Source organism: Mustela putorius, unplaced genomic scaffold (genome assembly GCF_011764305.1).
Source record: "Mustela putorius furo isolate JIRA1106 unplaced genomic scaffold, ASM1176430v1.1 tig00001012_pilon_pilon_pilon, whole genome shotgun sequence".
Taxonomy (NCBI): Eukaryota; Metazoa; Chordata; class Mammalia; order Carnivora; family Mustelidae; genus Mustela; species Mustela putorius.
Genome location: NW_025421531.1, coordinates 1,474,973 through 1,721,470, shown reverse-complemented (window position 1 = coordinate 1,721,470; position 246,498 = coordinate 1,474,973). Strand labels below are relative to the sequence as shown.

The window sequence follows — 246,498 nt, the reverse complement described above, 5'->3', positions numbered from 1 at the left end:
GTAGAAAAAAGGAGATATGAAAGATTAGAGCAGAAATAAATGAAATGGAGACTTACAACACACACACTCAGACAACTAAGATCAATGGAACTAAGAGCTAGTTCTTTGAAAAGAAAAACAAAATTGAGAAACCTTTAGCAAGACTTATCAAGAAAAAAGGAAAGCACGCCCAAACAAAATTAGAAATGAAAGAAAAGAAGTTACAACAATACCACAGATATACAAAGATATTATAATTATATGTCAACAAATGGAACAGCCTAGAAAAATAGATAATTCCTAGAAACATACAATCTTCCAAATGGAGAAAGAAAAAGAAAATCTGAACAGGGGGGCACTGGGTGGTTCAATCAGTTAACTGGCTGCCTCGGCTCAGGTCATGGTCCCAGGGTCCTGGGATTGGAGCCCCGCATCGGGCTTCCTCCTCAGCTGAGACCCTGCTTGTCCCTCATCCTCTGCCTGATGATGACCCTGCTTGTGTGTGCATGCTCTCCCTCTCTGTGTGTCAACTAAATTAATAAAATCTTTAAAAGAGAGAAAATCTGAACAGACTGATTACTATCAATGAAATTCAACCAAAAATCAAAAAATTACCCACAAACAAAATTTCAGGACCAAATGGCTTCATGGGTGAATTATACTAAATATCTAAATAGGAGTAGTCCTTACACTTCTTAAACTATTACAAAAAAAATGAAGGGGAAGGAATATTTGGGAAAGAAAGATGAAAAGCAACAATGACTAGGAAGAAACAAAGAAAATCTCCAGAAACAATGACAAACAAGTAATAACATGGCACTAAATTCATATTATCAATAATTACTCTGAATACAAATGGACTAAATGCTCCAATAAAAAGACATAGGGCATCAGAATGGATAAAAAAAAAATAAGACCCATCTATATGCTTCCCATAGGAGACTCATTTTAGATCTAAAGACACCTGCAGATTGAAAGTGAGAGAATGGAGAATGATTTGTCATGCAAACAGATGTCAAAAGAAAGCTGGGCCAGCCATACTTATATCAGACACACTGGATTTTAAACCAAAGACTGTAACAAGAGCTGAAGAAGGGCACTATATATAATAAAGGGGTATATCCTGCAAGAAGATCTAACATTTGTAAATATTTCCCCAAGTTGGGAGCACCCAAATATATAAAACAATTAATAACAAACATAAAGGAACTCATTGATAATAGCACAATAATAATAGAGGACTTTAACTCCCTACTCACAGCAATGGTCAGATCATCTAAGTAGAAAATCAGCAAGGAAACAATGGCTTTGAATGACACCCTGAAACAGATGGGACTTAAAAGATCTATTCAGAACATTTCATCCTAAAGCAAAATACACATTCTTTTCGAGTGCTCATTTTCCAGAATAGACCATGTACTGGGTCATAAATCAGGCCCTAACAAATACAAGAAGATTGAGATCACACCATGCATATTTTCCAACCACACACTTTGAAACTTGAAGTCAACCACAAGAAAAAATTTGGACAGACCACAAATAAGTGGCAGTTAAAAACATCCTGCTAAAGAATGAATGAGTTAACCAGGAAATTAAAGAAAGAAGAAAAAAATACACGGAAGCAAATGCAAATGAAAACACGATAGTCTGAAATATTTGGAAAGAAGCAAAAGTCATTATAAGAGGGAAATACAGAGCAATACAGGTCTATCTCAAAAAGCAAGAAAAGTCTCAAATATGCAACCTAACCTTACACCAAAAGGAGCTAGATAAAGAACAAGAAATGACGCCTAAAGCCAGCAGAAGAAGGGAAATAATAAAGAATAGAGCAGAAATGAATGATGTAGAGGCAAACAAACAAAAAAACACTAAAACAGATCGGTGAAACTAGGAGCTGGTTTTTGTGTTTTTTTTAAAGAATTAATAAAATTTGTAAATCCCTAGCCAGACTTATTCAAAAGAAAATAGACCCAAATAAATAAAATCATGAATGAAAGAGTAGAGATTACAACCACCACCAAAGAAGTACAAACAATTAGGATACTGTGAAAAATTGTATGTCAACAAATTAGGCAATCTGGGAGAATGGATAAATTCCTAGGAACATATAAACTAGCAGAACTGAAGAAGGAAGGAAAAAACCCAAAAAACCTTAAGCAAACTGATAACCTAGCAAAGAAACTGAATCAGTAACCAGTCCAGGGCTGGATGGTTTCCCAGGGGAATTCTACCAAACATTTAAAGAAGAGTTAATACCTATTCTTCTATTGTCAGCAATATACTGACAAATATAATCCAACAGTACATTCAGCACAACCAAGTGGGATTTATTCCGGGTTGCAAGGGTTGCAAGGGTGGTTCCATATTAAAAAATTAATCAACATGGTGTACCATATCAATAAAAGAACAGATAAGAACCATATGATCCTCTCAATAGATGCAGAAAAAGCATTTCACAAAGTACAGCATCCATTCTTGGTAAAAACCCTCAACAAAGAAGGTTAGAGAAAACATACCTCAATATCATAAGGGCCATATGTGAAAGAACCACCACTAACCTAATTCTCAATGGGGAAGGACTGAGAGCTTTTACTCTGCAATCAGAAACAAGACAGGGAACTCCACACTCACCATGGTTGTTTAACATAGTCCTGGAGTGCTGTGAATTGTGTAAGACTGATGAATCACAGATCTGTACCCTTGAAACAAATAATATATAATATGTTAATAAAAAAATGATAAAAACACAGTACTGGAAGTCCTAGCCTCAGCAATCAGACAACACAAAGAAATAAAAGGCATCGAAGCTGGCAAAGAAGAAGTCACCTTCAGTCTTCAGAGATGACATGATACTCTATGTAGAAAACCTGAAAGACTCCACTAAAAGCTTTCGAGAACTGATACATAAATTCAGTAAAGTTGCAGGAATCTGTTGCATTTCTATACACCAATAATGAAGCAGCAGAAAGAGAAATCAAGGAATCACTTCCATTTACAATTGTACCCAAACCTATTAAGGTAACTTGAAATAAACTTAACCAAAGAGGTAAAAGATCCATACTTGGAAAAACTATAGAACACTTATGAAAGAAATTGAAGATGACCCAAGGACATGGAAAAACATTCCTTCCTAATAGACTAAAAGAACAAATATTTTAAAAATGTCTATACCACCCAAAGTAATCTACACATTTAATGAAATCCCTATAAAAATAATACCAGTATTTTTCACACAGCTAGAACAAACAATCCTAAAATTGAGGTGGAACCACAAAGACCTGGACTGACCAAAGCAGTCTTGAAGAAGAAAAGCAAAGTAGGAGGCATCACAATTCTGGAATTCAAGCTATATTACAAAGTTGTAGTCAAAGACATTATGGTACTGGCATAAAAACAGACACATAGAACAATGGAACAGAACAGAAGACCCAGAAATGGTCATCCAATCCTTGACAAAGCAGGGAAGAATATCCTGTGGAAAAAAGATAGTCCCTTCAACAAATAACGTTGGGAAAAACTGGACAGCCACATACAGAAGAAGGAAATTGGACCGCTTTCTTACACTATACACAAAATAAATTCAAAATGGATGAAAGACCTAATGTGAGACAGGAACCATCAAAATCCTAGTGGAGAACACAGGCAGCAACCTCTTTAACCTTGGCTGTAGCAACTTCTTACTAGACACATCTCCTGAGACAAGGGAAAGGAAAGCAAAAATGAACAGGTGGGACTTTATCAAGATAAAGAGCTTCTGCACAGTGAAGGAAACAATCAACAAAACTAAAAGGAAACATAAGGAAGGGGAGAAGATATCGGCAAATGGCCTATCTGATAAAGGGTTCATCTCCAAAATTCATTTAGAATTCAACCTAGTGTTTTTAAAATCTGACTCATATTTTAATTTGATGCTGGATCTCAGTGCAGTATTTAATAATTGCCAAATGCTTACCAGGTACCAGATTCTGTGATCACCACTTTAAATGTATCAATTCTTTTGGTCTTCACAAAATCCTATGATGTGGTTAATCCACCATTTACAAGCTGCTTTGTTTCATTTCATTTCTGTACCTCAGTTCCTCATCTGTAGAACAGCGATGGTAGTAACAGGACCTAACGGAACAATGCCTGAGACACTAAGAACAGTGACTGGTGCAAGGTAGATGCTCCATAAACCTGAACCATCATTATCATTACTGTTTTTTATACTCTTGCTACTGTCATGCCTGTTTTACTGCCATTTCACAGATGAAACTAGGAGAAGTTAAGAATGTTCCTCAAAGTCGTGTTGCATGGCTCGGATGTAAAGGAATACAATTTCAAATGAAATCTTCTCACACCACTCTTAACCTCTGCTAAAATATTCAAACACCATCCCTTTGGTTTTAAGATACACACCAAAATTCTGAACAAAATCTGTATAATCCAAACCCCACTTGTGCCTAAATCTCATGCCAGGATTCCCTCTGTCTGTGCTCCAGTCACAAGGGCCTTGGTTGATTCCTTGAAAATCACCTTACATGTTCTTCCTCTCGCTGGGTTTGTGCACTGCTATCCATCTTTGCCACTTGCTGTCTTACAAATATTCACCCTTTCATGAGACCTCAATGCAGCTTTCACTAATTTCTCTGATAGTAACCTAGTGAATATGCTCTCAGAAAACCACACACCCCTCCTTTGTAGCATTTAACAGGGCTACAATTTTAAGCTTACATGTGTGTTTTTGATTCACACATGACCTGAGACCGTCTTCTTTCTTTGTTCTCTACTGTGGGCCTAACCTACTGTCTAACGTGGTGGAGTTGAAAGAGGAAAAAAAAAAAAAGATAAGAAAAGAAAAAGAAAAACATGGATTGGCATGGGTAAAGAAAAGAAAAGAGATAAAAGGAAATAGTAATAGTTTAAAGAATAAAATCAGTATAATAACAGTTTAGGAAGTGGAAGTTCATCTATTTTTAAAACCGATGAACAAAAAGTAAGATCTAAGTATGATAAAGTAGAAATATTTATACTTATGTAAAACAGTGAAGTAAATAAAGGACTTAGAAGAAGCAGAAATAAGATCTGGGACAAGTAACATCAAAACACTGAGTTAGGATAAGGAAGGTGTCCAAGAGGAATGAGAACAAACCTCACCTGACAGGTTAATGTCCAGGCTGCTTCCAAACAGGGGCTTCAAATATAAGACAAGGTCAAAGGAAAAGAAGGAAGAAGGAGAGGGATCAGAATTAGTCCATGGGCTGTAAGAGTTTTAGGCAACAGATTGAAATACTGTGTTTGCTTTCTTTTCAGAGAAAGGTTTAGGTTGACATGTGAAGGACACCAAATGTTTGTTTGGCAGAGTGGTAACACAGAGAGAAAATGTTATTTCCTAGCAGCATTCTCTGCAAGAAAGAGACCTGTAAATCTCTAAAGAGCATGTTGAGGTTAAAAGGTAGCCACAGTTGGATTATCAGGCTTTTGTTTTGCCTGGAGTGTGTAAGGTGTGTAAGATGAAGGTTAGAGAAGAATTAGGGAAAGAGAAGAGATTTTCAGAGGTCATGCTGGAGCAGAGAGAGGAAAGCCAAGGAGGGAGGAAACTTTTTTTTAACACTGAAGTATAGTTGAGACAACAATGCCACATTAGTTTCAGGTGTACACATAGCGATTGGATAAGTTTATAAGTTATGTTAGGCTCACAAGTGTTGCTACTATCTATCACTGTTTGATATTCTTAAAATACCATTGACTATATTCCCTTTTGTCCCTATGACTTAATCATTCCAATGACTGGAAGCCTGGATCCCCCACTCCTCTTCTCTCATTTTGCCCATCACTCCCCCTGTCCCATCCAAGAGGGAAGCGATTTCAGGGAGAGATGACAATTAACAAAAGGACCTCAGTTTTAGGTGATACCTGCAGCTGATTTTGATCATGTGCCCCCAATGCATAAGCAACAGAGGAAGATAGTGTAAGGGATCAATAGCCATAGAACTGACATAGGATATAGTGATATGAGTTTACTTCTGGAGTCAAACTGATCTGGGTTCAAAACATACCTCTTAGTTCCCATTAGTGTCACTTTTTATGCTTCTCAGACTAGAGTGAAAAACAGAGATGAGATCAGTCTTTTGGTCCTTTGTAAAAACTACTAATTTTACTAATAGTAATTTCTATTTTCTACATTGAAAAAATATATATATACACATTTTGAAGTAAGAAACATTTGCCTGATGATATGGTGTATCTGAAATAATTTTGTTTTAAATACATAGTCAAGGATACTCTTCCAGAAAATATTTAATTTAGGGTCCAATCTTATCTTTTACTTTTCTTTTTTTTTTAAATTTTTAAAAAAAGATTCTATTTAATTTGACAGTCAGAGATCACAAGTAGGCAAAAAGGGAAGCAGAGAGAGAGGGGGAAGCAGGCTCCCTGCTGAACAGAGAGCCCAATGCGGGACTCGATCCCAGGACCCTGGGATCATGACCTGAGCTGAAGGCAGAGGCTTTAACCCACTGAGCCATCCAGGCGCCCCCTACTTTTACTTTTCTTTTTAAAATTTTTCTTTTCAAGTTTTTTTGCTTTCCCAACATTTAATGTACTATTTACATAACAGACTCTGAAACTCAGAGCAACTTCCCGGAGACCCAGAGGAAATGATACACATTACTGTAGGTCATAAAACACAACTGCATTAAAAATTTTTAGGTACAAACACATTTGATTAAACAAACCCACAATGCAGAAACACACTAAGTTTTAATGGATAAAGATTTTTTTTCCACTGGAGGGTGCAATTTGTCAGTGTATCAAGATTTCCACAGTTCCTTAAATGAGTGTAATTTATAAATAATATAAGAGAACTGATTATTGCCAAGATGCTAATGTAGAATGGTGAGTAGATTTTGTGAACTTTAAATAAGTGAAATTTCACTAATAGGAATCTGAGCTTTATTCTACAATATACTTATGATATAATGGAATCAAGTGATTTATAAGCTGAGTATATTTTATTCTTTTATTCTCTTTTCTGGATACTATGTATGACTCTTCTTGTTTTGGTTTTTTTTTAAGATTATTTATTTATTTATTTGACAGACAGAGATCACAAGTAGACAGAGAGGCAGGCGGGGGGCGGGGGAACAGGCGCCCCACTGAGCAGAGAACCTGATGCAGGGCTCCTGGGATCATGACCTGAGCCCTTGGGCTTTAACCAGAGGCTTTAACCCACTGAGCCACCCAGACACCCCTCTCTTGTTTATTAATACTGCAAAAGTGTATGTTAATAATTCATAATAAAGAAAAATACAATCTTACCTATATATTATGATGTTTTGCAGTTGTTTTCCCCAGCAGTCTATATATTCATTAAAATTCTTTCTACAAAAATATAAGTCACTTTCCCGTTATTAGATTTCACATGCAGTAATTACATGGAGTCTAACATTAAATGTAAATTTAATAAACATACTACTAATACATGCATTTAATTGAAAATATTTTTGCTTTTATTATATACCTCACATAGTATGAAGGCTATTAGATAATGTGTACTTTAGATATAATACTAATAGAACATGAATTATAGTAACAGCCAATATTTATTCAACACCAGCTTGGTGTCAGGTAGAGTTCTAAATTAATTGACTTTCCATTTTTGACTTACTTAATTCTCACAACATTTTCAACAAATAGGCACTATTTCCCCCACTCCACAGATGAGGAATCTAAGGTCAAGTGACTTGCCCAAGTTGACTCAGGTAGTACCAGAACTCAACATAGGTAGTCTGAATCCATGGCCCAGACTTAATCATTGCTTAATAATTATGTGAAATTCACTGGGACCAATCATGGCTACTTAGATAGTAAGGTCTTGGATTTTTATTTTGGACACTTGCAGATAGGTACTTTCCATGGTGGGGTTAATATCTCAAAAACATCAATCAAATGTGCCTTTTTAACTTGGCCCAAACTGTTAGAACTCCTGTTAATTATGATTTAGATAAATGATTTTGTGGTGCAGATTCTTAATTGCCTACCTTGGCAACTCATCTTTCCTGTCAGTGACAGAAGAGCAGTATTGGGTTGGCACATGTCATTCTGGGTAGGAGACTGCATTGCCCAATCTCATGCACAAGGAAGTGGGTCATAAAGTGTTACGTAAGTGTTGTGTAGGATTTCTGGGGAATCTCCTTGAAAAATAAGGTTGATGCCTTATAATACTTACTCCTTATTCTTTCTACTGCCTGTAGTGCTGGCATGAAGAACAGCTGGAGCTTAAGCAGCCACTTTGAGCCTTGGGACGAGATAAATGACAGAATGACAGAGCAAGAGGGAAGGACTTCTGTCTCCCTTAAGCCTCTATTTTGAATTTTTCTATTATAGGCAACTGTAGTTAATGATATTAACAGTTAACAGATTTTGATAGCATTAGGAGCCCATTTATCTTTTTTTTTTTTTGAGATTTTATTTATTTATTTGACAGAGAGATCACAAGTAGGCAGAGCAGCAGGCAGAGAGAGAGAGAGAGGAGGAAGCAAGGCTCCCCGCTGAGCAGAGAACCAGATGCGGGACTCAATCCCAGGACCCTGAGATCATGACCTGAGCCAAAAGCAGAGGCTTGACCCATTGAGCCACCCAGGAATCCCTAGGAGCCCATTTATCTTTTAATCTTATTAACACCAGACCCCTGACTTACTCAATAGATGTGACTCTACCATGAGGTCATCAATTATTTTTTCAGACTCCATTAATTTTTAATATTTTTAAAGCTAGTAACATTGGTTATTTTTTTACACCATGATTTTCTTAAAGATCATTTCTACCTGTAGTTCAAAATCAATTGTACAAATTGTTCTACTCGGGTTAACAATTTGTGACCCACTTTTCAGTTGTCAATTATTTAAAATATTTTAATTCTTGCCAGGTTATCTTTCCCTTTTTGTAACCAGGAAGAATATTATGGTGTACTTTTCTTGAAGTCAAATAAATTAAAAAGTATTTTTATGAGATTAGTATCATGGCTTTGCAATAAAGAATAAGTATGACACAGTTATTTTCTACAAAGGAACTCATAAACTTTATTTTCTTGCATATCCTCTTTGCTCAAACACAAGCCTAGCTTCTGCTGTCCTCTCTTTAAACTTTCTGCCAGCCTCTTATTTAAGGGAAAAGAATAATGAGGGTTGTCTCAAAGCCCTTTCCTTGTGGTTTAATCGAAGTTTTGGGGGAAAACCCCATAAACTTCATTCTAGATTAGATGACCAAAAGTCTATGGGAATTATGAAGATCACACAGGTTTAAAGATTGCTATATGTAACAATAACAGTAGCAACATAGTATGCTTGTTAATAATACCATCTTACTTATGTTGTACTTATGTATTTGGCACAGTACTAAGTGATTTGTAAGTAATGTCATCTGACCTTCACAATACTCTGAGAGGTAGCCGAGGGAACTGAATCATGATAATACTAAATCTCTTGTTCTAGATCACTCAGCTAAAGTGGAAATAACAGGACTTGAACCCAAGTTTACTGAACTTGCAATATTATTATAAAGTATTAATACATTCCAGGGTGCATGGATGGTTCATTTGGTTAAGCATGTGACTCTTGATTTCAGCTCAGATCATGATCTCGGAGTCACAAGTTATAGCCCAATATCAGGCTCCACACTCAGCATGGTGGAGCCTGCTTTAGATTATTTCTACCCTACCCTCTCCCTTCACCCCTCCCCCAGCTCACATTCTCTCTCTCATAAATAAATAAATAAATAAATAAATAAAATCTTTTTAAAAAAACTTATAATACATTCAGAGAATTGTTATAATTATTGCATTAAAATACAATTGAATACAATTGGAAATCAAAATACAATTGGAAAATCAAAAATACAATTGGAAAATATATACAAAAATACAATTAGAAATATACACAAAATCAAAATACAATCAAAATACAATTGGAAAAACATATAAAACTATTAAAGATAGTTTTTGATCTATGCTTTTCAGATCCTCTTTCTTAGTATTGAAAGGTAAATTTATGCACATTGCCATCTGAATATTTATTGCATTAATGATTTAACATTTTAATTTTTCTTTTTACTAAATTAAGTAACTTCCAAAGGAAACAGTCATAGCATTCATTCAAATTCTTCATATTTTTTTAATTTTTCTATGACTTTACCATATGTAGGTATTAGAATAAATGTGTTGGTTTTTTTTGTTTTTTTTTTTTTTTTGGATAAATGTTTTAACTCAGGTTTAGATTCAGTCTTAGGAAAGAATACCCAGGTATCAAATTATTCAGTTTCATAATGTGCTGATTATGTCTAGTTCTTTTTATTTATAGTTGGCCCAGAAGGTAAATAGAGTTATCCACCTCCATGTCTACCAAGAATATCCAAAAGGAAATCATATGTAGCGCTGGAAAGATACTTTAAAATAAATTAAATATTCCCTGTATTTTGTAGAGGGAAATAGGGTTCAGATTCATCAAAAAACTTAGCCAAGATAATTTACTCATGCAAAAGTTAACTGTAAAATATAAAGAGTATGTACTTCAGTGTCAGGAGATATAGGTCAAATCTTGGTTCTGCAATTCATTAATCAAGAAAACGTGGCTATGTTGCTGAATCTCTGGGAGGGATCAAGTTTTCAACTAGTGGAATTAGCTAATGATAATATCTTCTATAAAATTATCATGAAGACCAAATGATAAGATACAAATGGTAGTGTTTTGCAAACCAAGTGTTATGTAAATGTTGACTATTATTAATTGGGTTTTGCTTTCTATTATAGAGAAGAGATACTATAAAATGTATACATCATCAGCAACTTAGAACTAGTTTCCATAATAAAGCAAATATCCAATAGCTTCTTTTAAAAAATGTTACAGAGTTGTCAACATTAGATTTCTGGGGAAGATGGCAGAGTAGGAATATCCTAAGCTCACAACTAGATAACATAGATAACACCCACATCAGTGTAATAACACAGAAAATGGCTGGAAGACTAGCAGAACAGCTAGTCTGTTCTGTTCTGTCTAGCTGTTCAGAACACAGCTAAATATAGAGAAGAGGCTACATTGAAGAGGGTAGGAAAGGTGGAGATACAATCTGGAACTAAATGGACTCATGGGACTGTCTGAGGGAGGGACACTTCAGAATGCAGAAGGGAAAGGACCATACCCTGCAACAGGCCCTCCAGGCACAGGGGACTCACAAAAAGAAGATGAATCCCCAAAACATTTGACTTTGAGAAAACCAGAAGGGAATCATTTCATGAATTCTTACAATCAGTGGGGGTTAACGTCTGGAACTTTAAAAATCAGTAGGCTCGGCTCTGGGAGTGCTGGAAGAGCAAGATGAAACTGAGATTATGTCCTTAAAGACACAGCACAACAAACAGTCCCATGGAGATACACCATAGAGGCAGTAGTTTGAAAAACACTGGGGTACTCAGGAGATTTGTTTACTAATCCTAGAGCATGTGCTGCAGGGGCAGGTATGATTGGGAGACTTCTTCAGGAACAAAGGAGCTGGTGGGTGCTATTTCCCTTCCTCATCCCCTAGCCTAGACACACAGATACCTGCAGAAACCAGCATGGTGCCAATATTCTCTACCTAGCTTGCTAACAATGTACCCTACTCTTGCCCTATGTTCTCCTGTGTACATGTTCCTCCAGCAAAGCCTTATCAAGTTCTTCTCCAAGAGCATACTCATGCAAACCTTGCTAACACCTCTCCCCCACACTCCTCTGGGCATACCCCTACTCCAATGGCTAGTGTTGGCAGGAGTTTTGGGCAGCTGCATGTCCCTCCTATAGTGGACCTGTGCTGACCTTGCTGGTACTACATGTCCACCATACTCTCCTGCAGACTTGCTTCCTCAAGCCCTGAATATGGAATTTCTAAAGTAGCTACAGGTCCCATCCCACAAAGACCTGCTCAAATCTTGCTAACATCATGCCTCCTTCCCCCTGTTCTCCTGTAGACATGTCCCTTCCACACATCCTTGGACAGAGCCCATTCAAAGAGGTGCCAGAAGCCTGGCAGTGTGCACGCAGCCCCAACAGGGGCCAGTACCACTCCAAAGTGACTCCTGCTCTGGGGACAGGGGAATCGAACAACATACACACTGCCACCCCAGCAATGGGATGGGGGTAAACATCTGGTCTGACTATAGACCCTGCCCACCAACAAAAGGTTTTCAGGGGATAAAATAGAGAAAGTATATTACAGTTCAGTGCTACTACATCTCTGGAAGATGCCTGGTCTGACTCAACTCTAGTCCAATGTGGTCCCAAGCTAGTCCACTAACAACACAGGGACCAAACCCTGCTCACAATAGGCAAAGAGAGTCATTGTAGATGACAGGACTGAAGCCAAAAGTGGTTCAGCTACAACAGTTAGGTGCACACCACACACATGGAGACACCCGTGAAGGGTCAGGTTCTGGTGAACAGGGCACATTGCACTGCAGGGCCCTAGAGGACCTCTTTTTCATAAGACTTCTACTTTCAAGAGCAGGAGATGTAGTTGAATTTTGTAACACACAGAAACAAATACAGAGAATTAGATAAAATGTGGAGACAGAAGAATATGTCCCAGATGAAAGAACAGGACAGAGTCACAGCAAGAGAGATAAACAAACTAAAATAAATAATATGCTTCATAGAGAATTTAAATTAATGGTCATAAATATACCCAGTGGACTTGAGAAAAGAGTGGAAGAATTTGGTGACATTCTTAAAAAGGAGATAGAAAACATAAAAAAGAACCAATCAGAGATGAAGAACTCAATAACTGAAATTCAAAAATGCACTAGATGGAATAAAAAGTAAGCTAGAGGAACCAGAAGAACAAACCAGCAAACTGAAGGGCACAGTAATGGAATGCAATCAAGGTGAATATGAGAGAGAAAAAATAATAAAAAATGAAAATAGACATAGGAAACTTACTGATATTATCAAGTGTAATGTCACTCATATTATAGGGATCCCAGGAGGAGAAGACAGAAAAGGAGGCAGGAAATTTATTAGAAAAAATAATAGCTGAAAACTTCCTAAATCTGGGGAACGAAACAAATCCAGATCCAGGAGGCAGCAAGAACTCTGAACAAAACCAACCCAGGGAGGTCTACACCAAGACAAATAGTAACTAAAATGGCAAAACTTGTGATAAAGCATCAAGAAAAAAGAGAAGAGTTACATACAAGGGGGGAAAAAAAAACATACGATTATCAGCTGATGCTTCAGCAAAAACTTTGCAGGCCAGAAGGGAGTTGCAAAATATATTCAAAGTACTGAAAGAAAAAAATCTGCAGTCAAGAATACTCCATCCAGCAAGGCTATTATTCAGAATAGAAGGAGAGATAAGCAGATTCTCAGGCAAACATAAGTTAAAGGAATTCATGACCACTAAATAAGCCTTATAAGAAATGTTAAAGGGGACCCTTTGAGTCAAAGGAAAGACCACATTTAAGGACTAAAATAGGAAGCACCAAAAAAAAAAAAAGCAGTAAAAATAAGGATATCACAAAATAAAATGATGTAAGGCATGACAACATGTCAAGTATGATACCTAAAGCAGAGGTGAGGGGGTAAGGAGTAAAGAAGGGGTTCAAACTCAAGTGACCATCAACAATATAGACTGTTATATGCATAGCATGTTAAATACAAATCTAATGGTAGCCACAAGTCAAAACCCATTAATAAATGGCAAAAAAATGAACAGCAAGAAATCTGGTATATCACTAAAAAAAAGCCAGAAAACAATGAAAGTAGAGGGCAAAAGAAGAAATGAACAGAAATGAATTAAAAAACAAAAACAGAACAAAAAAAATCCAAAACCATAACACAAGTAACAAAATGGAAATAAGTACATAACTATAAATGAATGTAAATGGACTAAATCTTCCAATCAAGACAACAGGTGATGGAATGGATAAAAAAGCAAGACAACTGACATACTGTCTACAAGAGACTCATTTTAGACCTAAGACAAATGCAAATTAAAAGTGAATAGGGAAAAAAACTAAGGGATTGAAAGTATTTATCATGCAAGTGGAAGCAAAAAGAAAGCAAAGGTAATTTAATACTCATGTTGAACAAAATAGCCTTTAAAACAAAGACTGTAGCAAGAGACAAAAAGGACACTATATAACCATGAAGGGAACAATACAACAAGAAGAAATAACAATTGTAAATATTATGCACCCAAAATGGGAACACCTAAATATATAAAGTAGCTAATACAAACATAAAAGAAGTCATTGATAGTAATACAATAATAAGTGGGGACTTTAACACCCCACTTACATCAATGGAATGATCATTCAAAAAGAAAATTATATGAATGACATATATGAATGAAACACTGAACCAGACGGATCGTATCATATGTGATACACATATCAAGAATGTGTATTCTGCTGTTTTGGGTAAAATGTTCTATAAATGTAACTTAGATAACACCGGTTTATTATGTTTTTGTGTTCTCCTATTTCTTTGCTGACTTTCCATATTTTGCATTAATTTTTAATAAAGGGGTGTTGAAGTATCTAACTATAATTATAGACATGTCTACTTGTCTTTTCAGTTTTATCAGCTTTTGCTTTACTTGTTTTGCAGCTCTGATTTTTGGTATACACACATTTAAGATTGTACTTTTATTTCTGGTATGTATAATTAATATGGCCACTTCTGCTTCAAGTAATATTTGCATTATGTATTCTCTTACATTTTTTGCTTTCAATCTGCCTGTATTGTTATTAAGAGAGAACTTATAATTAGCCCATGACTTTAGACTCACTTTGTGAATCTCAGTCTTTTAATTGGTGAATTTTGTCTATTTACATTTAATACAATTATTGATACATTAGGGTGAAAGTCTGCCATTATAGTTTTTGTTTTCTCTTATTTCTCTACTTCTTTTTCTTTCTTGGTGTGGATTGTAATTCCATTTTGATTTTACCATAGTGCTTTTTGTTTATTTAGGTGATCATATTTTTAGTTCTAAAATTTTCTTTTGGATCTTCTTTATGTTTTCTACTTCTTTACTGAGACCTTTTCTTTCCTGAAGGTTTATGTTCTTTCTTTTGCTTCAAGGATGTTTGCAATTGCTCAATGAAGCATTTTTGTTATGGGTGCTTTAACAATTTGTTGGCATTCAGTGATTAGTATTAGTATTATTATTTTGTTCATTCAATTTGAGATATTTCTGGTTCTTGCTATGAGAGGTTTTTTTTTTTGTTTTGTTTTGTTTTGTTTTTATGGAAACCCAGAAATTTGCATATTATGTTAAGAGATTCTGGATGTTATTTAAACCTTCTGTGTTAGTTGGCTTCCTCCGACATTACTGCATGGGAATAAGACAGGTGTATTATAATTACTGTCAGGTGGGTAGAAATCTAGGTAACTCACTCGGTCTCTGTTGACATCCAAGAGTTGTGTAACTTTTTTGGCTGAGAAAGGAAGAAATGTCTCACTGCTCTGATGGGCCTTCACTAACATGATAGCAGTGGGAGTGATCTCATTAATTCTGGGCAGTGGCAAATGTTCTAATTTTTCTATAAGGCTCCTATGATACCATCCCAGTGAGGAGAGATGCTTCATAACTGAATGTGGTTAGAAATATAGGCTCCCCTCAGAGTCTCCACTAGTAATATGGGGAAGAGCCTGTTACTACTGAGTGGGTATAAATACTAGTCCCCTGCTTAGTCTTCTCCAACAATACCTCAGCAGGAGAGTTGGGGTAACTTGTTTAAGCCTGATGGCATGAAAGTCTGGGCTCCCCACTTGACCTCTGCTGGAATTAGTAGAAGTAGGACCACAGGTTTTTTCTATGTTATTTGGCTAGACTTGAGTGGCTGTTTAAAAGTTTTCTGTCTTGGGGCACTTGGGTGGCTTAGTGGGTTAAAGCCTCTGCCTTCGGCTCAGGTCATGATCCCAGGGTCTTGGGATCGAGCCCCGCATTGGGCTCTCTGCTTAGTGGGAAGCCTGCTTTCTCCTCTCTCTCTGCCTGCTGTTCTGCCTAGTTATGATCTATCTGTCAAATAAATAAATAAAAATTTAAAAAAGAAGTTTTCTATCTTGCTAGGTTGTCTTTTTCCTGGTCTTTTGGCGAAGAGGACAGGTTTTGTTTTTTTTTTTTTTTTGGAGCTCTATTTGTCTGAACCCATTGGCATTTGCTGGTTTTTTGAGTTCCAAGTCTGGGATGTTGATGGCAAACAAAACAATGGAACAACAAAACAAAACAAAACAAAAACCCAAGGAACTAAATTCTTTTCATTTCTTGAGCCCTGAGTACACCAGCCAGTCTGTTTTCTTCTCTCTCTCTCAGAGTCTCTTTATGTTTGCTTTATATGTACTGCCCAGCGTCCTAAGTTGTAATTAGCAGAAGGACTAGAGAAAGTATGTGACTCCATTTTCCCAGAACAGGTCCCAGGAATATTTTTGTATTTTTAAGAGATTTTAAAAAAAACAATATAAAAATAAAATTTCATGATACATGAGAATTATATGAAATTTAAAATTTAGTGTCTATAAATAAAGGTTTTTTTTTTTTTTTTTTTTAAGATTTTATTTATTATTTATTTGACAGAGAGAGATTACAAGTAAGCAGAGAGGCAGGCAGACAGAGAGAGGAGGAAGCAGGCTCCCTGCTGAGCAGAGAGCCCGATGCGGGACTCGATCCCAGGACCCTGAGATCATGACCTGAGCCGAAGGCAGCGGCTTACCCCACTGAGCCACCCAGGCGCCCTATAAATAAAGTTTTAATTATCTCTAGTTGCTTTTGTGGTATACTGACTCAGTCTGAGACCATACAGTTTACAAACCAAAAAATATTTACTATCTGATCCTTTATAGAAATTTTCTTACCCTTGGGTCACCTAATGGAATGAATTACTAGCATTTTATTAACAGAACTGAGTAGAGTACCTCCTCAAACAAAAAGGGATATATAAGTTCAGAGAGACTCTACTCAGTTTTATACTCTGGTGAATACATGTTTAGTTGAAATGCTGGTCAGGAAAGATGATGCTATCATAGAAGTTTCCTCTACTCCTACTACCTAGTATCCATATTTTTTTTAACAACAATCCTTATCTCATCAATTCTAAGAAGTACTTTTTCTCACATTTGAACATCTCTGATGTGACTTACAATCAGTATCTTGTCATAGTTTAATTGGTATTTTTTTTCTTTCTTAATCATGCATAAATTAATGATGTACCTTAGAACTGATGATGTCTTAGAATTATTGAAATATGCAAATGATATGGAGCAATTACAAATAAATTCTTGTGCAGTTAAGAAAACATATCTTTTTGAGTTTAAGCCAAATCTACTCAGGTTACACTGAATTGGTTTTCCTTACACATTGACCTCAAAGTTACTTTTTAAATTCTTCTTGGTGCAAAATATTTTCACCTATAATTTTTTCCAATTAGATTTTTTCTAGCAAAGTCTGGTACAAATATTCTCATATATTTTTTCTACTGTCAAAATATTCTCCAAGAAGTTTGAACATCTCCAAAAAACATTTTTCTGTTACGATTGTACATGTTTTTGTGTATTTGTTATTTTGTGTTCATGTAATTGTATAACCAAGGTGGTCACTGTCATAATGTTGACCAATTCTTATCCTAAGAGTCATAAATAGTCCAAAACTAATTTGGCAAGGCATGATGTAAGGGGGGGAAAAAAACACCCAATGGTATTATTTCCCACTTATCTAACCTTTCAAGGGCACTTAGCAGTTAGAAGAACATTATAAGTACAGACAGATTTCATGATTAGAAGGTTCATTAGTAAGAAGGTACAGAATACTAATCACAAGACTTTCATTTGCACTGACAAGGTCTGACCTAGCTAGCATTCATCAGTGACAGTGGAATTGCTCCCTGGTGGTATCAACCACAGGCAAGGCAGGGAAAACATGGTCTTCATGGAGGAATTCATCAAAAGTAAGCAGAGCTGTATCACACACCATTGCTTTCAGGAACTCCCTAGAGAGTAGCCAGCATCTTATTTGAGTCAGTTTGTTTGGTCTAGAAAATGCAAAGTGCTCAAAGGAAGTTTGCATGTTAAAGAAAAACAGTTTGAACTTTGGAACTCTGGACAAGCAACCATCACATGAATCTGAATCTTAAATAATCTAATCGACCACGAGTAGGTGCTTTAGTTAATATTAAATCCATAAGCATAGAAGTATACTCTGAGTTTAACCCTGTAGTAATTATTATAAATGTTATAAGCTCTTATAAATATTCCCATTTTTAAAGTACTGTGACACAAAAAAGATTACTACATTAATATCAATCAAAATTGCATATTTCAAGCCTGAAAGTATATTTTCATATTTTAATTATAAATGCATATTTAATGGCTCTTTCCCCAAATACCGTGATTTTCAACAAAATATGTCCCTATCATGCAAAAGCATTTTATGAATAATGATTAAGTTCTCACAGCTGTGCTTGGTGCTGTGAAAGACAAAGCTGAGCACTGTTAGTATTTCCATCTACAAAGGGCTTACTCCTAACTTGTTATAAAATTAGCAAATGAAATAATTTGAAAATGATATAAAACAAAATATAGCTGAGTGGGAAGTACCCAGGCTCTGAATCTTTTTAATTACCTAACTCCATTGGGAGTTCCCTCATCTATAAAATAAGACAATATTACCTAACATACAGGGTTAGAGTAAGGGTTAGGTAAATGGTGATTACTGTAAACAACTCCAAATAAAACAGTAAGTATTTCAAAGGTAGGCATACTTCATTTTATTGTACTTTGGTCTGTTGTGCTTTATAGACACTGCATTTTTTTTTTTTTAACAAACTGAAGCTTCATGCCATCCGTATGTTGAACAAGCCTATCAGCATCATTTTTCAGCATCAGCATCATTCATGTTTCTCTATCACATTCTGTTAATTCTTGCAAATATTTCAAACTTTTTCATTATTATTATATGTTATAGTGATCTGTGGTTAGTGATCTTTGATGTTACAATTGTTTTGGGGTGCCACAAATCACGCCCCATATAAAATAATGAACTTAATAAATGTGTGTGTCCTAACTGCTTCACTGGCCATTACCCCATTTCTCTCCCACTCCTCAGGCCTCCCAATTTCCTGAGATGTGACAATACTGAACTTAGGCCAGTTAATAATGCTACAATGGCCTCTAAGTATTCGAGTGAAAAGGAGAGTCACACATCTCTCACTTGAAATAAAAAACTAGGAATAATAAAGCTTAGTAAGGAAGCCATGTCAAAGGCTGAGGTAGGCTGAATGCTAGATCTTTCGCAGAAAACAGTTAACTAAGTTTTAAATGCAAAGGAAAAGTTTTTGAAGGAAATTAAAAGTGCTGCTTCAGCAATGTTCGCAACAGTCAAACTATGGAAAGCACCAAGATGCCCTTCAACAGACAAGTGGATAAAGAAGATATAGTCCATAATGGAATATTACTCAGTCATCAGAAAGGATGAACACCCAACTTTTGCATCAACTTGGATGGGACTACAGGAGATTATGCTGAGTGAAATAAGTCAGGCAGAAGTCAACTATAATATGGTTTCACTTACTTGTGGAACATAAGGAATAACATGGAGGACATTAGGAGAAGGAAAGGTGAAGAGGGGAGGGAATCAGAGGGGCAGATGAGACATGAGAGACTGCGGACTCTGAGAAACAAACTGAGGGTTTTAGAGAGGAAGCAAATGGGGAGGATGGGTGAGCCTGGTGATGGGTATTTAAGGAGGGCACATACTGCATGGAGCACGGGGTATTATACGTACACAATGGATCTTGGAACACTACATCAAAAACAAATGATGTATTGCATGGTGATTAACCTTACACAATAAAAATCAAAATAAATAAATAAATAAATAAAACCAAAAAATTAAGAGAAATAAAAGTGCTGCTTCAGTGAACACACAAGCAACAGAAAGCGAAACAGCCTTAATGTTGATGTCGAGAACGTTTTAGTGGTCTAGGTGGAGCATCATACCAGCTACACATTCTCATCAGCCAAAGCTTCATTCAGAATAAGCCCCTACTTTTACTTCAATTCTGTGATGGCTAAAAGAGGTCAAGAAGCTGCGGAAGAAAAGTTTGAAGCTAGCAGATGTTGGGTCATGAGGTTTAATGAAAGGAGCCATCTCCATAATGTAAAGGTGCCAGGTGAGGCAGCAGGTGCTGATGGAGAAGCTGCAGCGAGTGAGCTAAGAGACTTAATGAAGGTGGCTACCCTAAGCAACAGATTTTTAATGTAGAAGGAACAGTCTTATATTGGAGGAGGACACCATCTAGGACTTTCATGGGTGGAGAGGAGAAATCAATGCCTGGCTTCAAAACTTCAAAGGATAAGCTGACTCTCTAGTTAGGGGTAATGCACCTAATGACTTTCTCTAAAAACCAGTGCTCATTTACCATTCTGAAAATCCTGGGCCCTTAACAAGGATGCCTAATCTACTCTGTGCTCCATAAATGGAGGGGGGAGCCTTAATGATAGGATGTCTGTTTACAACATGGTTTACTGAGTATCTTTTCTTTTTTTTATTATGTTCAGTTAGCCAACATATAAGTTTACTGAGTATTTCAAGCTCACTGTTGAGACTGACTGCTCAAAAAAAAAAAAAAAATCCTTTTTGAAGATTACAGCTCATTGACAATGTACCTGGTCACCGAAATCTGTGCCAGAGATGTATAACGAAATTAATTTTGTTTCTATGCATGCTAACACAAATCCACTCTGCAGCACACAGATTAAGGAGTAATATTGACTTTTATTTCTTCTGTAAGTAAAAGGCCATCAAATAGCATGGCATACTACAGAGAAATCACTCATAATGAGAGATCACATCAACTGATGTGGCAAACTTTATTATTGTCTTATTTTAAGAAATCGCCATATGCACCTACTGCCCTGATCCATCAGCAGCCATCAACATTGAGGGAAGACCCTCCACCAGCAAAAAGATTATGCTCACCGAAAGCTCAGACGATAATTAGCATTTTTTAGCAATAAAGCATTTAAAAATAAAAGTATGTACATTGTTTTTTAAAGACATGTTTCTATTGTGAACTTGATAGGCTATGGCACTGTAAACATAACTTTAATGTACACTAAGAAACCAAGAAACTCTCTTGACTCACTTTATTGTAATATTCATTTTATGGCAATGGTCTGCAATTAAACCCACAATATCCCCAAGGTAGGCCTGTGCAGGAAAACACCAAAAGAGAAAAAAGAGACCAATGAGATGAGTGAAAGATGAGCTTACTGGGGTCAAGACTAGGGCTAGGCCTTAAAAAAATTCTCTATTTCAGGGCACCTGGGTTGCTCAGAGGGTTAAGCCTCTACCTTCAGCTGAGGTCATGATCTCAGGGTCCTGGGATCAAGCCCTGCATCGGGCTCTCTGCTTGGCAGGGAGCCTGCTTCCCCCTGCCTCCCTGCCTGCCTCCCTGCCTATTTGTGATCTCTCTGTCAAATAAATAAATAAAATCTTCAAAAAAAAAGTTCTCTATTTCATATACTAATAAAATTATTTTTTTCTTACATTGGAAGTTTTCTGAAATTCATGTTAAAACAAATGGTGAAAAAACCAGCTAAGGACTAAATTATGATACAGTTAACATTGACTACATGTCTGTCTATTTATGAAATACAGGTAAGTGATTTTTTTACGTTAATTTGTATTTTATTACTGGCTGAAATGCCTTCACAACAATTAAACTCTGGTGCAGGATTAAACAAAATGTTACTTTCTAAACAAAACATAATTAAATGCCAAGATTTCTCAGATTTGTCAGAATAAGTCATGAAACTTCTTAATTTATAAAGAAGTAATATAATTATAAACTCAAAAATAGGAAGTATAAAAAGGTATGTTATGAATAATATACCACTCATTCCTGTCTCTCAGCCATCTAGGTGGGGGTCTTTCCAAAGTGAAAGTTAGTAAAAGCAGTTGGTATATTTTGATCCTAGGCCAACAAGCTATGAGATTCTTTCCCTGGGTATATAGTGTTCTGAATTTGGGTGGCCCTGGGAGTATTTACAGCTAAGATTTCAAGTTGTAATCAATATCTACCAGTACCTTGCATTTCCATCTCTCTAGAGGAACAAGTATCTATCTCTGGTTTCTTTCTCAGCTTGGTACAGTTCTAGTGTGCTGGGTTTCACAGCCTTTGAGGCAAGGGTTTTCAGGCAGTTTCTGTGCTCGTAACCACCACAGAAAAAAAGGAAACCCCAAAAGGAAAATAGAAGAAAATTAGGAATCTGGAAGAGCAGCCAGGAAATTTGACCATAATATTACTAATGTTTTATGATTCCATATTATGTGCCATATTAATATATTAAAGTTCACATAATTAATATTTTTATAATCATAAGTGAGTACTATTATTATCATTTAAACATAAGGATACATAGATTTCGTAACTTACTCTAGGTTATACAAAAAGACAGAGCTAGTGTTAAAAGCAGAGTGGTTTGGCCCCAAGCTCATGCTTTTAAAACTAAGCAAAATTACCACTCGTGCACCAGTATACTGGTGTTTCTAATTGATCTGGGCAAAGTAGTAAAGTGAAAATTTTCTGGATGCTATTAAGAACATCTGTGATTCATGGGAAGGTCAACATTAACAGGAATTTGGGAAAAGTTGATTCTGACCCTCATGGATGACTTTGAGGGGTTCAGGACTTCAGTGGAGTAAGTAACCACAGACGCGGTGGGAGGCTGGAGCTCCACATGTCAGCATCATTGCCTACACCAGAGATTGAATGTAGAGCAGTCAATTAGCTCTGGATCTTACTACATAGTGGGGGTGGGGGCAAAGAGAGCAAGCGAGAGAGAGAGAGAGACACTGAGACTGCACTGAAGGAAGGCTGGAGGAGCCAGGAATAGAACTTTTTCAGGGGAAAAGGAAAAATTGGGGCAAAATGCAAAATGGACTTGCTGGCATTGACTGTTCAGGAGTGCATCTGTCTCATCCCTCATCTGTCTGTCTATCTATCTATCTACCTATGTATCTATCAATCATCTATTTCCCTATTAAAATGCATAGTCAATGAGGGTAAGGACTGTGTCTACCTCTTTGACTACTGTATACTTGATGCCTAATCCAGGACTTTGCACACAGGAACTATTTCTTGACTGAACCAATCAATGTTGTTCCCTTTGTCACTGAAGTAATTTCAACTTTGATTGTGCTTATAGTTTAATGAAGATTGATATTAATAAAACAATAATACAAACAAATGTAAATGTACTTCTATCACTCATAGTACAAAGGGAAAGAATATTTTTCCTGGTACTTAACGAATGAATATAAAAAGGGGGCTTTGATCTATGTCAGTATTATGGGTTGAATTGTGTTTTCCCAAATCTGTATGGTGAAGTCCTAACCTCCAAAACCTCAGAAATTGACCATATTTGGGAATAAGATTATTGCAGATGTAGTTAGTTAAAATGAGGGCATACTGGAATAGCATAGGCCCTTAATCCAATACGGTTACAAAAAGGGGACATTTGGGAAGAGGCACAGATGGAGAAAGCAATGTAAAGATGAAGGTAGACATGGGGGTGATGCTGCAGAAGCCAAAGAACATCAAAACTTACCATCAAACCACTGGAAGTTAGAAGAGAGGTATGGAATAAATTTCTCCCTCGTGACCCTCAGAAGGAACCAACACTGCCAACACGTTGATCCTGCTCTTGTAGCCTCCAGAACAGTGAGACAGCATTACTCTTGTTTAAGTCACTCAGTTATGGTACTTTCTTATGGCAGCGCCCACAAATCAAATATAGCAGGCCATGAAAGCCTTCCTGAGGAAATAACACTTGGTAATGACACTGAGCACTGAAGGATAATATACCAGAGCATTTGCAGGCAGAGAGGACAGCATGTGTAAAGGCCCTGTAGTAGGAAGAAGACTATGTGAATCATCCTTCACCATATATATTACCATTATTTTTCTCACTTATTCATTTGTTTTTCAATTGGTTCAAATAGAAAATGTTTCTTTAAAATGTTTGTTTGGCACTAGTGGTAGAAAGTTTTCCCCATGCTAAAATGATGTAGTTGTACCTATATTCTGTTATGCATTATTTATTGTTTTATCTTGTTCATGTACATCTTTCTCCCATTAGAAATTTCTCTTGATGCATAGTTTTAAGCAGGGAAAAATACTCTGAAAACTATTTTCAGTTCTCCTGTGACATTTGCTTATGCTGTCCCCTTTATTCAGTCAATTTCTCTCGTTGCTTAGTTCTTGTTTAATAAAGTAAATGTCTTCTTTAATTTCAAAGATGGTACAAAGCTCCTTTTCTTCTCTTTATTCATTTTTGAATATGTAGACTAGTATTTTCCAAAAAATTCCACGATTAAATTCTTTTCAGACTCCCTACTATCCACCTACACTCTGTTAATGGCCCCTTTCAGATTTTACTTTGAAGCATCGCTTGATGTAAATTGTACCAGTTCAGCAATGTAATACATATTATATGTAGCACATATAATAATGTAATATATATAATAATATATATAATGTTGATATTAAAATGCTATCCCCCAAATATAATTATAGCCACCATTTACTGAACAACAAAACATAGACTTCATGCTGCTTTGCATATTTTATTTTATTTGAAGCAATAAATAGAGAGCAGTAGTTAAGAGCAAGAATGCATAGAGACTGATATCCAGTCACGGCTCTGCCGTCACAAGCTGTGGACTCTTATGCAATTTATGTAACTTCTCTGAACTTTGATTTCTTCATCTACAAAATGGTGTCATGAGGATTAAAAGGAATGCTTAAAGTAGTCTCCCATAATCCATGGTTCCCCTTTCCCTGGGATCAGCCACAGTCTGGAAGAAAATGACCCTCTTTCTGACAAACCATCATAAGGTCAATAGTAGCCCAACAGGATGATGCTGTGCTTATGTCATTGCCTTCACTTCATCTCACCATGAAGGCGTTTGACCATCTCACATCATCACGTCATTGAGTACAGGACAATAAGATATTTTAAAAGAGAGACAACATTTGCTTAACTTTTATTACAGTGTACTGTTAAAATAATTCTACTTATTATCATTGCTGTTAATCTCTTACTATGCCTTATTTATAAATTAAACTTTAGTACAGGTATGAATGTATAGACAAGAACATAGTATATACAGAGTTAACTACTCTGTGGTTTCAGGCATCCACTACGATGTCTTGGAATGCATCTCCTGCAGATGTGGGGGGACCACTGTGTACAAAGTGCTTAGAGAAATGTTAAGCACATAACAAGCACTGTGAACTGTCTGTTTTTCTTTATGCAGAATGATGGTGGTGGTGATTTCATTTTTACAGGATAAGGTACTGGTTTAAACAGGTTCAGAGATGTTAAGGTCGTAAAATATCATGTAATTGCCTAGTATACGGTTGATACTCATTAAATACACATTTGATGAGTGAAGTTATAGGGACAGAGTTATATTATGAAGATAAAGCTGACATCAAAGCTTGTGCTTTTAATCACTATTTCACGAAATATCTCTTCTACTTACTTACCACCAATTACTATCACTTTGTCCCAAAGCAGTAGCATGGTGACTCTCTCTGGCTTCCTTCGGTCTCATTTTCAAAACATTCTGTCAAAAATGCCTCAAAATTTGTCCCAGAGAGCTGGCATCCTCCCGGAGCTTTCAGTGCAATATGGTATTCTCCAATATTTTAATGTTGTTTTCTACAAATCATTCCAGCTGGTGTTGTGGTATTAGAAAGAAAGAGGAGAATTAAATTATCTGCTTATTGCCAGTCTACTCAATATTCTAATGTACTAATATTTTTTTTTTTATTGAGGAGTTTTATCAGTTACCAGAACCTGAACTGGGTCAATATTTAGAGCAATTAATATTTCTAGGTGATGCTGATACTTTACAAATGGTGGTAGAATCTTTCTGAATGTAACTCATATTGGACCTAGGCATCCAGCTGGTTTATATCCTAGATTGCCAGCTGTTAAACTTTTCAGGTGAAGGGCTAAATAATAAATATTTTAGACCTTGTGGACTACATGGTCTCAGTCACAGATATTTGACTCTTCATTGTAGTGCAAATATGCAGACTATATGAATGCATATCAATACGGCTGTGCTCTGATAAAATTTTAGTTATGGACACAGATATTTGAATTTCATATATATTTGGCATTTTAAACATCATGAAACATTATTCTCTTCAAACTTCTTCAACTATTTAAAAATGTAGAAATCCCTTCTTGGCTTGCAGGTTACAGAAAAATAGGCAGCTGTTAAGAGCTGGTCTGCAAACCATACTTTGTATTCACCCTCCTCCTGCCCTGGATGACCACAATACCTATGATCCAGAAGATCAAATTATCTTTCTTAAGTTTAAACTGCTAATCCAATTTTATCATTTCCTATCTTATGATATTTCATTGATTCTCCAACTACTTGGCATGACCTTCCTGATCACAAAATCTGTGAGTTTACTTCTTTTAGACTATCTTTCAGTATTTTCTCTTAGCATCCCTTGGTCAAGCCCGTCCCAGTTACTTGCCAGTTCCACAAATATGTTAATATATTCTACTCTCTCCTGGAGCTGGAATACCTTTATCTCACTTTGCTACTTGGCATATTTTTACTTATTCTTTAAAAGTCTATTTAAAATAGCACTTCCAAGGGCACCTGGGTGGCTCAGTGGGTTAAAGCCTCTGACTTTGGCTCAGGTCATGATTCCAGTGTCCTGGGATGGAGCCCCGCATCGGGCTCTCTGCTTATTGGGGAGCCTGCTTCTCCCTCTCTCTCTGCATGCTTCTCTGCCTACTTGTGATCTCTCTCTGTCAAATAAATAAATAAAAATCTTAAAAAAAAATAAAATGGCACCTTCAAAAAAAAAATAAATTTAAAAATGTCATCCCTTCCATGAAGTTGTTTCTAAATATTCAGGAAAAATTAATTACTTTTGCATTCATGCTTTCATAGCACTTTGAACATACTTTAAAACATTTATCTCATGATGTTATAATGCATTGTGTCCATGATTATCTACAACAATTTCGGCATGAGCTCTTAAGGTAAGAGACTTTATTCTTACTTTTTCAAAACGTGGTACATATTTGTGATTTGATGAATGACTTCGGATGCTACCACAAAAGAATTAGATTTGAATGTCCACATCTGCCATAGCTCACATAAACCTTGTTTTATAATGAACAAAAAGATACATTGCGCATTTTGGAAGGGAAGCAGTATACGGGTTTGTCATTTTGCAAAACAAAGACTCACTTGGCGAATTAAAAATCACTCTAAAATTTGTTTTGAATTTTTTTCCTAGTGGGTTTGAATTTTTAGGGCTATACTTTCAGTTGCTAAAGCGATCAAGGTTTTAAAGAAATAATGGGCTCTTTGTGCCGATAGGTTCTACTACCACTTATAGGGAGGCCCGGTGAGATCAAAATTCTAAATCTGAGGTTTGGGAGGTTTTTTTTTTTTTCCCCCAGTAATAAGTACTTGGGCACAGAAATATTCTCGGAGCTCATCCCAAATGTCCTAGGGCTGCTAATGATGAAAAAGCTTCAGGCGGCTATTGATCCAAACTCCGAGCCTCCCTTCTCCTCTCTTCAGCTCCCAATTCATACGTTCCCTCTCTTCTCTTCACACAGAAGCTGGATAAATTTATTTATAGATATAAGCATCATTCCAGGGAAGAAAGCCACAACACACGCATTGGATAAAAAGCTTCCTGGAGATTCTACAGGCTCGAACACTTTGTGATTATTCGCCTCAAATGGCAACTCAGGCCCCTCAAAGACCAGAGGCAGCACATGAATCCCTCCGTATCCCTTTGCCCTCCTTCGTGCACACAACACTCAGGGAATCATTATTCATATCAAGATGTAAGAAAAAATTACTATAGGGTGCTGAAGTTTTCAGTCCACTAAGGATTTTAGAAATTAATATTTGTATCATTAATAACCACTCCTCAGAATCATTTTTTTTTAAGATTTTATTTATTTATTTGACAGACAGAGATCACAAGTAGGCAGAGAGGCAGGCAGAGAGAGGGGGAGGAGGAAGCAGGCTCCCCGCTGAGTAGAGAACCCGATGCTGGGCTCAATCCCAGGACCGTGGGATCATGATCCGAGCCGAAGGCAGAGCTTTAACCCACTGAGCCACCCAGGCGCCCCGTGTTCTTTTCTTAGTAATGTCACAGTGATCTATCATGTGAACAGATTTTTTTTTTTTTTTTCATATTGTCTCTCCTACCTGAATCCCAGGCTCTGTTGCTATTTCCACTTCTCTGTAGTGGTGATGACTGAATGAAGGAAAAGAGCAAAAAAAGCCTCCACTGTTTGAATTTCTGAGTAGATTTCTGACATAGATTAACTAGAACCAGCACTGCCACCTGAACTCAGTAAATCAGTTTTTAAAAACGGTGTCTTTGTAGATCTTTAAATGAAATACAATAATTTCTAAAGGCAATTATAGGGTTTGAAAATACTAAGTTCATATATGCCAACAAATTATTCAAATAATTACTTTATCCTATTATGTGACTTTCTAAATTTATAACATTTGTGCTCTCCCTGTAATTCTAAAAAGTATCTCAATGAAACGTTTGCAGAACTCAGTAACACAAATAAGGACATTTAAAAAAATAGCCAGTACATTTGCAGTGAGACTTCTCTTCAATGGGGACTAATTTTTTTTCAATGACTATTCATTGGATTTTATTGTTGTTTAAATTTAAAAGCCTCTTAAGGATACTCAAGCTTGTCATGGATTCTTAATTTTTTTCTCTTTAGGCTCATAATAGGCATTTGTTCCTTTTGGCTGCCTACATCCACTTCCTCTTCCTTTGATAGCAACATTCTCAATTCCTTTGCAGAACTTAATCACTTTGCCGGTTGCTGTAGTTCGGCAGCACTATGTGCAAATCAACATGTGCTGTCCTACCTTAGGGATGCTACTCTTTTCCTATTTCTCTGGCCTTTGACAGATGGGAAAATGAAACTCATTTGAGTGATATTAACCCTGATAAAATTATGTTATTTTTATTGTCTTGATTCTGCATTACCATGATTCCATTCTAGTCACACCTCCTCTCCTGAGTTCATCTCTATTCTATGAGGCATTAAGTACTCTGCCAATAAATTCTTTGTTTCTTAAGGTAATCTGTTACTTATAATCTAAGAACTCTTTCTTAGATATGAATGTAGCCAAGGAAAATATTTACTGAGTCAATACCTTTCAGTGGTTCACATCCTGGCTAACAATGAGCATTAATAATTGCAAGAAGGCGGGGTGCCTGGGTGGTTCAGTGGGTTAAGGCCTCTGCCTTCGGCTCGGGTCGTGATCCCAGGGTCCTGGGATCGAACCCCGCATCGGTCCCTCTGTTTAGTGGGAAGCCTGCTTCCTCCTCTCTTTCTCTCTCTGCCTGCCTCTCTGCCTACTTGTGATCTCTGTCTATCAAGTAAATAAAATCTTTAAAAAAAATTGCAAGGAGCAGCCCACAATTGAACGTATCTTAATTGCTGTCACATATGCCTGTTTTGGAGAAACAGACCCTCTTTCCTCTCTGTCAGTTGTTTTATTCCAGGTTGCTCAGCTATAGTCACAAGAGAACTTCAAACTCTAGACTAAGCCTTACAGAGCTGCAGATATTTTTGTCAAAGTAGTAGACACTGGGAACTGGAATTAGTCTGGTTGTCTTTAAAATATTCTTTCACATGATTACAAAGCTTGTTCTTTCAGATTAATTCCTATTATACTTTTTCAGCACATTTGAATTTCTGCCTGAGCTTGCTGATTTTTTTTTTTTTTTCCCATTCTGGGTGTGAGACCCTGTTTTGAATACAACGCATGAGCCTGGAGTCCTGAGTACCCTAAATAGATTATGTCAGTGTTCTCTCCGCTGTGATGGAGCCCAGGACCTTAGAGCATGACCACTGTTTCTGTTCGAAACAGACCAACTTGAAACCTCCTAACTCTGGGTATGATTCTTTATCTAGTGCTGCTGCTGTACCATGCAATCTACACACCAGCTCGTGGAAACATATGCTTTGCTATGCATTTATTTGCATCCTATCCATTCCCTATAGATGTGCATGTGTGTATGCTTTCTGTAGCAAAATCTATTTTTATATATGACAGTAAATTCTGTATTTTTGTATTCTTTCAATTTTTCACTTTGCCTAGAACTGAGATGCAAAGGAATTCCTACTTCTTTGGCTTTACTGTCTTCATTAAATATCCCTGTTTGCAAGGCCAGAAGGCCTCCTTCTCCTGAGCTCTTACGTTCTACCAATAACTAAGTCCTGCCAGGGCTTCTTGAATTGTGAGAGCGTCCAGTTTAGACCCTTGTATCTCAGCCAAGAAAAATGTGCAGACCTCATACTTTGACTCTCTGCCTTCAATTGTTCCCTTTCAAAGCCATCCTTCTCTAATTTATATACTGTATTACTCCTCACTTAAAAAAAACTCTTAGATTTTGGGAGTCACTGACGTAGATTAGTTGTACCAGAATCACCTAGGAAGTATTTAAAATGCAAATTCCTGGTCCTACCCCAGAGAACCTAATACTGGGTAGCCAGTTGGAGACAGATGCTCTGCGGGATGGTGTCCAGCCTGCTTACCTTCGCTTTTTAAGACTTGACTACAGTATTTCTAGCTCAGCTTCATTCCTTCTCATTCTCCCACATTCATTCTACACTCAAGTGAAGTATACGTCTCCACACTCATTATAATATTTCATAAGTCAATGTCTTACATTCTATCTTCTTGGTCTAGGACACCCCCTCCCCTTCCACTTCCTTATTCAGATCATTCATTCAGATTCATAATTTAAGACTATCTTAGAGGCCACTTTCTTTCCTAAGGAAACTTAGGAGCATTTTCTCTACACCTACTGCTTTCTTGCATAATTCTTTTATTTGGTATGTAACACATTATCCTTGAGGCAGATTTACAATAGCTTAAAGGACCTCCGAAGAACCAGTCCCTTCTTGCCTTTCGGACAACTTCAACCAGTCTTCTCCTTACTCTACACTCCAGGGTCTGCTAAAATGGTTCAAATTAAACCTGCTTACGGTCTCACCTGCTCCTTCTTGCAGAAATCACAATCAAACCTTTGCCCACATTTTTCTCCCAATCCTTCTGTCTCTTGACTGACCGTGGTGCTTCCTTGTCTGTCCCTGCATAGTCTGCCATTTCCTCTGGTCTTGGACACGGTGAATAACAAACTACCTTTTCAGTGGCAATCATGTACTGATCCACTGGCCTTACTCTACGTGAATAACAATAAAGATTACATTTCAAATGAGTGTGTTTTTAACATGCTACATGTTTATGTGTCTTTGTTTGGATTTCCTACAGTGATGCAAGGCTTATGTGCTAATGTTTTATTTTAGGTTTAATCCTAGAGCAGAAGGAGTGAGGAAAGAGGTAAATGAGAAAGAGAAAAGGATGGGAGGAAATATAAAATGGTCCTTTCCTTAATTGTCCCTTGCTTCATCAGTCACACACAAAAAAGCATTATTTTATTCTGTCTCTACTGGGTTCAAACTTGGTAATTAGTACTTTTCTACAAAATTATGCACTGAATCTAGATTTCCATATTTATTTACATAGAATTACAAAAAGCAATCTCTTAAAATTTAACAACATTCCTCTTTAATCATTATATCTCTCTTATCATTTATTATGATATTTTTTATTTGTGCTTTTTGATATTCTCCTTGATTTTTATGTATATTTCATATTTGCAGGACATTAGGCTCTATAAAATCAGAGACTCAGGATCCACCCTCATGATTATTAGATGAAAGCCAACTGATCTGGAGGCACAGAGAGTGGGTAATACAGCTTGACTCTGTAGAAGTCAGTGACAGGAGACAAAAGAGTAAGTTGCGCCCGGTTGAGGGTGGGAGAGGTGGGGGTAGATTAGTAATAGGCGAGTCAGCTTCGGAAGGCTATGGTTAATCACCAAGGAGACATGAACATTGAACCAAAGCCTGAAATTATTCTTCTCCATTCTTGTGAGCATATGTGATTGTTTATGTGACGGAAGTGGCCAGCAGTTCTCCTGGTTATTGTAGTAGACCTTTCTCTGACAACTTCCTATGGGTCTGTCCCATGTATCCGTAACTCCTTGTTGTTAAAAGACCAGGTTCCTTAGAAGGTTTCCCCCAAATAGAGGGCAGAACCCTTGACTCCCTGTGGGGCTATGATATTGTAAAAGAGAAAGCCCTAGCACTGGTACTAGGTATTCTCTGTGCATCTTTAATAGAATGTCTTGTTTCCCTCTATACAGTTTCTCTTATACTTGTAAGGATACATACCTATTCTTACAGACTATAGATAACGTTCATATCAAATTATGCTAATTGTATTTAGCTGAAGAGTAAATTGAACAAGCAATTAAAATCCATTTATGAAACCTAGCTTTCTCTTCTGTTTTTATAGTTTACAATTTTTCCAACTCTAAACGAAGCTCAAAAACAAATGAAAAACTCTTTAAGTCAACAGCACAGGAAAATGACATTATAAACATCGTTAATATATAATCAAAACAATAAGATGAATGGAAAAGAATTAAAGTTAAAAGACTTCTCTGGATTAAAAAGTAGTTCTTCCACTTTGAATACACAGATTTTTAAACTCAATATGAAATTTATTTTTGGATAGTGTTTACAAATAACCTTTACTGAGAAAAATAATTGACATCTGGGAAGAAGATTATGGAGATCTTCAACAACCTAATTATAACAGAAATCAGTTGCATAAACAAGAATGGGTAAAGGAAATGTTAGACTGTGGGAACCCAAAATAGAATCATAACCACACAGTTAAAATGAAGTGCATACCAAAAAAATCTCTTGTAGGTATTTTATCAAACCTCAACTTAAAGATTATCATTAAGCACTATTTATCCTTTTAAAATTTATGACATTAAAATTATTCAGAGAATTAGACATTACACTTAAAACTGTCCTAGGCAATTGGGCGTATTCGACCATCTGGAAGACATATTGACCATTTAAATTTATGTTAGTTGAAATAATATTCAACCTCATTTTGAAATGACATGTTCTTACCAGATCCAGGAAAAGGGAGTTCATATGAAGCAGAAACATATGTGCCAGGAACTATCTACTAATCCCAAAATTTAAGAATTGCTATATTTTGTTAAAGATTTAAAAATAAAATCTAGATGCAAAAGGGCTCCAGTAGTATAAAGCTATCTAAAAAGAGATGCTATGTCTTTTGAGGAAATTTGTAATATATAATTTTTTACATTCTCAAGCAAAAGAAAACTACGTTTCTCAACTTTCCCTATTCTACTTCTTCCTAGGGCACAGAATACAGCATTAAAAAGATCTGGGAGGCACATTAGAAGTATTTGAGGAGAAAGCTCTACTTAGTGCCCAGTGCCCCCCCCAATGGTCGTAAGCTTCTTAAATACTTTCATGTCAAGGTAAACTTTATTAACCCACAGCTTCCATAGGCTAACCCCAAATCTACTTTCTTGTAATTTCCACCAGTTGTTTCTAAGATAACCTAGATCAAGTCTGATAGCAATCTCTTCTGCATTTACACACTTCAATATCTCACTGCCTGAATTCAATCAACCTCAGTCCCATATCATCAGTTCCTCTATCAGATTAAGACCATCTATCCAATAGGACCTTATTCCTTTTCTGTCTGTTAATCACTTTATTCATTACACAGCTCAGTACCCAGTGTCTCTTGCAACCACTTATGAGTCCCTCCATCACTCACTTACCCCCATTCTGAAAACTCCTAACTCTGGAGGAATCCCCTGGTTTCCAGCCATGCTTCCACACCAAACTGCTTCTGCTGTTGCAAGATCATGCCAGTGTGTTTCTTAGCAGGATTACGAAAGAATGAGACTGCAATTCAGTGGGACCCTTCCCTTCCTGCTGTTACTATACCTGGTAGGTGACATGTTCTGTGATTCTTCAATTCTTACTACTGAAGTACTTAATATTTTCTTCTGTTTGAGGCTTACTCTCACTGGAATCCCATTTTCCCCACCTCCTCAGGAACCTTGCTCTAATAAGTGTCCCTTATCTTCTCCACATCTTTGGCTTTACGGTTCCTTTTCTATTTCTCACGTATTTCAGTGTTAAAAAGAAAAACTTCTGCCATACATCTCCTGTTAACATTGCTAGAAATATTGCTGAGTGAGAAATGCAAGCTGCATGATAACACACATAGTATGATATCATTATTTTCAAAACATAAGAAAAGTGATTTCTATCTCTATTAACTATCATCTGGATATCTATCAAACTATGTTCTAAAATGGTATAAAGCAAACTTCACAAACAATAAGGATGGTAGAAAACTATTAGAAAAGACCCAAGAGGGGGATGAATCCAGTCCAGCCTGAAAAAAATCTGCACCAGGTTTGAAAAATCACCCCACCCTCCCATGTAAGATGCTTGGAAGCACAACGGCTTTTTGAGTCTAAGTCCCTGTATTTTCCAGTGAAGTAGATGTAAGAGGGGCAGGGATGGTGTCTGGACACTCTGGGGTACCCGCTCCTTTCTGAGCCAGGCAGGGGTCACGAGCAGACTTGGACCAGAACCACCAGCAACACATCAGAGCATGTCTTCTGAGTAAGACTATGGCGCTTATGAAAATTAACTACTTTCTCATCTTCTACCTCAGTTTCTCCCTGGTCATCTACATAAAAAGTAAGCTTTTTCCATTTATTGAACTTGGGCACCTTTCCTGACTTAAATATTTCTAGCAAATAGTTGATAATGTTGCATGTTCTACAGAATACAACACTTAAAAAAGAAGTACAAAGAATTTGATATAAGCAAGTGTCCTGTGTTAAATAAATCAGTAGTGCCAGTCAGTGTGAATAATATTCTGATTTTATGATTTCCAGTAACTAGACACAGAATATGTTATTTTTTAACCCTTACAGTTGTGGTGAGCAGGGGCTTGATATGGCCACAGAGAAAAGAAGGTATTTTATTGTGTTTACATTTTTACAAAATAGATTTGGCACTTGATAATTGATATCCTTTGAAAGGAAGTTCATCATAAGCTGTATTGCATTTTATCCCCAATACTATGTATTTATCTTCACTTTTAAAGAACTTCATTTTGCCACCTTTGCTCTCATAATCAAGGGGATAGTCTCAATTTTTCCCCAAAGGATAATGGTTCAAAACACCAGAGAGAAATGGGCTTCTTTTCTTTTGTGCTTGCTTCTGTTTTATAAATGAAGATACTGGATTCCACAAACTTCTCCAAACAAAAACAGAAGTAATGTTTCTAGGGTATCTTGTCAGATGTATCACAGTGTGGAAAATCAAAGGAGACTGAATGGCCTCAGCTGTGTGTTTATGAAGGACAGTAGCTACTGAATACATTAAAAATGAAGACAGAGTGTGTGCTTGTCAAAGGGACTGTGTGATTTGTGTCTGTTGAATCTGAGTATCAATAAGGCAAAGCATAGGGCAGCTGCCACTGAACAAGACGACTTGGCATCAATGCACAGGGTTGTATAATCTGGATCACCTTCTGTAGCCTGTGATTGTTACTTGTCCAGTTTACATCTGACAATGTACCAGAGGCTAGGCAGAGATAGGAGTAGACTCTACGGGTAGGTAGTTCAAGGCAATCACAGAAAATCCAGGTCAAACTTTAAATAAATGAACAGTAAAATCTACCTGATTGCAATGAACACACATGGGATTTGGGGGTTTGGTGCTATATTTGTTAAAAAGAATTGTTATTCAGTCATTCATCCTCCTTGAAACTTAAAGTGGGCCCCCTGCAATAGGATGTGAGGAAGGCAAGTGTCAGTGTTGAGATGTACAGGTGGGAGAAGAAAGGGAACAAAAGAAGTAAGACATACAAAAGGAAAGGTGAACGGAGTTTACAATACATTTTATACCAAAGAACTTTGTAATGTCAATGCAGTATGTATTAAAATTCCTAGCACTTGCTGCAGTTAGCTTTTTTTTTTTTTTTTAAGATTTTATTTACTTATAAGAGAGAGAGAGAGAGAGCGCACCATCAGGGGAGTGGCAGGCAGAGGAAGAGGGAGAAGAAGGCTCCCCTCTGAGCAAGGGGTCTGATGCAGAATTTGATTCCAAGACCCTAGGATCATGACCTAAGCTGAAAGTAGACATTTAACACACTGAGCCACCCAGGCATCCCAGCTGCAGTTAACTTTTAAGGAGATAATATGTAACCTCTGAAGTATGCATCTCTTTTTTTTAAGGGCCTTATAATTATGAACATATAATTACATACAAATGAATTCTGAGTGGGTGATTTTACTGCTGTCTCTAAGTACTTTGTAATTATTTGATTTATTCTCTAGCACTCTATTTCTACAGTTTAAAAAACAAATCTGAAGCTGCAATTTGTTTAATTTTTAAGCAGGCCAACTTTTTTGTGTTAATATATTTGCTGGCAGGATATGATGATATTGCCTTCCATGTTAAAATACTTACTTTAGCTTTTTTTTTTTTTTTTTTTTGGTACTTGGCTTTAAAACTTTTACAACCTGGAATTAGCCTTCTTTCCTACCTTATCTCTTAGTACTCTTGCAAATGTTTTAGTCAAACAAAATAATAGCTAACTGTGTAAGTGCTGAATGTGTTAACATTTTACATATGCTATATTCCATTCAATTCTTACAACAAGTCTATGAATAGATACTGTTATAATCATAGGCATTTTATAGAATGAGACCAAGACTCAGATCACTGTTATCTCAGCCTTCGGTGCACATCAGGGAGAGGGAATGGTAATTGGAGATGCGGTTTCTCGAGTACAGCTCCAGATACTTAGTATGTCTCGTAGATCCTAGGAGCCTACCATTGATCCAGCTCTTGATTTCAAAAGCAGGTGATCACAAGTTCTGCAATACCCAATAAATCTTCCTTGAGACCTTTACTGAGAACATGATGATGCCAGGAATCATTAAAACAGTAAAATATAAACATATCTCTCTCTTCAAAGTGATGATTTAGGAGAGAAGCTAGACAATGTAAGTCTTGCAAGCATTATTCCCATTTAATATTCTTTTTTTTTTTAAGATTTTATTTATTTATTTGACAGAGAGAAATCACAAGTAGACGGAAAGGCAGGCAGAGAGAGAGAGGGAAGCAGGCTCCCCGCTGAGCAGAGAACCCGATGCAGGACTCGATCCCAGGACCCTGAGATCATGACCTGAGCCGAAGGCAGCGCTTAACCCACTGAGCCACCCAGGCGCCCACCCATTTAATATTCTTAACCTACTTATCAACTAGAATTTGTTATTAATTCCATTTTGCAGCTGAAGAACCAGTGGCTCATACAAGTTTATTTACTTGGCCAAGGCCATACTGCTAGTGAATGGTGGAACTGGGACTAGAATCCAGTGGTCACCTCGGCATTCTGAGCTCTTAGCTTCCCTGTAGTGATTCCCTGGAAATGATAGAGTGGAAGACCCTCAACACGCGGCTCACAGTAAAATAAACATATGAGTTGAATGAATCAGTAATTCTTGACTTTTGAAATATATACCCTTAAATTTGTGAGAAAAGAATCACTTTGACTACTATATACATATATATATATGTATATATATACATAAATATATATGATAAAAGAGGTACCTTGCTCTCCTATCAGGACTGTGACATTAATACCGTTTGTCCAATGTCCTACACTCTTTATTTCCTTCTGGATGAGCACATGGGACAGGATGAATATGACAGCAGGGTTCATGAAGTGACATTTACTTCAGCTTCCTGAGCTTGTAGATATTCCCCTTTCCATAAAGTTGCAATGAATTTGCTATTAATCTCCCCGTTGTTTTCTTCTACATTCCACAATTTGCAAAATTGGTTCTCATGTACTTTAATAATTCAGGAATTATTTTAATTTGAATTATTTTAATAATTCAGGAAGGTCAATAATTTTTTGCTTTTGATGTATTAAGAAATAATTTTATTGGAGAAAGAGTTTCTTATAGTCCATTACTGGGGACTGCTTAAATAACGAGAACACCCTGTAATAACTCTCTATGCAACCTTGACATATGAATCTGTTGTGAAGGGGTTTAAAAAAACTATCACAATAAAGCAACCATGAATCAGAAAAGTCATTTATGGCTTATTTCACTAGTCTTTCATACATTTTGAGGTAAATTGAATATTTTTCTATGTAAATGCCATATTTAGACTAATTTAAAAGTAATTATTTTAATCCATCTTCAAAGCACACAGTATGTAAATAATACATGGTTTGGTGGAACTATTATTAAAATTATATAAATAACTTCAGTGACTTTGGGGTACTATCCAGTCTTCTAGAACTTTCAGCAATTATTAAGTGACTGAATCTGAATAGAGTTATTTTAAAAATACTTTCTTTTTTAATCTGTCTCAAGTACAAAGAACAAATAGAATCTATGAAGATACACAGTCTGATTTTTCCAGTCTTAATGCCATTATCAAGAAAGATTTGAATTTGCTCAAGGAGTCACAGAAGGTTATGCTACATGTGTGGAGACATTTAAAAGTTTGGTGTTCACTGTGCTAGTTAGTATCATTGCAACAAACAGCATGTTGTAAATTGCCTACATAATTATTAGAGAAAAAGATATATCTGCTTCTTCATAATTATCTCATTGGCTTATAATAAAATAGTTTCTACTTCATGAAGGTCACTCACTATTCCCTAAATACTGTAACAGAATTAAATTTAGCTTCTATTTTTTGATACTTATCTAAAGTAAATCAGATTTTTCTGAAGAATTGCATTTTTTTCTTTTTTCTTTTTCTTTCCTTTTTTTTTTTTTTTTAAGAAAGGAGGGGAGAGGCTGAGGGAGAGGGAGACTCTTAAGCAGGCTCCATGCCCAGGGTGCAGCCCCACGCACAGCTCCATCTCACGACCCTGAGATCATGGTGGCTGAGCCGAAATCAAGAGTCAGATGCTTAACTGACTGAGCTACCCAGGTACTCTGTTCTTTTTTCATTTTTTGGTGATTTTCAAAAATTACCATTAGTGGTATTAAAATACCATATTTTGAAATTCAAGTGGACAAGAAAAATCAGTCTTTAGTTATCTTTTAAATGTACCGCTAATTTCAAATAAATAAATAAAATCTTTTAAAAAAAAGGAAAAAAAGGCGGTGCCTGGGTGGCTCAGTCATTTAAGCGGCTGCCTTTCTCTCAGGTCATGATCCCAGTGTGCTGGGATGGAGCCCCCCATTATGCTCCCTGCTTCGTGGGGAGACTGCTTCTCCCTCTGTCTGCCATTCCCCCTGCTTGTGCTCTCTGCTTTCTCATTCTGTCAAATAAATAAATAAAATCTTTAAAAAAATATTACTGCCTGTTTATCGTGAAATCTGAGATGTCCAATTTTTTTCATTGAGAAAATGAAAATAAACGTGTAACTCTTTCCCATTCACACCATCTCCGTTCATTCCAGGTTCAGCTTTGTGATCTATACTTACATTGAACTTTGTATTTATCTTCTATGGCATCAAAATTTGGAATTATTACTTTTATGTTGATTCATTTTTTTTATTAACTTATAATGTATTATTTGTTTCAAGGGTACAGGTTTGTAAATCACCAGGCTTACACATTTCACAGCACTCACCATAGCACATACTCTCCCCAATGTCCATAACCCAGCCATCCTATCTTTATTTCCCCATCCCCAGGCACACTTTTTCTTCCCCTGCTCCCCACAACCCCCTGCCCTGCCTCTCAAATTGATTCATTTCTTTTTTTTACCTATTATACTATAATCATGTAGATTATACTACATGACTCTATGAACCATGGGTGTTTTGCTAACTTATGTATCCTGAACCAGTGGGAGGGAACCATGTAACAGGGTAGTCATTCAGGAAACAGTTGCTAAATAGATACATTAATGAAGGAATTTTTGTAACATAAAGAATTGAATGTAAGAATTGAACAGCTTCCCTTTTCATGACATTTCTGAATGATTTTTAAAATTCTTACATTGTTTAACTTTTTTATAATAGACTTTATTATTTTAGAATAATTTTAAGTTCACAGAAATATTGAGAGGATGGTACAGAGCAGTCCCTATATCCCACACCCAGTATCCCTTATTCTTAAGGTTTTACATCTGTGTCATTGATTTGTAGCAATTAATGAACCAATACTGATACATCATTAACTAAAGTCCATGGTTTATTCAGATTTCCCCAGATTTTATAGAATATCTTTTTTCTATCCAGTATCCCATTCAGGATACCACATTGCATTTAGTTGTCCTGTATCCTTAGGACAGGACAACTAAATGTTGGCAGTAGCAGTTCCTTAGGCCTTTGTTTTTGATGACCTTGACAATTTTAGGGAGTACTGATTAGGTATTTTACAGGATCTTCCAGTATTCGAATTTATTTGATGTTCTTCTCATGGTAAGACTAGAGATTTCAGTCATTGAAAGGAAGACCACAGAGGTAAGGTATCATTCCCATTACATCATATCAAGGATACGTATGATCAACATGATTTGACTATTGATGTTAACTTCAGTCACCTGGGAGGTGGTATTGTCTGTACTACTTTCTTGGAAAGGAAGTCACTATGCTCAGCCTACTCCTAATGAGTGGGGGAGTTATGTCCCCACTTTTAGAGGGAGGAATATCTACATAAATTGTTTGGGATTCTCCTGCATGAGAGATTTGAGTCTTCTTGTCCATTTATTAATTTATTCAAGTATTTATTGATATCAATATGGATGCATGGTTATTTATTTTATACTCTGCGCTATAATCTAATATTACTCCATTTTGTTACTCAAATTATTCTAGCTTTGGCCACTCAGAGTTCTTTCAGTTGGCTCCTTGTTCTCTTTTAACTTACCCCCCACCATGCCCCGTCAATGTGAGGTGCTTTTTTTTTTTTTTACTTTGAAAACTACCTTACTTTCTGGGTCTACAAGATGTTCTAGACTTATCTTGTGTATTTCTTGCCCCAGCCCTAGCCTAGGCCCTCATTCCAACAGGCTCTGGTTCCCTTGTACTATGTAAGGGCCTATTTAGCCAGAGAGATTCCATCTGGTTAAACAGTGATTTTGTTGTTTATGCAGTGAAACTTAAAATGACCCTGCCTCCCCCCACCCAAGGGACTTACTTAAAAGCAAGTCCGGGAAACCAGTCCCAGGTAACAAAGCCCAAATACAAGGGTGGTTCAGGACAGGTGGAGACATCTAATCAGTGGGGCATGTATACTCTCTCCCTAGCTACCTAGGAGTGTGGGCCCCACCTTTTGGGTGCCAATTCTGACCAAGGTGATAGGCTAGTTCAAATAGCTACTATGGGGTGAATTGTAATTCAATTGGCCATCCATGTGTGACCTAGCATGACTATGCAGCTTTCTCTGTGTGTTGCAATCTCATTGGCCACCTATGTGTGGCCAGGCTCAGCCACATGGCCTTTGCTCTATAAAAGTCTGTAAGGCAGGGAGGGGTCACCCTGTCTGTAAGAGGCAACCCCGACCAGTCGGTTTGATTCTGCATGCTTGGTCAAGCTTGGCTTGACCTTTGCATTTTATCAGTCTTGCTCCTTTGATTACAGACCCAACATACTAGAAAACAGCAAACCAAACCAAGATCTAAATGTAAGGTATGCTTGTTGCCACTGAGGTGTCATTTGTTTTAGGCCACCTCAGTTGACAGAGCATAGGAATAAATGTATGTATGTTAATGTGTGTGTGTGTGTGTGTGTGTGTGTGTGTGTGTACAACATGTTCATTGGCACATATTGAGCTAGATATGCATTAATACTAATACCTCTAACTTTATTATCACATGGATTAGATAGTTCTAGCTTCTTCCCCGTGCTTCTCTGTAAATTCCCACTCCAATAGTGAGAAACTTGGTTCCTACCATCTGTCATCCATTTACTTATTGAAATTCAGTAAATATAGTTTAAAAAGTATATAAAATACACAGCAGCATCAAATTATTTATCCATAATCCTGTAGAAATAACTTTATGTGTTTGAGTAGAGCACTTATGTGCGTTTCCTTTCATCTTTAATCTAAACACTCTGCCTGTTTCTAATGCTACTTAAGCCAGTGCTTTTTCCCTCATTCCCTTCTGTGTGATTGTTACATACATTTATAATACAGTTAGATTGTTGTGTCACAGTCAACATCCCTTCCTGGAATACTCTTTCAAAATGATTTTTGAAATTTGCATGCAGTAAGGTTCTCCCATTGTGCCCTAAAGTTCTGTAGGTTTTGACAACATGATACATTACAATATTATACAGAATAGTTTTACTACATTAAAAGTTCCCTGTGCTTTACTTTTTTTGACCCTCCTTTCCTGCCTCAACCCCCAGGGAACCACTGGTCATTTTATGGCCTGTAGAGTTTTGTCTTTCACAGGATGCCATATAATTGGAATTGTAAAATAAGGCTAGCTTCTTTCAAGTTGCAGTACTTTAAGGTCCTTCATGTCTTTTGTGACTTGACCCATTCACTGAATAATACGCTATAGTATGTACCAGTTTGTTCATTCCTTTACCTATCAAAAGTTATCTTGGTTTCTTCTGGCTTTTGGCTATGGTATCAGTTTCCTTAGGCAGCTATGGCAAAGTATCATAAACTGGGTGGCTTAAACAACAGACCTTTATTCCCTTTATTCTCCCATAGTTCTGGAGTCTAGAAGTCTGAAATCAAGGCTTCAGAAGGGCCATCCTCCCTCTAAGACTCTTGTATAAAATACCTGCCTCTCCTTAGTGTCTGGTGGTGGTCTCCAGTCTGTGGCATTCCTTGGTTTTCGTCTGCATCACTTCAATCTCTAATCGTTTGGTGTTCTCCCATGTCTGTCTATCTTGTCTTCTTATAAAAACATCAGACATTTAAAAAAAAAAAAAAAAGGGACATCAGTCATTGGGTGAGGACCAGTCCTACTAACCTCGCCTTAACTTGATTCCATCTACAAAGACCTTGTTTACAGATCTAGGTACTAGGAGTTAGGATTTCAACTTGTCTTTTTAAAAATTAATTAACTAATTAATTAATTTGACAGAGATCACAAGTAGTTAGAGAGGCAGGCAGAGAGAGAGAGGAGGAAGTAGGCTCCCCACGGAGCAGAGAGCCTGATGTGGGGCTTGATCCCAAGACCCTGGGATCATGACCTGAGCCAAAGGCAGAGGCTTAAACAAATGAGCCACTCAGGCGCCCCTTATCTTCTTGTGAGGGGGGTGCCTGGGAGGCTCAGTGGGTTAAGGATCTGCCTTCAGGGCAAGTCATGATCCCAAAGTTCTGGGACTGAGTCCCACATTGGGCTCTCCGCTCAGCAGTCTCTTCTCCCTCCGCCCCTCCCCCCTGCTCACATGCACGCACACACATGCTTTCTCTCTCAAATGGGTAAATACAATCTTTTTTTAAAAAAATATATCTTCTTGGGGCACCTGAGTGGCTCAGTGTGTGAAAGCCTCTGCCTTCGACTCAGGTCAAGATCCCAGGGTCCTGGAATTGAATCCCGCATTGGGCTCTCTGCTCAGTGAGGAGCCTGCTTCCTCCACTCTCTCTCCCTGCAGCTCTGCCTACTTGTGAAAGCTGTCAAATAAATAAATAAAGATCTTAAAAATATATATATATCTTCTTGGGAGACAATTCAGCCTATAGTATCGACTCCGAATAAAACTCTGATATATGATGAAACTGCTTGATTAATGCTGCTTTTGTTAGTAAGTTAACTTCATGTGGAAACTGAATTATAAAAGGATTTTAAAACATGGTAACTGGCCAATACAGTATGCTCTATTTTGCTCCTATTTTTCATCTTTCTTTACACTGTCCCCACCTTTTACACATTCAACCTTCAGAAATTTTCTCCCTCATAGATTTGCCCTATGAAATTTAGTCAGTGTCTGATTAATATTGAGAGTTGGTACTAGAACTGGCTATAAATGTGTTTCCATATTTACTTGGGACAAATAGCTTAGCTCTTTACCCAAATAAATGTTCATTACTTGAAGCTGCCTTTCTTTCAGAAACTGTATTTGTTACTTGGGGCACCAAACGATTACTAGGTCTTTCATTATCAATTAAAACACTGATTATAAATTACTGTGGTGCATTATTTGTTATATTTATTAATATGCCGTTATCTGTTCACCTCTTATGTTTTTGCCATACAAGTGAAATTAGAGAAGGGAAGTAACTCGGTCATCTAGCACTATTTCCTGTTTGTTGATATTGTTAATACTTTTTAATCAATCTTCTAGAGTTTCTTTCACAATTTAATAAAAAGCAGTGATTTTTCCAAAGTTTTATAGCAGTATGTTCTGTAAGTTGTCCTATATTCCCTAGCTTTTCCTTTGTAGAGAACAAAGATCTATTAAATGTAAAATTCAAGCCAATAATAACAGTAAGGGACACAGAATAAGAGAAAACATTGTGGTAGGAAGGGTAGGAATGGTTTCAGTTTCTTGGTTCTAGAGGAAAATCAAGGTAAGATTAGTTGTCCCTAGCCTCGAGATAGGATAATTAATAAATGCTAAAAGTTTTCTATTCAATCACTTCATTTATTCCAAGATTTCTACTCTGTCCTTATGGCTGATACTGTTCTAGGCTTTGAGGACACAGCAGTCAACAAAGAGACCATAATCCTTGCTATTGTTAAGTTTATATTTTAATGGGGTGAGAAAAAGAAAAACCAAGTAAATAAGCACAATATGTTATTGTGAGGGGGTAATAGTGCTTTGGAGAAAAGCAAAACATGAGAGAAAGAGAGCAGATGAGATATGAGGGTATCTGGGTGAATAGTATTTTGGCAAAGAAAATAGCAAGTATAAATGTCCTGAGACAGGCATGTGCCGATAGTGTTTGAGCTATTGCAAGGTGTTCAACGTAGCTGGAGTAAATTAAACAAAATAGAGCGAAGTAGTAGGAGAGGTATCAGTTACATGTGTCTATTTTTACAGTGATCTTACACAGTAGCTATTATGAAGCCGATTAAGACACCTAAGGCCAAGACAGTTCATGTAAAATATTTACTACACAGTTATGAGGTGATAAAATTAAGATTTAAACTCAGGTCTGTCAGGTTCTAAGCCTCATACTAGCTCATAAAAACCAAAAGATAAACATTCAGGAATTTTGCATGTCTGTTATTAAACCACTCTAGTTTGCAATGGTAGAAGTAACTACATCACAGAAATTTTGGCAAACACAACAAATCAGGAGGTTTTTAAAAAATTACTATTCCTAGATAATTATCTATTTCACCTTTAAAACTTTTCCAAATTAAAATGCTTACAGTTTCAACTGCTATCGTACTCTTGTGACCAATTTCCAGAGAGAAATTGCAGACAGGAATTGCTCATCTGTAACCCAGATTACTCTCACTGTAATCTTTTTGGTTCTTTACCTAATTGTCCTGATAAATCCTAATGAATAGTTCTTTTCTCTAAATTCAAAATTCTTTGACCCTTTAAAATAAGCCTGCTTTAGGCAAATTAGTGAGAGCAGGCGGCTAACGAGGTTGCATTTACGGTTCAATCTCAGGACAGTTCAGTCTGCTTCACGCAGAGACCAAGTCTGTTCAACAAGCAATGGTCTGTCCAGTCAGTGTCAGATTTGTAGCTTTGAGCACAAGGAAAGAGAATGAAAACTCTTAGAAAATGGAGTATCATTACTGGAAAAATAACCGCAAGTTAGCAGCAATAGGTAGATGAATTATTGTGATTTCTTACCTTTCTATAATTTTAGCTATTTTTCCTTTGAAATGTAGATAAAGAGCAATTATTTATATTTTTAAATATGTAGAGCCGGGACATTCAGATTCAGGTCCTAGTCCATCATTAGTTAGTTACCTGTCCATAAATGCATCACTTCAGCTCACAGGTCTCTAATTTTCCTCATTAGTCAGATGAGGGTGTATCCATTACCAAGTTTCCTTTGAGATATACATTTCATGACTCCTTGATTATTTTAAATAATTGAGTCACAGAGTTTCATAGGTAAAGGGTATTTCTAGTAATCTCATCCTGGATGAACTACCTTTCACTAGGGTATGTTGCAGCAACAAACAAACTCAACATTTGAATGGTTTAAAACAAAGGTCTATATTGTGTTTCCACAGTATACTTTGACTACAACTCTACTTCATGTGTCTTTTTCATTTGGGGACCTAAGTGGAAGGCATGGTCCCTTTCCAGAAAATGGTATTTTTTATGGCAGAAGGAAAAAAGCAATGGTAGAGCCATGTAAAGGCTCTTAAATCTTTAGCTCATATATGACTTACAACGCTTTGGCTCACATTTCATTGTCCAAAGCAGGCCAAGCTGGACAAGGGATGTACTGAGGCAGAAAATATTTGAAACAAGTAATATCGTTTGCTCCATTTTTTCTGTCGTTTCCAACTTCTAAGAAGATATTTCTAAACAAGTTTATTTAAGTAACCATGAATATTCAAAATGAATGAATAATAAAGTGAATAATAAAAATTTAAAAGACACTGACAAACATTTCAACAAATATTAAGCAGTTAATATGAGTAAGGTATTGACTATAAAAAAAGACCATTATTCTCCAGGCATATCAGTACTTTATGTGGAGCAGACAGATCATGTTCACACATTATCTAAGAGAATATCACACTCTGAGATATTGCCAGAGGTCTGTGCACTGATGCGGGCATTTTTTCCAGATGTGGCGATAGAAAATTTAGTCCAAAAAGGTCCAACTCATCTTGTGATATGAAGAAATGTTTTCCGTAAGGAAATATAATCAAACTTGCTTTGAAATTATTGGCCCTAATAAAATTATACTTCAATGTTAATTTCAGATCAAAGTTAGGAAACAGCATATCTAGTTTGTAGGTTATAAATTCCTACTTCTCTTCATCTTCATTTTTTTTTTAAGATTTTATTTATTTGGGAGAGAGCTTGAGTAGCGATGGGGAGGGGCCGAGGGAGAGGGAGAAGCAGGTTTCCCCACTGAGCAGGGAGCCCCAGGACACCTGGCTTAATCCCAGGACTCTGGGATTATGACCTGAGTTGAATTCAGCTCAGTTCTGACACTATTTACCTGAGGTCAGTGCAAATCCCACAGGTTAAGGGCTCTGTCCCACCAGACCACCCACTCCCCCCTTCCCCACTTCCAATTACAAGTCCAGGTTGCTGCTCATGCTTCTGACAGACTAACTATAAATCAGAGGCTCCCACAACCATTTTCTCAGGCCTGGTAAATTACTAGAGGGGTTTACAGAACTCAGAAAAAGTCAGCTTACTTACCCGATTATGGACATATTGTAAAAGGATATAGCTCTGGAAGAGTAAGATGGAAGAGATGCATAGAGCAAAGGATGGCAAGTGGAAAAGGGCACAGTGTTTTTGTGCCCTCTCCAGACATCTACACATGTTCATCAACCCTGAAGCTCTCCAAACTCCCTGTTTTTTTTTTTTAATTATTATATAGTCATGATTGATTAAATCATTGACCATTGGTGATTAACTCAACCTCCAGTTCTTTCCCCTTCCCTAGAGACCAGGTGATGGGGCTGAAACTTCCAACCACCTAATTACAGGGTCGGTTCCCCTGGCAACCAGCCCCCACCCTGTGGCTATCTAGGGGCTTTCCAAAAATCGGCTAATTAACAAATAGTGGTGTGCCTAGAGGGCTCACTATGATTAAGGAGACACTCTTTTCACCTTTATCTCTCTGGAACTGTTTCAGGAACTAAGGACAAAAGACTGAATATCATAAAAATGATGCTTTGATGGCTCATAGGAAATTACAAGAGTTTTAGGAGCTGTGTGCCAGGAACTATGGATGAAGAGTTGTATCACAGTTATATCACAACCTCTACCAGAGATTGGTTAAAAGAAAGAAAGAAAGAAAGAAAGAAAGAAAGAAAGAAAGAAAGAAAGAAAGAGAAAAGCTTACATTTTAGGTATCAGTGGCTAAAAATTACATCAAACGCACTATTGCAAGAAGCTATTGTTAAGAGATAAATTGAAGCAAATTACACATTTTAAGTTTTATTTGAGCAAAAAAAAAAAAAAAATCTCTGAATCAGGCAGTGCCAAATGGGACAGGGTTAGGAGCATTTCCCTGACAAAGAGCTAAGGGAAGGACTGTTATAGAGAGCTGGCCGAAGCAAAATGAGGCAATTATTTTGCCAATGCTTAAGCTGTTGCTTTTACTTAGGAAAGCCTGGTTGGCTGTTTGTGATTGGTTGTCCTTAGGTTTTGATTTCTTAACCTTGAGGCATTACAGGCATAGGTCTTGGTTTGTTTACAAGACTTGGGAATGCATTAGGGCCATCTCAGTGTAGTGGCCTCCATGTTTAATTAATACTTTCTGGACTAAAAGCCTTAAGTCTCTTCAATCTGCCTCTTATATTATTGATGTATCTCTACATTTTCTCCTAAGCTAATCATGAGATAATTAAAGAACTATTTTCTCTATTTATAAACTTAAGTAATTATAGAAATAAATAGAAATGTTCTTCTCCTAGCTAACCTCATTATATCTAATTTATTTTGCCTCCTGGATTCCTTTATGCAACTCTCTATGGAGAACTGAAAACAGGGTATGCATGTGCATTTAATTTTCTGCTCAGCAGCAGCAGCTAGCTGACTAACTGTTGGAACTGCTTGAGGTTCTGAACTAAGCCCTAGAACTAAGGGAAAATGTACATAAACTTGCTGCTTTGTCTAGACTTGGAAGAGTGAGAAGAGAGGCAGATGTGTCCATGTCAAGGTACTTGCTGGGTCCATGGTCAAAGGAGCAAGACTGATACAAAGCGAAGGTCAAGCAAAGTTTTATTTCCGCACCAAGCATTCGGAATCAAACTGACCATTACAGAGAGGGTGACCCCTCCCAGCCTCACAGACTTTTATAGAGCAAAGGCCATGTGGTTGAACCTGGCCATACACAGGTGGCCAATGAGATTGCAACACACAGAGAAAGCTGCATAGTCATGCTAGGTCACACACGGGTGGCCAATTGAATTACAATTCACCCCATAGTAGCTGTTTGAACTAGCCTATCACCTTGGTCAGAATTGGTGCCCAAAAGGTGGGGCCCACACTCCTTGGTAGCTAGGGAGAGAGTATGCATGCCCCACTGATTAGAAATCTCCACCTGTTCTGACCCGCCCTTGTATTTGGGCTTTGTTACCTGGGACTGGTTTCCCGGACTTGCTTTTAAGTAAGTTCCCTGGTGGGGAGGGGAGGGCAGGGTCATTTTAAGTTTTACTGCATAAACAACAAAATAACTAGATGGAATCACTCTGGCTAAATAGGCCCTTACAGCGCTCAGTGTCAAAAAAGCAGAAGCAACCCAGTAAGCCCTACCTTTTTATCCTCACATTCCTTGTGTTTGGATCTAAATAAATCTCGAGGATCCTATTTATTTTTAAATTAAGGGAGTCAATGATTCATACTTTCCTGGGATGTCAGATACAACTAAACTTTGTTATCTGTCTTGTCCATGTCAACTACTGAGTAGTTGACATAGTTTATCTTATTTAATGCAAAGCTTGTGATAAAGATAATTATTCTCATTTTTCCTAGAAATCTAAGGCTTAGAGAGGAAAAGTAAAGCCACTCACTAAATAGTTCATTCAAATATCTAAAAAAAATTCTTTTGTTTAATGTACCTTTCAATATAACCATATCACACATTAAGAATTTGGAAATATTGATTCCAGAGGTCACGAGACCTCTTAAACATTGTATAATTAAAACTTTTGGTGTCCCAGAATTATATAGCCCTTATATAGATACAGTAAGACAACTCTGCCTCCAAACTTTTGGCTTTATTAAATTAAAATTTTAAAATATTTATTTTAAAACAATGTAAATCTAACTGGCAATCATAAATCAGAAAACATAATCTAGGGAGGGAGATGCAAGGGGAATAGCATCAATTAAGCCTATAAGTAGGTTCCACTTATGAGTAATAAGCTACTGCTTAAGTCATTAGAAAGAAAGGTATTAAATAAAAATTATTTATCACGTAATCATTAATGTGGAATGTTGGGATCTGGGAGCGAACAATCAAGAAAGAATTCTGAGCCATTTTTGGTGCGAAAAAGGTGCTTTTATTACAGTACAAGGACAGGACCTGTGGACAGAAAGAGCTGCACTGGGAATGTAAGCAAGGGCTGATTATATGCTTTCAAGTTGGGAGGGGGTTGGAGATAGTGTGAGTCTCTAAGGAATTTGGGAGCAAGGTTTCCAGGACCTCAAGGGGCTAGCGTTGATAGTATAAGGTCATTTATACTGTCTAGTAAAACTTTAGTCATGCAACCCTTCAGATGTGTACTGGTGTGTCAAATGCTTGGAGGATGATTTCTGACATGTATCTTGGGGGGCAGAGATAAACAAAGTTTCCAAAAGGATTTTTAGATGTGTTAAAGTACACTTACAGGATCCTGGAGGTGGGGCTCATGTCAAGTTAAGGTTGTCTTTTGCCCTTTGCAAAGCATTAACATTGTAGCAGTTGAGTTCCCAAAGGAAGGTCACTCTGCCTGTCTCAAGTACTTATCAATGGGTTGTAAATTGTAAGAAAATTTAATTTTTTTCTACATTTCTCTTGCCTTTGTTCTCCACCTCATTCGTCACCAGTGCATATGCTACAAATATAATTCCAAGTATCGACATACTGTATATCCTCAAAATGTGAGAATGATGATGGAATTTCAAAGAATCATGAACTTGGGGAATAAACTGGCTTTAAAAAATTCTAAATATCATACTGACCATGTTTTCTACCAGGCACATTTCTCTAAGGCATTTTAATTTACTCTAATAGGTGATTACTTTTTTACTTTAATATTGGAACTGCTTAGAGTATAGATTGTCATAAAGATAGATCTTATTAATTTGTAGGGTGAATTATAGTCCCTACCATCAATATAACCATTTATTTTTTAAATGAAGGGTAGTTTCATATTCTTTTTCTTGCAAATATTTCACTGAATTTTCCTACTTAACTGTACTTGTTTCTGCTATTTTATGGCATACCTTTTTTTTTTTTTACGGCATATCTTAACCATGATTTGTGAACAGTCATTGAGATTTTGTGCATGCTCATGTTTTTACACAATTTAATGTGTAAAATAAACACATGGGAGGTGATTTAAGTGGTGGATTTTTATGAGTTCCAAGTCCAAATTCAGTTATTCCTAGGTGGAACCCAGGAAACAGTTGGTTTTTGTTTTGTTTTGTTTTGTTTTTTAAACAAGTCTCACATGACTCTGATGCACATTATTTACAGATTAGACTTTAAGAGACACTAATCCATAGTTTAACAAAATAGGAGCTGGGAGATTATTGATTCTCAAAGTGTGGCAAAGGCTGGTGTGAAGGAAGAAGTGGGTAGAGTAGGGGAGTAACAGGTAAGAAAAAGGCAAGAAGCAACCAAGGGCGTGGTACATTTGGGACCTATTAACAGAAAAATGCATCAGTGGGGAAGTGATGTGAGAGATAAGGGGGTGTGGGTGGGGTTCATGTAGGAACAGGCTTTAAGTGCTATAAGGAAGCATTGCTCTCTTGTCAGAGTTGCTCAAGTGTTTTCATATCAAGGCCCACTGAGAAAGGGTAATATATGCTTACCAATCTAATCACACTGTCAGGACTGCTGACAACCAAGGATGACCACCGGGGACTTCCCACAGCTCTAGCACTCCTGTAACCTACTCTTTGCACACATATTTGGGAGAGCCACTAAGAAGATGGGAAGACACTGAAGGGCATTTTTTTTTTTTTTTAAGATTTTGTTTATTTATTTGACAGAGAGAGATCACAAGTAAGCAGAGAGATAGGCAGAGGGAGAGAGAGGAAGGAAGCAGGCTCCCTGCTGAGCAGAGAGCCAGATATATCGGGCTTGATCCCAGGACCCTGGGATCATGACCCCAGCCTGACTTCAGCCGAAGGCAGAAGCTTTAACCCACTGAGCCAACCAGGTGCCCCGAACACTGAAGTACTTTATTTATTTATTTTTTTAAAGATTTTATTTATTTATTGAACAGAGATCACAAGTAGGCAGAGAGGAGGCAGAGAGAGAGAGGAGGAAGCAGGCTCCCTGCCGAGCAGAGAGCTGGATTTGGGGCTTGATCCCAGGACCCTGGGATCATGACCTGAACCAAAGGCAGAGGCTTTAACCACTGAGCCACCCAGGTGCCCCCACTGAATGCCTTTAAACAGGAGTACTGAATCTCTGCTTTGGCCACAATGCGGATGTACTAAAGAGGGGAAAGGCTGCAGGTTGCGAGGCTTAGCTTACAATGATGGGGACCTGAGACAGTGTGATCATAGCAAAGAGGAGGAAAGAGGGGGGACTTAGAATATTTAGGGGGAAACCAGCTAAGCATTGATGAGAAATGAGTGAGAGGGAAAGGGGGTATAGTGAATGATGACTTCAGGCTTCTAAATCTTAAATGGTATGACAGCATCTCAAATAGTAAATGCAAGGAAGAATCGAGGCTAAATACCTACAACTGAAATTTTTATTTTGAAATATAATGGGGACATTCAGGTGAAAATGTCCATTAGGCAGTTGGAGATGCCCTTCCAAAGCTCAAGAGAGAAAACCAATTAGGAGATGAATATTTGAGTCCACACTTGCTAATAACTGTCATTGAACCCATACTCTGGACTATTTACATGATAGGAACAGAAAAAGTCTAGAAAGAAAGTCTACAAAAACTTTTTACACTTTGGATCAAAGCCTCAAATATGACTGTTCATACCTAATGACCCAGTAACACTTCTAGGAAAATAATAATTAAAAATGAGGGCAAAGATTAATGTGTCAAGGTAGTTGTAACATTGTATATACTGAGAAATTAGAAACAGCCCTAATGAAATGGTATGACATGGTATGACCATCAAACATACTCATACTTTGAAACAAATTGTGTTGCTTTATGATCTAGTATCTAGAGTTACTTTCTTTTTTTAAATAATTTTTTAATTTTTTTATAAACATATAATGTATTCTTAGCCCCAGGGGTACAGGTCTGTGAATCGCCAGGTTTACACACTTCACATCACTCACCATAGCACATACCCTCCCCAGTGTCCATAACCCCACCACCCTTAGAGTTACTTTCAAAGATAGAAACACAATCCAGTAGCCAAAATTAAATTAAAGCAATTTAAATGTTTTGTGGTGTCTCTTAAACACATGGAAATATAGAATATAATGCACAGGGAAAAAAACTTCAAAGAAATGCTCTTTCTCAGGGCAGCTGAGAAAGTCATTAAATGTCTGCCTTTGGCTCAGGTCATGATCCTGGTGTCCTGGAATTGAGCACCACATTGGGTTCCATGGTCAAGAGGGAGGCCTGCTTCTCCCCTGCCTGTGTTCCCTCTCTCGCTGTGTCTCTCTCTGTCAAATAAATAAATAAAGTCTTTAAAAATAAAAATACCCTTTCTCCATTTTTATGTTCTCAACATCTCTGCCCACTTTTCCAGATCCCATCTCTCAGCCTTCCCAAAGATCTTTCCTCTTGAAGGCCTCATCGGTTCCCTTCTTTTTTTGTCTTTGAAACAAATCTCAACCCTTTCTTATCTAAGTCCCCTGTCTCTGATTCTCAAATCTGTTTATCTCCTTCCCCATTATATCAATTTTGCATCAGAAAAACCCAGGGATAAAGCTGGCAAGGGTAAAATGATTTATAGAGGTTGGAAGAGGGGTAGGGAAGAGGAACAAATAAAACCAAATTTACTCTAGATGTCAAGGAAAGGGGGAAAGAATGTCAACACTTACGTGAAAGTTAACTTTTGTCTCCCCCAAAATATAAGTGAAAAAAAAAAACATGCATAATGTCATATTGTGTGTCATGTATAACATATATGTGATATAAAAAAAAAGGCAGGCAAAAAATCTTGAATAATCACAAATAGAATATTATTTATACTACATTTAAAAAATAATATAGATATTCTAACAATAAATTTTAATTCACAGAGCTCCTTCTAAGAGTAGTTATTTATAGACAAAAATATTAAGTTAATATTTCCTATTTCTAAGATGCTGAAAATATATGCTTATAAGAGAGAAATCAGTTTTGAAAATATCTAAAAATGAGAAATTGTTTTTCAATCACAAGCTGTATGACCTTGACCTGCTTTACTTTAAACTCTGTTTTCTCTGTTTTTTTCTCATCTGCAAAATGGAAATGATGTTAATTTTTCTTATTTATTTATTTATTTATTTATTTTATTATTCATTGTCTTCAGTTAGCCAACATATAGAGTAGCATAAGTTTTTGTTGCAGTGAGAGTTCAACGATTCATTAGTTGGGTATATCTTGTAACTGCATTGGAGTTTGTGAGGATTAAATAAAATCATGTATGTGACACCTCCTGCTTTACTGGGAATTGTGGTCTTAGCCTCAAACTGAGAAACTCAAGATTCACAGCAGGCTTTTTCAAGCGTTAAGGTTGGCTATCTTTAAGAAAGTTTACAGGACAAGCATCGTGGTGCACACAACAACACAGCAATAGTCTTGTGATCCCTAGGTACAGCTTTGGATGTCCCAATCATTCTCCACACTGGGTGTGTGTAAGTCACAAGGAACAAAGTTGACTGAATACAACCTCAGCTCAGGGAAGCCATTGGCTCTGAAGTCTCTTCAGCTTTTATGTTGAGCCACATACATGCAACTCTCTAGTCTAATCTTAGGTTTATGCGAATAGCCCCCACGCTGCAGGCGGCTCCATTTCATTCATTCCCAATCACTCATTAAACAGACTTGACAATGAGTTTCAAGTGCTTGGTCAAGTACACAGGACTTTCATTTATCTTGTACCCAACATAGGTAATTTATAAACCATTCCTGAGTTGCTGCTGCAAGACTAAAGGTCAAACCTTCATGCATGTCTGACTCTAGGGAAAAGGCCAAAGAAACAGCTGTTAACCCTTCTTTTCCAGTATGTAAAATGCTGAGACAGTAAGCAAATAAAAACCTTCAGTCATTGCATTGATCTTTTAAAAGCTGATAGATCAAGTGTTATTATAATACTATAATTGTTTTAGAACGAGAACAAGGAAATCTGCTGCTTGGTTGGAATCTTTTCCTCTTTGGTGGTTTTTTGAAATGATCATTGTTAAAATCAGGGGTTCTCCAAGCTTGTCCGAATCCTTTCACTTTTAATAAAAATTTACACTTATTCTGTCCCTTCAAATCGTATTCTGTTGCAGAAGACTTTAAAAATTCAGGGTCGGAGATTGGGGGATGAGGACAAGCTGGTTGCTGAAACAGGATGGGGATGAAAGCTACTGAAGCGTAAGGTCATCATTAACCTGTGAAGGATTGTTCTTATCCACACGCAAGTCCCTCCGGAGTAGGAAGTTACTAGATGGTAGTTGGGATAATTGTTTGGAGGGAGTAAAAAGGTGAAGCTCCACCTGCCCCAAAGACATGGCTTCTAAGTAGATCATGCAAGAGAATGATAGCTAAACCACCTTTAATAATAAATGGCCATGGAGGTGAGAGTAAAAAAAGAGACCACGGAGAAAATGGAGGATGAGGGACGAGATTGGTCAACTTGGCAGAAGATTGATAGGTCCAGAGGAAAATAGCCAGTGAAACATTCCTCTCTTAGGCATGTACTAAGGACTAGGGACAAAAATGTCAAAGTCTCAATTCTAACTCATATGTATTATGGCATTTTAAAGCCTCTCTGTGTCTCCAAAACTTCCGTGAAATTTTATGACTTTTATAGCCTTGGGGAGTGGAATGGTGAATAATGGTGAAATTGAGCTATAAACAGGTGTAGTGTGATTCAGTCTTGCCTCTCTGCCAAGGCCAGTGTGATGGGAACAAGAGTTTTTTGAAAGATCAAAGTCTGGAAGCTTGAGGTGGTGACTGACAGCAAAGTGAGGAGTAGCCCACGCGGTAAAACATCTGTGCACAGGAGAAGCAGGGATGCATGACTCAGGGGACAAAGCTTCCCCCGTTTCACCATGGGAAGGTCATGTTAGGGGAAAGACATGTGATGATTCAATGAGGAGAATCATCTAGATAGAACTGAAACTTTCCCAATAAATTATAATTTATAATAATGACAAATATAATTTTGCTTACTCTGAATTAGAGGAGAATATATATATATGTATATACGTGTGTGTGTGTGTGTATAAAATATGTTTTCTTGGGTCTCTGTGTACTTCTAGGACTTCTCAGCCAGTACTGGAAAGTCATAGTGTTTGTTAGAATTAATCTTCAGTGTTATCATAGGTTATTAGTGCCTAAAGACCACTGCATACCTTGGATGACCTCTTAATGCACCATCTAGCTTTATAAAGAAATCACTGACACAGTTCTCATTTTTTGCATTATAACTTGATAAATATTTTGTTTATATCTGTAATTTAAAGTAAAGCCATATGGTTGCCAAAAATAATTAAAATTTGATTTGATTATTTAAGCATGTGAATCATCTTCTCAGGTTCAAGGGTAAAAGGGAAACTACTTTGAATTCTACTGGTTTTCTTCATAGAGTATTGGACATTTATGAATAAAAGTTCACAAGTATCAGAAAATTCTCAAAGTAAATTTAGGATGATAAATTAATTTATAGTATAATATTTGTATGCTTCTGGAATTCTAAACATTTACACTGCATCAGATTGTATTCACATTCATAGGTCACAAGACAAGTAAAATGAGTTTCTGGAACATAGTCTGAATAAGTAGAAGTTAATTAAGAATACACTTATCATGATGAGCACTGAGTAATGATGTACAGGATTACTGAATCACTATATTATATACCTGAAACTAATATAACACTGTATGTTAAATATTCTGTAATTGAAATAAAATAACTAATAGAAAAAAAGAAATAAAATATTATATTATGCATTATGATATATTTTAGAATCAGAAAGGCAGAACTTGATAATAAAGAGGCTGAATTTGATTAACCCCAGTTTGGGAAGGTATCACATAAGTGGTTCCAACTGCTGGAACTACAAAATATTTTCATCCTACTAAAACTAGCCTAACATATCCAAATAGTCTGATGTACTACCTGAAATCTTCTCCCCAGAATTTCGTGCTTTTGTTAGTTTTGACTCCACAGAAGTTTCTTTTATTAGAAGGCAATTCTATATTAATCCATCAATTCATCAAATAGATTTACTTTTAGTTTATTAACTTAGAGACCTGAAGCAAGAAGACCTAAATAGACCAGCTGTGGAAGAGTTTGGAAGATTTTAAGCATGTGAAACTGCTTATAGTGGCCTGTATAATGGGGATCCTGATTGAGCCCAAGGCAGAATGGGTATGCTGACTTCTTACTGTGCAGAACAGAGGTACTAAAGAAAGATGTTGGAGGCGGTAAGAAGGCAACATTCACTCATGCTCATTTTATCTATGACCTGCCTGATAAAAAGGAATCGCTCTACTCATGAAGGAGAAAGAAGTTCATTACTCATGAACTAATCAAATGATCTACCTAAATTGCCTTCCTTCTCAGCTATACAGCCTTAAGTAAAAATGAACCAGAATCCATTGCATTTAAAGGTCATAGTCCGAAGGGCACTTCTGCTTCTGAGCAAATGGAGTAACAGGGACCAGAATTACCTTCCTGTCTGAAGCAATAATAAATTTGACAAAATATATGAAACAATGGTTTTCAAGACATGGGCTATTAGGTAATGGACAGCCCTCCCCAAGAACTGGGGAACAAAGAAAGTGAGCCCTACCATTGCTTCTATGTTGACAGAGTTTCCAGGCAACAGTATAGGAAAGGGGCACCTGGGCTGAGCCCTGGAAATCACTGAATTGAAGCGATGTTAAATGTTTGAGGACACTGAGACAGAAAGAATTCACAGTACAGATACTAGAGAAGATTTCTGCACAGAGAAAGAATACCAGAGATCTCCAGAAGCTTCGCCTTGACTATTCAGCTGAGTTCTGATCAGCTCATACATGTGATGAAACTACCCAAGACCTGGGAAAGGATATGACTTGAAATGATTACAGGTTACAGTGGCCAGCAGTTACAGATGCTGATAGCAGCACTTGTCCTCACTGGCCAGACCAGATAACCTTATGATTTATATAGGGCATTGGATAAAGTAAATAGGGTCTTGCTCAGTATTGCGAATAATTAGCTCTAGACTCAGCCTGTTCTTGCTTCACAAATTTTAAAAGTAAATAGGAAAAAGATCAAACTATTTCCAAATAACTGAATCCCAAAACACACCTCAAGAATACTTATAGGAGTATAAAAATAACCAGGATGTAATAATGTGAAAATCACAGTCAAATAAAAAAGGCAAAGAAACAGGAAAATAAGGCCCAAATGAGGATAAAAAATCAGTCAACCAAAACCAATCATAAACTGACACAAAAGTTAGGATTATCAAATAAGGACATTAAAACAGGTATTACAACTGTGTTACAGATGTTTTAAAAAGTTAAGTAGAAAATGGTAGATATATAAAAAAGATTCAGATCAAACTTAGATGAAAATGACAATATGTGAGATGAAAAGTACACTGGATGGGATTAACGACAAATTAGACATTGAAAGAAAGATTAGAGAAATGAAGACACAGCCATAGAGACTATTCATAACTAAACACCAGAAAAATGAGGATTAAAACCAAAACAAAGTAAAACAAATAAGCAAAAAACAAAACAAAACAAAACCCACCATAAAACAGAGCAAGTGAACTGTGGAACAACTTCAAGAGGTCTAATATAGGTGTAATTGGAATCCTTGAACAAGGGGGTAAGGGGAAAAACTGTTCAAAGAAATGATGGGCAAACTTCTCCAGGGGCCAAATCACAAATCAGACAGATCAAAAGAAAAAACAAAACATAACAAAACCCTCAAAGAACTCAATACCCCCTCCCCCAACAAAAGCAAAAACCCCCAAAACACATCCAAAGCATAAAGAAAACTACACAAAAATAATCATAATCAAATTGCTCCAAATAAATGGCACAGAGACAATAGTAAAGGCAGCCAGAGGGGAAAAAAGACATATGACCATACAGAGGAACAAAAACAAGAATGAGAGCATTTCCGCTCAGGTAAGTATAGAACTGGTGAGCCATCTCCTGGTAGACTGATTATACCACTTTTAATATGAAGGAGAAGTGATTCATTCCAACTGAAATGGACAATTATTCTACATTTGGATTCATTTCTCCTACCCACCAGAGTCATCAAAGCAACACAATCCACAGACTCCTAAATGCTATAGTCACATCATGCTATTCCACACAAAATAATTTGTCTTTTCCTATTGCTATCCTGTCTTATACTGGGAATATTGCTGACGTTTAATATTATAGTTTAGTTCATGGGTTATAAAATGTCAGCATAAAATTTTGACTCAATGTGGAAAGAAATGTAGTAGGCATCTCCTAAGATGGCCCGCAGTGATCTCCCCCACCCCACCCATGATGTTCATGCCCTTGTGGAACTCCTCCTCCATGAGTAGGGACTGAACCTAGGTCTTAAGGAACAAGTAATAAGAAAGTGATAGAATGTGTCTTTCAATATTAGACTCTTGTACCTGTGGTGCTTAAACATGTTCTCTTGTTTGTTTGTTCTGATGGAAGCTAGTTGTCCTACTGTGATCATTCCTACAGAGGGGATCACATGGCAAAGGACTGCCTAAGGCGAACAGCCAGTGAGGAACTCAGACCTTCAATCCAAAGATGTAGGGAATTGAACTCTGCCAAAAACTACACTGGTGACTTTGGAAGCAGATTGTCCCCTGCTAAGCCTCAGATGAGACTGCTGTGCAGCCGAGCCAACAGGATGACCGTGACCACATGAAGGACCTTGAGCTGGAGGTTTCCAGCTAAGCTGTGCCTAGATTTCTGACACACAGAGACTACACATTAATAGATCTTTGATGTTTTAGGCCACTAAGTTTTGCAAGTAATCTGTTACTCAGCAATAGAGAACTACTACACTCAGAGCTCCTAGAACTGGAGAAGGATGTGTCAAAAATGCAGAAATAGGAAAATTAAAACCATCAAAATCAACAGCATTTAGTAAGAGTTCATGGCACATCCAAGAACAGTTCATGGACTGGGAGCTTCTAAATTCAAAGACTGATAGGAATCTCACAGGTGTGACATTACAAGAAGGCTTATCAAGTGAAAATGAGGAGGTTGTTTAACCTTTACAATGACTGATTATTACAGTGGGGGTTTCCAGATTGCTGGGCGTTCATTAAAAATGTTAAGCTTTTTCTCGTATGTTTTCTGGTATGATTATCAAAGACATTTACAAGAAATATCCTGAGTTTCATTTGTTTTGCAGAATGAGTTAAATTAAGTTTCACTTCTGTGGTTCTCTTGCTCAGGGAATTTCCAAGTCTGGTCTCCATTCTGTCTTTAACATCTATGAATGATGAGCATATGAGTGGAAAGGGTTCTAGTGTTTTCTTTTTAAAGAGGAAGGGCTTTATTATATTAGGTGAGAGTCTACTCTTTTATTTTTGAAGTGTACATATGGAGCAATGGTGCATGGTGATGACCAGTAGGTTTGCACAGAATTACATGATTTTTGCTACGTAGCAATTTTTTTAAAACCCGTTTTTGCATTTAGGCAATGTCCCACTTTGTTTTATCTTCTCAAGATAAAAGTCAAACTCCCTGATAATTAGAACACAGGCATGAAATGTAGACTCCATCAATCAGATAGACATGCACGAAACTTGGATTTGGAAGGAGGCAGATGAAGTGGCAGATCTGCCCAGTGGGACTGATACAATACTGCTCTGGTAAGCAGGATGATAGAACTGTTTGGCAAGATGGTGAACTGGTACTGATGGTTCCTGAGGCCAAGCTGCTGTAGCAATGGAGTTTTCTTGTGCTAGGACTGCCATTTTTTTTGGCTGCTCACTCAGAGCCAGGATGTCTGACTTTCAAGTGAGGCTCTGGACTATCCAATATTCTTTTATAAAATTCTTTTCTGTTTAAAATACTTGGAGAGGATTCTGTGGTTGGCAACTAAAATCTTTTTTTCCCCATAGATTATAACCTATTGAATGGCCCATTATTTTCCCAGCACTTTGTCATTGTATTTCTAGGTATGTGTATATGGCTCTAAATGACTCTTCTTTTATCTACCCCTATACCAATACCACATGATATTAATTATTAGAAATTTTTTAAATGTTTTACCTAGCAATTTTTAAGATTACTGACCTAAAAATCTTTTACATGGTTGGCAAGGAATATGGAAAACTATGTTTGTAATTTCCTCGACTTTTGGTCTTTTTAAGTTTTGCTTTACATGTATACAGTATGTTGATGATTATTGTATCTTTCCAGAGAGTTGTCTCACTTATAATTATTCCTTTTGATTCCTAGTATTTTCTATGAAGTCTGTTTGGTATTAATTTAGGTATACCCATTTTATTTTGGTTTACAATTTTTTTGGAGTGATCTTTTTATTCCTTCATTTCAGCCTTTCTGTATCCTCACATTTTAGGGTAATTTTTTGAATATGACCCATATCTAAACTTTGATTTTATATCTCATTTGAAAATTTTAATCACTTAAGTGGTGACTTTTTTTAGTTCATTTATATGTATCATGATTATTAATAAATGTGAATTTGTTTATATCATCTTATTTTGTGTTCTCTGTTTACCATGCTTTTTCATACTCTGATTTTCTTCTTCCTCCTTTTATGTCTGTTTTGGGGTTGATGCAATTTTCTTTATTCCTTCCCCACCTCCACCTTCTGATTTGACAATATTATTTTGCTTCTCTTCTTTTAATGTTATTCTTATAAATTTAACAGACACAATCTTATTTTTAAAAGTCTAAACATAGGGGTGCCTGGGTGGCTCAATCAGTTCATTGACTGACTTTTGATTTCAGCTCAGGTCATGATCTCAGGGTTGTGAAGTTGGACTGTATCAGGCTCTACACTCAGTGGAGAGTCTGCTTCTCTCTCCCTCTCTCTCTCTGCCCCTCTCCCCACCCATGCACACACTCTCTCAAATAAATAAATCTTTTTAAAAAAAGTTTGAAGATAAAAAATATCCCTGCACTCCTGTTGAATGAATGTCTTATTGCTTCACTTGTGACCCCATGCCGTTCATTTATTTGTGTTACTACATTATTTTTCTTGCCTCTCCTTGTATTATACTCATAAGTTTATGTATTAATGATTTCTTTCCATGTAAGCTTTTAACATATTATCTTTTCCATCCAATTTCGGTTTTTCTCTTAAGTATATGTCTTTGTCTTCCATAGTGCTGTCAATAAGTGGGAAATGTATTCCTGAAAAATCATTATTTTCTCCTTAACTCTTGAATGGTATCGTATCTTTGAAGGTATTAAGTCTTTGTCTTCAGGCCAATATTGTTTCTGTGGAGAATTGTGATCCCACCCTAATTTTGGTTCCTTTGGTGTCTCTCTTTTCCCTCTGGTTTACTACAATCTCTTCATCTTCTGTATACGGTGATGTGCCTTGGTTGGGAATTTATTTTATTTTTTTTTTTCTATAAAGATTTTATTTATTTATTTGTCAGAGACAGAGGGAGAGAGAACGAGCAAGCACAGGCAGACAGAGAGGCAGGCAGAGGCAGAGGGAGAAGCAGGCTCCCTGCCGAGCAAGGAACCCGATGTGGGACTCGATCCCAGGACCCTGGGATCATGACCTGAGCCGAAGGCAGCTGCTTAACCAACTGAGCCACCCAGGCGTCCCGGGAATTTATTTTTATTATTTTTATTTTATTTCATTTATCATGTTGAAGACTTTTTGAGGTTTTTCTTTTTTCCTGAAGCTTCAGAACTTTCATGGGTTTTGAGGAATCTGAGCCTTTTATCACCTGAGTACTATTGCTTTCCCATTTTCTGTTCTGTGTGCCCCTTTTAGATGATTATGGAACTTTCTCTTCTCTTCTTATTTCTGTTAATCTTGCTAACATATTTTTCTCTTTTTCTCTTCAGCTGTTTAACTTATTGAGTTTAAAATGGCTACACATATAGTTATTTTTATCCAGTTATATAAAAGTTGCATTTGTCAATCTATTATCTGAAGGATTGGGGTTTGGTCTCCAGTTTATTGCTTCTGTAACTCATTGCTTTTGTTTTCTTTTATGACTCGTGATATTTTTATTGATTTTTTTTTGAGAGGTTTCTTTGAAATTTTTATTTTATTTATTCCATGAGAACATTTTGTGATCAGAACTATGGGAGATTCCCTTTGAATACCATTTTATTTGCTTTTGCTGAGAAGCCAAATGCTCTATTGATTAAGGAGTTTTTATGTTCCCTTTCGTGTGTGTGTGTGTGTGTTGTGTGTGTGTGCAGGGGAGGGGGACCTCAGGTCATATGCACACTATAAATGGGACAGATGCAGTCTTTTGGTTTTGATTCCTTGGAGATCTGATGTGCAAAGGCTAGGAAGTCATTAGCTTCATGGTTGCTCCCCCATACCCTTGATAGTGGGAAGATTTTTTGTTAGGCCTTATTTTCACTGAACGCGTTATTTCCAAGTCCCCCAGCTCCTCTGCATGGACATAAAAAAAAAAACAAGCTCCTGCTATACAAGATCCATACTCCGCTCTTCATTTCTCCCCCATTGATAAACACCCACACAACGCTGATGTACATAATTATCCTGCTGATTTGCAACTCCTTCTTTCTATCACCTGGTGAGCTCTCTTTCCTTCCCTTACACATTTTTTTTTTAAGATTTATTTATTTATTTATTTGACAGAGAGAGATCACAAGTAGGCAGAGAGGCAGGCAGAGAGAGAGAGGAGGAAGCAGGCTCCCCGCTGAGCAGAGAGCCCGATGCGGGACTCGATCCCAGGACCCTGAGATCATGACCTGAGCCGAAGGCAGCGGCTTAACCCACTGAGCCACCCAGGCGCCCCATCTTACACATTTGTTTTATTTGATTTGGTATTCCTGAGTATTTGTAATGGTGGAATTTTAAGTTTATATGCATTTCAAACTTGCTAAAAAAATGTTAATTATCCATTCTTGAAGTAAAGATATCTGTTGAAATGGCAGGCCCCCGAGTCTTGCTTTTCTATCACTGTGGGCTAACAATCATAAGAGACTTTGAGGTAGTTTTTTTGTAGCTTTTCATTACATGAGGGAATTTAATATTAGTAAGGTAATATTATTATATTGCTATTAATTATTCTAATTAATATAAATAAATTATTTTTCCAATATTATCTGATTTTACGGTTTTTTAAAAAGTTAATGTTCTTGATTATTGCGATTATCCCACACTCAAAATTACCTCAAATTACATGGCAAAATCCCACTTGATTGACTTTTATATCAGTTCAATCATTAAAAATATATAACATTGTCAGATATTGTTCATGCTATTATATTTCTATAGTAAAAATCACAATTAGCCAGAGATTTCATATCTATTTCAAGAGGCCTCATCTATATTGGCCTCATTTATTGGGAATTTAGTGCTAAGTTCCCAGACAGCTGGTCTTTATCCATTTAAATTTTAAATTACACATACATTATTTAGATATTATATTTAATAACTCATATATAATACATGTATGCATACATAACAGTGTAAGTTTCATTATGTACCACTCTTTCTTTCCAATCTATATTCTCCTGGGAGGTGTGTGTTAGATGAAGACTTCAGATTATTTTACTGGAGTATTTGGGTGGGGAGCAATTTTTTCATAATTGGTTTGAGTGATATCCTCTTAATTCTTATAAAACTACAAACATTTTTCAACCTACTGGCAAGGTATAGGAGTCTTGATTTTAATCTTTTTCAGCGGTCTGTAGATGCTCTTCTCTTGCCCTCTAGCTTCTAGACTGTATTTCACTGATAATGGAATGGCTCCATCCCAAGCCTTCATATCTGTGGCCCTGCAACATTTCCTACCTGCTCTGTATTTCACGAGCTTTAATTTAGTCACCCTCCCCCCTTCCACCCACATGATTAAGATTTGTTAATGGAGGTATTTGTCGGACAGAACAAGATTGTGAATTAGATTTTCTTTTAAGTGTGACACATGGCTGAGGAACTAATCTCATTTCTGTCTGAGACCCAGTGTACCTAGGATGACCCTAATAATGGACTGTGTCTTCATAAAGACAAAAGCCAGGCATTCTGTAAAGTGTGGCATCACATAGCTGGAAGGGAGCTTCTTTTGTTTCTGCATGCCCGCTTGAAGAAAGACGACAGCTGAAGTCTTTTGAGATTTTTGGTTTCCTCTTCAGACAAGACAAAATATATTCCTTCATGAATGCATTTCATGGGAATAATGGGGCTCTAAGATTATAAACACCAGACTGGGAGATTTGAGTTCTAGAGCTGACTAAACAGTAAAATACAACTTGCTTGATCTTTTGGGATTGTTCTTCCATATGCAAAATAGGGGTGTAAGTAATGTCCAAAACTAGCAAAAGAAAACATTTTTTCATAGAAGAACAAAGTCTTTAGAGCCAGACTTCGGGGGCTGATTCCTGCCTCTACCACTTATCAGATGTTTGGCTGGAGAAAACTATCTTTCATCATTTTTCATTTCAGGTTTTTTTCATCTGTAAAATGGGAATAAGAACTATACTTACACAAAACAGTTTTTTTGTTTTGTTTTGTTTTGTTTATGGAATGCTTCACGAATTTGTGTTGTCATCCTTGCGCAGGGGCCATGCTAATCTTCTCTGCATTGTTCCAACTTTAGTAAATATGCTGCCGAAGCAAGCACCACAGAAGAGTTTTTATAAAGCTTAACTGACATCATAAGAGTCAATGATTTAAGACAGTGCTCCCGACCCCACTTAGCTGACATCAGAACCCCAGGCTTTCAGGAACCGGTTTCTCCTGGTAACCCAGTCTCTCTCCATTGATTGATCTATATTCATTGTTCTTGATTCCCAACAGGTGAGTTTGGTTCCATTAACTTGGTCTCCCCAGCATCTGGATTTTCTCATTTTAATATGTAATTTCCCTGCGATTGGATGGCTGAATCCTGTAGCATGATTCCCTACTGTAAGGACTTGGGCCATCTGAAACCTCTCCAGTTTCTTACCATGATCTCAACTATGTTCTTTATTTGCTCCTTGGCCAGCACTCCTGCTAATCAAACCGTGCTTTTTCTCTTTTAATGATTTTCTTAATCATTATCATCTGATCCTGTGTCCCTTTCTAGACTAAGAGAATACTGGTTGTGCTACTACACAGGGATGAGAGGCCTTTGGGAGCTAGAGTCTATAAGATTTGATGATTAATTGAGTGTGTTGGTAAAAGAGAGGAAAAAGTCGAAAATTGAGTGTGTTGGTAAAAGAGAGGAAAAAGTCAAAAAATGACAACAGACCAGACATGGCTTGGTCTGTTGTGTGGCCAGTGCTGCCCTCCACTTCCTAGGTGAGATTTGGAATATGGTAGGAGGAGAAGTGTTGGGTGGGAAGTGGAAGGATAAGTGATGGTCAGGAATGTTCCCATGTGTGTAAACTGAATTAGAATGGAGGTGCTGAATAGGATGTTAGATCCACAAGCCTCAAGCTGAAGAAGGAGAGGTGCCCTGGAGATTCGAATTTGGGAGACATCAACCTATACTTAACAAGTGAAGACAGGATAATGGAGGACTGCGTAGGCAGAGAGTGTATGGGGGGAGGGGAAGAGGGCCCTCCAGAAATATTCATTTTAAGCAATAGATTGAGAATACTCAAGGGAAGGAATTTTGAAGAAGAAGAGACCAGAGAATTCAAATGCCAGGAACTTAAGTGAGAAAATGATTTCAAATGCATGACCCTGGCTTTGGTGGGTTCATGGAGGGCTGAGGACAGAAGTCAGATGGCAGTTGACTGGGTACTGAGTAAAAGCTGAGTAAGAATCACGGGTGGGCATAGACAACTATTTTAAGAGGTTGGCTGTGAAGAGGGAAAGAAATACCATAATAGCTACAGGGAAATGAAGGATAGATAAAGATTTTATTTACATATTTTACTTCTTTGTAGAATATAAAACTAATTTTCCGGAAAGCAGTTTGACATTAGTTTATAAATCTGACCATGGTATCATCTACAACCTAGTAATTCCATTCCTAGGAATATATGCCAAAGGAAAAATCTTCAATGTGTATGTGCAATGGGAAATGTGTATAAAAATATTCATAGAGGGAAACGCTGTTGGGACCCCTCTCACTCTTGAGAGCTTTTTCTGTATCTTCACTTAATAAGCTCTTATCACACACAAAAATGTCTACACAGTGTTAATCCTAACAACAAAAAATCTTGAAAAAAAAATGTGTTGACCAGACAAGGAATACATAAACTATATTTATATAGTGATTAGAGAATACTGAAATGAGTGAACTACGGTTACATGCCACTGCATGCAAGAATCTCAGAAATCTGATATTGAATAAAGAATCTCAGAAATCTGATACTGAATAAAAGAAGCATGACTCCACAAACTATGATACGATATAGTTATTAAGTTCAAAATTAACCAAATCTAAGTAAAATAAGGCCTAAAAAGGGCCTACAGCACACAAGATGAGGGCAAAAGTGGCCATTGTTGAGTTAAATGTCGAGAGAGTCAAGTCTGAGTCTGCTAATCTGTCCCAGACTGACTAAGTGACAGAATAAAAAATCCAGGGGAAGCCGGACAGAGAAGTGTATGTGTCAGGCCATAGTAAGAAAGTCAAGATAAGATCTCATGGCAGAAAGTGGAGGATACGAACCTGGGGCATGAGAACCTCTTTAGGTCAGCTTGAACTGAAATCTGTCAGTGTTAGAAAGAGCATCAACTTAAAATCAGCAGAACTGAACAGGTTACTGCAGTTAAAGGCTCCTCTAAGCAACAGAAGCGAAGTGGGAAGATATGTCAGATTCTTAGCAGTTAAAGATATATTCTCAAGGCATACCTACAATCACACGCATTTTCTAAATTTCTCATCTTTAACGAGGCTGCACTAAGTACAAGCATTTTGTATGTTATTAACTTGGTCTCCAGCATCCTACTTGCTCATTAGCCATTATTTGCTAAAATGAGTCCCAAATCCAAACAGCTAGGCCCATTATGCCTAATGAAGAGAAAACCTCCTCTGTTTTCTTTCTGTTTATTTTTACTTTGAAGCAAAAGAATTATAACTTCTAACATTAAATAGAATATAAAATTAACAAATAAGAGTGGCATCTTATATTTTTATATAGCTCTGGATATTGTTGAAAAGTATCCATTATCTAGCTTTATTCCATCAACCCCTCTATTAAGTGGCAATTCAGGCATTAATCATCCCAAGTTTAAACATGAAGAAATTCAGACATTGGGAAAATAAGTGACTTGTCCCGGGGAGGCTAATGATAGGACCCAAGCTAAAATTTAGATCTTTTGATTCATGTTCTCCATGGATAAAATCTAAATAAGTCACGTTAGAGCTCCCATTTCTATTTACTTTCATCTAATAGGTAACTATTTTTATCGTAGCACTGAAAAAGAGTATCACATATTTGGGAAAAACACTGAGAATATTTAAAAATAGACACTGTGTTCCAGAAAAACAATAAAGCGGTACTCGAGAGATCTTTCAACAAATCTTCAGCATGCCTTTGAAAAATAGAAGTTATGTGTTGTTATTTGGTCATGGTATTGTTGGATCAGGAGATACTAGGAACTCCCGTACCTTCTATCAGAAGTACCAACTAAGACAATCCTATGCCCAAATTCTCAAAGCCCAGCTCTCAAAGATGGAATACAGTATATTTCTTTTTTTTTTTTAAGATTATATTGATTTATTTGATAGGCAGAGATCACAAGTAGGCAGAGAGGCAGGCAGAGAGAGAAGAGAGGAGGAAACAGGCTCCCCGCTGAGCAGAGAGCCCGATGTGGGGCTTGATTCCAGGACCCTGGGATCATGACCTGAGCCAAAGGCAGAGGCTTTAACCCACTGAGCCACCCAGGTGCCCCAGGAATACAGTATACTTCTTAATGATTTTATCTAATTTTTAAAATTCAAGTTTAGTTTGGTATTTGCTTTTCTAATGGCCACATTAAAAAAATATATTGATATGAATTTCAAATGACATTAAATGTTTAACCACATTTGGGAGAGACTGATTTGGGACCGTGGGATGTGGTGAAAAAGAACATTGGGTTTAGTCAATAAAGGCAAATATAAATCTTGGCTGGGCCATAGTCTTACTTAACTTCTATACTTCTCATATTCATCATTTATAAATGAGGGGAGTTCATCTAGGTGTCCTCTGCGGTGGATATTGTGGCTTGACACAGCCATCCTCCTTCCATGTGTCTTTCCGTATTACCGAAGCTGGAAAGCTAAAATCTATATTTCTCAGTTTCCATGCAGGTAGGGTTCAACCAATAAATTAGATGCCACCAGTTAAAAGCACTTGGAAGGCAGACGTGAAGTAGAAGGCCATCCTCCTTCTCTTGGCTGTGCCTATAAGCTCACACAGCCATGAAGACATCAGGATTTTAGCAACAGCATTCCACTCTTCATTCTCCAGCTACCTAGATGTTGAGACAGCTGTGGCAAAGAGTGACAACCTGCCACATCTAGTGTTTATTCACCTGCTTTGCGGCTGTCCAAAGACGATGCCAGTGGTGACAGGGACAAGCAGGCAGCCCCTGTCCCTCGATCATAGTTAGGGCCCTGTGTTTTAAACTCAACAATTCTAGTGGTGGGCTTAAAGGTCATTCTGGATTGTTCTGGAAGACATTCCTAGAAGCCCAGCTGCAGCCCATTCTAGAGCCCTTCCCATGATGTTTGTACCTAATTCTCTATATTAAACTTACTGGTACTAAAAATATTCAGAGTAGTTTTTGTGCCTTTTACTGAATCCTGACACAGAATCCAGATTTTCTTTGTGCTCTAATGTTCTTTGATTCTATTTTCTTCATTTTCCTCATGTTTTTAATACACAGTCTCTAATTTTTATGGTAATTTTCTTAAATCATTTCAGTTTCTCTCTGTGTAGAGTTTCTCTGTAATGTAAATTTAATACTATCCAATAACTGTCCTAGTTGGTTTTGAGTATATGGGAGTCAAGTGTATACACCTGTTTGGTAATGAAACAATAGCCTTTAAGTTTTTATTTATTTATTTGACAGAGAGAGATCACATCTCAGCAGAGAGGTAGGCAGAGAGAGAGGAAGGGAAGCAGATTCCCTGCTGAGCAGAGAGCCCGATGCGGGGCTCGATCCCAGGACCCTGGGATCATGAACTGAGCTGAAGGCAGAGGCTTTAACCCACTGAGTCACCGGGTGCCCCAACAAATAGCCGTTAAAGTAAAGAAGAGTGGGTAACTATTGGATGTAATTAAAAATAAGAAGTATACATGTAAGTTTGAAAAAAATCTTTTGTGTAATACTACAGTGAATTAAAATGTCTGAAGCAGATTTAAAAATATGTAATTCAGTGGTTTTTTTGTAAAAACTTTTGTGGTTAGAATAATGACAAGAATTTTGTATATATAAATATATAATATTTATTAAAATCTCTCTGTGTGTGTGTGTGTGTGTGTGTGTGTGTGTGTCTGTATGCCCAGAAAGACTGAGAAGAGAAATAATAATTACATGGATGTCTGCTAATAATCTGAAAGTTTTCCCCAGGGTTCTTTTACAAATTTTGCCTTGGATTAGCTGTTGTATACAGCACCAGAAGAATTATGTGACTTTATAATCAGCTTCTTAATGTCTTTGATAATCAGTTTTAACTGTACCTGAAAACTTTTCATCTTCTTGAACTTAAAAACTTGCAAATACTGTCAGTCCTTCTGAATATGTTCCCCAACATGCAAGGTTTATATTTTAAAGAATATTATATAGAAAGATATTCTATATAATGCAGATGATGAATTGTTCATTTTAGAAACTGATCCTTGGGATCTAATTAAGAAAACAAAACAAGAACTGAGCAAGTCTTTGGCTCTATTCTGGGAATATTTTTGAAACTGAATCATAGGGAGTGAAACCAAAGATGCTTAGGAGCAGTCTCAGTGTCAATAGTGTCTGAAAATGAAGAGCATCTGGGAAGGTGAGCAGAGGACTAGGTCAGACGCAGGAAGACAACTGAGCTGGGGGCACGTGCAAGGTCATGTTTTAGATGAGGCATTTGGCTGGAATGCTGTCAAACAGGGAGCTTCAAATTGGGGTAAATTTCTAAATGTAGGACAATTGGTAGGTCCTGGATTGTCTGAAGGAGATTTCATGGTGGAGGGAGGGTAAGTTGTGAAAAAATTCCAACCAAGAATTAGGAGAAACCAAAGAGCATATCTGAAATGTCAGGAAAGAGAATCAGGTTGATAAAGGAGATACATTTCCTATCTGAGATTCATGGTTTTTCTAAAGCCTAGGGGAGAACTTATCCCACAGTGGACAGTCCAGCTGACCAGGAAGTTGAAAGTACTGTGCCGAGAGACTGAAAAAATGTCTACAGGCAAAGGGGCTGGCATATCTAGCAAGTGAGATTTTTGGTACGGTGTTACGAGGGGTTATTCAGGCTGTGGGAAGAGAATTCTCTGCCGAGAGCAGGGCTTGGGCAAAGATGTCTCAAGAGACAGGGTCAAAGAAGAAAAAAATTAGTCCAATGCTGAAAATTCACTTGCACGAAAAGGATATAAACACCGAAAGTCAAGTAGGGAGAGGTCCTACTCTGCGTTTCGCCGTCATCCACAGTCATTTTCACTGCTAACCAAAGTGCACAGGTGCTCATTTCTTGAGCAGGGCAAATGGAATTACACCATTACAACCCAATAGAATGTTCTGTGTTCTAGCCACGTCATGTTGTCACTTAGGCTTTTTGCATCACATTAATAAAAAGAACATTGATTTTTAGAGCCTGAAAATTTTAGCCCTACAAGTGTGAAACATAAAAATGAAGGACTTCTTACCTTTATTTTATCTGGTTCAAGTTTCTTTTGAATCCACATAGTAGCTGGAAGCCAGGAAAATAATAGCTAGCATGTATTCAGCATATTTTATTTGCCTTGGATGTCATATACACTACTTAATGCAGTAGTCTTCACGGAACTCAGTAAGTGCTCCTAGAGCTGATGAGTAGTGAGGGATTTAGACCCATCGTCAGAATTGTGGGTTCAAGTTTTGGACCTATCTCTAAGTGGCAGAAAGTTTGAGCAAATTACTTCCTTAGTCATCAGTCATCACAGTTATCAATGAGAATTATGAAAGCTGTTTTATAAAATTGACAGGATAAAGGGGTTTTATATGTGCATATGTGTTTTTGATATGTTTATATTAACACAATACAGTGCTAAACAGCATGCAAGTCCCTGGGGATACAAAGAAAAATAAGCTGGGGTTTCTGTCATTGAGGTCTTGAGTCTGAAGGAGACAAATAGACCTAAATAACCTTAGAGAAAATAACGGGAACCATGAGGGCAGAGAGAAGAAGCTTGCATGAGGTAGTAGATAGCATCCCCACCTAGACCACAGTTGGTGCTCACTAAGTGCTGATTTTTGTTGTTGTTGTTGTTGTTTAAATTGTTTTAAAATTTAAAAACAATGGGGTTGCCTGGTTGGCTCAGTCAGTTAAGTGTCTGACTCTTGGTTTCAGCTCAGGTCATGATCTCACCGTTGAGGGATCAGGCCCCACGTCGGGCTCTGTGCACAGTGAGGAGTCTGCTTCAGATTCTCTCTCCCTCATTCTCTCACTGTCTCTCAAGTAATAAATAAATAAAATTTAAAAAATTAAAACCATGAACAGAAATGTCCAAAAATGATCACTAATGGGTAGCTGATTTACGCTAATGGCTGATGGGTTACTCATTAATCTAACAGTGCTGGAAGCTTTATGGTGCAGTGGTCAAGAGCCTCCAGTTTTATGTCAGGCTCCTGCCCAGCCCACCTTAACTGCATGACCTGGGGAATATTTCTTATCCTCTGTACCCAGTGCTTCCATTTACCAGCTATATAATCTTGAGCAAGTTACTTAAACTCTCCATTCTGCTATTTCTTATCTATAAAATGGGGGTAACGACAGGTTCTACATTATAAGATTTTTGTGAGGTTTAAAGGAGCTAATCTATAAATAAACTGCTTAGAAAAATACTGGCAAACAGTTTGGAGTCAAAGTTATCTACGATTGCTAATATTATTTTCAGTAGGATGACGGTGATGACACTTTGGCATATTTGTTTGTAAAACAGGGAGAACAGTAAGACTTACCTCTCATTTGTGTTATAAAGCTGAAATTTTAAAATGCCTGTCAGTCACACATCTGCCTTTGGGCTTAGGTCATATCCTGGGGTTCTGGGATCGAGCCCTGCGCTGCTCCTTCCCCTGCTTGTCCTTTCTCCTGCTCTCTTCCACTCTCTGTCAAATAAATGGATAAAATCTTTAACAATAATGCCTGATATGATAGGTCCTCAGTAAATGTGAGCTATCATGATAGTGATTATTAAGAAAAATATCTCCTGGGGTGCCTGGGTGGCTCAGTGGGTTAAAGCCTCTGCCTTCAGCTCAGGTCATGATCCCAGGGTCCTGGGATCGAGTCCCACATGGGGCTCTCTGCTCAGCAGGGAGCCTGCTTCCCTTCCTCTCTCTCTGCCTGCCTCTCTGCCTACTTGTGATCTCTGTCTGTCGAATAAATAAATAAAATCTTAAAAAAAAAAAAGAAAAATAACTCCTTACCTATGTTTAGCATTTCATATTACAGTAACTGCTTTCATATAAATATATAAATCTAAAAATGTACAAATATATTTATGTAAATATGGATGTTAAAATGTACAGATGTATATTCGGTGACAAGGAGATAAACAGGATAGATCGTTCTGTTCCATTATTCACATTTCGTTTTTAATTTTTAGAATAGTTTGTACTTCTATGAAGCTTTTTGAATGTCATAGTGTGCCTTTGCTGAAACAGACATAAAAGTGATAGCTGGTCTCTGCACTGACCTGAGTATTTCTAGGTAAAGGTATTCTGCATTCTGTCCTCCTTCTGCTTCTTCCACTGCTCCTACTCCTTCAAAAGAATAACTCCACAATCCTTATATTTAAAGAATTTTACTTCTTGACTGTAGTGGTTCAAAGTGAGGACTACAGGGAGCTCTTGAAGCTGAGCACGCTATTTACAAGCATATTGCATCAGCGTAGGATCCTGAATGTAGCTTTCGACACTCTTCTAGCCCAATGTACACGTGTGGGTCTACCATCATGTTTAAAAAAAGAAACTGAAAAAAAATCCACACTTGTACATTGGTTGAGAAAACAAAAATGGTTAAATTAGTGCTCTTTTAACGTTTTCATCTGGCCTGAGAAACATGTGTGCAAGGGTATGGTGTTTATATGGTTTTTGAACAATATAATTCCCTGTTCACAGAGGTGACCCAACAGTGTGGGGTTATAAGAAGTCACTGCTTTATGAAAAGCAAAATAATTAAATTTTCTAAGTCAAACTTCAAGTAAGACCCTAATTTTGAGAATCTCCTTCTCTTCTCAAGGAATGAGAGGAGCCCAACTGGTTTGGCAATTTTCAGAGTAGGAAAATACAAGGCAAAAATTGAGAATCTGGGAGCCAAGGAGAATATATTCTCTTCCTATTGTCTTCCCCATCACAAAATCTTTGTAGAGTGTTGTGTGCTCTCTAAATGCTTTTCCCTTTATGAAGTTGGAGAGTGGGGGTTGTCTCCTGCCTAGAAGTTGTCAGACTCCCGCCATCTGCAAACTGCTGTTTCTGCTGCTTCTTAGATAGACTTCAGGCAACAGGGAAAGGGAAATCCCAAGATGGTGGTGAAAGGAAGCTCCAGGGTAATAGCTGCATAATTAGTTTGTTGAGTAGACAGTTTACAAGGGGAATGGATTCATAAATTTTCAAAATGTGTTCTTACTATATATATTGAGAGGTGTTTTAGAGTTCTACCAGAAAACGTCTAGATTGATGAATTAACAGATGTATAGAAAACCCGTGAATGAAAAAAAAACTTTATATAAACATATTTTCTCTGTGGTTCACTGAGAAACACATTTTCATAATTTTGCTAACTATATAGTGATTTTTAAACAAAAATAATAGTATAAATATTTAGGGTGATGTGCAGTGGTAGAAAATGCTATGTGCTTTTATTTGTATGATTAATATTCCCTTGGCATTTGCATATTCTATTTGCATGTTAATATTCCCTTGGCCAAAGCAAGCGTCATAGCCAGACACGTCATCTGTAGAGTAGGAAAATATATTTTACCCATGGAAGGAGGAGAAAAATGAGTACTTTGCTAAATAATAATCTATCCAGCACAGAAATAAATTTCAGATGAATTAGAGATCCAAACCTGAAATATAAAATATTTTTTCTTTTTAATTTTTAAATTTTGCTATAATTTTAGACTTCTATAGTAGTTGTAAGAATAGCAAAAACTATAAAATATGAAAAACTATAAAATATAAAACTATAAAATATAAAAACTATAAAATAAACTTTTAGCAAATATGTTTTATAATCTTAGAAAGAAAACGATTTTCTTAAGCAAGACAAAAAACCCTGAATTCACAAAAGGAAAATACTATCAGAATATTAGTCAAGATACTTTTGCCTGCAAGTTTTCAAAATGCACCTCAAATCTGGAAATTATGAATTGGCTGTTGGCGATAAGACCTTGGGCAAGTTACTTAATTAAGTAACTTCAACTTTGTTTTTTCATCTGCAAAGGTGAATGCTCAGAGGTCAAATGTCTGGACCAGGTGCAGAGATAAGGCTTAACTCCCTAGACTACATCCTTCCAATGCAGCCCAGCATTTGATTATTGGCTGCTCAATTTAGCAAACATCTCTGAAATAACTCACATGATATCCAGCGTACTGCCTTGGCTAATCTCAGGTAAGAAATGAATTTGTCTTTTCCTTTAAAAGAATTACAAAACAGGGGCACCTGGGTGGCTCAGTGGGTGCCACCTTTGCTCAGCTGCCTTTGGCTCAGATCATGATCTCAGGCTCCTGGGCTCTCTCTCAGCGGGGAGCCTGCTTCTCCCTTTGTCTACTTGTGATCTCTGTCTGTCAGGGAAAAAAAAAAAAAAAAAAAGCAAAAAAACAATTACAAAACAAATATCCTTAAAGTAGTTTTTGGTTCTCCTTAACTAAGGCGCCTTAGCTGTATTACCTAGAATGTATGGTTAGCTGTAAGTGAGCTGTCAATCTCTGTTCAAACACTTTAACCGGATTATCAAAGTATCTTTAATCTCTCATGCCAGTTTCAGTAATAGATTACACTATTGTGTAAGAATAAGTACAGTTATTTACAAAATGAGTGAATTTTTAAATACTTTGGGTTGTTTTAGATGAAGTTACTTTAAGGACTAGAAGCTTTGGAGACATTTTGTTATTGTTGGTAACTCTGTCAGATATTAAGGTTTCTTTCCCACTGAAATTAAAAAAAAATAAGTTTAAAATTATTTATGTCATGATGTTCAATACAAGTTTGAATAAAAGCTAAGGATTTTCTCATACTGTCTGCTGTTCTTTTCTGTAAATTATACTTGGAATTATCATATCCTAGATTTCCCATAAACAACATAATTAGGTAGGATGTTGCTCCCAATTTGGTAAGATTAAAAAATTAATTTCCCTGAAAAGAAATACAAAACTATAAAAGTAAACTTTGGGATGTAAGGATACCGTTAATTAGTTGCTATTCAATAAAACACACAAAAAAACATCCCACCACAAAAACCAAAGTATGCACATTTTGTCATTCATAACACATTCTTCAGGCAGGAAAAACACAGTAAAGCTACAAAATAGGGGTTGTTATTCATTCAAATATAAGAAATGAAAATGCTTTTATACTGTACTTTAGAAATTGCACATAGTAGCATTTAACAGTATTCTTATACTTTCCATTCTCTTCAGTATCTCAATTAATGGAATTGCCTCATGTACAGTCGTACAGTAAGTCCACAGGAGGAGGGGTATTCATGGGGTTCCTATGTCACCATCTTGGCCCAAAACTCTTTTTCTTAAATTGGATATAGGGACACACATTTTTTTGAGCATCATACTTACATATTCTAAATATATATTATTATTTTGATATATCAAATATACCCCCAAACCCACTAACTTTTATATTCACATTTATCTTAAATGCTATAAAAATGTTTGCATAAAAAGTGAAAGAATCATATGGCATGAAAAGGACCTGAAGTAGAGATCTAATTTGACTCTAAAACACTATGCAGTTTTAGTAAAATGCCCACTAATATTGAAACCACTTCTTCTATAGACTCTAGAAGCTATTTGTCAACTCAGTCTTAAATTGAGAACATGAAATCATTCCGAGAAGAAAATATTGTATTTCTACTTAATATTGAGTGTCAAACAGGAACAGAGTAAACTAATAGCATTTAAAAATTATTCATGTTTTCCTTGGTCAATATTTAGATGTATTAAAATTTTCATATTCTTTTAACAAGGTGAAATTTACTTCCAGTGAAATACAAAGATTTTAAGTGTATAACTTGATGAATTTTTACAACTAGGTACCTTTAGATAAGCAACATCACAATAAAGATAACAGATGTTTTCATCATTCCAAAAATATCCCACACACTACCTTCTAATCAGTTCCTATATCCAAAGGTGATCATTGTTTTGATTAGTTTTGTCTGGTTGCAAACTTTTCAGGACAAATAATGCAGGGCAAAAGGAAATTAACATCTTATATTATGAAAATAACTTTTACTTCACAAATTCCCTAAGAAAGGTTTCCAGACCCCAGAGGTCTGTATACCACACTTTGAGAATTGCTTCTCTTATAATAACAGTGTAATTTGGGGTACCTGGGTGGCTCAGTGGGTTAAAGCCTCAGCCTTTGGCTCAGGTTATGATCTCAGGGTCCTGTGATCAAGCCCTGCATCAGGCTTTCTACTCAGCAGGAAGTCTGTTTCCCTTCCTCTCTCTCTGCCTACTTGTGATCTCTGTCTGTCAAATAAATAAAAATCTTTAAAAAAAATTAAAAGAAAATAACAGCATAACTTATCACTCTCAAATTAGATTTAATATTGTTCCACTTCACATAAAATGTGATAGCTTTACAACAGTAAAATCCTATTTACCCTCTCTATCCTTTGTGCCATTTCTAACACATACTTTATGTTTATGTATGTGTATACGCTACAACACAATGACTAATAATTTTGGTTTAAACAGTGAGTTTTCTTTCAATAAAATCAAGAGCAAAGCATATGAAGCCTTTTGTATTTACTGAAACATATTCTAACTCCAGTGTTCTTCATTCCTTTCTATAGGTGCAAGTTTTCTTCTTCTTCTTTTTTTTTTTAAATTTTATTTATTTTTGAGAGAGAGAAAGAGAGAGAGTGCACAAACTGGGGGAAGGGTCAGAGGGAGAAGCAGACACCCCGCTGAGCAAGGAGCCCAATGCAGGATTTGATCGCAGGACTCTGGAATCATGACCTGAATGAAAGGCAGATGCTTAACTGACTGGACCACCCAGGAACCCAATGCATGTTTTCTTCTGATGTCATTTCCCTTCAGCCTGAGGAGTGACAATGACATCAGCTGACTGATGAATTTCTTCAGTTTTTTCTTATCTGAAAATGTTTTTATTTCATCCTCATTTTTAAAGGATGTTTTCACTGGTGTAGAAGTCTAGCTCGACAGTTCTTTTCCAACTTCAAAGATTCCATTCTATCATCTGCTGACTTCCATATGTTTCTAACGAGAAATCAGTCATCAATCCATTCACGTGCATGCAACGTGGCTCTTCTCTTCTCCTCAATCCTTAAGCATCTTGTAAGATTTTAAAAATTTACATATTTTCTAAACAGTTTTATTATAATGTGTTTAGGTATAATTTCCCTTGTAATATTGATGAGGATTTGCTAAAATTCTTAGATCTCTAAGTTGTTTTCTACCAAATCAGGGAAAATTTTGATTATTATTAGTTCAAATATTTTTTCCCCTGTTCTTTTTTCCTGTCCCTCTGGAGCTTCAACTACACATATGAGAGCCTGTTGGAATTATCCTATAGTTCACTGCAACTCTGTTCATTTTTTAAAATATTTTCTCTTTTTTCTATTAAGCATCTTTAGATTCATGGATCCTTCCTTCTTTAGCCCTAATATGCTGTTAAGACCATCAAGAGTGCTCTTCATTGCAGATAATGAGCTTTTCAATTTAGAAATTCCATTTGGCCTTCTTCATAGTTTCCATTTCTCTGTTGAGATTTCTTATTTGTTTACTCATGTTCATTCTTTCCTTTAAGTACTTGAAAATATGAAGTTATTGTCTACTAATTTAAACATTTGAGTCATTTCAAAATCTATTTCTAATGATACTTCTGCATTATTATCAATCACATTTTTCCGCTTTTCACATATCTACTAATTTCTTATCAGATGCTGGGTATTCAAATGATAAGCATAGAGCTTCCTAATAATGTGCATTTTCTCTAAAGGATATGGATTTTTGTATGGCAGACAGTTAAAAAAGGGCTTTTTAAAAAAAATTTTATTTATTTATTTGACAGAGGGAGACCACAAGTAGGCAGAGAGAGAGAGGGGGGGGAAGCAGGCTCCCTGCTAAGCAGAGAGCCCGATGCAGGACTCGATCCCAGGACCCTGAGATCATGACCTGAGCTGAAGGCAGAAGGCTTAACCCACTGAGCCACCCAAGCACCCCATGGGTTTTATCTTTATAAATCTTGCATTTATCCTTTGTGGCTCTATTTTGGTTATGAACAGCTTCCTTCTCCTACGACATCTTCCTTCCCCTATGGTGTGGTCCTTACTCCTAAAGCAAGGACTTTTCCAGCTTCTCAATGCTTGAGATGTTCAGTGAAGTGTCTTTAGTCTGGCTGGGTTAGAATTCCAACTGTCCAATTTTTGGCATTTTAATTTATCTCAGTCTCTCAGCAGATGATCTCTGGTAAGATTCCCCAAAACTTGTTATAAATAATAGATCTTCTGGCTCATCATGAGTGTCCTTTTGTTCTCTGGTGCTCTGACCTGAAAACTCTAATTGCTTCTGCAGCCTATGACTCTGTTCTCATCCTCTGTAGCTCAGAAACATTGCTGCTTCTCTGAGTATACTCCTGTCACAACATTAAAGTCATTCTAAATATAAATCCCAGGAGCCCATAGGTGTCTTTATTTCATTTCTAACAAAAATTATAGTTTTATATTGTGCTCAATGCCTGAAAATAGTTAACTCATATATTTCTCCTTTTTTTTTTTTAAGTTATTTAGACAAAGAGCATAGATCCTATGCTAGTTACTCTGTTTTGGGCAGAAGCGGATGTTGGTGAAAGGCACTTGTCCCTTAAAATTATTAAACACTTAGTAGCAACTTAATAAACAACAACAACAAAACTCAAATTGGCTTAATGATGTGTTCAGGTGTGAGAAGAATGCAGTTAAAAACTAGATAAGAAAGATACAAGCACTGGGGTGCCTGGGTGGCTCTGTGGGTTAAGGGTCTGTCTTTGGCTCAGGTCATGATCGCAGGGTCCTGGGATGGAGCACTGCATCGAGCTCCATGCTCGGTGGTGACTCTGCTTCTCCTTCTCCCTCTGCCCTATCCCCCTGTTCGTGCTCTCTCTCTCTCTAATAAATAAATGAAATCATAAAAAAAGAAAAAAGAAAGATATAGGCACTGTGTATGATCACAGTGATTATGATCTTTAAATCAGTTTGAGTAATCCCAGAAAAGCATTTTGTACCTGACTCAATTGAAATGGCCGAAGTATGATCACACACAGAGTGGTATTATATATTTCCTGTGTGTCTGTGTGTTACCTACTATTTGACACATACACACTGTTGATTATCATATTATAACTACTTTGGAAGAAGCTTGGAGTTGACTATAAATACTATGTCAACACAATTCAGCCAGACATAGTTTTAGAGAATTTCCTTATTTTAGCTCCAATGCTATGCCTGAACAAAGCTAAAATAAACAGAATGGAAGCAAAAAGTGCCAAGGGTTACAAAAATCCACAAGTGTAAAGAAAAGTATAAACAACATTTATTTTTCCATTCATCTAGACTAAGAGTTGTATTACACTTCATGAATATAAATACACAAACAAAGACAACCAGATGAATCAGTAACACGTTTGAATCAGCTCCCATATATCTGCTTAGACTTTTCTAAAGAATGTATTTAATTAAAAATCACCTTCAAGTGCAATGAGGTAGGTGGGTCGGTTTGTACAAAGTGCCTCGCTCTTATATGAGAGATTAATTAGGTGCATTTTTGTGGGGTTTTTTTTTGTTTTTTTGTTTTTTTTTAGTATGCTCTGATAACTAAAATGGCCAGCACTCCTTTGAATGCTTGAAATCATTCCTTTTCAAATAACATGCTTAGAAAATGATAGCAATTGTTCCTCGTACTAGACATTCTAAAGGGATAATCTTAGAAGTGGACTGAGCAGGCTCTGAGCTCAATGCAGAGGGTGCTTGGGACTCTCTCTCTACCTCTGCCCCTCCCCCAGCTTGCATTCTCTCCCTCTCTTTCTCTCTCTCAAATAAATAGTCTTCAAAGGCTGATTTTGTTGTCTAATATTTTCTTTTCTAGATAAGCATAAATGAAATAACTTGGATCTCTTTGCTTAAAGTACTGCCCTCATTTCTCTCTCTCTCCTTCCCGACCTGCCTCTCTCTTTCCCTTCCTCCTCCTCCTCTCTCTCCCTCCATCCCTCTCCAGCTCTTTCTTCCCCACTGAATTTATTTACTCTTTTTTTCTGCTTCATTTCCAGCAACATAGGAACATCTAAAAGCAAAACCATTTGGGGCAGGGAGATGATAGCAAATGAATGAAAAACTAGCTTCTTGTCTTTTGGTGGTTACTATAGCAATAATCATGATGGGAGATTTTCAGCTGCAAGTGGTTTCTATAACAACATGATAGGGTGCTTTAGAAATAGTCCAGAGGTAAATAGATTCTATAAGGGTCTCTTAACCCCTTTTATTCCGTAAGATTAGCATCCCCTTGAAGGATAAATATCAGTTGGCTTATTTGATGGAAGCCTTAAAAATATCAGTTTTATTTTGTAAATATTAAACATTTAATTTTTTTTAAAGATCTGGCTTTAGCTGATAGGATCTTAAACTCCTTCATTTCAGAAAATATTTTTTTTAAAGATTTAATTTATTTATGTGACACACAGAGAGAAAGAGAGATCACAAGTAGGCAGAGAGACAGGCAGGAGCAGTTTCTCTGCTGAGCAGAAAGCCCCATGTGGGGCTCCATACCAGGAGCCTGAGATCATGACCTGAGCCGAAGGCAGAGGCTTTAACCCAGTGAGCCACCCAGGCACCCTTAGAAATTAACTGATAGCATCCTTACTCTATTTCTACATGATGGCATCCAAATAGTCTTAAAACTGTTTCTTTCATTGTACTACCCTAAAATGTGGAAAGTAGTAAATATTCCTCATTATAACATCTATTAATTCTCCCATGGGTTACCTGAAGGCTTTGCTCTCGTGAAACCTTCTCCACACTCCCATTACACCTGTTAGGTGCCCTGACAGGTGCTAATCTGTTCTAACAAATCTGTTCTAACAGGGGGAGCCTGAGCCTGAGCCTGATGAGTAATCACTCATCCTTTGTCATGCTGTTCAGTATGCTTCCCATTAGGCATGGTTCCTATTCAACTTACAATTTACTAAGTACTATAAGAGGAAGTTTAAGGGATTGTTCTGAATTTATTAAGTTTTAACACAGTAAAACATAACATGCAAGAAAATGAAGGCTCCCATTTCATCCATAAGTCATTCAGGAACCCCTTATAAGTGAAAGATCCATGGGGAGGCATGACAAAAATAACACACAAGAACGAATGTGGTAGACTGGATTTGATATTTTAAAAGAAAAAAAAGTTGAAACCTCAAATGGAGTCACACAATCGGGTAAATTTATGGAGATGGGGATTAAGCTTGCTTGGTTCAGTTCCATAATGAATTATTGATTATCTACTCCATGCTGGATACTGAAGGTATATATAATGATGAAAATATATGATATTTGTTTAAAAAACTAAATTATCATATCAAGTAAAGACACTCTGTGTTACTAAACATTAATTGACTTTTAAAATTTATTGATTTGAAATTAATAAATTATTTGCTTGGATTCATCTTTCTTCTTTGGCCACTGAACCCCCATTTATTTTAAGTGCAAAGTCATATCCATGCCTTCCTAAAAGAAATGATTATTGGCATATTTGAGCAAGGGTGATTCCATCTAAGGGATGATACTTTGTGTCTTCACGTGGAGTTTCATTTCCATGCATTTTCTACAATAGAGCTATCCTTACACTTTTACTATTTTCTGTTTAGTGAAGCTGCGGTTCCAAATACGACATATTCTATTTCAACTCTCAGAAAGATATCAGCAACTATGCATCTCCCTGAGTTTTGAAACTCAGCTGCGGTATTCTCATTTCCCTGGTGTTCTGTCCTCAGGAACGAAGCCTCAGAATTTATTACATATGCATTTGCCATCCATAGCCTTCTGGGACAGAGTTTGCCAAATAGGTCCCTGGGCGATCAAGACCCACTCTCCCTGTGTGTCATGGGGCTGTGCAGATGAGCTGAGGCATATCTGTACACACCAAGGCCCTGCTCAGAACAGCATGTTCCAGAACACGTTGGGCAGGGAGCCATTCATAAACTCTTCAAAATCTTATCCAGACCAAAGGCACAGCGGTATTGTATTTGCTGCACTCAGGACCATGGGGCTTTTAGCTGAATAAAAAGCAAATGAAATATATTCACAATGTCTTCCAAATTATCCAGTAACCACAGAAACCTGGTTTTTTTCCCAAATCGAGTCCGCAACGTAGAATGACCTGGCAGAAACAAATCATTCTCTCTCTGTTCAAGTGTAGTGAGCCAGAAATGGAGCAGAATAAATTTCCTTGGGGTAAAACCAATTAATCAGCAAACAACCAGTATGCATTTACTGCACCACTCAGGAGCTCATATTCTAAGTGGGATCGAGACCTAGTACGTAAAGCATATATGTAGACGCTAAAGAAGCATATACTGCAGTTCCTGAAGTTAAAGAGTTCATTTACTAATTGTAAAGAAAAGTGTCCATACATGAAACAGACAACAATTAAGGAAATCTTGCCAATGATAAGCTGCTCAGTCCAAGAGATCCACAAGAATGTAAAGACACGGAAAGGATTCATGAAAAAGTAGACTTCTAAGGATATGCACAATTTGGATACACATTGTAACTAATACTCTTGGAAAGTATTTTGAAATGTCTTTATTTGTGGTTATTACTATAATTATGTCACAAAAGAAGATAATTTAAATCCTCAAGGACTAATGTCTTACTCATAGTTGTAACCACACATTATTTTTCTAGACCTTAGTTCCTGGTACAAAAATATGAAAAAACTGTTCAGATCTCTTTCTCCAATATAGAAGCCATTAGCCACGTGTGGCACTGAGCATGTGAACTGTGACTTTTTGGATGTACGATATGCTCTAAGTGCAAAAGACACACAGGATTTCAAAGACTTAGTATAAAAAAAGTATTTCACTAATTTTTAACACTGATTACATAATGAAATGATATTGTTTTAGTTATAGTTGGTCAAAATATATTATTCAAGTTAATTTTAACTGCTTATTTTTGCTTTTTAATTTACTTTTTAATTATACATTTTACTAGAAGACCTAACATTGTATGTGTTAATATGTAACATTACATACACATTACAACTCTATTAACAGTTGCTATTTAAAATGCAGTCTACGGGCTGGCAGCATCAGCATCCTGGGAGTTTCCTGGGAATACCTAACCCCAGGCCTCATCCCAGACCTGCTGAATCAGAATTGGCAACTTCATGAGCTGCTCAGTGGTTCATATGAATAAAGCTGGGAAGTGCTGACCTAGATACTTGCAAAGTGTTTCTTTTTCATGATTCTATTATCTTCCTTCTTGTTTTGATTTTTTTCAAGTAGTTGTTTTGAAGTCTTCCTGGCACCCTAATTTACTATTAACTGCATAACCTAAGGAAGTTACTTAACAGTCCTGAACCCTCAGTTCTTATAAATTGGATATAATACTTCCAACCCTGTGAGTTTTCTGTAAGCATCAAATGAGGCACTAAGGGTTATGCACTTATCCCCAGGAACCAACAGATCTGAGATGTTTGTGTAATATCAGTAATAAAAATGAAAAAAATATTCAATGCTCTTAGATTCTCATACGGTCTATAAAATTTTGGTACACAGTACAATGGGCTAAAAGTTTGAAGGGCTGTTTTCAGTTATTTTACCAATTTTGTGTGGTTTTTTTTCCTTACCCTTAATTGTGTATAATATACTTACTTAACATTCTGGTACAAAATCTAATGGAAAATATTAGAACTTTCAGGCCACTTTTTAGAGTTAAAATGCCATGTGGCTAAATTATTCTGCATAATGGTTTTATAATTAATGTCAAAATTATATTTGTTAATCATTGATCATTAAAAAAAAGCGATGGCTTCATAGAGTGGGAAAAAACTTTTTTCTTTTTATTTAGAACATTTAGAACATAGCTCTGCAGTGGGATTTTCAATTTGCTTGCGGCCAAGGAGCTCGTAAAATGTAAGTCTATTCTGTAAGTAAAAGAGGTCACTGGAAAGTCTGTCATTAAAGTATACATGGATTATAATAAGGTCAGAGAGTCGAGGCCTGATTAGCTTTAAATGAATTTAATGTCAAAGGAACATAATTAGACCCTTATTAACATTTCCAATGATTGACATTTAGTAAAAATGACCTTCACAATTTGCATTATTTAGTTATGTTGTAAGGATGACGAAGGCCAGGGCATCTTCTCTGAGCTATCTAAGTGTGTGTGGCTGCACTGTGCACTTGGTCCATCCTTCTAGCCCTAAGGACGGGCTATGTCAAGGAGGACCCAGAAGGCTTGATTCTCATGAGAAAGTTCTGAAAGCAAAAGAAATCTTTAGAGAAGCAGGCCCCTGATTTCACCCGTGATGATGCGGATGATCAAAAAATGTTATGTAAAAGCACCTAGAAAAATGGCGTACTTTACAGTGGATTTAAAATATCTTCAGGAAAAGTTTCTCTATGGGTCCATGGACTCTGTGGAGGAGACAATAGAAGGGGGATGTTGAGATTCAGGGGACACCACTGAAATTTGGCCACAATCTTCTCAACTGGAGCAGGGAGGTTATGTTTCAGAGTTTGCATGTGAGTTAACTGGGGTAAGTACACAGTTGGCAGTACTGGGCTCCACCGGGATTAGGAGACAAGATCGTCAGAGAATGTGTGCTGACCACAGTACTGTTCTTCCTGGAACTACAAAAACTAAACACTCTTTACTATATTGTATAGTCTCACTTTCCCTGGATTTATTCCTTCATTAAACATGCATTTACAAAGCTCCAAGTGTGTGCATGGTACTTTCCTAGACAATAGAAGGGTCCCAAGCTTTGGACCCTGCATTGAAAGGAAATAATACTGATTAAATACTTTATTCCAGACTTTCACAGGGAACGTTATGTATGGTATCTTTTTCACCTCTTATGATAATCACAATGATAATAATAATAATGGCTGCTAATACTCTCTCTATGCCAAGCATTATTAGGCATTTTATGTACATTAACTAATTTAATCTCCACAATAAACCTATAGGGTAGGTATCATTTTTACAGAAATGGAAACTGAGACACAGAAATGTTGAGTATCTTAATAAAATCCACAGAGTTAGGAAATCGCAGAGGCAAGATTTAAACCCTGGCTCCCAAGTCCATGCTCTACAAATCATGCATCTCCTTCCTAAATGAGGAAACTGAGGCCCAGTGACACTGGTTTTGCTCAACCACAAACATGGCAAACAGCAGAAACTAAAATTTAAACCTCTATCTGTGTGACCACAAAATTATACTCTTGACATTACATGCAATTGGTCTCAGGTTAGTATTGAAGACCACTCTACGACAATGACTGCCTCGTTCTTCAGAGGCCATAGGAGAGCAAAAGAAACCAATGGTCTTACAGAGCCCATCTACTTATTTTAACTGTTCCATGGGGATCCTATCACAGCATGCATCAAAGTCACTGATTTACCCGATGATTTGCTTGATTTTATCAAAAGAGGTGAAAGGAAGAACGTCACAGCAAAGCTTAAAGGAGAATTCAGGTTGTCTTGCTCATTCATTCATTATTCAACAAATTTCTATTGACTACCTTCTACATGTAAGTCATTTTAGTAACATCCTGAGTAAAGATGTGTGTCTTCTGCACTCACTTCTCCCGCTCCGTCCTGCCCCAACCCTGGGATGAAATTTTGTTCTCTTCAGAAAGCCTGGCTAAAGAAAATTCAACAAGCCACTTTTGTCTTATAAATTGAAATTCTTAGATCTGGAAATTTCTATTCTATCTCCAGTAGTACTGTTTATCCCTTTTATTTTAGCAATTCATTTTGGATGTGATTTAAAACCTGGCACACACCAAATATTTGCTGTTTCAAATCCAAACTATGATTAAAAGCTTTAGGTGGTTCACCGAAATGTCAGGGGCTATCCAATCTGTCAAATTTCTGAATGGAATTGAGGAGACAGTAAATCTTGAATAAAGAAAAATTTTTTCTTTGACAGCTCGACTAAGTCCTCTTTATTAAGTCAATGGTGTGTCAATGTACAGAAATCCATTGTGGCTTTTGAAAGGTAGTTTAGTAAAATATAGAAAACTGTATCCTAAAAATATCAGGGATATAAACAAAAACCTATATAAAGACATAAGTTTGTTGTTTTAATAAAAGAAAATCAAAAGTGAAAATGAAATAAAATAAAAGCAACTCATTAGCAAATGTTTACTTATTAATTCATCTGTAGGAAAAGATCTTTTATATGGAAGAACATCAGAAACCATTCAGTAGATGCTACTGGAAATATCAAATTTAATGCCCACAATTCCTCTCTTCCTTTCCCATTTTTATTTAAATGAAGTTAGATTAAATGTATATTCCAAATAGAATTAAAATTTAAAAACCCCTGCACCTTTGCATGTTTAAAACATCACTCTTACCCCAGCGAACTGCTTTCTCGGTTATCTGCTTTCTCAGGTCCCCGTCCATCTCTCAATAGTTTGAGGGAAAAACAAAATAAAATACGTTTCCAGAACAATGAGAGCAAACAGCTTTATTTGTACAGTTGGAAGTACATTGGGGAGTGTTTACCCTAACTCCTCGGAGGCACATTAAAAATTGCCATTTTAATTCAATATGAGGATTAACAACTGTTCTTTCCATCCGTTCTGCTGACAGAGGATAGATTTGACTTTTAAGGTTAGTTTCAATAAAAATAAAAACTAGAGACAGAGGTGGTTAGAGAGTTATATGGGGAGAATTAGGTTAGTAAATCCTAAGAAAAGACTAATGATAGCTGTAATAAGAAGGCATTTAAATGTAACAAAATGAAAAAAAAAACTAAATTCAATAGTGTGTGTGTGTGTGTGTGTGTGTGTGTATACACATGCATATGCAAAGTTTATACAGCAGGGGAAATCTTTAAGGTAAAGAGTGTGGCTTTCACAATTAATATCCCGGAAATATTCACTGAGCATTTGTTGTGCATAAACAGATACCGAGGAGGGCACAAATACAGAGCAGATCTCCTGAACAACGAAAGCCTCTGACAACTCTCACTTTGTGCTAAACTATCAATCAAATTTTAAGGAGCACTCAAAATACAGAGACGTTAAATACTTCCTTGTGAAAACTAAACTCTGAAGGACAGATTTTTTTCTAATTGACATTTATCTTCGTTTGATCCTAAGCAAGTCTGGGTACTTCATGGAAAAATGTAAGGACATGTTGAATTCGCTCACCACTAGGCTCCCTATATAAGGATATGCTTGGGTTTGTTTGTTTTCCAAAATAAATTTCCTGCAGTGAAAATGTATTAGTGGACTCTACTCTTTTTGGGGGGCTTATTATTGTTATTGCTGCATTTTGTACTAACGTAGTAGATTTTCTATTAAGAGCACAAAACTATCTCTAAATATCTTAAAACAATAAGAACATCTATTGAGCACCAACCATTAAAACCTAGTGACGTAATCCTCACAAAAATCCTAAGAAGGAGGTTTTACTACTCTTTCCCTTATTTGCAGCTGAGGAAACAGGCTGAGAGCGGCAGAGCTAGGCTCGGGATAGGTGTGTGGTACTGTGCAGACTTGGCTCCTCACCACTACACTGTCTGCTTTCCTGATGGGGCAAATCCCCCATGGTTGGCTAATACCAAAGTTATCAAACAACAACAACAACAAAACACTTGACAAAAATTTCAGATTCTTGACTGATGATTTTTAAATCAGAGACTTACTCACCTGTTGCATAGGTAAGTGCATTAAAACTATCAAGGACAAAGGAACAAATGCTATTTGCAATAATCTCTGGAAAATTAAATGCTGTTCCCTGAAATCACCTTGTAGTGTTTCTTTGCTCTGGATAAATATATTCCACCATATGACTGAGCTAGATTACCAATACAGCTGTTTTTTAAATACACTGAATTATTAGACAATCTGTGCATGCGCACACACACACACACACACACAATACATTTAATGCTTGGGCATTCATTGTCTTTGAAACTGGTAAGATTAGTTTTTTACTTCTCTGAAAAATATTAATATGTATATATATAAATAATTACATAGTGCATATATTTTTGTATGTACATATATACGCCCAAACAGAACCAAAGGAGCAAATACATAAGAATTACAAAAACCATAGAAAATATTGTCTTTTCTCCTGAAAAAAGATTTTTAAATTGCTATTCTCAGCCTCTAGGGCTCCTTGAAGATATCTCCTTAAAGGACAGGAGGCCACCCGACTGGGCTGCAGGGTCTCCTTCCCTTCTTCAACCCGAGCTGGTCCACATTCTGATTTTGCATACTGGGATTATTCGTGATACTTTCCTTGAAGGAGTACTGCTGTACTTACAGAAAGAAAAGAAAAAGTCTGAAACCCACAATTCTGGAACTTCTTATAACATCCAGTAGGTGGCAAACTTTACTGCAAGGAAACTCTGCCACACTAGAAATTGGTCGGAAAATATCAATTACACTTCACATCCAGGAAAGTTTCTTGCTCTGGATCTAAGTCTCAAATGGAAGCTGGTAACAAAATTCTCAATGGTCATTTCCCTTGGAATTAAATTCCTCCAATTACAGTTTTAAATAGTCCTATAAGGTTTTATGTGTGTGTCCATTTAAGTTTTGCTCTAAATGTACTATTACTATGAAAATTATTATACTGTAGACTATTTGCACAATATGCTAGGTACAATATAATAATATAGATGACAGATTTTTTTCAATTAGGTGCACAAAACTGGAATAATTACAACCCTTACTTCATGACATCATTGTTCTGTGCATAGTTTGCTTTTTACTTCGTTAGTGGGTGTTTAGTTTAATTTAGTTTAGTTTTGTTTTTCAGATTTATTTATTTGAGGGAGTCAGAGTGAGTGAACAAGCATGAGCTGGGGGAGGGGCAGAGGAAGAGGGAGAGAGAGAATCTCAAGCAGACTCCTCGCCTAGTGGGAGCCCTGTGAGGCCAGTCCCAGGTCCCCAAGATCACGACCTGAGCTGAAATCAAGAGTCCAACACCTAACCAACTGAGCCATCCAAGTGCCCCTAGTTATGTTTAATACAGAGATAAACTGCAATTCATTTATATGTTTGAAAATATATAAAATATAAAGTATAAAATAATATAAATATAGATTTATAAAAATAAATGTATATTCATATAATATATTATATAATATAAATATGTATAATATAAAATATACATATAAAATATACAAAATATAAAATTTTCTTTTTGAGAGGTCTTTGCTCATTTGCTATAGTCAGCTGAAGTGTCAGTTAACAATGCCGAGGTCATAGGCTGCATTTCCAAGAGGGCCACTTAGCATCTCGCCTATGGACACACCATAACCCCAGGAAGCAAACTGGTGCCAATGTCACCATTCACCCCAGAGGAGATCCAGTGAAAGGATGTGCTTCATAGATGATCTTGTCCAGAACAAGTACTGAGAACATAACTCAAAGTGTATGTGAAAACAGAGTTGGGGAAGGAGGAGTGTGTGTGACCAGATTATAAATTTACCTGGTTTTGTTTTAAAAATATTTTTATCAAAGTTGTTGAGTAATACTTATAAAGGAAACAACATCCACTTTCTACCATCCCCATTCCTCCTTCTTACTCCTGCTGTGCACTCCCCAGAAGCAACTACTTAAAACTCTCAGTCATTTCTTACGTTTTTATTTATAAACTTGTCAATAATATGCTGATTTCCCCCCCTCATTTTATTTAATTAATTTATTTACTTATCTATTTATTTAGAGCATGGGTGGCAGCAGGGGGAGCTGGGCAGTGGATGAGGGGGAGGGTCTTAAGCAGGTTCCATACTCAGGGCAGAGCTGGAGGCATGGCTCGATCTCACCACCCTGAGATCATGACCTAACCCAGATCGAGGGTCTGACACTTAACTGCTGAGCCATGCTCCCTTGTTTTAGATACTGGCATCATCTATTGGAATCCTGCTACAGAAAAGTAGATTTAATTTCCCTGAAGTTTCTCAACCACACATACCCATGGCCCCCCAGCACACATGGAACTCTACTGCTCCAATTAAAATCATTATCTTTATTGCTACTTATAAAGAACTGGGCCACCACATAGCAAATTACAATTTTACTTCCCTTCTTGCACAGCCATTCCCCTAGAAGTAATACTAGAAAGAGTTTAAAACACTTGTCCTGTTTTTTTTTCCTTTACTTCTCTATATGAGACTCTGCCATTTTTCTTCTTGGAGCTCTGCCTTCTCTTCCTGCCTTCAGTGCTAGTGACTCTACGCTGGTAGCATATCTGTAGCCCAGCGAGCGATTTTTTCATAAAATGTTTTGCTTCTTTCCTTTATTAGATCCCTGGTAGGCTAGATTCCACGTCTCTCATTTTCTTGGTTGCACTCCCACTTTCATGGAGCTTATCTTTTAGAATCTTCCTGAAAAGTGAGCATGAAAGCCTAAAATTTAAATGTCTGAATCTCAGCAAATATTTGTCTTCCCCACTAACATTTGATTGATAGTTTAGCTGGGCATAGAATTCTAACTTAGAAATTATTTTCTTTCAGGATTTTTAAGGCATTTTTCTAATATCCCCTAGCTTTCAATATTTCTGTTGACAAATCAAATGTTACTCTGATTTCTGATGCTTTGTAAATGAGTTGTTCCCTGTCCTGTTTTAAGGAAATGATGTGCTTTGCTGAGGATTTATTTTTTAATTCTTTGTGCAGGGCACTTAGTAGAAACTTTAAATCTATAAACTTGTTTGTTTTTTTAATTATGGAACAATTCTTATATTTCTGTCATAATTTTAAATCCCTTCTCCCTCCTCTCCTTGCCTCCTTCACCCCATCCCATTTTCTTTCTTCTCTTATTTTGAAACTCCTCCGTGACTGGTCCTTTATGCACCTATTGTTTCTACCTCTCATTTACAATCTCTTAGTATTTTTTCCTAGTGTCTGGTAGATTTTCCTCAACATTATCTTTCAGTCACTTAACTGGACTTTTAATTTCTACCACTGTATTTTTCTAATTTTTTCTTTTTCTTTTTTCTTTTTTTCTTTTTTGCATAGCTTTTTTTTTTTTACTATGTTCAATTAGCCAGCATATAGTACATCATTAGTTTTTGACGTAGTGTTCAATGATCCATTAGTGCGTATAACACCTACTGCTCATCACCACACGTGCCCTCCTTAATATCCATCACCCCGTTACCCCACCCCAAACCCTTCCTTCTGTAATCCTCAATTTGTTTCTCTCTCTAATTTCTTCCCCTTCAGTTTTCCCTCCCTTCCCCTGTAGTCTATTCCTTATGTTCCACATATGAGTGAAACCATAAGATAATTGTCTTTCTCTGCTTGACTTATTTCACTTAGCGAAATAAGTCAAGCAGAGAAAGACAATTATCATCAAGCAGAGAAAGACATTTATCACTGTATTTTTAATTTTAAAGACCTCTTTTGTTCTCTAGAAGTTTAATAACCACCTATACTTATTTCATTGCTGCAATATCCTTTCTTAACTCTTTGAATATATTAATGCTCAAATTTTCATAAATCGTTGACCACTCCTTAAATTGTCTTTGTCTCTTCCAAGTTACTTAAAAACATTTTTTGTATGTGTGTTGGTCTTAGTGTTTTATCTTAGAGGTTTTCCTCCATGCGGTACATCTCATACAATCCATTCATATTTAATAACGAGGTACTATTGTTTCTTAAGCTGATTAATGGGTACAAGGATGTTTGTTTATCATTATTCTTTAGAGCATATTTGTAATATAAAGTATACTTAAAGGATGGTAATGGTCTATATACATATATATATTTCATATATACTCTTAAGCATGTGTTTGCTTAAGAAGAGCTTTTTGAGGGCGCCTGGGTGGCTCAGTGGGTTAAAACCTCTGCCTTCAGCTCAGGTCATGATCCCAGGGTGTAGGGATCAAGCCCCTCATTGGCTCTCTGCTCAGCAACAAGTCTGCTTCCCCCTCTCTCTCTCTGCATGCCTCTCTGCTCACTTGTGATTTCGTCTGTCAAATAAATAAATAAAATCTTTAAAAAAATAAAAAAATAAAAAGAGCTATTTGAAAGCACTTTTAGTTCCTGTTGCAGAGCTTTCTAGCTCACTGAGATTTGTTCTCCAATGACTGGGCTGACTCATTTCAAAGGGTGACACCCAATATCAGCATCTGTAATATCTGTACATATTTTCTCTTGGGCTGGTCAAGAGAAATAAGGAGTAAATCTGGCTGCTGGCATTTTTAGAATTGAATTGAAAATGAGGCTGGGGAGTGTTTCACAGTTCTTTACAGAGATATTCATTCATTCCATCACCCTGTTATCAGACCAGACCCGGTCACTCCCACTAGTTGTGCCAGTGCCTTTAAATCGCCTTCATGCAGGAAGGACAGTCGTGTAGTTTCCTGGGGTAAAATATGGGACATGAGAATCTAACTGTACGATTGGTAAGTTTTCCATACAACCTTCCCATTTTCAGCACCACATGAGTACGTGGAGCCTCTAATTCCTGAAACTTTGGGGGTTCTACAGCATAAACTGTCTTGCTTCTGGGTGTCTCTCACACGGGGTTTTGCTTCTGCTGGTAAGCTAAGTCTACTGCAGCCCACCCATGGCAGCCTACCTTCCACTTACGCATGAGGGTGTGTATATGGGTAATTGCTGTCTCAATTACCTCAGTCTCTCGTTGGTTCTTGTGAATAGGACAATTTCATTCCCCTTTGTCCTTTTTTTCTAGGACTATTTTTTTGTGTGTGATTTATTCAGGTAAAATTTACAGATAATAAGATTAACCCAATTTCAGTGGCAAACGCATATGGTCAATAACTATCACCACAATCACAACACAGAATGTTTCCATAAAAACTCTTTCATGTTCCCTTATAGTTAGTTCCCCTCACCCACCTCCATTTCCTGGTGACCACTGAGCTGCTTTCCATCTCTACAACTCTGCTTTCTCTAGAATGTCACAAAACTGAATCAAACAGCCAGTAGTGTTTGTGTCTGGTTTCTCTTAACATAATATTTTAAAGATTCCTCCATGTAGTTCACTGGATCAGTAATTTGCCCATTTTATTCCTGAGTAGAAGTCCAATGTGTGATATATTAAAATTTATTTCCCAGCTGATGAATATTTGGATTTTTTCCCCAGTGTTGGGCATTATGAATAAAGCCGCTATGAATTTTGCAAGGAAGTTTTTATGTAGACATTATGTCTTCATTTTCTTGGGGGAAATATCTAGGTGTGGAATTGCTGAATAAGTGTATGTTTAAGTTAATAAGACACTTGGAAACTGTTTTCCAAGGTGGCTGTGCCATTTTGCATTCCTACCAGCCATGTATGAGATATATAACTGATATAACACTACAACAACAGGAAAAGTAGTCTTTTAAGGTGTGATGCATTACTAAAGATAAAAAGGACAGTTTATAAATATATGAGGGTCAAACCAGCAGAATGATATAACTATTTTAAATTTCTATCAACATAAGAACATAGCTTCAGGGACACCTGGGTGGCTCAGTCGGTTAAGCGTCTGCCTTCAGCTCATGTCATGATCCCAGGGTCCTGAGATGGAGTCCTACAAGGGGCCCTTTGCTCATCAGGAAGCCTGCTCCTTCCTCTACCTCTGCCTGCCGCTCCCTGCGTTGTGCTTGCTCTCCCTCTGACAAACAAGTAAATAAAATCTTTAAAAAAAACAAAAAACAAAAAACTTTTGAATACAGAAGCGAAAATTGTCAGAACTAAAAGAAGAAATATGAAATTCATATTCACTATAGGAAATGTCAATGCATCAGTCTCAGTGAAAGGAAGTAGTATGAAAAGCCCCAATGCTACAGAAGTTCTGAATAACACAGTTAACAATTTGATATTATTGATTTTATAGATTTTTCCACAGGTCTAAGAAGAAATCACCATGAAAATCAGAAAATATTTTTATATGAATGATAAATAAATTTATAAGAAATGCAGTAAAGCTGTGCTTACACAGAAATTTTTAGTCCTAAATTAAAAATTAGAAATACCTAAAAGAGTAAATAGCAGTTAAACCCAAAGCAAGTAGAATTAAGAAAATAAAAAGGCAAAAGCAGAAATTGAGGATCAAAAACAAAGATATTACAGACAAACTATACAAAGTCAAAGGCCAATATTTGAAAACATTAATACAACTGGTAATGTGTAGGCAACAATGATTACTTAAAGAGAGAGAGAGGGCATGAAGGAAATGTCCATTTTCTCCACTTCTGTCAACACCTGGTATTGTCAATTTTTGTCATTTGGCCATTCTAGTGGCCATTTTAGGTACCATTTTTAATTTCTGCTTCCCTAATGATAGATAATGTTAAGCATTTTTCAATATGCTTATTAGCTATCCCTTTATGCCTTTCATGGAATTTTGAAAAGGAAAAGAATTAAACATTTATGTAAATATCATCATGTTTACATAAGAAACTCTACCCAATAAGTATCCTAACTTCTAAAATAATGCCATAAAAAGAAATGGACTTTAGAATCAGACAAACCAGAGGTTCAAATCCTACCTCTCTTTGACGCTATGCAGATGACTTAGTCCTTATAAAACTTAGCTTTCCATCTGTAAAATGCTTTACACAAATATTATAAGAAATCTATTTTAAAAGGTGCACTGGAAGGGCCTTGGGTATAAAAGCTAATTTCATTTGCTGTTTGTCTTTCTACACAAATGATTCATTTCATGGCTTAAATGATAATGCTTGAGTATTAAAGGAAGATAAAAACCATTACCATCATCACTAACAAAATAAAAATAAATGGAAAACCTAAATTCATAAATGCCCTGGATGTTGAACAGGGCAACTGTTCTTATGTCCAAACTGAATTTTCTCAGTTTGGACGTAAGAACTTTAAATGCTGCCCAAAGTTTGAACTTATTAAATATTTTCTCCTATTCCTCCCTATTCACTACCCCACACCCTCTCAAGCTTTTCTTATTATTGACAGAGAATGCCAATGTCCCTCATGCTTTAGTTCTTTCTTTTGGGAAAATACTCTCCTTCCTTCACTTGCATTCATTTAAAAAGACACCTCAAGTACCTTTTCTTCATTGAGACTTTTCTCTGGTAACACTTTTTCTGGTCCCTGTGATTGCACAGCACCCTTCCATGTCTCCACTGTGACATTTTCCCCCTCCCTTCCAGTGATAAGTAGGTACTGAGCACGTGTGATGGGACAGGTGGTGTTGTAGACCGAGGACATACAGAGACACAAGGTCTTCTCCTTTCCTCCATGGAGCTAACATTCTAATGAAGAAGACAGAAAACAAACACAAACACAAAGAAATAACAGCATTTATTACATAGCAAATGAAACTTAGAAACGGAGTTCAGAGAAAGCTCTCAGGAAGTGACACTGGAGCTAGGACATCACATTTGAAGATGTGATAGGAAAGCCAGCATCTGAAAAAAGACAAAAGAAAGAAAGAAAGAAAGAAAGAAAGAAAACTAAAGTATTAAAGTATTAGGATGATTACTTGAGTTTTCTCATAAGGGCTAGAAAATGTTTGCTCTCTGAACAACCCTCCTGATAATATAGAAGCATACATTAACTTTCTATGTGTAGGCACTAGAGGAAAATTGTTGGCTGGCAGAAAGACTCCACAGAAGATAATTATGAAAATCTTCTCACTCTTGTATGATGTACCAATTAGTCATTTATTTATTTATTTATTTATTTTTAGTCATTTATTATCAGTATCTTCCCATCACCCTGTTGGTGGCCACACTGTGTTATGAGAACCACTTCTCTTTTTTTGCAGGAAGAGAGGGAAAAGATTTATCATTACATATTTCTCAAAGTTTACACACTATTTTCTTCTGACAATAGTTGATTTATGTCTCATGTCCTAAGAGCAAACTCTCAATTTTGTACCTTTTTTAAAATTATAAGCCTGTACAGTTGTCTACTATGATATTTGTGAGCAATATTATAAGAAAGGAAGTAAAAATAAGAGAATGGTATCGTAGATGAGTCCACATGCAAGACAGTGTTTTGTAGGATAATACAACTGAGTTGACAAATCATCCAGCTTCTCTGTATATGTGTTCAGAAGATAAGAATGCTGTGATCATAAGGCATGTATGTTTGGGGGAAAACTTCTACATACAAATATCTAATGAGTTGACAAAAAATTAAAGAATTATTGTTTTCTCACTGGTTATTATTCCAAATAGAATTTACAAATGTATCCCTAGAACCAAGATGCTTTTATAAAAACAAATTAAAAAAAAACAAATTCCATAAACTTTATTACATCTATTTCCTTGCAGAAGGATTTAATTTGTCATCTGTAAGACGTACGTAATAACACTGTGTTGCCCTGAGGATTAGAAACAATGTATGTGACATACCTGGCAAGCTTGGTACAAAGAGTAGCGCTTCAACAAATAGTTGGTATTTTATTTTGTTTTAATGTTTTCATTATTCTATTTTTTTAAAGAACATAAATGGTAAGTGTGATAAAGCAGTCATAAACCAAGTTGTAACATTCACTTAAATACTAGTTTCAGGGGCCCGAGTGGCTCAGTGGGTTAAAGCTGCTGCCTTTGGCTCGGGTCATGATCCCAGGTCTTGGGATCAAGCCCCATATGGGGCTCTCTGCTCAGCAGGGAGCCTGCTTCCTCTTCTCTCTCTGCCTGCCTCTCTGCCTACTTATGATCTCTGTCTGTGAAATAAATAAATAAAATCTTTAAAAAAATATATTAGTTTCAGTTAGACTATATTCAGAGACAATTTTTATCTTATTTCCCAGTACACTCCAGAATCTTCCATGGGAGAATGTGAATTTCCAAAATGTACGTGTATAGGACAGTTTATCAGTTGCTTCAATTCACCCCACTGCTCAACGGCGTTTGGCCCTGAGAAAGGGAAGTGGAGAAGCAAAGAACTCTCAAACTAGCTATTTTTGTTTCTTATTAGCAACTACATGACAAGACTGACAAATCACCATTCATGAAAACCCTCATCATTAGACATCATTTGATCAAGCTCATCAACAGAATGCAGCCAACTGTATTTCATGAATGAGTCTGAGATGACAGAAGAACAGAAAGATATTTAATTGTATCTTTAGCCATACATCTGTAAACTTCATCTTGATATTTTTTTATTCCCTTGTAGGTTCCTTTTGCAATAAAAATGACACCAGGTGCCTCTCAAATTCTTGCCAAAACAATTCTACATGCAATGATTATTCAAAGGACAATGATTGCCATTGTCCAGACGCAGCCATTAATTTGGACAAAGACTGTGACAGCATGAGAGACCCATGCTTCTCCAATCCCTGTCAAGGAAATGCCACTTGCGTGAACACCCCAGGAGAAAGGAGTTTTCTCTGCAAATGTCTGCCTGGTTTTAGTGGGACAACCTGTGAAACCGCCATTGTTTCCTGTGGCACAAACGCCTGCCAGCACGGAGGTGTTTGCCGTCAGGACCCTGTTCACCCTGTCTGCATCTGTCCTGACGGATATGCTGGAAGGTTCTGTGAAAACGATCTTGATGAGTGTGCTTCCAGCCCCTGCCACAATGGGGCCATGTGCCAGGATGGAATCAACGGCTATTCCTGCTTCTGTGTCCCAGGATATCAAGGCAGGCATTGTGACCTGGAAGTGGATGAATGTGTCTCGGATCCCTGTAAGAATGAAGCCACGTGCCTCAACGAGATAGGAAGATACACTTGTATTTGTCCCCAAGACTATTCTGGTAAGTCTATCACATGTGAGGACCAGAAGAGGTAGTTAGCTTTCCCTTCTTTTAGTATGACAGAAGCAGAAGTGACTTTTTAGGTCTCATCCAATTGCTTATGAAAATGGTCTTGGCGGGAATTAATCACTAGATAGAAAGCTCCCTGAACCATGAAAATTCCCAGAGCCTAAATATTTGCCAACTGTCGCTGTTGTTTTAAATGGAGCCTTCCCATTATTTAATTCTCAGATTCAGCCTCGAGTTAGTGGGCTCTATGGCGCCTTGCTTTCCAGGTCAGGGCCCTTCAAGTTTCCTCATGAGAAGATGCCTTTTGTGCTAGCGAAAGTGTGCCAGGAATGCCCACGCCTACGACTGCAGCCTGCTGGGAAGGCAGGCCATGGAATGGACAGACGTTAGGGGTTCTAGAATGTGAGCAACAGATGAGTGACAGCACGACTGATGGAGCATGGTAAATAAAATAAACCACAATTTTATTAATAAGGAAGTCACTTTTCTAAAATAAAGAAGTCACTTCTTTAATTTCTTGGAAAGAGCAAACAGTAGTACCTCCTGTCTATTCACAAAGTTCCTGTTGACGTGGTATTTGAGCACAGAGTAACAGGCTGACCATTCATTCACTAAAAGGGTACGTGCCATTTACTATCCTCAGGCTCAGTGTCTACACTCACCCTCCTGAACCAGTTACCCAGTCAGGTCATTTCTTCCTGGTGACCATCCTTCTTGCCCTGTTTTACTCTTTGGAGTCTGTACAGTAAGGGGCAACTTGTGTCATCTATGCTTTCTCACATTCATTATTCTAACCTGCTCACAGCTTTCCTGTGCTTCCTGATTCACATCTGGGTGACATTATTTACATTTAAATGCCACTTTTCCCAGATCTCTTGCTACTTTTGTAACCTCCTGCGGTATCTGACTTTCAACTTACCTTCTTCTCTGAACCCTTTCACACTTACTTCTCTGTCTTGTCATTCTTTTCCTGAGGATGTTAAGCAATATATTTGGAAAGTACTTTTCTTCAAAATTTATACCAGAATCCTCCAATGTCATCTTGTTAAAATTATACATTCTGAAATATCGCTTTTATAAAATAGCTATATCCCTAGTTGCTCTGTCATGAAATTTGCTCCCTTTCCCTTAATCCTTACCTACAACCAATCCACCAATCCTCAAAGTCTCTCTGGACAAGATGTCTTCCAAATTGAGCTCCTCCATTTTTTTTTATCAGTGCCTTTGCTCATGTCCTCATCATCTTGTGTATACTTATTATACAACCTCCCACACTCTACCTCCAGCCTCTACCTTCAAGTTATTCTGAACAGTGCCTCTGAAATAATCCTTCTAAAATAGATCTGACTGTGCCGTTCCTTCTGAAGAAGCTTGAGAGCTGCCCACCACACAGAATAATTTTAACATCTCATTGAAAACCCTTCACAATTTGTCCCTTACATATTATCTCTACAGCCTCTTCCACCAAGGCATTCCCTTTCCCTGAATTGTCTTCATTTTCTACTCAGGTGGTTTCCCTCCCTCTGGGAGGTCCTTCTTCAAGTCAATGTCTACTCTGTGAAGTTCTGTACTTGCAGAACTTTGTTCATCTCTCGCCTAACTCAAGAAACATTTCTGATTTACTCTCTGCTAAAATAATACTTCTAAGCGGCTACAGTAATTAGTACTTCTGTAACAGTCTGTGCCTCTATTAAAGAACTCTGTCCTATTCTTCAGATATCTGTGTTTTTGCCTCTTCCCACTGAAGTATTAGTTCCGAAAGGACAGAAGTCATGTCTTATATGTATTCTTTAATTCATCGACATTTGGAGGTATTTATTACATGTCAGCATTCGTATTAAGACATACATTTGTATTAAGACACCTTAGGAATAGTACTTAAGGTGCCCAGCGTAGTGAGTAATGGCTGCTTAATAAACTGTTTCTGAATTGTTCTAACTGCCTAAATTCTTGTGTATATTTACTATACACAATATTTTTCTGGGCACCCTCTGTGGTAATGAAACTGAGGTAAATAGATATTAGAGTTTGCCTTCTCTACGCATATGTTATGATTGTAGAATGATGTATTAAGTGGAAATTTTTTTTATTATTGATTGCCTTCAACTACCAATATTAAACTAAAACTTACGAGGAACAATGGAGGGGTTTATGAAACAGTACTTATACAAGAAATTTCCTTATTTAGATGCCAAATCGTCATGTTCATTGTTTAAAATTGAGTTACAGCAATTCAATTTCAGTTTTTAAAATTTTTGAGTAAAAATAAGAGATACATTTTTGTGGGGCTGGTGTGGGATTGCTTTTGTTTATAATGGACACATTTACCAACTGCTTTGGTTTATCAAGATAGTATCTTCTATTTCCTGCTGCTAGTATGATAGTGTGAATGGTGACTAAAAGAAACAGACATGACATCAGAGAAATGTCTCAGCCATTTTAGCTACAGTGTTCTGAAATAGTCTTGTAATTGCAAAACACAGCTTGAAAAAGGATGTTTTACAATGTATGTGTTTTTATTTTTTGCATTTCAATTAATTGGATCATAATGAATCCTTTCAGTGGTATAAATTAGGCATAAAAGATGTCAAGGGTATATTCCAAATGTAGTAAACTACCTCCATTATAATACTTTACAATGAATTAACTTATACTGTGGATATATCGTATCACAGCTGGACCCAATGAAAATCAATGCCTTTTTCTCACTATAATATTAGCTCAAAGCCCACAGTGAGGACACTTCCCTTGCTCAAACCCTGATATAATAGAGTTGTTCCCTATTTGACTATGTTCTTCTATTGTTTTCTAAGAAATCAGCTAAATTTTATTATTTTAGCTCTGCTGACATAACTATAACTCGCTTACAGACAGAGTTTAAATGACACTCATCAGGTAGTAAGAATCATGTCTGTTATGAGCTAGTTAGGTTTATTCGGACACAAAGGTGCAATTTTAGGCTTGATCACCAGTCTCCCCAAGTAAAACAGCCCGCATTCTGGGAGCTCATCAGTGGTTCCCAGCCCTGACTAGACAGCAGCCATCACCCAGAGAGATCTGAAACAGAGATGCTCAGACCCCCACCTTCAGAGAGTCCAATTTAACTGACGATTCTAATGTATAGCTAGGGCTGGGAGCCAGAAATCAGATTTATGTGAACTTAATTTAGAAACTTTTCTTGAAATACCCCCCCATCTAGGCCCACAAGGAGGCTTGCTTACCTCAGTGCCATCCCCCCGCTACCAGTATTTGTGGCAATTAATGAGAAACTCAAGGAACGTCTATAGGACCAGGGGAAAAGCCAGAGCTCGGAAGGGAAGAAAAAGAATTAGTAATCAGCATGGATGCGTACTTTGGCTCAACCTAGACCTCCCAATGAATCCTGGAAGCTATTACAATAACCTAGCTGCTGTGCGGTACATCCAAATTTAGAGACTCATAAAGAAGCTGGCTTCCAGGGAAAAGCCTGTGCTCCTCAGAGCAGCAAAGTAAGAAAACGTAATAAATTTTAAAAGACAGAGAGGTAGGAGAGGAAAAAGAGCTGTAGCACACGGAGAGGGGGTTCACACTGCGGGAATCCTACTCTGTGCACTCCACTGTGTTTCCTAAGTGGTGATTCATGAACTACAGAGATAGGCTTAGAGAGAGCTGCTAAAGAGGTTGGTGAGAATATGCCAGGCATAAGCAAAAACTCCAATTTAAGCTGAAAGTAAACAGCTGCAAACTTCTTTTAATGAAAAGAATATTCACCTTGAGCATGTGACTGCTTTGAGTTCAAGTTTATGCAATACATCATTCTTTCACTGAGGTCTTTCTTAAAACGAGCAGATTGATGAGGGAACATTTTTCACTTAAGATGCCTGCAAAATGAGAAAAACGGGGTCACGAGAGGGCAGGGAAAGGGCAATCAGATGCACGATGAAGCAAAACACTGCAGGAAAATATCTTATTTCCTCCATTATAAAATAGGTTTTTGGCATAGAAACAATCTTGTGGAAAATAAGGAAAAAAAAACCCACTTCATCAAATTTACTTATTGATTATAAGATGCATCTTTATTTCAGAAACGAAATCTTATGAAAAAAATTCATTTTATATTCAAGAAAATGTGTTAGTATAGGGAGACTAGTTAGAAGACTAGGTAGCAAATGGAGAATAGTTAGTTAGAAACTCACTGCAATACCAGGAGTAAGACATTAGGATCTGGCCTGAAAAGGATCTGGACCTAGATGTAGGTCCAGGAGTAAGACATTAGGATCTGGCCTAGATGTAGGGTTCAGTAAGAAGATGACTCACTTACCATTTACTAAAGCCAGAATATTCCCAAACTTATTTATACCCATGAAAAACTTGAAATCTCTAATATGAAAAATAAGAATGCTTTGAAATTTCAATTTTCATCTCCAACTTAATAAACTTATCTCTGTTGGTAGTTCTCAAAGTTTAGCATGTATCAGACTCACCCAGAGAGCTTATTAAAATACAGTTTCTGATTTAGTAGATTTGTGGTGGGGGCTATGCATTTATAACAAGCTCCCATGTGATACTGATGCTGATGTTGCTGGGGTGGGGGCCACAGTTTGAGAAACCACTGATATAGACAATGATGAGGATTTTCATGTGACAGCACAAAGTAGAGTGTGTGTGTAGTATTTATTGATAGTAACAGTTCTGGATAAATGATATGAATAAAAACAACTATCTGTTGAATTCATTCAGTTGTTTATTTTGTCAATACACAGACAATTCTGCATGTATATACATCGAAGTAGGCATTGCAAATATAGTAGGTTCTGCAAATATAAGAATAAAGTGATGAAAAAGTCCTCTTACATTCTAGAGGAAAGAGACAGATGTGTATAAAATAAGTAATAAATTAAATATTTAGTGGGTTAAGTGGTGATAAATACAGTGGAGAAAACTAAAATTAAAAATGGGGGGGGGATTTAAGAATTGAACTTTACATTAAATGACTAGGGAAGGGCTTACTAAGAAAGTAACACATGAGTAAAGTTCTAGAGAGGAAAGGAAGGGAGTCAGGCAAATGTGTTGTGGAATAGCATTCAAAGCAGAGGAACATTCAGTGCATATTTAATGCATTCAGTGCAAAGGCCCTGAGGTCAAAAGTACTGGAATGTTTGAGAAGCAGCAAAGAAGCTGATGTGACTAGAGTGGAGTAAACAAGGAGAAGGAGACATAATCGACTACTGGGGCTGGTGGGCCATTGTAAGGACTTTGGCTCTTGCTCTTAATAAGACGGGAAGTTGTTGGATAGTTTTGAGCAGAGGACAGAAATGATTTGACTTACATTTTAAGAAAATCTCTCTCCTTGTTATGTTGAGGACATACTGAAGTAAGTGGGTAAGGTAGAACTAGGTGTCCAATAATACAATAATCTAAGTCAATGGACTATTATTAATTGGGGAAAAGCAAAGAAAGGTATCAAGTTTTAACAACACCTTTTTCCTCTTTTAAAATTTCAGATAAGAATTAACACAGAGGATCATGGTTCATGCAAACAAAATGTGTGCACACCTTTACTGACCTGCTCTCTATTGCCCTCTGGTGGGAAGTCTAGATAATGCAGGACAGGTCTAGCCTGGAGTACAGTTCCTGCAAGTGTGGTGCTTTACCAGTTTCTATCAACTGCATTGTCATACAGTCTCTCACATGCACACTTGAAACTTATTCTATCTTTCTGCATTACATGGTTATTCATTTATAATTTTCTATCAGACCTTCTTCCATTAATAATTTTTTATGTTCTTTTCTGTGCCTACTCCAATAATCTTCATCCATTCTGATGAATAAGACCAGCAGATATGATGTCACTAACGCTGATGTTGCTGTTACAGTGGCCCTTATCAATTTGAATTTCAGCCAGTTTGGAAATTTGAATGAGGCTTATGTTCCATCTTTTCTAAATATATTTTTGATTAACTAAATCACTTTTCTAATATCATTTTTGTATGACAAATCAGATAGATAATTTAATGGTCATGAACATAACTTAGGGAAATTAAAGTATTATATATTATAAAATCTAAGCTTATTTTATGATAAAAATTGTTATTATAATTATGATTACCATTACTATTGAAAGTTTTTTACTGATTACTGATTGAAGTTTTTCTGAAACTCAATATGTTAATAATAATTAATTAATAAGTTAATAATAAATTAAAAGGAAGTTAATACATAAATGATTTGATAAACTTAAACCAACTTATTGGGAATAATTAATTGTCTGTATTTGTGTAAGGATATACAATATGTAAGATATGAATTCAAAGAACACTTACATATTGTTTCTGTGACCATCAACCAAAATATTTCACATTTCACTCACCATCTGGTATATATGCCCGTAACTAATATTTTTCACACCCAAAAGGCAAATAACGTGCACCAACCAGAAAAGAGTATTTGAATTTCCCAGGTAGTATCTTCATGTCTTCAAAAGAAAATGACTATTTTTCTATGTGCTCTTAACTCTAGAAGTTGATCACTTTTTGTAGTGTCATATAAAAAAACTAAACACTTGTTCAGGCTTTTGCTCAGAACGAGAGCCATGTGAAATACTTTTATGAAGAAATGAAGTTACTGGCTTTTGCCAAATGTTTGTTGAATGAGTGAACAAAATAACACAAATTACACATTCAGCAAATATTTATGACATACTTGCATGGCACTGGACACTGTGCCAGACCGTGGAGACATAAAGATGACTAAGAGAAAATTTATTATCCCTGACAAATACTCACAGTTTATTCTGGGAAGAGGCGTGCAAACAAAACTCACGGTCTCTCGCTAGACAGAATGCTGAGGAAACACCAAGAAAGGAACCCATGACACTGCTTAGGGCCAGGAAGATCTTCAGAGAACAAGCAGCCTATGAGCAAAGCAAAAATGCACTTCTTTCAGGATGCTGAGCTGAAACTCACGTCCTCTGACAACATTTATTACCACTATTATTGTACGAGTAATAATGAGCTGAGGAACAAGGGGGGGATGACTACAGGGGCTTTAGAAAGGGGTGAACATGGGGTGCCTGGGTGGCTCAGTGGGTTAAAGCCTCTGCCTTTGGCTCAGGTCATGATCCCGGGGTCTTGGGATCGAGCCCCGCATCAGGCTCTTTGCTTGGTGGGGAGTCTGCTTCCCCCTCTGTCTCTACCTGCCTTTCTGCCTACTTGTGATCAGTCTCTGTCTAATTAAAAAAAAAAAAAATCTTAAAAAAAAAAAAAAAGAAAGGAGCGGACGGCTCTTCTGTCATTGTTGCTTTGACCTGGTTTGTGGTGTAGCTAGTAGTTGCGAATGGCAATGCTCCATTTTAAACTCCCCATCTGAGTACTTCTCTGATTTCCTGGCTACCAGCAGGGTGTGTGTGTGCAGGCCTGAGTGAGGAGGGGAAGAGCTAAAAAATACGCAGTAATATTAAGTGTGGGTGAAATGGAGAGATTGTGGAATCTGAAAGCAGAAGACAAGGCTTCCAGTTCCACCTCCGATGCAGTCTAGTGGTTTCTAGTGGTTTGACATTGATAAATAGTTCTCAACTGTGTCCTCACTCTAACACACAGGCATTATAATACCACCTAACTCTCAGGGTCATGGTGACAATGAAATGACTTACTCAAAGTTTTTCCATAAACTATGAAGCCGTGAAAATGCTGGTTGTCACTAATTTAATATCTTCAAGTATTGCTGCTAGCATTTAACAATATTTACCTATACTTTTTATAAGAATCCGTTTCTTTTTTTTTAATATCTTATTTATTTATTTGACTGAGAGATCACAAGTAGGCAGAGAGGCAGGCAGAGAGAGTGAGAGGGAAGCCGGCTCCCTGCTGAGCAAAGAGCCTGACCCGGGGCTTGACCCCAGGACCCTGAGATCATGACCTGAGCCGAAGGCAGCGGCTTAACCACTGAGCCACCCAGGCGCCCCAGGAATCTGTTTCTTAAACTGAACAGCTTTTTTTTTTTTTAAATATATTAGAACCGTACTCAGAGATAAACTAACTGAGGTCATAATCTCTGTGATCTATTATCAAGTTTAAAACTGGAAAATTATGATATGTGTAGGCAAGAATTTATTCTCTGAACCTGCCATATCATTGAACAAAAGAATTAGGACTGTATTTGCTTTATAACATTTCAAACATTCAGGAATTACAATTATCCTAATGGATAAAAACACAAGAAAGATATCATAATGATTAAAACATTGTAATTACAGAAGTGTGAAATGTATAACGTTGGCGTATTTAACATAAGATGCAAATATTATATTTCCCTATTATCTTCCCAAGAAACTCACAAAATTAAGCAAGATAGAAACCACTTATCAAAGTAGAGTGTATTTCTTTTTCTTTTTTTTTTTTTTTAAAGATTTTATTTATTTATTCGACAGAGAGAAATCACAAGCAGGCAGAGAGAGAGGGGGAAGCAGGCTCCCCGCTGAGCAGAGAGCCGATGTGGGACTCGATCCCAGGACCCCGAGATCATGACCTGAGCCGAAGGCAGCGGCCTAACCACTGAGCCACCCAGGCGCCCAAAGTAGAGTGTATTTCAAACATAGCATCTTAGAGAGTTGGAAATGAGTTACTCTGAATTAAACTTTACTAATTTTATAAATGACAAAGTATATATATGCATACACATTAAATATAGACAGTAGATTGAGGAAGCATACCTATTAATTAGGAATAGAACATTTTAGAATCAAATAACATCTTCCCACATGTTACGATATTTACGATAGCAGTAAAGTGAGAGGAATAGCACACAGACAGACTTTGGGACGAAGGAAGGAAGGGCGGGTTTGTTAGTACTGGGAGCAGCAGTAGGGCATGGGGAAGTAGAATCATATTTCCACTGACAACCGTATTCCTGAAAGTGTCATTAGATTCAAGAAAGCACTAGAACGCACTCCCTATTCTCTGTTGAGGGCTGACCCACAGGAGCCAGTCTTTCTATCCTATCCCTAGAACTACTTCTAGCCTCCGCGATCTTTCTAGAAAGCTGAGAATACTGCCACAGCGTCGAGAACATTCTTCAACGCGCACCGACGGTAGAAGGAATAGACGGGAGGGCAAATAGCGGTAAAACTTCAGAAAACCCGCAGAAAACAAGTTGAAGATGGAAAGCAGAGGTTATTCCAGTTATGTCTCTCTGTGAAGGCAAATCCTGTAGAAACGAAAAAGATTTCTGTATCTATAATGACAAAATAATGAAACCAGTTAATTCATAAAGAAAATAGCACATACCGCGCACAGGCGCATCTTGCCATTAACAGCCCCAGAGGTTGGGGGGGAGTTCGAGGGTCGCGGAGACATAAGGTAACCGCCCAGGAGCAGCACCCCCCCCCCATACCCAGTGGCGCCGATTTCCCCAAAGGCAGGCGTGGGGTGGGGCGGGGGGGACCTGGCTGCCTGGCCAGACGAGGCGCGCGGGTCTGGGGAGCCCCAGTCGCTGGCACTGCTGCAGCGGTCTCCGCTGGAGAGCCAGCTGCGCGTGTGGGACCCACTCCTTGCTCTGTGGCAAGCGGGAATCTGGGCCATCTCCGTTCTGTCCTGGGCTGTGACCCGGTTCAGGGGAGGCACTCCCTGTTCTGGGCTCTTGGGGAAAGGCAGGCATCTGGCCTCATTCAGGCCTGCACCTACAGAGGAGCCAGTTATTGGAGGGACTCTGAAGCCTTGCCTCGGGCACGGGGATACCCCGGAATAAAAGACATCTGGGATCAGTTATTCCTGGAGACGCCTTCGTCAGTATCAGGCAGCACCTTGGAATGAGGACTGTCACCTATTTGCAGCCGCTGCCTCAGAGTGATTCACAGAGCTGGGGCATCCCTGCACCCAGGAGGATCTGCAGGTGGTTGGCGCCAGACCCTAGCTCTTCCGGCCTGGAGGAGTACCGCTGCTGGAAACTTCCTGAAGGGGTCCGTACTGACCTTGCCCAGGGTGTCAGGGAAGTCAGGGATTTGGAAGCCATCCTGGGTCTGCAAGGGCCAGGTCACTAGAGTGGACTCTAATAGAAATAAACATCTGCCTAATTCCAAGTCACAACCAACCAACTGATGACTATTCCTCTTGAAGGCAGATTTGGGGCAATTTGACCGCCTTGCCAGGGGCCAGGTGGGGCAGGCTTGACTGAGGATCCTTCAGCAAGAGACACCAGGGATTTCTAGTACCCAGAGGCCTGGCTACTGGGGTTTTGGATCCAGAAAGGGCATATTGGTCTGGCACAGCTTTCTGGAACAAGCAGCGATCTGGTCCAGCTCTGGTTCCTAAACCAGGCCAGGACCGGTTCAGGAGAGGCTGGGTTCCTATGGTGTTCTCTGTGGGAAACCAGGCATCTGCCGACGTCTAAGGCTGCAGCTTCACAAAGGGACCCTATCACTCCGAACAAGATATCTCTGGAATTCTGAAGCCTTGCTTGGGGGAACCAGGTGCCCTGGAATGAGAAACATCTGGGATTTCTTGTTCCTGGAGAGGCCTGGATTCCCCATCAGGTAGCGCGTCCAAACGGAGAGTGACTGTTTGCCATCTTTGTAGCCATAGTATCAGGTTGTATTGAGGTGGGAGGGGCCATGGGGCTGGACCCTAGACCTCAGGCCTGAAGGGCTCGGATGCTCAAGCCCTGGAGAGAAGACTGTGCAGTGCAGTTCCATGTAGCTGGAGACTGCAGGAGGACCTCCGTCGAGAGATGCCAGCTCCCTGGAAAGGGGGTTTAGGGAACAAAGCGTGGAATTGCATCCCTAACCTACAGGCACCTGGTCCCCTGAAGGCAACCTAATGGGAATACGACTGCCTTGCCTTGGCTGGGTGGGTAGCCTGGCGTGTGGAGCATCCAATGAGAGGCCAGGGAGACCTGGACCATGGGCAGAGGGAGGCCAGGTCAGGGAGTAGACTTTTGTGGTAATAATAAAGTATTAATACTAATAAGAAATAATGGTAAAGTATATACAGTAAGTAAATAGTATAAAATAATATATGAACCCATTTTCATATTTCATCAGAATGAATCACTGATAGTTACACTGATTTCATATATATCAGGAGACAAAAAAAATCTGTGGCTAAAATATAATACGCCAACTGCACTTGTTATGGAGTGCCTTATAATTCCTAGATTTAAACCTATGACAGAGAAAAGAGCAGTCGTCAAATGGATAAAATTCAGTCATCTTTCAGAGATGAATCCCAGGCTTATAGAGTCTACTTTAAGTGACTATTTTGTAAAAGGTATTTTAGCGTTCTTGGAAAAGTTATATCTAATTGCATAAGCTAGAAATCTTACTAGGTAAAAACTCAAGATGTTCCCCTGAAAATTGAAAATCTGCCTTTAATCTTCCACAGCATCTTGCTCATCAATGTTATGCTTGTTTTACACTATTAACCAGAGCCCGAAGTCATCAGCCTCTTTGTTCTAGGATGTTAAAAATGTCATAACTATGATATAGCGGAGGAATGGGTGATATAATCTCTAGCTGTCGTGGTCAGGGGTGCTGGAGTACCTCTTTGCAGTGATACGTGGTTCAGACTCGCATGGATAATTGTTGTAATCAATCCACCATGCATCATTCTTTAAAGAACGCAAGAATGGTGTATATAATTCTTATTCAGAAGGAAATAGTATGCATAGTGGCCTGTTAAATATTAAATATATTGAGCAGACTCTGAAACTTAGGATGATAACTAAAAGCTAGGTGTTATTATTCCCAAAGCATGAGCTCTGCAGGTAACGAGAACGGTGTTGAGCGTGGTCTGTCGATGGCACACTGCATGCGTTGTGCATTCTCTCTCCCCACCGCAATGAGTGATGATCACAACATCAATGACGAGACCTGCTTCAGGCTGATAACATATGATGGGCGCTATCTTGGGGCACAGAATGTTACCATTGATCTATAATTGCTGAAGGATGCATATTGAGGTGCAAAATCTCTAATGCTGATCAGAAGTTTAAGGCACAGTCATTCAGAAACAGTGTTTCGTTTTAAACGTTTGCCAAAGCCATAAATCTGCCTTTACGCCTTTTGATTTAGAATGGGGCCAGGCTCGCAGAAGCATTGAGGACCTCTGTCCTGGCAGACCAGATTGCCTTCTGGGACAGATGATGGATTAGTCCATAGCGAGGCGCGATCATTCATTCAAAACTCATTGAGCGTTTTCTTTTCTTTTATTTTTTGAGCGTTTTCTATATCTAAGAATATGTGCTAAATGCTATAGATCTTAGTGTGAAAGGACAAAAAAAATTCACTTTGATGGTTTTATAGATAAAATGAACAAATAAGCATTTGTGGTAAAATATAATACGTACTTTTATATGACAGGGGATTATAAGAGAAGTGTCGAGTGGCACCTAAGGCAGACATAAGTAGTTAAGTAGAGTGTTCGGCATCATGGGATACTCAAACTCAATTCTTCAGAATGAATGAGAATTAACTCCCGGGGACTAGGAGTGAGGTGTGGGATATCACAAGCAAGGGGAATGCTATGTGCCGCCCAAAGATATGTGAGACGGTGGAGCGGTAAGAACATCACTGTAGGTGGTACCTATAGAATCCACACCTTACTGAATCTTCTACCATATTCGAAGGCTATATCCCGGAGATAAGAGGAACTGTTCTAAATTTTGATATCGTCAGACTTGTATTTTATAATGATCACTCTCAGAAATGTAGAGAATGACTTGAAAAAGAGACGTCAGTAGCAGTAGGACAAGAAGAGAGATGGTGAGTGTCTGAATAAGGTTGGAGCAATGGGGATGGCCCTTTAGATCCATTTCCGTGGGGGAAATGACAGGATTTGGTGACTAATAAGAATGTGGGAAATGAAAACAAGATGATGATAACTCCTAGAAATCCGGCCTGGGTGATTGGGAGATAATCCCATTCACGGAGAAGAGAAGTTTGGCAGGGATAGGGGTGTAGGCGATCGGTGAGGGCGGACGGAGGAGAGTTTCTATTTGGAATTGTGGAATGATGGCTGTTGAGATAGTTGGAGAAGACATCCTACAATAATTGGAATCAGAAGAGTAATGTGGCCTAGAGTTACAGACTGCTAATGTGTATCTTACATGAAGATGTCACCGGAAAAATTCCTGATACTCATTAGAATGGTCACCTGCTTCTAGATCATTGTCTTTCTTAAACACAAATCAGGCAAAGACAACCCTTCAGTCTTTTCCAAAGTGTCTTTGATTCCTTCACCTTTGCTGGAATTTGATGAAACCACTTTCCACGCGACCCTTATTAAAGGGTTTTTTGTTTTTGTTTTTGTTTTGCTTTTTTTTTTTTTAACTCGATTCTCAGAGCCAGGAGAGAAGGTTTGCTTTCTTGCTAACCCCCTACTCCTGAAAGACCATTGATTCACCATTCATTTACTGCTTACACTACTCTTCTTTTCCTCACAAGCCATTACTTCCCAACCTCCAAGACACGACCAGCATTCTCAATAACTTCTGCTCTTTCCCAGCCAACTTCTTCACATTTGGTTCAATTCAGCAAAGCGTGCTGAACACCTGTCACGGGGCAGGTATTTGCCAGACACTGAGGATGCACATCCTTGAAGGACGTAAGGCCCTGGGCTGTGATGCAGGCTCATGGCCAATAGCACAGGCTCTAAACTCAGATGGTATCTAATGGAATCCAGCTCTACCACCTTCTAGCCTTTTAGTCTGTGTCAGGTTTCCTACTTTCCCTGTGCCTCAGTTTCTTTATGAAGAAAAAGAGCATAATGATAACGCCTCATGGATGATTTTTCAAAGATCAAACAAAATCAAATAATGTACATAAAATGCTTAACACAATACCCGATGTGAAATAAGCTCTTGGTGAATCTCAGCTCTTACTATTGATGATAAGGAAGGATCCTTGTCCTTAAAGCAGTTGTTGGAGATCAGCAAGTAACAAATAAGAAACTATAAAGCTGAAAATGCTATGAAAACACGAAAGGATGGAGCCAGTAAGGAAATTGGGGAGTATACTTCACTGAGGATGAGGCATTTAACATAAGTATGAAAGGATGACTTCATCATTTGGGACCCCTGGGTGGCTCAGTGGGTTAAAGCCTCTGCCTTCGGTTCAGGTCATGATCTCAGCATCCTGGGATCGAGCACCACATCCGGCTTTCTGCTCGGTGGGGAGGCTGCTTCCTCCTCCCTCTCTGCCTGCCTCTCTGCCTGCTTGTGATCTGTCAAATAAATAAATAAAATCTTAAAAAAGAAAAAAAAAAAAGGATGACTTCATCAGATGGACAAGTAGGAAAAAACCTTTGAGAGAGAGAGAGAGAATTGGTGTGTCCAAGCACTGGGAGGTTGGAGTCTATGGCGGGTTTGAGAAGAAGACAATGATCTGATACGACTGGCATAGAGAGTGCTGATAGAATTGTGAGGAGATGTGAAACCAGAAGGATTACCAAAGTTTTTAGTTGTCAAAAATGAAGACTTTTCACTTTGTCCAGATCCAGTTGGGAGCAATTTCAGAATTTTATGGGCCATGCTTTTCGCATTTCTTGAGCTCCTTGTTTTCAGTGACCTGCTCCACTATCCCCCTACAGCCATACCCTGATGCAGTCTCAAGTTGGACCCTCTCATCCTTCCAAACCCTTTCCCACCGAGGTTCCCACATTCTGAACTTCCAGTGTCCTTGTTTCTGTTGAATGTTCACCTCATCTTTCGCAGAGTATCAACCACCTGGCTTCTCCACACTCATACCGTCCAAAGCGCCTTCTCTATCTTGCTGTTTCCTTAGGAGCCTGGGCTTTGTGGAGAGCTATTTTACTGATGGGCCTGTATTGTTTTCTGAGCCTTCTTGTTCTTGACCTGCAGTTATCTCCTTGCAGATTTGCAGTTCTGGGGAGCCCCTCGTTGTCTACTCTTTTCTCCTAATTGAGCTACCTCAAATATTTACTACCAAAAGAGTAGGCTATATATTTACTGTTGCTCATTAGCTGTGTCTATGTCCATTGTAGCCCTTTTAAAAAAAATCATATTTAGTATAGTGGCTCCTCCAAATCTGTCCAGTATGCCATCTCTATTTGTTTTCTTGGAATTGGAATCTTTTCCAAATTCCCTTTCAGGAATATGTTTGCTTCCAAAGACTTTTCAGAAATATTTTTTTAGCCTATCTACCCTGGGGAATTGAAGAAGGAATAGGAAAGAACAAATAGATTATAGGTAATACCTATTATAGATTATACCTATATCTATACCTATAATACCTATATACCTATATATCTATAATACCTATACCTATACCTATGCCTATAATACCTATATACCTATAATACCTATTGTCTATAATACATTATAGATTATAGGTCATACCTACCATTCATTGAGCATTTACTATAATCCAACCTTGGTGTTAGCAATGGCAGAGCAGAGCTTTGTCCTAAGTGGTCTGTCTACAAAATCCATGTTCTTTCTACTCTTCCATGATGAATGGCAAAGGAAAAGGGGAGAAAGGAAAATAATAATAGCAGGTACAGTTTTTATAATTTCCTAACTCAGCATGACACAAAAAGTATTTGCCGGGCTCATTTGCAAAAGTATTTGTCTGCCTTGCATGCTTTAATTAGCATTCTCTATAAAACTATTTAATTTCCATCTACCCAGATCCTACATAGTTTTCTCTGCTCTACCATTCTGTACTATGGTGGCTTGGAAATTATGTGTGTCCTGATGTCTTTCCAGATTTCTATAAGGAAGTGGAGACAACTTCTCTCCTGGGACCCCAACACTTACCTGGCGTAGTATCAAATTCCCAACTCACCGAGGGTGAGGATGAAGAGTCTGGGACTTCTGTTCCTCTTTCATTTTTGCTACATCTTTAACTTTCTGTTTGTCTCTCACCTGAGGTGGGCCCAAAACTAAACAGTTCTGCTCATTTGAATATTCGACTCCAATCCTTCCTGTCTCGGGTCTGTGTATCAATCAGGTTTTGGTCAGAAAAAAAAAAAAAAGAACTCAGTCTATGTATATCATTTATAAAAAGCTTAAATGGTAATTAAGAGCTTATACACAGAAAGGCTCCATAATTTGTGGGTTCTGCTGAAAAATAAAAAATGTGGGGTCTGTTGTTCAAAAATTATTAAGAATTTTAAGATGGTGACAGAAATACAAATCAAGCAGGAGTCTGGGGTGCCTGGGTGGCTCAGTGGGTTAAAGCCTCTGCCTTTGGCTCAGGTTATGATCTCAGGGTCCTGGGATTGAGCCCTGCATTGCATCAGGCTCTCTGCTCAGCAGGGAGCCTGCTTCCTCCTCTCTCTCTCTCTGCCTGCCTCTCTGCCTACTTGTGATGTCTGTCAAGTAAATAAAAAAACTTAAAAAAAAAAAAATCAAGCAGGAGTCTGTTGGGCTTGAATTCTGACCTCTCCCAAAACACAAATTCCTCTATTGAAGTTCTAAACCCTATGTCAAAGTACCTCAGACTGTGACCTTATTTGAAAATATGACCCTTCAATTGCACTACTGGGTATTTATCCCAAAGGTACAGATGTGGTGAAAAGAAGGGCCATCTGTACCCCAATGTTTATAGCAGCAATGGCCATGGCCACCAAACTGTGGAAAGAACCAAGATGCCCTTCAACGGACGAATGGGTAAGAAAGATGTGGTCCATATACACTATGGAGTATTATGCCTCCATCAGAAAGGATAAATACCCAACTTTTGTAGCAACATGGACGGGACTGGAAGAGATTATGCTGAGTGAATTAAGTCAAGCAGAGAGTCAATTATCATATGGTTTCACTTATTTGTGGAGCATAACATGGAGGACATGGGAGATGGAGAGGAGAAGGGAGTTGAGGGAAATTGGAAGGGGAGGTGAACCATGAGAGACTATGGACTCTAGAAAACAACCTGAGTGAGGGTCTTGAAGGGGCCGGGGATGGGAGGTTGGGGGAACCAGGTGGTGGGTATTAGGGAGGGCACGTATTGCATGGAGCACTGGGTGTGGTGCAAAAACAATGAATACTGTTACGCTGAAATGAAATAAAAATAAAAATTTTTAGGGGCACATGGGTGGCTCAGTGGGTTAAGCCTCTGCCTTCGGCTCAGGTAATGATCCCAGGGTCCTGGGATCGAGCCCCGCATTGGGCTCTCTGCTCAGTGGGGAGCCTGCTTCCCTTCCTCTCTCTCTGCCTGCCTCTCTGCCTACTTGTGATCTCTTTCTGTCAAATAAATAAAATCTTAAAAAAAATAAAATAAAAATAAAAAAATAAAAATTTTAAAAAAATAAAAAAAAACAAAGTTGTTGCAGATATTAGTTAATATTTGGCTGTGAGAAAATTTCTGAACTTCTTTCAACAGTTAATGCAAATTGAGTAGTTCAGAGTGAAATTATCTTGGACTATCAGGAATTAATGATCTGACACCTTAGGTCCCTATTTTTATGTAGGGATGCCTTTGTGGATATTAGCATAGTATTCATTATAATGAGTTACCAAGCTAATGACGTCTGTGGATTTTTCTTTTCCTGTCCTATACTTTCTTCTTTTGGTGCAGAGTTCTTCTTGTCCTGTGTGGTTTGTTTCCCCCTCCCACACACACTTTCTATTTTTTTATGTTTCATACTATTAACTATTAATGAATTCCAACAGATTGGTTTGGTTCCTGGGTGGATTTTTGTGAAAGAACTGTACAATTATGAATTTTCTGTTTATTAGACAATCAACCACAGAAGTACTACTCACTGTGACTCTATTCAATTTCTGTTACCACATACAGTTACAGTAACATGGTGCTGTACTTACTAACACTAGGCATAAGGTGAATGTTTCCAGATAGAATGGGCCTCACAGTTCAGGTATGGTTTTGAAGGTTGAATAATTGTATATTCAGTAGATGTAAGCATGTGATTGACAGCAAGTATCCAAATGAAAAATGAAAATCATAGTTAGTTATCCATATGTTTTATGTATGAAGCCAGCATCTGGAAACACAAACACATCTGGATAACTGACTGTACTTCACCACATTTCATCTGGTTACTTTTGCATCATGCAGACATTGACCCAATAATTTTTGTCTATATCAGCAGTAGTGATAAGATGCAATAAAAATAGTATCATTAAATAATATCAAGATAATACAAATAAATCACCCCAAAGTAACCAGCTGAGTTGAAACTGTATCTAAACTACTCAAGCCCATTCTTATTTGTACATCAGGATCACTTTAAAGCTAACGTAGTTGAGCTGCAACATATAAGTGGAACTTCAGAATTTAAAATAATGGTTTAAAATGTATTTCTTAAGCACTAGGAAGTAATCTGGGTGTATATCAGATGTCTATATGAATTTTATTTGAGTTACAAGATAAAATTTAGAAAAGCTTTAACAAGTTCTAAACCACTGATTTGGCTTGATATATTACTACTTTCCAGCAAATATAGATGACTAAACTACCAAAGGACATAGTCCAACATCACATAGGCAAAGGCACTCTGGACAACCGGATTGACAATATGTATGTAGTGGGGAATTGTACATAGGAGTATGTAGTGATAGGAATTGCACAAAGACAGCTATTGACGAGTATGGGACACAGGCAAGAATACATATGAAATCATCATGCTTTGAGCCTACATATGGCAGGTACTGAGTAAGTGCCAGTTACCCGCTGCTCAGAGAGCATTATGGGAACCCACAATGACCACACATTCTTGGGTGGGCATAGTTCATTCTGCTTAAAGTTAGGATTGATCATTGCATTTCAGGTAATTTTGTGCCTTATAATTACTGAAGGCTAACCCCTTACCATATGAGTTGCTATATATGTTAAAAAAATAATTATAAGAAAAAATATTTTAAAGAACTTATTATTTTTATCTCACATTCTTGGAAAATAGAGATATCTATTGTCATTTGTTTTGCATGGCAGAAATAGAGATACTAAATTACTGCTGAAAAGCCATTTCAGAGAGAGTAAGAATGAGAATGTAGGTCTTCTACTGGTCAGTTCAGTGTTCCTTCTCTTGACATTACTAATGCCAAATACAACAGATATGATTGATCTCATTCCTAGACTGGGTGAGAAGTGGCCAGGCCTCACACGGCAAGCCATTTACCTGGCAACAAATACTACTGTTCCACAGCTTCCTATTCTTATCGACGTAAAATTTAATTTTTAAGTTTTTTTCTTCCTAAAAAAAAGCAACCAAATTTAATACGCTGGCATCCCTTTCAACTTAGGTATTTATAGAATCTAGTTGTAAATGGTCAGCAATGTTAGAATATTCAGCCACTTTTTTTGTCAGGAAATGTGGCACATAATCAAACTATTAATAACTTCTGAGTCATTTGAAAATGCTTCAATATCATTTTAATACATAATTTATTATCCTGAGTTATAGGCATAGAAATAAAGATATGTAAAAATAGATACTCTCCATTTTGCATATTTTAAAACATATGCAAATTTGACTATTGTCTATCAAATATTATTTTGACAGATTCAGTAGGGTAGTTTGTCTCCATGTGACTACTTTTGTAAATCTTAGACTTCTTTACTTACTAAATAATTTTCACTTACTATTTTGAGGGAAATAAATACATATATTTTAATGTAACATTACCTTAAAATGAAGTAGCTTCTAATAGTGCCACTGATTATATTAAGTTTAAATCAGAAACTGATTTCCTAATTGAAAATAGTATTTTACAACACTACAGAAAATTTAAATTAAAAAAAAAAAGCCTCTGCAGAAGGAGCACTTAAGGAATTAATTGCACATTGTATTTGTACAATAAATGTTGAAAGAACAAGTATTGTTTTTTCTTCTTCTAATAACATTTAGTATGTTTCGCCTACTATCATAAGCACTTTAGAACACATTGTAATTGTGAGGTAATTACAAGTATTGGTCCCATTTTTCAGGTGCAGAAACCGAGATACGGAAAGGTTAAGAATAGTTCAAGGTCACACGGCTAATAAGTGGCTGTGCCAAGATCCCAACTCAGCTTGTTTGACTCTGGAGTCTGAGCTCTTACCCACTTCTTTACATGATGCCGAACTGACTGTTTAAAAATAATTTGAAAACATTGACCAGTCCCTTTTAAGCTTCCAACAAAAGTACAGTTAACAGTAACGTTGTTCTAAAAATGACTTGTTTGAACAGACTAAAGAGCCACAAGCTGTTGTATGCAACAGTTCTTTGTAAGTAACAGCTGCTGTGCATTGTGCAACTTCCCACAAGTGTGCCAGGAAGTTAATATCAATTACAATTAAGGAGGAAAATTATTTTGGGTAACATAACATTTGACAAGTGCTCTGGTAAATAAAGCACTGGCAAAGAGCTAAAATATGAATGCTGCACTAAAACTTTTCCTTTTATCTGTGCTGACTCTCTTAAAAGGTGTGAACTGTGAAATGGAATTTGATGAATGTCGGTCCCAGCCCTGCCGAAACGGTGCAACTTGTCGGGATGCTCTGGGGACCTATTTCTGTGACTGTCCCCCTGGATTCGTAGGTGAACACTGTGAACTCAATACTGATGAATGTGCCAGTCAGCCGTGCCTCCATGGCGGGCTGTGCGTAGATGGGCACAGCAGGTATGTTTTCTCCTGTTTGGGTGATTGGCTTAGAGAGAACTCATGGACCAACAGCTATTACACCACTCTGGGGAGTTTGGAGAGCTCATGTCCTTAGCCAAAAATGTTCATATTGCTTTACCCTTTAAGGAACAAGTAGTGACATTCAGGTTTTACTTTAAAAATGCATCCTTTGGAGGACATTTGTCCCAAGAGTGAGGATTTTCCAAGTCACTCTTATAATCGTTTAGAACTTTTATGATACAGAAAAATGCCAGTTTTTAAATTCCATGAACTAAACCTGTTGTAGATAGGGAAGGAGCAAAAACAAAGCTAGAGATCATTCTGTAAGTAAATATTAGGTTGTATTTATGTAATAACAAGCATATAAATCAAGTGGTGAAATAGAAATTCTTCAGGAATTTTATATAAAAACACTGTTGGAAAAGGCAGTGGTATTAAATTGATTATATCTTGAATTTTCAGGTTTTCGGGGAGTTGGGTGAATACTGTTGAAAGAGTAGAATGGCGAGAAGTAGCCATGTGATTCTGCTCCAAAGCAGATTCTATCATTGGCTTTTCAGTAAAATAAACAAACAAATAACACCTTAATATGATACATAAAATAAATTTAGGTAATGGTAGTTGAATTGGTATAAAATATTTTAGAGAACTTTCTGATACCTAATTTTTTTTAATAGGCTCCACATCCAGCATGGAGCCCAGCATGGGGTTAGAACTCACGACCCTGAGATCATGACCTGAGCTGAGATCAAGAGTCGGAGGCTTAACCAACTGAGCCACCCAGGCGCCCCTGATACCTATTTTAACACAAATATTGAGTTATCAAATGCATAACAATTTGAACAGCATTAGTACCTAATGTCTTATTGGGTCCTTCAACAGCTCACGGGAAGGCAAGGTGAGCATTAATAGTCTCCCATTACATCAAGGTGTCTAAAGTTCAGGGAAGTTAGGTGACTCCCACAAGTTCACACAGTTAATTGTCTGCAAAGGAAGGACTAGAATCCAATTCTCCTTTATTTAAAAAGATAGAATTTATCCCAAATCTGAGTTTCAAAGAGAATCAGACTCAAAAGGGGAAAGGGCACATATATTTCAACTATCAGCAAAATGATACAGTTTTAAATAGAACAATGTGGGGTGCCTGGGTGGCATACTTGGTTAAATGACCCAACTCTTGGTTTAGGCTCAGGTCATGATCTCAGGGTCATGGGGACTGAGCCCGAGTGGGGTCTGCTTAAGATTCTCTCTCTTCTTCTGCCTTTCCTCCTTCCCCCTCCCAAATAAATAAATAAATAAATCTTAAAAAAAAAATAGAACAATGTAGATGTATATTTCTTTTGTAAACTGTAAAGCCTAACTTCTAATCACATTCCACATCTTGCCGCTGAGTTTCAGTTTTACCCAAATCATCCTCCAGGATGATTTTCAGTTCTACCCAAATCATCCTCCACATTCCTGAAGGCAGGTTACTGACCACAGGCAGACACACCAGAATGCAAGTTTCCATACATGCAGTCCAGAGGAAGAGCAGGAGCTCCTTCCATCCATGCTTTGCTGTCTCCACAAAGCATCAGACAGAAAACACACAAAGCTTTTGCTTCCTATGGAAATGCAAGCAGAACAAGGCTGACTCCTGCTACCTTTCATTTCTTCAACTCCTGTGCCATGAATAATTTTTTCATTTTACGCTTATTTCTCTTACTACCTAAATTTTGAGACGATAACCCCAAGGTCAACAAGTACAACTTGATTTTCATTTCCCACAACAAGAAAGTACCACATTTGCTATGAGGTTAATGGGAAAGTCAGAAACTACACACACACACACACACACACACACACACACACACAGAAAATAGGTTCTGGCAGACCAAAGGAGTGTGCAGTAGAGTCTCTAATTCTAGGAATTGAGATCCACTAGTCAGCCTAAGTACATGGCTCTTGTCTCTAACGTTTTGTATAGAGTAGATTTTTGGTAAATGTTTTTAATTAGTAAGAGGATTTATCGCTAGTAATATATACAAAATTTATAGTAACTTATTACATCTGCTAATATTTCAATTTCCTTTGTGAAATCTTAGTCTCTGTATTTGATGGTAAATATACGGACAAACCATAATGGACAGGACTCCAACTCTTTATGTATTCATAGGCGTTCTTTCCTCCAGATCTTCGTTTTATCTAAGTTGAGTGTGCAAGCCCATCTTTTTACAGTACTAAGTCCGTGAGGAGATCCCATCTAAATTAAAAGACTCCTCTTGATAAAGTCAACAAGTTTCTCCATCAGATTTGTGTTCTGAATCTGTCAGATAATCTCACTCAACCAATGAATGGTTAGAAATAGCAAGACTCAAATAGTTTTGTAATGTAAAAATAAGAGAACATAAGTCACAGTTCATATAATGAGGGCTTTTCCTGTTTTTTAAATAATTTATTGTTTCATTTTTCATAAGGGACCTTATTAATGGGCTATATATATAAAAGAATGACACAGTGGTATAAATCATTCTCTCTTGCCTTCATAAATATTAACAACTTTATTTAGTCCTACTTAGTAGTAATTCAGTATTTTTCTGATGCTTCAGATACTGTGTTTATTCTTTTTATGCACATTTAATTATCACAATAACCCTTGACATAGGTATTATTATCTTCAATTTATGGGTGAGAAAACTGAAGTAAATCATCATGGTTTCCCAATCATTTTGCAGGAAGCCATACTATAAATTTAAAAAGATAATAAGATATTAGTATAGAAATACATAACGTTTTCAGGCTTACAGAGATGATTCCCTAGAGTTCTTGCTGTAAGTATTAAAACCATGCCTTGGGTCTCAGATGGTCAGGGGAAGAGACAGAATAAAGATATTTGATCTCGATATGACCAAGAGTTGATGTGAAAATTTCATTTTACTCTCCAGCTATAGCTGTAACTGCATGGGTAGTGGATTCACAGGGACACACTGTGAGACCCTGATGCCTCTGTGTTGGTCAAAACCCTGTCATAATAATGCTACATGTGAGGACAGTGCTGGCAATTACACTTGTCACTGCTGGCCTGGTAAGTGGCAAATATCTTCCTTTTTTGGGGGGGGGGGCTTAGAATAGAAACAAATCACTTATAGCAAACACGAAACTAAAAATTCTTATTGTTAAAAGTATAAAACCAACTCTTTCTTCTACTTACCATTGTTTAATTTAATTGTATTCTTCATTGTTCACACATACCTATTGCTACACTATGCATTGTCTAAAGTAGGTTACCAAGCTGCCCAATCATCAGAACTTTCTAGAAAAAATGGAGAGGAAAAAATGAATAGAAGAGTCAATTTCAGCATGGTCTTCATGGAGAAAAATTCACTTGAAGATGCTTCCTTTTCTTCCAAGATGTTTTCCGTAATACCTAGAATATATGGAAACTCATGAAACAGTATTAAAATCCTAGGAGATTATATTATAATTCATGGATTCAGTCAACATAATTATGATGGTCCCCATAGAGGATATAGAATATCCTAGAAATGGGTATATTCTCCTAGGCATTTATAATATAAGTGAGATTACAAGTTTAATATACATAAAGCACAACTAAAAATTGCACATAAGGGGTAATTAAGCTGAGTGTAGAGGTGATACCAGAATCAGTAGAAAACATTATATAACACTCAAGTCAACAAGTCATCTTTAAATATTGATGTTAATGTTGGAAAAAAAAAACCTGCTTGACATATTTTTAAACTAATTCTCACTTTGATTTCATTGATAAAAATAAAAGAGTATATCTCCTCTTTCTTGATCCTCTAGTAAAAAATGATAAACTTATGATGATATCAAAGTTTAAAGCTTACCAAGCATCTATCCATTTCTCCCTTTCATTTTACTGTCTAAAGAAAAAATAATCCTGTGGTTGGGGAGGAAACATGGAGATTGAGGTCAATCCAGTTGTTAGTAGCTTCCCATTGAAAGGCATCTCATTGTCTAAGGGACATTTAGCATGCTTTGGCTGCATATATTTTGTAGGTGAAAAACAAATGTGAGGGGCGCCTGGGTGGCTCAATGGGTTAAAGCCTTTGCCTTCGGCTCAAGTCATGATCCCAGGTTCTTGGGATCGAGCTCCACATGGGGCTCTCTGCTCAGCGGGGAGCCTGCTTCCCCCTCTCTCTCTGCTTGCCTCTCTGCCTACTTGTGATCTCTGTCAAATAAATAAATCTTTTAAAAAAACGTGAAAGTGTAAAAGGAAGCTCTGAATTCTGTGGCTCAGGAGTCTTTAGAAGTCATGTGTCTACCCACTTCCAGATAATGAATAGGGCCTGTTTCTTGCCCTTTGGTCAATGGTTTAATTTAAATACTGAAAATAATCCAAAATGTGTTTTTCACTTTCTTGTGATCAATCAACACCCAGCATTCAATTAACACTCTGTACAAGATTCTATCTGGATATGGGTAGAGTAGACAATTTGGGAATAGAACAAATCTATCCCCTATTAACTGAGTGAACTAAGGTGGTTATCTCTCAATTCTTAAGTTCCTCATCTGCAAATGAGGGGTGAAAAAATGACTTGTATTATTACAAAGAATAAAATTATAAAAATAGGGCCTGGAACTAAAAAAAAGCAGCTGTTATTATGTACTGGGTTCTACAACAGGAGGTAGGAATTACATATGAGAATGGTTTCTGTTCTTTAGAGGGTTTGTAATGAAGTCAGGCAATTAAGAAGGCCTATCTTAAAAAAAAAAGAGAGAGAGAGAGAGAAATCAATATGGGATCTGTTCATTCATGGATTCAATCATTTAAGCCATAGGGATTGCAGTACCATTTATATGTATCAGGGGTCTGGGAATCAAAAAGACATGGTCCCATCTTCCAAAGAATTTAAAATCTAGTAGACAGAGTTAAAAAAAATGTGCATAGTACAATTTTTGGTACAGTAAAATGTCATGATAAATTCCATAATAGGGAATAAGGGGAGAAGAAGTACAGAGATGGTCTGATCCAGTAGGCACCATTTTAGAAAATTTGAAAGATCACGAAGCATATCCCAGAAATGTACTCACTAACTGTGTGACTTTGGAGAAGTTACTTTACTGCTCTGAGCCTTGGTTTCCTCATCTATAAAGCAAAGATGATAATGATATTCACTTTGTAGAATTACTTTAGAAAGAGATCCAGTAATATATATAAAGTTCCTACATCAGCCTAGACCATAGAAGCACCCAATAAATGTTAACTAGGTACCAAAATTAAGAGACCCTGTGGCTGGCACGTAGTAGCTCATAATTGATTTAAGGAAAGAAGAGAGGAAGGGAAAGGAAGATGGAGAAAGGGCTATAGGCACACATGGAAAAGAGCATATCCAGTTGTAGAACTTTGAGTGATTGTTCCAAAATGCTGGACAACATAGCACTGGTGGTAGAGGGTTGAGCTTGGGGAACAAGACAAGACTCAAGCCAGATCACAATGCTGCTTGTCTGCCAGGAACACTATGGGACAGAGAGGTAGCATCATAATCCGGCCTGCAGATTTAGTAATAGCTTTCTGGAAGAGAGTGAGAGTGAGTGGAAGATGATTGAGAAAAATAAAACAAAAGGCACCGATCCTAGTAAACAAGAACAACAAAAAGTTTCTTCAGTAGTTTAAACAAGAGATAAGGCTATTTTCCAGAACGATGACTACAGGGTTAAGGATGGGGATGAGGGAATGGACAGCCATGAGACTCTTGAGGAGGCAGCTATGATGTGGGAATTAAGGAAGGGGCATAGCCCAAGGGCAGTTCTGCTTGAATTTCTTTCTTGGGTTACTGGATGATGGTGATTTTGCCTAGATATAAAATTTCAGAATGTCTTTGTATCCTATTCTTACTGTGATATATAAAGAGAAGATTTAATGCTTCAGACTACCCTGTATCTAAGAAAGAGAGACCATTCCTTTGGATTACAAGGCCACCACAACTGAAGGCAATGGTAAGAATCCACCACTGGGGTCCTCACTTCAAAAGTAATTAATTACAAGAAGTATCAGTCATCTTAAATGCTTATCTTAAATTTTTTCTTGTTACCCAGGTAAGATTGGATTTTTTTAAAAAAAGAAAAACATAAGAACCCTGGGGACTTGACTCAATATCATATTGTTCCTTTATACAAAGTTTTGTAGAAAAACTTATTAAAACTATTGAATATAGCCTTCACTGAAGGAGTCTATTTATATACATGGTTAAAGGGAGCAGCAAACAAAATTCCCACAGGGCCCCAGTGGTGGGGACAGGACTGGGAAGACCATAAATCAGAACCTTCCTAATGTTCACTATAGGAATAGGATCATGCATGAGTCAGAAAGTAAGAAAGGATTTATGAAGGTTTTAAATTACTTCATAACCTGGCCTGGGTATGAGACTTGAGACTTAAACTAAGAAGAAAATTGAAAATAGCTGGAGCTTTCTTCAATAAGTTCAGTGTAGCACAAGGAATACCACTTTATAAAAACTTATGAAAAAAGTGGGTTTAAGGGATGCCTGAGTGGCTCAGTGGGTTAAAGCCTCTACCTTCGGCTCAGGTCATGATCTCGGGTCCTGGGATCAGGCTCTCTGCTCAGGCTCTCTGCTCAGCAGGGAGCCTGCTTCCCTTCCTCTCTCGCTGCCTGCCTCTCTGCCTACTTGTGATCTCTGTCTGTCAAATAAATAAATAAAATCTTAAAAAGAGAGAGAGAGAACTTTGGAGCCAAGAACGAAGAACCATTAACTAGGGTTCTTGGTAGGGGGAGGGTCACCACAAAGGATTGTGGGATTTGGTCTGAATGTGCTTTTAATTTCCTTTTTCATCTGGAAGTTTCTTCTTCAGATAGTTGAGAAAGACCTCAAGGGTCATATGTGACAAAGGTATTATACTGTTGAGCAACAGAGTTTGTGTTGTGGTTATGATTTGACAAATGACCCCATTCAGGCTTTTATTTAAATTACAAAATGAGTCATCATATCATGTCCTCATTATTTACTTATCAATAGTCAATTCTCCAATTTACTTGCTAAACTAGAATTGTAATCTAAACTGTTGATTATTACTCTTTGACTCTCATTCAGTCAGTCATTGAAAGTCTACTATTTATGCATTGCTTGGTATTAAAATGGTGAATAAATAAAAAATAGTCCTTGCTTTTTTGGAGCTTAAGGTCTATGGACCTTACATAAAACATATGTATATGTTTTATGTATAAAAACATACACATAAAACTATACATAAAAACAATAATAACTATATTGTCTATACATAAAAACAATAACAAAAATAATAAATTATTGTATGAGCGATGAAAGAAATAACTGGGTGATATGAGAGAAAACAAAGGGATTTTACTTTTTCATGAGAAAAAGCCACTCTAAGATAGTCATACAAGATTAAGTCTCAAAACTGAGACTTAGTCAACCACAGTCTTGGACGAGCATTTTCTAGGCGAGGAAACCCTGTCATAAAGGCCCCAGGGAACAAACATTCTAGGGAAAGAATGTAGAGATGGGAATGGGGCCAGATAATAAAGGGCATTTCAGGTTAAGGATTTTGCATCTTATTTTGTATAAAAGCAGAAGCCACTGAATGATTTTAAAGTAAAGAAATACCGTGATCAGATTTATAGGTTTTATAATTTTGGATTGTAAATTTCATTTAAAAAACATATTTCTCAGCAGAGTTAAGTGACAGTGCAAAGATCTTTAGTTAACTGTGAAGTCACTTGTATTATAAGTCAAATTATGTTCTTTAAGAACTTCATATTTCAGCTTATGTATGTATCATGCTATGTAAATCATCTTATAAATCAATCAGAAAGACAGTCTAATGGGAAAAACAGGAAACTGATATGAACTGAGTTTTAAAAATCCAAAAGCATGTTAAATTCAATAGTAACTGGGGAAAATGTAAACCCAAACATTAATGAAATTCAATTTTTTAAAAATCCAACTAACAGGTAAAACATTGTACTAGCAATACAATAGTATTATTGTATGTATACAATAGTATTATTGTATATATATGTATATATAGTAATATTGTATATTGTATATGTAATAGCAATTTTTGGCAAGTTTGGAACTATATGCATCTTCATCCAGTGCTATAGATAGTACAACTACTCCAGAGGTGTTTATCAGTGTCTATTAAAATAAAAAATGTACATAATCTATAACTCAGAAATTCCATCCTACGTAAAGACCCCAATGTTATACCCAGACATTTACAGAAGCATGCATATATAATTAAACTATGGTTAAACTATGGTATTTCCATGTTACAGAATACTTGGAATAGTTTAAAATTATGAGTTAGATCTATATTACTAACATAGATAGACTGTGCAAGGGAGTGAAAAAAGTAAGTTACAGAAGGATGTGTACAGTGCAATTCCAGTTACGTTAATATGCACACAATAAGACTCTATTTATGAGTATATATAGTTTTTTTAAAAACAAGGTGCACGTGTATGTAAAGCCAAATAAATAGTTCTGGCATGGACTGTCTTTTATATTTAATGTTTATAGTTTTTATAAAGTACTAAATGTTTTGTTTTTATTCTTATCCTTAATAAAATGATCCAGCTAAATCCATTTAAATACAAAATAATTTTTTATTCTGTCTAACAGTGTGAAGAAGTAATCATTTGCCTTTGCTTTGAGTTCTAAGAAAAGAATTTAGGGCTGGCTATGTAGTTTCTACTAACTTTTTGGCTATTTTCTTTTTCTTTTTTGGCTATTTTTTAAAAAAACATTATTTTCTTGCTAAAAATTCAATTGGAGTATCTGAGGAAATGGAGTCTTTAAAATAATCAGGAAATCGAAGTTATCCTGAAGTCCCATTTTATCTTATTAATCAAATATTTTTAAAAAATATTGGTCAGGGGTCAGCTGGGTGGCTCAGTGGGTTAAGCCTCTGCCTTCGGGTGGGGTCATGATCTCAGGGTTCTGGGATCAAGCCCCGCATCAGGCTCTCTGCTCAGCAGGGAGACTGTTTCCTCCCTCTCTCTCTGCCTGCCTCTCTGCCTACTTGTGGTCGCTCTCTCTGTATAAATAAATAAATAAAATCTTAAAAAAATATATTGGTCAGTATGGTACACGTGATTCCTTTGCTACTGCTGTTGACAAGGAAAGCTTCTCTTACCAGATTCTCCTTGTTAGCTCCTTGAGGGCAACACGTGGTCTTGTTAATGGGACCAGCACAGTGGTCAGGCTCCTTTCAGGCATAAACTCTGAGGGAGGAGTTTCGACTCAGCTGCTTCTCTGAACTTTTATCCTACAGGATACACGGGTGCCCAATGTGAGACCCATATCAACGAATGCAACAGGAACCCTTGCGGGTCTGGTGGGACATGTGTAGAGCTGTCCCCAGAGAAACAACATGGACGCCTTGCTCAGCTGCCTTCTTCATTCAGCCACCCTGAAGCCTCAGGTTATGTTTGTATCTGTCCGCCTGGACTCACAGGTGAGGGCAAAGAGGAGAGAGGACTTGACTCCTAGTACTTTATGGCAGATCATGCATTCAATCAAATGGTGTATTAGCAGTAAGATCTGTGCAGTACAAACTCTGTTGCTGTGGTGCAAAGGGTCCCCCTTGTGGGCATGAAAAATACCATGTTTCATATATCCTAATTCTTCAAATCATGAAGAAAATGCTAAAAATAAGGATAAAGGAGGGAAATGTTTTTATCCATTATGTTGGGAACTGGAACCCAACTCCAATTCTTTATTTTATAAACAGAAAATGTTGGAATTTTTATTTTATAGTGATATTAAACTTTTACGTTATTCAAATTTGCTCTAAAAAAAGTTAGTGCACTTATTTATATTTACACTGAGAAAAATCATCTAGTCTCAAGTAATCTTCCTCACTGCTTTATAGCTAAAGGTGTTCTGTATGTCAAAGTCAAGTGACTCTTATCTTTTTATACAGCATTCTTACTCTGAAACCCAGAGGAAGTTTGCGTGTATATTTTCCAATAAGCAGTTGTATTTGTGTCTGCTTCCATGTTCTGAAATATTTCAGAAGTTTGGAGACAGTCCCCATATTTGGTAATGAGTAGCAACTGACCCACAACTGCGTAGATACCACTGAGAAAACTAATTACAATCTACCTTTCCATCTTATTTCTTTCTCAATAGATTAATTGATATCTGAGGAAAATATTTCAATTGTTGTTAAAGTTTTCTGAGAAAAGTAAATGAGGAACAAGAAAAAAGAAGAGGGTGGGTGTCTGTCTCCATTTACTATTCCTTTTTGTGTTTCACTTGAGAAATTTAATCTTTTGATTCATGGCAGTGTTTGCTATAGGAGAGAGTTTCTTATTCACCATCCTCTCTATCAGAACACATAGGAGAAAAATCTCCTGAAGGTCAGGATAAGTAGTATTTTTCCTGAACAATTTCTAGCTTGCTTTCTTTTTCCCTTAATAAAATGGCATGCAGATTAATCTTAATAAATGATAAAAAGCATGAAATAAATTCATGGAATATATCATATTTCCCAATTATGTAGGTGGCTAGAAATCTTATTGGTTAATGTGGGTTCTACAGCATTAGCTTTTTTCTGGAACATATGTATGTATTTACCTTGCCTGGGATTATTTAAATTTCCCGTTTCGGTTTCTTATGCTTGCTCTTTTTTCCTTATTTTTTTCTAAGTTATTTGATATTGGTATAATGTATGTATTTTTGTCAGCTACTCTAAATTCTTCTTGAAACAAGGTAGGGGAGTTATAAATGTTTTTAAATGTTAGATTTAGGGTTATAAAGAGAAAATTATATCGAACCCACAGGCCACTGCAGATATTGCCTCATTGGACAAAAGAACATTTTTGACCAATGCACCTGCATGTCCAAACAGGAGAGGCAGTCAGATGTTCTGGGAAAGTGTGTTGGCATCAATATCTGAGGAGCTGCTAAGAATGATTATATAAGTTAAGAAGTCTTGGCTGTCCTGCATCGCTATGGCTTAATGAAATCACCCACTTTTCACGGATGTCAAATCCAAAATGGCTTCTCATGATCAGTTGTCCTCTGAATGGTGATACAGGGTCACAGGCTCTTCTCTCACTCTTTTTCTTTTTCCATCTTCAAAAGTGGTTTCCAAGTTTATCATACTCTTCTGCAGCAGACCACTGGCGGGGGAAGGAAAATGGAGCATGGCCTCTGGAAGGTTTTTATAGGCCAGTACCAAAAGTAGTGGCTATCTCTCTCTTCATATTCCATTGGTCAGATTTAGTCATATGACCACAAAGACTGAGAAATCTAGTTTTGTTGTGTCGCTAAAATAGAAAGAGTTTTTATGAACAATGATCCCCTATGAATGATCCCCTATGTCTTCTCATTCTCTTGACACTGTCTTTCATAAAGCAAAGGTTTTAAATTTTAATGAGGTTCAGTTTGTCAATATTTCTTTTCACGGACCATGCCTTCGGTGTTGTATCTAAAGAGTCATCAGCTTACCCAAGGTTATCTAGGTTTGCTCCCATGTTAGTTTCTAGACATTTTATGGTTTTGCATTTTACATTTAGGTCTGCAGTGAGTCCATTTTGAGTTAATTTTCATGAAGGATGTAAGGTTTGTGTGAAAATTCATTTTTCTGCATGTAGATATCCACTTGTTTCACCAAGTACTGAAAAGACTATTGCTTCACTTCTTTGTCCATGATCAGATGACTCTATTTACATGCATCTTTTTCCAGGCCATCTATTCTGTTCTAATTATCTATCTGTGTATGTTTTGCCAATATCACATGTGATTACTGTCTTAAGTCTTGAAGTTGGGTCATGTTAGTTCTCTAACTTTGTTCTCTTTCAGTATCCTGTTGCTATTCTGGGTCCTTTGCCTGTCCATATAAACTTTAGAATGAGTTTGCTATTATCTGTGAAATTATTTGATGGGATTTTGTTTGGGATTGTATTGAATCTATAGATCAAATTGGAAAGAACGAACATCATGACAATATTCAATCTTCCTACTCATGAGCATGGGATATTTCTCCACTTATGTAGTTCTTTGATATCTTTCATCAGAGATTTATAGTTTTCCTCATATAGATTTAGTATGTATGTTGTTAGATTTATACCTAAGTATTTCATTCTTGACATGCTAATATAAATGTGTTATTAATTTCTAATTCCACTTGTTCATTGCTGCTGTATAGGAAAGCAATTGACTTTTGTATATCAACTTTATCCCTTGCAACATTGCTATAATCTTTTATTAGTTCCAGGAAAGTTTTGGAGTTTTTCAGATTTTCTACGTAGACAGTCACGCTAAAAAATTGATGTTTGCATGGTATACCTTTTTCTATCCTTATACTTTCAACCTACTTGTCATTGAATTTGAAGTAAGTTTCTTAAAAACAGCATATTATTGGGTCAAGCTTTTATTTATTTATTTTTTAGTATTTTTAAAATTTTCTTTTCAGTGTTCCAGAATTCATTGTTTATGCACCACACCCCAATGCTCCATGCAATATGCGCCCTCCAGAATACCTACCACCAGGCTCACCTAACCCCTCCCATTCCTCTCCCCTCCAAACCCCTCAGTTTGCCTCTCAGAGTCCACAGTCTTTCATGGTTTTAAAAAAAATTTATCATGTCAATTTCTTCCTTATAATTAGTGTATTTAGGCCATTAACATTTAAGTAATTATTGATATGTTCAGTTTGAACTCTGTCATTTTATTATTTGTTCTCCATTGGATTCCTTTTTTGTTCTTACTTTCCTATGGGTTACTTGACCATTTTTTCAGGATTTCATCTTGAGTTATTTATTTGGATATTTTGTGTAGTTTTCATAGTGGTTGTTTGGGGTATTACAGTATATACATGTGATCTCTCAAGCCTATTGGTATTAACATTTTACTGCTTTGAGTGAAATAGAGGGAACTTACTTCCATTTTAAGTCCCTTTATCTTCCTCCATTTTAGAACATCATTGTCTTCAAGATCAGATGGTATTATAATCCTTATTTTAATCACTTCATATAATTTAGAAAACTCATGAAGAGAACTGACAATTCTTTCAGCATTTCAAAAGCTATATACCCCTTTGTTTTTGTTTTTGTTTTGTTTTCTTTTAGAGATTGAGCAACAAGGGAGGGGCATAGGAAGAGAGAGAGATAAATAGAGAGAGAGAGAATCCCAAGCAAGCTCCAGGTCCAGCACAGAGCTTGATGAGGAGCTAGCTCGATCCCACAACCCTGAGATGGTGACCTGAGCCAAAATTAGGAGTCAGACGCCTGACCAGCTGAGCCACCTTGACACGCCTCTATTTTTAACTTTTTGAAGAACCTCCATATTCTTTTTCAGAGTGGCTGCACCAATTTGCATTCCCACCAACAGTGTAAGAATGTTCCCCTTTCTCCTCATCCTCGCCAACATCTGTTGTTTACTTGTTAGTTTTAGCCATTCTGATAGGTGTGAGGTGATATCTCATTATAGTTTTGATTTGTTTTTCCCTGATGGTGAGTGACATTAAGCATATTTTCATGTGTCTGCTAGTCACCTGTATGTCTTCTTTGGAAAAATGTCTATTTATGTTTTCATCTCATTTCTACACTGGATTATTCGTTTTTTGGGTGTTGAGTTTGATAAATTCTTTATAGGTTTTGGATACTAACCCTCTATCAGAGATGTCATTTGCAAATATCTTCTCCCATTCTGTAGGCTGCATTTTAGTTTTTGAGGTCCCAATAGTTCATTATTGCTTTTGTTTCCCTTGCCTCAGGAGATGTTTCTAGTAAGAAGTTGCTACAGCCAAGGTCAAAGTTACTATCTGTCATTCTCCTCTAGGATTTTGATGGCTTCTTGTCTTATATTTAGATCTTTCACCCATTTTGAATTTGTTTTCATGTGTGGTGTAAGAAAGTGGTCCAGTTTCATTCTCTTGCATTTTGTTGTCCAGTTTTCCCAACCATTTGTTGAAGAGACAGTCTTTTTTCCATTGAACATTCTTTCCTGCTCTGTTGAAGATTAGTTGACCATATAGTTGTGGGTCCATTTCTGGGTTTTCTATTCTGTTCCATTGATCCATGAATCTGTTTTTATGCCAGTACCATACAGCCTTGACTACAGGATTTGATGGGAGTCTCTATGCCTCCTGGATTTGGATGTCTGTCTCCTTCCCCAGATTAGGGAGGTTTTTAGGTATTATTTCCTTACATAAACTTTCTGCCCCCTTTTCCCTCTCTTCCTTTTCTGGGACCCCTATGATAGAAATGTTATTATGCTTTATGGAGTCACTGAGTTCCCTAAGTCTACATTTATGATCCAGTATTTTTCTTTCTCTTTTCTTTTCAGCTTCATTATTTTCCATAATTTTATCTTCTATATCACTGATTTGTTCCTCTGCTTCTTCCTTCCTTGTGGTCATTACATCCAGTTGGTTTCTAATCTTGGCTATTGCTTATTTCATCTTGGCCTGAATTGTTTTGATGGTTTTATCTCTGCAGTGAGGGACTCCTTATCTTTTATGCTTTTCTTAAGCTCAAATAGTATTCTTATTATTATGGCTTTAAATATTAGATTACGGATATTCTTTATATCTGTTTCAATTAGATCCCTGTCTGTGACCTTTTCTTCTTCTTTCTTTTGGGATGAATTCTTCTGTCTTGGCATTTTGTCTAGGTCTCTATCTTCCATGTGTTAGGAAAGTCTATTATGCTTCCTGGTCCTGAGAGTAATGGCTTTATTAAGAGGAAGTCATATACTGTCCAGGGCCTGGTGCTTCAGGAAGCGTCTTTGGTGCATGCCATGTGCACTCTGCTGTTGTGTTTTGACTGCTCTTTTCGTCAGGTCAGTTCTCTGTAGTTTCTCCTTGCCTGCAGTGGGGAGTGTTTGTACCTTGGCCAAAGCGTGGTGGGTTTTAACTAGGTGTGCTCTGGTCTGGGTGTTAAAGAGACCTGATGCTATTTCCACTAGAGCTGAAGCTTTGCAGAAGTCTATGGTCAGTAGACATGGGGTGTGTTGTGGGGGAAGGGCGGAGTTGTTCTGGTCTTCTAGGGGAAGGGCCTGCTGCTTTGGGTTTTAGGTATAGTTGCCAACAAAAGCAGCACTAGCAGCACGCAGTGGGGTGGGGCTTAGTGTAAGTGGTTTAGGCCACCATTGCTAGTGCTGTGATGCTTACTGAGGTTAGTTTATGCTGAGGGGCCAGACAGGCAAATGGGGCCGGCACCCCTGCCGACCCCAGAAGGGGAATTTGTGCCTACCATTGTCCAGGAAGCCTTCCCAGAAGAGTGAACAATCTCTCCTTGTGTTTCCCAAGTGTTCCCCAGATCACCACCTGACTGTGTCCAGGCTGTCTGCCCACTTCTGTTCTATCCCAGGCAGGCCAGCTGAGTTTTAAAACTCCCAAACTTTAGGGATCTGGCCTGGCAGGGACCCATACTGGCCCTCCAGGAGAAGATCTTACCATGCTGGGACTAATGCAGGTTTGTTTCAGAAGGGCAGTTGCACCAAAATACAGGGGTATAAAGTTTGGAGTAAAACACTGCAAAGAGCTAGTGTCCAGGTTAGCTGTCATCAGCAGGTGTCTCTGTGCCTATGCTGAAGGGTGGGGAGGGAACCTGGACCAGCTAGCTATTTTGTTCCTGGAGAGGCAATGCCTCCTCTCCTAAATGTGCTGCAAAATGGGGGAATCAGAAGGAGGAGTCAAGATGGCAGAGAAGTAGCAGGCTGACTACTTCAGCTAGCAGGAAATAAGCTAGATAGCTTATCTAAAGATTGCAAACAACTACAAATCCAACAGGAGATTGAAGAGAAGAAGAGCAGCAATTCTAGAAACAGAAAATCAACCACTTTCTGAAAGCATATTTTCCTGGGGTTCCAACCTTTTAGTATTTTACTTGCTCCTTCATATACTCTTATCTGGACAAAATGACAAGGCCAAAAAAATTCACCACAAAAAAAAAGAACAAGAGGCAGTACCAAAGGCTAGGGACCTAATCAAGACATTGGTAATATGTCAGATCCATAGTTCAGAATGACGATTCTCAAGGTTCTAGCCGGGCTCGAAAAAGGCATGGAAGATATTAGAGAAACCTTCTTGGGAGATACAAAAGCCCTTTATGGAGAAATAAAAGAACTAAAATCTAACCAAGTAGAAATCAAAAAAGCTATTAATGAGGTGCAAAAAAATGGAGGCTCTCACTGCTAGGATAAATGAGGCAGAAGAAAGAATTAGCAATATAAGAAGACCAAATGACAGAGAATAAAGAAGCTGGGCAAAAGAGGGACAAACAGCTACTGGACCATGAGGGGGAGAATTCAAGAGATAATTCACCATAAGATGAAACAACATTAGAATAATTGGGATTCCAGAAGAAGAAAGAGAGAGCAGAAGGTAGACTGGAGAGAATTATTGGAGAGAATTTCCCCAAGATGGCAAAGGGAACAAGCATCAAAATCCAGGAGGTGCAGAGAACCCCCCTCAAAATCAATAAGAATAGGTCCACACCCCGTCACCTAATAGTAAAATTTACAAGTCTTAGTGACAAATAGTAAAATTTACAAGTCTTAGTGACAAAGAGAAAATCCTGAAAGCAGCCCAGGAAAAGAAGTCTGTAGCATACAATGGTAAAAATATTAGATTGGCAGCAGACTTATCCACAGAGACCTGGCAGACCAGAAAGAGCTGGCATGATATATTCAGAGCACTAAACGAGAAAAACATGCAGCCAAGAATACTATATCCAGCTAGGCTATCACTGAAAATAGAAGGAGAGATTAAAAGCTTCCAGGACAAACAAAAACTGAAAGAATTTGCAACTACCAAACCAGCTCTACAGGAAATATTGAAAGGGGTCCTCTAAGCAAAGAAAGAGCCTAAAAGTGGTAGATCAGAAAGGAACAGAGACAATATACAGTAACAGTCACCTTACAGGCAATACAATGGCACTAAATTCATATCTCTCAGTAGTTGCCCTGAATGTTAATGGGCTAAATGCCCCTGTCAAAAGACACAGGGTATCATAATGGATAAAAAAACAAAACCCATCTATGTGTTGCCTACAAGAAACTCATTTTAAGCCTGAAGACACCTCCAGATTTAAAGTGAGGGGGTGGAAAAGAATTTACCATGCTCATGGACATCAGAAGAAAGCAGGAGTGGCAATCCTTATATCAGATCAATTAGATTTTAAGCCAAAGACTATAATAAGAGATGAGCAAGGACACTATATCATACTCAAAGGATCTGTCCAACAAGAAGATCTAACAATTTTAAATATCTATGCCCCCAACATGGGAGCAGCCAACTATATAACCGAATCAATAACAAAATCAAAGAAACACATCAACAATAATATAATAATAGTAGGGGACTTTAACACTCCCCTCACTGAAATGGACAGATCATCCAAGCAAAAGATAAACAAGGAAATAAAGGTCTTAAATGACACACTAGACCAGATGGACATCACAGATATATTCAGAACATTTCATTGAGACCAACAGAATACACATTCTTCTCTAGTGCACGCAGAACATTCTCTAGAATAGATTACATGCTGGGTCCCAAATCAGGTCTCAACTGGTATCCAAAGACTGGGATCATTCCCTGCATATTTTCAGACCACAGTGCTCTGAAACTAGAACTCAATCAAAAGAGGAAATTTGGAAAGAACCCAAATACATGGAGACTAAACAGCATCCTTCTAAGGAATGAATGGTAAACCATGAAATTAAAGAAGAATTGAAAAAAATCATGGAAACAAATGATAATGAAAACACAACTGTTCAAAACCTGTGGGACACAACAAAGGCAGTCCTGAGAGGAAAATATATAGTGGTACAAGCCTTTCTCAAGAAACAAGAAAGGTCTCAGGTACACAACCTAACCCTACACCTAAAGCAGCTGGAGAAAGAAAAAGAAAGAAACCCTAAACCCAGCAGGAGAAGAAAAATCATAAAGATCAGAGCAGAAATCAATGAAATAGAAACCAAAAAAAAAACAAAACAAAACAAAAAAAAAAAAACAATAGAACAAATCAATGAAACTGGGAGCTGGTTCTTTGAAAGAATTAATAAGATTGATAAACCCCGGCCCAGACTTATCAAAAAGAAAAGAGAAAGGACCCAAATAAATAAAATCATGAATGAAAGAGGAGAGATCACAACACCAAGGAAATACAGACAATTATAAGAACATACTATGAGCAACTCTACGCCAACAAATTTGACAATCTGGAAGAAATGGATGCATTCCTAGAGACATATAAACTACCACAACTGAACCAGGAAGAAATAGAAAGCCTGAACAGACTTATAACCAGTAAGGAAATTGAAACAGTCATCAAAAATCTCCAAACAAACAGAAGCCCAGGGCCAGACAGCTTCCCGGTAGAATTCTACCAAATATTTAAAGAAGAACTAATTCCTATTCTCCTGAAACTGTTCCAAAAAATAGAAATGGAAGGAAAACTTCCAAACTCATTTTATGAGGCCAGCATCACCTTGATCCCAAAGCCAGACAAGAATCCCATCAAAAAAGAGAACTACAGACCAATATCCTTGATGAACACATATGCGAAAATTCTCACCAAAATACTAGCCAATAGGATTCAACAGTACATTAAAAGGATTATTCACCACGACCAAGTGGGATTTATTCCAGGCCTGCAGGGTTGGTTCAACATCCGCAAATCAATCAATGTGATACAACACATCAGTAAAACAAAGAACAAGAACCATATGATACTCTCAATAGATGCTGAAAAAGCATTTGACAAAGTACAGCATTCCTTCCTGATCAAAACTCTTCAAAGTGTAGGGATAGAGGGCACGTACCTCAATATTATCAAAGCCATTTATGAAAAACCCACCACAAATATCATTCTCAATGGAGAAAAACTGAAAGCTTTTCCGCTAAGGTCAGGAACACGGCAGGGATGTCCATTATCACCACTGCTATTCAACATAGTACTAGAAGTCTTAGCCTCAGCAATCAGACAACAAAAGGAAATTAAAGACATCCAAATCGGCAAAGAAGAAGTCAAACTATCACTCTTTGCAGATGATATGATACTGTATGTGGAAAACCCAAAAGACTCCACTCCAAAACTGCTAGAATTTGTACAGGAATTCAGTAAAGTGTCAGGATATAAAATCAATGCAAAGAAATCAATTGCATTTCTCTACACCAAAACAAGACAGAAAAAAGAGAAATTAAGGAGTCAATCCCATTTACAATTGCACCCAAAACCAAAAGATACCTAGGAATAAACCTAACCAAAGAGGCAAAGAATCTATACTCAGAAAACTATAAAGTACTCATGAAAGAAATTGATGAAGACACAAAGACACAAAGAAATTGAGGAAGACACAAAGACACAAAAAAATGTTCCATGGTCCTGGATTGGAAGAATAAATATTGTGAAAATGTCTGTGCTACCTAAAGCAATCTACACATTTAATGCAGTTCCTATTAAAGTACCATCCATCTTTTTCAAAGAAATGGAACAAAAAATCCTAAAATTTATATGGAACCAGAAAAGACCTCGAATAGCCAAAGGAATATTGAAAAAGAAAGCCAAAGTTGGTGGCATCACAATTCCGGACGTCAAGCTCTATTACAAAGCTGTCATCAAGACAGCATGGTACTGGCACAAAAACAGACACATAGATCAATGGAACAGAATAGAAAGCCCAGAAATAGACCCTCAACTCTATGGTCAACTAATCTTCAACAAAGCAGGAAAGAATGTCCAGTGGGTAAAAGACAGCCTCTTCAATAAATGGTGTTGGGAAAATTAGACAGCCACATGCAGAAAAATGAAATTGGACCATTTCCTTACACCACACATGAAAATAGACTCAAAATGGATGAAGGACCTCAATGTGAGAAAGGAATCCATCAAAATCCTTGAGGAGAACACAGGCAGCAACATCTTCGACCTCAGCCACAGCAACATTTTCCTAGAAACATCGCCCAAGGGAAGGGAAGCAAGGGCAAAAATGAACTATTGAGATTTTATCAAGATCAAAAGCTTTTGCATAGCAAAGGAAACAGTTAACAAAACCAAAAGACAACTGACAGAATGGGAGAAGATATTTGCAAATGACATATCAGATAAAGGGCTAGTGTCCAAAATCTATAAAGAACTTAGCAAACTCAACATCCAAAGAACAAATAATCCAATCAAGAAATGGGCAGAGGACATGAACAGACATTTCTGCAAAGAAGACATCCAGATGGCCTACAGACACATGAAAAAGTGCTCCATATCTCTTGGCATCAGGGAAATACAAATCAAAACCACAATGAGATATCACCTCACACCTGTCAGAATGGCTAAAATTAACAAGTCAGGAAATGACAGATGCTGGTGAGGATGCGGAGAAAGGGGAACCCTCCTACACTGTTGGTGGGAATGCAAGCTGGTGCAACCACTCTGGAAACAGCATGGAGGTTCCTCAAAATGTTGAAAATAGAACTACTTTGTGACCCAGCAATTGCAGTACTGGGTATTTACCCTAAAGATTCAAACGTAGTGATCCAAAGGGGCACGTGCACCCGAATGTTTATAGCAGTAATGTCTACAATAGCCAAACTATGGAAAGAACCTAGATGTCCATCAACAGATAAATGGATAAAGAAGAGTGGTATATATACACAATGGAATACTATGCAGCCATCAAAAGAAATGAAATCTTGTCATTTGCAACAATGTGGATGGAACTAGAGGGTATAATGCTTAGCGAAATGAGTCAAGTAGAGAAAAACAACTATCACATGATCTCCCTGATATGAGGAAGTGGAGATGCAACATGGGGGGTTAATGGGGTAGGAGAAGAATAAATGAAACAAGATGGGATTGGGAGGGAGACAAACCATAAATGACTCTCAATCTCACAAAACAAACTGAGGGTTCCTGGGGGGAGGGAGGTTGGGAGAAGGGGGGTGGGGTTATGGACATTGAGGAGGGTATGTGCTATGGTGAATGCTGTGAAGTGTGTATACCTGGCGATTCATAGACCTGTACCCCTGGGGATAAAAATATATTATATGTTTATAAAAAATAAAAAAAAATTTTTTTTAAATGGGGGAATCATCTCTCCCAGTGTGTTCCAGGGAATCCTCAGGTCCCATCCTCTGCCCCCAGGCTCTATGTCATTCTTCTCCACAAGAGCACTGTGGTGTCCACTGGGTTCTATATGAGCCATACCTGGGAACTCTGAAACTTTAGTCTTTGAGGGGTGCCTGTGTGGCTTAGGTAGTTAAGCCAATATCTCTTGATATTGGCTCAAGTCATGGTCTTAGGATTATGAGATCAAGCTGTGTGTGGGGCTCCGAGCTAGGCGTAGAGCCTGCTTAAGATTCTCTTTCTGCCCTTCCCCCTTCTGGCCTGTGTGTGCACATATGTGCATGTGCTCTCTCTCTCTTTCTCTCTCTCTCTAAGGAAAAAAAAAAAAAACCCAAAAAACTCTAGTCTTTGAGACCTCCTGGTTGTAAAAACTCACAAAAATCAGCCCTTCTTGTTTTCCCAGTCAGTGGCTTTGGGGGAAGTGCTTTCCTTGCACTACTCTTCTCTCTCTCTCTCTTTCTCTCACCTCTCTTCATCAACAGGGCTCCCTCCCTTCCATAGCACTTCCAGTCCATTTCTCCCCCGAACCATGTCTCCACACCTTCCACAAAGTGGCCTCTTCTCTCCCTCTAGTTGTGCAGCTGGTTCTGTCAGTCCCCAGATTGATTTCTTGGGTATGCAGAATGATTTGATATTTATCTAGCTGTTTTCAAAGAATGAGGCAAGCCTAGGGTCCTCCTCCTGCTCTGCCACCTTAGCTCCTCCTCCCTGTACCACTTCTTTCTACACTCCGTGGTTTACAATCAGAAATCGTGTCATTGAAATATGTATTGCCATATAGGTAATGCATCATTTCTCTGGCTGCTTGAAAAGAAAACACAAGATAGTGATAATACCTTCAACTTTGTATTTAGTTTTCAAAATTTTATTTATGATGTGTCTGGGTGTAAATTTACTTGTGTTTGTTCTATTTGGGATCCATTCAGCTTTTCAAATCTGGATTTATGTCTTTTGCCAAATTTAAGAAGTCTTTATCTGAGGAGAATTTGTAATCACTTATTACATTATTCTATGATGGTTTCTTTAAAATCCTTGTCTGATAATTCTAACATCTGATGTAACTCAGTGTTGTTGTCAGTTTATTTTCTTTTCTCAGTCAGTTTGTAGTTTTCTAGTTATTGGTATGATGGATCATTTTCAGTTGAATCCTGGACATTTGGGATGTTACTTTAGGAGACTCCAAGTCCTATCAGAATGTTTTTTAATTTTAGCTGGCAGTCACCTGATTAGTTTTGGCAGATAGGTCCTGGCCTACTCTGATGGGCTGTGGATCCAAGACCAGTTAAACTGCAGAGCTGTTGTAGTGTTATTTTGGTCTGCTCAGTTCATCTGGTGCCACTGGTGTTCCCACTGGTCTCTGTTAATGAAATAAATGCCACACAGTTTATTTTTTACAAGCTATGCTTTTTTCCAGTTTTATCCCTTGTTATTAAAATAAAATTTCCATCATGATAAAAAATGTAAGTTTTATAATACATTTAATGACAGAGTTCCATTCAAAGAAACCACTAGAGCTATTAAATATAGCCACAAACTATTCTTTTTTTATTATAATTAAGAATGTATTTATTACTCTTCACTACCTGTAGAGTTACCTTCTATGTTGAAAATGGTTGTGGTTGCATATACAAAATAATTTTCTAACTTTTTATAATTAAAAGTGAACTATAATAGAGTAGAAATTAACTCAGAGTCCTGGAAGACAATACTCAGGGAGATAGAAATAAAGACAGCTTAAGGTTACAGAAAGTGAGAAATAGTAAAAACATGGAGATGGAGTATTCTGGTGAGAAGGACTAGCTTTTGATCCAGGGTATCTTCTGGGAATTCCAACAAGTGAAGCAAGTTATCATGGCCCAGAGAAACCAAAAGTCTCATTCAGTGAGATAATTGAGAAAAATATGAATATCCATTTAGGTATTTTAATGCCTTGGAAGCTCATGGGTCTAGTTGCAGTAATGGTTACTATTCTCCAATTCCCCAAAATCATTAAATAAAATTTCTTTGGCAAAATATCTTCACATACTGTCATTACTGCTCTGTGCTCATAGCCACAGTGCTCAAATTGAAAAAATAATTGTGTATAAACACTTGATTTAAAGGTCGATGTATTTATTTAAGCCCATGTATTCACATAGTTTTATTTTTAAATTTTTTATCTATCTATCTATCTATCTATTTATTTATTTATTTTTAAAATATTTTATTTATTTATTTGGCAGAGAAAGAGAGACACAGCAACAGAGAGAACATAGGCAGGGGGAGTGGGAGAGGGAGAAGCAGGCTTCCTGTAAAGCAGGGAACCCGATGCAGGGCTCAATCCCAGACCCTGGGATCATGACCTGAGCCAAAGGCAGATGCTTAACAACTGAGCCACCCAAGTGCTCATAATTTTAATGGAAAGTTAAATAAATGTATAATTAAAGAAGGCCTATAGTTGAATAATATTGTTCAGTCTATTCCAAAATCAGTAAATTAGTTCTGTTTTGTATGACCATCCTTGACCGTTACTGGAAGGAATGTTGGCTGCTTCTTTCTATTATATTTTAGCTTTCCAGTTTGGGGCAATGGACTCAGTTCTAGGGATATAATGATGAAAATACATGATGTCTTCCTAAAGGAAACAAAAACCATGAGAAGCCATAAAAGTGAAGCCATAAAAAAAGCAGTCAGACAAATCAGAAAAAGAAGACCCGTTCATGTTCTTTACGCCAGATGGAATTTATTGGAAATTATAAGAATCCAAACGACTTGATAAGTTAGCATTGTTTAATACAAAGGACAATGTAAGTTCTAAAAATTAAGACAGGATCTCATGACCTGTGTGCTTACCCTCGAAGCATCTTGTTCTGACCAACCAAGCTAAATTGGAAACAACTGACTAATGTTTGTAATGTTCACATTTTGTCTCTGTTTATCAAAATATGGTCGTGATAATACCTTTAACAAGTTTCCCAACTGTCTCATAAACCAAGTCCAATTTTCAATGCTAACTTTCACTCCCAAATCCAATTAGCATTTCCTCCAACTAAAAGCAACACCATCACTGGTCTCTGGAATGCTACATTGTTGCCTCCGAGCCTGGGATTTATTCTGCTTCACCCATCTGCTCTCTGCATGGAAAGAATTGAGGAGTGCAGCAGGGGATCCTATGAAGTCCTGGCTTCAAACCTCAGGCAGAAATAGCGGGGTTTTTAACAATAAACACCCCGATGAGAGCCACCTGGCAAAGTGACTATATGCAGGAACTCTCAATTCTCAGGTTCATCTGCTTCAAGCACAATGTTACTAAAAATGAAGCATTCACTTTTCCTTAAAAATGAAATTCTGTCACTTTACCTAAATCTGACTGAAATAGCCACATAGGGCCAAACATGTAACATTGACAGTGTCATGTATTCATGAAACATTGAGGTATATGGGGACCGTCAAAATCTCCTGCCTAAAGAGGAATTTTCAATAGAATTTGTTCATTTGCTGATTTTATATTATAGGCTTATTGTTGTTCTTAAACATGCATTGTTTTTTTTTTACTTACAATTTCACGTTTGAGAGTATAGATCCTAAATAACTTGAACAGATAATAGATATATATAAACTATTACTCTAAAAGATCAAATGTTGCTTCAATCTTTAATAAAATGTGCACTAGTATTTCCAATTGATACATCTAATTCATTCCTTTGCCTTTGTTATGCATATTCTAGACACAAAACTATTTGTAGTGTGTATGAACACAGTTCTGCTTGTACTACTTTTGGTTTTGCTATGGTGACTACCACAATTAGGAAAAGTATGCCACCTACCTATAGATTAATTCTGAAAATCATGTTTATTGTGCTTACTATCTGCTATCTATAAAGATATTATAGCTAGTAGGAAAATGTAATGGTCATGATTTGGTAGAGCAAATACAGAACAAATATAGAGAATGGGCATGTCTGTGATAACTTAATGACAAAGATAGGTAACCATGACAGCAGGGGCCTTGGCTACTTTATAAGGTTAGCATCGTTTTGTTGACTTGAAATCAAAGACCTAAGGAAAACCTCTCAAATGAATAAAATCAGGAGACAGATGCCAGCGCTCCAAATCAAATACTCTGGCCAACATGTGTTAGAAATAGACTAGTTTTCTGAAACCAGAGAACGAAAGCATTATAAATTCTTCACTAAGAGATTAATAATTAAATTCTCAGTAATCCACATTGTCATTCCATAGATGCTGTCCTTGAAATTTGAGGACCTGAATGGCACATTTTCACATCGAGACCCTATTTTCATGTGAAAACGTGGGCCCCACCATTTAAAAGACCTGTAAGAGCAGCGGCCGTTCCTAATAATATGCAGGTGTTTATTAGTACAAGAAATTGAACCAAATGTTCAGAGAAAAGGCTGAAGATATGATGAATTGTGCTTGCAGTAAACAATGCTGCAAACCCTCACATGACCTGGTCACCTGCATATTTATTGCTTGGGAGGATGGCAATATTGACAACACATGTCTTTTTTTAGCTTCCCAAGATCCCCCCAAATTTCTTTAAACATGCTAATCATTAGGAAGAACAGTATTAGTGACCTTTAGCTGACCTAATCAATGGTTAGAGCTTTTATGCCCAAGTTCACTGCTGGGGTTGTTGAGAGAGTCTGTCTTCTAACATTAACACAGAAGACACTTCAGAAATACCTTTATGCCCCACATCCTCCTCCCAACCACCTCCACATCATGTTCACCTGGAATTTTAGTTAAGTCCAGAGCAGCTGAGGTCCTAGTTTTAAAGAAGTTATTCCAAGCCTTAGGTTAACTAACTCTCTTATAGAAGACTTGGATCTCTTTTGCTATGACCTACAGGTGTGCTTACCTCAGTCACCCCTAGATGCCCAGGCATTGCAGGTCCTTTCATGCCAGGTCCATCAAGCCTCAGTCTCTTATGCCCAAATGCTCTGGGCATGGCTTAATTTTATCCAATTTCCCACCCTTTTCTGGACTTCCCACTGTGTGCTAAGTATCTCAAGCTTTACCCTAAGCTCGATTGCCAATGTCCTTAACCTCTTACCCAAACATTTCTTTCACCTACTTGATTGAGCTGAAATCAGACTATTTTCTCAGGATCCTTTTTCTTGGGCAATCCTCTCAAGTGGGAGCAGTTTTCTATTCTCCCAAATCCCATGTTCTGAAAATAAACTAAATGTCCTTCTCATTTCATTGCTACCCTAGGCAGTTGCTCCTCTTTCTTCACGAGAAATCTCAATTGATCTTATTTTCCCTTCCCTCCTCCTATGTTCTTCTGTTTAAAATAAGATGAAAATTGAGAGGAACACTATATTTACTGAAAAAGCATTCACTTTTCCTCTGTAAGAGATGCTGAACTCTAGGGAACAAACTGAGGGTTGCTGGAGGAGAGGTGGGTTGGGCGAAGGGTAATTGCGGGATGAGCATGAAGGAGGCACTTGGTGTAAGGAGCATTGGGGGTTATATACAACTGATGAATCACTAAATTCCACTTCAAAACTAATTTTCAAAATCTCAATTTATTTTTAAAGCATGTGGCTTTAGATGATGCCACCCACTGCCTTTCCTTCCTGCAACCTTCATTCTACCTCCTGGTACGTTCCCCTCTGTCACTGAAGATCTTAAAATCATCCACCTTTCATCATTCTTGGAAGCTTCAACACCCATGCACAAAGTCCATGCACCTGTTATCTCCCACTGGCCTACTTATTTCTAATGACGGTGACTACCACCCCTCAGTTTCCAGCCACTCTGTGGTCACAGCTATCACCAATAACCTCACTAAAAAAACAAAAAACAAACAAACAAACAACAGCAGCAACAAAAAAACCCTGACTTTCAGTCATTCTATTGCCTAACCATAAGCTCTATTTCCCCAGTTCTCTTAGCTCAAAGATATTTTTCATTATTCCTAGTCAATTGTTCTAACCATTTCTTTTTTAAACTAATTGGCATCTCCTTTATCTCAGCTTGAATTTCATGGTCTAATTATATTCCCTTGCATCTACTGTCAGCAACCCTGATCCTGTCTTTCTCTATTGCACTCACCTGGCAAAACTACACTTACGGTTAAACCTAACACTCTACCTTCTCCATACCTCCAAGCAATTTGAATGCAGCTAGAGAAAAACTCATAAATCACCCATTGCACTGATGAATATCACTTTAAATTTAGGAACCCCATCTCAAAGAAGCTCTTAGCACTAGACCACAGTCCCTTTGGAGTTCTGCTTCCCAAGGTCACCGTTTATACTTTCTCTTTCCTCGAGCCTTCCTCCCTCTTTGTTACTATAAATGGATTTTTAGGTTTCTGATTTCACTTGAGAAGGACTACCTCATCTCCCATCTACTAGACCTGTTGCTGGATCTGAGATTTGATTTTATCCTAATTACAAGCTCATAACTTAGTGTGTTAATTCTTCATGGATGCTGGCAGAAGACATGGGATTTTTGAGTCACAAAAAATGGCCCACACAGCCAGCAGCATGAGCATCAGATTGACCTCAATTGCCCTTGCATCCATGCCCCATAGAGTTGACATTATACATCAGGGCCAGATGAGGACTCCATAGGAACAACCAAAGAATACTGAGTTGGGGAATTCACTGTGTTCATAGCAAGCAGTCTGAAACCTACTCTTTGTCTGAGAGGGAGACATGAATGACTTCACTACTCAAATTTGCTTGCTGCCATACCAACCCCGAGAAACGGCCTGGGTATGGAGCCATCAGGGCCTTGCATTCTTGGCATTCTTAGCAAGAGCCTACAAGGATGCACAAAGCCCCAAGATGGATTGTTTCTTCCAGCAAACCGTCCCATTGCTGTACACATTCCTGGAAAAACTTGAATTTTCTTATGAAATATGCCATTCCATTAGCCACCCTGATTAATCTGACTGTCAAAGGTTGGGACCAAGTCTGTTTTATTTGCCTCATATAGCATTTAATTAAGGATGCTGTCAGTGAGACTCTAAGAAATAGGATGAGGTCAGCATGTAATACCGACTTCAACTTTACTCCCCAAGGTCCTGGGCTCAGCAATGGAATAAATGTCCAGGGTACCAGCAGGTCTTATTTCAGATAGCCAGGATATAGTCTAAAGCCAGTCTGTGACCTATGCAGGGGTGTTTAGACCCACTTGCTGATTCTTTAATGTCATTACTAATAATCCTAGGGACAAAAGATGAGTAAACCTCACCTTCAAAGGAAGGACATTCTTTCACATACAAATATATAATACAAAGGAACATACTTCACTCTAGTTTGGAATTTGTTGTTGAACTTGATTTAGATCATGGTTAGGTTGGCTTGGTTAATGTGGTACGTGGGGCAGGGTCACTGAGTAGTTGCAGCCTTGGTTTCTGTGTGTGGCAACCCAAGGCTTCTTGGGCATCAGGAGAAGCACGTAAGTGTGTATCATTAGGATGGAAACAAGATTATAGGGGTCCATCTATTGTACGCATACAAGATTGAAAAGAGGACAGGTTCTGAAACTGCCACTGGAGGTGTCAGGCATGTGTAGTTTAGAATCTATATGTAGGAAGACCCATTAATGAGTTAAATTGCCAGCTGCAGATACTGCCAGATTCAGTTAGACCATGAAATTTCTTGTCAGTCTGCAATGCTGAGTCTAGGAGACAAGAAGCATGTGAATTGCTCCCTTCGCCTGAAACACCTGAGGTCTTAAGTGTCTGTCCTCTGGTGCTAGAATTGTCATTCTCCTTCAGTGGCCATGAAACTTGTATCCCAGCCCGGTTATAGTCCAGTTAAAGTAAACTATAACTTTACTTTTCTCCAGCCATCTGTTTGAACCAATACCTCTCAACGAGAGGAGTCAGATATAAGTAGGAAAAATCTAATTAAAAAAAATTTCTAGTAATCTCATTATATTTTTCCAACTTGGTCCATGTGAGTCATTGTAAGTAGAACTGGTGAGCAGTATTTTTGACCAAGTGGTCTTTTTCTTAATGAGCTAGGACCATGTTAATTCAGTAAAAGAATCCAGATAGCTGAATCAGAGTTAAGTTTGAATCCTTAGTCTCTCCTTTAGGTGGGCTGCCAGGCAGAATGTATACAAGCCAAGCTGGCCTGGCATTGTCATAAGGGGAAAGAAAGAAACTTCAGGCTCATTAACAGTAAGGGCAGAATTGTGAATTTTCAAAATAATCTGTACGACCTTTCTCTCTGAAACTTTCATCTTGATCATTACCCAGGAAATGGTCAACACAAGTAAATATTTCCTGGTGATGGTGATTTTTTGTGCCCTAACTGCCTCAATAAGGTGTGCCCTAACTGCCTCAATAAGGCGATTTTTTGTGCCCTAACTGCCTCAGAAAGAGGTGAAAGAGATAGAGTAAAAAATCTTTTGGGATTGTGGCACCAAGGTGGCTCAGTGGGTTAGGCATCAGACTCTTGATGTCAGCTCAGGTCATGATCTTGGGGTCATAAGACCAATATCCCACAGGCTCTGTGCTCAGGGCAGAGTCTGCTTGTTCTTCTCCCTCTGCTCCTTCTCTCTTTCTCTTTCTCTCAAATAAAGAAATAAATAAGATCTTTTAAAAAAAATCTTTTGGAGCTGAGTTTTCAGAAGTCTACCCTGCATCCCTCAAAGTTCCTTGCTGTAAAAAGCCACCCTGAACATTGGTCCAGGTAAAGAATGCTTAGGGTTTTGCGTTCTCTGCACACCCAGCAGCAATTTGCAGGGATGCTGAGTGCTCTGGGCAGATTGACTCTCTGTCGTGTGCCCATTGACCTGTTTTCCATTACTCCCCACCTCCCAATATCTGCCCATATCTGGGCTACCTTCCCATCTCACTCAACGCTGTCTACTTATGCATTGGATCCTCAATGACTCAAGGGCTTTCCTTTACCAGTGATTCCTTCTAAATCTTACATCATTGATTTCTACTCTATTATAAATCACTTTCACCAAATTGGTTATCTCCCATCTAAAGAAAAATAGTCTCTAGAATGCATTTCCAGGTATCATCCCTCTTCTCTATGCTAGCCTTCTCCAGGGAGATGTCTGTTCTAACTCTTCTTTCTCATTCTCTTAACCCTCTCTGGTCAGACTGTCCCCATAGCTTCAGTGAAAACTTTGTCAACAATTTCCATTTTGCCAATTCAAAGCTTAACTTTTGTCTCGCATCTTACTTGACCTCTCAGTACCATTTTACAGGCACTCTCCCCCATCTTCTGGATACAATTTATTTAACATCTGTCTCCTTTAGCTTTTTCCCTCAGAAAATGAAAATGATTTTCAAACATAATGTACCCCAAATGAAACCTTTTTTATTTTCTTCCTTTATGCATTCCAAAACAAGAAAATCAAGCTAAAGCAAACAAGCAATAACAAAACTAACAACCACAACATAGATAATAACAAAAATACTTTTTCTTCCCCATTTTGATAATATTAACAACATTCACCCAGTTTGGCCGAAAATCTAAGAAGTCCTATTTGATTTCTCTCTTTCCTTAACTTCACATTCAATTCGTCTTTATAGGATTTAAGTTTTATAGGCTTTTCCAAGATGTATCCCAAGCATACCATCCTTTCCCACCTCTCCCATTTCTACTTTAGAGCAACCCATTATCATCTCTTACCTTGACTAATGGAATAGCTATCTAGCCTTTTTGGATGTTTCTATTCTTGACTTACTAAATTTATTTTCCATGCAGCTGTTGAAGTAACCTTTAATGTACAAAAGATCATATAAGTCTTCATTCAAACAATCCAATGGCTCCCATTATACTGAGTAAAACCCATATTCCCTAACATGTTCCATAAACAGGGGTTTAATTCTATAAACAGGGGCATAGTCTCACCTTAGCCTTCCTCTCCAAACTCACCCCCTGACTTCTCACTCTATTTTCTTGAACTAGACTGGATTTTCAGAGTTACTTGATTAGGCCAAACTTAGTCCTGAATTGGTGGCTTTGCATTTATTTTTCTCTGTTTTTGGTAGATTCCATGTCCCCAAGATGTTTCATTTACGCTTTTAGATCTTTGTTCAAATGCCACTTCTCCAGAGAAGTCTTTCTGGACTTCACTAAATAAGATGACCCCACTCACAGTCCGACATATACATACACATACTCTATTTCCTTACCTGCATTAATTTCTTCATATTATTTATTACTACATGATCAATGCACAGATGTTTGTGTGAATGCACACAGACGTACACACATATACACACTTCTGTTTATATTTTAGCTCCCCCCTCCCAGCCCTTACTAGAATTGTCCACCATGAAAGAGGCTTTGAATGTCTTGCTGATTATATAGCTCCAGGATCCAGCACAAGGCCTGGTCCATAACAGGAGGCCCAATAAATATTTGTTGAATATAAAAGCTAAAACCATTCAATGGAAGCTTCAGTCAAATCTCAGAACTCTCAGAGGCAAATATTGATCATCAGTCAACATATCGGGTAAAATTTTGCCCTCAGCAGCTAAAAACAGTAATGAATCCTAGGAAGATTATTTCATTCTCCTAAACCAAATAAAATTAGTTGAGGTTCAGAATTCTTGCCCCAATTATGGTCTCTGCCAATTTTGATAAATTAAGTTTTCCATGCCAGCTGACACATCATAATTTGAAAAATGTGTTCTGTATATTTCTGATTGACCTTCAATTTTTAGGAGCATCTGATATCCTTACATTTCTCAGTTTCAACTTTCTTCTTGTCAATAATGTAAAGATTTGCAAAAACAAAACAAAAACAAAAACAAAAAAACAAAAAAAAAAGCTCAATGCTATTATAAAAGGGCTTGTATTTTTGTGAGAAATCCTTTTACTAAAAATGAAATCTTTTAATATTTGATTGAACTCTTTTTTATAATTTCATGATCTCTCTTTTTAATGGATCAGGCCAACTGTGTATAAGTTAATGGGAATGTGATTAGAAATGCTTCATAGCTTAAAACAAGGTTGTCCTGTGTGTGCCTAGTGTTTCTCTTTGATATTGTCTTTGTGTCAAATGAGTATTTTTGTCCTTTGGTTTGCGACAAAAGTAACTTTACCAGTTTGATGTTGTCATATATCCACTCTTGTTGAGCTGGATTCTCAAGGCAGGTGCACAAGGTTTTTTTTTGACATATCACAATGTCTTTGAATTGTTTTTTCCACTTTGAGTTCCCTGGTTTATCTCCCATAATAAAAGGATAAGATAAGGTTGAATGTGGGTAGGCCCTTTGAGGCACAGATGAAACTTTTGGTATTTTCCAAGTATCACACAATGACGCAGATGCTAGCCAATCACTGAAGATTTTAAAAGTCCAACCAAGCAAAACAGTCTGCTCTTTACAAGAAGTTGATTTTTATTTAAATTGGGCTCACAGTTTAGATCATTAGGTTATTTTTTAAATTTTTCCAGGTACTAATTAGATCACTGTTTTATAGGTAGAGATTAGCCTGATTTACTCCCATCTCTCTTCCTGCTTAATCTCTCTCTCTCTCTTCATTCTTGCTCACATCTCTGTCTCCCTCTCAGTTATAATGGTTTTTAAAAAATTCAGTAAAATTTTATATGTAGGGTTCCTCAATCCAAAACTCTGTCAAAACTGCTTGACCAAAGTGGATGCAACTTTTGATGCATCTGAGACACACTTTTGTAAACATCAGGCATGTTTTTAGCTTCTCTGATGGTCGTCTGACCCCACAATGGAAGGTCTGAATGAAACATTTCATAAATGTCACAGATACTCAACCAGTTAAAAGCTGTGGGTTTTGTTTTTTCTTTCTTCAATGGGTTTTCTTTAAAAATATCTCTCTTAAAATTGTGATATACCTTCTCCTGAAAACTGCAGTAATTCAGATATAGTGATTTCACTGCCTTCTTTTTTTTTTTTTTTTACTTTTGTCTCCTGTAATCAACTTATCGAAGTATAACACACAAGCAGAAAAGTGTACACTGTACAGTCATAGCTCAATAAATTTTTTAGCTACTTTCCTCTGAAGGAGGCAATTAGAACCTGTGTAGGCAATAACAGAGGCAAAATTCCACTCAAGGAAAGGAATGACTTTCAAATGACTAAAGCTATCTACACATGGGACAAGCAGCCTTGTGAAGAAACAAGGTTCTACATGATTGGAATTATTTTTCATGGGTAGGAAAGATGAGGTCCTACACTAAGTGATAGGTTGGACTAGACAACTTCTTTGACTCTTTTCAACTCTAAGAATATATGTAAAAACAAACTGAAGAAAAATGTGTCCTAGAGGTAGCATCAAGGCAGTTGTATGCATAAAGTTCTATTTTCTAATATCAGTGAAAATGATATTTAGAAGATCCTTAAAACTAACTTAAGTCCATTCAGTAGGTACATTAAAAGAGCAGTGGGATGGGTTTTGTTCTCCATATTCATAGAATATTTTATTTTAATTTAATAATAGCATCACTGAAGTCTGGGCTCAAAGTTTGGAATAAGTTTCTTAAGATAAAAGATGTATATCTAATCCTGTTATTTGGGTGAATTTTGACCAATAGTGAAATTTGTAATCTCCTCTTATTAAAGCTAACATAATTTTATTTAACTCCAAGATGTTACTTAGGTGATGACTATAAAACTTTTTCATAGCTGTGCATCCCAAATTCAACAGCAGAATTAAGATTTCATTTTTGTGTACTTTTTCCTGATGAGAACATTTGTTTTCTTAATATTCTTCTGTATGTTGACTATTTTGTGACTTAAATGTTTTAATATGCTATTTTGTTTTAATGATTTAACCAATAGGAAAAGGGGGAAATAAAGATTAAAAATTGTCTAATTTTCTCCTTAACACCTGGGTTCTGCAGAGTCCAAGGTGATTAAATTGAAGGCAGCATTGCTTTGGAGTTACCTATTAAACAATATTCTGGAACAGTATCAAAAGTTTTGGCAAAGAAGAACCATTTTTTGGATGAGAGGTTAAACAAAGGCCCAGGCCTCAAATTTATCTATGTCTCTGAGTGAGTTTTAACACCATTGACCTGGCCAAACTCCAATACCATTCATTATATCTTGGCTGTCTCAATCGACCTTGAAATTTTAATAAGGCCCTATATTTCTTGTCTTAACCCACTTTCATAATATCGCTTGGAGCAGCCATCCAGCTGTGGTTTTTCACTTTAGTAGCTAGATTTATCTAGCAGTTAAGGGCATCCCTGTATCTCTTATTCCCCCACAGAAGCAGGAAGAAGCTCAGTGAATTTGTTCCAGTGAAAAGATTTGACCAGCTTAGACAAATACGTAAGAAAACCCATGTAGGATAATCCAATTTCTCATACTGCATTCATTAGGAAAAGTGATAGAAGCAGACACCCAACTGAGCACTTAACTACAACCATAGTTAAATTCTGCAAAGCCCCAAAAGGTAAAATGTTACAAGAAATTAAAACACCGGGAAGCTTTACACCAAGATACATTCCAGATCATCTGAAGCCTTTTGCCTTTGAATTCTCACAGTTGGCTCTTGGGCGCTTTGATCCATCCTGTCTGAACACATCACCATGCCAAGTTACACAAAGCAGCCCAGCAGGACTGACAAGGCCCAGGAGCCAGTGCAAGTGTGTGTCTGGCGCATCTCTCCTAGTTGAACTGTCCTCATTGGTGAGGATTTTTCGCATGCAAATCATGCACCCAAAAGCAGTAGGAAAAGGGAAGAGATTCCTCGGTTCCTCCCGCTTCTAGGGAAGGATATATTTCCTTTTATGACCCCACTATCTTATCAGACCACCATTCCCATTTGAATTATTACACTTAGATCCTGAAAGATCATTCATTAATAATATCAGCTTTATGAGTCTTCATCTAAACAATACCTCACTAAGACCTTTCATCAATTTCCATTTAATGGGTTCCTCATTCTGGTTTTCTCTCATTCTGCCCCTTTTCCTATTTTAGCCTACCTAAGCAATATGTAGTAGAGAAGTTAGAGAATTTTTCAGTGATTTTAAGGAATAGATTGTAATGGAGAAATAAGAGGGGCTTAGAAAATGACTATACTTGAGTCACTCAGATTGTCTGCATAATCCCCATTTGCTCCATATTTCATAGGCAGGCATAGATGGCAAAAAGCATGCTGAGAAAGTAAATACAGTATTCTTTCAGTTGCACAGAATAAGTACAGCTAACCCTTCTACAGGTCAGCCCCACATGCCGTCGAAAACCTACATAAAAATTTTAACCCCCTCACCCACAAAACTTAACTCTTAAATAATCTACTCTTAACTAGAAGTCTTACCTATAACATAAATAGTTGATTAACACGTATTTTATGCCATATGTATTACACACTGTGTTCTTAGAATACAGTAAGCTAGAGAAAAGACAATATTATTAGGGAAATCACAAAGAAAAAAATACATTTACAATGCTGTGCTGTATTTATCGAAAAACATCTTGTAAATGGACCTGCACGGTTCAAACCCATGTTGTTTAAGGGTCAACAGTAATGACTGTCTTTAGGGTCTTTAGGGCCTTATAGTACTTAGGGCCTTTATAGGTTTTCTGTATAGAGAATTTAGGCATAAATTTAATTTGTATTTGTGCAACTAAAAGGGCCTCCCCAATGAACCTACTTATGTTTTGTCCTTTGTAGTAAAGTCTCTAGCTGTAATGTATAAAATTGATTTGGTCAAACCAAGAACCCACAGAAAATGATTAAAGACCCAAGAGGTGATGCATACAGCCTCTAATTTGTCAGATGACAGTATAACTCATGGCAATAGGAATAATGAGCATTGTTCCTGTTCTAAATTAATATAAAAACTTTCCACAGCCTCTTAATGCACAGGAAACATTTTAGAAATTTACAGACAGATTGGCAAAGTCAAGTACATACCAATCAGTGAGACAATTGGATTGCTCAAAAATGTTTTGCACTCTTTAATGTGAGGGAGGGAGCCAAATAATTTATGGGCTTTGGGGAGTAAACTCTTCTCTGCAGAAATGTTTGATACTTTCCAAACAGCCTCTCCTCCTTTATGCCATAAGAGATTTGACTCAGTAGGTCATGTTCAAATACAGACAGTGTGCCTAGCACTGGGTTGGGCATTCCTTATTGAGCAAAATGTAGTGAAACTGTGATGGTGGTTGAAAGCATGGGCTGTGGAGCCAGACTTCCTTGGTGTGAAGGCAGATTAGGCTCTCTGTCCTTCTATTTCCTCACTTAAAAAATACAGATAATAATAGTAACCTAATTTACAGAGCAGTTGTAAGGAATAAATGATAATAATAAATACAAAAAGTGGAGAACAGCCTCTGGTGCACAGAAAGCCTAATAAGTATTTTCCATCATGACATAAAGTCTTACTTCTTTTAATGACAGACATTTCAAATTTGTTAATTCATTCAATATTTTATGCATTTGTTAGTATAAGAAAGTAAATCTCTGATCATTGATACTATAATGATCATTCTAAGAAGATAAAATATTTTCTAAAGAACCATCTGTGTATAAAGGCAACCTGTTTTCAGTATCAGATGAACCCGTTTCTTAATTGTATTCAGCCAAAGCTATAAAGTAGGAAATATGCCAAAACAAAAATTGTTATTAAAATAAAATCACATGTTGGGGTGCCTGGGTGGCTCAGTCGGTTAAGCATCTGCCTTCAGCTCAGGTCATGGTCCCGGGGTCCTGGGACCCAGCCCCCCATTGGGCTCCCTGCTCAGTGGGGAGCCTGCTTCTCCCTCTCCCACTGCCACTCCCCCTATTCATGCTCTCTGTCTCTTTGTGTCAAATAAATAAATAAAATCTCTGAAAAAATAATAAATAAAAAAATGTGTATGTTTCTGAATGTAACAACCATTCTGATCACGCACTCAACAATTTATTAAGAGCAGACTTTGTGCCAGTCACCCTGAAAATACTGAATAGACAATAACCTCTGCCATCATGTAGCTTCTATTCCAGGGAAGGAGAAAGAGAATAAAAGTGCACTTACTAGAACTCATTTTCAGGGTGTATTTTGTTGCTCTTTTAAACCTTGCTGACCTGTCAAGATGCAGGCCTGTTCCAAATCCACCATTCTACAGGAGTTAGATTAAAGTTCTTCTGTAAGAGAAATAGAAAATTGTTAACTGCCCTCAAAAAATCTTCTAGGATAAGGTTATCTGTCTGCCGTTTTTGCTGCAGAATTCTGGAGCTCTGTTCCAGACTCTTTCAAGGACTTGAATGGGCTCACGGTCACAGTTGGAGAATTCCGCTCTCTCCTATGCTCTTCTCCACTCCTCCTTGCTATCCTTCTCTCCCCCAGTCCACACACACATCCTTGCCTTGTGGGGTTGTTAGGGCCCCCCCAAAATGGGTCCGTGATTAAAGAAGTGAGACTGATATAAAGTGAAGGTCAAGCAAAGCTTTATTCCACGCCAGGCATCAAGAATCAGACCGAACGTTCAGGGACGCACCTCTTCCAAGAGAGGGTGACCTTTTTCTGTTTCACAGACTAGTTTTTAAGGGCAAAGGCCACGCACAGGCAGCCAATGAAACTGTAACACACAGAGAAAGCTGCACAGTCATGCTAGGTGACCCACTGAATTACAATTTACCCTAGTAGACATTTGAACCAGCCTATCACCTTAGTCAGAATTGGCGCCCAAAAGGTGTCCAAAGGGCGGGGCCCATGCTCCTTGGTAACCAGGGAGACAGTATGCAGCCCCCCCACTGATCGGATGTCTCTACCTGGCCTGACCCACCCTTGTATTTGAGCTTTGATACCTGGGGCTGGTTTCCAGGACTTGTTTTTAAGTAAGTCCCCTGGGGGAAGGGGAGCAGGGACAGTTTAAGGGTTAAACAACAAGGTTATTGTTTAACCTTAATGGAAGCCTCTTGCTAAATAAGTCCTTACAGGGTAAACAGGTCTTCTTTTAGTCAACGCACATTTACATTGCCATAGCGTGTCCGTAATATGGACCCCTACTGAAATTGTCGATGTTTGGGAAAGCTGAAAAATGAGGATCATACTAACAATTCTTACCTCAGAATTTTCTAAGCTTCATCTCGGTGTGGTCCAGATATATCTGGAAAGGCTTACCCTCTCTTTCTGCTTCTTGCAAATACCTCTACATGGCTAGGAATATGCATGCTAACAAGGCTGAATTAAGGAGCTGGTGTATACAGAAATTCCCCACTTTTTCAAATATAACTGCTACCGAAGTCACTCTTTGGTAAATTGTCCTATGTTCCTTTTACAAAGACCCATTTTAGAAATTTTAGAGTTCCAAGCTGAAAGAAATCTCTTTTGACAACGTGATATGCTGCCGCCTTCTATTGGACCAGGTGGTTCCTACACACTCATGATACTTCCTTTTTTTGTGTCGGCTGCCATGAGGCTCAGGGGTCATTTTCTCTTCAATATCAATAAGTGTTCCAAGCTGCAGTTTTCTGGGACACTTATTCTCCTCTTTACACATTTTCATGCTATTAAAATGACCTGTGCGGTTTTTTGTTTTACTGACGACCCGTTGAGTTGAAACGATGGCTTTTCGTGTCAGCTAGCAAAAGCCCATGTCCTTTTGCAAATGGAAAGCGAAAATACAAGCAAATAAACAATTCTGAACAATGGCTATTAAACCTTAAAACCAGCAGAAATTCATAAGAGCTTTTTCAACGGGCTCAAACAAGCTAAAGGCGGAAGTCACAAACTGAGGGCCTTGGGCCAGATTTTCACTTTGGATGAGGTTTATTTATGTATTTATTTGTTGATTTATTTCTTTGTTTGTTTGTTTTCTAGCAGACCCAATCATTTTAAAAGAAAATCAAGTTATTAGCATTTAAAAGTTAGAAGATTCCAGATACAAAACTGGATTTCTGAACTTCCCTTAAATGGTTTTAACGGCTTACAGTAATAACATTCTCTCTGTGCCAGATGCTGGGCTCATATTTAATCTTCTAAAAAGTCCTCTGAAGTGCTACCCATATTACTGTCATTTCACAAATGAGGAAATTAAGGCATAGAGAGATTCAGTAACTTATTTTCCAAAATGGCATAGGTGGCAAATAGCACAGCTGGGACCTGAATGATCTGCCCCTGCCCCCCCACGTGGCCTCTCCCACCCCAGGCTCCAGACCCTCCCAGACCAATCTTGCTGTTCCCTGAAATCCAGAGGCCTGGACCCACATTCCCACTTGACCACCTAGCATCAGTAGCCGGAAGTGAAAACAGCCTTGGCTCTTCAGGTGATCCCCTGCTGTTTGTAGGCATTTCAGGTTCTGACCCTGGCCTTAATTCTCACCAAGTTTAGAGCCTATAGGCTGGGGAAGGGAGCTGCATTTTGAATGTTTTCTGCATTCATAGGTGAAGCCTTTGCTTGAGGTTAATTAACATTCATGAGTCCCACAGGCCTTGAGAGTTCCTGCGAAGTCCTCAACACTGACGCTAAAATGGGCAAATGAGAACCGAAATACATCTCCCTGTCGCACAGCACATAAAAGCCGTTTTACCTCAATTATTCCCCAAAGCATTTCGCGCGTAATTGTTTCCCATTTATGGATAATAAGGACATGAATGACCACATTTGCATATTTATGTTGCTCGTTTGCCCTGTATGCAGTAGTCACTGCTTTAGAAGGATTTGTGTACCACCTGTTCTCTGTCAGTTATCTCTTCTCTGTGGTAAAGATTCATGGAGAGAAAAAAAGTGAAAGTAAAACTAATCTCCTTCATTAAAGGTGGAGAGACTTTTAATAAAATGGGACTTGCTCTGCACTTCAGAGGATAAGCAGAAACCTTTGAAGGATTTTCTGTCTGAGGAGTTTCCAGGGAGGAAAGGATATGATTTAGTCAGCGAGTCAGCTAAGCTCATTAATTCAGGTAACTTGTTTCTAAAAAGGGAATTTTCCTCTGAAATGCTGCTATTGGAGACCTTTTTTTCCCCTCTATATCACAACTTCTAGCCCCTGAGAGAAACCACTCTTGTTAATTAGCTGAATTAGTTGTACAGTTGTACATTATCATTTGTTGAAATTGTGTTCCTGATTCCCACATTGTAATTTAAATAAAAAAGCAATTGAGAATTGCTTTTCCCAAAATGTTTTTTTTTAATGCAAATAGATAAAGGAGGCATTTCCTGAAACTGCTCCTTGTTATTCTCTTTGATATTCTATCAGAAAAGGCTATGTCTGTAATGTAGGACAGAAAATTATGAAATAGGAAGTAAGTTTTTGGATTTCTCTCCTTTCTTTAGTTTTTTTTCCTCGTATCTTCCCAAATCTTCACGGTGCTAAGTTCAACAGGTTATTTATAATAGTAATAGGAATAACATATGATACTGTAAGATACTATAATAATATGTATTCTATACATATTAGTATTGATAGAATATGTAAATATTAATACAGGTATTATACTAATTGTTATATTAATTATATAGTATTAATTATCAATTGTATCCTAACTAAATATACCATTGTTATCATTAGTTTTATTATTCTATTATAATTTTAGACAACTTTTAATTCTCTTGTATTGACTGCAGGTGGTCAAAGGGCACAAACTTTCGGAATGGGGTCCGAGTATCACATGTAGAGCATAGTGACTGCAGTTAACAATAATGTATCGAATACTTGAAGACTGCTAAGAGAGTAGATATTAAAAGTTCTAAAAAAAAAATCATTCTTACACAAAAGTAAATATGCCAGGTGCTGGATGTGTTAGCTGACCTTCCTGTGGTGATTGTTTCACAGTACATTCACGTATCAAATCATCACGTTGTACACAAGCTTATACCAAGTTTTATGTCCTTTATATCTCAGTAACGCTGGAAAAAAGAAAGAAAATAAGCTAATTAAAATATTTAAGACTCCTTTTTCTTTTCTCTCATGAAAAAGACAATCCAGAAGAATCTCCCCTTGATTCTCAGTGATCAATTAATTGTCTTTCTAGATAGATATTTCCTGTTAAAACTATCACTTTCTAGCCCAAGGCCTTTAAGAATATTTTGTCATAGGATTTTATAATAAGGTTATACAAACATAGCCACTTATCCATTGCAGATTCATATATTTTAGAGCAAAATTTAAAAAAAAAAGTCCTAGGAATTTTTGAAATGCTTTCCCAAGAAACTATTTCCCCAGGCAAGAGCTGAAGGCAGAAACAGTCCTATGGTAGACAGCACAAGGGATTGCATGCCAATTACAATTAGAAGAAGCAAGAGAATTCACGTAGAGACCAGAAAGACAATTCCTTTTATGGCCTATTAGAAACATCCCAATCTCTCTCAATAGTAGTATTCATCAAACAGCTAACATTCCAAAATTCCCTTAAGAGGTTGTTGGAGTGAAAAGAAATTTGTTTTTAGTGTGGTATCCTCAGGAAAGAAGCCTTATAAGATCATTTGCCTTGTTGGCCTGTCCACCTCCTATAATAACTATTGATCCCATAGGCTAATTTCACCCAACTTTGATAGAGGGGCAAAGGGTCTACAACTGGACAGAGTCTCATAAATTTCTTGTAGTTTCTTCTGATCCCTTCAGAAGAGTTGTTTAATGATATCATTTTGAAGAGAATAAAAAAAGCAAACCAAGTTTCTGCTGTGAAGTTGTCACTGTAATGGAAGATGATTACATCAGAAGAAGTTCAAATGGAAAAGAATGTTTGTAGTTGCCTTGTAGTTTCCTGCTAACAAGCAAAGTGAGCATCATATGTAACTCCACAGACTAGCAGGCATCTTTGCTTCTGATCATTGCATCCTGAAACTTTATAATAAATTCCACTCTTGGGTTTTGTGCATCTGAGTGGCTGACTTCTTGTTTATGACAGTTGAACTTAACTAGTTCCCAGAAGTGTGTAGCCATAATGGAAGAGGTTTCTAAGAAGTGCTGGTGTGTGAGACTGTGGATGGCACAAACAAAAATTAAAGAAAGTGTCAGGAAGGAAGCCGCTGACCTTCCCACAATAATATATACTAATGTGACAAGTCAAGTTCAAGTCTGGGATAGAGTAGTATCTGAGAGGGCTCAGGAGTGTTCAGGGAACTTCTTATAGAGTTTGCAGCTGAAATTTGGGAGTCCCAGGGCAAAGGCACAATTTATTATGAGGAATGTATTCACAAAGTAAGGGATGAGCCACAGGGCAGGCTTCCAAGTCTGGTACAGGATACAGCCTCATGTGGTGCCCAAATCCCACAGAGTAAGGAACTCAAGAATCCTGCTAGCACCTCATCATATTCAATTAGAGGTACCAGGATGGTGTGGCTAACACCTGAGGGCCTTCCTCTACTCTTACTCTACACCTGTGGTTTTAATTTTTCTCTCTGATGACAAGGCAGGAAACCAAAAATACATGCATACAATTATATGTGTATAAATCTTAATATAAAGTTTAATATAAAATGTATTTTGGGATTTAATATTTCAATTTATATATTGTATGTGTATAATTTTCCCACTTGCATGTGAGGAAAATAGCACATAATATCTTGCTGTAGCTAAGACCTCAGAGACTGTATAGCTGGATGAGAAGTCCCACAGGTTAACAGGGTCCTAATAACAGACAGCTGGAATGAGGCTTGGGCTGGACAGGAAATGAAGCTATGAAGATGGTTCAAAAAATTTTCTTTCATAATTTCCATATTTCAACCCTTTCTACTTGAACTTGACACTCTAAGCAGTAAAAAAAATGGGCTATATAGAAAAAACACAGAATTATTTGCTTAAGTACAGTGTAAAAAATACCAACTTGGGAGTTGGCCAGATTGGAAAGTGTATATTTAAATTTTTTTGAAACAATAGTCCAAAAGGCAGCAAATACATTCACACTGATATTTGGAATGTAAGCTTCTCTTAGGTATAATAATGATTTCTCCTGGTACTATTACTAGATATTCATTTCCCAAACTCTGTGAGTAATATTGCTGAATGCCAAGAAAAGACCCAAGGAACTACAAGGGAAGAAGGAAATGGGATGATTTGTTTCCATGATAATACTGCTTCATAAAATGTGGAACAGCAGAGCTCCAAATCCTCACTTAAATGAATCAATATGGCCACATAGAGCTTGTAATAACATATAACTTCAAGAAACGCTATGGATCAGATATAGGATGTGCAACTGGATAGAAATTTGACAGATCTTCAGTGGACCAGGGAAGTTGCCCTCACAAGGAAATTAAGTCCTATTGGAAATGAGAAAGTGCAACTGCATATTGTAAAAATTTTATATTCTGGATCGGCCGTCACAGTAGCCAAGTAGGAAGTCAAATTACAAAAGCAGGTGGTCTTTAAATTTGACACCTGATGACCTAGGGTCCAGGGAGAAGGTGCTTCCTGGCTCCTATATATATATGGCATATATATACATATATATATATATATATGTATATATATGCTATGTAGTAGTATCCAAACATAAAGCAGTTAATTAACTCGAGTGTCTCTATTACAACATAAACACAATTAGGATTGTCTGTGAATCAATTTACAGTTTGCTCATAACATTCAAAATACAATTAAAAAATAGATAAAAATTTAAAAGTACATGAAAAAGAAGCACAGGAATGAGCATAAGACAAAAAAAGTAGGATTGCCCTCTCAATGTTTTATTATCCTTTCTAGAAGTAGTCATGAGAATATAAACCAGTTTCTTTTTTTTTATTATTCTACTTTCAATTTATTCAAAATACACAGTTCTCTCCCAGTTAAAGGAGAAAATGATTACAATAAACCACTGTTTCATAAAAGCTAGGCTTGCTGCTGCTAAATGAACAGGATCCCACCTCTGCAGTGTGCTAGGTGGAGAATCCTCAGGAAAGAGCGGGGAGCCTAGCAACAGCCGAGCAAGAGGAGGAGTGGCTAGAGCTGCTCGGTAGCTAATATTTGCAGTTAAATTGCTGGACTGTTTTCAATTTTCCTTTGCAAATCTAGATGAATGTACCAGGTACTCTCAGCACTACTAATTGCTTAAAAAGAGTTCATTTTTTTCAAAGGATAAAAATTCATTATTTAAGAGGTGAAACCAGTGGGAAAAAATACTATTATTTTAAAAAAAGACCTTAGACCTTAAAAAAAGGTCTAAGGATTTAGGGATTTTAGTAATCAAGCTCTTACAAGAAAGTATTGCCCAAATAGTCCAGATCGTGTTTCACCCAATGGAATTTAAAATGTTTGGGTTATGACATATTATTCTAATCATAGCCCTTTATAAGCTCGACTTCCATTAGCAAGAATGGAATTTTTATGAAGATTAGGTCACATTGGTGTGTTTTTTCACTTTTTTTTTTTCCAAACTACTTACCTTGACAAAATGTACTTTTGAAAACAGGATAAAAGGAGGTGACTATATAGCAATAAAAGGTGCTTCTGTTAAAATATTCTTCTTTTAAAATTACAATAAAGGTCTCAAGACCAATTTTAAAATCTCACTATATATAAATAGTGTTCATGCAACATTTTAAAAAATTTCCAACAAAACTTATGAAGTTTTGAGTGGTATTATATATATCTAATATCTACCTATTATAGGTAGCATAAAAGTACTAATTTTGTACCAGTTAAAAGAAATTATATACATTAATTTGTATAACTATAGATTATAATTTATTTTAGCCAGAAATCCTGATAACCTTAATCTTTAATTTGCTTTTTGCTATTTCCTTTCAAGGAGTCTTTCTTATTTCACTTGTATTGAAGTCAGTTTTAATGCAGGGTCATCATTCTGTTTGCTGATAGGATTAGCTGTCACTCTCTTATTTCTGTAGATCTGGTGATAAAAATTGTATTTATTTATTTATTTATTTATTTATTATTATCGTCGATTAGCAGCATATAGTACATCACTAGTTTTTGATGTCCTGTTCAATGATTCATTAGTTGTGTATAACACCCAGTGCTCAGGTGATAACATTTTAATTCAGCAAGTTATCTAAACCACAGGATCCTTTTCTACCAGAGAACCTGTATTAGGCTGTGCTCAAATGAGACAGAGTATCTCCAAGTCAAAGCTCTGCATTTTATGCCTTCATTAGTTCTTAAGGCACCGAGAGAAATAAATAAATCTGACTTATTCTAGAATCAAAGAGCATCAGGTTTTTTTCAGTTACTTGATTAAATTTATTCTTAGTTATTTTATATATCTTAGATGTTATTATATATACAATTTCTTTCTTTATATAATTTTTTATTTTTTTTATTAACATATATTATTAGCCCCAGGGGTACAGGTCTGTGAATCGCCGGGTTTACACACTTCACAGCACTCATAATAGCACATACCTTCCCCAATGTCCATAACCCCACCACCCTCTCTCTAATGCCCTCCCCAACAACCCCCCAACCCTCACTTTGTTTTGTGAGATTTAGAGTCTCTGATGGTTTGTCTCCCTCCTGATCCCATCTTGTTTCATTGATTCTTTTCCTATCCCCCAGACCCCCCACGTTGCCTCTCAACTCCTCATATCAGGGAGATTATATGATCATTGTCTTTCTCAAAGAGGATTGTTTACATTATTTTGTTTTCATATCAGCCCTGACCTGTATGTATTATCAGCTTTGTAGAGAGATGAAAGGTTGGGCACTTACTGACATTAGAGTTTCCACAAAAATAAAGAATTTGAAGAGCTATGAATGGATGTCTCCAGAGCATATACAGCAGAAAAACTATTTCAAAGAAATAACTATTGCTACTCCCTAAATGAAAATTATTTAATAACTTTGTTATATTCCAACATTATTCAGAGTGATAGTTGAGAAATAACTTTCTAAAAAAGGTTCGTCTGAACTTGAGTGAAGTACATTATACCTGAAACTATTGGAAACTCTGAAATTTTCTGTAAATGGAAACAATAAACACATTAATTATAAGCCAGAAATATTTTCCCACCTTAGGTGCATGCCTTTGATGAGTTGCTTAGAGATTGTATAATATTCACTAGAGGGAACTATAAAAGCTTTACCTCCTTTACCTCCTGTAAAGCCCCAAGTTGGAACATGAGAGAAATGCTGTATAAAAATAAGTTAGGTTGTGTTTCCACAAACAACCCCCTCCCCCCCCTTTATTAACCTTTGCAAATCCCCAGATCTTCCCTATGTTTGGATCCTTCTTCCTTACCTCCTTACCCCACCTACTTAACACACTCTGTTGACCTCAACTCTCCAGGCCACACACAGATACAGCACACACACACACACACACACACATACACACACTCACATCTTGTGTGAATTTTCTCTCCTCCAACTGATGCCATATAGCTACCTTGAGTGAAGCAGGATATTGCTGATGGTCCAAAGACTAGGTAAGACGGTCCTGTGTGCCTGCTTCCTCCTAGCTGGGAATGTAGAACTGAACAGGTGAGGAAACAGCATGGATGTTGTTTGCTTTTGTGTTCTAGTGCAGGGACCTGAAGGAGATGTTGTTTTTGAAATGCAGTCAACAACCCAAAAGGAGCTAGGCATATAAGGAAATTCTGGAAACAAAACCAAATCAGACAAAAATTGAGAGACAGCAAAAAGATTACTTCAAACAAACGGGGAATGGCAAATTCTGAAGCTTAGAATGATAAACAATGAAGTTGTACCAGGTAAGATGGGTGATAAAATAGATAATATGGGACCAGGAGTTGGTGTGAGGAACATCTGTTTCTCCTACCCCCTTAGCCTATAAGCAGGACTTCTCAGTGATTGATCATTCAACATCATCAAGAAACTGTACATGTCTTTTTTCTTTTTTTTTTAATTTTAATTTTTTACTTAAATTCTAGTTAGTTGACATATATGGTAAAATTGGTTTCAGGTACAGAATTTAGTGATTCATCACTTAGATATAATACCCAGTGCTCATCACCACAAGTGCCCTTGTTAATACCCATCACCGATTTAACTCACCTCCCTCAACCCTGAGTTTGTTCTCTGTAGGTAAGAGTCTTTCATGGTTTGCTTCCCTCCCTTTTCCCCCCCCTTCTCCTATGTTCCTCTATTTTGTTTCTTAAATTCCGCATATGGTAAATACAAAATCATACGTCAATATGATCAAAATACGTCAAATACAAAATCAATAAGTCTTTCTCTGACTGACTTATTTAAGTTCGCATAATACAGTCTTGATATATCTAAACAGGTTTTTTGGAGTGTCTGGGTGGCTCAGTCTGTTAAGCTTCTGCCTTTGGCTTAAGTCATGATCCCAGTGTCTTGGGAATGAGCCCCCATTGGGCTCCCCACTCAGCAGAGAGCCTGCTTCTCCCTCTCCCTCTCCTGCTCCCAGAGCTTATGGACTCTCTGTCAAATAAGGAAATTTTTTTTTCTTAAGTATTAAACAGGCATTTTTAAAGCATGAAGTTAAGAACTTAGCCAGATCTTAGAAATTCTATGGCCTAAGAGCCAGATAGGTCTTGAGAAAATTTCAGAGACAACTATGTGTTTTCTGGGCTCATCCATTTCTGTAAGCGTCCCTGGCAGAGTTTGGTCAGAGAATTTCAAGAGATCAGTATCGTGATATACCTAGACAAACTGAACAAATGGTTACTATCCATGGAGAAAAAATTAATTGCCCTTTTCCATTTAAAGATGTACTGTGTAATTATATTATGCTAAGTACTAAGGAGTATCTAAAAAATAATGGGACTTTGCTTCTCCTCTCATAAAGACTGTATTCCAATTAAAAAGGTAAGGGTCATGTAAACATAATGCTAGCCATCAGTGAGGGTCATACGATATGCTACAAGAGAAGGATTCTAGGGACTGAAAGGTTAACTTATACAGGCGTAATCAGGGAGGACTTGTGATAAAGGAAGGAAATAATAAACTGTGTTGGGCACTCATTCCTAGAACATCACTTAAAAAATCTGCCTTTCTTAAGAATTGTCACTTAGAAAAGGGCTTTGGTTATATCTATAGTTTCTTCTCCTAAAGTCTCATTATCATTCAGTTCTTCTCTTTTTCCCAATCCCATGCTGTAAAGCAACAGCAGTAACAACAAAACCTTATCAGGGGTGTAGTTCTTCTGGACACTTTCCTTTCTTCTCTTCTTTCCAGTTTCCCTATTTTGGGTCTCTAGTGACGTCACAGCAGAGACCTAGCCTCACATTCAAGAAAGCTTTAAATTTAGATTTTTAGAGTTACCACCAAGAGTCTGCTATTGTTTGCATGGGTTGGTCTTGAACTATTAATTTAATTAATATAAACATTTAATTCATAATCCAGTTCTTGAACTCTGCTTTTATAATTCTTCATTTTATAATATAATGGGAATTACAGAAGTTAAAAGTAGCTCTAGTTTTTTCTAAAATGCAGAATTCTGGAAAGAACATCACTTCTTCCCTAACTATAAGACAAACAAATAAAATACAAAATCATAACTCCTCTTGGACTCAGATTGACAACCAAAGAGACTGAATTCAAAGGAGGGGCAGGTTAAGGAGAGTCACACATACTGGTTCAACTATGGCAGAACACGGGAGAAAGAGACACCAGTCATCTTGCACAACAGTAAAAAGAAATCAGTTCTATTGCTAAAAGCCAGGTGTAGGCTACTGTGACAACATAAAAATATGTTTCTACTTTTTTCAGGAGTCAGGAAATATTCCATTTTCTACGTACTTTCTTGTGCTTTTTTTTCTGTTTGCAGTGTTATTTCTAATTCACCTTCCATGACTATTAGTTCAGTTGTCATCCTGAAGAAACCTTCTTTGGTTTACCTCTTGCCTTCAGATGCACCTTCACCCCTATTCCCAAGCTGTTAGATGCACAACTTTTGTGCATTATAATTTCACATTTAGGCACTCTAATGAATGTAACATTTAGAATAGCCTAATGCAACTGTTTATTACTTTAGTTGTCATTTTTCCAAAACAAGATTGTGAAATTCTTAAGGTCTTTCCTGTCTGCGTCCCCAGTTCCCTATACAGTGCCTGGCTTGTGGGAAATATTTAAACAGGATGGTAGCATTATAGAGTTGGTAAGAACATGGTTTAGTAAATCAAATAGATCTGATTTTGAATTCTACCTCTTGTATCTAGTACTATGAATGCTTGGTTAAATGATTTAATCTTTTTTGAGGTTTCAGTTTCTATAAAACAGGGACTGTAATGCTACTTCTTTCAGAGAGTTATTGCGATGTATTAGTTATCTACTACTGCTTAATAAGTTATTCCCAAAATTCTTTAGCTTAAAATAACCCATTTATTACCTCAAAGTTTATGTGTTATATCCTTGGCTGGATGGACCCTCTACTTCAGAGTCTCTCCTGTGCCTGTAGTGAAGGTGTGAGTCAGGGCTGGGGTCTCAGCTGAGGGTTCGGTGGAGAAGTAATCCATTTCCAAGCTCACCCACGTGGCTGTTGGCAGGATTCAATTCCTTGAGGGTGGCTCAGTTTTCATAATTAGAATTCTGTACCCTTTGAATACTACCTTCCTGTTTCTCCTTCACCCCTGTGCCTGGCAACCACCATTCTTCTCTTTGTTTCTCTGAGTTTGACTATTTTAGAATCCACATATCAGTGAGATCATGCAGTATTTGTCTTTTTTCTCTTTCTCACTGATGTCACTTAGCATTAAGTCCTCTAGGTTCACCCATGTTGCTGTATATGGCAGGATTTCCTTCTTTCTTAAGGCTGTGGCATTGATTATTAATACCTTCTCTCTCATTTCTGGCTGTATTTATTTGGGTCTTCTCTCTTTTTTCCCTTGGCTAGTCTAACTAAGAGTTTGTCTATTTTAATTTCAAAAAACCAACTCTTAGTTTCATCAATTTTTTTCTATTGTTTTTTATTCTCCATTTATGTATTTCAACCTTAATCTTTATAATTTCCTTTCCTCTGCTGACTTGGGGCTTAGTGTGTTTTCTAGTTTCTTAAAGTGTAAAGTTAGATTATTTATTTGAAATCATCTAACTTTTTGACATAGATGTTTGTCACTATAAATTACACTCTTAATCTTGCTTTTGCTGGTCCCATAAATTCTCGAATATTATATTTGCATTTTTGTTTACTATAAAGGGTACAACTCACAGCAAAATGGTTGTGTGGTCCAGCAAGGTATGTCAGATGGTGGGGTGTGGAGCTTCAATCCCCTCTCTGAACACGTTCCCCCCCTTGCACTTTGATGTATATAACCAATCTGAAAGTTCTCAACACCCCATAGTTTGGGGATTTTTATGGAAGCTTTATCACATAGATAGGATTGGTTGCTAATAACCTCCAGCCCGTCTCTTCCTGAAGGATGTGGGGGCAAGGATGAAATTTACAAGGTACTAATATTGGCTTGGTCTTGCTGGTGATCAGCCCTAATCTGGAGGCTATCCAGGAGCCCACCAAAGTTGCCTCTAACAAAAGACCCTCTTATCACCCAGGAAATTCCAAGGGATTTAGGAGCTCTGTGTAAGATGCTACTATCAACAGCCTCACTCAGGAAATTACAAGTTTTAGGAGTCCTATGTGGAAACGGGTTAGAGAGCAAATATGTATTTCTTATTATGTCACACATAGCAACCAGTTTTCATGCATATTATCACAAAAATAGTGTAATCTCCTAAAATTTTCTTCATATCCCTTTATAAATCAAAATTTAAAAAAATAAATGATTTGACTTCTGAGAGTAATATTTTCTTTCTTTTGTGGAGCACTAGGGATGTGTGATGGATATATGATATGTATCAACCACTGTGCATTCCCTTTTTCCTTACTCCATCCTAAAAGAGTGTTAATTTTCTTAATATAACCTCCTTTTTTCTAGCATCTAGTTATCATAGGGAAGCTGATTCCACTCTCAATTCCAAAATGTAATCCTATTCTTTCTCTCTACCTGCCACTAACTCCTTTAGGAAAGGATGTAAGTAGAGATTTACTGGTGGTTTCTAGAAGAGTTCTTATTTGTTCTTAAGGAAGACCTAAGGAAAGGATATGAATGAGGACACATGGATAGGGGGCCATTTACAGCCATCCCATAACTGTGAGAATAGCTCTGGGATGAAGTTGAGCCTTCACCCAGCAGAGTGGAGAGCTAGTAGATACCTTTATTCTTCACCTTGTTGAGCCTTGAGGTCAAACAACCATGACATTGTCTTTTTTTAGACGTCCTCTTGAATGAGCCAATAACCACTATTTAAGCAAATTTCATGTAGGTTTTATACTCCTTGATGCCAAATCATCTTAACTTATACATGATCTCAATCCTGTCTCCTTAGCAAGGACACAGCTAAACCTGGTGGTTATTCTGTTGGTGTTTGCCGACAGAGTAAATTTGCAAGCTACGTTGCACATGTTCACTGACTACCTTGGGTCTTGGCCAGATTTCCACCTCAGGTCGGCAGTAGGAAGCAGTTCCTGCTCAGTTTTAGGTGGCTGGTACTCATCGGTTGCAGTACTGCTGAAGTGGGATCTTACCTACCAGGCAGATACTTCAGACCAGTGGAATACAGGCAAAGTTCCAATTTCAGCCAGGGTTTTCCCCTCGCAGGCAAGCACTTTAATGGCACTTGTGGGATGCATTATACAAAGTATATACCTTTGCCTCATTTTCTCTGCAAGTAGTCATTTCTGAAGGCATGTAGAAAGAACGAATATAAAAATGGAAGAGGGAAATCGTACTCTGTCTACCTCTAAAAAACAGCTGAGGGTATTGCCTGTTTCTCTAATTTTTCTCATTAATACAGACCGTGTCTTCAGACTCTCCCTTCAGGGGATGGGGTTTATGAGATAACTTCAGTGATCACTTCCGTTGCTACTTTTTGTTCTGTCTTATATTTATGTATTACATTGGCTTTGTTTAATTCTTCTCCTTTGATTTTATAGTTAGGCACTTTCTTCAGTTCATATAGTAAGTTATCTTTTAATTTTATTTTTAAATTATTTTATTATCCCTCATCTTTGTCATGTATTCATATGTATTTTAGTAGGACATAGACAGGAGCTTCTAAATAGATGATAGACAGATGAGCCCCTGTTAAAAAGCCATTGTTACTATTGTTGATGGCTGTCACTGTTGTTTGTACTTTTCAAACTTATTTCTTGTGACCACAATATAGCTACACATATGACAGGTATAGAGTAAACATAAAGAAAACTTTGAGTAACAAAATAACATAATCATTAATTCGATGGTCTTTGGACACTGCCAGATCAGAATATAAATTCTTGCTCTGTCCCTTGCTAATTCCGTGATCTTGGGCAAATTTATAAGCTCAGTTTCAATTTGTTCAGGTTCATAATACTTATCTCACTGTGAAGTTGTAAGAAATAAATTATAGGAGTGCCTGGGTGGTTCAGTCGGTTAAGAGTCTGCCTCTTGATTTCCACTCAGGTCATGATCTCTGAGTTGTGAGATCGAGCCCCATATCAGGCTCTGCACTGGGCGTAGAGCCTGCCGAAGATTCTCTCTTTCCCCCTTCCTCTGCCCCTCCCCCCTCTAAAAAAAAAGAAAGGAAGAAACTATAAACAGTGTTTATTTCTTATAAGTAAATATTATTTAAATACTTAGCACAATAATCTGAACACAGTACAGAGGCAGTTCTAATCGTGTATTTAATGTTCTGCATATTTTAATTAAATAGTTTAGAATATATATTTATAAAACAGACATATTTCTAACATAAATTAACATTTCAAACAATTCTTTTGTTACTTAATCTTTAATATAATGGGATTTTTACTTTTTTAAAACCAAACAACAAATTGAAAACATTTAGAGAAATATATAACCTTACAGTTGTGTGGCACTTTATATTTTCCAAAGTATTTGCATATTACTTGCCTATTCAATTCTCACAACAGCATGTAGAGGCAAGCAGAACAAGGCGTTCACTTCCCCTTTGCTACTGACAAAGCTAAGACTCAGAAGAACTAAATGATCTCCAGTAGGAGCACACATTCCGTGGAATCATTAACTAGAACATTTGGCCCCCAAACACCTTCCTCTTCTCTATTTATTAAATAGCCTAGTCATTAATATTTGGAAAACAGTTAAGAAATTCTGTCAGTTTGCACAAATAGCTACATTATGCCAATTTTTTTTTTTTTTTAAATCTTAAGAATGTACTAAGGGTGAAATGGAAAAATGATTAGAGGAAAAATACAAAAATGAGGGAGGAAATGTCCTGGTGCATATTTAATATGTTCTGTTTATCTTATGAGGGACATAATAAGATTTAATCAGTTAATAGATAGCATATGGTATGATCCACAGTACGTTGAGACTTCAAGTTTTGACTACATAGTAATTTTAAAGAAATATTTTGGTGAAGTAGTTCCAGACTTTTAACAAGAAACCTCTACCAACTTATTTTTTTCTGAAAGCCACTGCCGTGGTTAGGGACAGTTTAAGTTGTCGACTCAATAAGTAAAAATAAAAAATAAAATGTCACCTCAAAACCAGGTTCCCCAAATCAATATGTTTTAACGGGTAGATATAATCTATCTGTATAAGAGTTTTCTTTCCTCAAACAGAGTTTCATGAGCTTTTTTGGGATAAAATAACCCTTTGAAATCTTGTTGAAATTTTAGACCATGTCTGAGGACCATTATCAGAATTACCTGGGATGCCTGTAAAAATGCAAATAATCTGGGCCTAATTCAGGTTTATAGAATCAGAGTTTCTAGAGCTGCATCTTAGGAATGCACACTTTGGAACACATACCTCCACTAAGCATTTCTTTTCTTTTCTTTTCTTTTTAAAGATTTTATTTATTTAAGAGAGAGAGAGAGAGAATGAGAGAGAGAGAGAGAGGACAGTGGGAGAAACAGACTCTCTGGCGATCAGAGAGCCTCATGTGGGACTCGATCCCAAACTCCAGGATCATGACCTGAGTGGAAGGCAGTTGCTTAACCATCTGAGCCACCCAGGAGCCCCTCCACTAAGCATTTCTAATACTATTAGAGAGTCACTCCGATAAATTCTCTACCCAGAGGAAGCACAAAATACAGTAACAACAAATCACAATATTTCGTATATTTTCAAGGGATCAGTAGACCAGTAATGTCCATTCGTGGATGATTTAGACATCTATGAATGTGAGGTCCAAAACGCTTATATAAAAGCTCGTGCTGCCTTCTGATGCATTACACCGCTTCTATGCAGAAGGAGGCTGGTTGCAAATTTGCTTGAATTTTGGAAATTTATGACAGTATTGCCCACCCTTCATCAAGCACACACAGAGGGCAGCTCACAGCGTATAGTCTTGTATTCAATGATCAGTACACTAGAAAGTAAAGCTAGAAAGAGGCATTCACACTTACAAACCTTATAATACAGTTAGAGAAAAGCACATCACAAACATTAAACAGTAAATCGCAGTACAGTGTAATATGCTGAGTTCTAGATAGACAAGCCTCAGATGTTTGAGGACAGCACATGCCTGACAGGAGGGAAAGCATGCCGCAGGGTTAAGGGCCCACCAAGCTGAACCCTGAAAGAAAGTTGGGTTTTTGAATAACTCAATAGTGGGAGAGAGCTTTGGAAATACTTTAATTTTTACTATCTTAAAAATGTTTTAATACAGACTCTTTATGTAGTGAATAACGGGGAAAGTAATGGGAGGGGGGCACTAAAAACGGAATAAATAGAAGCCAGATTGTCGGGAGCCTTGAACGTCAGGCTGTACCAGGTCAGCAATTTACTTGGCCTTTGACATTATTTTTGTGGCTGTGCAGAGCAAAAATATTAATAAATTTGTGAGAAATGACAGTCAGCCCTCCTAAAGAATGTAAAGCCAATTCTTACCGTGCCAGAGAGAAAGCAAACATTACAGGGACTAGCAACACAACCAACCCAATACAAAGCAGGTTTTTGTAATTCCCCGTAACTGCAGTGTTTAATCATTTACTTTTGACAAGAAGAGGGAAAAAGGACCAAGCAAGAGCAGAGCCCTTTCTGATGATTTACTGATCAAAGCCAATTAGGATAGCTCTGGTTGAACTGGATTGAGTTTCTCTGAAATTACTTTTCAAAGTAAAGACAACAAGAGTGAGCCTGTGCTATGCTGTATTTTCTACTTGTTAGTCCGAAAAAAAAAAAAAAGATAAAGAAAAAAGAAAAAGAAAGAAAGAGAAAGAAAAAAGAGGAAAAAAACCCCCCAAAACTAAAAATCACTTACCTATATCCACTGAGCTTCAAAGTGTGACGTTTGAAGTGCAAAATCAAGTAAAACGTAGAACTGAAATGCAAAGCTTTGTGGCAGCTATTTTGTCTTTCGTTTGAAGATCTCAGAATACTTTTCACACAATAGACTGAATCAAATCTTCCTCTGGGCTCTGAATTTTTTTTTTTTATCTAAGCTACTGTATGGTTTTGAACAAATGTCAGGTCTACAGAGAGCGTGTGTGTGTACGCGCACGCACGTGCGTGTGTGTGGGTCTCGAATCATAACTTTAAAATAGTGTAATAACAAAATAGAACATAGGAATGGATACTGAAAAAACAATCCTTTGCTTTGTGTATGTTGCACGTATACACAACCTTAATAAACAAACTAAATCACCAACCATACATTTTTCTGATACCATTCATCTTAGGCATGGCCCACATAAAAGGGCTTTTACATAACACATTTTTATAATTTTCTTGGGAAACTCTTTTCTCTCCCTCATTTTGCTTTAAAATACTTCAGAGCTATGTTGCCAGTTTTCTTGCATTCCTGAATAAAAAAAATATTGCATGTAATTTTTATTTAATTGATGACTTCCTTTATGAACTCCTGTCATCGTCCTAGGCCTTGAGATAGGTAACAATTTTCTCCTATTTTCAGTGTCCCCAAACTGCTGTTTAATATTATTTAATGGTAGCTCACTATATTGTTTTCCTTGGAGGCAGCACATTGGAGAGGAAAAAAACTAAAGGCTCATCTCAGGAGTTAGAGGCCCTGGGGCACCACTCACAACCTGACTCAGTTTCGTATTCTGTGAAAGGAGGGTGGCAGCATAGTCTTCATCATTTATTGAAGCGTTTAAATGAAGTCCTTAACACAGTGCCTGGCACAGATTTGGGTCTCAGTGAGTCTTAGTTCCATCCACCTACATTCATGGTCCAACTCTCAACTCTCATTTCCTGTTGCTGAAAAATCCCCTGGTAGCCCTCCCCACCCCATCCCTTTCTTTTGCTGATTCTGTTTCACTGCAAGCTCTGATCCTGATAATCAAGCTTATTTTAGTTGTGTCTAAAATAACAAATGATGAATGAGGGTCTGAGGAAGTAGTGAATAAAGTGTGCAATCTCTATTTTTAAACATAGAAGATTTTTAAGATAAATCCTAACGTTATCTTGATTCTTGATTATGTTCTGGATTCTCGGGGACACTTAGAGCCACCGCTGGAAAAATGAAATTTAACCATAATCAACCCAGAGAACCTTTAGGGATGTCATGAAACTTAACTGTACTCTTCAGCAATTAAAAATAGAGGTAGGAAGGGTCACCTGGGTGGCTCAGTGGGTTAAGCCTCTGCCCTTGGCTCAGGTCATAATCTCCGGGTCCTGGGATCGAGCCCCGTTGGGCTCTCTGCTCAGTGGGGAGCCTGCTTCCCCCTCTCTCTCTGCCTGCCTCTCTGCCTACTTGTGATCTCTCTCTCTCCCAAATAAATAAATAAAATATTTTTTTTAAATCCAAATATTTAAAAATAAAATAAAATAAAAAATGGAGGTAGGGAATTATGACAGGACAAGAGGTGCTCCAGAAGCACTGATGTGACCTGGGACTACATGCTTTGAGCCATCGTCTCATTTAACTTATAAGCAGTCCTCTGAGGAAAGTATTGCTTTCCCCTTTTTTATAGATTTTTAAAACTGTGACAAAGTTACGGAGATGGTAGAGCTTACTATATTCAGCATATTCTCCACCTACTTATATTATCTACTTAGAAATGACGCATGTAGCATACTCTACTTAGAAATAAGGATTGAGGAGGAGTCAAGATGGCGGAGAAGTAGCAGGCTGAGACTACTTCAGCTAGCAGGAGATCAGCTAGATAGCTTATCTAAAGATTGCAAACACCTACAAATTCATCAGCAGATCGAAGAGAAGAAGAACAGCAATTCCGGAAACAGAAAAACAACCACTTTCTGAAAGGTAGGACTGGCGGAGAAGTGAATCCAAAGCGATGGGAAGATAGACCCTGGGGGGAGGGGCCAGCTCCCGGCAAGTGGAGGAGCAACGGAGCACAAAATCAGGACTTTTAAAAGTCTGTTCCGCTGAGGGACATCGCTCCAGAGGCTAAACCGGGGTGAAGCCCACATGGGGTCAGGGTGGCCTCAGGTCCCGCAGGGTCACAGAAGGATCAGGGGTGTCTGCGTGTAGCAGAGCTCGCAGGTATTAGAACGGGGAAGCAGGCTACAGAGACAGAGCCGACAGTGAGCTCACAGCTCGGGGTTACCTTGAACAGGTCGCAGGCTCGGTGAGCTCGGAGCGCAGCCGGAGGTAGGGCAGACAGGAGCTACTGGGCGCTGTTCTTTGAGGGCGCACTGATGAGTGGGGCCCCGGGCTCTCGGCTCCTCCGGCTGGAGACCAGGAGGCCACCATTTGTATTCCCGTCCTCCAGAACTCTACGGAAAGCGCTCAGGGAACAAAAGCTCCTGAAAGCAAACCCAAGAGGATTACTCAGCCGGGCTCCTGGTAAGGGCGGTGCAATTCTGCCTGGGGCAAAGACACTTGAGAATCACTACACCAGGCCCCTCCCCCAGAAGATCAACAAGAAATCCAGCCAAGACCAAGTTCACCTACCAAGGATTGCAGTTTCAATACCAAGGAGAGCAGCAGAATTCCAGAGGAGGAGAAAGCAAAGCACGGAACTCATGGCTTTCTCCCTATGATTCTTTAGTCTTGCAGTTCATTTAAATTTTTTTTTCTTTTTAATTTTTTTCTCTTCTGCTAAAATTTTTTAAATTTTTACCCTTTTCTTTTTTAACATTTTTTAACTAGTTTATCTAATATATATATATTTCTTTTTGTACTTTTCCTTATTCTTTTTTTTAAATTCCTTATTTTTCTTTATTTTCTTTCTTTCAGAACCTCTTTTTATCCCCTATCTCCCCCTCACGATTTGGGATCTTTTCTGATTTGGTTAAAGCATATTTTCCTGGGGTTGTTGCCCCCCTTTTAGAATTTTACTTGCTCCTTCATATACACTTATCTGGACAAAATGACAAGGCAGAAAATTCACCACAAAAAAAAAAGAACAAGAGGCAGTACCAAAGGCTAGGGACCTAATCAATACAGACATTGGTAATGTGTCAGATCTAGAGTTCAGAATGACGATTCTCAAGGTTCTAGTGGGGCTTGAAAAAGGCATGGAAGATATTAGAGAAACCCTCTCGGAAGATATAAAAGCCCTTTCTGGAGAAATAAAAGAACAAAAATCTAACCAAGTTGAAATAAAAAAAGCTATTAATGAGGTGCAATAAAAAATGGAGGCTCTCACTGCTAGGATAAATGAGGCAGAAGAAAGAATTAGCGATACAGAAGACCAAATGACAGAGAATAAAAAGCTGAGCAAAAGAGGGACAAACAGCTACTGGACCATGATGGGAGAATTCAAGAGATAAGTGACACCATAAGACAAAACAACATTAGAATAATTGAGATTCCAGAAGAAGAAGAAAGAGAGAGGGGAGCAGAAGGTATACTGGAGAGAATTATTGGGGAGTATTTCCCCAATATGGCAAAGGGAACAAGCATCAAAATCCAGGAGGTGCAAGAACACCCCTCAAAATCAATAAGAATAGGCCCACACCCCATCACCTATTGGTAAAATTTACAAGTCTTAGTGACAAAGAGAAAATTCTGAAAGCAGCCCGGGAAAAGAACTCTGTAGCATACAATGGTAAATATATTAGATTGGCAACAGACTTATCCACAGAGACCTGGCAGACCAGAAAGAGCTGGCATGATATATTCAGAGCACTAAACGAGAAAAACATGCAGCCAAGAATACTATATCCAGCTAGGCTATCATTGAAAATAGAAGGAGAGATTAAAAGCTTCCAGGACAAACAAAAACTGAAAGAATTTGCAAACACCAAACCAGCTCTACAGGAAATATTGAAAGGGGTCCTCTAATCAAAGAAAGAGCCTAAAAGTGGTAGATCAGAAAGGAACAGAGACCATATACAGTAACAGTCATCTTACAGGCAATACAATGGACTAAATTCATATCTCTCAATAGTTACCCTGAATGTTAATGGGCTAAATGCCCCAATCAAAAGACACAGGGTATCAGAATGGATAAAAAAACCAAAACCCATCTATATGTTGCCTCCAAGAAACTCATTTTAAGCCTGAAGACACCTCCAGATTTAAAGTGAGGGGGTGGAAAAGAATTTACCATGCTCATGGACATCAGAAGAAAGCAGGAGTGGTGATCCTTATATCAGATCAATTAGATTTTAAGCCAAAGACTATAATAAGAGATGAGCAAGGACACTATATCATACTCAAAGGATCTGTCCAACAAGAAGATCTAACAATTTTAAATATCTATGCCCCCAATGTGGGAGCAGCCAACTATATAAACCAATTAATAACAAAATCAAAGAAACACATCAACAATAATACAATTATAGTAGGGTCTTTAACACTCCCCTCACTGAAATGGACAGATCATCCAAGCAAAAGATAAACAAGGTAATAAAGGTCTTAAATGACACACTGGACCAGATGGACATCACAGATATATTCAGAACATTTCATCCCAAAGGAAAGAATACACGTTCTTCCCTAGTGCACATGGAGCATTCTCCAGAATAGATCACATCCTTGGTCCTAAATCAGGACTCAACCGGTATCAAAAACTTGGGATCATACCCTGCATATTTTCAGACCACAATGCTCTGAAGCTAGAACTCAACCACAAGAGGAAGTTTGGAAAGAACTGAAATACATGGAGACTAAACAGCATCCTTCTAAAGAAGGAATGGGTCAACCAGGAAAATTAAAGAAGAATGAAAAAAATCATGGAAACAAATAATAATGAAAACACAACGGTTTAAAATCTGTGGGACACAACAAAGGCAGTCCTGAGAGGAAAATATATAGCAGTACAAGCCTTTCTCAAGAATCAAGAAAGGTCTCAGGTACACAACCTAACCCTACACCTAAAAGAGTGGGAGAAAGAACAAGAAAGAAACCCTAAACCCAGCAGGAGAAGCGAAATCATAAAGATCAGAGCAGAAATCAATGAAATAGAAACAAAAAAAACAATAGAACAAATCAATGAAACTGGGAGCTGGTTCTTTGAAAGAATTAATAAGATTGATAAACCCCTGGCCAGACTTATCAAAAAGAAAAGAGAAAGGACCCAAATAAATAAAACCATGAATGAAAGAGGAGAGATCACAACTAACACCAAAGAAATACAAACTATTATAAGAACATACTATGAGCAACTCTACGCCAACAAATTTGACAATCTGGAAGAAATGGATGCATTCCTAGAAACGTATAAACTACCACAACTGAACCAGGAAGAAATAGAAAGCCTGAACAGACCCATAACCAGTAAGGAGATTGAAACAGTCTAAAAATCTCCAAACAAACAAAAGCCCAGGGCCAAACGGCTTCCTGGGGGAATTCTACCAAATATTTAAAGAAGAACTAATTCCTATTCTCCTGAAACTGTTCCAAAAAATAGAAATGGAAGGAAAGCTTCCAAACTCATTTTATGAGGCCAGCATCACCTTGATCCCCAAGCCAGACAAGGATTCCATCAAAAAAAAGAGCTATAGATCAATATCCTTGATGAACACAGATGTGAAAATTCTCACCAAAATACTAGCCAATAGGATTCAACAGTACATTAAAAGGATTATTCACCACGACCAAGTGGGATTTATTCCAGGGCTGCAAGTTTGGTTCAACATCCGCAAATCAATCAATGTGATAAAACACATCAGCAAAAGAAAGAACAAGAACCATATGATACTCTCAATAGATGCTGAAAAAGCATTTGACAAAGTACAGCATTCCTTCCTGATCAAAACTCTTCAAAGTGTAGGGATAGAGGGCACATACCTCAATATCATCAAAGCCATTTATGAAAAACCCACCGCAAATATCATTCTCAATGGAGAAAAACCGAAAGCTTTTCCACTAAGGTCAAGAACACGGCAGGGATGTCCATTATCACCACTGCTATTCAACATAGTACTAGAAGTCCTAGCCTCAGCAATCAGACAACAAAAGGAAATTAAAGGCATCCAAATCGGCAAAGAAGAAGTCAAACTATCACTCTTCGCAGATGATATGATACTGTATGTGGAAAACCCAAAAGACTCCACTCCAAAACTGCTAGAACTTGTACAGGAATTCAGTAAAGTGTCAGGATATAAAATCAATGCACAGAAATCAGTTGCATTTCTCTACACCAACAACAAGACAGAAAAAAGAGAAATTAAGGAGTCAATCCCATTTACAATTGCACCCCAAACCATAAGATACCTAGGAATAAACCTAACCAAAGAGGCACAGAATCTATACTCAGAAAACTATAAAGTACTCAAGAAAGAAATTGAGGAAGACACAAAGAAATGGAAAAATGTTCCATGCTCTTGGATTGGAAGAATAAATATTGTGAAAATGTCTGTGCTACCTAAAGCAATCTACACATTTAATGCAGCTCCTATCAAAGTACCATCCATCCTTTTCAAAGAAATGGAACAAACAATCCTAAAATTTATATGGAACCAGAAAAGACCTCGAATAGCCAAAGGAATATTGAAAAAGAAAGCCAAAGTTGGTGGCATCACAATTCCGGACGTCAAGCTCTATTACAATGCTGTCATCAAGATGCATGGTACTGGCATAAAAACAGACACATAGATCAATGGAACAGAATAGAAAGCCCAGAAATAGACCCTCAACTCTATGGTCAACTAATCTTCGACAAAGCAGGAATGAATGTCCCATGGAAAAAAAGGCAGCCTCTTCAATAAATGGTGTTTGGGAAAATTGGACAGCTACATGCAGAAAAATGAAATTGGACCATTTCCTTACACCACACACAAAAATAGACTCAAAATGGATGATGGACCTCAATGTGAGAAAGGAATCCATCAAAATCCTTGAGGAGAACACAGGCAGCAACCTCTTTGACCTCAGCGGCAGCAACATCTTCCTAGGAACATCGCCAAAGGCAAGGGAAGCAAGGGCAAAAATGAACTATTGGGATTTCATCAAGATCAAAAGCTTTTGCCCAGCAAAGGAAACAGTTAACAAAACCAAAAGACAACTGACAGAATGGGAGAAGATATTTGCAAACGACATATCAGATAAAGGGCTAGTGTCCAAAATCTATAAAGAACTTAGCAAACTCAACACCCAAAGAACAAATAATCCAATCAAGAAATGGCAGAGGACATGAACAGACATTTCTGCAAAGAAGACATCCAGATGGCCTACAGACACATGAAAAAGTGTTCCATATCACTTGGCATCAGGGAAATACAAATCAAAACCACAATGAGATATCTCCTCACACCAGTCAGAATGGCTAAAATTAACAAGTCAGGAAATGACAAATGCTGGCGAGGATGCGGAGAAAGGGGAACCCTCCCACACTGTTGGTTGGAATGCAAGCTGGTGCAACCACTCTGGAAAACAGCATGGAGGTTCCTCAAAATGTTGAAAATAGAACTGCCCTATGACCCAGCAATTGCACTACCGGGTATTCACCCTAAAGATTCAAACGTAGTGATCCAAAGGGGCACGTGCACCCGAAAGTTTATAGCAGCAATGTCCACAATAGCCAAACTATGGAAAGAACCTAGATGTCCATCAACAGATGAATGGATAAAGATGTGGTATATATACACAATGGAATACTATGCAGCCATCAAAAGAAATGAAATCTTGCCATTTGCAACGACGTGGATAGAACTAGAGGGTATCATGCTTAGTGAAATAAGTCAAGCGGAGAAAGAGGACTATCATATGATCTCCCTGATATGAGGAAGTGGTGATGCAACATGGGGGGTTAAGGGGGTAGGTGAAGAATAAATGAAACAAGATGGGATTGGGAGGGAAACAAACCATAAGTGACTCTTAATCTCACAAAACAAACCGAGGGTTGCTGGAGGGAGGGGGGTTGGAAGAAGGGGGGTGGGGTTATGGACATTGGGGAGGGTATGTGCTTTGGTGAGTGCTATGAAGTGTGTAAACCTGGCGATTCACAGACCTGTACCCATGGGGATAAAAATATATTATATGTTTATAAAAAATAAAAAAAATTTTTTAAAATGAAAAAAAAAAGAAACAAGGATTGACTATCAGGCCTGTAAGAGTCTTCAGAGGCAATTGAACTCCACATCCTAACCTTTCCTAAATTTCATCTAAAACATGCTTTCCGATTTTGCACAACTTCAATATCGGGAAACGTCCTGTCTCCTAGGACAGCTGATTTGATGCTTGATCAGCATCAACTATTGGAAGATTCTGCACATTGAGCATAAATGTACCATTCTATGGTGTCTTACCACTGATGCCCGTTTTCCCCAGTGGAAAAAAATGTAACATAAAATGTCATGGGATGGGCTTTCAGCTCCATGAAGGGCCTGGTATTTGCTTACTCCACGCTAAACATCTTTGTTTTCTTCAAGAATTTCTCTAATGGCATGATTTCAAGTAAACTTACTATTCTATTAGATTTCCTTATTGGAGTGTGCCTCTTGTCCTCTTGAAGGATTCAAAACTTAATATGAATATTTTGAGATCAAAATTTACAGAGGAATTAGCATTTCCTTGAGAAACTCTCGTTCATGGTGACAACCTCAGAGCTGTATAAAATTGTGGAAGCTGTATCACCATGGCCCCATACTTCCAAAAAAATTGGGATAATATGTATGAAAGTAAACCATAAACTACATTTCATAATGTCAATGCTGATTATCATAGATTGTTATTCAATTTATCATTAATTGAAACTGCTCCACCTTCAACTGATAAACTATGTCTTCTCCATCGAATTTTGTGGTTGTTTAATCTCAAGTGAAAAGAGTTAAGCCATCTTAGTTTACAGAAAACTGTCTAGTTTACATGAGAATCTTGGCTTACTTGTTTTATTTCTATTCTATTCTATTCTATTCTATTCTATTCTATTCTATTGATTTCCTTTATCCCCCATATTTTTCTCCTCTCCTTTTGGAAATCTCAGTAATATATTGGCTATATAGACTTCAGTCTGCATGTATTCATATAAATTCTTCTTTTGTTAATATGTATATATTATGTTAAAGTTCCCATTTTCTTTCTTCCTTTTTTTTTTTTTTTCCATTTGGCATCATGTTATTTAGCTCTATCCATGGTGCTGGGTATTCATCTGTTTCCAACTGTAGTGTACATTTCCAGGGTGTACATCCTGCCATTTTTTCTAATTAATACCCTCATGCCCTACCCAGTTTTTAATGCACTCTAAGTTTGTTTAAAATTTAAGGAAAAAATGTACAAATTTACATTTTTTTCTTTGATAGAGTTCCTTTTAGAATGCATCATTTAAGCCTATAAAAACCATTCTTGATTCTGGTAATTGTAAAATAATTGGCTAGGATGCTTTGGGGTCACAATGAAATCTGACTTAACAAGGATCCCATTCTCAGTATCTTGCATGTTTTTTAGATTTGTCCCTCTAGGGCTGTAACATGGCTAATGCAGTTTCAGGAACACATCTGTGCAAGCTAAAGGTGCATATATATATATATATATATATGTATATATATATATATATATTTTAATATTTCATTTATTCATTTGACAGACAGAGATCAGAAGTGGGCAGAGAGGCAGGCAGAGAGAGAGAGAGGAGGAAGCAGGCTCCGCGCTGAGCAGAGAACCCGATGCAGGGCTTGATCCCAGATCCCTGAGATCATGACCTGAGCCGAAGGCAGAGGCTTTAACCCACTGAGCCACCCAGGCGCCCCCAGGTGCATATCTTTTTTATATTAGGAATGACTTGCCCTAGCAGAACTCCTCCCAGGTCCTACTGACCAGGATTGAATCACTTGCCTATGACCCAGCTTGTAGAGGAGGAGGTGAAAAACTGTCTTTGTCACTTGTATCCTTTTGCGGGGGAAGCATGTTCTACCCATAAGGAAAGTGGGGAGGTTGTGTTAGGGAAAAAAACTGCTGGGTAGGTAATAATTATTTTTGTTTTGAGTATTCATGATCTTTAACAAGTTCATGTTCATGCATGCTTTTTATATTTTTATTCAAGTAATTTGTATTGACATTCACTCCCTCCCAAAGCAAAAAAACCTGTTGAAATGATTTTGAATGACTACTATGCTCCAAGCATTTACAATTCTCATTTTGTATACACAAAAATAACTGTTTAATGCACTTTACTCTGTCCACTTCATAGATGAAGAAACTTCAACTTAAAGAAATTAGCTATTTGCCCAAGTTTATAGCCTCATAAGTATTAAAGCTGGGATTTAAAACACATTTTCGTTTGATCTTTAGTCAATATTTATTCTACTTCATTCTGGATCCCTGAGGACTACTAGAAACTCTTTCCAAGATGATCCATTAATAAGAACTCTGAATAGGTCGCCTCCCCTCCCCACCCCACCTTCACCAGCTAGCCCCAGTGGATTAACTTCTTCCTTCAGTCTCCGGGGTCCCTGTCTGCCCAACATTCCCTACGACTGTATACTTGACTAAACTCTATGCCCCATGAAGCAGGACTATGTCAAGTTTCACTCATCATCATATCTCTAGATCCAGCATCTGTTAGAAGGATGAATGAATAATAAATGAATGAAAAAAATACACTATTGCAATGTCTTTTGCTTTATATCTTTTCCGCCTGATCTCCTGGTTTCCTTCACAACTTCTCTGACATCAGTTCCATGGCATATTTTGAAGTTCAGATCCTAGTCCATGATAAAGCCCTAACAACAGCCTCATGATATAGTTACCACCCCTCTCAGGTCTTACTTTCATCTTTACTAAGGCTTCCAAGAGATAAGGTCTCAGCCTGAAGAAATTGCTCTCTAATGATTAGAATTTCAGGCACTGTGGTAGTCTGTGGGACTCAGTGACCTTCAAGTCTATACTGTCCAAGCGAATCCTCGGTAGGTCTTCAGGTCCCCCTTTCAGAAAATATTAAAAAAAAAAGAAAAGAAAAGAAAGAAGTCAATCACCCATTTTCTCTAAGTATGTCCCAAACACGTTACCTATTCAGAGTATCCTGCTTTATAAAAATTATTAAAAAATCAAAATCAATAAATAAAATAAACAAAATAATATATAAAATAATAAATAAAATACAATTATATATAAGAGTAATAGAAAATAGTTATTCTTTCATAGAAAATGGAGTTTAAGTCTGGGAGCACCACACAAATAACTCTTATCACAATCTCAGAGAAGTCCGATAAAGTCTAATGAAGTCTAATGAAGATTAGACCCAGGAAAGTCTCCTGCTGTTTTCTTAATTTCTCATTTTCATTCCTTGCATAGATATTCAGTAGATTTGAAATTGCCCAGAATTTCTTAACTACTCATTCAAAAGCAAAACAGAAAAAAATTAAAACCAAAAAGCCTACTAGCATTCCCATTGATGTGAAGAAAAATCAAACCAAGCTCTAATTTTCTGTATTAAAAGTTACCAGATAATACCAATCTTATTCGACTCCCCAAAACTTATTTTTCTAGGATAATAATGTCCATGTGTGGTGTAGGATCATAGTAACATTCACAAGTCTGACTTGAAAAGGGGAGGTACCATGTGTTAAGTAGAAAGAGTAGCTAAAAATATAACAAAGTCTGCTTGGTAAGCAGCATAAATGGGTCTTATGCTAAGCCCCACTGACCCAGTCTGGGAGGTGAGCGAGGCAGGACTAAGTCCACACACTTTACCTGAGAGAAAGAGGGCGACGTTGAAAAACAAGCCCCCACTTTTGGAAATGGTATGAAATCATCAGGAACTGGCTTTGTCAACCCAGTAGGTGTTTGGATGGATTTCTCTTTCTACAGAAAAATGTTTGGATCCAAGACACAAGGTTTTCACATTTTAATGGCAATGCTCATAGGTAACTCTTTTTTTTATTACTTATAGAAGCTAACTGATACCACTGTTAGAGTTTTTAAGATGTTTATGTAACAATTTATGTTAATGATATGATAAATATTACTATCAAGGGAAGATTTGAATTTTCGAGTGAAATAAATTCTCTCAAAGCAATGAGTAAAGGAAATACGTATGTACTGAACTCTTGGTCTTTATATTCCATTTTTTCTTGGATTTCGATTCATGAAAATAAAAATATTCAATCAATCAAAATAGAGAAAGATGAGATTCATTTGTATTCAAGTTTTTGTAGAAATAATTTCTTATTAGATATTTTATTAACTATGACTTTCAGCAAAGTGAGAATGGAACTAAAAGGCATTTTAATAGTCAATGATAATTTGTATTAAACAAAGTCTATATCTTTTTGATCCATTAATATTATATATTCTGATGAAAATATGGGATATATCAGATAGTAAAAATTTTCCCTATTATGATTATTTTTGAAATAGTCTTATAATAGAACCAGATACAAAACTAAAAGAACTTTAGAAAAATAAAATAAAGTGACAGTTTTTAGTTAATTAAATAAACTGGTTCACATAAAAAAACAACAGTAAGCTTCAAGCAATCCACTTCATACTCTAAATACATGGACATAAATAACCAATTCATTGTCACTAAAGCCCCATTAAGAAGACTGAATGACACAGGTAATCCTTAATCCCTTTATCTTGATTGACAGCAGATCTTATTCTCTGCAGCCAGTAGAATAGCCAATAAAAGAAGTTACAATCTTGTCTCCCACTTTTAGTTTGCTGGGTTCATCAATTAAATATGTCTGACCTTATTTTACATTGGAGATGTTAATAGAACTGGTTTTAAACAAGGCAAAAGTACAAATAACTGTGCATTGTTCTACTTTTAATATCGAATTCTGTTTATATGCATTAGACTTAATACAGGCTTTCTCTTCTTTTTTTTAATTTTTTTTTTTAATTTTGTCCATGATGGTAAAATCTAAAATTTAGCTTCTCTGCTTATACTTAAAGGAAAAACATAATCAAGTTATTGGTAGTTATTTTGTGAAAAATCAAATGTGCTAACTGTAAGAATCATAAGAAAAAATATAATAAGCAACAGAGAAGAAAGGATTACCACTTGCCCCTACTTGCTGACCAAGGATGAATGAATGAGTAATACCGGAAATTTAAAGGACTTAAATGTCTTATTTTATTTTATTTTACTTTATTTTATTTATTTGACACAGAGAAAGAGAGAGAGAGGTCACAAGTAGGCAGAGGTGGGGAGAAGCAAGCTCCCTGCTGAGCAGAGAGCCCAATGCCGATCTCCATCCCAGGACCCTGAGATCATGACCTGAGCTGAAGGTCCAGGCTTAATCCACTGAGCCACCCAGGCGCCCCAGGACTTAAATGTCTTGTAGCAGACCCCAATAGTCTTAGGTGTGAACAATTTTAGTAGCTGTCTCTGTGTCTAATTGTGTCTGGTTTCTTCTCATTTTATTGTGACAAGTCCCTGTGTCACTGATCTTTTTGAGAAACCATGTTGGTCCTCCATTCAACAATTACCCATTTTTTCCCCCTGCATTCAGAAAGTAAATAAACAGATGAATAAATAAAGCAAAACTATAAAAACTGTATATCCCCAGGCCTTCTCCATGCTGGCTGTATTTAATCTTTCTGACTTGATTTTTCCTACATAAATCCTCTATACCAACAAGATTGATAAATTCACCATCACTTCTAAATGTCTTATGCTTTTCCATTGATCTGTTTTTGTTTAGTCAGTTATTTCTGCATACTTTTTTGTCAAATAGATCCATACTCGAAAACCTGTACTAAATCCTATCTCTTTCCAGCCTTCCTCACCCAGGCCAGGCTGAAGAGTTATCTCTGTCTGGAGACAAATCTGCAAATCTTCTCTGAAGTCCCCTGAGTTTGAACCTCACATATTAACCACACATTCATTGGGAACCTGCTCTTTACATTGTATTTTTATAAATATGTATGTTATTCTAATATAATTATAATATAATATTATCAGGGTAAGCATATTGAGGCCAGGTCTGTCTCTTCTACTTTGCCATCCTCTGTGAGGGTAGGGCACAGAGAAGATATTTTGTAAATTTGAAAAACCAATACACTGGAGTTTCAACTAAGAGGTCAGGATAGGGTCACTGTGAGTTACCAAAGCAAACAACAACAACAACAAAACTGTGATGCAGAATGTCAAAATAAATCCTAGGCTTTAGGCTTTGAAATGTTTATGCATTTTAAGTATATATGACAGTTCTTAAAAGGCAATTTGAAGCAATGAGTCTGTAACGAAAGTTTTTTGGGAGAATTTTGCTGCTGTGCTTTGAGTTGTACCCCACCGCCCAGTTTTAGGGTCTGGTAGCTAGATCCTGACCCCAAGCAGAACAAATTGCTTTAAGAAGAATCCAGTCTTACCTAAATTTGAGGAGGGGCTGGGTGGCATAGGCAACTTAGACCAGATTCTCTAGCTACAGGAGGAATCTACAATCTAACCTAAGGCAACAGGAAAGAGAGAGAGTGAGAAAGGCTGCTGAGTTGGGTAGGGAAGTCAGTGTGCCCCTCTCCAACCATAGGTCAAAGTCACATGAGCCCCCAGGCCCGCATGGGGTACTCATGGTAGGAATATCAATCAGTAGTCAGTGTGAAGGAGATCCTGCCCAACAAGCTTCTGTCAGAGGGTGAGGGAGCCCCAACAGAGAGAGTTGGTCAAGACGAGAACCTCAGTAAGCCAAGAGTGCAGGGGCTGGGGGGACACAGGGATAGCAACTGGTCAAAGCAGAAGCAATGTCGGCCTCACAGGGCTCTCTGGGGATTCAGATGGAGGAACAGAGCTGGGAAGGAAAAGTTTTCCCTGAATTAAATGTATGTAAAGTCACAGTGGCAGGAAAAACAAAGTACTTAGCTTTGATTATGGCCCATGAGTTTTTTTGTATTCCTCCTAATTAATGATTACTGATCAGTTTTTTTTTTTTTTTTTTGCCTCAAAATACTATGAAAATCGAATTTAAGTAAAATATCTTCCAAGACAGGGGAACCTGGGTGGCTCAGTTGGTTAAGCAGTTGACTCTTGATTTCCGTTCAGGTCATGATCTCAGGGTCCCGGGATAGAGCCCCACCATATCGGGCTCCATGCCTAGTGGGAAGTCTGCTCCCGGATTCTCTCTCTCCCTCTGCGTCTGCCCCTCCCTCACCCACTTGCATGCTCTCACTTTCTCTCTCTCTCAAATAAATACATAAATCTTTTAAAAAAAATCTTCCAATCCAAACGTTTGTATTTTTCATAAATTCGGTTAAATTAAATTTATATTAAAACACTCCTTTAGAATATAGCCTATAATTCCTGTGTCAGTTTTCTTTACTTATAAGGATAATTATATAACAAATAAATCAGTTCAGGGCGCCTGGGTGGCTCAGTGGGTTAAGCCTCTGCCTTCGGATCAGGGCATGATCTTGGAGTCCTGGGATCGAGCCCTGCATCAGGCTCCCTGCTCAGCGGAGAGCTGCTTCCTCCTCTCTCTCTCTGCCTGCCTCTCTGCCTACTTGTGATCTCTGTCTGCCAAATAAATAAATAAAATCTTTTTTTAAAAAAGCAAAACAAATAAATCAGTTCAATTTGGTTTTACTTTTCCTGCTCATCAAGCTTTTTATAATGCGTATATGCTCAACCCTCTAGAGGTGCTGTGGGAGTTTCTAAGAGAATAAATATTCACTCTTCTCACAGGGCTTGAAATACTTTGGATCAACGAGCTTGTGTGAAAGCAATCCAAGTAGTGTAAAAATATAACACAATCTTATGAAGAGTCTAGATGGCATACATAATGGCAGAGGGCAAAGATTAACAATGGAAACGTTTATCTGAAAATCTGCATAAGAAGAGCACTTCAGGTTTTAGATTGGATCAGATTAAATGCATTATAAATATTTTAATCACCTTACAAAGGTCTTCATTAATCAATTCAAAAATTACCAAGTGTCAAACGTGGGCATGACACTATGCTATGGTTTAGACATATTTTGGTGAATAAAACAGACACTTTCTCTTCCCTCATGAAGAGTACAATGTAATGAGATTCTAGCCTAATGTGCTTATTATGTAAAGTTATGCAATTTGTGGGTCACTCCATATGCCCACACCTTCCAAACAGTCTCTCTCAATGACTGTAGTACTGTTTGAATTTGGTCATTAGAGGGTATTTCCTTTGGTTATTACTTCTTAATAACAGCCAATACTGATTGATAATTTATTATATATCAAGCAATGTTGGGATCATCTTATGATCATGTTAGATGATCATCATGTAGATGTGGGATTAATTCTAACTTTTAAAAGCCCTGTGATGTAAGGACTATTATTAACCCCATTTTGTAGATGAGAAAACAGGACACAAAAAAATGAATGTAACCTGCTTACAGCCTTGCTAAAATTCAGATCCAACCTTATCAGTATAAGAGCCTTTGATTAAATTTTTGTAATTTAAACTTTCTACTTAATGTTTTATTTTTTTTTATATTTTATGTACTTTTAATACATATGTGTAGGTAGGGAATTAAATGGGAAAGTAAGAACACGTATTAGTAATAACAGTAAGTGAGAATGCACTAAGTTATCAGTTAAAGAACAGATGATGCCAGATTGGATTTTAAAAACCTAGAAACCAGATTGTGGGAGTGCTTTGGAGTTTAGACTTCAGTCTTTCTAAGCCTCAGTATCATCTGTAAAAGAAAGCTGAGAAAACCCACACTGAAACCCTCAGAAGAATGTGGTAGCCACAGACACATTATGTAGATGAAGGTGTCCGGGAAACCAGACGGTGCTCTATACATGTCAATCATTGTTAACCTCTTTGTTTGAACTTCACTGGAAAAGCAATAACCATCACTCTTGAAAGGTGTTCTAGTTCTTCTTCTTACTTTCATTACATGAATTCTAATAATTCTCTACTTAGAGACTTGGAATCAGGAAAAAAGAGGAAAGGAAAGTGAAGTTGAAACTATAAGAGCATGTTATGGGTTATATTTCATGATTTATGGAATTATGGAAAAAAGTACACAAGAGTAAACAGGGCCTTTCTTCATCTTAGAAGCTGTCCATGGTGAAGGTTGTCTAGACCATCTGTATATCTGGAAAACGTTAGTTTTAAGGATTATGGGGAGATAAAAACAAGGTAAGAGGTAAAATCACCAGTTTCAAGTAAAAAAGAGTAAAATCAGCAGCCTGGGACAGGATAAACAGTATCACAGAATGGAATCCCCACATAAATAATTTGTTATCAAGCATCGCTTTTTCTCTATCACTTTTATGATACTGAGTGTCACGTACATGTCTGACAATAGTAGTTTGAGTCAACCCCTATATTTGGTAAATAGCCTGTTTCTAGAGGAAGAATTGAGGGTCTTCCATGATTGCACTTGTCTGCACAACACACACAGAATGATATAATCAATTTTAACTTCCTTGAAAACTATTCACATTTTATTCCATTACTGTCCTAAAACTGAGCTAGCTCTCCACTTCCACAGATCATACATGGAAATCATGTGAAACTTGTATTTTTGATCTCAACATATGCAATTTCAACCGATTCTTTATTATTTAACAGGGATCCACTGCGAAGAAGACTTGGATGAATGCTCTTCAAACCCTTGCCAAAATGGTGGTACCTGTGAGAACTTACCTGGTCATTATACTTGCCACTGCCCATTTGATAACCACTCGGGAACATTTTATGGAGGAAGGAACTGTTCTGATATTCTCCTTGGATGTACCCATCACCAGTGTCTGAATAATGGAATATGCATCCCTCACTTCCAAGATGGCCAGCATGGATTCAGCTGCCTGTGTCCCCCTGGCTACACTGGGTCATTGTGTGAACTTGTCACCACACTTTCTTTTGAAGGTGATGGCTTCCTGTGGATCACAAGTGGCCCACTTATAGAAGAGGGCTTAGCTTGTCACATAGCCCTCAGATTCCAGACTGTTCAGCCAATGGCCCTCCTACTTTTCCGAGGCAACAGGGACATGTTTATAATGTTGGAGTTGCTAAGTGGCTACATTCACTTATCAATCCAAGTCAATAATCAGTCAAAGGTGCTCCTCTACATTTCCCACAACACCAGCGATGGAGAATGGCATTCAGTGGAGGTGATGTTTGCAGAGGCTGTGACCCTTACTTTACTTGACAACTCTTGTAAAGAGAAATGCATCATAAAAGCTCCTTCTCCATTTGAAAGTGATCAATCAATATGTGCTTTTCAAAACTCCTTTTTGGGTGGTTTACCCAGAGACATGGCCAGCAGTGTCATTGCTCTGCGTAACCTCTACAATATACCATCCACACCTTCATTTGTAGGCTGTCTCCAAGACGTTAAAATTGATTCGAATCACATTACTCCAGAGGCCATTTCATCTGGCTCGTCTTTCAATGTCAAGGCAGGCTGTGTGAGAAGGAATTGGTGTGAAAGACAACCTTGTCAAAACAGAGGACGCTGCATCAACTTGTGGCTGAATTACCAGTGTGACTGCTACAGACCCTACAAAGGCCCAAACTGCCTGAGAGGTGAGCGAGGGCTGGGCACCCAGGAGGGCGGTGCCTCAGAAAGCGCGGTAACAAAAACAGCCATTGGGCCATTCCTGTTACGAAACGTAATGACCCCTCAGCACTTCTGCTTCTGGTTGCCAACTAACGAGAAAAAAGAGAAGGCTAGTAATGTGCATTAATTAATTTTGAGTGGATTCATTAGACACCAAGATGTCATTCATGCAGAGAAGTAAAAAAAATAAATAAATAAAAAGTAAAAAATAAATTAAGCCAATAGCTCCAACTAAATGAGTTTTCATCTTGATATGTTTACAAAGTGTTATTATAAATTGTGGTGTGTCAGAAATGTGCTATAAATCATATTTGAAAGAGAGATAATCTGTTGGAGAAAAGGACCATGAGACATGAAACTAGTCAATGCCAAGTACTGGCACAATGTCTTGTGCGTAGTAGATTCTTAGGAAATATTTACTTCCTTGCTATCCATTCTATGCAATTCCCACTTGCTCCAAAACCATGCTCATATTTAGCACTTTCATAAACCACTGGTTCTATTCAGAGGTGTATTTTCCAGGGCTACTTTGGAGAAAACGGATATTCTACCGACGTGTCCTAAGGAAAGGAAGGAAGGAAGGGAGGGAGTGAGGAAGGATGGAAGAAAGAAAATGTGGATAGTAACAACAGTGAGCGCTTATAGATGCCATAAACGAATTGATCTGATTTTTCTAGCAAATCACAGCTTTAAATGTATTTTAAGATCTTTAACTTCCAACATTGTTCCAAAGACTGCTGTTGATAGTGATCGATACATACGTTTCTTTTTATTATTATCATCATGCCTTGAAAATGTCTAAGAGGTAATTGCAACAGACTGCTTTGAAGTTCAGCTGTAATTTACCCTATGATTTTAGAGCAACTTGAAGTAGGACAACATCTGGTAAATAGTCTTCTCTGCTTTATACAAACTAAAATTAAAACCAGTCTTAGCCTATACCCTATTCCATGTATGAATGGCTAAGAGTTATTAGAAACTATTCATGGGTCTCCCTGCTAACCACAATATTCATTACAAATCATGGCCCTGTTTGACAATGAGGTATGGCATCTACTAGCTCTATGTAATATTTTAAATAGAATGGCAAGTTGTTTTTGTGATTTTTTTTTTAAAGGAGAAAAGGGGAAATTATGCTGAGGCACTGTTCACTTTTTGAAGAAAAATTTAATTGACCCAAAGGCAATATTTTTACTACATATACAAAATAACAAACAGATGCTGCCTTGTTTTGACTGGCTTCCAAATGCAGCGACCCATAAGGTTAATACTGACCGTGGTAATGCTAACTGTCCTGTAAATAGTTTCAAGGGATGCCAGTCCAGTGGGTTCTGGTTTTCTTTAGTTTATTTTTTCCAACTTGGAAAATCATGGTGTTTTGAAACAACGTTCCTGAATTTGTTACGTGCCCTACCTCCCCCAGTTGCTTTACCCTCACCCCCCCCCATTTGAAACTGTTTAGCCCTCGTGGAAATTCTTGGCTTCAAACGTGAGCTATATAGGGAGGGAGTTCTGTAAAATCTTTCCAAAATCCAAAATCTCTTTCCAAAAATTCTCAGTATAAGTTTAAGAAAGGTTATATTTTCATATGGCCTCAGTTGTAAAACTAAAATATGCTGTATTGGTGTTATATATTATGTTTGCTGGGGAATTTATTCTCATTACAAAGATGCTTACAGGCTATAGTGAGAACACGGAGCCTTTCTGTCATTGCACATGTACTCCCAATAGAGAGAAGAGGTACTGTTACCAAGGCAAACTTCATTCAGTTAATGATCTTGGCTCAGTATTTCCCAACCCATTGAAATGAACAAGCAGGATCAATGGAGGATTTAGTTGGCTGACTAAACATGAATAACATGGAAATATCCAATATTTTTGCATTGATCTTTTAGAAATAATCCAATGTCTCAATAAGGGGAGTTTTGGAAAGTGTTTCTCAAAGCTTAGTTCCCAGAGCTGTCTCAACATATCTTCTTGTGTTGACTGTGTATAAGACCATGCAGCTGCCAAAATGCCATTCAGAATGAAAACCTCTTGCCTTCTAGAGAATACTTTTATTTGTAGAAGCCATTTACATATGATTTATCTTCAGTCATACATCTAGTCATACATCGATCGTGCCTGCCAAGGGTAGTGACCAAAATTCTCCTTACATACTTTTAGAAATGAAGAACTCATTTATTCTATCTTTCCAGAAACTGCCCTAAGGCTGTTTCTTATACCGAAATAAAATATGATTGCTTAGAGTTTTCCTTCATTGGCAGCATTGTGACGCTTGAAATCATACTAATATAAGTCTTCCATTTTCTTCTTGGGAGCACTTCAATATTTGAAGTATCTCGTACCATCCAAGCCATCACTTCTATCAAGCTAAACATATCCAGTTTCTTCTAACATTTTCCATCTGACAGAGCTTTCACACACTTCATCAGCTGCTCGCTTGTTGCTTGCTTTGGAATGAATTTGCTTATCTGGTTCTTAGATATGCCCGATGATGCAGAGTGACACAAAACTACAACCTCTCTTTCTAGATAATGTTCTTCTGTTTTCAGCCCAATATTACATTGACCTTTTGGCAACTACATTCTACGCTTGGCTCACTTTGAATCATGCTTACTTACGGTGCCACAAAATCCTGTTTCTTCCACCCTCAATGAGGTATATTTGAAAGCAAGAGGCTTTTATTTACTCTAGTAAATTTGACCTTGTTGTATTCTACCAGTCAGAACTTGAAGCTGTTTTTCATCTGCATTTAAAATCCCTCTTCATGCCATATGAGCAACACAGTTGAGAATCACTCCTCCCATGTTTACAGACAATTCATATATGGCTTCAGGTGTTTCCAAAAATCATGTAGTACATCACATTCTCTGACTACTTGCTTGTGATTTTGGAAGAAGAATGGGATTTCTGGAGACACAAGTGTCTAAGAAAAAAAAATAAACTAACGAAAGACCCCCCCCCCCAAAAGAGCTCTGTGTTCTGTCTTTTAAGTTGGATCCACAAAGTGATCTGCAGGCATTCTAGGATGACCAGCAGGGTCCCTGTCACCCATGAGGTTGAATGATTTTGTGCATATTCTCAAACCTCAGGAGTTTCAAGAGCCACATTTTCCTATTAAACATTTTATCTCATATGAAAGTGCCGCAGTGTATTCAGAGACGTTAACCTCTTCAAATGGCTTATTTTATTTAATAGTACACTTTGATAGCTACCTGTAGTTGCCCGGAGCAGGTGGTCCCAAACACAGATTCAAAATGCAGTATTCCTATAGAAAATCAAGTCAGAGTTGTGCATATGTAGCCTTTTATGCAGGAGGTCTTCAAACACAGATGAAGACCAAGCAAGTTTTGGTTTTTTTTTTAAGAGTTTATTTATTTATTTGTCAGAGAGAGAGCGAGCAAGAGAGAGCACAGGCAGACAGAGTGGCAGGCAGAGTCAGAGGGAGAAGCAGGCTCCCCGCGGAGCAAGGAGCCCGATGTGGGACTCGATCCCAGGACGCTGGGATCATGACCTGAGGCAAAGGCAGCTGCTTAACCAACTGAGCCACCCAGGCGTCCCAGCCAAGCAAGTTTTAACTGTAGTGCAGCTACACTAAAATACATCTTACCTTTTGCCCAAACTTCAGCTGGACCATGGCGATATTGAAACACAATGAAATACGGTAAAATCTGTCTTGTTTCTGATTAGCAATGGGATGTAAAAACTTGAAAGTAGCCATCTCTTCAAGACCTCTCTCATCACATTCATCCGTGATGAGAGAGGTCAATTTTCATTTGACCTCTCAAATGGTCAATTTTCATTTACTGCCCCTCTTTTGACATGATACCTGTTGCTGCAACAGTAAACACAGTTAACTGCTCGCTCTTCCTGACAACTCTTTCCTCCCTAGGCATGTGGGACATCACTCTCTCTTGGTTCTCCTCTTATCTTACTGGCTGCTTTTTTGTCATCTCCTTTACCTCCAAATCCAAATGTCTGGTGCTTAAGGACTCAGTTCTTGGACCCGTTCTTTCCTCTGTATGTACTCACTCTCTTGGTGATCTCATCCAGTCTTGTGGCTTTAAATAGCAATAATTACACTGACAAATCCAAAATCATTCTAGCTAGAAGGAGACATCCCCAGAATGTCTCCTCTGTTCCTCTACAGCTAACTGTTTACTAGACATTTCCACCTAGATACCTAAAAGGGTGCCTCAAATTTAATATGGACTCTCACTTTCCCCCCAGATCTGTGCCTCTTGTTTTCTTTTCAGTATTTGCAAATGGAAATTCAATGCTTCTAGCTGTTTAGGAAACAAAACAAAACAAACAACAACAACAAAAAAAACCCAAACAAACAAACAAAATAAAACCCGCGTTGGCATTGAACTGCTGAACTTGTCCTAGAAAATCATGTAGGTTCTACTTTCAAAATAGTTCCAAAATCTATTTCTCATTACCTTCTCCATTACCATTGATCCAAGCCATCATTCCTTCTCCCTTGAGTTTCTGAAACAGGATCTCTACATTCTTTTAGTTCTTGTTCAAATGTTATCAAAGAGATATCAGAGAGTATTTCTCTCACTACTGTATTAAAAAATTGCAACTCTAGTTCTATCCCCAGCACATATTCCCTTTCCCTACCTGATTTATTGTATACCTAAAGACTTACCACCTCCTGACATACTATATAGTTTGTTTCTTTAACTGTGTCTGGTCTGTGTCTACCAACTAGAATATAAGCCTTAAGATGATGGGAAATTTAGGGGCACCTGGGTGGCTCAGTCAGTTAAGCATCCAACTCTTGCTTTTAGTTCATGATCTTGGGCTCATGATCTTGGGATCATGAGAGCAAGCCCCACATCAGGCTCCACACTGAGTGTGGGGACTGGCAGTAAGATTCTCTCCTCTCCCTCTCCCTCTGCCCAACACCCCCAACCTCAAAAAAAAGAAAAGAAAGAAAAAGAAAAAAAGACAGGAACTTTAGTTCCTACAATATCATCAATATTTTGGAGAGTAAGGGTTCATTTGTATACATCTCAAGAGTTTTCTTGAGTTGATGTATGAGGATAGTTTCGCCATATTAGTGCATGACTAACTTCTTTAAAGAAATGCTGGGTGAGTTCAGTGCCCAGCTTTGCCCCCCTCCTACTACTTGTCTGTCTCCCATGCCTCTCCTAACTAGGGCCACAGAAGGAAGATTTCTCTTTCTTCGTTCAACTCCCTTGCCTTTTATTTGGAGTATCATGCCCAAAGGGGATTTGCGAATCTAATTCTTGATCCCTGTCCTTTAGTAAAAATGATTAGACTTAATGACATTTGTTTTCCCGTGTCCTCAAATAGCAAAGATGGCAGATGCCTGAACAGTGCTTTGAGATGTTACAGGAAAAGATCTTATTCCTCAGATTTCTTCCAGTAAGTCGGAGGACAGAATATCTGATATTCCGTCATTAAACCCCAGCATTTTAGGGCAGGGACGGAGAGGTAAATCGTAACTTTATCAGCACAGAGATCTTTCTTTTTTACGTTTTGTGAGCAGTGGGCCTCAACTATAAACTATAAACCAAAATGTAGTTATTTTCAGAAAAGTCAGTAAACCAAGTAAATTTCAGTCAACTCAGAAGTTTTGAGAAATGAGGCCATAATGTTATTCTATTGAAAAAGCCTGTTCTAGTCTTTAAAAAATACGTATAGGGGTATATTTGTGTGTGTGTGTTTTGATCTTGTGGCCCTTCTTACTTGAGTCTTAAAATGTTTCTTCTGTGTTTCTCCTCCTCTATTTTGTCACTGAAGAGTATGTGGCAGGTAGATTTGGCCAGGATGACGCCACGGGATATGCTGCTTTTAATCTTGACAAGAGTTATGGAGAGAACTTCACCATCTCTATGTTTGTTCGCACACATCGACCGTCAGGCTTACTCCTAGCTTTGGAAAACAGGACTTACCAATACATCCGTGTTTGGCTAGAGCATGGCAGACTAGCAATGCTGCATCCAGATTCTTCCAAGTTAGTAGTAAAGTTTGTTCTTAGTGATGGAAATGTCCACTTGATATCTTTGAAAATCAAGCCAAATAAAATTGAACTATATCAGTCTTCACAGAACCTAGGATTTGTTTTTGCCCCTACGTGGAAAATCCAAAAAGGAGATGTCATCTACATTGGTGGCTTGCCTGACGGACCAGAGACCGAAGCTAATGGTGGCTTCTTTAAAGGCTGTATCCAAGATATAAGATTAAACAACCAGAATCTGGAATTCTTCCCCAGTTCAACAAACAATGCATCCCACAATCCAGTTCTTGTCAATGTGACCCAAGGCTGTCCTGGAGACAACATGTGCAAGGTAGGATTTTCACACCAACTATGTCTATATTGTATGTTCACCTGTTGTTTCATTAAATAATTTATTATAACCATTCTTTGTATGTGAAGATAACGTTACTGACCCACCAGCCAGAATAACACTTCATCAATATTTTTCCAGCAAGGCTTTGACCTTGGTGGCATCATGGTCTATTTAACCATCCAAGATATCTCCAGCCACAGGCTTCTATTGCCCCAATAACAAATTGCTCAAGAATAATAATATTTTAACTCCCAAACTCTTAATGGTATCCCAGAGATCTAACTGAATTAACTCATTTTGGAAGAGATCATCATATCATGTATTTTAAGTGCCCAGCTATCACTGTTTTTGACTATAAAGTCAACAACAACAAGAAACCCTGAATGGTAACTTTCTTCTGGTAGTTGGACTTGAAATTCTCCAAAATATATTTTCTCTGAGCCTATGTTTTACTTTATGTATTTTGTATGCTCTTCCAAAAGCTATTCAAATATGTGAATCTGTCAGCTCTGCATGACCTTTCAAAGGAAACGCATTTATATCTTTTGAACATTTATTGAGCTCTGACTACCGCCATGCACTGGGCTTACTTCTAAATGTACAAAAATGAATCCTGGGGGGTGGGATTATGGACATTGGGGAGGGTATGTGCTTTGGGGAGTGCTGTGAAGTGTGTAAACCTGGTGATTCACAGACCTGTACCCCTGGGGATAAAAATATATGTTTATAAAAAATTTAAAAAAAATGAATCCTGTTCATATGACTAGAGGAGTACTGCCAATGTGCCAGGCAGTGCTTTACATAGATGAATCCATTTAATTCTGCTGAAGGACTGCTGGGTACAACCAGCATTGTTATTACCCATTTATGTCAATGATAGATAAGGAAACTGAAGTTTAGAAAGGTTATGTAACAACTAAATCACATCTTAACAGTGGGACTGAGATCAATACCATCTCAGCTCTCAGAAATTCCCCTTTAAATACTTTCATTTTGGATATTTTGTGAGAAACCTTTTAAGAACTCAGATAATAATAGTATGTTTCTGAGTGAGAGGCCAGCACCTGAAGAGGTCACTGTCTTTGGATCCAGAGGCTCTAGGTACCAAGCTTCACCATTGGCCTATTTATTAGGATCTTGGATAACAGGAGGGCCCTCTGCTTCCTCATTAGTAAAAACAGGGGTAATAACCTCTACCTCAAGAGGTAATTGGTGTGATTGAAAGTGCCTTGTAACTTAGAAATTCCAGAGAATGTCATAACACCTTTTAAAATTCTCCTTGTATTGTAGAGAATGGTCTTATCTATTTTCTCTTTCTCATTTCATCTTTCTTTTTGTTTCTTTCTCGCCCCATTTCTCTTTTAGAAAAGAGTTGGCAATGGTAGCAGTAAGTTTTTTTCCATTTGTCAACCAATGGATATAAAAAGTTCAAAGTGTAAATATGTAGAAAATAAGCATTTAAAAAGAACAGATATGGGGTCATGCCTTTACTGTTTCTGTGGTTAGTTGCCAGTGCTTTTTACAGCTTTGCTTTCTTTTCTGCTCAGTCCAACCCCTGTCACAACGGAGGTGTGTGCTATTCCCTGTGGGATGATTTCTCATGTTCCTGCCCTGTGAACACAGCTGGGAAAGCGTGTGAGCACGTCCAGTGGTGTGAGCTCAGCCCATGTCCTCCCACAGCCCAGTGCCAGGCGGTGCCTCGAGGATTTGAATGTAGGTGGAGTTTAAAGTTGTCACCCATCCAATTAAGTTGGGTATTTCAGTTCCATGAGGCAACCCAAGAAAAAGAATTCAGACAAAACCTGCTTTCTGAAGGAACCTGTGGCTCTTTCCCCTGACTTGAGAAGTACCATAAACCTGACATCATCATCATCATCATCATCATCTAATAATAATAATAATAATAATAATATCCGGATTGGCTTCATGCCTCATCCTGCCCCCTGGATTTCCTTGGGGGTGAAGGGGAGATGGGGAGTAGAGGTCAGAGCAACACCAGACCTAGATCTTTGATTATTTAAAGCTAATTTCTGGAGAAATTAACCAAGTAATATTTGAGTTTCCTTTCCTCATTGTTGGGAATACACAGTCACGTGCTAGTGTGAGCTCACGGCCTAATGTTAACCATGAAGCCTCAGGCAGTTCACACAGTTTCTGTAATCTAAAGCTTTCACTGTAAATGCGGATAAAACATATAATTTATAGGTAGATAAAAAGATTTTGTGTGTATGTGATGATTTTATAACCATAAGTATAAAAAGGCAAACACCTGGGGCATTCTGATGTTTTCTGAGTGTTTTCCTCAATCTGCAATGTTTCTTTGCCCATCTTCAATACTAAAGACCAATGTTAGCGAATTTGAATACTATTTCACAATTTTGACATGTCTGCATACTACCCACAATATTATTTACATTTTCTCTTCTCTCCTACTTCAAATAATGCAATAATATAATATTAGTTTTATTGTTAATCTTTCGATAGATGTCTTTAAGTTCTAAAGTTCTTAGTCCCAGTTATGTTCTATAAAAGCATTTACATCGTTTGGAATATTTTCACAGGGTTTAAAAAAAAAAAAAAGAAGAAGAAGAGGATATCTAGAAACAGTGACAGACCGAGAACCATATCCTTGGTGTGTATTGGTCTTTAGTCTATGCATAAAGCAGGTTAGGATTTGGACATATTGCATCTGAAAGAACTTAAATGAATCTTCAATGCTACTGCATTCCCAGTACAGAAAGAGTGGAAAGTTGGCCCCTGGTTTCCCAAAAATTCTCAATAACGTTTTTTTAAAGTACGACTTATCTTTTTTTTTTTTTTTTAAAGACTTTATTTATTTATTTGACAGAGAGAAATCACAAGTAGGTAGAGAGGCAGGCAGAGAGAGAGAGAGGAGGAAGCAGGCTCCCTGCTGAGCAGAGAGCCCGATGCGGGACTCGATCCCAGGACCCTGAGATCATGACCTGAGCCGAAGGCAGCGGCTTAACCACTGAGCCACCCAGGCGCCCTAAAGTACGACTTATCTTAATGAAGGAAGAAAATGTAAACCGATACGAGGGGTGGATTTTTACTAACTGACAGGTATGAACCCTAGAACAGACTTTTGCTACTTTGTGTAATTTTAATTTTATGTGATCTTATGACCCTATTGTATTTTCTTTCAAGAAAGATATATGGAGAAGGTTAGGTCTAATAGAATAACATACTCTTGAGAATATAGCTCATGCATCACCCTGAGTTTGCCTTTAGGGCATCCTATCAGAAAACTGAGGCTTAAAAATTTACAACCCACCTTACATACAGGTGTATTTATTATGATAAAGTTCCCCAAAGAAAAGGTGAAATAGAAATACTGTTAGGTATATTGTGATTTTCCCCAGATGAGAAGTGATTTCAGCGTAGTAGTAAAATGAACCTATTTAACATCATAGACCATACTCTTCCTTTCGGAGTTGGAGAGAGCTATCGAGATTTGTTACTTTAACATTTATTTTAAAGCATGGAATAAGACACTTGTTGTTCCTTTCTTTCCTAATCCCAACCCCAAACTTGGTGGGAAAAAACACCACAGTCAAAAGTAATAAAATCAAGAGAAATTTTAATTCAAATAATACATTTGAGTTGTATACGTGAATGAGACACTTGAATTTTCTCCTGCAGTGGTTTCTAACCATTATCTCAATTTCCCAAATTGAGGATACAGGAATTATTTTTACAGATTTTTTATTTAATAATATTTACCTACAATATGTCTGGCAATGTTCTGGGGGAGGAATACTGAAAAGGCCTGATTTGGGAACAAGTTTGATGTCTTTAACGAATGACAGGAATTTTTTGTGGCGTAGCATGTGACTAAGGAAGAGGATGATAGCAAATGGAATTGAATAGTTAATCAAGGGTCAGATCACCCAGACTTTTGCAGGCACAGCTGAGGCAAAGACAGCATTTTTAAGGGTGATTTTTACTGAAAAGTGCCAGAAAGTGAGAATAGAGAATTCACCACTACCTTGACTAACACAGAGGTCATTGTGACTCGAGTAGCTTGGCTTCGGTGAAGTGACTGGCACAAAAGGCTGAGTGGTGTGTATAAAAAAGAAAACGAGAGACGAGGAACTGGAGAAAATGAGAATATAAAGCTATTTAGAGGAGTTGTGGCAGGAAAGGGAATAGAGAATTAAGGAAGCAACGGGAGAAGAGGAGGTGAATCGTGCTTTTGGGTCTTGTGTGTGTTTTGATTGTCTGATGTTGCAGCACATTCAGTATATTTGCGTGCTGGTGGTAAACAACCAGAGGAAAGGGGAAATGATGATGCACAGAACTGCTTGGAGAAAAGCCCCACACACCTGGTGTCGCAGGTCCTGTGAATACAGAAGTCGTGTGAGAGGAAAGGAGACCCACCCAGGAGGTGGAGAACTGGATTTTCTCTACTTAAGTGAATAGTCATAGGTTTTTCCAATACCCCTACCAAGGTCTTTGTCTAGTCATGCATTGAATCCCATTCATTTCCACCTTTTTTAGACATTGTTTCTACATGTAGCCTTTTTTTCAATGGGAAAGAAAGGTATGGTCTGGGTTTTGGTAGCAGACCATCTAGGTTTGGTATTCTGGTCTTATTCTTTATTAGCCACATGACTGTGAAAAAAATCACTTAACTGCAGGGAGTCTCAATTTCTTCTTTTACAAAATGGGGATGACAATAGTAATAATAATAATGATGTGCTCTAGAATTCTATATTAGAAATAATACAAAAAGAACTAGCACAGGGCCTAACCCATATCAAACAGTTGATACATGATGATATTAACTTGATCATTTGTAGTAATAAAGGTAATGAAGCCAACATTACAGATTCAATAAAGTTGCTCATTGGTGTTGCCTTCTCTCTTTAGGTATTGGAAATGCTGTTTTTAATGCACAAAGCAGTGAAATATTATTCAGGAGCAATGGGAATATTTCCAGAGAACTCACCAATATCACATTTGGTTTCAGAACAAGGGCTGACGATGTGATCATATTGCAGGCAGAGAAGGAGCCTGAATTTCTGAATATTAGCATTCAAGATTCCAGATTATTATTTCAGCTGCAAAGTGGCAACAGTTTTTATACGCTGGGTCTGACAAGTCCGCAGTCCGTGAATGATGGCATATGGCACCAAGTGACTCTTTCCATGATGGACCCACTGGCCCAGGCCTCCAGGTGGCAAATGGAAGTGGACAACCAAGCATCTTTTGTGACCAGTGCAGTTGCCACCGGGAACCTCAACTTTCTGAAAGATAATACAGACATTTATGTCGGTGACCGAGCTGTTGACAAAACGCAGGGTCTGAAAGGGTGTCTAGGTACAATAGAAATCAGTGGCATTTATCTCTCTTACTTTGAAAATATTCCTGGTTTCACTAATAAGCCCCAGGAAGAGCAGTTTCTCAAAATCTCAACAAATGCAGTGGCTACTGGCTGTTTGCCATTGAATGCCTGCTACTCCAGCCCCTGTTTGCATGGAGGAAATTGCGAAGACATCTATAGTTCTTATCACTGCTCGTGTCCCTTGGGATGGTCAGGGGCACGCTGTGAACTCAACATTGATGAGTGCTTTTCAAACCCCTGTATCCATGGCAACTGCTCCGACAGAGTTGCAGCCTATCACTGCAGGTGTGAGCCTGGATACACCGGTGTGAACTGTGAAATGGATATAGACAACTGCCAGAGTCACCAGTGTGCAAACGGGGCCACCTGCATCAGCAAACCCAATGGTTATTCTTGCCACTGTTTTGGAAATTTCACGGGAAAATTTTGCAGGTGAGCATAACGTTCAGGTAAAGCTCCATTTTCCTTGTCAAATTGGAAAGCGTTCTGAGCTATGCATCTGTCGGCTGTGCTGAGCAGGAGTGACATAGGTCCCTTCCATCACAATTTGGTCACATAGATGGGATCTCACGTGGTGGGATGTTCCACAGGGAAGAATGGTAGCGTTTTGCCCAGATTTGAAGCAAAACATTTTCTCCAACATCTTCATTAGAATATGTCTTATGAACTGTAGTCCCAGAGTTTGGCAGTTTTAAGGTCTCAAGAAACAAATATTTTTTGCAATAAAATGCAAAAACTTATTTTTTTTCTTTGCTTTTTTTTTTTTTTAAAGATTCCTTTATTTATTTTTAGAGAGAGACAGAGAGCAAATGAGGATAGAGGGAGAGAGAATCTCAAGCAGACTCCCCACTGAGTGCACAGCCCAGTGGGGCTAGACCTCACAACCCTGAGATCATGACCTGAGCCAGAATCCAGAGTCAGATGCTTAATTAACTGAGCCACCCAGGTACCTCCCAAAAGCCTGGTTTTCATATTGTTTGAGGAAGCATGACTTCTACCCCTAAAACAATGCCCTCGGCTATTTCCGGCAGGTAAATCTTGTAAAATCTTGAAAAGTCTATGGTAAATTATAATTTTGAGAAAGCGAAATTATGACTCATATAAATGAACATGTTTTGATGTTTTCATTGAAGTCATTAATTAATGAGGAAATAAGTATGATAGAAAAACCAGGTCAAAGGACAACCTAATTATTTATATATGTGCATATATATTTATTTTTTTTTCCCAATTTAATTGTATATTTTTTTTTTTTTTTTTTTTTTTTTTTTTTTTTAAACATAAATATATGTACAAAGAGATGAGGAAATGAAGTTGCTAATAAATGCAAAACCATTTAATCTTTTATAAAACATTACAATTAATATTTGAAAGTACATTTTTTACCATGTGACAGTTATATCACTATGGGCAAACTCATTTCCATTTCAGTGAGCAGGATCCATTCATATTAATGTCATTTTTCCACAACTTATAGAGCTGTAAAATAGCTTAGTGAAGAAAATCTAAGGCATACGCCCTACAAAATCAAACAATCCTAGAGGATCCTTTATATAACATGCAACATTCCTTCAAAAGACTACTCAGAAATATCTTTTGCCCATTTTGGCATATTTCACAATTTTTTCTAAAACTACTAAAACAGTGTTTTAATTCTAGTAATGACCTTTATCTAGTGTTACATAAACAGAAATAGGAAACAGTATTTTCCAGCTCAGTCACATAGCTTCAGTGTTTCCACGTAGAATTCATTACTTTATAACTTATACTGCTTTTAAATTCACTAAACAACTGAGTCATTATGGGGAGGTGAGAGGATTATTAATAACAAGTAATACATTCCCAGACTTCAGCAGAAACACCTGGAGTGGCAGCCTGTAGACTTAACACTAACTCAGAGCTGGTACCCTAATGGGATGAGTCTCCCAGCAGACAGAACAGGTAGCCATACCTATAAGAAGATGTATTTATCTCCATAACATTTATTGCTGTTCAGAACCTGTGAAGGCAGGGCACAGTATTAGGGGTCAGTATTGACATTTTAGTTGTATGTCACTTTCCATGAGTTAAAACGGACTCATTGGCCAACAGGCAAAGTGCCTGTTTTAAAAGCAAAAGACATTCAGAATCAAAATTTATAGTATAGTACCCTTTGGATAAGTAAAGTAAACATATATGCCCCAGGAACTAGTTCTTCAGTATTTTTTCCTGCCTAATACATCAAAGTCAAGTTCTCAAAGATTAAAGTTCTCAAAAGTACCTTCTAATGAGATTCAAAAATTGTTTATTAAACGGAAGACGTATACAAAGCTTCACATTTGCATTGCTAATTGACCTCTTTCAAAGCCGGTTGACATTTTTGGTTCTTTTGAAAAGTCATTATGATATTTTCTTTTTAAAGTCAAATTGATTAGCTCTTGTGGGAAGAGACACACTTAACCGTCCTATAGGCTAGTTTCTCCGTATTAGCGGCAGTGCGCATAACAGGACAAAATTAAATTCATCTTATATTTCCCGAACATGAATTATGTACCAGATACCATCCATGCACAGTGGGTCATGAACAACACTCCTAAAATTACTTCTGGTCAGTCCCTTCACACTCCTGGATTTTTCCTTTGCATTCAAGTTCTGCTCAGCTTCTAACAATTTGTTCTGCCTTTATAAGGATTCCTTATTACAACTTTGCTGTACTACAAAAGAGCCACCCTCTTGAATTCCCATACAGTTGCCCCCGAGCGCTACATACAGTTGTCCTAGACAGCATTTGGCTTGCATTCTGCTCAGCTATGAATCATTAGGTAGGGAACAGCGAGTGTTGGCGGGGTAACAGGAGTTCAGCTCTGAGAGCCTACAGAGAAATCACATGAGTGCTCGGGTACCAGAGTGCTGTCCTTGCTTTGCTGGCCTTTACAGAGATGCAATTTTCCGTGGCCTGTGTTGATTTATTAGCCAGGCAGCAGCAAACCAAGCTATAGCGAGTTTCTTCCCAGCCCTAAATTTATTGCCACCCCACGGCACAGATCTTATCTCATCAATGAAAACTGTAGGAATGGAAGATGTATAGCCCGCTTGTTACAGCGCCCTCCAGCAGGAGCTGTTTACAGAAAGTGATTGTGTCTAATGCAGCACAATTAAGCATCTGTAGCTCAGCCAGCCTGAGTACTTAATTAGTTTGGCATCAACTACATATATGAACTTTTCCAAAAAGTTTTCTTGAATGAAATGAACAAGATGAACAGCTGTTCTTTTATCTCCCTAGACACACCAGATTACCCTCAACAGTTTGTGGGAATGAGAAGACAAATCTCACTTGCTACAATGCCGGCAACTGCTCCGAGTTCCAGGGTGCATTCACATGTCTGTGCCCTCCAGGTTTTACTGGGGAATGGTGAGTCCCCTTAGAACTTTATAGAAGAAAATTCTGGATTGAAAAACAGTGGGATTATGCAAGGTTGATGTCTCCTCTCATTTTTCCTCTCAGTTCCCATAGGAAAACCCAGGCTGAAATATAGGTCCAACCAGAGTCAGATAATAAAAAAGAAGAAAAATCACAGTTTAGGTCAAAGCAAAGAACAGTTCATTAGCCAAGACTTCAAATAAGAAAATACGTCTTTTTGAAAAATGTAAAATGTGCTATTTTTCTTTCTGATAAGGACTTCTGGTCTCATGTTTCTTTCCTGCTGACTCTAATAAGCGATGCAAATATAGTTGTTGTTGAAGTAAAATAAAATATACTTAAAAGATTGCCTCATAGAATGATCTAGAACCCCGAAAGTTTATAGACCCTAGCCGTATGAGCCCATCTTTCCCAGAGAAAGCCTTCAATAGTTCTTCACCTAATATGGAGATGATGTTATAGAGTTGGCCAGTGGCTTCAGACGATGGCTGAAAATGCAGTCAAATTTGGATATGCGTTTGCCGGGCCAAAGGTGAGGTTAAAAATTAAAAAAAAAAAAAAAAAAGTACTCCCCAGCTTTTCTCAGCTTCTCAAAAGGACCAGTGTCCTCAAAATGATTCTACACCAGGGCTCTCCCTATGCTCTTACATATCTCTTTATGAGCAAATAATAAATAGTTAACCATCTGTTGAACACTAAGTCATGCATCTTATAAATATCATCTCTAATTGTTATTCCTTTCACTGTTCATTTGCATAAATTGAGGCTGAGGGATTAAGTTAGAGGTCAGCTGCCAATCCAGGTGTGTGCTGCAGGGAGATCCCGCTGCCCTCAGGGTCTGGGCTCATCGTTTGGATATTCTGACGGAAATGAGTAAATCTTTGCTTGCAACAACTCAAAAAAAAATGGGAGAAGTGCTCCTTCATCTCATATGCCGTCCGGCACAAGATAGCGATCTCTGATCAAACTCCCCGCATTGAACAAATTAGATAAATGAAAATACAAGGCATTTGACAGAGTTTGATTGAATGAACTTTTCTCAAAAGGGAAGTTAATAAAATTCTGGGTATAATTTGTGCCCCCTGACAACTGCAGTCTGGAGTCATTGGAATGCTCTCTTTCCCAGGTGGCTCTTTTGGCGCAAGATACAGCTATTTTGCCATTTTTACAAAATAGCAGGCAATCACAGATATACCTGCCTTTTACCCAGTCGGCATTCAGTGGCTGATCCAGCTCGTGCCTTCACAGCCTGCTTTCAGCAGCGGCTCCAAGTAGCCCCCGCAGACCTGTCGTATGTGTGCACGGAAGGACGGGGAGCCCTCGAGCATGTTCTATTTTCTAGTGAGCCCCTTCTACCATGCCACGTACTGTTAACGCAGACCATTCAACTGGCCTCCAATTCCATACCCCTCCGAAACAGTGCAAATATTTCCTTGTCCTAAATATTTCCTTGACCAACTCGTTCCCTATATTTAAGTGCTGGTTATTTCCTGCCTCCGTGTCACGGGTGAAGGCTTCATGTCACACGTTCAGCGGCACAAGGCACAGACACATCCCAAGCCTTGGATTATTTTTCTGCTCCTCACACATTATCCCTATTTACAACAAACATTTCTTTTTCCTCCAACATTTGTTTAAAAGAGTCTTGCATTTAAATGCAAATAACTTCTTTGAAATGTGCTAAGAAAAGGAAGCTCCAAGTTTTCCTTCCTCTCTGGGGACCCTCCTCTGGATCAACTTCTCTGTTTCAAATAGATTTCTAAAATAGTGACCACAGGTTTAATAGATGCTGTACTTTCAAAGTCCTTAAGCATGGTCAGTTAATTCACTGGGTGTTAATGGATTTATTTATTTTGATTGTCGATCTATTAATTAATCTCTAATGAAAGCTCCGGTAATGTTCATAATGAATGTGTATGTGTGGTCTCTGTGCACTTCAAAAGAGAAATAGGGGCACCTGAGTGGCTCAGTGGGTTAAAGCCTCTGCCTTCAGCTCAGGTCATGATCTTAGGGTCCTGGGATTGAGCCCTGCATCAGGCTCTCTGCTCTGCGGGGAGCCTGCTTCCCCCCCCTCCTCCCCCCACCACCTGCCCCTCTGCCTACTTGTGATCTCTGTCAAATAAATAAATAAAATTTTTTAAAAAGAGGGAAGTAGATAAGAAATGGAGAAAGAAGAGCCCGAGAAGACTGGAAAATACTAGAGAGTCTCCCAAGGCCTAGGGGCATGGGACTTCCTTAAGGTCCAAAGATACTGAAAAGCTGTGTTCCTGCAAATTGCCTCCTCTTCTGTCTGGCTAGACCCCCAGCTTTCTAGTGTCATCCTGGCAGGTTGCAAATGATGGATGGTGTGAACACTCCGGCCCACCCAGGACAAAGAGTGCTTGGCAGCCTCTCCCAAGTTGTCGGGTTTTGCTCAGATCTAATCAGAGAGGCCTCCTTCCAGGGCAGAATCCTGAGCCAAAAAAAGAAAACAAAAATGTCTCAGCTATGCTTGGTATCCAGCGGGATAAGGAGCTGTTTTCCTGGGAAGAAATCTTTTTTTCCTTTGTACTTCGGGTTGGCCCTCCCCACCCACCCCGCTATCCCCCTTCATTTTGAGCCTAGTAATTTCGTCGATGACCCAGACAAGCAAGTGTTACCTTTTGGGGGGCGAGGAATGAAAAGTGGTTTACATTACACTTGGACATTGTAAGTTGCTCTTTGGGGATTCTTGAAGCTAGCATTTTATATGAATTTCCCAAAGTAAAAGAGATACTTTAGTTACTGCTCTATCCAGGGGCCTAACAGAGTGTTTGGCATATGATTAAGTGCTAAATACACAAGTACTGAACCGCTGAATGAAAGTGACTGGCGAGTTAATCGGTGAGTTTACCGAAAAATAAGTTGTTGGCCGAAGGTCGGGGAAAGACAACAGTGTCCCAAGGAAGTGGAAAATTTCAGTATACCTTAGTATTGATAACACTTGTTGGGGAAAATTTAGCTTTTGAAAGTCATTCTACCTGAATATTTTAAAAACTACACTTAGCTCTAAAACATATTTATTAGGAAGTGAAATTTCCTTTTTTTTTTTTAAGATTTTATTTATTTATTTGCCAGACAGAGACCACAAGCAGGCAGAGAGGTAGGCAGAGAGAGAGAGGAGGAAGCAGGCTCCCCGCTGAGCAGAGAACCCGATGCGGGGCTTGATCCCAGGACCCTGGGATCTTGACCGGAGAAGGCAGAGGCTTTAACGCACTAAGCCACCCAGGCACTCCAGGAAGTGAAATTTTCTAATTACCTACTTCTGCTTTTTGTTGAAAAATAGGATTCCAAAAAAATAAAAAGAAGATTCCAAAGGAAAATAACCCCAGTTCTTCAAGAATAAACTGTTTTTTCCTTCTATTTTTGATGGGCTTTCTTTCCCCCCACAGCCCGAGGGCATGGATGTAGTACAATCCTGACAGCAGGGGCACAGATCTGCTCTGTAGACTCCAGGTTGGCAAAATGCAGCCTCACGGTTCCCATGTGTCCCCAGTAAACTGAACCAAAGGTGGCAAAGATGGCAAATGCTCTTTGGGGAGAAAACGACCATTCCTCAGGTTTTTTCTTGGTTTCTGAAATCTCGCACCTGTTTTTTCATTCTAATTAGCTGGGCATGTGTACAGATTATTTCCCTTAAAAACGAAATTTGGGACAGGAATTTTGAGCAACGTGTCCCCACATCATGATGTGTACGTAAGTTGCATGGGAGTTGGTAAATCAGACCGTAGGGTTCCAGGTAGATAAGGCATTTTTTTTTCCCCATTTCACAGCCAATTTATTCAACAGAGACCAAGGCTGCTGCTGTTTCTGTTTCTGTTCAAGGTGCGAAAAGGACGTGGATGAGTGCGCCTCCGACCCGTGCTTCAACGGAGGACTGTGCCAGGACCTGGTCAACAAGTTCCAGTGCCTCTGTGACGTGGCCTTCGCGGGCGAGCGCTGTGAGGTGGACGTAAGCGGGATCTCCTTTTACGTGTCTCTCTTACTGTGGCAGAATCTCTTTCAGCTTCTTTCTTACCTCATTCTGCACATGAATGACGAGGCAGTTGTCGAGTGGGGTGAACAGGAGGATGACTAACACTCATGGAGACATTCCTGACCTTAACAGCCATTGAAGCTCCAGAAATGTCTTGACGCATTTGAGACTCTAAAAAAGAAAAAGAAACACTACCTTGAAAATTAAAATAAATTCAAGGACTGTTTGAAGCATACCATGAGTGTCATATGAGAATATTAAGCATTTACGTACTTCAGCGATATCTGTAAAAAATATTGTTCTTAACGTAACCAGAAACTTCTCATTGAGTACACTTGTACAAGTACGTTGTTTTTCTTAGTGCTTCCACGTTTGAGTGACGACTACAGTAAGAACTGATTCTCTCCCACACTCCATTTCTGTGTATACTTCTGTAGTGTTAGCTGCCCCGTGCACCCTGATCCTAAGACATTGACGTTCTTTCGTTCCTGTCTATAATTCATGACATGACAGTTTGACTAATTAAACTGTTTTGCATCCGTCTATGTTTTTATACATAGCTATTCAAATGAAGTGTTGCCAACTCTCTGGGAAGTTAAAAATGTATATAAAGAGAAAGCAGGGAATGACGCAAGATCCCTAAAATGGAGAAAGAAAAATTTTCTGATCTAATTGGTATCAAAACTCAAATTATGCCTCACCAGTATACTTCCTGTTTCCACAAAACCTCTCCTCCAGTTGTGTGACAGGGAAACCCTACTTCCATTTCTTTTTCCTATAATAGTTTCTGTTCAAATAGAGTACTTTTTGGTTAATTGTTTATAAATTTTGACCTTGCTGATATTTCTGTCAAATAGACTGATTTGAATTGCTTTTTGAAGCATCTTTAATAAAAATAAGTACTGTTGTATATCCACACACCAAAAAGCATGTATTATAAAACTTGATTTCTTGGAAGCATGTTTTTCTAAAATTTGCAAGAATCATCTTTAATTATCTTTCTGGAAAAAAAAACAGGGAATCAGAGTAGATTTCATTATCAAAATATATTTGACATTATATTTCTTTAAAAATATATACCTGAAATGATGGCTCTACAAGTAAATTAATAAGATATGCAAAAAAATTATAGCTATTTCTTAGCTTTAATTGACTAAATATAATAATAATTGAAAGAACTTTATTTGAGAATATTTTTAATTCCTTCCACGGGCATGTTAGAATTTCTGCTAACTATCTCTGTGTGGGTATACCCTTCCAAAGAAGACATTGTGCCTATTTAAATGGAAAAGTGGTTTGATCCTATGAATTAATTTAGAAAACAGCTACAATAACAATGACCTGACAAATATAGTTTTGTAAATGTGTCTATGTCTTTCGGAGCTGCCCTGGTTTGACAACGCGAAATTGATTTATCCTTTGGGTGATATCCAATAGTCATTTGGCCCCGATTGTGTAAAGAAAGTTGTTTTTTTCTGTGGAAATGACCAAGGAAGACCTAACTATACCAATCAAAACAAAAGGACAAAATGGTATATCATAAAAACAAAGGAAATGGATTCAATTCTATTTTTCAATAGTCCTAGAAGATTTTATGCAGCCAATTCATATCCTCTAGGACACTGGCAGTCGTTTCAGATGGGAAGCAACTGATTCTGCAGTCTCTCCTTCATCCTCCTCCGTTTCCTCCCCTCCAGGCAGCACGCACCTTCCTGCTGTCTCAGATGGATCCTTTCCAAACTTAGACTTTGCGGCAAGAGATTGGGAAAAACCCCCTACCATGTTTGCCTGGAAGCAAGCATAAAATAGATTATGGCCACGTACATATGGCTTTCACACTGACTCCCTTTTTGGACATATCTGTACTTGCATACTTACAGACCACTTCCGTGTAATTTTTCACCTCCAGGATATATCTGAGTCCTTCACAAATGCTTTCTCTCTGAAATTCTTTTGTCTCTGTGTCACTGTCACTGTCAACCACTTTTCTATTTTCCACATGTCTTGTCATGAGATGCCTGACTTAAAATAACAAAACAAAACAAAACTTTCCCTTCTCTGTTTTTCTCTATTTTTAATTGCATTGTGTATGGTTCTGCCTTTTACATATTTACATAGAAAAATAAAACTTGTGTTTCTGTATCTCTACTTCTCATCCTCTGACAACTGTCTTCATTTGCCTTGACCGTGTCTTGCGTGGTTAAGATGTCCACAAGCCAGGCACACCCATGCACAAGCACGCGTGTGCGTGCACACACACCTCATAATGAACACCCAAGCATCAGTGCTCATCTTCCTGGATTGAGGTCTGCTTCCCTAGATGTGTCCCTGCAAAGTAAATACCTGTGGGCATCAAAATCAGGGTCCCGTGTACTTCGCTCCTTGGCAAGTATACCTTTGGTTGGCGTTCTAGAACTGATTATATCCCTAATTGCTCTCTCTGTGGTTTACAATGTCTCTGCCCGTAGTACGCATAGTTCAACCTGTTCCACAGAGAAGCCATCTCACCTAAATGAAAGAAATTCAAACAAACTCTTCTAAAACAAGTCTCTGAAACAAAACCTGTATTTAGTTGCATACCAGATCATTTCTTTTTGCTTATTTTTAAGATTTAGTATATGAGCTAAATGGGGCCATGTCTCTGTGTTTGGCCATGCCTCTTTCTTCTTTGTGTGTGTGTACATGAAGAATGGTTTTTATTACTCTCCTTTTTAGGGAGCAGGGAAGTAGAGAAAATAGGAACGTTTGCAGAAATTAGTGTTCGGCCAGCATGAGGAAACAATTAAATTTCAGTAGCACTATTGAGAACCTATCCTGGGCCAGGGACTGTGATGAGCTGTTTTTAAATATACTTTTTTTTCAGCATAAGAGCAACCAAAGTCTCTCACCTCCCAAAATCTTCACTAAATTGTGCCTAAAGATCCTTTTGCCATTTCTGAAATTATTTAGCTTAATTTTGTAAAATTAAAGTGGGATTCCTTCTGGAAATGGTGATACATAAAATTTGAGTTTAGTGATTTAGGTAGGAAACCAATGAAAAGAAGTCTGTGTTGTCCAACTACCGAAGTTATTACTAAAATGGACTATCTCCCTTCTTTCCTCTTTTAATTTATGCAACAATAGCTTAATGACTCCCTACCATGTGCTATGGTCTGGATTAGGTGATGAGAAACAACTACAAATTGCTTACCACAAGTTGAAGGTCTGGTAGGAGATGTGGGTAAACAAACAGTGAAGGACAGTTCCTGGGTCAGTGTTAGGATAAAACTAAGTACCAGTTATAAGGCAGCACTTAGGAGGAGCATTTTGCTCAGTCTTAAAGGTGCCTGTGGAAGGTCTCAAAGCCAAAGCTGGGATTCAAAGGTAAACAGGTGTCAAGTTGTGGCAGGAGGGTTGGAATAGCAGAGACTGCTTCTGGCAGAAGGGGCTGCAGAGCCCCTGAACGGTGACTAGAGCCTCAAGGGTAGTGGGAACACAGTAAGACTGAGGCTACAGAAGGACCAGAAATGAATCCTCCTAAGTCAGATCAGGGACCTTGGCTTTTCCTCCTAAGAGTAATGGGGAGTCTTTAAAGGGGTTCAATCAGAAAAGTAACAAGATCGCACTTGCACTTGAGAAACATCAATTGGGCTTCTATGTAGAGAATAGATTAAAAGAAATGCAAGACTGGACCCCCAAAGACACATTTATGGGGCTATTGCTGTAATTCAGATAAAAGGAAGTGAGCTTGGCTCTACGTTATAGAATCTAAGGGGATTCGAGGAGGGGTTGCTGAATAAAGGTTGAAGCTATAAGACCTATAGCATGATTGTTTGGAGAAGACATAGTTCTGAGCAGATACTCCAGTTAAATTTGGTGAATGTTAAAAAGTATTTGTAGATTTAATAAATGAAAAAATATAAGGTTCATTGGGATATCCAAATACTGTTACTATTTAGTGTGAATAATCCAATCTGGAATTCAAGAGAGATAGCTGAGCTGGGTGTCTAAATTTGCGTGTCATGTTATAGATCTATTGATACTTTGTATTCCAGTCTCCATATCTATAATCCATTTGTATTGTTTCTTATTATCTTTTCCAGTTTTATTGAGATATAAATGACATAGAATGTATGTAAGTTTAAGGCATGCAACTGGTTGATCTGACACACTTACATATTGCAAAATGGCTGCCATCAGAGCCTTAGCTAATGCCTCCATCTCATTACTTAATTACCATTTCTTTTTTTGTGGTGAGAACATCTACCATCTATTTTCTTAGCAACTTTTAAGTGTGCAGTACAGTAGTATTGTGAACTGTTAGTCACCATGCTGAATATTTGAGTAGAAGTTACTCATCTTGTAGCTGGAAGCTGGTATCCTTCGACCAGCATCTCTCCATTCCCTCACCCTCTGCTCCCAGCTACCATCATGCTACTCTGTTTCTATGTTTGTGCAATGTTTTTAGATTTTCTATATGAGTGGGATCATACAGTATGATATATTTATTTTCTGTCTGAATTATTTCACTTTGCATTATGCCCTTAAGATCCAAATGACAGCATTTCTTTCCTTCTCATGTGGAGTAACATTCTTTTGCATATACATACCAGATTTTCTTTAGTCATTTACCTGTTGTTAAACATGTAGGTTGTTTTCATACCTTGGCTGTTGCAAATAATGCTACAGTTAACATGGGAGTACAGATAGCTCTTTGAGACAGTGGTTTCATTTCTTTTGTATATATACCCAGAAGTGGAATAGCTGAATTATTCAGTAGTTCTATTTATAACTTTTTAAGGAAACTCCATACTATTTTCCATAGTGCCTGCACCAATTTACATTCCTACCGACTGTGCATTAGGGTTACCTTTTCTCTATATCCTCGCCACCACTTGTTATGTCTTTTTGATGATAGCCATTCTGACAGGTGTGAGGTGATGTTTCATTGTGATTTTGATTTATATTTCCATGATGATTGATTATGCTGAACACCCTTTCATGTGGCTGTTGGCCATTGATATGTCTTCTTTGGAAAAATGTCCATTCAGTTTCTCTGCCCAATTTTTAATCAGATTGGGGCTTTTGGGCTATTGAGTTGTATGAGTTCTTCATACAATTTAAATATTAACCCCTTATCAGATATAAGATTTGCATGTATTTTCTTGCATTCCATAGGTTGCCTTTTCATTTCATTGATGGTTTCCTCTGCTCAAAAGCTTTCTAGTTTCTTGTAATCCCACTTGTGTACTTTTGCTTTTATTGCCTTTGCTTTTGGTATCAAATCCAAAAGAAATCATTGCCAAGACCAATATCAGGGAACTTACACCATATGTTTTTGTCTAGGGATTTTACAGTGTCACGTCTTACATTCAAGTTTTGAATCCATTTTGAGTCGATCTTTGTATGTGGTATGAGAAAGGAATTCAGTTTTATTCTTTGGTGTATGGCTATTCAGTTTTCTTAACACCATTTATTGAAAAGATAATCCTTATTTTTGGCTCCTTTTTCATAAATTAATTGGCCATATATGGATGGGTTTTTTTCTGGGCTTTTGATGCTGTTCCATTTGTCTATGTGTCTGTTTTTATGCCAAACCTGTACTGTTTGAAATCAGGAAGTATGCGGCCCCCAGCCTTGTTTTCCCTTCTCAAGATCGCTTTGGCTCATCAGGGTCTTTTGTGGTTCTATATACATTTTAGGATTGTTTGTTCTACTTCTATAAAAAATGCCATTGGAATTTTGATAGGGATTGGATTGAACCTGTCGATTGCTCTGGGTATGGACATTTGAACAATATAAATTCTTCTAATTCATGAGCACAGAGTATCTTTCCATTATTTGTGTCTTCTTCAATTTCTTTTATCCCCATCTTATAGTGTTTCATGTACAGATCTTTTACCTCCCTGGTTAAACTTATTCCTGAGTATTTTATTCTTTTTGTTGTTATTGTAAATTGGATTATTTATTTATTTCTCTTTCAGATAATTTGTTGTTGGTGTATAGAAATACTATTTCTTTTTGTATATTGTAACAACCCTTAGAAGGAGACATAAGGAAAAAGCTTTATGACCCCAGTCTTGGCAATGGTTTCATGGGTATGGTACCAAAAGCACAGAGAGCAAAAAGTGAGAACAGACAAATAGAACTACCTCAGATTTCAAAACTTCTGCTTGGCAAAAGAAACAATCAATCAAGTGATTTTTATCCTTCACTCTGCTAATGTGTATTACATTGTTCAGTTTTTATATGTTGAACTGTCCTTGCATCCCAGAGATAAGTCTCACTTGGCCATGATATATACTTCTCTCAATGTGCTATTGAATTTGCTTTCCTAGTATTTTGTTGAGATTTTTGCATCTATGTTCATCAAGGATATTGGCCTGTGGTTCTCTTTTCTTGCGGTATCATTTGGCTTTTGTATCAGGAAAATGCTGACCTTCTAAAATGAGTCTAGATATTTTTCTCTCTTCATCATTTTTTTTTTTTGAAGTGTTTGAAAAAGATTGAAGTTAATTCTTCTTTAAATGCTTGGTAGAGTTTACCAGTGAGGCCATTTGGTCCCGGGCTTTTCTTGGTTGGGAGGTTGAGTGATCACATTTCTATCACCAAAATAACTGTTGTGAAAAGGTAGAAAAGGAAGAGATGATACTTTTGAAATCGTGAATAATGACATGCACTAGTAGTGTTTTCAATTTGAGAGGCTCTCCTATTTGTAAGTCCAGTCTTCCCCCACTTATAATATCTCTGGGAGGCATTATTATCTTTATTTTAAAGATAAATGAATAGAGATTTTTAAAGGTTACCTGAATTTCCCCAGGCCAAGTATCCAGGAAGCATCAAAGTTAGGGTTTATCCACATCATTTACTTCCAAGTCTAATGCTAAGGAGAGGTGTGAGGTCTGTCAGTTAGGACCCGGGAAAGGGATCTTAGAGTCATTAGCAGGAGTTTCCCTGTGCTTGTCATCCAGACTGGTCAAGAAATATGTTAGGCATGGTTTGGAATCCATCAGGAATGGTTTGGAAAACAAAAGGAGAACTCCTTTTCAATGCAGCCCTTAATTGTTGGTGCCTGTGCTGGCTCGTTGCAACATCTCTCAAAGGAACTCACACTAATAGATATGATGGCAAGGATAACTAGAATTACCAAAGCAGGGGGGGTGGTTTGAGGAGTAAGCAGACGTGTCTGACTGTTAATGTGACTCTTTACCCTGGCTACATAAAGAGCCTAAACATACATGCATATTAATGGATGACCTGATGGAGGGAAGCTGTTCAGAAAAGTCCCAGAGTGCCAGGATGGGAGGCACTCTTTGAGACACAGTAAGTCTAGCAAGTGATAGGAAATTGTCCTCCACACTAAAAAATTTATAGAACTCATTAAACTAAGAGAATAAAGCAGAAAGTAAAAATAAACTCAGCAGGGATTTGGAGTCATTTGTGAATGACAGAGTCACAGATGGTTTCTGAGAGGGTTAGAGCTATGCTTGATCATAAAGGCTGATGTCAAGGATGATGCCAACTGGCCCGCATCCTCGGGCTTTGGTGAAGAACAGAGCACTGGCCAGTGGCACATGAGGCTTCCTCTCTGTGGCAATCTCTTTGTGCTCTCGGTTTGGCCTTCAGGAATGAGATACCCAGAATGACATTCTCTACAAATTATTATTTTAAAAAACACTGTCACTTTTCACTGAGTTTCCACTAATTAGCATTCAGGAAGGAGTAAATATAGCACTAACATAAGAAACGGCTCTGAAATGTTATTTTGATGTATTTCAATCACTGGAATCGGGTCTGATTCGGTGCACAAATCTGTTTTCCTTTCATCTTTTCACACATTATTAAGACTTCTGCTTCACCAAGTATAATTAATGCTCTTCATTTCTTAATGTGGGGTCATCACCACCAGCTTCACAGAAATCATGTAATGTAGACTTTCACCTTCAGAACACATATCTCTGTGTGTCCAAAATAGAACAGAAACGGGCTATAGGGAGTGGGCCCCTGGATTGCAGGTATGACTGACCTGGTTGGTGTTAAGCCAGACAACTGTGAGAAATGGCCACTGAATTGACTAGCTAACCAACCCAACCAAACCAACCCAGGTACCTGTCAAATTAATCTCATCATCTTTTAAATATCCTTAATGGGATCATTGCATTGCTACAATAGTGGACTTTGTGGAAACTGGTTTTTAAAATATTCATTTATCCATTTGTCCCCCATTGATCAAGAGTCTGCTATAAGCAAAGCTCTGAGCCCAAGAATGGTGGGCAACTAAAACACGCATAAAGGATCTATTTCCGCTCTCCAAGAGCTTGGGCTGGAGAACTGAGTGACTTCCTTGTACAGCTACACCCATACCGTTTTTCAATTTTGTAAATCATGAAGGTATTTGAAATGTGCCCATAGTGACCATTGGTTATGACCAGGGTGACCACATTATTTATTGTTCAACTAGAGTATTTTAAGAGTGAAAGCAAGAACTATTAATAATCATGCTGGGACAACAACCTACACTGATATCATTCTGTGCAACCTGAGATATATCCTAGGTATTGCCCTAGGGGGAATGCGTTGTTTCACTGCATACACTTCCATTCTCTTCCAGATGTGCCTGAAGTCTATCATAGATCATTTCAGAAATGAGATGTACATGATACAAACCAATTAGTTGGCCAAGTAACTCAAAGCAAACAATGAGGCCAATTACATCTTGCTAGTTACCATTTTCTTGAATGATCTCCATTGTTTTATACTCAAGAACTTTGACATTGGTTCCATCTTTTCAGAACACAGTTGTGATCAACCAAACTGAAAATTGCTGGTATGCAATCAAATATCATGCTGTTGTCTGGTTTGATGTGATGTGAATTTAATTTTTCCTAAATTTTAACTTTCACAAGCAGAGAGTGTAGATTCTTATGTAACATGGCTTTTCTTCTTGAATGACTTATATTCCCTTTAGGAAATGAAGCTTCGGCTCATTGAATCCATAGCTGATCTTTTTTGTGAGAACAAATGGAATGACATGTAGAAAAGTAGGTACACTCGAGGGAATTTAACATGTGAGCACAATTAAATATCAAGATAACTGACTTGGAATTAGTAATTATTTTAATATTCTACTTAAAGCTTTCATGACTCGTGATACATATTTATGGATTGAATGCATATTATTTTCCTATCTTTTGTAAAAACAAAAATTTCTTTATTTCTTCAAGGGCATAAAGATCATGGCTATTATCTTTTACTCACAATTATAATTTCTGAATCACAGAGTGTTGTATATAAACTGCAGAAATCTTTTGGAAACTAATTGTACACAGAAAGGAAAACGGCATATTAATACAGCTCATCCCAAACAAATGGGTATTTGGAGCAAAGTGTATTTAATCACTTGGAAAGCATATTCAAGATTCTCATTGTCTACCTGGGTTTAATTTAGTTTCACATGTGACTTGGAGTATATATTACTTCCACCCATTTCTCCTACTATTTCTTTGATAGTCCTGTGCAGATAGCAAGACTCTGCTGTAAAGGAAAACTGAGATAACAGTGTATTTGTCATTCAGAGTGGTAAAGTACATAGTAATGCCTGATAAATGACTGAAATCACTTGAGTTGATAACCTAAAACTCAGGGGGAAATTAAATTTTAAAAGTAAAAGTTCCTTTGAATTTTTAAAAAAGATTTTATTTTTATTTATTTGTCAGAGAGAGAAAGAGAGACAGACAGACAGCCCAAGCAGTGGGGAGCAGCAGGCAAAGGGAGAAGCAGGCTCCCCACTGAGCAGGGATCCGGATGTCAGACGCGATCCCAGAACCCTGGGATCATGACCTGAGCTGAAGGCAGACATTTAACCATCTGAGCCACCCAGGGGCCCCTCCCTTTGAATTTTTTAATAGCCAGCATCAAGTTATGTATATAATAGTACTCAATAAATATTCACTAACTTACTGATATAATGAGCAAGTGTTTTTGAAGTAAGTTCAAAGTGGCATCTTCTGGCTTAGAGAATCGTGTGTGTGTGTGTGTGGGTGTGTGCATGTATTCAACTTGCCTCACAGTTACTAAAATTAATGAAAGTGATAGTACATATTAAATTTCCCTACCAATTTTGCAAAATACAAAAGGCAAGTCTCAGTCATTTGTAACCACTTCGGGAATGAGATTGTCTCAAGGATAAGTGAGTCACACTCTCCATGAAGGGAACATTTCCATCCAAAACCAAATGCACAGAAACCCTATTACTTATGCCGAAGTAGAATTTGGTATAACCTGGCTTTTTCCCGAGCCAATTCCAGAGGAAGCTTAGGTGCCTAAAGACATGGGCTCACACCTGTAACATAATCCTGTAGACACCCAAAGACACTCTCAGCGCAGTCCTCGAGGATTTATTCATGTGACTTTCTCTTTGCTTTTAGAAAAGCATTCCATTTTATCCAATGGATAGAACCCCTCAAAATCTCAAGTGACGGAGAGGAGCGTAACTTCTCCTCAAAGATAAATATGGTTGAATTATTCAAATCCATGTCCTCTTAACTCCTATGCAGAAAGAAAGAGACAACCCCTGCTGCAACTTTGAAAAAAGACCTTTGAAAGGATATGTTGCTTATTTCCTTTTGAGCCTTATATCCTTATTTCAGTCCTCTTTGCCTGGTCAAAAGATACGTTCTCAAACCTTGCCGGTGAGACCTTCCTTGCTCCTCTCCCCTACCTTATCAGTCCCGGGAGTGGCGTCACGTTTTCCCACCATCCCAAAAGCACCTCTAACCTCTGTCATAACATTTCCTATTTGTGGAGCACTTACTCCGAGCCAGGCCCTGTGCTAAGGTCATTACACACATTATCTTATTTGTCATTCACAAAAGTCGCAAGACTTAGGTAATGGCATTTCTCCATTCTGCTAATGAGAAACTGAAGTCGGGTAGAGGTTAGGTCTCTTTCCCAACAAGGTGGGGTATGTTTACCTCTAACCAATGAGAAACACTCTAATACTTTATCTGTCTCCTTGTCCTCCATCCTGTGAGCTACAGGAAGGTAGAAAGAATGTCTTATTTACCTTTGTAAAGGTAAAGGCACCACGTTAGTGCCTGGCCGTGGTGCCTGATAGAGCAGATGCCTGGGTATTTCATGAAGGAGGAAGTGACGGGGGGGGGGGGGATGCACACAGAGGAGGGAATGCGGATGTTTCCAGAGGTGGGGAGAAAAGAAGTTTCACACAGAGCATACATGATCCAGATCTTAAAGAATGAGCAGGAATTTTCCTAGCGAAGCAAAAAGCATTTCCCCCCCCCCCTTACCTCCGCCCAAAGTGTTTTTGTTTTGTTTTGTTTGATGGTTTGTTACCAAAGTGTTAATTGCACTGTTTTTTTTCACTGAAGAAATTAAGTTACAAATAAAGTTGTGTGCCTGTTAGCCAAGAGAGTTCTGAATGCCCCAGTCTTTGTTTCTGGTAGAAAAGCCACGTTAGGTGTATAATTATCTGCTGCTTTGATTTTAGTTCTTCTTTCTGTAACTGCATTTTGATATGCGTGAGGGTTTGTGAAAGGAAAATCTGGGAAGCCACCATCGGAGCCATAGACTTCCCCAGGGACCACCTAGCAGGGCTTAGAGATTGGAGAGAAGGAGGAAATTTATGGGTCCTGGGCCCTGAAAGGTAGTAAACATCACACAGATTGTCGAAGAGGCCCGAAGCCAGGAGAGGGGGAAGTGTTAGAAAAAGTAGGAGCAAAAGGAGGATCCAGGAAAGAGTCGCAGGAGCACAGGGACATGGAATCTTCTCCATTGGCTCCCCAAGAGCATCATCAGGGAGACCAGAATTTACCATTGTTTTTTTTTTTTTTACAAAACCACTGGTCAGAAAAGCCTTCCAAAGACGTTTCCAGATGTTCTCCCTTTTCCGAATTCAGCAGAGCCTGGAGGATTTGTGCCGTCCACTCCCACTTCCCTCTTGCCAGCTCGTCCTCCCTCGAAACCCCCTGCCTTAACTGCTCCTGGCGGGGCAGGTGGACGTTCTGGGCCTCGCGGCAGGAAATGCAGAGCCCCGTCCACTCGCCTTCTGTCTTCTCATCAGTCCCATGGTGGCACAGTGAGCTGCTAGGGGTGGGCCTTCCACCTACCCCCGGGAACTCAGAGAATGAGAGTAGATTCCCAAAGTGTCCACTCTGTCCACATGTTTGCTTCGACAGCGTGTCTGACAATGGGTAAAACTACAATCTAGTTTCAGAGGGAAAAACATAAGACATGTTGAAAAGAAATAAGCCCTAATTTTATTCCCGAGTAGAAAGCTCAGGATGAATTCCCCTAATTTTGGTCACTATGAGCTGTTATAGGAAGGGAAGGTTTCATAGAGAATATAGGAGTTAAGCTAGGCCATGAAATCGGAGAAAGATAATCTGGAGGACAGAAAATGGGAAAGCATTCAAGAGAGAATGAAGGTCATAAGAAAAGTTGTGATAGTGGGAGAAGGTTTGGGTGATGTGAACTCGGGAGAGTGGAGAGGCCCGCCTGGATGTAATGTTGGGAAGTAATGGGATAGAAAATTGGAGGGATGAAAGGTAGGGCTAGATTACAGATGAAATCACCCAAGCTTCTATAAAAACCCAGCCACAGAAGGAAGAGTTTGCTCCATCATTCGGGGTTTTAGGCCTGTGCCGTGTTTTCCTCTGAGCTATTTCCTGGCAGAATCACACGGGAGCTGTCACTCAGTTTCTCACTAGAAGGGACTTACTTACACCAAAAATGGAAGCAGTTTTCTTTAATGATGGTTTTATTTAATTAATGAAAGCCCCCTGAATGACATTCTCAAACTTATTCCTTCCTATTGGAAACCAAATCAATATAAACTATTCCTTGTTCCAGAAAAATTCTTTTTTCTGTATAATGCTGTACAGACAGGGAGTTTTCGTTGAGCAGGTTTTGGGGCGTGGTGGGGACTTTTGGGTTTTTTAAACTAATCTATAAAAGCCAGATATTCTTTTTCTTTTTTTTTTTTTTTTTTTAAAGATTTGAGAGAGAGAGAGAGAGAGAGAGCATGCAAGAGCAGGGGAAATGAAGGAACAAAGGGAAAAGAAGAGGCAGGCTTCCCGCTGAACAGGGAGCCCAGGACCCCGGGGTCATGACCTGAGCAGAAGGCAGACGCTTAACTGATTGAGCCTCCTACGTCCCCCAAGGCAGATACTCTTTAAACCAATTTTTTATTTCTGCTAATTAAAAGTTTTCTGTGGGCTTAGTTTTATTACGACGTCTTGCTTTAGGCACCTTTAAAAAAACTTCATTTGGCTCTTTCTAAAGTTCTCATTCATTAATTGAGGGTTTTCAAGCCTGTGCTGTTTTGGTCTGAGGAGGTTCAAGTATAATCCGATTAAGTCTCCCTTCAGTGAAAACTAAGCACATTCCCAAGATCAGCACCACTAAGAAAGAATCTTTGGGGCAGTACACAGATGCTGTTATTTCTCATCATGTTGAAGTATATAAAATCAAGAAATATATTTATTCACTTAAAACAACGCCTCATTGAGCAGATGAATATAAAATGCACCCTATACCTAGCAGTAGGTGGTTTGAACATTTTTGTGATTAGTGCAATCCATTTTCAAAGCTAAGGAAGCCAGGAGATTCTGAAAGTGAGCCATTAACTGTCCACAGGGAGTGAACAGCTGAGTGCACGAGAAACCCCACCAATTCAGGCCTCAGGGGCTGGGGATTTTCACAGAGCCTCTTCTGCCAGCAGCTGTGCCTTCTCTGAGAGTGGCTTGTCCCCATGACCAAAAGCAGCCAGCATGCAATGCCTCATGTAACCACTAACAGTAGTGTAATTTCCCATCTGCAGGTGCAAAACCTGAGGCCCAAGCAAGCTAACGAATCATTAACTAAACAAGAGTCACGCACTTCACCGATACTCAAATCCTTGTCCTTTTCTCTCATGTACAATCTTAGGTTTTGTTTCCTCATTTGTAAAGTGCAACACTTGCAGACTGTTTTTAAGTAGACCGCCCTACCTGGAACTTTTAGAAATGTTAACATTCCTCAATTGTAAATGAGGTGTTTAAAATAGGTACCGTTACAAACGACTTACAAAAACACAAGTTTTTCATGAAACCTGCTATACCCAGGGAGCTCTGTGGAATGAGTGTTTCAGGGGGAGCAAATGAGGAATGTAAATGGGAAAGAGATTGCAGATCCGCTCTGTGCCCCAAATGGGACCCAGTATCTATTTATTTTTGCCATTAAGTCCTGTGGATGCTAAAGATATTAACAGCTGGCAGTATGTAAATTATCCCAATTTGCTGCTTCTTGAGGTGAAAGGTTGTGTGTATTTGGGCTGATATAACTCCATTGCCACCTAATTGCCATTATAAATGCTCTTGAATTATAGAAACCAATATAAGCACCTCGATTTAAATATTTATTTGCAGAACCTTAAGTAGTAGCATTGAGCTTCACATTCACCCCTTGGGGTGAGCTGAAGAGGTACAGATTCTATATAATTGTGTATAATTTGTCTTCTGCCCTGAGACAGAATCCTGCCATGACTGGGGAATATGGGCCCTTGCTCCTCTGAGGAAGAAGATGCACACCCTGTAAAGAGCCATTCTGGGATGTAAAGAGCCTGGGATGCATTGTGTGAAGGGGATGGGCATGTACCTAAAGGCCAAACATCCAAGTGTCTCCATGTTAGAATACAAGATTGTGAAAGAAGAGTAGGTTTGTCTGGGGTATGGACTTACAGAGCTCTGTGAGCCAGAATGGGATAAAGGAAGGACACTGTCTTTGGTTCAATTCCTTTTTAAGGATTTGTTCACGGATTTATTCATTCCAGCGAACCTGAATTGCGATCAGCATCACGAGCTCCTAAGACATCCTTAGTTCAAAGTGAGGCCCAGATTGGGTGCATGGATCTCTAGAACTTTCCTCTCTAGCTGGAAGGTGTCCCAGTTATCACCCGGCTCTCTCGGGAGCCACTCATCAATTATGTGAGGCATCTGTTTTTGCATTTGTTTAAATTATGCCATGTACGTTACCAATTCGGTTCAAAAGATTTTGAGTTCCTACGATGTCATGAACTCTGAAATTGACGAAGGAGGAAAAGATGGCATATTCTGTTTGAATACAGCTTTGCACAGAACAATATGGATCTTGAAATCCTACATTTAGGCAGAAGTGTGGTATGCCCCGAATTGCAGGGATCCGTACAGAGAATATGTCAATTAGTATTTTTGCTACGTAAAATAAAAGTATGTTCTTATAAATAAATGTAGTTAGACTTTAGAGCATTTTATATATATGCGGTGTTGTCTTTATTTTCTAGTGGTGGTGCTTGCATCAGACTTTTTATTTAGGTGGCCATGTGCCCTTGCAATGAGACAGCTTAAGTGCATTTCAGGGACTCTTGGATCACCATCGTCATCAACTGACATTTATTGAATTATATAAATAATTCTAACTAAACTATACTATAGTATATAAACTAAACTATAAATAATACATACTTTAGAGAGAGTGATTTATGTGAGCATGTTTTCACATAAATAATGTTGAGGCCATATTTTTCTAACTATAAGAAAATAGGAGCTCCTATATAATGGTTTTGAAACTTAGTGTCTCAAAAGGAGTATAAAAACAACTCTGCAGTTTCCCATACTCATGGAAACCTTCAGTCCTTAGGCAATGGGTGAAATGGGAAAGGCTTCTGTAGTTTGCTACTGAATGTTCCCCAGTGTCCTAAACACATTATGGCCTCTTTCATTCCAGCCAGAGGCAGAGGTACCAGTGAGTTTTGGGAAATAGGTCTAAACGCCAGGGCATCCAAAAGGATTAGCTGCTTTTACTTGGAAATTAGCAAATGGATGTCCAATTTTTTAATTATGCACAAATTTCAAACTTTCTATCAAAGTTAAATTGTGCTGATGTTAGTCAAACCTAATCTAGGCATTGATTCAAGAACCTGCTGATGGAGTAAAAACCACAAGGAAACTTGTTAACAAGAAGTACAATTATCTACATCTCAGCAAATAATGCCAGGGTGTCATGTAATATGCTGAGCTCAGGCAGCCCAGAGCCAACGAAGATCTTTCTTTCCTTCACTGTTAATGTTTACAGTTGGAAGCAACACAGGGCTGCAATGGAAATGCTGCACCTAAAAAGGGAGTTGTTGGCTTGATACCTTGTTTCCTGACACTGCGAAGCCTGAAACAGTTACCTTCTTAATCATCGCCTGATAACATTGTGTTAGAACCAGAGGGGAGCACATGGCTATTTCATAGAAGCAACAACCCTGGGAGAATTTCTGCGTTGTTTAGTTATTTTACTTCTTGATAGACATGCTGGGGTGTTAAAAGCATAGGACTGAAAGTTGTGAATTATGGGTCCTTTTCTTTGTTCTCCTGCTGGTTTTTTTCAGGGTCTGTGTAGGCACTGTTTATAGATGCGGCTGGCCTCCCAGATGCCTCCTGCGTGCTAGGCACCCTCCAATGGCTCCCAAAGCCCATCCCATCCATCCGCAGACTTTACTGAGGCAAATTCTTACATGCAAAGTCCTAAAAGGAAAAACTAAACAAACATGGATAAGCAGGGAAGCGTGGCTCATTAGGTAAGGGTTGTACATAGTAAGAGACCTGAAAGAGAAAATAACCATTATTATTATTCTACTCTCTGTGTGTAAATATGTCAACTAAAGGGAACAGAGTTGAAATCTAGGGTAGATCTGAGGTCACTGCCACATCATGCACTATCTAGGCTGTGTCTGTGCATTCCTGAACAGGCTCTGACAATTTGGGCGCTAGGGCTGCTGCTTCAAAGCCGTGTGACGCTGGAAAAATTGCTTAAATTATCTTTTAAATAAGGGCAATCATCTCTGCATCATTAGGTTGTTGTGAAGGTTAAGATGAGATGCATGTAAAATGCCACGAACGTATCCAATCCCCCGATTTTCATTACTTTTCCTTTTTCCCGTGTATCACCTTCTAGTTCCAGAGTAATTTACAGGTAACCCCGTTGTAGAAAATGAGCTAGATACAGAGAAGATTGACTGCCCAGGTGGAATGCACAAATAATCCAAACCTGGGTGTCATCTCCCTTGTAGAATTACGTATCTAGTCTACATTCCGGAGACTAGGAAAGAGCCCTTAAAAATCGTAGCAAACAAATGTCAGTAAAAGATACAATGAAACCATCTGACAGAGGACCGACTTCTGTGACCCACTTAAGAATAAAGATGCCTTTAAATGTGGAGGTGGTTTGTCCTCAGGCCTCCCACACGAAGGGGAGTGCTTGGCTGATTGGAGCTGTGTTGTGACTCCTCTTCTCTTCCCAAACTTGTGTTGTTAAATCGCAGCAGATGGCTTCCTTTTACACCCAGTGCTGTCAGTGGAATGTAAATGCGTCTCCTCACAACACTGAAAATACTGAGGCTGTGTGTTTAATCTGTGCTTTGCAAGCAGAATGACCCTGAAAAGAACATGAGTACTGAACACGTTCGGAGGATTGGCACCCATCCTTGTAAACAGAATTGGGGAGGGTTTTTCAAGCCTAGTGACTAATCACGGTTTTCTTCCTGAGACTCTTAACACAGCCCTCTCCCCCGAGGACAAGGAATCTAAATGGTGATTGAATAGAAAAGTTACAGACCCAAGGGAAATGTTTTTTTAAGGATGGGGGGAGGAGTGCTATTCTGGCCTGTGGGAAAAAGAGGAAAGAGATACACTGCATCACAACATGGAAGAAACTTCATTTATGGGTTGAATTCTCAGTTCCAAGTCTCTTGGGGGAGTTTAGAAAACAAAATTTCCTTTTGATTCAGATTATTTAAGTTAATAAGAGGAATATTCTTCTCGCAGTCACTTCAGAATTCAGAAAAATATGTATATGTCATTCCAATGTCAGTATGACACAGGATATGAAAATATGTAGTGATCAACAAAGATTATCCTGAAAAAAATTCCCCTTACATTTTGAGAATATTAATAATAAATTTTATAGAAGTAAAATATAATCCAATACTGTAGCTGGATTATGTCATTTCTTTTTAAACTAATCCACGAACTGGGTAGTAAACAGAAAATCTGATCTTCTATTTTACTAAAATACTAAAAATTATCACTAAAAATTAGTCCATGGCAAAAAAGAGGAGTCTTCATGTGATTTCTCCTTTGAGCCATTTGTGGGAAAGGAACAGAATACTTGGCCTGTCCAGGTCCTGTCTTTTCCTGGCAAGGATCTCCTAAACTATTATTTCAAAAGATAATGCAGACATTTTCAATATTACAATTAATGTATATACTTAGACTTGAAGATCCAAAGGTATAAAATAACCATTTTGGCTACATTGTCTGATCTAATTTTATAATAAGCTATTAAATTCTGTGCTGAGTTTTTACCTGGAGTTAGGGCAATTTTAGTTTGGCTATATTTTTTAACTAATAGGAAAATGCTGTTAGACTTTATTTTGTCCCACCTAAAAGATTGCTTTACATTCCTCATCGCTAATATAAACATATCCTTTTCCCCAGTTGTGTTCTTGGGCATTTAGGTGGACTGTTAGCAAAGTCAAACATAATGTTTTCTGGTGTTGTGTAAGTGTGTGTGTTTTAATCTTGCCAATTTAAAAACCTACAGACTTTACCAAATGGCTTATTTGGAATTTGAAAGCCTGACTTCTGAAATAATTCTTTATTTCCAAAACTAAATACTATATTAATACAAATCTTCACAATGTGAAGGTTCCTATCTTTGCTGGCTGTAAGATACCTTGTTTTTTTTTTTTTTTTTAAGATTTTATTTATTTATTTGACAGACAGAGATCACAAGTAGGCAGAGAGGCAGGCAGAGAGAGAGAGAGGAGGAAGCAGGCTCCCTGCTGAGCAGAGAGCCCGATGTGTGGCTCGATCCCAGAACCCTGAGATCATGACCTAAGCCGAAGGCAGAGGCTTAACCCACTGAGCCATCCAGGTGCCCCGATACCTTGGTGTTTTAAACTGCTTACAAACTCATAAATTTTCATAATGTTCACTTGGGATCTGACCAATTTCAGTTTCAGAGTATCCGTCTCTATTTAGACATACCACGTCTCCAACTCTTTTGGAGAACGCTGTGCAGTGAAAGGACTCCCATTAAAGCACGCTATGTGTCTTTCATCTTGCACGAGGCAGACTTTGAAACGGAAAGTCCAATAATTTGATGTAAACAGACAATGACACCCAAAATGGCTACTTCTGAGATTCTTTAAGAGAAGGTGCAGGGTAGAGACATTCATCAATGAAATGCTGGAAGAAAGGGTTTTTATTTCTATGTTTGCTTTTTAAAATAAGAAGAGAGTAAATGGCACACTCGATGATATAAACAAGGACTTCAATGACAAGCTGTCCGAGCTAAAGTAATATATTTTACGTGGGTGACTTGATGCCACACTTTATCACCTACACGAGGGGAAGCCAATTTGAGTCGGTCAATAAAATACACCCTCCAGAGCTGGGCCGGGGGCACAGCTGACAGTGTGGTGGAGCCTGATGTTTTGGCACCCCCTGGGCTGGGACACAGCCGGAGCTGGCCCTGCTGCCCAGCTGGGGGATGTCAGATGTTTCGGTTCTGTCTGACTCATAAACACTTCTGCAGGTATGTCAGGAGGATGGGACCAGTGGCCCTTCACGCTCCGGTAACTCAACGCAGGTCTGAAGCCTAAGCGGGACTGGTTATTCCAAAGCTGGATTTACTGCGGTCTCCCAACTGTTGAAAATTGAACTCCATGTGCTGCAAAGCAGGGGTGACGGGGGCATCTCATTATAGGAGGCAATTTTTTCCAGAGGCTGGAATCTCTGCTGAATTACTGAGGGACTTAGTCGAATGTAGACTTGGACCAAATAATCTTCTGATAAGTTGGCCATAAATCCTCAGTAAAATAAGCTTGGTGTTCTTAGCATATCTATTGGCTTTTTGATCATTTTTATGGCTTTCCTTTTGCTGGTCAAATTATCCTTATATGCTCCTAAAGCTCTCTGACATGGATTAAGTCGACACAAACCAATAGACCTTCATTACTTTTGCAACTGGTTTTGATTTGGGGGCAATAAATACACTGACACAGACTAGATTACCTTTGCCAGAAGGATATGTGATAAGCCATAAGGATGTCAGGGATCCGGCACGCTTTTTCCTGTGCAATGTGAAAAGGAATTAATAGCAGCTTTTGGACCAACTGAAGAAAGTTGGGAAGAAGAAAGAAATCTGATAGAGAAAAGAGCCAAGATGCAGCTTTTAGGTCAAGAATGAGGACGCCAGTGGATCATGGGAAGGTTCACAAACACCTGCTGTGTGCCTGGCACTGTGCTAGGTGCTGGCAGACAGGGTTAGGGACAGATAGATGAGGAAATTAACATATGATGTAATCTATGAATATCTTAGTGTCTAGTAGGGGAGAGAAGACCATCAGCGGGAACAAGGTTTACAGGGCAATAAACGTATAGAGAAGCGCGAAATCAGCAAGATCTGGAACAGCAGAGGAAGGGATAGTGGGAGAAGCAAGGTCTACCAATTGGGGGTTTGGAGGAATTATTTGCACTATAAACATTACTTTAAAAATATTGTTCCAAGTTTTTGGGGGGGGTGGGGAAGAAATTGAAACCTAAGAAAATCAGAAAAAAATAGTATAATGAGCACATGTATATGCTTCCCCCAGCTTTGACAATTTTTTTTAACATTTTGCTACCTTTGTTTACCTCTATGTGTATATACACATTTTTTTGCTACCTATTTAGAAAGTAGGTTGCAGACATTTTAACATTTTTATCACTATTTCAGCAAGCATCTCCAAAGAAACAGACTTCCTTCTACAGCCACAAATACTAGTATTCCATTCAAGAAATGTGCCATCGTCCGTGGTCAGATTTCTCCATTTATCCCAATAAAGTCCTTTACAGATTTTGCCCTCAGTTCAGGATATAGTCAATTGCATTTAGTTGCTAGTTATCACGTCTTTTTAGTATCTTTTAATCTCACAGTCCCTCTGCCTTTTAACTCATATGTTATTCTCTTGTTTTTGAAATCATGTAGAAAAATCAATTGACATATGTATCAGTCACCTGCCCCACCCCAGGTTGGTGAAGGTCTCTTGGCTTAAAAATAGCAAGAGGAGTAAACATTTGAAGCGGATACATCTGTAACAAGGGGTGCAGGTTATATGCTAGGGAAGAACCCGCAGAAGAATAGACATGAAATTGCTCCTGTGAGTCCCATCCTTGGCTTCGCAGAGGGAGAGGGAACAAAGCCTTCTGGAATGGTGTGGAGGTGCGTTCCATGCCCAGGCTGGGTAAACACTTTGCTAAAATTGTGCTGCCACTCCTCACTCTATTTCTTCTGCATTTGTGGCTCTGTGTACGCACTTCGCCCTCCCTAAAACTTCTCAGGCACCAGGACGTGTCCCAGCACCCCAGCCACGCTTCTTGTTCTTCCCACCACTGGATCCTGCCGCCGCTCTCTGCCTTCAACACCTTCCTTTACCTCCTTCTCCCACTGACTTCCTTTGAGAAACTTAAAGGGGGTCATGAGGTCCACCTTCCTAACTCTTTTCTGTTCTTTGCACTCACCTGGAACATCACCCCTCTCTCACAGAACTGTGGCTGGTTTATACAGCCACTGCAACCCCCAGGCATAGCACTAAACAGTGAGTTTTTAAAAAGACAGTGACTGGGCACCTGGGTGGCTCAGATGGTCAAGCCTCTGCTTTCCTCTCAGGTCCTGATCCCAGGGTCCTGGAATCGAGTCCTGCATCAGACTCCCTGCTCAGTGGGGAGCCTGCTTCTTCCTCTCCCTCTGCCTGCTGCTCCTTCTGCTTGTGCTCTCTCTCTCTTTTTCTGTCAAATAAGTAAAATCTCTAAAAAATAAAATAAAATAAAATAGAAGACAGTCACTATGCCTTTAAATTCCCATATGCCCAGGACCGAATATGCTGTCTGAAACATTGAAGGCATTCAGTAAAAATTTATTGGGTGAGCGAATATTCATTCACTACCAATCAACTTTCTGGGCGGTTATTTTTTTTTTTTTTTAAGATTTTATTTATTTATTTATTGAGAGAGAGTGAGAGGGAAAGCATGAGCAGGGGTGAAAGGTAGAGGGAGAGGGAGAAGCAGACTTCACACTGAGCAGGGAGCTCGATGCAGGACTCAATCCCAGGACCTTGGGATCATGACCAGAGATCATGACTTAACCAACTGATCCACCCACACACACTTTCTGGGCTATTATATAGAAGTCTTCTTATGACTGAAAAGAATTTACTAGTGCATTAAACAGCAATGAGGATTACAAGTGTGGGAGTCAATAACAATCGATCAGCACCTTTGTGCAAAATGCTGTACCTTGTAATATTGAAAAGTTCCAGAGGAAATAGATACTCATTCCTTACCATCCTAAGGGGAGGGGCAGCATTTGGCCAAACCCACAGTGAGCTACTAGAGCACATTCAAATGCACACTACATGCTATGTAAACCTGGGTAGAGCTCGACACACACATATGGTGAGCACTGGGTATTGCTGTGTAAGAGACTCTGGGAGACAAGACACATGGGCTTCCCTGGGGAGGCTTTGCAGAGTGCAGAGAGAGTTGTAGTGGTGTTTTAAAAAGAGGCAAAGTAGGATTGAATAAATGGCTTGTTTCAGCATGGAGAGGTGGCTTTGACAAGAACAGATGACTCCTTTCTGAGCAAGGGCAGGTCCAGAGAGTGGCTGTGCAGGAACGCAGGGTGCTGGTCAGGCTGTACGTGATGGGTGTTGTTCACAGGGAAATGGGGGACACGAATGAAGGATTTTGTGTTAATACATAGCAATTTAGGTTTGGGTTGGTTAAGTTTGCTGTAGTCAGCTCCCACGGCTTTCCACGCCAGGTAAGCAAGTGATTTACTTTTTAAATTTTTTTTTCAAGATTTTATTATTTATTGGACAGACAGAGAGCACCAGTAGGTAGAGAGGCAGGTGGAGAGAGAGGGGGGAATCAGGCTCCCTGCCGGGCAGAGAGTCCGATTCGGGGCTTGGCCCCAGGACCCTGAGATCATGACCTGAGCCGAGGGCAGAGGCTTAACCCACCAAGCCATCCAGGCGCCCTGCAAGTGATTTATTTATGTATTATTTATTCACTACTTATTTTTCATAGGGCTGGCTGGGTGGTGTCGATTCTAGGGGGAGACACAGTGGTTAGAGGATAGTTTAATTACCCAGGTAAAAGAAAAATCCATGTATTAACCCAGCTGTGACTGGGAAGGCAGAAGAGAGAAATGGCAGAGTGGTGGAGAACTCGGGTCCGAGCAGGTCGGGGTGCGGAGTGATGCAAAGGGAAAGCGCATCAGGCCTGACACCATCTACCCTGCCGCGGGAGTCTGAGAACTCTGCTTCAGTTCCTCTGTCAGACCCATGCTGGGCTTTGTATTTGGTCAGAGCCCCAAGTGGGAGAAGTCCTGTGTAGATGAAGTCTGGAGCTCATGGCGTGCCGCTGGACACTCCCTTCTGTCAGAGGGCAGTCGTGGTAGTGTCTCTGTGGGAATGACTTTGTTCCAGGCACTAGGGAGACAGACGGGAACAAGGGAGACAAGCACGTGCACCTCGATGGCGCTTCTCTTGTGGTGGGGGAGACGTGCGTGAACCCCAGAGATGTCAGGGTGCTGTGTGTTAGGGAGAAATAAAACTGATGGCAAGTAGAGGATAATCGGGAAGGCCTCCCTGAGAAAGTGAGAGAAAATGATCGTCCCTCCCTGGTTGGGTTGTTACGAGAATTAAAATAGTTTCTGTGTGCACAACATCTGGTAAACCCCTGACCCTGGGTGGGCAGAACTGTGGCTATTATCTTGGAACAATAAATTTCCCAAAAAACCCAAAACAAAACAAAGAACATAATAAGCTCTTGACTGTGGGCTGCTGGTATTTAGTTCTTGTGTGAGACAGAGAGAGAGGGAATGTTATTCACAAGGCCTGTGTTCCTAGGAAAACAATTCTATCCCTTACGCCACCCGCTTAAGGAGAGAAAAATACAAAGGCAGTATCTCCAAACGTTTAGCCTCCTCTGTGCTCCTGCCTAAAGTCTGACCTTAAGCAAGAAGGAGGTTGGAGACATCAGGGCAAGAATTATAGACCCAGTGCCTCAGCCATCAAGGACAGAGACAGTTTCGCTCACCTCTGTATTTCTAGCTAGCCTTCCATTCGGACAGAGTACGCGATCGACAATTATTTGTTGAATGCAGCTTTAAGCTTTAAGCGTGTCCTTTTGTGATCAACATTACAGGGCATTTCACATCTCAGAATAATCAAACTCTTTCTCGAAAGGTCCACAGGAGGACACATGCCGTGCTTGGGCTAATGCATAAAAGAAGCTGATGGTTTGAATTGAGCTAGAACATCACACACAGAGCCTTAGGCTAGTTCCTATTTCCTAGTTCCTATTTCTCGTCTATCTCCCATGGATCCACACCAGATTTCCACAGTAGCTATTCCGCGCTTTTCAACAGCCCAAATATGGAAATCCCTTGGGCAGAGTCCCGGGACTGCACCTTCCAGTTCTGCGACTGGCAGAACTCGCCTCTCAGCCCTGCTTTTCTGTCCCCAGACCGTTGTGACAACTCCCAGTCAGTACAGTCCAAAGGGAGTGTGATTACTTGGTGAGAATTAGTGGGAAAGACTTCATGTAGGCATCCTTTTTCCAGGGAGGGACTTCAAACGCTAGGCGCAGTCTTCCACAGTTACTGGGAGGGGGCTGGAGCTCACTGCGGTCTCGTCCCCAGGAATCCCCAGGGAGAGCATGAGTGTTTCCAGGAGAAGCAGAGCAGGGGATGAGGAGGCGGGAGCAGTACTAAGGAGAAAATTCTACTCGGCATTGCATGTCCCCTGTTGCGTGCCAGCCGCTCTGGGGGAAAGATGCAGTAGCCCTGCGATGTCTACCTTTCCTCTACCTTACTAACCCTTTTATTCAGGGAGAGGCGTGCCTGGCTGCATCACCCCCTCACTGTGCCAGGACACTTCCTAAGTCTTCTCTTTTGGCTTTTTGAGACTCTCTTTTGCCCCCTTATAACTGTAAAGTGGACAGTGTATTTATGGTTGGAAATTGGCTGCTGCAGCAAGTTTAATTTTAAAAACAGGGTTCTGGCATGTTTTCAATATTACTATGGAAATGGCTGCTTCTAGCAATTCACTGATAAGCTCTAGTTCAAGGACACAAGTCTGTGCGGGAGGTTTTTAACATCCACCAAACTGAAGACCTACTTATTGCAACAGTAATTCATAAAAACTGCTCTCCTCAGTCTTAAGTATGGAATTCTCTTCTCTCTATCTCTCTCTCTTTTTTGTTAACTTGCGGGAAGAGAGCCATGTCTTCATTTTGCTTTGGATACATAGATAGGAGTTACATATTATAACCAGCTTTTTTTTTTTTAAAGATTTTATTCATTTATTTGACAGACAGATCACAAGTAGGCAGAGAGGCAGGCAGAGAGAGAGGAGAAAGCACACTCCTCGCTGAGCAGAGAGCCCGATGCAGGGCTCGATCCCAGGACCCTGAGATCATGACCTGAGCTGAAGGCAGAGGCTTTACCCACTGAGCTACCCAGGCGCCCGTATAACCAGCCTTTTAAAAACACATCTTTAATTTTCACTATTAATCACTAATTCTCATAATAGGACATAATGGCCTTACTTAGCTACTCATGTAACACAAAACAGCACAAACTAGTTTCAGAAACCCCTATTGAAGCTGGAACATAACCAGTGTTCAACCGGCATGTTCAAACATTTTAATTTCCCATCTTGAACTGTCTCTAAGTATTTTTACATAACATGTATAAGCGAATTCTAGGAAGGACTGTAAGTAGTTCACTGCACAGTAGTGTTTTCCAGGAGCCGATTTTAAGCCACAAACATCACCACTGTTTAACCACAAACATACTTTTCCCTGATGTTACAAAACCCAGGCGCCAGAGAAAGAAGTTCTAACAGGTGGTAACTGTAACATCTGTCCTTGACTGTCCCCGCCTTAAGGCAAAGCTTCAGTGTTTTCACTTGGAAATGTGAGGTCAAGTTTCCCAAGAAACTCTAGGATGTTTTCTCTTTTTCCCAGGCTCCTTCCAATGTGTGCATTGTTTTCACATCCTTCTGAGTGCTGTCACCAGCCCTAAATATTGTGACAGGCAGATCTTGATGCTGAGGACAGAAGTGGTCTCATTTTTTATTCTTTTCAGACAGGCCAGCTCATTCTGTGTTTTCAAAATTAGGTGAACTGTTCTGCAATCAATTAATGAAGGACCAGTGGACCCTGATGGGCCAGACTCCCCATCAGAGTGGCCCCAGTGATGATGCGCTGGCCCTCGCCATCCCCAAGCTTGGCCCTAGGTGCTGACATTTCCCAACATCTGGTCTGTGGCTGGGAGGAGGACCAGGGACACCAGCTAGGGAAGGGTCACTACGGGTAATGATAAACGAGAGCCACGGGCAAGGGTTAAGTCCATGCCTCATGAGCCGCTGTCTAAATGCCTGAATGCATACTCGGAACAATTCTTAACCTTCTGATTCCTAGCCCCACTTTACAGGTGGGGAAACTTAGCCTATAAGTAAACTACACCAGTGGCAAACTGCCTTTAAACCTATTTCTGTTTGTTTAGCAGGTGCATCTTGTTTCTAGTCTCCTTTAGAAGGAACACAGTATTTAGTTCCCTTTAAAGAATTCAAAAAATTTTGGGCAGGGTGCGGCGCCTGGGTGGTGCGGTTGGTAAAATGTCTCTTCATTTTGGCTCAGGTCATGATCTCGGGGTTGTGGGATCGAGCCCCACATTGGGCTCTGCACTCAGCTAGGAGTCTGCTTAAGATTCTCTTTCTTTCCTTCTGCCTCTCCAGCTCATGTGCTCCCTCTAAAATAAATAATTTTTTTTTAAAGTATGGCTCTAGCATATTCCAGCATACTCTCAAGTGAAAAGAATCACTGTAAGGCTTAACAGTCTCTCCTCAGCATTCCAGAGTATACCCTTGCCTTGGGTCATACGTCAGCTACAACCAGACAGTCAGTGTTTCAGAATGAATCCTCTTCAGAAGAAAAAAAAAAAAAAAAAAAGGAATATCTATTTATTTAGTTCTGCAAACACAGAATTCAAAGTAATTATGGTTTCAATTCATCACATGTAAAATATACATTTTAAAAATATGTAAACATAATAACCAAATACAGACTGTACCACATCATTCAAAAATCATCTTACAGGAAAGGCGCAATTAATTTGGGGTCTATCTTTTCAGAAGAAGTTTCCTCAGAAGTGCAGTGCGAGTGAGGGCACAGGCCAGCTGGGCAGGTGTGGCTCTACGTCTGTGCTGGTTTTCAGGACAGTCCCGCGCTTGGAGGCCTTCATGAGTCCCCAGCAGTTTCAATTATCAAAAGATCCATTCCGGGGCTGTGTATTTTAAGCACAGCTGAAGAATAGCAGAGCAAAAAAGGCCTTTCAACCATGGGAATTCAAAAGCAAAGGGCCCTCAAGAGGCGATTTCAAAACCCTCCTCATTCAGCTTTATTCCAAAGCGTAATGACATGCTCTATGTGATAGAGTTGGGCAGACTGTTTCATCAAAACCTTTATCTGGAGCTCGGAATCGCAATATCAGGTTTGTGGGTTGGCTCCCTTGGCCATACCACAAGGTGCCGAGGGAGTACTAGTTTATCTCTGACAAGTAGATAGAATCCAGGAGGGTGAGAAATGGCATAGAAATGGCCGCTTGCTTTTTATGAGTTGAGAACTTACCATAGGCCAGGTTTTGTGTTGTTTTGCATTCATTTTGTTGCTTTATTCTCAACCTTTGATATCAACAGCAATCTCCAGTTTTATAGGTGATGCAAATATGTCTCTAGGAGGCAAAGTGACCAGCCGACATTCACACGCGTGAGTGGCAGAGCTGGGCCTCAAACCCAGGACTTGGCCTCTGCCAGCTGGAGCATTTACCTCGCGTCCCACGTCCCATGGCAGGGAGTGACAAACGCAGCTGCCTCTCATGCCTTGAGTTGGTGCTTTCATTCTTACCGCCTTTATGAGAACAGTGAAGCCTCTGGAGACAAGGGTCTTTGATGCCTCCTGGGTCAAGAGGAGCGTGAGTGGATCTGCCGTCTGGTTTGGACAGAGCTGTGGCTCTCATGAAGCCTCGGCCTACGCCCGCCCAGGAGTCCTTCTCCCTGTCCTGCAAGGTCGGGGATGGGCGCCTCCTCTGCGGCTTTCGCTTCCCCAGTGCTATGGGACTCAGGAGAAAGGAGAAGGGCCCAGACAGAGGAGGTCAGAAAGCAGAAGCAAACCGGTTTGTCTCCTCTCTGCTTGGATGTAGACACTTAACAACCCAGTGGGGCAGGAGAACCGTCATTTCCTCCTGAAGATGACAGAACTCACAGGACAGATTTAGAAGAAGCCAGCATGTAGGAACAAGAGGGTACATTATCTGAAGGTTCCTAGATGATACCAACGGGTTTTGCTGGTCGGAATCCATCTGTCCTTCTCGGACTTTTGACCTTTCAAGGCCGAGTCTATGGTTCTATTCAATTTTCCCAGCCCACAGCTATCTTTGCAGATATAGGATGTCATGACTCACAGAAGGACACAGTACAGCAGGAGAACGCCCCCTGTAGCGGAGGTAAACCATTTGCTCAAAAACCACAGACTCCTGTGATTCTAAATTCTCTATCTACTTTACTCCTAAGCTCCTATAACTGAGGGATAAAAAATGGTTACAACCCAGAGTTTTTTACAGCAATGTGGTAAGTGGAGAGGGAAGAGGAATTATGTCTGTCTGCTAGCACGACATAGCTGAATGCTTTCTGAAACTAGCTCTTCCCATACTGGACTCCTTGTCTTTCTGCACAGAGCTATTCTCTCTCCCTGGACCCCCTATCCCAGCTGAGGCTATCCCCAGCCACACAGTCATCTGATGTGGAAGTATCAGCCATCTTGTCTCTCCTCTGCTGTTCCCCAGCCTCACACAGTCTGAGAGGGAGCAACTCTACCTCGGAAATCTCCCTCAACCAGGTTTTTCTTTCAATTCTCATTCCATTGGTAAATAGAGACCTAGGTCATTGCTTGTCGTGACTAATAAAACAAACTCCTATTTTCTCCACCTCCAGTTTCTTCCCCACCTTCACTGTCACCATCTGTCACCCTATAACCAGAGCCAAATTAATAAAACACAGATCAGATCTATGACGTTACTGCTTAAATGCCCCCCTCCATAACCTGTCTCTGACTATAGGACAAAATCCAAATATCAGTGTGGTATTTAAATTTCTTGTAAGATCAATCTACTTTATAGATCTATCTCTAACCAACTTTTAAAATCCTTTTTCAGTTCAAATACGTACATTCTTGGGCAATATTTTGGGTCATGTTGGATTTCTTACTGTTGACGCAAACTCCAAAGAATTTTATATTTCCTTGCCCTTTTAATTTCAAGTTGTTCCATCCAAATAGAATTTCCTGCTTGAAATATTTGAATGTTCTCTCATCCTTCAATGAACAATTACATGCTTCATTCCAATATGACTTCACCTACACCCCAATAGAGTTCATTTATAACACTCTCATAATCTATATTTATACTGTATTATGATGATATGTGTGTGTGTGTGTGTGTGTGTGTGTCTTCCCTTCCTCTTTTCTCATCACCAGAATCTGAGCTCTAGATTCCAAACTTTGTGTAGGTTTGGTGTGGGGTTGGTTTGTTTTGTTTTTGTTTTTTGGGGGTTTTTTTTTTGGCTTTTTTTTCTTTTCTTTTTCTCAGATTTTATTTAAATTCTAGTTAGTTAACACACATTGCAATATTGGTTTCAGGAGTAGAATTCAATGATTCATCACTTTACATACTTTACCTACTTTGATTTATCTTTGCATTTTGCATTTTTATAAATGCAATCAATAAATATTATTGAATGAATGAACAAACTAATGAAACTCATCCGAGCAGAACTGGTAGTGAGGACACCCGGAACAACACTATGAAGAGATTCAGTATGATTTTAATTGTGTGATACTTTGAACCAAGGCACATTGAACAACAACAACAAAGAAGACTACGGAGAGTGAAGATATTTAAAATTCCCTAGGATGTTCAAATAAACAAAGTTTCCATATATATTAGTAGCTTGGTTTCGTAATGTGGGGATGGGTCAGAGAGTAAGTTAAATGAAGAGGTGAGCTGGTTGAATCCCACTTTTACTGTGACAGAACAATTTCTTTAAAAATCAGTGTAAAAATTCACATAGTGACTGCTCCCTGTCTTTCCTGTTGCTCTGCAACCAAATCATGGACGCATGTTACCCACTGCTCCAAAGTGCTCGGCAAACCCAGTGGAGGGAACATTAAAGAAACCATTGTGTACGAGCAACACCCCTGAGATCCCGGGATCCATCTCCTCCTGACAGGGCTTTACCTGCAGTTTTCTGTTTCTAGATGTTTGGGTCGACATCAAACTCCTGTGTTTTTACAACAGTTCAATTGTCACATCAAATCCAAATCAAAGCGATGACTGTGGAAAGGGCCTATGGGACTAGCTAGCTGCAGTTCCTCCTCTGTCTCGGGATCTTTCCCATGAGACACAGCTAATTTAATTTGCTTCTTCTCCCCACTCCGCCCCCCACCCCCACCCCATCCAAAGGCTGTAAAGCAGCTATTCCTTCAATCCAAAACCAGAGCTTCTGACAAGGGAGGGAAGATACTGTGGACAATGTGTCTGTATAGATGTAGAACTATTTTCCAAATATACGTGCGGGGGAGTCTTTTGCCCTTGATGTCATAGGAATGATCCCAGTCACAGAGATGAAGATGCAGAGTGAAATGAGTAGATGTTTCACGCCACACTTTCTGACTCTAGACCTTGGCTGTTACATCTCTAGTCATTTTCACATGCACCTGGGAATAAGAAACGCTGACTTGGGGCGCCTGGGTGGCTCAGTGGGTTAAAGCCTCTGCCTTTGGCTTAGGTCATGATCCTAGGGTCCTGAGATCGAGCCCTGCATCGGACTCTCTGCTCAGCAGGGAGCCTGCTTCTTCCTCTCTCTCTGCCTGCCTCTCTGCCTACCTGTGATCTCTGTCTGTCAAATAAATAAATAAAATCTTAAAAAAAAAAACAAAAAAAAAAACCCTTTAAAAAAAATTAAAAAAAAAAGAAATGCTGATTTCCCTTTCACACCTTGGTCTTTTTACAGTACTGAGTGGCATCTGAGTTCTGGATGATTTTCATTCTGAGGTAGTTTCAATGTCCTGAACATTTACCTTTTGCCTATAACTCACCATTATTCACTCCTTCTAGTTGGCAGGTGACTTGATCACGGACATCTTCACCGCCGTTGGCTCAGTGACGTCAGCCTTGTTGTTGATCCTCTTTCTGGTGGTGGGGGCTTCTGTGATTGCCTCCAACAAGAGGGCGACTCAGGGAACCTACAGCCCCAGCTGTCAGGAAAAAGAAGGCTCTCGAGTGGAAATGTGGAGCATGAGGCCACCCTCTGCCGTGGAGAGGCTGATTTAGGAGCCTTCTGTCTGCCTGAGACAGAGATCCTCACACTATGAACGTGATGATGGCACCCGAGAGTCTTTCCGACCTACCTGGGCTCATCACTTTACAACTGGGCTTTCACGGGAACCGTGAAGAAGATTCCTTTGGCCACCTTAAAGACTTTCTGGTTCAACCTGACATCATCATTTTATTATATTAGCCGATCAATCTCAGAACAATGTTTCTGTGCTAGTAATTTCAGCCTCATAATTAGCAAAAATATCCTCCAGGGGATAAGTGTCTTCTGGGAAAGGCACTAGTGCCTATCACTTAGCTTTTTACCCTGGCACCTGGGGACCTCTTTCTCAGTTTGCCCATTAACTGGCAACTGCATTTTTTAAAATACAAAACCTACAAGATGCATCTCTCACTCTTCTTGCCATGCAGTGAAAGGTTGTAGTTGTGCACCTATGATGAGATGCACATTTTTGCCCTTTAATCATGGACTCAAGAAAGCCATGGGAATGATTTAAGTTTAAGAAGTGACCCAATGTCAACTAATAAAAATGGAAATGTGGTTATTGTCCTTTCTGAGTATTTTCTTGTATTTTGTGATATTACGTGTGACAAAAGTAGTCTCTATTTGTGTTTTTAGAACTTTCTTATGAATTATATCTTTTAACTACATCACATCAAGCATTATAATTAAAGTCATCACTTTTTCCTTTTTTCTTTTTTTAAAAGATTTATTTATTTGAGAGAGGGAGAGCATACATAAGCAAGAGAGCAGGAGCCGGGGAGCACAGGGAGAGGGAGAAGCAGGCTCCACTCTGAGCAGTGAGCCCAACGTGGGGCCCGATCCCAGGACCCCAGGATCATGACCTGAGCTGAAGGCAGATGCTTACCAACTGAACCACCCAGGTGCCTCTAAAGTTAATGCTTTCTATAAGGTGTTGCTTATGATCAACATATCTCCCTAGACAGGAAATAATATGGAAGGAAAACTCAGATTCTCAAATCTAAAAGACCAGGTTCTTTCCTTCCAGCTGTTCTTTGATCAGTCAGAGTTGATGTCAGTGACATTGTCTAAGGGTATGAAAGAAAACTGAAGTGTGGTGTATGCACTTTAAGGGTTACATGTGTAAGACCGTCTATGGGATACAGAGACAAAATACCAAGCCTTTTACTTATGTACACTTTTCCCCAAAGGTTTGGTTAGAATCTTATATATGTTTTGAAATTAAAACATTAAAGTAGCATATAAATAAAAGTTGTTTTAAGATTTTATTTATTTGAGATAGAGTAAGAGTGAGAGCTAGGAGACAGAGGGAGGAGTAGGCTTCCGATGAGCGGGGAGCCCGATGCGGGGCTTGATCCCAGACCCTGGGATCATGACCTGAACCAAAGGCAGACACTTAACCGACTGAGCCACCCAGGCGCCCTTAAATAAAAGTATATATATATATATATATATATATATATATATATATACACATACATATATATGTATGTATATACATATATATTTTTAAAATTTATATGTATATAATATATATACATATTAAAATTATAAAAATATTAAATTTTTAATATATATCTGTATATACATATATATTTATATTAAAAATTTAATGACATGAATTTAAAAATCTGCGCTAGAGCAATCCATCTTCCTCAACTACTGAAGGACGTCATTGCGTTGCAGAAACTGTCCCTCTCCCTTCCACGTCATCAGTTTTCGCTCCATGCTGGATCGTTCCGATAGCAGCAAACATGCTATCATAGTTCCCATGATGTAAAATTCCCTCCTGTGGCCCATTTCAGTTACCATCTGTTTCCTCCCCATCCCTTTCAGCAAAACACCCAAAAGATTTTTCACATTTTCTGCCTCTCCTTTTTTTCCCCTCCTTCTCTCTTGAACTCAAACGTGTTTCTCTGTACCCCGCTCCATGAAATAGCTCACATCAGGGTGACTGACGACCTCCACGTTCCCAAACACAGTGGTCAGTCTTAAATCTTTAGCTAAGTGGGCTCTCTGCAGTCTTTGAAACAATTGTCCCTCCTGTCTTCAAATACTTTCCACCCAGTGAGACACCATTTCATCTTGATCGTCCCCATACTTCCCTGTCCAGTTCTCTCCATTGTTCCCCTCATCTCCTTGACCTCTGCTCTATTTTTTCCATACTGATGATCACAACTTGTCAAATCATATACATCTTTGCTCTCTATTTCCCCTGACTAGAATTTAAGTTACATGAAGACAAGAACTTCTTTTCTTTCATTGCAATATACCCCACCTAGAACAGGCCAAAAACACAATAAAATTTTCTGCATAAATGAACAAATAATGGTTGAATGATGTGCAAATTTGTAGCTGCCACCGGCAAGCCCAAGATTTGTGTGAGCTGCCA

General features: G+C 38.2%; 1 protein-coding gene and 1 non-coding gene across 3 annotated transcripts; one reads left to right on the top strand and one right to left on the bottom strand.

Annotated features, from left to right (window-relative positions):
• Positions 1–65,600: 65,600 nt before the first annotated feature.
• LOC123393829 lies at positions 65,601–65,708 on the bottom strand. Its single transcript, XR_006608645.1, has one exon. It is a non-coding gene; the product is annotated as a U6 spliceosomal RNA (small nuclear RNA).
• Positions 65,709–98,817: 33,109 nt separating this feature from the next.
• Positions 98,818–244,120, top strand: CRB1 (crumbs cell polarity complex component 1). 2 transcript variants are annotated; one of them, XM_004756203.3, is made up of 11 exons: positions 98,818–99,323; positions 119,693–119,888; positions 122,816–122,955; positions 129,174–129,356; positions 192,545–193,501; positions 199,314–199,861; positions 201,412–201,577; positions 204,755–205,661; positions 208,492–208,620; positions 212,473–212,599; positions 243,905–244,120. In XM_004756203.3, the coding sequence occupies exons 1-11, from the start codon at positions 98,879–98,881 to the stop codon at positions 244,118–244,120; spliced, it is 4,014 nt and encodes a 1,337-aa protein (XP_004756260.1). In that variant the 5' UTR covers positions 98,818–98,878. The 2 variants fall into 2 exon arrangements, with proteins under 2 accessions (XP_004756260.1, XP_004756261.1); XM_004756204.3 differs by lacking the exons at positions 119,693–119,888; positions 122,816–122,955.
• Positions 244,121–246,498: the final 2,378 nt, after the last annotated feature.

Coding starts and splice junctions, on each gene's coding strand:
- CRB1 (XM_004756203.3), top strand. CDS start 98,879: ATGAGAGACCCATGCTTCTCCAATCCCTGTCAAGGAAATGCCACTTGC. Junction 193,502..199,313: donor AGGCCCAAACTGCCTGAGAG/GTGAGCGAGGGC, acceptor TTGTCACTGAAG/AGTATGTGGCAGGTAGATTT. Junction 199,862..201,411: donor CTGGAGACAACATGTGCAAG/GTAGGATTTTCA, acceptor TTTTCTGCTCAG/TCCAACCCCTGTCACAACGG.